This window comes from Pseudorca crassidens, chromosome 4 (assembly GCF_039906515.1).
Source record: "Pseudorca crassidens isolate mPseCra1 chromosome 4, mPseCra1.hap1, whole genome shotgun sequence".
NCBI lineage: Eukaryota > Metazoa > Chordata > Mammalia > Artiodactyla > Delphinidae > Pseudorca > Pseudorca crassidens.
This window is the reverse complement of record NC_090299.1, coordinates 111,715,481-112,003,838: the sequence shown is the minus strand read 5'-3', so window position 1 is coordinate 112,003,838 and position 288,358 is coordinate 111,715,481. Positions and strand designations below refer to the sequence as shown.

The following is a 288,358-nucleotide window of genomic DNA, read 5'->3' as shown; positions in this document are numbered from 1 at the left end:
AAATGATAATACGAATTTAAGAAGAAAAAATGTAAGGGGGCAAGAAATTAGAGAAAATAAAATAAGTAGGAGATGGAACATAAACCAAGGGGCAAACCAAAATAGGACCAACAATGGTAGTTTTGGGGGGAAAAGCATTAAAAAAGCAAAGTTAATAAAAGTAGGTCTAGTTCAAGGTAAGTATCAGAGTGTGCTGGCAAAGCACTGAATAGGGAGTTTGCAGCTCTGGGTTCTGTCCCTATGACCAGTGTGACCATTTTGCCTTCTTTACTTTGTTTTAGTTTCTACACTTGAGACCTTCCCATGTGTATCTGTGTTTCCTGCAGGCATCCAAAAACAAAGACCAGGGAAGCATTTCAAATAATAGACCACAGTTCTATTGGTTCTGCATTTCTAATCAGAGAAAGCTTCCTTGAGAAAAATGACGCCCATGTGCCCTGACTACAAAATGAGTTAAGATAAATGAAGATTAAATAACAGACTTGTTAATCAGAATTTGGGGTAGACTTAAATTTTCACAGTCCATTTTCTCGCTTTCACTTTCTCGCGCTCTCAAGCCTGTACTCCTGCTTATACATTCTCACAACACACATCCACACCCACGCACGCCTGTCATACTTTCTCTACCCAGATGGATAAAATGGACTGAAGTTGGGTGCACCAATGTGTCTTTTATAATCAGTATTCACTGTGTCAGAGTCAGACAAATGAGGAGAAAATAAAAAGCATACTTCTTTTTGAAAGCATAGGGAAATGACATTCCTGTTTTTCTTCATGTTATGGCTTAATCCAACCTATCTAGGTACTGCGTTCATATTAAGTGGATATTCAGTTCCACCATCTGGCAAACAGAAGGTTAAAAGTAAGACTGTTTAAAGAAAAACACACAATTCAAGAGGGTTTTATTTTCATCTCAGTAAAGAAGTATTTGAAATATGTCTCCTCATTCCCAAACATAGTTATTTCAGTCATTGGATTATATGTAGTCTTGGCTATACCAGCAAAAAGATGTAAAAACTCTGAAGCATTGTATCTTTTGTTATCTTGGAGTTGTGAAGATTTGGAATTTTGGGCTTAATGGCAAAGGGGGAACAATTAAATCTTGGGAACAAGGAGAATGGGAGTGGTTTGATATGCAGGAGAAAGGAATTCATTGCTTTGAGGAGAGACACTGAAAATTCTGTGAAACATTATCGAGGGTTCCCAAAGATGAAAATCCTCTTAGAAAAAAAAATGTAAGGTCAAAATATTAATGACATTTCCATATTTTTTTCTGAGTTTAAGAGCGAAGGAGAATGTATTTTGGATACTTTCTAAATATCCAGTGGGAAAATACAAGTTCTGGCAGTAGGACCACCTCTCTCTGTTTCCTTTTCCGCGATGTAGGTAGCATTCTATAATGAAAAGCAGAATTTAATAGGGCTTTCCTCCAGGCCCCAAACCCCCCATATTAATAAGATAAATCATTCTATCTTCTTCTTTTACAGAACTTCTTTTTTTCCTGATTGCAAACTTACTTAGTCCCCTTTCAGCCAAAGGAAAAAGATTCCTAGGACTATGCTTTCAGTATATGTTCTTCCAAAAGGATTGAAATAGTCCATCTAAATTCTTTTATTTTTAACCCAGTTGACAGAGAAAGCCAGGAGACATAAGCATTACAGGTTTCCCCCAGAACTCTCCTCACTCCAGGTCAGTTATGGCTGCTACCACCAAGTAGAAGTAGATAGCACATGTATATGCTCTGAGTTTTAAATTCTATTTTTTAAATATGTTCTCATCTTATCTCTATCACCCCAACTCACTCCTAGGACAGTAGTTTCCAAACATAACAAAACCATTATTTTAGTCAGTAACTAAAGCCATGAAGACTTGAAGGAAGGACCTGAATTGGGTTGAAACTTATTTCTAGATTGCTTTTAGGTAGTTATAGATACCTGAAGTAATCAAAAGCATGCACTTAAGTAAGCTTTGCAGAGCAGCTTGTCAAAGTCTGTTTGCTTAAGAATACCCTGTTTTTGCTCTTTTTTTTTTAATGCATTACAGAAGAAACACTCCACTATGGTAACATGATGAAAGTGACACTGATTTGGAATGTAAATATACGCAGGGTGTTTTAAACCGACAGCATTTCGTATGTAAAAATACTTTAAAAATATATATACTATATTTGAAACAATTGTCAGAGAATAAAACAATCATTGTATTCTAATTTTTAAAGTGTGCATTGGAAGAGGATATTCACTCAGGGTATAATTTTTACTTTGGAAGAAAACAGACAATATCTTAGTTATTTTTTAATACTTGGCTATGAAATGGAACGGGTTGAAAAATTAGCTTTTCATTAGGTTGAATCATATGAAATTGCTGATATTCAAAAATTTTTAACCAACGCAGAGGGTAATTTCACATGGTTCAACCTAAAATATAGGGCTAAAATAAAATATAGAGCCTCCTCAAAGAAAATATCTTTTCCAAAAAAGGGATACTTTTTAAAACAGCAACTCTTTGTTATACTTTGAATAACATCCTAAGTTTTATAATTATACTACTTGTAATTTATCAGGTAAATATTTGTTCATACAGTTTCCCAGTACTATTTTCTGGAAATCAGGTGGAAACATTTAGAGGCCACATTAATTTGGGGCTCTAGTGTAGAGCCCCAAAAAATGTTCCTCACATTTTTAAAGTCTTGAATAATAGCCATTGGTTTGTCAGCATCAATTTGATGAATTATGGTACATTTTCACACCCATGTATCCACCACAACAATCAAAATGTAAAACATTTTCTTCACCCCACATTATGCTCCTATACAGGCAATGCCCCCATATCCCTAAGCGACCAATGATCTGATTTCTATCACTATAGATTAATTTTCCTTTCATAAAACTTATAAAAGAAGAACTGTATAGTATGTACATTTTGTTCCTAGCTTCAGCCTGCATAATGTTTTAGAGATTCATGCATGTTGCTGTGAGTATTGGTATTCATTTCCATTTATTGCTGGGTTGTGGAATTCCATTATATGACTATATCGTAATTTTGCCTATCCATTCACCTGTTGATGGACATATGGCCATTATCAGTTTTTGGCTACTATGAATAAAGATGCATACTAGTGTATAAGACTCTACATTTTCATTTCTTTTGGACAAGTACCTAAGAATGGAATTGCTGGGCCATAGAGTAAATATACGTTTAACTTTATAAGAAATTGCCAAGTTGTTTTTCAAAGTGGTAATACCTTGATTTTTGTTTCATAGCCTTTGTGTTAATTTTCTTGTCCCTGCTGTAATAAATTACCATAAATTTAGTGACTTAAAACAACACATATTTATGATCTTACAGTCTTGGAGGTCAGAAGTACAAAATGAGTCTTCAGGGTAAAGTGAAGGTGTTGGTGGGGCTGATTTCTTATGGAGGCTCTGAGAGGAGAATCCATTTCCTTGCCTTTTTCAGCTTCACATGGTTGCCTACATGCCTTGACTCGCGATCATTGTCTTGCTTCTGCCTTTACATCTCCTACTGTCTCTTTGATCTCCTGCCTCCTTCTTATAAGGACTCCTATGATTACACCAGATTTACCTGGATAATCCATGATACTGTCTCATCTCCAGATTCTTAATTTAATCAACCTGTGTAAAGTCGCTTTCGACATGTAAGGTACAGACTCTGGGAATTAGGACCTAGACATCTTGGTGGGCCGTTATTCAGTCTACCACATCCTCTAGCCTTATAATCAAGTAATTTCAAATAAAATTACTCATTTACCCAAAACTTTAAGGTGCACGCACATTTTTTTGCATACCTTCCCCAGACTCAGTAACCACTAGTAATTGGTGGTTACCATTTGCCAAATACTGCAGCATTGAGTTGGCAAAAATGTAGCATGATGTAGGATTATGGTCTTTTTTTGTCACTTAAAGGACAAAAAAAGGCAAAAGAAAGTTCAGACAAGTGTGTGGGGATCTCAGAGCAGATGGGACCATTGTGTTGCTCCACAGGGTATAGCCACCAAACTGCAAAGTATGGAGAAGCCCACAGTTCAACATCATGCCTGAGTGGTAGATTCACCATGGCTGAAGACGTCTGATTGGTGAGTCCAAGGACAGCCTCTCAGAGACCCATGCACCCTAGTGCGAGAGGCAAGAGCTATGTGTAGACCAGGAATCCCTAAGGGAAATAGGGGTTTATTCACTGATGACTAGAGGCTATGACAGGACAGACTTGGCTTCCAAGTTAGGACAGGCATCAAGTGACAAAGCAGTACTCAAAGACAGAATGAACAAAACACTCAGCATTGGCTAGTGAGGATGGGGGATAGCATACTTTGTAGGCATTCCTGGCCTGATACTGGAAACATAATATGAGCTTCATAGAACTTAGATTATCTGGGGGGAGAGGTAAAAAGAAAAAGCATGAAATAATAGATTTTAAACCCAAAGAGATTGAGGCATGTCTGGAAGTGACTGAGCCAACTTGAATTAGGAAAATTAGTTTCACATTAGAGTGAACTTGAGAGCTAAGTGAAAATCATCTATAGAAAAATTAAAAAGTATACTTCAGCAAACCTGACTGTTGTCACCTGAGAGTTTCACGCTCCCTATATAGAAGAAGGTATATAAAAATACTATAACAAAGGTCATGCAAGTAGGCTTGCTGAAGACTACTTGGCCATAAATATTTGTTCCTCAAGATTTCAGATTTTTTGTTCTTAGGCTTATCAGGAGTATCAGCCCTAGAAATTTTCTTACAGATTAATCTTAGAGGTTAACTTTGCTTACAATCATTGAGAAGATTATAAGAGGTGTGTGAAAAGTTAAGGGAAAGTCCTACTAACATGTGAAAGAACATAGTTTTCATTTTTTAAACGACAGAACCATGGTCTGTGGCAAAACCGAGGTCTCTTAACTGCAGTTCATTTCCTTTTCTATAATATCATATACATTGTCTTCCATTTCATGAATTCTTTCCTGCCCCAACTACTCTAAGATGATGGTATCAGATGATGGTGAAAAGGAAGGCACTCAGGTTAGTCAATCTTCAAGTCACACAAAGCAAGGCAATATTAGCTGTCTGTTGCTAATTAAAGCTTGAAAATGTGTCACTGGGCTGTGAATATTTTCTAAAGTTCATCATTTTGGCAACTTAATGTGAGATATTTTATAGGAGAGGGTTGAGTAGGAGAAAAAGCTGATCTAACTGTGTTTCCTGCTGGTTGTAATCATGTTTGTCACTCACCTGCTTGAACTGCTAAAACCCTTCAGGAGTCTGATTGTAGAAGCCTCCTGTTAGTGGAGAAAAGTCTTCCCTGCCTCTTAGCAAATCATGGTAAACATGTCAACACATTATGAGATGTGGTAAACTTTTGAATATGTGAACATCTGATGAGGAGAACTTTTTGATCGGAACTTTTATGTTGGTTCAATAGGCAGGACTAGTTATCTGATTTGTTTACTTTCAGGTATCTGAGACAGTTATACACACATGCTGGGATTTGGGGTCAGCTCTCTGTGAAATGAATGGAAACACATTTAACGCATGGGCTTTTGAGTCTCCCCCACCCCTCCTAGTATTTTTAAATGGGAGGTCCTGCCTTTAGGATAGCGCCTAGATTTTCTAAAATAGATATACTAAATCCAGTACAAAATGTGGTTAGTTTTTTTTTTTTCCGCGTGTTTGCAGCACATTTGTACAAGTTGTGAAAAGACTTGTTTTGCTGAATTTTCATTAGCACATTCTTAGTGAGATAGTAACATTCAATATCACTGACAAATGTATTGGGCATCTCTAGTAAGAGTTTTTCTAATTATCGGATTTGTAGATATTCAGATGTTGGCAGACATTCTAAATACTGAAAATTTAAAGACCCTATTACTGTGATGACCCTAATAGTCCAACTAATAATAACTAACGCTACACTTTTTTAGCACTTCTTATGTTCCAGGAATTGTCCACAGTGCTTTCCATATGTTACCTTATTAATCACAACAACCCTATGAGATAGGTACTACTATTATCCCCATTTAAAAGATGAGGAAACTGAGAGGTTCACTACTTTTCTCTATGTTACATAGCTTGTGAGTGGTAAAGCTGGAATGTGAATGGAGTCAGTCAAGCTCTATAGCCAATATTCTTAATCTCCATGTTAACTGTATCCCACTTTCTTTAGTCTTTATTTCTAAATTTTATTTTTTATTAAGACTTTATTTTTTAGAGCAGTTTTAGGTTCACAGCAAAATTGACAGGCAAGTGCAGAGATTTTCCATATACCTCTGCCCCCACATGTGCACAGCCTTCCCCTTTATCAATATCCTTCACCAGATGGCACATTTGTTATAATTGATGAGCCTATATTGATACATCATAATCACCCAAAGTCCATAGTTTACATTAGGGTTCACTCTTGCTGTTTTACATTTTATGGGTTTGGATAAATGTATAATAACATGCATCCATCATAATCGTATCATTCAGAGTTATCTTCACTGTGCTAAAAATCCTCTGTACTCCACCTATTCATCCCTTTACCCCCAACTCCTAGCCACTGATTACTTTTATTGTCTTCATAGTGTTGCCTTTTCCAGAATGTCATATAGTTGTCATATAGTTGGAATTATACAGTATGTAGCCTTTCCAGATTGTCTTCTTTCACTTGGTAATATGCATTTAAAGTTTCCCCATGTCTTTTCATGGCTTGATAGCTCATTTCCTTTTTAGCACTGAATAACAGTCCATTGTCTGGATGTACGACAGTTTATTTACCCATTTATCTACTGAAAGACAACTTAGTTGCTTCCAAGTTTTAGCAGTTATGAATAGAGTTTCTGTAAACATACATGTTCAGGTTTTGTGTGAACACAGTTTCAGCTCTTGGGTAAATACCAAGAGGCACTATTAGCTTTGTGAGAAATCACAAAACTGTCTTCTAAAGTGTCTCTACCATTTTGCATTTCCATCAGTGATGAGTTCCTTTTGCTCCACATCGTTGTCAGCATTTGGTGTTGTCTGTTTTCCAGATTTTGGCCATTCTAATAAGTGCGTACTGTTATCTCATTTTCATTTGTATTTCCTTGATAACATGTATGTGGAGCATGTTTTTATATGCTTATTTGCCATTTGTATATCTTCTTTGGTGAGGTGTCTGTTAAGATCTTTGGCCCATTTTTAAAAATTGGGTTGTTTGTTTTCTTATTGTTGAATTTTAAGAGTTCTTTGTATATTTTTGGATGACAGTCTCACTGTGTGGCTTGTCTTCTCTTTCCCTTGACACTGTCTTTTGCAGAGCAGAAGTTTTTAATTATAATGTAGTCCAGCTTATCAATTATTTCTTTTATGTATCATGCCTTTGGTGTTGAATTTAAAAAGTCATAACCCTACCTAGGGTCATCTAGGTTTTCTCCTATGTTATCTTCTAGGATTTTTATAGTTTTGCTTTTTACATTTAGGTCTGTGATCCCCTTTGACTTTGTGAAGGGTGTAAGCTGTGTCTAGATTCCTTTTTTTTTGCATGTGGATGGCCAATTATTTCAGCACCATTTGTTGAAGAGACTATCTTTGCTCCATTATACTGCCTTTTCTCTTGTGTCAAAGATCAGTTGACTCTATTAATATGGGTCTATTTCTGGGCTCTCTAATCTGTTCCATTGATCTGTTTGTCTGTTGTTTCACAAATACCACAGTCTTGATTAGTGTAGCCTTGTGCTAAGTCTTTTTTTCTCAGTGCTATGTGAAAGGGGGAAATTTGAACCTGATAAAGGTTAGAATGTGAAGCTAATATGACCCTCCCTTTTTTTCCTGCAATATTTCTAAGTCTTCTGCTTGAATGGACTTCAGAACACTGTGGATGTCTAATGAGAAAACTGTCCTGAGGTTTTCCTACTAAAACTTACAGTTTTTACAAACTACCCTGCCAAATTGTTCCCAACCCTTTGAAAGTAGTTTTTTCACCAATATCTTCCCATCAGTGGGGTACTTAGGTTCTGAATCCCAGTCAGTGGCTGGGCCATTGATGCTCCCAGAGTTACAAAAGCCCTTTCTGCAAAGTTTTAACAGGGTTAAACATGGGGTTAAACTCCATCTGGTTTTCACCACCTCATATCAAATGAACATCTTGGTGATAATCTAGTCTTCACCTGATGCTGAGAACTGATGCTATCTAGAACTTATATGTACTCAAATAGAAAAAAATCCTGAATTTTTCCTGTCTCAGCAGTTAACATACTGTTTTCTTGCTTATCTCTTCATCTAGATTATAAACTCTTTGTGGTTAGAAATAGTGTCTTCTTTACTATTGTATATCTAGTACCTAGTGGTATTCATTGCCTAAAATGAAGGCTTATATCAAGTAAGATTCCTTCAGTTGAAAACCCAACTCAAACAAGTTTAAGAAAAAACAAACCCAAAAAACTCATCACATTATTAGTTCATGTACCTGCAAAGTCCAAGCCTCAAGTAATGTTATCAGGAACTTGTTTTTTTCCACTTTTTACTTTCCTCTCTGCTGTATTTGGCTTCATGCTTAGACAGGACTTCTTTAGATGGAGGCCCTTGATACAGCAAATGCAGGTTTTTAGTTCTGATTGGGCCCAATTGAAGTCAGGTAGTGTTAGTCCTCCAGCTTTATTCTCCTCTTTCAGTATTGCATTGGCTGTTCTGGATCTTTATCTTCTCCAAATAATTTTAGAAATTGTTTCTTGATATCCCCAAAATAACTTGTGGAGATTTTAAGATTGTATTGAATCTAGACTGGGAAGAGCTGAATATTGACTGTGTTGAGTCTTCCTATTGATGAACATGGACTATCTCTCCATTTCTTTAGTTCTTTGATTTCATTCATCAGAGTTTTTTTTTTTTTTTTTTAACATCTTTATTGGGGTATAATTGCTTTACAATGGTGTGTTAGTTTCTGCTTTATAACAAAGTGAATCAGTCATACATAAACATATGTTCCCATATGTCTTCCCTCTTGCATCTCCCTCCCTCCCACCCTCCCTATCCCACCCCTCCAGGCTGTCACAAAGCACCGAGCCAATATCCCTATGCCATGCGGCTGCTTCCCACTAGCTATCTACCTTACTACATTTGTTAGTGTGTATATGGCCATGACTCTCTCTCGCCCTGTCACAGCTCACCCTTCCCCCTCCCCATAACCTCAAGTCCGTTCTCTAGGAGGTCTGCGTCTTTATTCCTGCTTTACCCCTAGGTTCTTCATGACATTTTTTTTCTTAAATTCCATATATATGTGTTAGCATACGGTGTTTGTCTTTTTCTTTCTGACTTACTTCACTCTGTATGACAGACTCTAGGTCTATCCACCTCATTACAAATAGCTCAATTTCGTTTCTTTTTATGGCTGAGTAATATTCCATTGTATATATGTGCCACATCTTCTTTATCCATTCATCCGATGATGGGCACTTAGGTTGTTTCCATCTCCGGGCTATTGTAAATAGAGCTGCAATGAACATTTTGGTACATGACTCTTTTTGAATTTTGGTTTTCTCAGGGTATATGCCCAGTAGTGGGATTGCTGGGTCATATGGTAGTTCTATTTGTAGTTTTTTAAGGAACCTCCATACTGTTCTCCATAGTGGCTGAACCAATTCACATTCCCACCAGCAGTGCAAGAGTGTTCCCTTTTCTCCACACCCTCTCCAGCATTTATTGTTTCTAGATTTTTTGATGATGGCCATTCTGACTGGTGTGAGATGATATCTCATTGTAGTTTTGATTTGCATTTCTCTAATGATTAATGATGTTGAGCATTCTTTCATGTGTTTGTTGGCAGTCTGTATATCTTCTTTGGAGAAATGTCTATTTAGGTCTTCTGCCCGTTTTTGGATTGGGTTGTTTGTTTTCTTGTTATTGAGCTGCATGAGCTGCTTGTAAATTTTGGAGATTAATCCTTTGTCGGTTGCTTCATTTGCAAATATTTTCTCCCATTCTGAGGGTTGTCTTTTGGTCTTGTTTATGGTTTCCTTTGCTGTGCAAAAGCTTTGAAGTTTCATTAGGTCCCATTTCCATCAGAGTTTTGTAGGTTTCTTCATATAGATCTTGTACATATTTTATAAGATTATACCTAAGTATTTCATGTTTTGGGGTGCTAATGTGAATGGTATTGTGTTTTTAACTTCAAATTCCACTTGTACCTTGCTGGTATATAGGAAAGCAATTGACTTTCACCTTGTATCCTGAAACCTTGCTATAATCACGTATTAGTTCCAATAGAGGTATCTTTTGTTGATCCTTTCAGATTTTCTACATAGACAATTATGTCATTTGTGGATGAAGACAGTTTTATGTCTTCCTTTCCAATCTGTATTCCTTTAATTTTCATTTCTTGTCTTGTCACATTAACTAAAACTTCCAGTATGATGTTGAGAAAGAATGGTGAGAAGGAACATCCCTGTCTTGTATATGTTCTTAGTGAGAAATCTTCAAGTTCCTCACCAGTAAGTATGATGTTAGTTATGGGTTTTTATAGATGTTTTAAATTAATTTGAGGAAGTTTCCCTCTATTCCTATTTTACTGAGAAGTTCTATCATGAATTGATGCTGAGTTTTGTCAAATACATTTTCTGCATCTATTGATATGATCATGTGATTTTTATTTTTTATACTGTTGATATTATGTACATTAATTGATTTTAGAATATTGAACCAGACTTGCCTACCTGGGGTAAATCATACTTGGTTGTGGTGTATAATTCTTTTCATACATTGTTGTATTCAATTGGCTAATATTTTATTGAGAACTTTTGTATATGTGTTCATGAGAGATATGGTCTGTAGTTTTCTTTCCTTGTTGTGTTTTTGTCTAGTTTTGGTATTAGAGTAATGCCACCTCATAGAATGAATTAAGAAGTATTCCCTCTGTTTCTATTGTTTGGAAGTGATTATAGAGAAGTAGTATAATTTAAATGTTTGATAGAATTTACACATGAGCCCCCCTGGGCCTGGTGATTTATGTTTTGGAAGATTATTAATTATTGATTCAATTTCTTTAATTGATATAGGATTATTCATATTGTCTATTTCTTCTTCTGTGAGTTTTAGCAAATTGTGTCTTTCAAAGAATTAGTCTGTTTCACCTAGGTTATGAAATTTGTGTGCACAGAGTTGTTTATATTATTCATTTATTATCTTTCTAATGTCTATAGGGTCTGTAGTGATTTCCCTTATTTTATTCCTGATATTAGTAATTTATGTCCACTCTCTTTTTTCCTTAGCCCAGCTAGAGGCTTATCGATTTTATTTATATTTAAACAGAACCAGCTTTTGGTTTTGTTGATTTTCTCTATTGATTTCCTATTAACAATTTCATTGATTTATCTTCTACTTCTTATTTCTTTTCTTCTACTTACTTTAGATTTAATTTGTTCTTCTTTTTCTAGTTTCCTTGGTGGAAACTTAGAATATTGATTTTATATTTCACTTCTGTTCTAATATATCAATTCAATGCTATAAATTTCCATCTAAGCAATGCGTTATTTGCATCCCACAAATTTTTATAAGTTCTATTTTTATTGTCCTTTAATTCAAAATATTTAGGTACTTAATCCATCTTTACTTTATTTTGTATATGGTGTGAGAAAATGTTATAATTTCATTCTCTTACATGTAGCTGTCCAGTTTTCCAAGCACCACTTATTGAAGAGACTGTCTTTTCCCCATTGTATATTTTTGCCTATTTTGTAGTAGATTAATTGACCATAAGTGCATGGTTTTATTTCTGGGTTAGTAATTCTTTTCCATTGATCTACGTGTCTGTTTTTGTGCCAGTACCATACTGTGTTGATACTGTAGTTTCACAGTATAGTCTTAAGTCAGAATGAATGATACCTCTAGATTTGTACTTTTTTATCAAAATTGCTTTGGCTATTCAGGGTATTTTGTGGTTCCATACAAATTTTAGGATTACTCTACTTTTGTGAAAAACTTCATGGGTATTTTGATAGGGATTGCATTGAATTTATAGATTGCTTTGGGTAGCATGGACATTTTTTAAAAATTGAAGTATACTTGATTTACAATATTGTGTTAGTTTCAGGTGTACAGCAAAATGACTCACATATATATATATATAATTTCAGATTATTTTCCATTATAGGTTATTACAAGACATTGAATATCATTCACTGTGCTATACAGTAAATCCTTTTTGCCTATCTATTTTATGTATAGTAGTTTGTATCTGTTAATCTCATACTCCTAATTTGTCCCCCTCCCCTGCCTTTCCCCTTTGGTAACCATAAATTTGTTTTCTATGTCTATGAGTCTATTTCTGTTTTGTATATAGATTCATTTGTATTATCTTTTTAGATATCACATATAAGTGATACCATATAATATTTGTCTTTGACTTAACTTCACTTAGTATGGTATTCTCCAGGTCCATCAATATTGCTGCAAATGGCAATATTTCATTCTTTTTATGTCTGAGTAATATTCCATTGTGTGTATATCGTAGTATAGTTTGAAATCAGGGATTGTGATACCTCCAGCTTTGTCCTTCTTTCTCAAGATTCTTTTGGCCATTTGGGGTCTTTTGTGGTTCCATACAAATTTTGGGATTATTTGTTCTAGTTCTGTGAAAAATGCCATGGGTATTTTGATAGGGATTGCATTGAAACTGTAGATTCCCTTGGGTGGTATGGATATTTTAATGTTTCAAATCCATGAGCATGGTATATCTTTCCATTGTTTGTGTCATTTTCAATTTCTTTCATCAGTGTCTTAGAGTTTTCTGAGTGCAGTTCTTTAACTTCCTTAGTTAGATTTATTCCTAGGTATTTTATTCTCTTTGATGCAACTGTAAATTGGATTGGTTTCTAAATTTCTCCTTCTGATAATACATTATTAGTGTATAGAAATTCAACAGATTTGTATACATTAATTTTATGTCTTGTAACTTTACTGAATTCGGTTATTACTTCTAATAGTTTTTTGGTGGTGTCTTTAGGATTTTCTGTATATAGTGTCATGTCATCTGCAAACAGTGACAGTTTTATTTCTTCCTTTTCAACTTGGGTTTCTTTTTTTTCTTTTTCTTGTCTGATTGATGTGGCTAAGTCTTCCAATACTATGTTGAATAAAAGTAGTGAGAGTGGGCTTGCTTGTCTTATTCCTGATTTTAGAAGAAATGCTTTCAGCTTTTCACCACTGAGTGTGATATTAGCAAGTTTGTCATATGTGACCTTTGTTACGTTGATGTAAGTTTACCTCTATACCCACTTTGTTGAGAGTTTTTTCTACTATCATAAATGCATTTTGAATTTTGGGAAAAGGTTTTCTACATCTATTGAGATAATGATATAATTTTTATTCATAAATTTGTTAATGTGGTTTATCACATTGACCGATTTGTGAATATTGAATCACCCTTTCATCCCTGGATAATCCTACTTGATCATGGTGTATTATCCTTTTAATGTATCATTGAATTTGGGTTGCTAATTTTTCACTGAGGATTTTTGCATCTATGGTCATCAGTGACATTAGCTTGTAATTTTCTTTTTTTCTGATGTGCTTGTATGGATTTGGTTTCAACATGATGCCTTCTAGAATGAATTCAGAAGTGCTCCTTCCTCTTCAAATTTTGGAGTAGTTTGAGAAGGACAGGTATTAACTCTTACTTAAATGTTTGGTAGAATTTACCTGTGAAGCTGTCTGGTCCTGGGTTTTTGCTTATTGGAAGTTTATTATTATTATTACTTATTCAAGTTTATTCCTGGTAATCAGTCTGTTCATATTTCCTAGTTCCTCTTGTTTCAGTCTTGGGAGATTTCATGTTTCTGGGAATGTATCCATTTTTTTTCTAGATTGCCCATTTTACTGGTATATAATTGTTTGTAGTAATCTCTTATGATCTTTTGTATTTTTGTGGAGTCCATTGTAACTTCCCCTTTTTCATTTCTCATTTTATTTATTTGGGATCTCTCTCACTGTTTCTTGCTGAGTCTGGCAAAATGCTTATCAATTTAGTTCATCTTTTCAAAGAACCAGCTCTTTGTTTCATTGAACTTTTCTATTTATTTTTAGTCTCTATTCATTTATTTCTGCTCTGATCTTTGTTTTTACTTTCCTTCTACTAACTCTGGGTTTTGTTTGTTCTTCTTTTCCTACTTACTTTAGGTGTAAGGTTAGGTTGTTTATCTGGGATTTTTCTTGTTTCCTGAGGTAATCTTGTATAGCTATATACTTCCCTGTTAGAACTGCTTTGTTGCCTCCCACAGGTTTTGGATTGCTGTGTTTCCATCTTCATTTATCTCTAGGTATTTTTTGATTTTCTCTTTAATTTCTTCACGGGCTCATTGGTTGTTTAGTAGCATACTGTTTAGTTTCTACGTGTTTACATTTTTTGTAGTTGTTGTTGTTGTTGTTTTTTGTGGTATGTGGGCCTCTCACCACTGTGGCCTCTCCCACTGTGGAGCACAGGCTCCAGATGTGCAGGCTCAGTGGCCATGGCTTACGGGCCCAGCCGCTCCACGGCATGTGGGATCCTCCCAGACTGGGACACGAACTTGTGCCCCCTGCATCGGCAGGCGGACTCTCAACCACTGCACCACTAGGGAAGCCTGTTTCTTTTTTTTTCTTGTAGTTGATTTCTAGGCTCATGGCATTGTGATTTGAAAAGACGTTTGATATGATTTCAGTCTTCCTAAATTTATTGAAACCTGTTTTGTGGCATGTGATCAATCCTGTAGAATGTTCCATGTGCAATTGAAAAGAAAGTGTATTCTGCTGCTTTTGGATGGAATGCTATATAAATATATAGTCCCTCTGATCTCATGCGTCACTTAAGGCCAGTCTTTCCTTATTGATTTTCTGTCTGGATGATCTGTCCATTGATGTAAGTGAGGTGTTAAAGCTCCCTTGTATTACTGTGATACTGTGAATTTCTCCTTTTATGTCTTTTAATATTTGCTTTGTGTATCTAGGTGTTCCTATGTTGGGTGCATATATATTTACAATTGTTGTATGTTCTTATTGGCCTGATCCCTTTATCATTATGTATTGTCTTTCTTTGTCTCTTGTCCCACTCTTTGTTTTAAATCTAGTTTGTCTGATATAAGTACTGCTACCCCAGATTTCTTTTCATTTCTATTTACATGGAACACCTTTTTCCATCTCCTCTCTTTCAGTCTATGTATGTCTTATCGCTGAAGTGAGTTTCTTGTAGGCCGCATATATATGAATCTGTGTTTTGTATCCAATCAGCTACTCTGTGTCTTTTGACTGGAGCATTTAGTCCATTTACATTTAAAGTAATTATTTATAGGTGTGTACTTATTGCCATTTTGTTAATTGGTTCTTGTTTTTATACTTCTTTTTTCCCCTTTTTTCTTCTTTTGCTCCTGGTGATTTGATGACTATCTTTAGTGTTATATTTGGATTTCTTTTTCTTTGTGTACCTATTATAGATTTTTGGTTTGTGGTTACCATGACATTTATATACAGCAATCTATATATATACAAGGTCTTTTTAAGTTGATGATTTCTTGAATTCAAACGCAATTTAACAACCGTTTGTTTTAACTCCCCCACCCAAAGTTTATTGTTTTTAACATCATATTTTACATCTTTCTGTTTTGTATATTCCTTAACTGCTTATTGTGGATATTGATGATTTTACTACTTTTTTTTTTTTTCCGGTACACGGGCCTCTCACTGTTGTGGCCTCTCCCGTTGTGGAGCACAGGCTCCAGACGCACATGCTCAGCGGCCATGGCTCACAGGCCCAGCCGCTCCACAGCATGTGGGATCTTCCCGGACCGGGGCATGAACCCATGTGCCCTGCATCGGCAGGCGGACTCTCAACCACTGCGCCACCAGGGAAGCCCTGATTTTACTACTTTTATATTTTAACCTTCCTACTTTATAAGTAAGTGGTTCATCTACTACCTTTACTGTTTATTTTTACCAATGAGATTTTTCCTTTTGTAAATTTCAAATTTTTGTTGTGTTCTTTTCTTTTCCACTTAGAAAAGTCTCTTTAATATTTCTTATGAAGCTGGCTTAGTAGTGCTGAAATCTTTTTAGCTTTTGCTTGTCTGTAAAACTCTGTCTCCTTCAAATCTGAATGATAACCTTACCAGGTAGAATATTCTTGGTTGTAGGCTTTTTCCTTTCATCACTTCAAATATAACATGCCACTCCCTCCTGGCCTGCAGTGTTTCTGATGAAAAGTCACCTGGTCATCTTAAGATAGCTCTCTTGTACATAACTCGTTGCTTTTCCCTTGCTGTTTTTAAGATTCTCTTTTTATCTTTAATTTTTGCCATTTTAATTACCATGTATCCTAGTGTGGATCTTTTTGGGTTCATCTTGTTTGGGACTCTGTGTGCTCCTGGACCTGGATACCTGTTCCTTTCCCACATTAGGAAGTTTTCAGTTATTATTTATTCAAATAAGTTCTTTGTTCCTTTCTCTCTTTCTTTTCCTTCTGGGTCTCCTATAATGGGAATGCTAGTATGCTTGATGTTATTCCAGAGGCCTGTTAAATTTTCCTCAGTTTTTAAAAGTCTTTTTTCTTTTTTCTGTTAGCTTAGGTGATTTCTACTACTCTGTTTTCCAGTTTACTGATCTGTTCCTCTGTATCATCTAATCCACTTTTGATTCATTCTGGTGTATAGTTTTTAAATTTCAATTATTGTATTCTTTAACTCTCATTGTTTTTTCTTTATATTTTCTAACTCTTTGTTAAAATTCTTCTCCCAAGGTTATTGAGCATCTTTATTATCTTTACCTTTAACTCTTTTTTTTTTTTTTTTGTGGTACGCGGGCCTCTCACTGCTGCGGTCCCTCCCACTGTGGAGCACAGGCTCTGGACGTGCAGGCCCAGCGGCCACAGCCCACGGGCCCAGCCACTCCACGGCATGTGGGATCCTCCCAGACCGGGGCACAAACCCACGTCCCCTGCGTCGGCAGGCAGATTCCCAACCACTGCGCCACCAGGGAAGCCCACCTTGAACTCTTTATCAGGTAGGTTGCCTATCACCTTTTCACTTAGTTCTTCTTCTGGGGTTTTAGCATATTTCTCCTTCACCTAATTTTGCTTAATTCTCTGCTTTTATTTCTATCTATTAGTTAGGTCTGTTACATTTCCTAATCTTGGAGAAGGGGCCTTATGTATGTGATTTTCAGTGGGGCCCAGCAGCACATCCCACTCTGGCCACCAGAACAGTATGCTCTTGGGGGTGCCCCTTACGTGGGCTGTTTGAGCCCTTCTGTTGTGACAAGGCTGAGTATTGTGGGTACCCTGGTAGGTGTGGCTTGCCTATGGCCTGTTTGTCACCAGGTCTTGCCTCATGCAGAGGTTGCCAGCCCACTGATGGGTGGGGCTGAATCCCCACATGCCTGGCTGCTTGGCTTTGGGGGTTCTGGAAGTGGTACCAACCAGTTGGTGGGTGTGCAAGACCATGGTGCTAATAGGCTGAAGGGAGGACTCCAAAATTGTGTTTTGCTGGCACCAGTGTCCTCATGGTAGCACAGGCTCCCCAGAATAGCTGCTGCCAGCTTCTGTGCCCCTAGGAGGAGTTCCCATTGCTTCCTACCTCTCTGGAAGGCTCTCTAAGATCAACAAGTGGGTTTGATCCAGGGTCCTTTCAAATTACCACCTCTGTGTTGGGTCTCAGAGCATGTAAGATTTTGTGTGTGCCCTTTTCCTGTGTCTCTCCAGCTCTCCCATAAGCAAGCCCTGTTGGCTTTCAATGACATTCATTCTGGGGCCTCACCTTCCTGGTGTAGGACCCCTGGGCTGGGGAGCCTGACATGGGGCTTGGACCCCTAACTCCTTGGGGAGAACCTCTGCACTTGATTGTCCTCTCATTTGTGGTTCACCTTCTGGGGCTGTAGGTCTTGAATATATCCCACATCCTCCCCTCCTACCTATCTTGTTGTGGTTCCTTCTTTATATCTTTAGTTGTGGAAAATCTTCTCTGCTAGTCTTCAGTTGTTCTCATTGATAAATAGTAAATAGTTTTAATTATGGTGTCCCTGTGGGATGAGGTTAGCTCAAAGTCTTCCTATTCAGCTATCTTGGTGCCTCCCCCTTTGCTTTTTATTTCCGGTGATTCTATTGATATATCCTCTAGACCAGAGATTCTTTACTCAGCCATGTCAAATCTACTAATAAGCTAATCAAAGGCATTCTTCATCAAAGCCTTCTTCAAAGGCTACAGTGTTTTTTATCTCTAGAATTTTTTTTTTAGGATTTCATCTCTCTGTTTACATTGCTCATCTGTTCTTGCATGCTGTCTACTTTATATATTAGAGTCTTTAGCATGATAATCATAGTTGTTTTAAATTCTTGATCTGATAATTCCAGTATCCCTGTCATGTCTGGTTCTGATGGTTGGTCTGTCTTCTCAGATTGTGTTTCTTGCCTTTTTATATGCCTTGTCATTTTTTCTTGATAACTAGATGTTTTGTACTGGGTAAAATAACTGCTGTAAGTAAGACTTGAGTAATGAGTGAGGAGTTGGTTGAGGGGAAGTGTTCTATAGTTTTATGATTAGGTCTCAGTCTTTTAGTGAGCCTACGCCTCTGGACCGTGAACTTCACAAGTGTTTCTCAGTTTTTCTTCCCTCCTTAGTTGGGACAAAGTGGCCAGAGTGGGCTGGATTTGGGTATTTCCCTTCCACCAGGCCAATTAGGCTCTGATTATACCCCAGCAGGTTACGCTCTAGTTAACTAGTTTCTCCTGAAGGAACAGAGTGCTCCGGCATATTTCAAAATGGTTCCTTTTTCCCTCCCTTTGTCAGAAGCACAAGAAGATTTTTCTCTGATATTTACTATGGGAACCTGGTCACCTTCTGTAGATAACTGTCACAATATTTTGGGGCCTCTCCCTGTGACTGGGTCCCTCTGGAGTTTTAGCTGCCCTCACTGAGACTCCAGCAACTCATCAATTACAGCTCAATCTTTCCTACTCCAGCACGGGTTCTCATGGTGGTTTCTACTTGTGAGTCTCTGCTCTGGTTAAGCCATGAGTCCTTGTGTTCACCTGTCTCTCCAGTCTTGGGGGAAGTAGGTTTCCCTGTATCCTCCTCTCTCTTAGGGATCCAAGAAGAGTTGTTGATTTTTCAGTCTTTAACATTTTACTTGTTGTTAGAACAGAGTGGTGACTTCCAAACTCCTTATACATGGAAACAGACACCAGAAGTCTAGTCTTCATTTTTTGTTTTCCATTTTCCACTAATCTTCCCTAATTTTCTTTCTTATTCTACTTCTCTCTTTTACTATACCCTCATCATCCCCTTTTTTCCTTTTTACTGGCTTCCCTTTCTTCTCATCCTCCCCTTGTTTCCCTTCCTTTATTTTCTTCACCCCACTTCTTCTGTTTAAGGTTACTCTTCCAAACTATTCTCAATGTAGGCAGTGTATCACTAAACAAACATAAGTGTTTGAACAGATTTTAATTAGAGACTTTAAAGAAGAGTATAGGTTAGAACTGTGAGATGTAACATTGGGAGAAGTAGGGAAGGAGCTATTTTACCATTTGGGTTGAGACTCCATTCATTTAAGGCATTGAATTTCCATGGGTGTCCAATTTTATGGTCCTAAATGGCTTTTTTCTTCCCTGTTTTTTTTTCCTCTGGGGAATTATGAGGGGAAAAAAGCAAACGATAAGGCAGGATATAGAGGTGATTCATTAACCGTAGGGTGGTTTAACATATGAACAAGACTGGGAGTGGTAAATGACTCAGTGAGAAGCAACCCAGGGAAAATCTCCCATGAGAGAAAGCAAAAAATTACTTGAAAGCTAGGTGTCCTTTGGGAAAGTTGTTAAATAAGATCTTTAACAGACAGAATACCTGGGAGGTTTGAAGAATTGCTCTCTTGTTCATGTCTGAAGTTTTTTTTATAAGTAATTCTCTTCCCTATTTTAAGATACAAAAAGAAACTATAAGAAATAAACAGGTAATAGGTAATATTCATCCAGAATATCTTACTTTGACTTATCTTCAAGTTCATTAATCCTCTCTTTACCTTATCTAAGATGCTCATAAACCCCTATATTAAGTTCCTAATTTTGGTTATTGCATTTTTCTTTTCTAAAATGTGTTTTGTTTAAAACTAAATTTTAGTTCTCTGTCAAAATTCTTTTATTTCCTTTCACATATCAAGCATAGTTATTTTAAAGTTATTGCTGATATCTCTGTGGCTCTCTTTTTATTTTCTCATGTTTTTCTTTTTTTTTTTTTTAAATCAGGTTCTTATTTATTCTTCTCTTATTCTCCTCTAATTTGGATTGCATGTCTGACCTTGTATATGAAACATTGTTGAGATAATTTGAGGCCTAAGAGATGGTATATTTCTCCAAGAGATTTTATATTGGCTTCTTTGATTTAAGGCCACTCTTCTATGGCTTTAGTTCATACAGGGGTTAGGATAATTTGAAGCTGAGCTACAAAAAGACCTGTTTTTTCTTCAGCCATCACTGACATTGTTCTAGTATTCTGAAAATAATACTTCAATCCTTGTCCCATCCCCTGCCCCAAATTTTCTGGCTATCTATTGTCTAGAGCTTAAAATTTCAAACTGCAGTGTTGGTATTCACAGTTCTCTTAACTACGACCCCTATTTTCCTTTCCTATCTTACCTTCCATTATTCTTCAAAATGTAGTTCCATTTTGTGGAATAATTTATCTAGCACTCCAGCGATATACTCTTCCACTTTCTCATTTTTGTGCCAGCATTCTGTCTGGAAAGCTTTTCTCTGTTTTCCAAATCCTCATCCTTTTCACCTTCTAGGCCTTCTCCAAATTTCATCTTGTTTATGAAGCCCCTTTTCACACCCAAGCTCATGTCACTGTCTGCCTTTTATAGGTTTTGTCCTCACCTTTTATTTAGCAAGTATAATGTACTTACTGCCATGCTAATTAAGACAACAGTGATTTATTTTTCCAGCTAGGCACTAGTTTCTTTATAGCAGTGCTTTGACTCCCTCTCTTCATTATTTCTGCAGCACGCAAAATTTTATATATAATAGTTTAGTATACAGTAGTTGCTTGAACAATACAAATCTATTTTAACCCACTGAGGTTTTTATAAAGTCTTATCGAGCCATTGCTCCTGGGTACACATTACAGCCCGAGTCAACCTTTCTCAGATTTAAGTAATGTGGGGCTTCCTTCTAAAAGGGCCCTGATGGGCTCTGAGAGATGAATTAAACAGGAAAGGGTGGAGAAAAGATATATTAAACATCATGTTTTCAGTAAAAAAAAAAAGAAATTTCTTATAGTGGTTCTTAAGTAATTAAAACAAAAGTTTGGGGAATAAATTCTCTATACTTATTGTCCTTATATTAATAAAAGCACATTTACCAATCAAATAACAAAATCAGAAAGCCAATAACATTAATTTAATGTTACAAGTGACATTGTTTTGCTAAGACTGAATCACTCTTTGGTACAGATTTCTGTGGAGCAGGTTTTTTGTAGTTGAGAATGCTTACACTACACTATATTTGTGATGACTCAATTTTCTATCACTTTTTTCTGCTCAAATGCCACAAACACTTTTTAGAGTATGCCATAACATAACATGACTTTCATTTGTCAGAAATATTAAGGTTCTCAATTCTTTTTACTTGTTAACTTAATACTTGTCATTCAAATAGAATTTGAATTTTTAAATTTTAAATATGAAAGACAATTCTATGTTTTGGGCATCTCTATCATAAGGTGGTCATCAAGATGATCCAGAATGCATTTACTATATATATATAACATATATGTATATTATATATGTATGTATATAATATATATATATTCTTCAATCTGTGAATCCCCCAAATCATATATGTGTGTATTATATATATAGTACATGTACATATATATATGTGTGTGTATATATATATATATACACACATATATATACATGTGTGTATATATATTCTTCAACCCGTGAATCACCCCAAATCATGTCATCAGACTTTGTCTGATTCAGCTAAAACTTACTTAATCTAAGTCTACAGATTCAGCTCAAGAAACACTTGCTTGTTCCTTTTGTATCAAAATGTCACAGATTCTCAATCCTTTATAAAAAGCTATACCTGATTGCATTCCCACAAATTACTATTTTAGATTCAAAAACTTAATTATTCCTAAATTCCTATTTCAAGCCTTCAGGTGGAAGTTAATTTAACAATATACTGTGGGTTTCTCTTTTCTATTTGAGCATATGGTTCAAGAATCTTATCATTCAGCTTGTGGCATCTCTGTATTTGAACTCATGTTCAGGTGTCTTTTGACTTTGTTGCATAACTGAAAGAAGTTGCAGTGCTTGAGACATTTGATTCTTTCAGTCAACAGAAGATGATCTCCTTCCTAAATTTCCAAAATTCCAAAATTTCTTCTAGTTTTAGAAATTAGAAGAACAAACATCACGAGCGTCTCTTTCCTTTCTTTTGTGTTGGTGGGGCAGATGCTTTGGCTGTTTCACATCCTCTCTGCCCACATCTAATTTTAGCTGCTGCTGTCATGTTCTGTTTCCTGTAAACTGAGACTCACCTCATGCTGATAGCATCCACTATCTTGTATCTTTCTACTTTCTTGCTCAATGCCTACTCCAAAGCTGTGTGAACCTACTTGTGTTTTTTGGAAGTGTAGGGATATTAACACTCCCAGGGTGGCCCTCTATCAACAGAGCCCACAGATAAATGCTCCAGTACGTATCCTGTTTCTCAGGTGGACAGTTCTGTGAGCATTCTAGGGAAGTTGAGCTCCTATCACCTAGAAAGCAAACTTGATTATTAAACCTTATATTGGTTCTTCTCCTCCCCTAATTTATTCCTCCTACTCCTTCATGCCTGTTCCAGAGATCATCTTCCATATAAATGACCTCAGATTAAGTTCTTGTCTGATGTTCTGCTTTTGGGGAACCCAAATTAAGACAGATTGTTCCTTTATGAGTTTAAGGATGGACTACAACTATAATCATTTAACAGATATTTACTGAGGCCTACAGTGTTTCAGGCACCACTCAATATTCTGCTGGAAATGCAGAATGAAGAAAACGGACTAAGAATCCTCCTTTTTTTGGAAGATTACACTGTAGGGCAAATCAGTTAAGGCTCAAAGTTTTTCCATAGTGAGTGAATTTAGATTAGGATTGTAAAGAGGCAGATTGGGTGGGATTTGAGAAAAGATTGGACAGAAAGATCCAGAATCTATGGTAGTGGAGCCTAAGTCTGTTCTTCATACAGAGAGAGACAGGAAGCCACTAGTTTCCTGGAGGGAGAGAGAGACAATTACAATTTGTTAAAAGTTTGAGATGGGCAGGGGCCAAACTCAAGCTTTGCCTCTGTCACTATTTTTCATAAGGATTAAGTCTAGTTAATAAATAGGTACTTAATAAATAATTTTTGATTTACATACAAGTTGTCATTTAAGTCCTTGTTCTACAACTTACTTTGAACATATAATTTAACATCTCTGTACTTATTTCTACATCTACAAATAAGGATAATGACATTGACCTCATAGGATTGTTGTGCAGTGTAGATAAAGGATTATAAGTGAAAAGCACATTTTAAACTGTAAAGCAAATATGAAAATCAGTTGTGGGGTCAAAGTGTAAAAGACTGTACCTACTAAAGTCCAGGCTAGCAAATACTCCTTTAGGTGTGCCGGAGAAGTTCAAGGCCTCGTATGGAAGGCTCTGTGACTATTGAATTGGTCATATCTTGCTTTTTCCCCTACAACTATCAATGCAACTAAGCACCTCAATGGGTCAAGCTCTTTGTTAATTTTGACATTTGGTACTATCAGGTGTTATCAGCTTGCTATGACTTATAATCCATGCCTAATCATAAGTGGTGCTGAGGTTTTTGTTGACTGGAAATGTAAACACAAAGCAAGAAAATTGCCCTTACAAGAAAAACGATATAAGAGTATTCTTTTCATTTGTAGACCGTGGCAGAAAAGTCTCATTGATGTCAAACAGCATGGCTCTACCATGATGCATATTTTCTTTCTTTTTTCCCCTGCGTGCTTGAGAATGCCAAATTAAAAAAGAAAACAGCATCCTTGTGAGCCACTGTCCTCAGAACTATTAGGCAAACGAATAAGTATTTCATAGACTTAACGTGACAATGAATTACACGTCCAAAGCAGGTTGTGTGTGTGGTTTAGCAAAACAAAATTAACAGTCTTTCTAGGGAAGGACATTGCCACAGCTTTGGCATAATTAGGAATCATCATAATCAAATATAGGAAATTGGCACATCTGCTTTTCAGGCTGTTGATCCAACTGTGAGGCTGCCTGTGCGCACTGGCACAAGTGGTTCTGATGCAGCTCGATGTGTTCTGCAAAGCTGTATTTGCATAAATATTTACATAATTTTCTCCAAACACCACTATAAGCAGTTGTTTTTTTATCACTTTTTCTCCCTTGGGTTATTATTTCTTCCCATCCCTACTCCTGATGAAAGAGTGATCACTTGTTATTCTGAAGATTTCTCTTTCTTCAGGGGAATTTTAGAGAAAAACCTTGGAACCTGAGAATTTTATAAAATAACCGTGAGATGGAGCAGTACCTTTTACTTGGTATATTTTTCTAAGAACACAAAAAGAAAAACTACACTTCACCCAGCTGTGGGAGCACAAAGCAGATAGTAGTTGGGGAGAGAATCCGCTCGGGGTTTGAGATTGATCAAAAACAGAAAGTCAGATGAGGTGAAGTGGAATAGCATGGCCTTAAAGAAGTCATGTCTCCACCCTACCCTCTATTTCCTTCAGTTATTAAAGGTTAAAAACGTCTCCTACAGAAGCATTGGTTGAGCTCTTTAACTTTTAGTTACTTAATAATTTTGATAGTTTCCTTTTCCTTCAAAAGAGCTAAAAGATCTCTCGTCTCCTCCAGTTTTGATTTTCTATTCTGCATTTTTGAAACTACAATGTATTTTAAAACAAAACATCTTTAATCCTTTAAAAACATCCAGTTTAAAAAAATCTACCATCTTCTTTATTTTCCAAGCATTGTTTTGCTTACCGATAGGCACAAGTGTCCTATTTTTATTAATAACATCTAAATTGCAACAGTGAAAATACTTTATAACATTCTAAATATTTATAAAAATATTCCTCCAATGTGTAAGGCCTGTTTTTTCTATTTTAATATGAACTCTTTTCTTTTGATGCAGACTTTTGCTGACATATCCCAGTGAGTGTGGGATTTGTACATTGGAGGGTGGTGTAGGATATATTTTTATATCAAAATAATTGAGAGGTTTACACAGGGAAATATATGTTCATTTTTCTTTACAAAATCATTAGACAGAGGCTACTTTTCAACAATTTGCAAATAGGAAAAGACAAAAAATCCTAAGTAGGAACAGGCAAGAAAATTCCCTCAATCATATCCCCAAATACAACTTACATTGATATATAAATTATGAGATATTGGTAATTATCAGTTGTGTGGTTAGTTATGTGTATATATGAATGCTAGATTGTGAATGGGGTGCTTGTGTTAGGTGCTTATTTTAAACCTTTTACTGAGCTTTACATAGTTTAATTACAGAGTATAAATCACTTCTTTTCAATGAATCATTCTGTTATATTAAACCATATTGAATCATAAAAACCTTTTCAAGTAATATTAAAAGGCATTTTAGGGCTTCCCTGGTGGCGCAGTGGTTGAGAGTCCGCCTGCCGATGCAGGGGACACGGGTTCGTGCCCTGGTCCGGGAAAATCCCGCATGCCGCGGAGCGGCTGGCCCGTGAGCCATGGTCGCTGGGCCTGCGCGTCCGGAGCCTGTGCTCCGCAGCGGGAGAGGCCACAACAGTGAGAGGCCTGCGTACCGCAAAAAAAAAAAAAAAAAAAAAAAGGGCATTTTCCCCTTCTCCTCTGTCATTCTTAGAGCATTGTTTTTTATTCCCATGCTTGTTTCCCCATGGACCCCAGGTAACTGCTGCAGCATCAAAAAACACAAGGAAGACAAAGGGTGAGACCTGGGCTGTTGGATATCCTCCCTCCCCTGCCACTGAGAACCCATTTCTTCTCTTTTACTCTCTTTTCTCCTAGTATCGTCTTACCCTTATCTTGTCACTCCTCACCCCATACTTTTTCTCCCTTAAGTTTTCCAGATGAGCTGACAAATCCATGTCAATAAATGGGACCACTGGTTGCTTTCATTTTGCCTGTGGAGGATTCTAGAAGTTTAAGTACTCAAAATGATCCAATGAGTCAAAGTCAGATTTAGGAATAAAATCAAGTGTCTACCATTTGATTCATAGTTGTCTTGTACTAATAACTCATTAACTTTTTTATTACTTTATAATTTAAGTAGAATGTTTTTCTGTGATGCACATATACACCTCTGGATATTTTAAAACCTTAAAAAACCTGACATATGAATGGTGGTGGCGGTGGTGTGTGTGGACAAATCATTCTTGTCCATCTATTAACAAGATGTTAAGAGTTTTAAACTTTCTCTTTCCTTCTAAATCTGATAACTCTGGATTTTTCCTTGTTTAGTCCTGGGATTAAATACCTATGTTATGTCTTTAGTTAGTCATGGTTGTGGTCTGCTTTAACAGCTGAGGAATTGTCAACAACTTCTTTGATCATATCTAATCTCACTATCAGCTAGCAATTTAAAATTTATTTCTGCTTGCATTTACCTATGACAAGACTTTTTTAAACTCCACGTATGTCTTATAATATTTGTGTTTTATAATATAGTTATTATCATTCCTATCTCTACTTAAAGTTACTCTGAAAATATATAATACATACTTCAAAGTTTGAGTGTTCATGTCCAGGAGTTCCAGTTTCTTATCTGTAAAGTGAGGAAATTGCACTAGAGAAAATTTTAGTCGGCATTTATTGAGCACCTATCATGTGCCAGCAACTGTTGTAGGTGCTGGTGAGAAAAAAGAGATTCTCAGTTCAAGCTTACTATACTGTTTGGAGAAGAATCAATTCAAAATATCATAAAAAGTCTCTATCAGGAAATGCATAGAGTACTAAGGAACACACAGGGTGCATTTATCTTCCTCCAGAGGGAGTCAGGGAGAACTTCTTGTGTAAATTCTGTTTAAGATGAGAACAGAGGGGAGGGATAAATTGGGAGATTGGGACTGACATATACGCACTACTATGTATGAAATAGATAACTAATAAGGAACTACTGTGTAAACAAGGAACTCTACTTAATACTCTGTAAAGGCCTATATGGGAAAAGAATCTAAAAAAGAGTGGAGATATACTTATGTATAACTGATTCACTTTGCTGTACACCTGAAACTAACACAACATTGTAAATCAACTATACTCCAATAAAAATTTTAAAAAAATAAAAAAGATGAGAACAGAGAATAATAAGTAGCAGTAAGACAAAGAGAACTATTTAAGATAGAAGTCCCCAGTGGTAAAAATGCTATTTTGGGGTAATTTCAACTGCATTTATATAATAGTTGAGAGGACAGAATTATTTACCTTGTAGAAATATGGAACTTCGGGCTTGATCTGTAATGAGAGATCCTTAATTATTTTTAATTTCCTGTTATATTTTTCTTCTTTAAGACCTCCCTCTGGGCCTGCTAGTTCAGAAGAGAAATATTTGTAACATGAGCTACATAACTGATATAATAGGATGTTCAATCTGGAAATAATCTGCAAGTTTAATCAGCCCAGACCCCTTACTCTGCAGAATGTGTCTTTAAGGCAAAAAGATTAAGCAACACATCTACTAAATTTTCATAGCTGATGAGTGGTTGAGTTTGCATTAAATGTAGTCTCTTTCCTGGTTTAGTGGTGGTTTTCCTATCTCAGGCTGTCTTTTCATAACATGATGATAAATAAATGGACATTTCCATAGTATTTTATATTCAGGTACCAGTAGAAGAAAATTATAAAAAGGAAAAGAGGTGGAAATGGAATGATACATTTTCTGTTTGTTTGGTTTTGTTTTGGTTCTCTGGTTAGTGGTTTCACTATTGTGATAGTTACAAATGTGTCTCTAAAGTTTAAAAAATGGTCCTATCCACTCTTGTTTTCTTCAGGACACATTTTATTGTTAATTATATATCTATATATCTGTGCTAGTATTTTAATTGAGAAATAAATATTTTAACCTAGAACAGTTAATATAAGTCTAAATTTCTCTTTTCATAATGCTGCCTGATTTTCTGGTACTATCTGTATCTGTAGTTACAGATTACTTATAAATTCTTACGTCAATTTGGTTGGTCAAATATGACAGTGGTTAAGAGTTTGGGTTCTGATAAAATTATTCATTAATTCTGGACTGAGTATTTATATTAGATGACTTTAGGCAAGTAGTGTAACTATTCTCTATGATTCTATTTCTTTATCTGTAAAATGGAGATGAGATTGTGATGAGGATTTAGTGAGATAGTTTGTGTAAAACATTTAGCCTAAACTTAGAACTGTTATGTCGGTTACTATTATTGTTGTTTTCATAAAAGTCAAGGTCTCAGTATAAATCACGGTTGGAGGTGGTCTCCAGAAACACTGCTTACAGAAGTACTTGACAAAGCATATAAAAAACAAAGTTTTACATTTGTGGAATGGATCAAACTAATTTGATATTGATGTTACCACTGCTGGTGCTGGAAACCAGATTTAGTTTATGGGTCTTGGCTGCCAGATGAATGAAGCAGAGAGCCAATTTTGTATAAGTGGGCCCCACATGACTCCTGGGAGTGTCCCTAATGTGAAGAAGGCATAGTGTGTTACAGCTGCCAGGAGTGACATTATCCAGATAGCTTGGCTCGACCTGGTCATCCCACCCTATTGGCAGCAGGACAACTGTGAGACACAAACAGCCTGGGCCAGGAGAAATAAGCCACTGGGGAATGTGGGAAGGGGATGCAGAGAGCTTGTGGAAGGACAAGAACAAGGAAGAGGTTTGGGCAATGATGTGATAAAGTAAAAACTAAAGTAGATCAACCCCATGGGATTCCAACTGGGAAAGGTAGAATAATATTTTTGAGATATTAATCAAGTTTTTGTTGGCATTTCCCATTCCCACTGTCCTTCCTCTTAAGCTCATCTTCCACCCTCTTCCTCTTTGCAGACTGAAGCTGGTTGGCACATGCCCTGTGGACATGACACTGAGGACCAGATTCTATCTGCCCATCCTCCACTCTTTCTGCTTATATAAATACCTTGGTACTGAAGAAATCCCTCTGATTGTAGATGCATCTTGAAAAAGGGAGTGGGTAGTCACAAGGATTGACTGAAATTGTTTACTTTTTACCCCAGTAGAAATTTAGTAGTTAGAACAACAGAAATAATATTAAATTCTTGAACATCTTGATTTTGAGCATGAGATTCAAATGTGAAACATATACATTATATATAGTTTTCCTCTTAAATTTCCAGTTTCTATCCAAAGTAGGCATTAGGTAAAATATCTTAAGAAAGATTCATATTTTTGCAATACTTGTGAATAAGGAAGTACAAGGAAGTTTCTCACGAGGATTTCACTGCTGTTCTTTTTTTTTTTTTTTTTAAAGAAGATGTTGGGGGTAGGAGTTTTTAGTAATTAATTAATTTATTTTTACTGTGTTGGGTCTTCGTTTCTGTGCGAGGGCTTTCTGTAGTTGTGGCAAGTGGGGGCCACTCTTCATCGCAGTGCGCGGGCCTCTCACTATCGCGGCCTCTCTTGTTGCGGAGCACAGGCTCCAGACGCGCAGGCTCAGTAGTTGTGGCTCATGGGCCTAGTTGCTCCGCGGCATGTGGGATCCTCCCAGACCCGGGCTCGAACCCGTGTCCCCTGCATTAGCAGGCAGATTCTCAACCACTGCGCCACCAGGGAAGCCCTCGCTGCTGTTTTGTGTAATCATGAAGCCAATATTGATGCGATATAATTCCATTTGAAAATAACAACGACAATAAGACCTGAAACTTTCTTGCTGAACTGAACTAAACCTCCGTCTGAGGGATAGGTCTTTGTGTTCATTCTTTCAACAAACATTTACTGAGCACCAGTTTTCGATCAGGCACATGCTTGGCACTGGGGATTTACTGACAAGAAGCATAGATTTACAGAGAAGCTAAGAGTCTACGTGAAATCGTGATGGGAGTATGTTCTTACAAGCAATTTTCACATAAGGTTATTTAATCATAGACTTAAGTGGAAATTGGATAATCTATAATTTCCTCTCTTAATCAACATTCTCATTCGCTAAATAGATTTGGAGAAGGCCAGGATACTGAGAACACTGTGGGCAAGTGTGTTCTCATTGGTTCATCTGGATTGCTAATTCAAAGTATAAAACCTCACCTCTCAATTACTCACTTAACATTCCAGTACATTTTTGGAACAACGGATAATTTTGGAGGCTGCCAAGCAGATGGATAAGTGGTAACTGACTTAGCAGATCTAGGAAAGCTGAAACCTAAGCTTACCAATAGGCTAATTAAAACTGCTGAACCCTGGAATTGCTCCTGAATTGAAACCACAGGTGCTTCTGAAGGTGAGAATGCAGGGTGGGGTTGAAAGCAAGAGAATAGGTTGACAGTGTTGTGTTATAAGGAGGAGCTCCCATTCCCCCTATTCTATCTCCTCCCCAAGCAGAAGCCTGCAGGTTAACTGGTTGAACCAAAGATGTTTTGCTCATAGAGATTCCAGATACAGTTAAGAGTGGAGAGGAGATACCATAATAAAGTGGTATGTGAAAGTCTGCATTATGAAAAATGAGACTCTCAGAACCCTTTTCCATGGGGTTCTTAACATACAGAATACTGGAGGCCAAATTTATATTCTTCAGGCAGGAGATTGTAGGATTCTTCTCTGGGAAAACACAGCCCATGGGGAAAAAAGAAAAAAAAAACCCTATAGATATTACAGCTCTTTTGGAAAAATAAGGGGAGAGAAATATCTACATGCAAGGCAGTGATATAAGGGAGTTAAATCTCTCTCTTATAGCATGTTTTCATTAGTGAAAAATCAGGGTATATCACAATAAGCATGTTGTTTGTTATTACATAGTATTGGAAATATAAAGATAACACCAGAAAATGCTGTTAAAGTATTTGAAAGTGGATTTAACTATTTTCCTCTTCTTATCAAGGATTAGGAGTGGGGTAAGAAAATGAGAAAGAAACAGTGCTAATTCTAGTTAGGAAGAAGAGAGATATCTTTCCTAACTAATCTTTTGTTGACTTAACTCCTTTGTGGAACAAGGTGGCATATAAATAATTCCAAAGTATTTGCTAAGTACCTACAAGGTGCAAGGTACTAATTTCAATTATAAAATTACATAGTTGTTATATTTAATAAAAGTACTTTAACTTATATTCTTTCACTTTATTTTCACAATTACCCTGTAGAATAGGTAGGACAACACTTTACAGCTGGTTTTGTTAGGAGGTAAGAAATAGGGAGGGTGGTAAAAAAAAAAAAGGAAACTAAAGGAGTTGCTTAAACACTAGCATAGCTATGGAAGCAAGATAGAGATGATAGGGCTTCCCTGGTGGCACAGTGGTTGAGAGTCTGCCTGCCGATGCAGGGGACACGGGTTCGTGCCCCGGTCCAGGAAGATCCCACATGCCGCGGAGCGGCTGGGCCCGTGAGCCATGGCCGCTGAGCCTGCGCGTCTGGAGCCTGTGCTCCGCAAAGGGAGAGGCCACAACAGTGAGAGGCCCGCGTACCACAAAAAAAAAAAAAAAAAGGGACAATAATTTTGCTATAGGTACCTCAGTGTGACCATTTATTAATTTTCAGTGAAAAGTACAACTGCCAAATGAGTTTTAAAATACCGATATCACCTGGTATGCACATCCTCTCCCCTGTAAAAAAATGTTTCCATGGAAATTCAAATTGGTTGGTAGAAATGCAATCAGAGCATAGCTATGGGATGATTTTCATGGCTGATATCATCAAATTTTGACATGTGATGTCCCTCAACACATGGTCAGGCGATATTTGCCAAGCAACTGGAAAGTCCATGTCAGATGGCCAAGTCATCTTCATCTCTGGATGGTGCTGAAACTACACTGACAGAACTGTGTTCTTTGACTTCATGCAGACCATCTGGTGACACTTATTCTTCAGTGATCTTTCAGTACAGTTGTTTAGGTTAAAGCCTTCCCTTATATCAAGCCACATTCCAGTCATGCCTTCTTAATGAGTATCACATATTTTAAATAATTGGAAAACTCAGCTTGTGCAGAGATTTAGAATGAGTAATGTGTCCAGAAGGTTTTCTGATATACTTATAAGTGCATTACAAGAAAACCCAACAATTAATGAGAATGAACTTGAGTTCATTTTGATAAGATGAAGCTAAAGATGATTACTGGATTAAACAAATATAGTGTTAGAATCATAGGTGCTAGTGTCAGAATATAGAATGCACAATCTGTGCTGTTCTTTATATTATGTGTACACTTAAGATGCTATCAAACTCTTTTAATCACTACCCTATGTTAGAAGCTTTGTTTGTCTTAGCTAGTGAAATGTCACTTCAACAAAACCAAAAGAATTTAAAAAAATACCCACATGCTTGGAAAGCAGAAAATAGCAAAATGTGGGAAAAAAGTCATCTTTGTAAGGAAAGGTCGGCAGAAACATATGGATCCCAAGTGAAATTAAAATAAGGTTTCTGTACAGGCTAGATACTCTGGCAGATAACGGTGCCACAGGCCAGACAGAAGGTTCCCAAGGCCCCAGGCTGCTTTCTTACTTCTGCTCCACTGAAGACTTTATCCAACATTATTTTGGTGATAACACTTGTTATACATCCTCTGGATCCTCAGATGCTAAATCATCCTATAATAGACTTTATCCAGGAAACCTAAAGGCCAGCCATATTTCATCATTTTTAAAGTTTCAGTGATTATAAAACAGCCATCTGTACATGTCTGGAAGCATATTTTTATTTGGGTTATTATTTGATAAGGTACAGACAACCCAATCTTCAATCCTCTCTGATGTGTCTATTTTTTTTCAAGTCCATAGGAAATTTTGTTATATATTTTTAATTTATATTTTATTTAGTTGAAATGCACAAGACTTCTTAAAGTCTTTTAACACTTTAAATATTTCCTATTTAAATATTAAATAGGAAAAGAATAAGTAATTACACAAAATAACAAAGAATACGTTCACTGAAAACTATTTGACAGTATTATTTCATTGAAAAAAAATTTTTTGATTAAGCAAACTGCCCATATGATTAGAATTGGAGACCATACATAATCGTCCTATACAGAAAGCCCTCCTGGAACTTTCCATCTAAAGCACAGTCTTTTACTCTTGTTTAATATTAATGTATTACTAATTAATTTTTATCTATTAGATGCTTTTATCACCAACCAGATTCAACATAGGGAGAGAGTGAGTTAGATGCTACAAAAGTAGCTTTGAAACTCAGCCCTAGCCAATAATCCCTCCCCTGAACCATAGACCTTTGAGCCTACGTAGTTAAAAAGATCTGACCCTAAGCCACCTGCAACAGATGGCTGGCATTCTGCCATTAGATATTTATTCTTTGAGATTAATGCAAATATGCAAATATCATTGGTCAGCTTGGAGATGCGTAGAAGGAAAGTTAACGCATTAAATATTTATTAGTGTTGCATATATTAGTGTGAATTTTTTCATCAGATTGTTTTGTCTTTATGAGGAACACTTGAAGAACTTGTTTGTTTTGAACAAGAATTGCAGGAATGGGTACTTTAATGGGAGCAAGTGAGAGAGTAGTTGAGATGGACCTGGTAGAAATGGGAGGGGGGATGGAAGTTAGGAGAGCGTTGGAGAGTGCTGCTTAGGGGTGAGCCATACTAATCACGTTCCCAGCAGGAAACAGATGAAAAACATTCAAACTGGATCATCTAATGGAGAGGTGATTTATAAAGGATGAGGTAGGAATAAGTCAGGAGCTGTGCAGAGAAATTTGCCTGACAGAAGCTGTGCCCTTTGATGGGGAGACCCTGCAGAACAAGGGCAAGGCATCATGGAAAGAAAACTACACAGGGCATCCATCAAAAGACTTGCCCTTAAGTCTCTGTTCTTCAGTGTACCAGCTAAGTCTTGACTCTCTATGCATCAGTATTCTCAACCAGAAGATATAGTACCTTTTCCAGAAATTCATTGTCAGATGGTATCATTTATATAAAAGCTCCAAATACAGAGCCCTACAGAGAAGGAAGGTTGGAAGAAATGAATGTTTAATCTCAAGGATGTAGACATTAAAGGCACAGGTAAAAGGAAAGGAAGACCTTCTTTAACTGAGGCAGGTTTTAAGGTTAATATATGGAAGGTGATTAATCTATATATATGTGCTCACAGACAAATGTTTCAGAGATTTCTTTGTATAAATACGGATCAATAAGTCAGCCAGTTAGAAATAGTTAGAAATAAATTAGAAAGAGGTGGGTGGACAAATAGGGAAAGGGAAAATACCAAAAGAAGTCCAGAACTTTTTCCTGAATCATTAGGATCAAGAATATTAAATACATATTTTGCTAGTAGAGGTCTTACTAAAGAGAGAGCCAATAATGCAGACACAATCACAAGGTTCATCCCCACGTGCACTGGAAACGGAATAACCCATAGCTTTTAGCAAAAGGGTGATTGCAAACGTTTTGTCATATTTCTTCAGAAATTTATTTTACACTCAGATACACACTTTTAGCCTGCACTGTTAACTCTCTTAGTAAGCCACAGCAAGGAGACTTAGAAATGTTTTTTTTTTCTTGTTTCCCTGTGGAACTAGCTTTCAGTTTTAAATCCCGGCATAAAGTAATATATGAAGAATGTCAATGCACTTTACCTCTTACAAGATACTCTTGTAAGAAAAATGACTAGTTAAAAGGGATGATACAGTTCTTAAGTCAACATTAGGGAAAAGAGAAATTTTTTGTTTGATCTCATGAGTTTGGTATTGTGTTGTGTTACCATATAACACGAATGCAGTTTAAAATTCTATGTGAAGTCTCTCCGTTTTGACTGTCAATTCAGGGTGGAAAACCGTTTTGTTAGAAGTGTCAAGGATATGATGAATGGTGAAGATATCAACTTTGTTAGCATATTTTTTTGACTGCCACATGATTCTTCTTGTACTATATCATGTATGAACAAAAGAGCATTAATGCAAAGACTAGAAATTCAATGAGTTTTAAACTAATCACCTCAAGGTGCAATGAATTTATCTGCGATATCCTTTACATATTGATGTTTGTGCCTACTCGGGCTCCCTTGGTTTATATTCAGTATTTGTGCCACAGAAGGGAAATCATTAATGAGTGTCTTTAAAATGCAGATTTGTCAAGGTCAGAGTTTCAAAAACAGAAGCTTGTTGGTTGAACCATGCACTGAATTTTATTTCTTTTTAGTAGTTGGTTAGATTATCAATCAAAATGTTGACTGTAATTGTTTAAAAATTAATTTATAAAAGTCATTTTCAGCCTTTTCTTTGTCTAGTTGAGCTTCATGTGAGAGAAAAATCTTTTAGACAGAAAAGAGATGATCGGTATAAACAATACACATATTGTACTCTGTGGAACTGACGTCTCCCAAAGAATTTTGCTGTGAGCAGAATTTTTGTAAAGTGAATCTTGCTCCCTCCATGACTCTCCTTATAAAAGAGAGGCTACTCTTCTTGTGGGGGACACCTTCTAAGGTATCTTCCTGGTATGCCATCTCTAGGAAATGTCCTCTCACCACCAGGGTGAGGCCCTGTCTGTCGTGTGTCGGTTACATGTTCCTGCCTCTGAACTTGAGTTTCAGTCAAGGATGGACATCTGATCCAAACTAGACCAATACGACAAAACCTTCTTTTTTGGAAATTAGAAATTGGAGCCTACATCTTCCAGATTAGACTCTAATCCCATCTATAAGTGCCATTACACTCTGCTCTGGAGTTTCTATGGGACACTTTGTAGCTTAATGCTATTTCCTTTTGTCTTTCCTTAGTTCACCTTGGGATCTGTTACTATAACCAAACTTACTTCTTCCTTGGGGTGAACCCTATGAATGGAATTGAAGACTTTGGTTTAGAAATGTCAGGCTTGGGATTTCCCTGGTGGTCCAGTGGTAAAGAATCCACCTTACAATGCGGGGAACGCGGGTTCAATCCCTGATCAGCGAAGTAAGATCCCACATGCAGCGGGGCCACTAAGCCCGCACACCACAACTGCTGAGCTTGCACACCACAACTGGAGCCCACGTGCCGAACTACAGAGCCCACGTGCTCTGGAGCCCATGCTAAAACTAGAGAGAGAAAACCCGCACGCCAAAACTAGGGAGAAGACTGCGTGCTGCAATGAAAGATCCCGCATGCTGCAACGAAGACCCAATGCAGCCAAAAATAAATTAAATAAATAAATTTAAAAAAATAAATCTTAAAAAAAAAGAGAAAGAAATGGCAGGCTTACTACCTACTTTCAAGACCTTCTGGTACCCTATTCCAACAATGAGATTTCCCATGTGCTGTTTCCTCCAAGACTTCTCACCCAGTCTTCTGCACAGCTGCCAGTCTCCAGCTTTTTTCCCAGGCAGAACTTTGTTCTCGACTACATGTGTTGACTATTTCTCTGAGGCAAAGAAATTCCTTTCCCTTCCCATTCCTAAAAGTGTCATTCTTCTAATATTACTGTTAACTTTGCAGTTTTGAATCAACCTAGGCTTTAGTATTTCATTAAACACAAGATAAAAAGCAAGAAAAGAATACCAAATTTTATCTATTTTGAAAATAGTTTTAAGTGTTCTCAGCTCCCCAGTGTCTTTCTTCTCTAATTTGTCTCACTAAAGCAACCTGGTTATCCTTCTTAAAGCAAAGCTCTGTTTGAACTCCTCTGGTGTTTAAAATTTATTATTGTCTCCACAAAAATGTCCATAACATGAAAAGGTTTTTATTGAAGGCCTAGGTTGGCTAACTTTTTCATTAAAGTTCAGATAGTAAATATTTTAGGCTTGTGGGACATATGGTTTCTGTCTCAGCTACTCAGCTCTGCTGCTGTTGTAGCACAAAAGTAGCCGCAGATAATGTGTAAGCCAATGGGCATGACTGTGTCCAGTAAAACTTTATTTACCAAAACAGGTGGTGGGCAGTATTGACCTAAAGCCTTCTATGTATAGGACCTTATCCAGCTGGATTAGTTTTACTTTCTACTCTCTCCCTTCACACACTCAGGGCTCCAGTGACATTAAGTTTTTTCCGTGCCTATTAGGTACTCTGTACATTCACTGCTCTGTGCTTCGGTTCCCTTGGATGGAGGCTGGAGTGGAGCTCAGGGAGACTGTTGTTTCTCCAAGCACATTTTCCGTAAGAGGTGACTTAACATTAACTTTACGGTATCATGTAGTCTACTACTTGTTAAGAGTATGATGACAATACTCTAGAGAGAGCATAATAAAATACATGATTAAAACACAATACTAATCCTATGAAACAGGTAAAGAATGTAATCACAGGTTTGTGCCTTAAAAAACATATGCTTGCTCTTCTACACATCTTAATTGATGATGCCATCTTTTCACCATCCCCCATCTTCAGACAGAAGCTGTTTATGCCTTTTCTTTCTGCAGACTTTTCTTCCCTTCATCTGGGCTAATCTTAAAAGCACTACCCATCTTTCAAAATGCAGACTAAACGCTCTGCCCTCCATTGATCTGGATCTTTCCAGCTGTGAGTAATTTCTCACTCTTCGGAATTCCTGTTATACTCCATCACATCATTTTAATCTTGGTATTATAGTTATTTAATTATCTTAGTTCAATAACTAGAATATCTCACTAGAGTATCTCTTAATAGACTGTCTTCCAAAGAGCACAGATCAGTGTTTTGCAAAGAGTGGGCATTACCTATTTGTTTGATTAATAAATTTAAAAAATTTGTAAAAATGAATTTCTTCAAATTGAGACTCCCTTTATCTGATGAACAAGTGTTAACTCTGTAAAAAGATCAGGGTCAAAAGCAAACCTCTGGTTTACTAAACTTTTAAAAATATCCTCAGGCACTTGTGGTCCAGTGTTGGTGAACTTAAGCTGGTATTTTTGCTAGCCAGATTTGCTACATATGAAACCCATTGGCCATTTGGGGATTGACAACTTTCCTACTGCTCCTTTCAAAGAACCTCCCAAGAAAACTGGGATAGATAATCTAGGTGCCATATGTGCTGTTAAAATAAAGTTGGATATGCACTAATCAAGCGGTTTCCATGAGAAACGCAAGGACTCCAAAATATGAAAAATCTTTTAAATTGTAGTACTTATGGTAGGCACTCCAAATAGAAAAATTACATTTCAAACTTTTTTTTAATCTTAAAAAATAGTTTATACCACAGCTTAAATATCTTGGAGCAGAAACAATGTGGCTGTTTAAAATGTTATATAAACAAGTTTGGAAGAAGCAAAAAAAAAAAAGTTTCTTTTTCATGTTGCCTACAAAGTCTTTAAATATAGTGCTTAGCTTAAAAGAGAGATTTTTTTTTTCACTTTTTGAAAATGGTGGAGACATAGGTATGGGGAGCCCTTCTCACACAACGGATTGCAGGCAAGGGAACAAGGATAGCCAAAATTGAATTGCCTCAGCTGAATGGATGGGCTAAGAACATCTTCATTTAGGTATCATCCCCAGGATAATTGTCTTTTTTATTTGTTTGTTTCTTTTGAGGAAGGTGTCATTCTTAGCTAAAACTTGTTTTGTCTCCCTTCCGAGTTGTCTGTTTCTATCTATAGCCACTTCCATTCTTTGAACTTTGTTATTTAAAATTCTTACTTCTGTGTTCTTAGGAAAACTAAAAAGATTTGTATTTGTCTTACAATATCCTCCAAGAAGTCGATTGGATCTTCTTATTTTTTAAAAAAAAATTCCGTTATGTAAAAATCTATTGATTTGCTTACTGTGAAGGTCACTTTTTTAGTTGAATGATTCTTTAAATTCTGTTGTGCTTTACAATTTTCAATTTTATGCTAAGTGAAATAAGTCAGACAGAGAAAGACAAACACTGTATGATATCGTTTATATGTGGAATCTAAAAAATACAACAAGCTAGTGAATAAAACAGAAAAGAAGCAGACTCACAGATATAGAGAACAAACTAGTGGCTACCATTGGGGAGAAGGAAGGTGGGAGGGGCAATATAGGGGTAGGGGATTTTAAAAAAAGAATTATTGTGGGATTATATGAAATCATGTGTGTGAAACTTTTGAAAACTGTAAAGCACTTTTGAAAACTTTTTTTTTCAAGTCTAATTTCCCTTTTTCCTTCAGAATATCTGAGTTTACCAAGGAGAAGAATAATATCAAATGAGTGCAATGGATAATTTAAAGATTCACAATTTCTTCTCTTTTTTTTCCATTTATAACCTTTTATCATAATTATAAATGTCAGCAAAATGACTAATGTAAAGTTCACAGGGATTATAGAATATTAGGACTTAAAGTACTTGAAAACAGAATTTGGTCTAGCTAATCTAAATGAAAGGGATTTATTAAGAAGTATAAATAGCTCACAGAGTCATCCGGGTTGTTGAAGAAGGAGAGGGAAGCCTGGGCATTCATGAACAATTCCCCAAATACACTCCAGCACTGGGCTGGAAAGGAGCTGCTCACCCTGCTGAGATTAGGGAGGTGAACCCTGAAGCCACTGAATGAGCCTCACATGCTCCCTTCTGCACACAGCCTCTGTCATGACCTGCATGCGCTGCCTGTCTCCTCAGGGAACTTGGTTCTGACCCAAAGTCTGGCATGAGCATATATGGGTGGATTCTAAACCATGAGGAAAACCTGTAAGGGAGTTTAGGAAATGTCCATTTTTTAAACTCTTTCTAACAGGCAGAAAGACATGCTAGAGGGGAGCTGGATCAGTGTTGAGTGAGCTTATTCAGTGTCCGCTATTTCAGGCAACTTTTCTCTTTTCTTTGATTCCCACCACTTCCCCAGCTGGGATGCTGATAAACGGCAAAATGACTAGAATTTGAAAACTGGCTTATGACTCAAGTTGTGTCAAGATGCATCATAGACCTACGAGAAGAATAACTATTTTCTCATTTCCTTATGTGTAACTTCCTTTTCTAGTGGTGAAAAGTGTGTTATTTATGTTTACTTAATTTATCTATCCCTCTGTATGTAACCACCTTCTCATCACCACTGTTACCCTCCCCCAATACTGATACCCTCATGCTTTAGGAGTTCTGACACTGTCACCACCTGTCACCCCCACTCAGACACTGACACTCTGTACTGGTTGCCACCCTGCCCTGGGGTGGCACTTTCTATAACCCATCTGGTCTCTGATACCCTATGCAGGTGACCCCTGATAAAAAGCCCTCCATGTGTTACATGGGTTTCAATATCCCCTGCCACGTGTTCCCCATTCTGAAACTTTCCTTGCCCTGCTTGGGTCCAGTCCCATCCCAGGCTGGTTCCCTTGTGCAAAATGTCTTTTCACACTGCTCAGGCTCTTATACCCGGCACTGTGCTGCCCCACCCTCGACTCATCCCCTTCATGCTCCAATATTCTGGACAGCTTGTCTTCCAGTGTAGACTCTCTTCTTGCTCTGTTCATGCTCTGACACCCTGCACTGGGGTGACCTCCCTACGTGGAAGTCTGTGCTCAGGCTCCAGCTACTCCACAGTGGACTTCCTCCCCTGTACAGAAGTCTTCCTCCCCTCATTTAGGCTCAGAAACCTCACACTGGGCAACACCTGCTCTACACACACACATGCACAGGTAACCTCCTCACCTGGCTGGTTCTTTGACTCTTCATGCTGGGCCACTGCCCTCCCACGTGGATATCCCCCTCACCCTTTTTTGGCGCAATATTCCATGGCAGGCTGCCCTTCCCCGCAACAGGGGAACACTCCTCACTCCGGTTGGCCTCTGACACCCTGCCCTCAACTGCTATAGCTTCTCTCCACTAGAAGGCCATTTGCTTGGCACCACATAATGGCTTTTGACCTGAACTGTTCAGTAACAGAATGCAAGGGAAGAGAAAGAAGAGATAGAATCTGGCACCTGGAACATGGTGTCAGGGAAATGTGGTACAAAATGAGGCAAGTCCGAAAGGTATAATTGTGTATATGGGGGGCCCGGCGACTATCATGGTTTCTCTGGAGCATAGAGTACATTAGGGGGCTTAACTTGTTATAGGTGAAGATACAGAGCTAATTTGTAATGCTATCGTGGAGGGCCTTAAATGGTTACGAAATGGTATCTCATTGGTGACGATTAGTTAGGCGATGAGTATGATTGGTTTTGCACTTCAGAAAAATAAATCACAGCAAGGTGTGTAGGAGGCGTGGGACGACAGAATATTATTAGAATAATTTCACTAAGAATTGAGAAACTGACCTGGACCAGGTCTACTCTAGAGGGCATGAGAGGAAGAGATGCCCTCACAGGACTTTATCATTCCAGGATGCCAGTCTGAGCCTGCGCTGGTTTGTGAAGGTCTGAGGTTGCACATGAGATAGGACGTTCAGCAAACAAACTGCCAGGTGTTTGGCTTTTTGTGGATGTTCTGGTTGCTGGAATTTGACTGCTGGCAGCTCACTGCTGAGTCCCTCCTTATAATTGTCCTAAGCCAGAGGAAGCTGCCTTGCCCCACGTTATACTTTCTCTAAAGGGCAGCCCCATTTAATGACTGGTCCACGAGGAGATACAAAACTCTGGCCCCATTGCCTCATTCGATTCAGGACAACTGTGAAAGGCCATTACGGGGGTTGGCTGAGGCTTCCTTTGCAACTGTTTCATGTTTCAACTTTCTCTCTGACCATTTCTGCTTCCCTCACCCCTCACGGGTTTTCTCCTGAGAGCATGACCCAATATACCTCCTGCAGGCAAATCCCGGAGTCTCAGGACTGTTTCTGGGAAACTGGATTTAAAATACACCCAATCTGGGCTTCCCTGTTGGAGCAGTGGTTGAGAGTCCGCCTGCCGATGCAGGGGACACGGGTTCGTGCCCCGGTCCGGGAGGATCCCGCATGCCGCGGAGTGGCTGGGCCCATGAGCCATGGCCGCTGAGCCTGCGCGTCCGGAGCCTGTGCTCCGCAAAGGGAGAGGCCACAACAGTGAGAGGCCCACATACTGCAAAAAAAAAAAAAAATACACCCAATCCCAAATGCAGATGTTAGTAACCATTCTCTGTCCTTGGCTACATTCCCTGTTGGTCATACATAGAGATATGAACTTAGAAGTAATTGCCCCTTCCTAGAGCATTTTGTTGACTCTCAGGAACTAGTTCAGACATTGGGGAAATCTAATTCTTTAATGACTATACTGACAGAGTTTAAATAAGCTTTGTCATCTATAGGTAGATTTATTATCTTCCTGTGAATCACGGTAGTTATCATATAATGAGTCACTCTACACATAACATGAATATGAATCACTTCCAGTGTGGTACTGTACTTCCAGGAGAGCCATGGATGGAGAGCCATGGAGTCACTGTGGGTGTCATACAAAGTTATCTACTTGTAAATAATATAGATTATATGATTTTTACACATAAAGAATACGTTTATTTTTATTTTCCTGTGTCTATTATTGTTGCTTATTTGTCTCTTTTGTTTGTTCATTGTTGGGGTCAGGGGAGATAGAAATAAATTAATGACAGGTTATTGGAAAGATGAACTCCTGAGAACAGGGGTATAAATTTTATTCTTAGAATATTACCAGATACATAGTAGATATCAATAAATACTTGTTAAATAAAAATCAGTAAATAAATAATTAAATAAAATTTAACATGAAATCCATAGGAGCTTTGTGGGTGCAAGAGATGGGCAATGATAGAGGGCCTAGTGGACACTTTTAATCATCAGGTTAACGATGATTAATGATTAATCAATGTCAAGCTATTCTAACTGCATTAAACTGAGTTTAAAGTGTTTTTGGATTTATTAGCATATTTTATGTAGTAAGGTGATAAATTCTAATGTTGAACTAGAAGTTTGGTTTGATACAAAGAATAACTTTCAAAGAGTAGGGGCTTGCACGGATTATGAAGCAAAATACTTCAGCAGAAATGCAGATAATTTGATAAAATACAAATATTTTAGGTTTATTTATCTAAATAATTCAGTGTAACCATCCCCCTCTGCTTAAAAATCGGCATTCCCTATCCCATCCTATCTTGATTTAAAATAGAAAGTTAAATAGTGTTCCAGCATGTCTGTAATGGTGCAAAAGTCAGTTGGAAGGCTTACCTGGCCAGTGTCCAGCTGACATAATGCCCGAGTCCTCTCACCTGAGAGGGGGAAGAGAAAGTGTTGTTGTTTTGACTGCTCCTTCTTCATGGCTTGTGGAGATTCCTAAGTCTGCCCTTGCTTTCACCTTCCCTCATTATTGCTTAGAAATAGTGTGGCCAAAAGCGTCCTTCAGACAGGGGTCCCCAACTCCGGGGCCATGGACTGGTACCGGTCTGTGGCCTGTTAGGAACCGGGCCGGACAGCAGGAGGTGAGCGGCGGGCATATGAGGGAAGCTTCATCTGCCGCTCCCTGTCGCTCTCCATCACTTGCATTACCGCCTGAACCTCTCCCCCTGTCCCCCCAACCCCATCCCGCCACCTGTGGAAAAATCGTCTTCCAGGAAACTGGTCCCTGGTGCCAAAAAAGGTTGAGGACCGCTGCTTTAAGGACCATCCCAGGGACTGCCCCAGTTTTAGCGCTGAAAGTCCCATGCCACTGGACACCCCTCAGTCTGGAACAAATTGGGACAGTTTGTTGCCCAAGTAATTAATGACCTTCCCACTAATTTATATTAGATGAAAGTGATTTGATTAATTATTGGTCCGTGCTAGGTGAGGCCACATCCCTGCTTTGCTGTAGATCTTATATGAGCAAATGAGTGAAATGATAGAAGTTCCAGAACTGGGCAGAATTAATTACCCAAACAAACAAACAAACAAAAGAAAGGTAATACACTTTGGTATGCCAATCACCTCTGCTGGCCTGGGTCAGGAAAGAAGAACTGAATGAGAGGAGTCTAGGAGGGCCTAGGGATTATGAGGAAGAACAAGTTTTAAGTCCAAAGTATTTTGTTTTAGTTCGGGCCTAGCACAAGATAGATCCTTAGACTAGTGTGTGGAGTCCCAGAAGCTGAGCAGAAAATGAGTCAGGAAGCTGGGGGAAGAGGAAGCCAACGTGAGTTTAAAATACTTCCTCCTGAGGATAGAGTACATGGTTAGCATTGTGTCTCATATTTCTTTACCTTCTATCCCCTCTTAACTTGAAACCATTTGTCATTACTTTTTGGCAGATTTTTCCCCCTAGATTTTATTCAGTCAGGTACTGATATGATATTAATTGGTAAAAGTACATGCTATCTTGGATTCTGTCTTCATTAAAACTAAAGCTGAAAATGAAGACCAGTTTTAACCAACAGTAAATAATAAAAACCTTGAAAAAAAAAACTTTAACAGCTGTTAACACAAGTTTCCTGAAAATGTCAGCCTGTTCCAGTTTTGCTGTGGGAAGTCAAAGAAATTAATGTATCTACAGTTGGCCCTAAATTTGAAATGAGAGGTGGCACCATATCCCTGGAGGCCTGATGGCTGCAGAAGAATCAGAGTTTCAGAACCTTAAGAAGATATGAGACCAAGGAGCACAGAATTAGGATGCTTATAATACAGCCATCCCTCTCATTGGACTTTATTTCTGGAGCTCAGTTACTTGAAAACAATGGAGGATTTGCATTTCTTTTTAACAAAAGTGTAAGTTATCTTCCACTCAATCAGCCACTTGCCCCATCAGAACCCTCCCTACCCCCCTATCAGGTAAAAAGTGGTGGATCCAGTAGATGATAGTGGAGTTTCCATCCCTAAGTGGCAGACATTTCCAAACTGGGGATCTACCTGTATTTATTGAAGCTCTCATCCATTCATATCTCTCAGTTCAGCCACTATAGGGGTGATGGTCCAAGGTACCATTTTATTGTGTCCTGATCCTGCAGTAGCCTCCTGACCGGTTTTCCTGCTTTCATTCTTGCTGTCTCCAAATTCAGTGTATCATATCAGCTAGAATGATCTTTGAAAAACATAGATCATATCACTTTATCCTATTCTCCACCCCTGGAACGCCTTTAATGGGCTCCAGTCTCACAATATAAAATATCTGAATTCTTTACAACAGTTTACAAAGCACATATACTAGTCCCTGCCTAGTTCTCTTACTTCCTCTTTCACACAGAACTCTAGCCATACTGTTTTTCTTTCTGTTTCTTGAATGTTCTAAGCTAATACTTATGGAAAGTTGGAGCAGCTGGGAATGTTTCCCCCTCTAGTTCTTGGAATGGCTACCTTCTTTGTGTTAGTCATCTAGCTGGTCATTCTCTATCATATTACCATATATTAAATCTCTGCAAACTACCTTCTAATACAGACATTTACTTACGTATTTTTGTCTGTTTTTCCTCCTCAACCAGACTGCAAGCTTCATGGAAACTGGGGCTTGTCATCTTTTTTGGAGCCTTAACTCTAGGTCCTAGAACAGTGCCTAGCACATAGTAGGTACTTAATAAATCTTTGTTAAAGTGGCAGGTTTCTATCCTCAGAGAGCTTGCAAATCTGGTTGTATGTCAAAGATTATGTAAATGAAAAGTTAAATACTCAAGACAACCAATAGAATTGCTAAGACAGTATGTGATTAGGTAGTATATGAACTTTTGATCGTAAAGCCTTGATTTAATTCAAATGAAAAGGAGGAGGTGACACTTCACATTACTGTCAATTATTGGTGTTTATACCAGTGAGATTGGTAGCTTCTAAAAGCCAGTTTCTGTCAGGGGAAGGCAGGTGTCACAGGTGTGGTGGGGGAGGAGGTTGGGAATGCAAAATGAGTAAGCAGAGAATCCGAACGCCTGCAAACTTTTGCTCTTGCACAGTTTGGCAAGGGTGGCCTAGCTTGCTGCAAGATGCAACGCTTAATATCTGGAGCTTGAGATAAATGACAGTGGGATGAAATATTTTGAGGTACAACTGTCCACTGCTGAAGAGTTCAGTTCCCACCCCCGACCCCACCCCCATTCCCACCACCATGCTGGTTTCTAGGCTTGGTGAGATGAAACAACCAAGTAGGTTTATAGAAAAAGAGGAAATTGCCTTTCTTAGGTAGCGGTGCAGCAAGTGTGCTTGTGGTCATAGGGGTGGGGCAGAGTGCGGGGGGGGCGGGGCATCGCCTCTCTTGGGATGGCTGGACTTCAGTTTCCCAAACCATGGCGAGGGCTGCTCTGCACAGCTGCTGAAATAGGCCGAGGCTGCAGGATACATGGAGATGTTTAGTTTCTAGAGGACATCTGTTTTTCTAAACTACTTATCCCCTTTCCAAAAACTGACAAGCGTTAGTCATCTTCAGCTCGGCACGAACCCACAAGCGTGCGTGTGTGTGGCTCGGCGGCCTTCGGATCAGGCCCCGCCCTCGGGCGCACACTGACACTGCGGGCACCCGGCCAGATCGCGCTTTTGGCCTGCTGTGAGTGGCTTCTCCGGAGCCACCAGTCCCGGGGCCAGTTCAGCCTCCTCCCCTAAAGGGGACCGCCCGGCTGCGCTGTGCCGGAGTGGAGTACGAGGAAGAAAGTTTGGAGTGCAGAGCGGAGTTGGGCCGCCGGAGGAAGGGAACCAGAAGAGAGGGGTTTCCAGTCCAAGTCTGCGCGGCGGCGGCCGCGTCCCGGGGGTGCCTGTCCCGCTTCGCGCTGCAGCAGCCGGAATCGAGCCCTCCCGGCGGACTGGAACTCTCGGTCCGGGTTCCAGACGGGCGCTAGAGGCTCGACCAGAGGCCGGGGAGGAACTTCTCTTGCAAGCTGTCGCCGAGGGCCCTTATTGTCTGCAGGAACTCTCCGGAATCGGGAGGGGGAGGACTGGATCGCTCTTCCACTGGGATTCGTCAAGAGTTCCGGCGGCAGCTGCGGCGGTTGCGGAGTCTCCCTTTGTCCTCCTAGGACCTCCCTCCTTCCCGGTCTCCCTCCTTCTGTCAGTTAGTAGGTCCTGCTGAGCCAGGCGCCGGCGCCCTAGCTGCTCGCAACCCCCCACCCCAGGGTGCGTCCCTGGTAACTCCTACCACCCTAGCGTCGCCACCGAGTCGAGCAGAGGGAGCTGTGAGCAGGAGGGAGTCGCAGACCCCTGGCCGCAGGATGGTGGCGGGGCTCTCCCCGGCGCGCAGTCCCGGGAGCTGGCTGGTCCCCGGGCTGTGGCTGTTAGCTCTCAGCGGTCCTGGGGGGCTGGTGAGCGCCCAGGAGCAGCCCTCCTGCCGTGGAGCCTTTGATCTCTACTTCGTCCTGGACAAGTGAGTGCGGGAGGGAGATGCAGGGTCTTCTGGTGAGAGTGGCACTGGGTAGTGAGCTGTGGCTGGGGAGGCTGAGATGTATGTGCGACCTGGGGAGGGGTGTGGGTAACCCGGTGATGGGTGCCCTGTTGCTATCTCTGTCCGAAAAGCTAGCGCTTTCGGATCTTTGCGGGCTGCGGGGTGATAGGAGGATCCCTGAGCTGCTAGGCTCGCTGGGAGATGGGTAGTCACTGCTCGCCAGTTGTGGAGTTTCTTGGGAAATGGGAGTGCGGCCACTTGGGATAGCCTTCTGCGACCCTGTAACCCAGACGAGACTCTTTCTCGGCCCCTCTGTCCTCAGCGCCTCACGCTGGCTAGAGTTTGCCTGGTTTTATCCTGATCACAGCGCTTTCATTGTAGCTAGGCAAAGTCTAAGGTTAACATACCCAGTGTGGTTTACGTTTCCTTCTAAGGAAAGCTGTGTTTATTTTGAAGAGCTGGGATCCTACTCCAAACAATTAGCAGGCAGGTGGTCCCTGAAGATGGGTTGATTTCCTAGATTCTCGTAGTACCTAAGTTTCAGATGCTGACGCTGTTACTTTGCTTGAAGAAGAGATCAGATTAGGCCCCAGTAAATGTGTTGCTTTTATGATCAGTTCAATTTCCTTTTTCAGGTCTGGGAGTGTGGCAAATAACTGGATTGAAATTTACAATTTTGTCCAGCAACTCACAGAGAGATTTGTGAGGTATTTCTCCCACTTTCCATTTCTAAGCAGGGGAGTTTAATGTGGAGGGAAGTTGGAAACCATTTGCAGGGAAAGCCTTTACTGAAATGTTGATTTTTAAGTGCCTCAAGGTCTTATCACACACATGCTGTTATTAGGACAGCCCTTCAGTTGTTGAAGGCTTTTTTCATCTGGATCCCAGAAACTTGGCTCAGGCTCTGGGGAAGTATCTTCAGATACAATTACAAATGTCTTTTCCTTTCTGAATTTTCATCTGTTCTGAATTTCAGTTATGCTTTCTCATAATTTACCACATTAAAAATTTTATGCTAATAGTATCCATAACATAGTTTCCTTTCCATACAATTCTTAGCATTGTTGAGGTCCTCATTAAAAAAATAATAAGTGTTGGTAAACTTCAAATGAACACATGTTAATAACCCACTACCAGGAAAGACACTTGTGTGTGTTTAAAGAAACGACTTGTGTTTACGCAATATGTGGGCGTGTGGCTGGTTTAAAATTTAACTGTTCTATATATGCAATAAGCCTTACTAGGAAAGATTGGTTTCTCTCCTATAAAAAGCATAACTGCTATGAAATCCAGCTTACTCTCTTATTTAGAGGTAACCAGGAATTAGTGGCATCCCTATTTAAAAATAACCTTAGGACACTAGTCTTTTGAGGCTTTTTTTTTTCTCCCTTTTTTTTTTTTCAGAAGAAAAAATGCAATGAGCAAATGCAAGTTTATCAAGATAATGGAAAGGACATGAAAAGGAGCTGTATCATTAAATATTGCTTCTTTCAGTCTTGTTAGCCCAAATGTTTTCTGTAAAACAGGCTTGGATGATCAAAACATTTTGAAAGTCATGTTGCAAGTAACTTCAAACAATCTGTAGAGGCCTAGGCAATCCTTGCTTTTAGTTATTGGCAGCAGTAAGTTTATCCCTATAAAAATGTATGCTTGTCCATGTTTAATCATCAGTCTCCTGCTTAAGAAGCCAAGTATAACACTCATTTCTGGACAAGGTCTGAGGTAAACTTGTCTAGGAGAGAAAAATAAACAAGGCCCTATATCCTTAAATGTCAAAGGCAGAAGAAAGAGTTGTTTATAAATTTTCTGATTTAATCCAAGAGTGTGCAGAGTCCCATAAATTTTGATCAAAAGCAGTGGGTCATTTCAGTATATTTCCAAGAAGTGGGGCTCTTGTTTGGTCTGGTTTACAAATTGGAATTCTATAATACACAGTTCTCTGGTTCAAGTTTAGTTGCTCAGTTACTAACCAACAGTGCATTGTAGAAAGTAAATAAAGGGTGACTGCTGAAGAGAATGACTTTTCAAATATGTATAACCCTTTGATACCATTCTGCTCTTCAGTTTGTAGGTCTTACTTTCACATCTTCAGTTTCAGATCTTATTAAGAGTTGCATAGAGTGTCTTCGAAACTAGAACCATTCTGTGAGATCAAGGCTTAAAGCTTAAAAGGTGTAGCTAACCAGGGCAGTTGTTGCCAACTGGAGTGTGATATTTGAGACTTGGAAAATTGAAAATGTGATTTGTTCTTCTGTTTCACATTGCCCATGACACTCTTTAAGTAATCTTACTTCAGGATAACTTCTGTATGAACTCCTTTTCATAGCTGTGGTAGTTAAATCAGACGGACTGCTCTCCAGCCCTAAAATTGCTAATGATAATCACTCTGAAGGGATTGGCCTCCTAGGAGATGAGATAGAACATCAAAGGAAGAAGCACTTTCTACCAAAAAGTTTTCCATTGGCCTACAATTCATCTTTCTAGTTAGCCTCTACCTAAACAGTCCTATGGGTCAGGGAGGAGTGCTTGAGTGCTGAGAAGCACTGACTAAATCCAAAATGACATATGCAGTAATGTTGAGCAGAGTTAAGTGTATCTGCTTAGGGAGTTCCATTTAAAAGAAGCCTGAACCATTCAGTGAGACTGATTTTAAATGAGACTCCCTAGCTATACATCTGTATTATATCAATATTTCTTTTAAAAATGTTTTAACTGCCTCTTTTCTTATTTTGCAGCCCTCAAATGAGATTATCTTTCATTGTGTTTTCTTCTCAAGCAACCATTATTTTGCCATTAACTGGAGACAGGTTAGTGCATTATCGTTTCACTGCAGGCTTTTAGTAGAGACTAATCTTAAAGGAATGATTGATATTTCCAAGTGGTGATTCAGGCCTCTCAGTGGAATCAAGCAAGTGCACAGACAATTTCGTTCTCTTCACTAATAGAGGGAAAAGGAAGTATGAATAATATAAAAGAGCAGGTAATCTGAAAATCGATATCATTCATATTGGCTGTGGAATGTACAATGAAACCCATATCTCTGCCTTAGTTGTGTATTTACTACCTCCCACTTTCCCCCTCTCTGTTCCCCTCTCTGTTCTACATCTTTCATGTTTAGATGTAATATATTAATCAACCAGGAATTGGAAGAATTTTAGAGGGGAGAAAGATATGGATCCATTTGGATAATCTACTAGATTGAGCAGACGTCCTGAATCTCCAGTCTTACTCTGAGGTCCACTGATGCTGAATATGTTTACCTTTATAAAGGAACTTGCTTTCATTTGTGTGTGTGTGTGTGTGTGTGTGTGTGTGTGTGTATGTATTTTTTTTTCCCAAACCAATATCATAGTATTTTATATGACCATTTCTGTGTCATTTGGACCCATCACTGTGGCAAGTTAGAAATAGTCTTTGACATATTTTAAAGAGTGGGAAGGGAGATTTTCTACTTCATTTTTATGTCTACTTCATTTAACACAAAGTATGCAAGATAGTTCTTGCTCAATTCTTGTTGAATAAATGAATGGGTTAGTGTTATTTTGAAATCAAATTTCTCCAAACTGTAGTTTTAGCAAGGGAGGCTGTTGTATCTTTTTTCACATATGTGGATTTCTGAAAAGTTTTGTCTTTAAAGTTTTTTTTTTTTTTTTCCTTTAAAAATGTCAAGAGGGCTTCCCTGGTGGTGCAGTGGTTGAGAGTCTGCCTACCGATGCAGGGGACACGGGTTCGTGACCCGGTCCGGGAAGATCCCACATGCCGCGGAGCGGCTGGGCCCGTGAGCCATGGCCGCTGAGCCTGCGCGTCCGGAGCCTGTGCTCTGCAACGGGAGAGGCCACAACAGTGAGAGGCCTGCATACCGCAAAAAAAAAAAAGTGTCGAGAAAGCATAATATTTAAAGGAACTCAGGGAGATAACATTTAAAATTCACATAATTGATTTGGAAAATCAATCAAACTTCTAATTTCTTTGTGCTTTAAGTTTTACTTTTCCTGGAGAGGAAATCTCTCTGTAGGTGGGGAGTCCATCTTATGACCTCAGTCTCCTCATTTATATTTCCTCTCATACTTTTTTATGTGCATCTGGGTCTCATCAAGGGCCAGAGCAACAGTAGTCCCTAACAACCCATATACAATAGCTTTTTATACCATTGATATAACAGTCCTTGCCTTCATGAAAAGAAGTTTCCTCTATTGCCCAGCTTAATTTCCAAAGAAACAACTTTTGATTCAGCCTATCCATTAGGACAAAAAAAGAAACAAGTTAACATTTATGGAGTATGTATAGAGAAAAGGATTTAGAATAATGCCAGACACACAGTAGACTCTCAGTAATTGTCAGCTGCATACATTGTGCCAGGTTCTCTGTTAGGTACTTTACATGTGAATCCTTCAGCACTTTGATAAAGTACAGTCACAGGTCGGCAAGATTGGTATTGCATAAACATGCATGGAAAGGGCTTAAATCATGTTCATCTCAACTAGAGATTCTTCCCTTATCATTGGTTGAATCTGATAGGGGAGAGGTTAGAATGGGATAAAGAAGCTTCTATTTCAAAAGGCAGCGTAATGTTGCACCTAAAATTTGCTGAACCCATTTACTTGCCAAATGGTCATGGACAAGTTACTTAACCTCTTTATGCCTCAGTTTTTTCCATTTATATAATGATGGTGATGGTGGTGGTGATAATAATAATACCTACTTCATAAGATTGCTGTAAGAATTAAAGTCAATGAATGTGGAGAATGTAGGAGAGAGTCTGGCATATGTGTATTCAAGAGATGAGGGCTCTTATGTTGCTATTATTATTATCTGCAACTAGGGAGTATGTAGTATTTTAATGATCAGGAGGAATTATGCTTATATAAAGGGATTATTATCCTGCTTGAAAGGATTTATAATAAAATTCCAGGAGGAATTTTAATAATGCTACTTGCACTTTTTTTTTTCCCCAATATAGTTGGCTCCTCTGGTTCTTTTTAAATAGAAATAAGTTCAGTTTTAACAAATTGCACGATTTGGCACGTTGCATTACTTTGGGGTGGCAGAATGTACACTGAGAAGGCCTGGGTTAGAGCTCCAGTTTTGCTACTTACTGATTAGAGACTTGGGGTAAATCATCTACTCAATGTGTTAGTTTTTATGTTTATAAACTGCAGACATAATCTACCATGTTTTCTTAAGAGATTTGTGAGGATCAAAAATAAGACAATGCATAGAAAAGTTTTTTGTATACCACAGAACAGTCTGCCCTAAAGGATTATTTTCTAAACCTAGTTTTTCTTTTACTAATTTTATTTAATTAAATCAATGACTTTTCAAATTTCTATGGTCCTCTATATTTGGATATAATGTCACTTTTCATCCATTATACAATTTTAAGTGTGTAGAAACCATTCACATATTTAGATGCAAGATCACTGAACAGATGTTTCCACAACTATTGGGGATCCTTGTTTCAAGAGCCTAGAAAGGGGAATTCTATGTATAAACTTTCTCGATGTCACACTAAGAGATCTGAGTGCATGGAAAATGCAAAGGTCAAATATAGCAGGTTTCACAATTTTGGTTCTATTACTTATAATTTGTCAGTACCTTGGTAAATATGAGAAGTACCTCTTTCATGTTTCTCAGAGTGTTGCTAAATATTTTCAGTAGAGATGAAGCAAGATTGGAAGACAGTAAGTCCTTACAGTAGGGCTGTGTCTTCTGTTAGGGTTTCAGCATGAATTCGGTACTATGTAAATGCATGAATAGAATAATACACATGGCAAGAAATGATCAGTTATGCATTTTATATACTCATGATTTAAAAATATTATTATTTTGAATAATTCAATTTGAAACACTCTCTTTTTTTCTTTTGCCCCCATGATTTTTATCTTCCATATATCTGTTAGTCCATCCATCTACCTACCTACCTACCTGCTTTGCCTGCCCTATCTGTATATGATGTATTGAGCATTGTAGACTCTGGAGGTAACACAAGGATGAATAATCTATGTGACAGTAGGGGGCTGTTTGTGTACACAAACACATACACAAACACATATAGCTCAGGGCTGTATTATAGGATCAGGTAAGAGGAAAGTGCTGACTGTTGATTCAATATGGAAATATCCAACCTCTCAATATTAGAGAATTTGAATCAGGACTAATTTTAAAGGATATTCTTAGCTATTGTGTTGGGGGTAGTGAATTATGCTTAGTTCTGCTTAATGTAATCTTAATGATGTAAAAGTGAGTTAATCGAAAACATTTAGTGAACAATTATTATGTGCTAGATATTGTGCAAAATGCTTTCCATTCATTACTTCACTTAACCCTTATATCAACTCCATGTAACAGATACTGTTATCTCAACTTTATAAATGAGGAAACTGAAGCTGAGAAAGGTAATGTAACTTGTCCAAAACACACAATTAATCAGTGGTGGGCAGTATATTAGCCAGAATGCTCTCTTAAAGTGTAAAGTAGATCATGCCCCTCTTGTGCTTAAGACAATCTAACGGCTTAGGATAGAAAGCACACATTTCCCAATGGCCTAAAAGCCCTACCTGCTTGCTCACCCAAACCTTTCCTACAACATTGTATGCCATAGCTTTGTATACTGGCCCTCTTTCCATTCCCTGAACAGATCAACCTTCTCTCTGCACTAGCAGTTTTGCTCTTTGTCTGCCCCAGATCATCCCCTGACCAGCTCATGCTTGTTATTGAGGCCTCATCCCACGCATCACCTCCTTTGAGAAGCCTTTCCTCACCATCAGGTGTAAAGAAATCCTGCCTCACCTCCCTGGTAATGTCTCACAATACTCTATTTAGTTATCACTTTTTGAAATTGTTCTGTTAATCAATTTATTTTATCTCCATAACCCTAATGTAAACTGCATGAGAGCAGAGGGCTCCTCTTTGTCTTGTTTACCTTCACTCATATATCTAACACCTAGAACAGGGCTTGGCCCATAGTAGATGCTTGTAAATATTTGTTGAATGAATGATTGAGTTGGTCTGACTCTAGAACCTGAGTTATTAACTGCTATCATATATTTTCTCTCCTTGAGAGGTGATAAATGATGACTTATATTTGCTAATTTTCTCATTTTTATTGTTATAGATCAGTTACAAACATTTCCAACTCTCTTTTTGATATAATTGTCCCCAAATTGAAAAAGTCGTATAATTGTTTGACCTGAGAATAATAATCAATTACTTAGGAAAAAATTTTCCTTAGGCAAACTTGTGGGAAATTAAAGAGAAGTCGTTTGATTAAATTTATATGAAAATTTAAATAATATACACATTTCTATTATTTGAAAGGATTTCTTCTAATTCCTTTAAATCTGAATTAAAAATTTACTTGTGATAAAATAGTCTTTTATAAGAGTTGATAATTTATAAATTGGTTCATTCATTTTGCAGTGAAATTTGTCAGTATCTGTAAAAGTTTAGAAGTCTGTTATCAGCAATTCTACTTTTTAGAACTATACCCTACTGAAATACTAGCACCAGTGTGCAAAGATAGGTATGTGCAAAATTAAATACTGCAGCATTGTTCATTATAGTGAAAATTGTAGTAAATCTAAATGCTCGTCAATTGATGATACTATAATAAATTTAGATATAGAATGGGATACTATATAGTCATTCAAAGAATTGGAAAAATCCATATACATCACCATGAAAATATATCTAAGATATACTAATTGAGAAAAGCAAGTTGCAGAATACTCTGTTAAAGATGATAAATCAAAACAAACCAAAAATTTACCTGTTTTTATGGTGTGTGTGTGTGTATAATAATGAATGCATGGAAAAAAGTCTGGAAGTTGAGCAACAAGTTGCTAACAACAATGTTGTCTTAGCAGTGAGATTCAGGGTGGGGAGAGCCTTCATGTTTTTAATTTCCATACATCTAGGTTATTCAATTTTATTTCAATGACAATGTAATACTATTATTAAACAAATATTTAAATTAAAAATAAATGTTATTGACTTCTGTAGCCAGAGACAGCTATTTTGGAATCAAAATGGAACTCAAGGGTTGGAAAGAGTAAGCATTAGGAATAGAGCATATTCAGCTGTTAACTTGGAGGATCCTGAAGGCTCCTTGTTAAAATGAAAACACCAGGATTGGACTTTGGGTCAGAAAGACATAGGAGTTGTATACTAGCTGTGTGACTTTGGACAAGTTATTTCACCTCTTGCTGCCCAATTCGCTTGTCTGCTAAAAGGAGCTAATCATTCCTACCATATAGAAATGTTGGGGTGATAAAATGCATGCAATGCATGAGAAGGCCTAATTGATGACTGGTTGGAAAGGAGACTGAGGTTGAAATGGGATTTGGAGGTTATCATTGTACCGCACCATCACCATCATGTGTCATGATTCTGGCAGAAGTTTGGAGAAGTCAAGTGACTTTGCTCAAAGTGACACAGCTAAGGAGTCAGAGCCAGAATTCACACCTGGGTGTGGCTCGTGAGCGTGACTACCTAACCACTGCACTGCCTCAGACTCTCTCTGTTCCCCCCTTCTCCATTTTTCACAATTAGTCAGAATTGTCATAATTCAAAGACATATTCATCCTCTAAGTGTATTCTGTTCTCTTACAAACCAGTGACTCAGTGAGAGGAAGTGACTCTATTGTTTTTGTTTTGATTCTATTAGGGAACTAATTATTCCTGTTTAGAAAAGTCAGTTTTGGCCACACGTTTGGTAATCCTGAGAGGTCTGGGCATGGCAGCATCTTGGATTCTGGTTGTGCATATGTGAACAGTTACTTTCAGTGAAGTCCCATATCTGCTTAATGAGTGTGTTCTAGAAAATTAAATACATTGTTGCTTGTGCCTGGAAGACAGACCTGGCACACTGAGGTGGTAAAATGCAGAGGTTGGTTTCTCGTGGCCCAGCAAGGCATTGAATGGGGACATGGAGTGTAAGCATTCAAGATACAGCAGATGTGAACTTTAGATGTGATCTGTGTACCACACTTTGGTAAGCGTAGACTAAATTGGAGAAAAAATTTTCACGAACCCAGATTGTGTGGGGCATTTTTTAAGCAGATATTTTTGAATCTAGGACTTTACCTTGGATTCATTGGTCTGGAATCTGGACCACAGAGACCTTGACATATATTGGCTTTAGAGTGACATGTTAAATAAAGAATAAGCAAGTTTTTATATAAAGTACAAGTTACTAAGATGTAACTTGGGATGTATTAGAAATGTTTGTGTCTGGAAAAATCATCTTTTACTCTTTTGAAAACTTTAAAAAAATTTTAAGTTGAGGAGCTAGTAGGGAATAATTTTTTTTTTTTTTTTGGCAATTTGTCCTTCCTACATACGTTGTATAGCAGTATATAATGACGCAATTAAATAGATAGCTAGGATGGGTATAGTATTTGAATGAATGAACAAATTTTCCCACATGTAATTTTTCTAATTTTGTCAGACTGATTAATATTGTGGTTTATTAATGGAAGGAGACAAAAGTAGTAGATAAAGTTCATTGAGCACTTACTATGTATCAGACATTTTGCTAAATGCTTTATACGTAATAGCTCAGGTAAAGTACAATGCTAAGCGGATTCTAAATCATTTCTATAGACATGAGTAACATCTTGAGAACATTGTTATGTTTCATATTTTACTCAATCAACTAAGTTTTACCTTCCAAGAGAAATTTAATTATGTTATGTAACTGACTAATTATAAAATTCTGGTGTATTCCTACATTTTGTTTGCAGTTTTGTTCATTTCAAGGACTAATATCTCTGGCTAATATTCTCTTGAGGATAAAGAACAGAATTGACCTATGATATAAATACCTATAGCATTTATGATTATGCAGTTATCTAAATTGGCATTTGATAGCGTAGCTGCATGAAGCTTTTAGCTTTTGTGATAGATTGCTCTTCTGTGACCTCCAATGAAACACAGAATACATACAACATATATGCATACACGTGTATACATGATTATACATGTAATATGTATAATATATAGAATATATTTGTATATAAGTATTTTTTATTTAAATATATAATTTAAAAAATCTGGGTTGGGCCTATGGCTTACTAAATTTAACCAATGGAATGCAGCAGACATGAACATGAAACTGAGCCTCCAATAACAATTTGCTCACTGCTCCTCCAGTCTTTACTGTCAGTCTTCTCAAGGTCATTTATCTTTTACCTTAGTCACAATTTATATTTTGGTTATCTATTACTGCATAATAAACCACCCTAAAATTAGTGGTATAAATACAATTTATTGTTTCTCATGATATTGTGCATTGAATGTGCAGTTCTCATGCTTCACATGTTGTCAGCTGGGAAGCTGGAATGGCTAGAAGAGTTGAAATGACCTCACCCAGGTGGCTCGCAAGTTGGTGCTGGTGCTGGCTGTTGTCTAGGAGCTCAGCCAGGACTGTGGACTGGAGTCTCCATTCTCCTCCATGTGGCTTCTGCACATGGCTAGGTTGGGTTTCCTCCTCTGCATGGTGGTCTCAGGATAGTTAAAGTTTTTATATGGCAGCTAACTACCAAGGGTACAAAAAGGAAACTCCCATGCCTTATTAAGGCTTAGGCCTGGAGTTGGCACAGTAATCATAGAAAAGCACCCCAAAACTTAGTGGCTTAAACAACAATTTTGTTATCTCTCACAATTCTGTGAGTTGATGGCTCAAATGGAAGGTTTCTCTGTCCCATATGATGTTATCTGGTGTGCTATAGTCATAGAGGGTGGTTGTTGATTCTGAAGCACACCTAGAGCTGGAATAACTTGGTTCTCCTCCATGTGACCTCTGCATGTGGCATGGACTTCTCACAGCATGATAACTGGGTTCTGAAAGAGCATTCCAAGAGCAAGTATTATAAGATGAAGGAAGCAAAGTCTCTAGTTCTCTTAAGGGTTGGACTCAGCTGTCTAAGAATATCATTGTTCTATTGCCAAGCAGTAACAGGGATGGGCCAGATTCAAAGGGATGGGGGATAAATTCCATCTCTTGATGGGAGAGTGGGCACATATAGAATGGGAAGGAATTGATGGAGGTCATATTTGGAAATTATCTACCATAGTTTATCAGGAAAGTAATAATGAAATTCCAAAGATGAATCTCTTTCAGAAATAAACAAGCCAGCTTGGAGAAAAATATAATAAACCTTGTGTGTAACCAAAATAACAAAGTAGATTGGTAATTTTGGCACTGGTCTTTAGATTTTGGTGTAACCCATAACCTATGTCAGCAAATTTTGACTGACAGATTTTATTTACTTTTATTATTAACCTCTCACTCTCATTTCTCTTATTCTTTTATATAAATTAAAACTGTTTATTAGTAACATTAATACTTTCTCTTTTGTTTTTATTATTTTAATATTAACATTATTTCCTTCTTGAGTTAGTTTAGAATAGATGGGCACATTTCCTTTTACCTTTGTGATTTTGAAGAGTATTATTAAATTCAAACTCTCAAAGTCTTAAGAATTAATATGTAAAAATGTGAGAATTGAAGTTTTATTCATTAGAAATGACAATTTTCATAAAATATTTTAAAATTGTGCTATAAAAGGAATACATTTTAGGATTGTTGGTTCTCAACTGTTCAAGAGCAATACTGAATACTTGTGCATATGATTTGGAGTTTGTCTAACTTAATATAAAGTTTAAAAATTCTATGTGTTTTATGAGGGGCTAGTGAGGGAAGTTCTCAAATGAGGCTCCCAACTATGACAAACAAAGCCGATAATTCCTACTTACATTCCCTTCTATGGGTAAGAGACAGGGGTACCGTGAATTGATATAGACAGTTGGTATTGATTATTGAACACCTAGGTGCCATTCAGTGTACCAACTATTTACATGTAATAGTCTCTTTAATTTTTATAACAACTCCACTACATAAGTACTATCAATATCCCCATTTTCAGATGGGAGAAATGCACGCCCAGAGAAGGTACTTAACTTACCAAAGTCACAAAGTTACTAAGGCTAGTAAGTGTTAGAGCTGGGAATTAAGGTGGCCAAGGCCCCATGCTTGACCTGTGGGTTGTGTTCATGGTTTGATATGTAATGAAAGAACTGAGGGTGAGCTGGCAGATGACCTTGCTCAGTCCCTGACACGTTATGTGTTAAAAGAACAATAACTAATATCTATGTGACACTCACTTTGTACCAGACACTTTATATGCATTAACTCCTTTGATTTTCACAGTAGCCCTGTGGAGTTAGTGTTGGTGTTAACTTTGCTTAACATGAAACAACTGAAGGATGCAAAGGTTAGATAATTGGCTGGAGCTCTCTGGCTCCAGAGCCTGGAGTCTTATCTATTGTGCCATCTGTTGCCTCAAATCCAGCCTGCCACCATTTATAGAAGAGCAACATAGCAGTGCAGAGGACAAACTGTAATGAAGAGGGTTTGTTTTGGGTACTATTCACTTCCTTTCTCCTGTCTATCTCCTCTAACAGTCCTTCTGTACAGGTGCCCACTACTTTCTGAATGCTCAAAGCTGCCAAATAACATTATATTATAAACATGATAGTAGGCATCTAATAAATCTCTATGGAATGAGTGAATGAAAAATCCATTGGGACAGCCATTCTTATTTACATTTTATGGATATGGAAAGTGAACTCCAGGAAGTTAAATAAGTGCAGATGGTTACACGGTTTATTTGTTGCAGAACCAAAGTTTCAGTTCATCTCGGATTTACTCCAATCCCTGAGTCTTCCCATCTCATTCTGTAGCTTTCCATGTAATTCCTTTCTAAGACCTTCTCCTTATTAAAACTTCAGTATAACACTTTCTTCCCTCTTTTCTCTTTTCCTTTCCCCTCCTCCTCTCTGGATCTATATCAAATATTTTCAACCCTCAGTTTACTGAGCTTGCTCACCTTGGAATCAAGAAGAAAGTAAACTGAGTGAACAAAATCCTACTAACAGGGGAGTGATGAATATCAACAATAATGACCATAGTAGCTGCAGCTAACTCAGTACTTATTATGTGCTGTTTAATCATCACAATGACCCCATGGCGTGGGTATTTTCATCCTTATCTTATAGATGAGGAAATGAGATTGGGCTTGGAAATAATCCATGTTCTCTCTGGCTATAAACCATATGATTCCAGAAATTGTATTTTACAGTTTAAAAGATTATCCTAGTTACCCCAAAACTCCTTTGATTGAAGAACTGACTGGAAAAATAGATAAGGAAAAGAGCATTCCAACAAAATGGAAAGGTTTTAAAATTAGATTAGATCAGAGGTTCCTAATTCTGGCTGCACATTAGAATACTATGGGGAATTTCCAAAAAATACCCTGACCCCAGCACACACCAAGTGGATTAGAATTTCTTCCATTAGAGTCCAGAAGAGATTTTTTTTAAAAGCCCTTCAGATGATCCCAGCATCCAGCTCGAGGGAGAACGACACTACATCTGTAGAGATGGGTGTAAAGGTAGCTGTGGACTAAGCATGAGTCATTCTCATATCACCGTGTAGGATCACAGCATTCACATGTGGTAGGTGCTCAGCAAATGTGTGTAGACTGATTGACTGAAACCTGGAAAGAGCTTTAAAATCTGGAAAGTTAAGATGATGCTCATTTAAAAGTTCAGGTTAAATATACAGATATATTTATAAATGTATATCTTTAGTCACAAGTAGAAGGTACTTAAAATTATGCCTTAATTGTGCTAGTTGGGCAAGTCAGAATTTTCTGCCAACCATTTTATTATGCCACTATTTATAAAATACATCTTTATTTTAGTTATGACATCATGCACACCTTCCGCAGTCCCAAGTGTTCTATGGATGGAGAAAAGCCCTTGATGTGGCACAGTGCATGGCAGTTGTGGTTTCCTTCCCTTCCCTTCTCTTGTCTTCTTGTCCTGCCTCTTCCCTTTTATCTCTTCTTTTCCCTACTCAGCAGAGAGACTTGAGAGATACTAACAGAGCTGAAAGTGTTAATTTTATAGATTAAAAAAATGAGTCACTGTGTTTTTGTCTCCACCTCCCACTCCCTGCCTCATTCTCTCTTTTCAATCAACATAGTTATAAAGTCAAGAAGAGAGTTGATTAGTCCCCTGATGTTCAGCAACAACAAACAACAACTGCAAAACAGTAGTTTCATATCCTATTTTATTTGTTTAAATTCTGCCTCTTTCCAAAAAGTATTTGAAGCTACACAGAATATAATAACATTGCAGAAAATTAATAACATATAAAAAGAAAATTTAAGATCTTGGAAAAGAGGGTGTAGCAATATGATAACCATATGAGCTTAGCAGAATTTTCTGAATGAGTAAGAAATTTATCATGGGGTTCCTGATAGGGCAAGAAACAGTTTACATAGCTGTAGTTAGCAGAAAGGAGGAAATATATAGTGATCACTCAGGGGTGGCAAAGAAACTTCTGCTGTGTGACCTCATAGGGGACTTTGTGTGTCTTGAGCAGCACCCTTAACGACAGCTTCACAACAAACACCAAAGTAGTTTCGATATTGCTGTTCCTCGTAGCTGAAGACATAACCCTGAAGCCATAAGACTCAGTGAAGCTGATCTTCTAAGATGATGTTGGATTGGAGCTGATCTCCTTAACATACCCATTTTTTTTCTTCTTTTATTTTTTATCATTTTCTCCCTTGCTTTCCCTTAGAGTTTTCTTTAAGTCACAGTATAGATGGATGAGTTGTGTTTTTCACCTGCTACATAATTTTGTTTCCCCCTTAGTTTACCATTTACTAATAGAGAAATTTAGAACTTATTTTTAGTTTCTTGGGATCCTTCAAAGACCCTATCTTGTTTTGGTTTCCATTTCCCATTTGGTGACACTTGTTGATGGAGGAGAGGCTGACAGATTATGTAGTTACTCTGGAAAGTGACAGACCAGGACTCAATGTATGTTGATGTTATTGGCTATGGGCAAGGAACACTTTTCCTCTTATGACTCTGCAGCTGTAAAAGTAATGATGCAATTCAGAGCAGCTTAGAATATTATGGTGGCAGGTATGGGTACACATAGAAAAGCAAGAGGTGCTCTGCTTCCTCCGGTGAAATGAGCCAGCAGAGACCTACCTTCCCAAACACTCTGAATCCCACATTTGTCAAGTTCTTTCAGCTTAGAGTCTTCTGCTGGTGTTGTCTGGTCCTCAGAAGTAATGATGAGCTGAATCTGAACTGAATGGAGAAGGTGATTTTCACCATGCAAAATTTGTTTGCGTAAACTTGGATTTCAGTTGTCTTTTTCATTTCTCTTTTGGCAGCAAACGTTAATGCTTGAGGACATGCTGCCACTCAGTTTTGTGAAGTACCAAATATTTGGTTTTTATCTGCATTCAGACAGAATCAGTTTCAAGTTGTTTCTGTAGATATTAAAACATAAATATTTAGATAAAACAAGTTTATAAATTATGTAATTTACTCCATCATCTGTGGAATTATGAATTTTTTTCCTATGGTAGATTGAAAAATTTATTGAACACTTACTTTGTAAAAGGCATCATAATAAGTAGTTAGCGCAGAGTTAGGGGATACATTAAAAATAATAGACATGGTGATAGTCCACTGTAAACTTCCAGTCTAGTTAAGAAGTAAAAAAATTAAATTAAATTCATTAAATTATTTTTAAGTAGAATGTTTTTAAGAAACAGAATTATTCAATGTAGTAAAAGTTGAACACGAATATGTTTGCGGCACCTTAGAAAAAAGAGTATATTGAAGTTAGAGATAGGTTCAGAGTAGGTAGATTTTAAACCAAGGATTAAGAGACAATCAACATGGGTTGGTAGAGATGACTGAATTAGGAAGGAGGAAGATTAGGATTATACTTTGAAAGTTGTCTTGTGTTATCTGGAAATTTCTTGAGATGGAGAACTTGTTTGATAATAATTTTCATTACAATATTAAAATAGAATCAATAAGTTACTTTAAAAATGTGAATGTGGCTCTGGTGAATGACTCATTTATTTCAAGTATTGGAAACACAACATTGCAGATGACAGAATAATTTTTTTTTACTATTTTTGACATTTGTTTTAATAGTGTATGATGTATACATATCATACAAATATGTGTATGATATACTTATGTATGTATATACACACACAAATATATATATGTATATAAAATTTTGTATGTGACCCCAGTAAGTTCCTTGATGTTCAGATAATATACTTTTTACAGTTAATTTTTTAATCTATCATCCTCAGGAGTGTGGATGCTCTTCATGTTTTATTTAAAGCATTATACTTCAGTTTACCATATCATGACTTTTTTATTTAGAAAGATATTTTTTTTGCTTCTATTTAAAGGCTAAAATTCTGAAAATAATATTTTTCAGATCTCTCCAGATCTTTTAATTTTAAAAAGAAAATTTGACTTTGTTTTGGATTGTTTTTGCAACACTTGTATTTGTGTCTTAAGATTCTTGTGATTTATTTTCAAAGGGGTGTCTGGAATCTATATTTAAAAAACCTGAAAAATGAGTCTTTTACTTATACACACAAAATAGCTGTTAATATTGTAGTCATACTTTGTTTATACATACTCCATTGAGACAGCTAATTAGTCATGATGAGAAAGATTATTCTATGATTTTTCCTCTTTTTCATTTATATTGTCTCTGTCAAGAACCATTATCATCCATCCATTCATTCATCCAATCATTTATTCTTTCATTTGTTCATCGAATATGTATTAAGTACCTACAATATTCAAGAGAATGAGCTGGTGTCTGGATGGGTGAGAAGAAGCCACAGAAGTGACTAGATCATGAGACTTTGGGAGACAAATATAGGAAATGTTAATTTCCATAAGTAAGGGTTAAGTAACGTGCCTTAGGAATTTGCAGATAACACAAGAAGATTTCTGACTTGTAGGGGGGTGGGGTGAGTGCTGCAGAAATACTTTTTCACTTAAGTTGACCTACTCCATCCTTGTTTTTTTTGAATGCAGGAAAATGTTTACTCCTCAGCATTTAGTAAAACAAATGTGATAGAAGATATCTGTTCTCAGCTCAAAATGCCTAGAATATGCCTGGCTTTTTCAAGACATTTCCCATTGTTAGTACTTTTATTTTTTATGGTTACAATACAGATATTGTTAAATACTCATTAAAATGACAAAAAGTATGAGGAGCTATCTGCCCTCAAAGCCCATGTTCTTTCCTTTCCTTCTTACTAAAGAAACTTTAGTTGCAAAACTGCCATGCTTTTTGAGAGGTGCTTATGATGGTCTTTCTTCATTTTTCTTTTGTTTAATTTGATATTATATTATTTTCAGAGGCAAAATCAGTGAAGGCTTGGACAATTTAAAACGTGTTAGTCCCGTAGGAGAGACATACATCCATGAAGGACTAAAGCTAGTAAGTTCTTTTACATTTATGAGTATGGGAGAGAATGTTTTCTTACTCTGTAATGAAATAAATTATAACTCTCTAGTAAAACTCAAAGACCCCATTACATGTTTATCTTAAAATTTAAAAAAAAATGCTTTTAGTTGCTCTAGGGATAAGACAGATAGAAAACATTTACCATGGTGATAAGAAAAGTTTGGTTGGCATTTTGCCTTTTATGGAATTTTCCATTTTCTCTATGGCTATATTCAGAGAACCACATTTTCTTTGTGGTTATAGTCAGCCAAGGCTAAAATTATTATCATTTAAACCCTATACTAACTACTCTCTAATGTGAATATATGTATATTTCAAATTAAAATAGTTAACACAAAATACCCTGTTTTAAAAGCCAGTTCATAATATTTTGATTTTGTCAGACTTAAAATTCAGCTTGATGGAACATGCTGGTTAAAAGTTAAGATTAACTTATGAGTTGGACAATTATTCTTCATTTTCAGGCAAATGAACAAATTGAGAAAGCAGGAGGCTTAAAAACCTCCAGTATCATAATTGCTCTGACAGATGGGAAGTTGGATGGTCTGGTGCCATCATATGCAGAGAAAGAGGTGAGTATTGAACTGAAACTGTTCTTTACACCCCAGTGTACTTTGCTGTATGTCTCTGCATGTATTAGCCTGACATTTGAATAATTCACCTCTCTGTCTTCCTCTCTCTGTCCCTCTCTCATTCTCTCAACAGGCAAAAATATCCAGGTCCCTTGGGGCTAGAGTTTATTGTGTTGGTGTCCTTGACTTTGAACAAGCTCAAGTAAGTCCAGCAGATCTGCAGCCTTTAATCTAAATCACATAACTGTCTTAAGGAGAGTTTATCAGATTTTTCTCACTGATGACTTATTATGACTCAAATCAGTCATTAAAGATTTTCTATAAAAATGGCCCCATGTCTTGAGCTCTGGGTTAATAATGTCTGAATTTGACAGGCTTCATTACCTAAGCAAGCTGAAGACAAAGCTCTAATTTTCTTGAACATTTATTCCATTTGAAGGAACTAAGATTGGAAAAGCTGTCGGGTTAAAACAATATGCATACTCCTCTTCTTTAACTCAACTGACAAGATTATCATGACAAGTCTTGTTCAAATGTTTTAGTTTGAAAACTCAACTCAGGAGTTCAGGGATTTGGGAAGTCTGTGTAGGAGAAATCTTTAATAATTTTCCCTAAAGAACCAATTTTTTTTCATGAATCTTTGAGGGTTTATGTATTAAATTTATTTCCCACTCACAAAATGATTTTACATTTAAATATTTGGTTGAGTGTGACTGAGGCTCCTGTGTCTCATGACATTTACAGCTAGTAGAACTCTGAGCTGTTTGGAAATTGAAACTTGATGCCAGTGTAAAGGGGCTGTGCCTGATCTCAGTTTATTTTTTTGTGATGCATTTAGAGTAACACTAGTCCCATCACCTTCAGTTCCTGACAGTGAATTAATCCTCTGGTGTAATTTTTCAGGTGAATGTAATTGACATGTAATGAAGTGTATAAAATGTTGTATGTCTCAACCACCTCTCAATTAAAATGTCCTCCTTTTTCTAAAGCTCGAAAGAATTGCTGATTCTAAGGAACAAGTTTTCCCTGTCAAAGGTGGATTTCAAGCTCTTAAAGGAATAATTAATTCTGTGAGTATTTCTCTGGGGTCAGGAAAGTCTCGTAATTTTAGATATATTTTAAACTATAGGAAGTAATCTTGATATACAGTTCAGTGGGTCATTATCTTGAAGAAAGAAGTTAAGAAGGAAGTTTGTTGGGTATTGCAAATGCAGGGAAATTGTAAAAGATCTGGATTTTGTTTGTTAAGTGAGATTTGGTATTAATTCTTGCAAATTGAGCTCTGTGAGCCTGGGTTTGTGATTTCAAGTTTAAGATTTTCATAAGCAGTCTCAGAGCACGCTTTGAGCATGGAGTTCCTCACTGTCTTGATATCTTGAAAGTTTTATGGGCTTTATAGAAGAGTAAAATAAAAATTTGGATTGGAATGTGTGATTGCTTCCTCCTCCAAATATGGTATTTCTTAGCTATCAGTCAGGCAACTCGAACGGGTGGCAGAGTATTTGACTGCGATTGTTGTTCTTTCCATTTTAATGATTAATAGTTTCACTGGAGCTCATAATATTTCTGTTTGGAATTCAGTTGAGCTGCCTCTGGTGATCATTAGAATCCGCGCCATCCTAAACAGGGTATGGGGAAGTGGAGTGATGAAACGCAAAGCAAAACTCTTGGGCTTTCACAGCTGAGGTTTATGTTTCGTTTTACTGCCTTTTGCTAGAAGCACCAGGAGCAGTTGCTATTAAATATTTATGATATTTTGGTAAACAACATCCTAAAATAGAAGTATGAGAATTATTAGAATTAAAAACCTAGAATTAGAATATATTCTCTAAGCCAAAGCTTTTTCTTTAATCTTTGGGTATTTCTTGAAGGAAAAAAAATCTCAGGTTTTTTCTGACATTTGGTTCTGGAATTTAAAATTTGTTTTTAAAAATCATGTTTTTCAGAAACTGAGATTTATTGAATTTGCTTTTGGTAGTATGTAGGCTTTTTTCCTCTTAATAAATGGATCTTTTCAGGAAAAATATACAATTTGATTCTAAAACATATCAGTACGACTAGTGGACAGGCCAAATATAAGTGCAGAATGGAACAGAGATTCAATTATTTTAGGAGTTTACGTATGTGTTTAGTTTCAGGAAAAAAATTCAATGTAAAAAAGTAATAAATACTTTTGTAGGTGGATTCAAGGTACATACTCTACAACTGTGATTTGTTTTACAATATAGGAAAATGTATTGACAATGCAAAAGGGAGGATAATTTGACCCTGTAAAAAACAAATCAGTGTATTGTATTTTAAATAGAATTTTATTGTACTTGGGAATTTGTAATTATTTTTATATTTATACTGGGAAGGAGAAAAGACCTCTGTGGGTTTTCCCCTTTGCAATTTTTTTTTCTCTATATAAAAGGATTAATTCAAAATTCTCCAGGTGACTAACTGGCTTTTGAAAACTCTCTTTTTGTGGGTTATGAGTACAAATATCTCCTTCAAAGAATTAGTAGTTGACTACTGGAGGAGATAAAGTTGTTATTGTTTTATTATATTTATTTGTTCAATTTCACTTTTTAAATTTGTATAAGAAAAATTTAGAATGGAATTTCGAACTACAGTGTTTCTCGCCTGAAGTTCTTGATGGACTTTAGCTCAAGTATGTTATGTCGAAAGATTTAGCATGAACTTAGACAAATTTGCGTTATTTTAGCTACACATTATGAACAAAGCCTCTTGAATTTCATCTGGAGGGGGCTGATGGGTATAGCTATCATCTCATTATAGTTAAACTGCAGCTATTTTGTCACAAAAGGAGTTGTAAGTGATCCTGAGCGAAGCCAGACTCTGGGGAAACCCTAGCAGTAACTTGGGAGAGTAGGCAGGTAGACAAATGGAGCATTACAATCAAAGTTGATCTCACTAATGGTTGAGATTTCTATCAACATGATAATAGCTTGGGATTTCTGCCCACTTTGTAGAAATTTAAGGCACTAAATCAAGCACTTTATCTCTCTTCAAGGCAGAGATTGTACCACCTCTGGTAATAGACAAAAGCTGTACTTCTGCCTCAAATTTGAATTACCCTTTATATTTACAAAGTACCATCATATCTTTAAAAATTACATATGGTATTTAAACACATATAGTGTATTTCAGGGTAAGAGCTGAGAGAAGAGAATCTCTCTCTGTTCTTTATGGTTTACCAAACTAATGGGTAACATGGTACTGTGGAATGTATTTACACAAAGCTAAGCAAATGGAAGAAATCAGAAAATTTAAATCTTTCAGATGTTTGGTACTCTGAAGGCAAAATATTTGCTAAATTGATTGATAATTTATTTTTCCTGCTAGAAGTTACTTAAATACATCTGGCCTTATTGTCAGTGCATTAATTTCCCTGAAGTTAATCTTTAATTGAGAAAAAGTGATAAATGGTTTTCTTGTTTTCTTTGTCCTCCCTTCCCCTGCCCACTAAAATCCAGTGACCTAGATGGTCTGGTCCCCTTATTGTAAAAGACATCACATTTTGTTAAGGCATAGTTTGTTTAGAATCAATTTTTTAATCAGCAAGGATAAGAGTTTAATTTTGGAGCCTTTCTTCATTATAGTTTTTTGGAAAAAGAAGAAACACTGTAGTAGTTCTAACTTTTATAACTTCAAAACAAGGGACTGTAAAAGGCCTTTGTTATGAACATATTAACAACTTAATACCTTTTCTAAAATTTATTTGATTCGGAAAATCATTTTAATGCTCTATTTTAATTTGGAGGGAAATGTATCATTTCAAAATTTTTAGATTTCTATCCCAGCAAACATGATACGTACATAACATTTTTTGTACTGTTGGTTTAACCTCTACTCTTAATTAGCATATATGAGGGTTTAGAATTCATTATCTCAAGGAGGTACTTGTGAAAACCTTTTCCTCTTTTTTACCCTCCTTTTCCTGTTGTATAATGTATTCTTTCATTTCCTCATTTATTGAGCTCTTACTATGTTAGGGCATGGTATTAAGCTTGGAAGAGGGGACACAAACTTATATAAGACAAATTCTTTATTCTAAAGAGGCTGGAAAATGACGATTCGAGGTTTGGAATATGGTGGCGCCCTGCGAGAATTACAAAGTGTGGGAATTTGGAAAAGGGAAATTTCAGTGAGTCACCCTATGTGATAAAAAGGAATCCTGTCATGCAGTTTGTGTTAAAATACCAATATGGCTACAGTAACGTTGGCAGAGAGGTGGAATGAGTTTGCTTATATGAAGTCATGGGAGGCCTTTTGTGGTGGGATCTGAACTGTGCTCTGACAATTGGAGTAGATTTAAATAGAAACAAGGAACACAGAACTTCAGAAACAGCCTGGGCTGAATGGCTAAGGCACAGGAGGGTTTGGCTTGGATGGTGGAATGATGTGGGGGATAAACATTGGTAGGTAGGTTGGATCCAGATTATGGAGACCCTCAAATGTTTGAGTGGTGAAATGGCTCTTTTTGCATAAGTAGTCGAGGAACCATGGAAGATTAATTTAGAGCATGAAATTTATAACAGTGAAAGTTTAGGTGGAATATGCTTATGGTAATGTATGGGATGATTTGAAAGATGAAAAGCTGTGTTATGTCTCTTTCAATAGTGCTTGTGAAACATGGTGAAAGGAAACCTAACATAGTGAAGACGACATGAGATTGGAAAATACGAAGACCTGAGTGTGGGTTCCAACTCTGCCACTGCCTAGCCATGTGACCTTGTGTACCTCCTATAGTGTAATCTCTCTGAGTTTTACAATTCTCATCAGTCAAATGAGGATAATGATATCTATATCAGTGAATCGTTTTGTGAATTAAATTAGATAATGATTAAGAATGATCTAACTCAGAGGGGCTGACTTTAAAACATGTGGTAGGAAACTAGGAATGGCTGGAAGCTAGGACCATGTAGGATGGGATTATTGATCCTTCTGTAGGGTAGTCCACTGAGAGAGATGGCCAACATTCTAAATGATCAATGACTTAGATCTAAAGAGGGGTGGTATTGATATGTGCAAGGATCAGATCTAGCAAATGGGTCGTAACAACAAGGATTTCTAGATGGTGTAGCTGCGCAAAGTCAAGTATCTGGCTGTGCCCTAGTTCTGAATTCTCAGGGCATAGGTCTAGGACCCAGCCAACAACTGGAAAAGAAGATTCAGAATTCCCATGGCAAACGCTATGTAGAATTTCAGAATCCTCCATTCAGAAAAAAGAGCCACAGTTCTTGTGGGGGAACTTGTGGTGCTAATTAGTGATTCAAAGTAGAAATGTTACTTTGTTAAGGGGAAACCACAGGCCCAATGGCCTATAGTTCCTTAGGGCTAATTTCAGGCACTGGGATTCTGGGTCTTTCACAATAAAACTAGGTCAAGGACTGCAAGGGAAGCAATTAATAAATTCTCTGCTCTGGTCAGAATTATGTCAGGAACAGGGTGGGGCTGAACCTCTAGGTATGAAACTGTTTGATCTTTCTGAGCCAGGCTCTGAAGCGTCTGGCAAATATTAGCTGGCAAATGCTAGTTGTTGTTGTTAAAATTGTGATGGCTGTGAAAACTGGAAATAAAAAGGTAAATGTGGGAAGCTTTAAAAAATTAATAGAACCTGGGAGCTCACTGGATATAGGATGAAAAGGACGGAGAGGGCAGTCAAGTGTAACCTGGGCCTTCCAACCCTGATAATATGAGTATCTAGAAGCATTGAAAGTGAACGCTGTTTTCACAGAGGGGTCAGAGTGTTAGAGGACAAAGTGGAATTGGGCAGGAGGGCAGGGAGAGAAGGTGAATTGGGCCTGGGAAGAAATCCCGGTGGGGGATGTCACTGAGGGAAGTGGAGATCCAGGGAAATGTTCAAATCAGAAAACTGCAGAATTGAGTCATTCTTCCTCCTCTTGTTCTTTCTCCTCTCCCTTGCCCACCAACACAAGGATATAATTCTGTTTTCCACAGATCTTAGAATTGTTAAACAATTATATTTGGTTTCTTGGAAAGGTGATTGTAGAACTTTTATTAGAAAATAAAATTGTATTCAAACTAGGATAGGTCAGACTAACCTGTGAGTACCATGTGGTTTGTAGTGCAGTGTTTCATAAGGCAGTGCTGTGTAAGAGAACATTAAAAATAAAACAAAACCACGATTAGTGAGTAACAGGGAAAGAATAAAAATCAAAGTGATGTGGAAAAGCCCCTCCTTTTTTTCTAAAAACAAGACCATGAGATGTTTTACTCTTTCCAATTATTTCCATAATTTGTTTTTGATAGCACACCTCAAAAATATTAAGCATAAGAGATAAATCAGTTGTGAAGCTGTTTTTATAAATAACCCTGATCCAAAAGAATTAAGAACACTGCATCCTAGGGGATGGCAGCAAAGTTCCTAAGTGCCTAATGGGGAAGTAAAGGAGCCTAAATAGGAAAGGAATGACTCACACGTGTAGGAAATTTAAATAAAACTGTAATAGATTGTTTACTTTTTTACTGAAAAAAGTAAAATATACATTTAAAAAAGTAACTTCATTCATAGTGCTGGAAATATAAGCTTCATTTGATCTTTGGAGCCAAGTTGTTTTTCTCAGTAATACCTATTGTCGTTATTATTATTTTTAAAAAGTATCTAAGAAAGGTGTCTATGTTTTAATGGAATGAGAAGACATTGCAAAATCATTTTCTCTACAGGAAAATCATTTTCATAGAAGAGGGTACCTAATAAACATTCTGACAAGACTTTAGCTTAAATGCTTTTAGCAGGTTCTGCTATGAATGTCGACTGCTTAGTTGTGGAAATGTCTATTTATAAAATTATGGTTTAATGGAAAACCTAAAGTCTGAGCTAACTATAAAGATATATTCACAGGAAAAAAAAAGTCAAACTGGTACAACTTACTCAAAATTGGAAATCAGTTTCTAGGACTCCTTTTAAAAAGGACTGGCTGTAGCATGAGGCTCACTGTGCATCAGATTCTTCCGGGCTTCCATTTATCCAAGGATCTTTAGTACTGAATATAGATAAGGTGTCTCCTTATAACATCTTTCACATTAATGGTTAGGAAGGTTGGGACCATATTTCCCACCTCCTCCTTTTTTTGCCTAATACAGTGTTGGGTTAGTAGTTATTGCCTAATTCATGTTTATCAATGAATGAATAAATAAAATCCATGCTTCTTGAAAATATTTTTATATTTTTAAAATATAATTATGGTGTGTTTAAGCATTAAAAAAATCATCTCCTTTTTTCTGCCAGAAAATACTTTATTTTGAATTGACTTCTGATTCCATATTATTTTGACTTTATCCTCTTATTTATATTCCACTGTATTAAGACTTCTGGTTACAAGTGACAAAAAGCAAGTTCATACTAGCTTAAGGGAAAAAAAAAAAAAAAAAGAGAGAGGTATGGGCTTATCTAACTAACTGGGTGGTCCAGAGGAGGAAATTGCCTCAGGTACAGTTAGATCCAGGGAACCAATCCATGTTCTTAAGGTCTCTCTTTGTAAGTTTTGCCTGTGATTCTATTTGCCTCATTCTCTCCTTGTTCCCATGAGTGGCTGTTGAAAGTAATTGCCAAGTGTTTCAGCTTACATGGGCCTCAATTAGCAAGCCCATTGGAAAGAGAGAGCTGTTGTCTCTGGGCATCAGTATATTCTGTCCCAGTTAAGGACTCTGATTGACTCAGTTGAGTCAAGTGCTTATTCCTGTAACAATTACATAGTCAACAAACATATTTGGACCAGCCTGAGTAACATGCCCACCCCTGTGATGAAAGATTGGGAGCAAGGTGGAGAGGGCTAATGATTGACAGCCTCACCAGGACCACATGGAGTAGAGACCAGTTTTCCCAATAGAAAGGGAACACTTCATAGATGTGTAAGGATGAAAAAATGTTCTGGGTAGGGAAGAAAAATCAATAGTATTACAGTCCACTGTATTAAAATACATTTAAAATATTTTTGACATATTCTAATAAGGCACTCCATTCCTTCTAAATTCCAATTAACTAAAAAATACAAATAGAAAATTTGCTTTAAAATAGTCATTTAATTTACTGAAATTTTATAATCTTGACATCCTTTGTCCAATGGTCTATTTGCATTTGCATGATAATTTTACTTAATAATAACATTATTCTTTCCTTCTTTCTTTAGTTGGGATTGTAGTATAAGGAAATCAAATCCATTTTGGAAAAATAATTACAGTTTTTTGTGATATTTTGTGAGAAAACCTAAGTGGTGGCATTAGGTTACATAGCGAAAATTAAGTGCCAAATGTTTGCTTCTTAACATTAATCTGTTGGGCTACAAAAGAAGATGACCTTTAGAGCCTCACTTGTTTTTGAAAGCAAATTCAGTTGAGTCGAAGGACATTAAAAAGGGGGATAAAATGGTTAAGATTTATGATTAAATGTACCATCAGTGTAAATTATGATGCGTAAATGCGTAATTTCTCAGTTATATCTCATTTTCCCTCCTGAAATAATAATTCCTAATTTATTTGGAAGCATATTTTTGAACTTACTGTGTTCAAGACACTTTTCTGATGTTGGGTTACAGAGATGGATGTGGTACCCTTGACTTTTCTGAGCTTACAAGTTTTAGGGATATGTGTTTGTAAAGTCAATAAAACTGATAAAGCTTTTTTTTTTTTTTTTTTCTATGCTTGTTGCATAGGGAAATAGTTTATTTGCCACTCTGGATTTCTGAAAAATCAAATAGAACAAGTATAGATTTATCATCCTTGTCAGGTCTATTTCATGTTTTATTTAATGAAACAAGGGAGTGGGTAAAGAGGACTAATATGAAATAATATATGCATCAAAATGAAAAACATGTTGGGACTCAATTTCTTTAGATTCTGAACAAATAGTACATTTATTATTACTTTACCCCATAATTTCAGTGCACTTTTTATGGAAAGTCTATTTATCCTTTAGGAAAGCATTAAATGATTATTCTGAGTTTGTGCTGAACAAAAGAAAGGAAAAAAATCAGAGACATATAAACTTTTGTTTCATATCACAATCCACTTTGGGGCGTATTTCTATGGTATAGTGAGAAAGGAAGACCTGCTATTATGATTTGTTATGAAAACGCAACTTAAGAACTTAAGAACTTAAATGTCGTTTCGCTATTTTCTTTCACAATTTGTGATATGGGCATAATTTCACCAACAGTATAATCAGAACTACTCATCTGTTATGTTTGGAACAGAGAGGAGTAAAAGGCAATGATTATAACTTACATTCTTCCCTAGATTTATTAGAGTAAAAGTTTGTTTAGAATTTGTCACTTGTGCTTATACTACTCACTTACTTGCAAAGGGAGAGAAAATCCATATTTAGAAATGGGTCAGTGCAGAACATGCTGTATTGAGCAACTGGCATTTTGGAGCTCCAAGCATTTAAAAAAAACAAACACAACAAAAACACATAACTACAAATTGCAATTGTTTTTCATTGACGTATTACCTCTTAGAGAAAAATATATTTGGTAGGAATGTTTCACACCTAGAGAGAAAATAAAATCATATCTGAATGTTGAAAGGTAAAAAAGCAAACAAGAAAAGATTGTGAGAAACATCTTTCCAGTTGTTTTAGCTGCTTATTTTATGCACATGTGTGGCTAATTACTAAAGCTTCATTTTAGGGAGATCTTTTTTGGGGAACTAATGCTGTGCAGTGATTTTTCCTTATGAGATTTAAACTTGGAATGCTTCATATTTGGGATGAACTCCTGTAGTGCTTAAGCTTCTCAGTGAGTCAGAAAAAAAGTAGCTTGTGTTTTTAGACCTTATTATTATTATTACTGATATTTTCTGACATGCTGTATGTCATGGAAATTAGCAGTTTCTATTTGTTAGGATACACTGAAGGTATTTATAAATTATCTGTAACGTTCTGTTGTACATTATGTTGTATACTCAAAGTCAGTGTTAGAAAATTATTGCCAGAATGAATATTTTGAATTTTGAATAAGGTTAAAAATGTTGGAGATGTTTGGGTAGCATATTGAATTTAAGTGTGAAGAAATAATCTGTTTTTTGGGGAAAATTTTTTTTATTTAGAATTGACCTTAAAAAAGAAGGTCACATTCATTCAATGGGACTTAATATCCTTTTGCTCTTTCACATATACTATCCAGAATCAGCCCTCTTTTTAAAAGAAGATGCATATCTTAAATTTGTTTCTTTTCATGTTGTTTTTATTGTTTCTTTTTCTGTTTGTTAAAAAAAATTTATTTTTGCATTTGGCTCAATGCCTTATGAGCGCCATTGATTACCAAAATTTGAACTATACAAATAAGTTTTCCTTTCATTGTGTGTGACCAAAGATGTGATTTGATTGACTCAAGTAGCCCCTCATTAAGCTCTGTAATTTTAAATATACTTAACTGTTCATTGTTACATACCCCATTTATTTGTCTTATAGCCAAAATGCTTGTGCTTTTTATTAGAAAGTTTTGCATTTACTCTTCTATTAATTCAATAAATATTAATTGAGAAGCTGCTGTTTATAACATTGTGTTATATACCTTTTATATTAGATTGGTTTTAAATATGAAGTATTATTATTCATTATAAAAGTTTTTACATAGTTTCTTCTGGAATGGGCTCTATTTTCCAAATACAGTATCTTTACCATCACCATTTAGAAATTGCAAAAAATATAGATTTTTAAAATCTGTCTTGGTTTATACTAGTTGTAGGAAGTGGGTTTTTGTTTGTTTGTTTCATTTAAACTGCATGCTTGATCTTCAAATCATAAGACCTAGATATTGCTCCCAAATTCAACATGAACTTCCAAGACACTGTAGGTCCTAAGTAATATTTTACTTCATCCCCCCCATCTTAACTAATTCCATGCTAAATTTTATCTTGGATATAGCCCAACTATAATTCTCCACTAATTAATCCCATTTTATCTTCAATGCCAGAAGAAAAAGGCCACAGCTATATTCATTGTATGCATTTTTTAGGGCCATGATATGGCTTTTACTACTCCCTACATGTTCCATATTTGTCATTATAGCATGTCCCTTATGTAAACATGTTCAGGAACTTACAAGATCTCAATATGGTTTCATATGTATCTTACAAGATACTCAAAATATCGTTGTTTCATATGTATCTTAAAATATCTAAGAAAGAAGAAATCAAGTCTGATGCTATATGGTTGTTTCTGCTATAGATGTTTCTGTGATTAACACTGTCACTTCACCTGGTTATTTTTCAGTCCTTATAAAGATCTGATCCTAACCCTATAGTCAAGCAGGATAAGAAATTGCTTCGTGGCCACTGGGATTCTTGGAAGAGGTGTGTCTCTGACTTAGCAGCGGTTCTCACACGGCCACAAATCTTGCCAGATCTGGCTCCAAAGTGCCTATCTGCCCCTTGTTGCTCTGTATGCAAATTGGGCCTTTAGTGAAATCCTGCAGCCTGACCACATGCACTAGACGCAGACTCAATCCAAATTAATTTGGAATATGCCTCGAATATCCAGGGTGAAACACCATTCTGATACTCCAAGTCGAACTTCTGGAAAGGGACAGCACAATGGAATCTACTTTCATCTCCTGCCAAACATCTGTATCTCAGAGAGCAGCAGGCAGAGCTGACTCCTAAGGCTGCATCTCGTCTTTCCACTAACCAAAACTAACCCAGAGGGGGCCATTACCAACCTTATCTTATCTTACCCACTCCCTTGACAAGTAGAGAAATTCATGTTTACGGAGTTCACCAAACTATTGAGAGGATTCTGATGATCTAAATTATACAGAGAACGTATCGAAATTGTATACAAGTTAGAAACAACAGAAAATAAATAGCTATAATTTGTAAGGATGAATGCTATTGTTCCGCCTACAGTTTTATCCCAAACAACTCAGAAGAGGGGAAATACTTGGATTTTCACTTTCTTATGACATGTATTCAAGACAAATACATCTTAAATAGGATAGAAAGTTTTGATAATGAGAAACGACAGTGACTGTTATAGGGATTAAATACATAAAACCATCTTTAGGCATTTAATTCACAGTTTGGGACAACAAGCTGGAATGTAGACATTTTACACAAAGTAACAGAATTTAGAATTCTATATATTTCAGCCTCTTTTCTATTATAGATTTTTATTGGTTTATGAACACAGGTCTTGCAGATGGTCTTGTGTATACCATCAGCTGCTCTGCCTAGACCTCTCCCTCCTGGAAGTTCACACTTTTATCTCCTACCCAACCTGTGCCCTGTGGGTGTAACTGTAGGCTGAAAACGTTTAAAGACCCTGTGGTTCACAAATACTGGAGGGAAAGAGACTAAGAAAAAGAGTAACAGAGGGACAGACATGTAGGCAGACCTTGTTTTCCAATGTTGGCATCCCATTTTAGAAAATGTTTTCCCTCATGCTGCTTGCGTTTCTTGCTTTTCTAATGTTTATGTTGCCTGCATTTCCATGTATAGGGATTTTCATGGCTTAACAAAATATCCTCCTGAGGCTATAATCCTGTGCAGGTTGTTCGAAGGGTCATGCATTCACATGTTGACATTCATATATTAGTATGAATGCGTTCATGACATGAGAACAGCTATGTTGAAGTAGAATATTTGGGGAGATAGGGCAAACGTGGATCATGATTGTGATTAGAAAAAGAGTGTCTCTGTGTGTCTAGCAACCCAGGTGAGACAATGAGAGGGGAGGGACAAAGACTCATTTAGTCTGTATCAAAAATTTGCTGCTCCACATCAACAAAAAAATAGAGAAAAACCAAACCAAACCAAACAAAATCACCAAACTTCTGCCTTCTGGCTCTGAATGTGCCTTTCTGTTTCCAGGACTCAGGCAAATTCTAGAGTTTTAGAACTATAAAACCTAAATACCACTGACATCATTACTTTTATGGAAAAAAAAAATCTGTCCTGGGCTTTCCTGGTGGCGCAGTGGTTGAGAGTCCGCCTGTCGATGCAGGGGACACGGGTTCGCGCCCTGGTCAGGGAGGATCCCACATGCCGCGGAGCGGCTGGGCCTGTGAGCCATGGCCGCTGAGCCTGCGCGTCCGGAGCCTGTGCTCCGCAACGGGAGAGGCCACGACAGTGAGATGACACATATAAAAAGTAATTTCAAACGGATTATACAGATTTGTATATAAGAGCTAAAATCAGAAATGTCTAAAAGAAAACTTAGGGAAAAATCTGTCCTAAGATCAAATAACAAATTAATTTTTCTAAGCACCGTTTGATTTTAGTTTCCAAGTGCTTGTTGTGTTCTTATACCAGTATTAGGACCTCTGGTATAGCTTGTTGTTCTGGTAGCCTGGCTTGTCTTTTAGCTTCTGGATGATGCTGAGAAGTAAAAAGTACAAGTGTTTTATCTGTACAAAACCAAATTTGAGAAAGAAAGCAGTAATAAAGTAAGACAGTAGAGAAAAATAAATACATAAAAAGAGAGAGGCCCCTAACCATTTGGGTATCCCATATATTACTAACTCATAGGATGGTCTACAATTCGAATTTATTCACAGTCAGTGGTGTTGGGAACTTTAAAACAAACCTGTAAAACCCCCATAAATAAAGGTGAAAGCTTAGTGACATAATTTTGAAGATAAGAAATAAGTCCGATTTTAGATTGTTTTTGATAGTATAAAAGGTGTCCAGGCAAAACAAGCAGGTGAATTTCACTAGTTTGTTGGATATTAGGTTTTGTAATGGGTAGACCATTTATCACAAATCTGGAGGGTGGCAGAGGTCACTGGTTAGAGGAATGGGCTTTGGACTCAATCAAACCTGGGGAGATCTGGCTCTGCTATTTAAAAGCTAATTGTTCTAGGACAATTTTTTAAAATCTCTCTTAAGTTCCAATTTTCTCATCTGTAAAATGGGGATAAAAATAGTATGCATTCTTAAGACTTGGAAGGATTAATTGAAGAAATTTATATAAAGTGCTTAGCACAGTTCCTAGAACATAATAAGCACCCAACAAATGGTAATTATTATTATTGTTAGAAATTCTTTTGAATTTTTGACTTCTGCTGGTTGTACTGAATTTACAAAGTTTGACTTTTTTCATCCATATTAACATTTGAGGATTTAAAAGTAGGAATTAGGTAATAATGTACATATTTTTTTCATTTATAAATATTCCTTAATACTAATATTATTTTTTAAATGAACAGATGCTTCAGTAGTATACCTTTTTCATGGTGATCATCAAGTTCTTTGCCAATTTATATATATATATATAATATATAAATGGACTCCAAAGTCTCAAATGATGCAATTTTGCATCTAGTGTGTTGATGACTTAGAGAACCCTGGTTTTATTAATAGCATTTGGTTTGCCTTTAAATTCGTTCTATGGTGCTATTAGCTCTCTTGATGTCAACTAAGGCCGAACTTTATTGGAAACTATTTTCTGTTTCTGTTGAGACTTAATGAAGGCAGATGGCAACACATATTTGAAGAAACATCCTTACAAGGTCCTCTGTTGTACAGGTGATGAAAGTGCAGAGTATGAAAAATAATGCATCAATTATCATAGATGGGACACCTGATCCAATGTTCAGTCAATCAATAACAGTATTTAAGTTGGTAAAAATTAACTAGTGTTTAAAAGTAGTTGTCCCATCTGTCAGTTGTCATTTAGTGATGACAATTTTAATGTAATAGGTCCAGGTTGAGGTCTTGAGCATTTGAACTTGTGCAATTACTTGGCGAGACTAGATTATGAAGTGCTTTGTATTTATGGAAGTGCTTGTTTAAAAATTTAATGTAAACTATTTGCATATGAATATTAAATCACAGCAACTTCTAGTTGTTCTTTTCTTAAAATAGCAACATGGTAAACTCTAGATAGAAAAACCAAATTTAGAGCAAATTTTATTTTCTAAAATGCATACACTTTCTTCTCTCATTTCTTTCCCCACCACATTTTCTTGCTCTCTATTTATCATGTGAAGATGGTTTTGGTGAACTTAGTTTCAAATTACGGGTCTTTGGATTTCCAACCTTTACAATTTTTTGAAAGGCTAGATGCTTTTTCACATAAATTAACTTTATTTTGCTTTATCTTGGTCTTTTTATGATTGTTGATTTGCTTTCTAGATAGACATTTAATATTCTCATTAATTCGTGCATTCAATCTGTATTCTCTAAGCATTTTTGTTGTTGTTGTACTGTGTGTACAAAGCAATGTGCTAGTCTTGGAAGGCTAGCACAGTATAATATGATCCCATTTCTATGCTCAGAGTTTGTCTTCTAATAGAGGAGGTGATTCAACACTCAATAAGATCCTAAGAAATAAAAAAAATCGAAATAAACTTTAGAGAAAGGTAATAGTGTTCTGAGGGGGATTCATATAGATTTTGTCAGATGGTGATGCCAGTGTAATGACTCATGGTCTAAACTGCTTGTCTTTCAATGAATGTGTTACCTGAATCACTTTTTCATTCAATAATATCATTTCTATAGAACTCATTTTGTTAAAATAATTATGAATATTAAACTAATGTAAGGGTATTCTTATATATAAATGTATATTATACAAGTTACTGCAAGATGTAACCAACCTTTAGTTATTCTTAATCTCTGTTTAACGTAATTTAATTTAATTAATCTCAGACTTGAATAGAACATAAATTTCTAAATTATCCTGAACTTATTCTTGAAAACCAAAATACTTTACAGGGGATAAACAGGGTCTGACTTCAGAACAGTAGACCATCAATGGACCTGGAAGGTGTTTATTCTCCAGTCTTAAGGAGAGATCCATTAGAATTGATCATTTGATCTTGCTATTAGAACTACCATTTTAGAAATGTTATGATGAAACACATCAAATCAAAAGAGGAAGTCAACACAAACTTTGTCTTAACAGTTTGAGATCTGATTTAATTATGGCCAATATTTTTAGGAGAAAGAAAACCAACATAATTTCAGAAATTCACACAGGTCATTCTGGGTTGCATAGTCTTTGACACAGCTTTTGGAAAATCTCTTTATAATTTCTTGATTTACCTTATTCTAAGGAATTTTTTTAAAAAATGATTTCTATTTCCAATAGATGCAATCTTTAAGCCTCTCTCATAATTTTCTTGATGTTCAAAACATTTTTCTGTAATGCTGATAGAGGTGTGCCTAAAATAACTAGTAAAAAGATTGTAAGCTGTAAGATCAGTCCGTTTCCTTAACAGGATTTATTTTAAAATAAATTCTTTCAAGAATTGTCACCAGATAAAATAGATTTGGGGGGCTTTATGTTTTCTTTTGACCGTCCATTTTCGAGGCTCAGTTCTCATTTTTATTTCAAATTGGTCAAAACTAAAGCAATAATACCCCAATTTTGCCAGTTAGGGTATTATTAGCTTCATATTCCTTTGGCAAAACCTTTTTAGCTTCATATTCCTTTGGCAAATCTTTTGTATTCTGTTCCTTTCAGAGTCTTGTTATCTGAATTATGTCAAAATATTTAAAGATGATAGTGATTTGAGATACTTCCCTTCCAAGAGGACACATTAACCTTTGACAATGGTCCTCAATTCTTAAATGAAAAAAGGTACTCACTCGTCAAAGGAGTGTTGATTATCGAAGATAAAATAGCAGACCACAAGGTGTTTGGGCCCTGACAGTCTTTGGGTGACTCTGGAATCTCTTTGGTTATTTATGAGTTTAAATAGACCTCACTTGGAATTTCTGAGATATAATATTTTATTCTATTTGTTTCCTAATTACTAAAGCCTCAATCACTCAGTGAAAAGTGGATTCCCTGGGAAATGACCTTAAAAAGTGCAAATGTTTCCTCTTTCAGAGAGGCATATTCAGCAACAAAAATTCCGTGATTTGACCCAGCTGTATTTTAGAGTCTGACAATTTATATTTCCATTGTTATTAAAGAAAGCACAGAAAGCATTTCTATATCCTGCTACAGTCCTTCCTTCCTGTTTTAGTTATGAGCAGGAGATGCTAGAAACTACTGTACATCATCTGTCTTTAATGTCTGTCAAGAAAAAAATGTCGTTCAAAGATCATCTGGAACTTGTCTGCCTTTGCTAATGTAGTGCAGAGCAGTTCTAAAAATAAAGGCAGGATTGTTGAGTCCATTAGGAGCAGCTTATTTCATCATTGTTGTTTTTCACTTGTAGCCTTGTGCCTTGTATGGTGGTTTCTGTTTCTCAGAACAAGCTAAGAAGAGCCATTCTTTTCCTGTGCTCTGGGAATGCTGGAGTAGAGAGTCTGTCTTTTTGAGAATAATATTTGGCTCATACAAGGGGCCTGTGTTCTGCAAGTGTAATGTTTGATGCATGTAAAGAGGATTAGCGTCCATGGGAATTGAGGCAGAGAAATTGAATAGAAATGCCAGAGTCAAATAAAGAAGTGTTTATTTATTGATATTCTGTTGAACCTTTTAATAGAAAACATTAAATTAGCATAATTAAATAGGAGGTCTGATTTTGCTATCTTGTTTTTGCCTGATGGGAAATTTTAGTTATCTTTTCATGTCTAAGGTTCCCAGACTTTGAGGCAACAACCCACTTTATCTGTGTTTATCTGTATTTATTCTAATCAAATAAGGGTTCCTACAGAATACAATCTTAGAATATATGCTGAAAGATGACACAGAAATTTCCTAAGAGCTTGGTAGCTATATACAAGATGGTTAATAAAATTTTCTCTGCCATCTATTGAAGTTAAAGGGAGGACCACAGATTATTAGTAACCTTATAATTCACTTTACATGTTATGATTTAGTGCTATACTTTGGTCTTCTTTTTTTCCTTTTTAGATACTAGCTCAGTCGTGCACTGAAATCCTGGAATTACGGCCCTCAAGCGTCTGTGTGGGGGGTAAGTGGTTAGAATTTAAAAATACCTTGTAAGAAGTTGTACTTTTTTCCTAGTTAAAATATACAATTTGAAACTCATGTTGGAAAGAGAATAGCAAAATTAATTTTTTGGCATCTTTTTCTGTAAGAATTTTTAAATAATTCCTTGAAATATTTCTATTTTAAATTCAAATTTTTAAGATTGGAGTGTTATTTTAAATAATGAACATATTGTGCGACAGGCTTTTAAAATCTTCTGTATATTTAGTTCATGTTTGAGACCTTTCCTATGACAAGTAAAATAGAAAATTTTCTCTTTTATCTGATTATACAGTCAGGTATCTGTAGACTTTGAGCTCCGTGCCTTGATGACCTGGCCAAAGTACAGTACATGCCAGCTCAGGGCCCCTAAAGAAGTGATTTATGGGTGGAGGGCAAGAAATAAGCAGGTGGCTTCATCAGCTGTTCTAAGAACAGACTAGGATTTTAGCACTTTCAAGCCATCCACCCCAAAAAGAGTGCGGTTCTCTCTGGCCTATACTATTTCTACTTCAGGTCTTACCTGGAGTTCATTTTAACCTGACTTTTCTTTCAAAAGGAAAAACATTGGGTCTGGTGGGGAAGGAAATGTGCTGTGCAATTTACTGCAGAACCTCCCAACTGCTGGACATGGGATGAAGTTCTGCATCTTTTAGACTCCTCCATCAATGATTACTGAGACATTCAAGAGGAACAGTGCATTTGAACATTACAGAGCGGGATGGCGTTCTATGCATTTAGAATTTTACCTAATCCTCATAACAACACTATTCGACAGTTTTAGAATCCCGGGTTCACGGATGTGGAAACTGAGACAGAGACATGTTCAGTACTTGCTATTAGTAAATATCCTGTTAGACTCTTGTCTGTCTCACTCCTAAAGCTCATGTTCTTTTTCTGAGCCACATTTTAAGTTTCACTTGCACTTTATTTTAACTTATAAGAAAATTCCTTTCATAATACACTGAATGGAGAGTGGCATGGCAGTATTTTCTTCCACAGTTAATTACTCTATATGTGTTAGATTATTTCAGATAGGAGGTTTCCAAGAGGATTGAAAGTTGATCACTATTAAAATAGTTGACATACCACCTTGCAACTAAGCAGCAAACATTTAGTTGCCAATCAAAACATTGATTGGCAGCTAAAATTTTCTTCTAGCATATTATTTCACTTTCTAACATTTAGTGACTGCTCCTCTTACACAGAATACGAGTTCAATCAACCTCTTTTACCTATTGGCCATAGATTTTTATTAGTCCAAAATGCATGACCCTTGATGAGTTATAAGTTTGTATGCAACAGAAAATAAAACTGGAATTAAGGATGTGAAGAAGCTGTTAAAGAAGAACTATGTACAGTGTCATAGATTAAAGAAAATATAATGCATGACTGTTCTAAGAACCAGATAATATGAGGCATTAACTTCTTTACATTCTCATACCTCAGTTCCTAGACAAGAGGAAAACAAAGTTTTCTTTCCTGTGGATATTTTCTTCAGCATAGAATTTGGGCAAGTTTGTATGGTATTTGTCTGGGATGACTGTCATGCTTCAATTCTAAAATCTTGGTCACTATTGGAAAACACTTTGTTCAAATAATAAAATAACGCATCTCTACGTGGCAGCGAAGAGTATCTTCACTGTACATACCTGTAGGGTCTAAGAAAGCAAGTAGGACCATGTCTTTGTTGTTAGTACTTGGCTGAATAGTACTAAAAAATTCATTCTTTGTACCTTGATACTTTTGTTTCAAGTTACGCTTTTTGTTGTTGTTTTTTGTAAAGTAATGATTAAATTTTTTATTTTTCCTTTTACTTCTAGAGGAATTTCAAATAGTTTTGAATGGAAGAGGATTCAACTTGGGCAGTCGGGATGGCCGTGTTCTCTGTACTTACACTGTTAATGAAACATACACAAAAAGTAGGTCTCCATAATTTCAATATTGCTTTAATATCTCCATAGTATATCAGCATCAAGTGTTTTCCTCTTTTCCCCAACTGAAACCAACTATGCTATATTTTTTTATCAGAGGGGAAAGAAAGGAAGTCCAATGATAATACAAGTAGTAATAATAATTACTTAATAGTTATTTAATAATGGCAACATTTGTTCATAAGTTAATAAATGCTGGACCCCATCCTAAGTAGCCTCATTATACAAATGATGCCCTTGTGGCTGAAAGAGTCAAATAACTTGCCTGTGGTGACACAAGTAATAATGGGCAGAGCTGAGAGTCGAACCCAGTTTTCCTGACTGTACTCTATACGGACTTTATCCACCACCTGATTTAATTGCCTCTTTCTCCAGATTTGTTTCTTGTCACTCTTGCCTGAAAATCTAACTGTCTTGGACTACTCTACTACTTATTGCCTTATTTTATTGCCACTTGTTATCTTTATCTAATTTCCCAATAATTTGTCAGCCAGTTTCCTGAAGACGGGCTTTTTGCCTTATAGATATATCTCCAATGCCCACCTGGCACAGTGTTTGTTGATAATTATCATATTTAGGGAATTAGGTTTTATTTTCCCTCACTTGGCTTTCAAAAAAGGAGAAGGTGAGTGTAACATTTTTATCTTCATTTTGAGAAAAACTTCTGCTCTTTAAATAGATCTTAGTATGCTGAGCGTTTTGGGTCTCTATTAAGACATTTTCTCCTCATTGATGATTATATTGTCTTCTAAAATTTTATACAGTAAGACAGATGCTGCAACTCTGTGAACTCTGGTGGAACTATTTTTTGAGAGGTTCATCTACAATTTTGTTGTTTATCTGATGGTTCTAAACCCTCCAATTAGCACAGCTTTGGCTACATACACAGTCACTGCTCCATACTTTGTTGAATTAAAGTGGTGAGGATCTCAGCATGGTAAATGCCATCAGTAATTCCTCTCTTTCTTATTAAGATCATCATTTTGGTAAGGAAAGACAATAATATTAGTAAAAAAATTTCTTCCTAGTGGGTTCTACAACTGAAGAGGACAAAATAATTTTACCGTTTTTATTCACTAGTCATCTGTATCTAAGCATTAGCTTTACCTTACTCCTTTTGATTACATATTTTAGTTGATTATAATATAAACATATTTTACACATAACTACATAGGATTGAATTTATTAAAGTAACTTTCAAATAAATTGAGTCAGATTGTATTTTCATCATTTGTATTCTAATATTATCCATCTAATTATGTAACTTTTCTGAGTATTTATAGTCTAGATCATTTTTCTCATAAGCTATTAAAATTGCAAGGCAATTTAAGCATTCTATAAAATGTGTTTATATATTATAAACCCAATTATTTTGGGCTTCCCTGGTGGCGCAGTGGTTGAGAGTCCGCCTGCCGATGCAGGGGACACGGGTTCGTGCCCCGGTCTGGGAAGATCCCACATGCCGCGGAGCGGCTGCGCCCGTGAGCCATGGCCGCTGAGCCTGTGCGTCCGGAGCCTGGGCTCCGCAACGGGAGAGGCCACAGCTGTGAGAGGCCCGCATACCGCAAAAAACCACCCCAAAAACCAATTACTTCATTGTGTACGGCCCCGGGCGTCCCCGGGAGTCCCGACCAGCAGGACAAATCCTTGTGAGTCTGAGGAGGAACCTGTGGGGGTTGAAAAAAGGGGGAAGGGCAGGAGACGCGAAAGAATGGAGGCAAGACAGAATCCTGATCAAGCCTCAAACTTTTATTGCTGCGGTAGCTGTATTTATACACTGCAGAGAAAGGGGGGCGGGATTCAGAATGAGGGAAGTACTTGGCTAATCATCATTGGTGCTGCGTGCGCGGGCTTTCATTTTAGGCGCGAACTTCTATCTCATAAATCAGGAAGAGAAGCAGGGTGTCGGCCATCTTCTAATGGCGAAAACTTCTTGGCTCCCAACACTTCATTAAACTCTCGAAAGAAATGTATTAGCCTTTGGAGATTTGTCTTCTCTATCATTTTTAAATTCTGCTTTTAAAATATATATAATTTTTCCTTGAAAATCTAATATATTGGCAAAATTGAGGGAGAAAAGGTGATAATTTTATAGTATCTACAAGCTGTATGTGAACTTTATCTATATCAAAAAAACATAATTTATGATTTACCAGTACTATATGTCAATGAGGCATATAATCTCTTCCTGTTTTTCATTCTGTGTTCCTTCTCCTCTTTCTTTAGATGAGTATCTTTTTGTTTTTTTCATGCTAATGTATCTAATGTCCCACACTTGAACTCTGATTGCTGCGTCTCCTCATATTTTTAATGAAACTATGTGAGATACATAAAACCCTTTATTGATTAAATGACATTTTATTTTATAGGTGTAATGCCAGTGAGTGTGGAAAGTAATTCTATGCTTTGTCCTGCACCTACCCTGAATGAAGTTGGACAGTAAGTACTTTATGAAAAACATTTAAAAACTTTTTAGCTACAAATTATAAGGAAATGGTCACAAAATATACATTGGTTGTTTTATTTTATCTTTTCTTGATATACAGATTAAACATGAAATAGTAAATCCTAGACAAATCATTCTGGTTAGTACTTTAACTATACATATTCTCAGTAGGTTGAAAAGGGTAAAGTCTGTTTTATCTTGTTTCTTAAATATTGATTAAAAGGCTCTATAAATATTTATCTAGATAGATTTGAGAAATATTGTTAGAGCCTTTAAATAATAAAGCCATAGCCATTATTTTGAACTTTAGAGTATTGAATTTACACACACACACATACACATACACACAGAGTTTCAAAGTGGGATTTTGACTAATGACTGTAGTGTTTAAATATTAAGATTGAAGAGCAAAAGGAACATGGCTCAATAAGGCACAACTTAGACTAGGAAATATTTGTGCATTAATTTGTGTCCCAGTCCTGTTAAGGAGTATATTTTCATGTTCTTTGGTGTGGCAATAAACCATGATAGCTGGATAAAATAAGGGATATTTAGTTTGGAAGAAGGACTTTTATTTTAATCACCTATATACAGATAACTTCACCATCAACTTAATATTTCCATGTGTGATTTTTTCCCCCTGCCCTCTCTATTATGCAGGAAATGATTGCAAATAGTTCAACTGTTCTCTTGTCCAACAGTAGTAGATGCAATATGCTTAGGATAATGGATAGGATACAGTTTTCAAGAATCACTATATACTGATCTCAAACCTTCCTCTGGATCAGAGGAAACTAAAATACATAAGGCCCCAATCCAAAGTCTGGATTAGTGTTCAGAGACTGAAGATTATATTTTCCTTTGTGGAACCTAAGAAAATCATTTTAGTAGTTTGAAGTTCACTTGAGCACTTAACTTTTGTGGATGCTTAAGTATTCAAGGTATCTGTTGGACATCACTTCTGGTCATCCAAGTAAATTGGAGCAGTATCAGTTTTCTATTTGAAATTGATTGAAAAGAGCTGCATAATATAACTTATAAAAGCAAGACTATCAGAATCTATTTTCTTTCTATAAAAAAGTATTCATTTTCTGAGTCATATAATAATCTGGTATTGGTAACATGCTTATGGCCAAATTAGACTGGCCTTGGAATTTAAGGCCCATCCATTTTGTGTGGAGCCATCTGTACCACAAGGGCACAGTGGGACTCAATGGCTTTCTGAGTAATAGTCTTGTATTAGCAAAGACAGATCTGTTGACTTAGAAGTTTGGTCTTATTTTATTGAATCTATAAGTCCATATTGATTCTCCTGATTGTTCTCCCCAGTCTGCTTTCAGAGCTCTCTCCTCTCTCTTAGTCACTGGCAGCTCCATCCTTTTTGTTGTTCAGGTAAAAAACCTTTGACTCATTATTGATCTCTTTTATGCAGCCCATAAGCAAATCTCAGCTCTGATTTCAAAACATGTTCAGAATCCAGTCCTTCCCCACCACCTCCACTGATACCACCCTAGACCAAGCTACTGTCATTTCTTGCTTAGGTTATTAGCCTCTCAACCCATCTTTCTTCTTCTGTTCTTGGCAAAAGTGATCCTGTTAAAACAGATCAGTTTATGTCAGCCCTCCACTTAAAATCCTTGATATGTGTTCCTCATTACATTCAGAGGGCAAGTCTAATCACTGCAATGTTCTATAAGGTTCTACAAGATCTGGCCCTCACTGCATCTCCAACTTCATCCTCTTTTTGCCCCTTCTGTTATGGTCACACTGGCCTCTTTGTTGTTCTTTAACCACCTGAGCTTATTCCAGTGGCTTGAAAGGCTCCTTCCTTCTTGTCTCACTCTCTCAACTTCAAGTTTTGTTCAATATATCACCTTCTCAGTAAGTCACCCTATTTAATCATACAATCTTCCCCCTCCCATGAGTTTAACAGTCTCTATTCTCTTTTCACGGTTCACTTTTTCTCCAAAGCATTTAGTTGTTTGTTATTGTGTCTCCCTCCTGCTGGGATGAATTTGGTTTATTTTGTTTCTTTCTATATCTCTAGCACTGACACAATGCCTGACAGATAGTAGATTCACTAAATGTTTGTGGCATGAAAGAATGAATACATTTTTCTCAAACGTTTTGATTTACTATTTATATAAAGAGCTAAAAGAGTGCATTTGATTACTGGGTATATAAGGTAGGAGAAAGATGATCAGAATTCTGTTTGGGGGATCATACCATTTAAGAGAGCAGGAAATTATCTTGACCTTTTCATAGTAATGACTAGTTAAGGAGGACAGCTTGCTTTCTTCTCCAAAGTAGTTATAAAATGCAATATACCTGTTCTATCCAACACTGAATTTGTTTTCTCTAGAATTTGCCTTGGGGCACAGTCTCCTTTTTAAGAGACTGCCATAGATACTGCTGGTAATCTTTAGTGATTTGTAGATTGGCTAAGTACTCAGAAGATGTGATTTCTAAAAATCGTATAAGACATAATAAATATCAAGCACGAGAAAAAATCATTTGTTTGCTTTTTGACATTAATATTTCACCTCCAAGCAAGCTGAGAATGTTTTGGAAAGCGATCTGTCTAAAATAATTACTTTTGCTTCCTTTTTGTCTATCAAGTACATGACACCACTGAGGCAAAATATGTGAAGATTTTATTTATTAATGTATTGGACATTTGGCGACATCATTATTTGTTCTACTAAGTATGTTGCAAGTAATTTGGACCTTTCCTTTGCCTTGAATTTCCTTCAGATACTTTTGTAGGCGATGAGCTCTCTTATGAGATTGGATTAAAATCAACACAACTGAAACAGTTTAGCCTTGTAAGGTGACTGTGCTTAATATGTTTGTCTAATTAGCTTTTGGCTAAGGATTCAAAACCATTAAGTAGCTAGTTAGCCTATGTTTCAAATAAACACATCTTGCCCAACAATGAATGAAAGTTTTTCCTGTGTGAGGGTGACAGATGTGGTGATGGTTCCCCCTGTCCTCTCACTTAAATAATTAACAGCATTCTGGTGAAGTAACCCTAGACAGACAGCCTCAAAGCCAGATGCACAGTCTCAGAGCTGGAGCCATGGACATGTGTCTCGTCTCATTAGTGTGCTCTATCAGTTCCTTTCTCATCTTTATGTTACTTCCTGAATTACATTTTCTTTGAGGATTATTCCTTTAAAAATCCAGGGCTCGTGAATTTTGGTTTGAAAGAGGCTTAACATGAAGATGTTTTACTTGGAGATGGGAACTAAGAATGTAGCAGAGTAGCTAGGACATAGGTTTGCATTTGGAAATTGATGTCGTGGAGTAAACAAAAGTTAAAGCTATCTGGGCAAATCTTATCCAGGTTTATCATTGCTTAGCATTGTTGGAATGGGTCTTTGGGGTCCTTTCTTTGAGAGACATCTCTATGTATTAAATTTCTTTATCTGGTATAGAATTTTAGACTAAAATGAACATATTTTTAGTTTTTAAACAGAAAGAATGTAAAGGTGAGATTGTTCTTTCTGAGATTGTTCTTTCCTATTTTTTTTCATTGGACACAATTTAATTTAAAAATGTCATATGGTTAAACAAATTGTCTTACCTAGAAAAATCTGTAGATTGTTTGGGAGTTAATTTCTGCCAGTGGTTCATTTGATCCAAAATGTCTTAAGTTTGAGTAGGAAGGACTCTGTGAAGCTCTGCAGATCCTACCCTTTTGAGGGCAGTGGCCTCCTGGTGTAATGTGCAGGTGTCACCCGTTCTTGCAAAATGGGCTTATTCTCTGACCCTTGTTTAGGAAGACATCAACAATAGCACAGCTGCTCTGCAATAGTTGAGATCTCAGACCTGTAATTTGGCAAGAAGAACAGAGCAAATTGGGTAAATATACATAAACACATTGTGAAGAAAGAAAAACAGAACAGAATGAACCAGAGCCTGATCCTACAGCTTGTTTGATAGATTTAAGGAGGCATATGGTATAGTTAAATGTGCTTTCAAAAACATTGGCCAGAATCTTCTGGCAAATATGAAATAAATATCTAAATCAGATGAAACTGATAGTATTAGTTCCCTTAAAAGGCAGTGTGGAAAGACAGTTGACAGAGGGTTTAAGTAAGAAGTGGTGGGACATCAGTGTATGTGGAAATTTTTAAGCATCTGATACTGAAGGATCACTGAGATGCATGTGTGGCAGACTTGGGGTTAGAGCCTGACTTGGTAATGGAATCTTATTTTCCTCAGTGTTGTGATTTTTTAAAATATAATTCATCTTGCCTGGAATAAATTAATTCCATTTCCCTTTCTTGGTTTGACAAATTCTGCCTTTAGCACAGCTTCTCACATGAACAGTTAAAAGAAATATATATATACCTATATATGTATGGTTATGTGAATTTATTTTATCAATTTGTTTTTTTTGAGAGGGAGACATGATTTTTTTTTATTAGAAAAATTTTTTTTTATTAAAAAAATTCTTTAAAAAACTAAAACACTGAGGTGATGAATTGGTCGTCAACAGATGACTTGGTGGATGAGGCTGCTTTGGCTGCACTGATCTCCCACTTCCTCCCTTGTTCAGGGTCCATGTCAAAGCAGCGCCATAGCTGCAGGGCCCCCATCTGGGCTCATGGTTGGACTGAGGACCTGAACTGTGTGACCTTTGAGCTCAGTCACCTTGGTTCGGTACTTACAAATAGCAAGCTGGTTCTGGGCAAAGCCATGACCTGAGATGAACTCCTTGTAGTGAGGGGACCAGAGGATGGAGCACACTTGGAAGCATCCACAGCACTCAGGCCCCATAGTAGACATTCTAGATGTGAATGTGTCAATCACTGGGTCTCCTTCTAGTTGCCAGGACCTTGGTCTGTCAGGGACACCAAGCTACAGCCTTGATAGCCCCTTGACACTGGGTGAATGTCTTCAGGGGAACCCAGCCACCCATTCCAGGAGCACTAGGCCACATGATGACCAAATATTGTCCATCTGTACACCTACACAATCCCCAATTCCATTATCTTAGTAGCAGGTAATGCAACCATAACTTTATTCTTTCTTCTCTTCCTTATGAGGAATGAGACTGGATTTATTTATTTTTTAAATCATGGACACCAGGACATTTGTTATATCTTTATTTTGAATATAAACATTAGAATCTTGGTGAGATTGGTTAAGGCTGAGGAGCCTCTCAGTTTTTATATTTCTCTGTACCCCTCCCCCAATGGTGGAACATTTATGTATTCATTCACACAGTGTATTGCTTTCTGATTATACCTATAAATGTGATAAGTTCACCTAATCTGCATTGCATCTCCATCCTAAATTATTATATTCAGTTCTAGAAATTGTCTCTTAAGAGGAACAATAGTTAATTCGAGTACGTCTAGGGTGGCCAACAAAATCTTGCCAAGTGTGAAAATACTGAATTAAAATACTGAAAAAGACACGATTCAGGTGTGACACATCGGCTATCCAAATGTCAGGTCTGTCATGTGAAAAGATAGATTTGAGTTATTCTTTATTGCTCCAAGAACAAGAGAAAGAAAGAGTGGAAGGTAAAAGAAGGCACATTTCAGCTCAATATAAGAAAGATTTTTGTAAAAATTGGAATCATTTAGTGAGTGTTTTGGTAACTAAAGGTGTTCAAAGAGGGACAGCTATGTGATGATATGGAAGATATTCCTTAAATATGTATTTAAATCCTATTATATATCTGCTTTTAAATTTTATATTATTAAAGTTTTTACTATTACTAAAATATTTGACTTTTTTGGATGAAAGGCACTAAAAATTGAGTGATCATTTTGAAGCATCTTTTTAGTATTTAAAAAGATACACAATGCAGTTAAAATGGGGTTATTTTCAGTATAATGCTGAAAATATTTACAATAAAGGTGTAGGTGTGATGTCCAGTACAATTCTGATACAGCTTTTTTTTTCTTCTGAAATCTAGCAATCTTCCTGACTGCAGTGCTTGTTTTAGTTATATACATATATTGAGTATCTCAAAAAGAAATTATTTTATTCAATTATTTTATCCTTTTACCCCTTTGAAGAAAATATCCTTAAACAAAACATTAATTTATTTATATATATATATATATATTCATAACTAGAAGTAGAGTCTTTATTCACAAATATGAAACCTTATTTTCACCTCATAATTTATTATGCATAAAGCTAACTTTAAAAAAGCTCTGCAGAGTATTAAATAGTAGCACTTGATTTCAAAATATCTTAAGTCACCATAATTTTAATAGCTTTTTGAGTAGTTGCCAGTTTAATTTTCAGTATGTGCAAATTGGAGGTAAATTATTTATTACTTCCAGCAAATGTCTTTCACAATTTTATTTAATTTTTTCATCTTTTTAAATGGATCATAAAATGGCAGTCTTTTATTGGACATCCATAAAGTCAGCAGCAAATAAATACTTTGCAAATAGGTTGCTATGATTGAAATGTCAACCATATTTTCTGCAATATGAAATTTCCTCAGATCAGAGTAGCCCTAACATATGGCAATGAGCTGTTCTCCTGTTCTGGAATTGTCTTACATCTTTAAACATTAAATTAAAGCACTGTGACCATTAGGACTTTGAATTTTATTTACTTAGTTATATATCAGAATACTATTTAATAATTTCTCATGTGGAATGAATTTAGTACCCTTGAATTTAGTTTTATCACTATTTTTTTTTTTTTTTTTTTTTTTGCCGTACGCGGGCCTCTCACTGTTGTGGCCTCTCACTCTTGTGGCCTCTCCTGTTGCCGAGCAACAGGCTCTGGACGCGCAGGCTCAGCGGCCATGGCTCACGGGCCCAGCCGCTCCGCAGCATGTGGGATCTTCCTGGACCGGGGCATGAACCCGTGTCCCCTGCATCGACAGGTGGACTCTCAACCACTGCGCCACCAGGGAAGCCCTAGTTTTATCACTATTAATTGAGGACCAATTGACATTAAAATGCACTTCAAGCAGTCTTTTTGTTAAGTTGTTCAGGTTTCTTCTATCCTCCTACTTAAATGGTCTGAGGATGGAGCAAAGAGCCGTTGAACATATTTGTAAGCAATTCTAAACAATGTAGAACCAACTTATAGAAAAGGGAGTTGAAGGAGTCCTCAGTTCTGAGCCTCGCCTTCCCTGAGCACCCAGAATTATCTGCACTGTGGGCCAGTCTTGTCTCAGAAGAAGGTCTTTCCTTGTCTTTCACGACTTCATAGTCTCACCTCCGGTACTGTTTCGTCTCCAGTGTTACCTCCGGCTCCTCTTCTTACAGTTCCTAGTCAGTTTTCACCATGGCTGGATTCCTGACCCATAAACTCACCTTCTCTAAGCCTTCCTTTTCTTGCTATGAGTTCCAAATCTCCAGACAAGATCTTTCCCTTAGCTTGAAACCAACCAAGTGTCCACTATCCAAATGTCAGCTCATTAACTTGGATTTCCCTTAGGCAAATTAAACCTGAAGTTCCCAAATTAAACTCATGTACTTCTGTTCAAACCTGTTCCTTTCATGTTTCCTGTGCAAGATTACCCACCTTCCTGTGCAAAACACAAACTTTGAAGCCATCTTTAACTACTCTTTCTTCCTCACCTCCTACATCCTATAAATGTCCAAGTCCTTTTTAATCTAACTGCTTAATACCTCTCAATTTTCATTTCAGATTACCCTCATTGACACTATTTGGTTCAGTTCTACTTTGGTCCTTATTTGAAATTCACTGAGAAATTCTTAAAAAAAATTTTTTTTAATTGAGGTAACATTGGTTTATAACATTATATAAGCTTCATGTATACAAATATTAAGTTTTGACTTCTGTATACACTACAGTATGCTCACCACCAAAAGTCTAGTTTCCATCTGTCAGCATACAGTTGACCCCCTTTACCCATTTTGCCCTCCGGCTCTTCCCCTCTGGTAGCCATCAATTTGTTCTCTGTATCTAGGCGCTTGTTTTTGTTTTGTTTTGTTTCTTTGTTTTTATATTTCACATATGAATGAAATCGTACATATTTGTCTTTCTCCATCTGACTTATTTCACTTAGTACCCTCAAGGTCCATCCATGTTGTCACAAATGTCAAGATTCCATTTTTTTATGGTTGAGTAGTATTCCATTGTACATAGATACTACGTCTTCTTTAGCCGTTCATCCATCAGTGGGCACTTACGTTGCTGCTTCTATATCTTGGCAATTGTAAATAATGCTGCAGTGAACATCAGGGTGCATATATCTTTTTGAATTGGTGTTTTTGTATTCTTCAGATAACTACCCAGAAGTGGAATAACTGGATCATATGGTAGTTCCATTCTTAATTTTTGGGGGAACCTCCATCCTGTTTTTCATAGGTGCACCAATTTCCATTCCTACCAACAGTGAAATACACTATGACATTGTTAACTGGTCCTCTACTGTAGAAATTTACTCTTCCAATCCATGCTCTACGATGCAACAAGTGATATTTGTAAAACACAATTCTGACCATATTTCTGCCTGGCTTAAAAACTCATAAGACTAATTCTAAATATCTAAATATGGCATCCTGGGTTCTTCATTATCCTTCTCCTACTCTCCTTTTCAGCCTCAAGCCATATATTCTCACTCTCACATTCTGTGTTGATGCTATATTGAATGGCTTTTATTCCTTGACTGTTCTGTGCCTTTCTTATCTTCCAGCTTGTCAAATAGTGCTCCATCTTCTTGGGTCCCTTTTTAATCTCTTTTCCTAACTAATTCTTGATCATCCTTTAGGATTCATCATAGAGGTGACTTCCTGCAGGAAATCTTTGTTGATGCCCCCGTGCAAGGCTCAGTCGGTTGTAACTCCCACATGATCCTCTAGTACCTTTGTGCTTATACCTATTTTAGTTAATATCACATTTTATTGTAATTGTTCATGTGGCTTCCTTTCAATTACATTGTAATGCTGTGTTTCATTTGTTATTGCAGCCCTATTACCAAGCACAGCCTAGGTTGGCCTATTGTAGGCAATTTATAAATATTGGAGTAATAGACTGAGTGATTGATTGAACTTACTGGCCAACATTCAGAAACCAATTTGGAGCACAGTTTTAAGTGTTAGGTTCAAGCACACAGCTCAACATAGTTGCAGTGCTGGGTTTTATCAAGATAACATTTTGTAACAGGAAGGAAATAGCTTTGAAAATTTTCTTTACATGAACTTGCATGCCATTATATGTTATACTAGGCATTTTTGGAACAATTTAGCTCTCTCTCTTTTTATATGGAATTAAGTAGAAGAGAAATTCTTCAAAGTAAACAAAAAAGTATTAGGCAATTATTTCTTTGCTGCAATACATTCTTCTATATTATCTGTGCTGTTTTTTAATTTGGATCTAAAATGTTTATATAAAAGTACCTTGATAGCTGAATAATTTTTTTAGACAAATAGTCAGATGTTACAGTAATTTACAGAGTACCCGCTGTGTTCCAGGCACTGTGTTGGACATTTTATGTACATTATTTTATCAAGCTCTCCTCCCCAAAGCAACTCTGAAATAGGTACAGTTATCCCCCTTTTACACATTGAAGAATGCAAGATTGAGAGGGTAGTGACTAGGGTTCAAACCTATAACTCCTGATTCCCCAACACGTGGGCTGAATCTATTATCCCCTTTTTCAATTTTATTTTATTCTTGGGACAGATAAAGATAAACTCTTTACTCACCTCTCCTTTATGGAATTATGTGAAAACAATATGGCTTTAATACATTTTTGCCCATAATAAAGTTTCTGTAACTGAGAGTATGAGTTCTACTGTCCTAAATATACTAACCAGCAATAAAAGTTATATAGCAATCAGAATGAGAAATCCATAGATACTAGCGCAAGTTACATAAAATATGACAAAACATGATATACGTATATTGGAGTCTTGGGGCAAAGAAAGGTCAAGGTATTGAGTCTGGGTTAGAGGGTGAGATGGGTTTTATCAATCTGTTTGCCAGCAATGGAGTAGCAGACTTTGGACAAAAGTATCAGCTCATAGCAGTGCCAGTATCATACCAATAGTTTCAAAATTTTTTCTAAAGAAACAACAAAATTTAAAAGCAGAAATAACTTTTAGAGTGTGTTTTCATGTTTGCAACACTTCTGAAAAAATTTCCTAGCAAATATATATACATATAAAAATATACACATATGTTCACAAATAAATATCATATAGTAAATGCCATTATAACTATGAGAAATATGTGAATATAGTAAGAAATTGGAAGAGTGATACTGGAGAAGTGAGACAAAGCTCTCACCAGTGAGTGAAATTTAGATGTAAGACCCTAAAGCACTTATTGAGAATGAAGGTGGTATGCAGTAGAAGTGAAAGCACTTTGACTACAGAGCCAGAGAAGTCCAATATTTGGGTAAGTTACCTTTTTAAGCTTCAGGTCCTTTATTTGGAAAATGGAGATAATGCTATAGCCGCCCTCAGTGGGTTGTTGTGAGAATTAAGTGAGAAGATGTGTTAATGTGTTTAGCTAATAGTAAGGAATCGGGGCTTCCCTAGTGGCGCAGTGGTTGGGAATCCGCCTGCCGATGCAGGGGACACGGGTTCGTGCCCCGGTCCGAGAGGATCCCACATGCCGCGGAGCGGCTGGGCCCGTGAGCCATGGCCGCTGGGCCTGCGCGTCCGGAGCCTGTAACTCCACTGTGGGAGAGGCCACAGCAGTGAGAGGCCCGCGTACTGCAAAAAAAAAACAAAAACAAAAACAAAACATAGTAAGGAATCGATAAACACTGTTATTATGAGTACTGTTGTTTCTGGTAGTGGTTTGATCGTGCTACTACTGCTCTCAGGAAGGTGAATATTATATTGTTTCAACTGAATCCATGTGTCAGAAGAATCATCCGGTGGCTTTCCATGTCTGTGGAGACTAACTCAGTTTGATCAGACACCAGCTACATTATACTAGACTGAGATTTTAAGAATAATGTGCAAATTGGTTTGGTTGCCTACAAGACCTCATCAGCATGCTATGGGAAACTATAGAAAAGAGTGAATTTTGTTATAAAATACATCTTCTGTTCTTATTCCATTTGGATAAGCATTAAATGTTTCCTTCATTAATTAGAGAACTGGTTCATTTCTGGTGAGTTCTACGTGCCAGATTATAAACAACTTTGGTCAATGTCTACTGATCCCTTTAAAGTTGAATCAATAAGATTACCTGCAACAATCATACATTATTATGAATCCAGTAAACTTCCCCCACAAACCAAAACCATGCTTTCTGTGTCATATGCTTTCTGGTACATGCTTTAAAGTGGAGGAATTAGGATCTAGGAAACATTATTTTTGGATTGAACTATGCTTAATCTTCCAAAAAAACAAAGCAAAACAAGGCACTGAGTTCTGCAGAAAAAGCAAGTAGGTTTAAGTTTTCTTTCTTAAATAAGCCACTTGGCATTCTGTGTTGGAATAGTTCAGAAGTTTAGTTAATTTGATATAAGTACCCCAAGTTCTTGTTCTTTTCTGGATTTAGCTAAACTTTTTTTTTTTTAACAAAATGTTTTAAAGGGAATATTTTACAAGGAATATTTTTAATAGGAGTAATCCTGAATTTTGAAGAAGAGTTCAGCTAGAAGTTTGCTAGTCCTGTCTTTCCTAGGGGTTCTAGCCCTGTAAGAATCCAAACTAAATATCACATTGAGGGAAAAATACACATTAAGAACTTTCATTTCTTCAAGCCTGTGTGGTATGATGGAAAGAATTCAGAATTTGTGAGAATCCTAGCTTTACCACTTTGGGCAAGGTAATTAACATTTTGGGACCTATGTACCCCAGCTGTAAAACTGTGAAACTACTTACTTTAAGAGTTCTTTTAAGAATTAGATGAGATAATATCCATAAAGTGTCCAGGATAGCATCTGGCCCATGGTAGGGACTGAATAATATTTCTCATCTCCTCTCCCTAGCATCATTACTGAAAATCTTACCAGTGGCTTGAGATTGCTTCCATTTTATCCTAACTCTCAATAGCTAATAGTATTTGGCACACAACTCAAGGCATAGAGAAGAAATCGTCTAAATTTAGAGTAATTAAGGCAAAGTTTCTGGCTTTTAATTCTTGGAATTTAGAATATTTTGTGAGCATTGGAGCATGGTGTTCTATAGACGCTAGATTAACAAAATGCTGCCTACTGCTTCCACATTAATAAATGGATAGCTTTGTTTTGTTGGTATACTGATTATTCTGTGGTAATATACTTCATAAACTCTTTTGGAAAAGAGTTGTTTCCTCAATACTTTAAAAACTTCTTGTCATCTTTTTCTCTTTGATATCTTCTTAGAGCTATGAAAAAAAAATCACCTACTGATCCCAAATGATAAATTATTAGAATCTGAATCAATGAAATTGTAAATATTTTAATTGTATTATTAGTTGAAATCATATTTTCAGAATGAGAGCTATATTTCTTAGCAATGGACAAAAATTATTCTCCTTTTGTTCTACCTTTGTCAGGATATTTTAAAATCCTGAACATTTACAACAAATGCCTACAAATATGTAAATTGCATTCCTTTTTTTTTTCATTTAGTTTACTCTGTCTTTCATGATCACTTTCTCTATATTTTATCTTTCAATGGTTTGTTATTTCCATTTTTTAAAAAATTTTATTTCATTGAAGTATAGTTGATTTACAATATTGTGTTAGTTTCTGGTGTATAGAAAAGTGATTCAGTTATACATATATACATTATTTTCCATATTCTTTTCCATTAAGGTTTATCACAGGATATTGAATATAGTTCCCTGTGCTATACATTAAGACCTTATTGTTTATCCATTTTATATATTATAGTTTGCATCTTGTAATAACTATTTTTTTAATATCTTTATTGGAGTATAATTGCTTTACAATGTTGTGTTAGTTTCTGCTGTACAACAGAGTGAATCAGCTATATGTATACACATATCCCCATACCCCCTCCCTCTTGAGGCTCCCTCCCACCCTCCCTATCCCACCCCTTTAGGTCATCACAAAGCATTGAGATGATCTCCCTGTGCTGTGTAGCAGCTTCCCACTAACCATGCATTTTACATTTGGTAGTGTATATATGTCAATGCTACTCTCTCGCTTTGTCCCAGCTTCCCCTTCCCCTCTCTGTGTCCTCAACTCCATTCTCTACATCTATGTTTTTATTCCTGCCCTGCCACCAGGTTCATCAGTACCGTTTGTTTTAGATCCCATATATATGTGTTAGCATATGGTATTTGTTTTTCTCTTTCTGACTTACTTCACTCTGTATGACAGACTCTAGGTCCATCCACCTCACTACAAATAACTCAATTTTGTTTCTTTTTATGGCTGAGTAATATTCCATTGTACATATGTGCCACATCTTCTTTCTCCATTCATCTGTTAATGGACACTTAGGTTGCTTCCATGTCCTGGCTATTGTAAATAGAGCTGCAATGAACATTGTGGTACCTGACTCTTTTTGAGTTATGGTTTTCTCAGGGTATATGCCTAGTAGTGGGATGCTGGCTCGTATGGTAGTTCTATTTTTAGTTTTTTAAGGAACCTCCATACTGTTCTCCATAGTGGCTGTATCAATTTACATTCCCACCAACAGTGCAAGAGCTTCCCTTTTCTCCACGCCCTCTCCAGCATTTATTGTTTGTAGATTTTTTGATGATGGCCATTCTGACTGGTGTGAGGTGATACCTCATTATGGTTTTGATTTTCATTTCTCTAATGATTAGTGATGTTGAGCATCCTTTCATATGTTTGTGGGCAATCTATATCTTCTTTGGAGAAATCTCTGTTTAGGTCTTCTGCCCATTTTTGGATTGGGTTGTTTGTTTTTTTGGTATTGATCTGCATGAGCTGCTTGTATATTTTGGAGATTAATTCTTTGTCAGTTGCTTCATTTGCAAATATTTTCCCCCATTCTGAAGGTTGTCCTTTCATCTTGTTTATGGTTTCCTTTGCTGTGCTAAAGATTTTAAGTTTCATTAGTTCCCATTTGTTTATTTTTGATTTTATTTCCATTTCTCTAGGAGGTGGATCAAAAAGGATCCTGCTTTGATTTGTCTCATAGAGTGTTCTGCCTATGTTTTCCTCTAAGAGTTTTATAGTTTCTGGCCTTATATTTAGGTCTTTAATTCCATTTTGAGCTTATTTTTGTGTATGGTGTTAGGGAGTGTTCTAATTTCATTCTTTTACATGTAGCTGTCCAGTTTTCCCAGCACCACTTATTGAAGAGGCTGTCTTTTCTCCAATGTATATTCTTGCCTCCTTTGTCAAAGATAAGGTGACCATATGTGCATGGGTTTATCTCTGGGTTTTCTATCTTGTTCCATTGATCTGTATTTCTCTTTTTGTGCCAGTACCATACTGTCTTGATTACCGTAGCTTTGTAGTATAGTCTGAAGTCTGGAGCTTTGTAGTATAGTCTGAAGTCTGGGAACCTGATTCCTCCAGCTCCGTTTTTCTTTCTCAAGGTTGCTTTGGCTATTCAGGGTATCTTGTGTTTCCATACACATTGGAAATTTTTTTGCTCTAGTTCTGTGAAAAATGCCATTGGTAATTTGATAGGGATTGCACTGAATCTGTAGATTGCTTTGGGTAGTATAGTCATTTTCACAATGTTGATTCTTCTCATCCAAGAACATGGTATATCTGTCCATCTGTTTGTATCATCTTTGATTTCTTTCATCAGTGTCTTATAATTTTCTGTATACAGGTCTTTTGCCTTCTTAGGTAGATTTATTCCTAGGTATTTTATCCTTTTTGTTGCAGTGGCAAATCTGTTCCCTTAATTTGTCTTTCTGATTTTTCATCATTAGTGTATAGGAATCCAAGAGATTTCTCTGCATTAACTTTGTATTCTCCTACTTTACCAAATTCATTTATTAGTTCTAGTAGCTTTCTGGTGGCCTCTTTAGGATTCTCTATGTATAGTATCATGTCATCTGCAAACAGTGACTGTTTTAATCCTTTTCCAATTTGTATTCCTTTTATTTCTTTTTCTTCTCTGATTGCCATGGCTAAAACTTCCAAAACTATGTTGAATAATACTGGTAAGAGTGGGCACCCTTGTCTTGTTCCTGATCTTAGAGGAAATGCTTTCAGTTTTTCACCATTGAGAATGATGTTGGCTGTGGGTTTGTCATATATGCCTTTTATTATGTTGAGGTAACTTCCCTCTATGCCCAGTTTCTATTTCCATTTTTATATTCTTAAACAATGATCTTGTGATAATGGTAATGTCTAGAGACAGGGAAAAGCTGAGTCGGATGGAAGTATTTTCCCCATTTTAGGTTTTTGTGAACATGAAACAATCTCAGCATTTTTCTGGATTAAGGAATTTTTTAATTTAATTCTTTTCCTAAAAATGTATTACTTTAAACTGGAAAAATGACAACAACAGGAATTTCTTCATGTTTCTATTGACATTAATGCTTCTTTTAGGAACAATTAGATCACTTAAGGAATTTGCCTCTGGCTACTAGAACTAAGAAAGAAAAACGCTAAGATAACCGATCAAATGCTTTGACTTTTAAAGTAGACTCTCTGGCTAATTCTGAATAATTTAAGGAAAGAAAAATTTTCCACAAAACTCCAGTTTTTAATTACTCTTAATTATTGTTTCTGCATTTTCTTTCAGAACTCTTGATGTTTCAGTGAGCTTTAATGGAGGAAATTCTGTCATCTCAGGCTCACTAATAGTCACAGCCACAGAATGTGTAAGTCACTGTTCACATAAAGTTACTTTTTAAAAAATAACTCTCTCCAGAAATAATTTATGGACCTTCAATATTGTTGCATCCTACAGTAAAGAAAGTACAAATAGTAACACTGGAGACCACTACAAGAAAATGTTTGTATAGAAGTTATTGTAGGTTGTTTTGTTTTTTCCTTTAGTCTCCTTTAAAGGGATTTTAAAGAGTATACATTATATTTTGATATTTATAAAATTGAAGTCATATTTAAATATTAGAATAAGGTAGGAAAATGATTTCCAAATGAAACATTTTTTTCTTAAAACATTAACTATGTAAAGGAAATAATGTCTTTCTGTTAATGAAGGTTGCATTATAGTATCTAAGACATTTATCATGTTTTTTAAATTATTAGTGCATCTTAATGAGTGAGCTTATTATTTTGTCCCTTTTAATGTTGGTGCTTTCTCAAGAGTAAGGAACTTGATTCTGAGAACTTTATAATATCTTGGTTTGAAACTACACTGAAACTATAATTTAGTTAAGATGGTTGATTTGCATTACCTAAGATGCAATATTTGGATATATAAGTTCCATTGATAAGAGAGTGTTTTCCTTATAATTTTTTTGGTTTATCTTGACATTAGATTGTTGAACATGAAAACACAAAGCACTAAAAGGAACTGATCACATGGCTGATATTCTTATGAGTGCATTTTCTTTGTTAAAAATATATAAATCAATGCAAAAAAAAAAAAAGTCCTCCCCTTCAAAAGACCAAAATCCCAAACCTAAACATTTTCTCACATCTCATGATTTTTTTTTTAACATCTTTATTGAAGTATAAAGGCTTTACAATGGTATGTTAGTTTCTGCTATATAACAAAGTGAACCAGCTATACATATACATATATCCCCATATCTCCTCCCTCTTGCATCTCCCTCCCACCCTCCCTATCCCACCTCTCTAGGTGGACACAAAGTACAGAGCTGATCTCCCTGTGCTATGCAGCTGCTACCCTCTAGCTATCTATTTTACATTTGGTAGTGTATATATGACCATGCCACTCTCTCACTTCATCCCAGCTTACCCTTTCCCACCCCGTGTCCTCAAGTCCATTCTCTACCTCTGAGTCTTTATTCCTGTCCTGCCCCTAGGTTTGTCAGAACCATTTTTTTTTTTTTAGATCCCATATATATGTGTTAGCACATGGTACTTATTTTTCTCTTTCTGACTTACTTCACGCTGTATGACAGTCTCTAAATCCATCCACCTCACTACAAATAACTCAAATTCGTTTCTTTTTATGGATGAGTAACATTCCATTGTATATATGTGCCGTATCTTCTTTATCCATTCATCTGTCAATGGACACTTAGGTTGCTTCCATGTCCTGGCTATTGTAAATAGTGCTGCAATGAACATTCTGGTACATGACTCTTTTTGAATTATGGTTTCCTCAGGGTATATACCCAGTAGTGGGATTGCTGGATCATATGGTAGTTCTATTTTTAGTTTTTTAAGGAACCTCCATATTGTTCTCCATAATGACTGTATCAATTTACATTCCCACCAACAATGCAAGCGGGTTCCCATTTCTCCACACCCTCTCCAGCATTTATTGTTTGTATACTTTTTGATGTTGGCCATTCTGACCAGTGTGAGGTAATACATCATTGTAGATTTGATTTGCATTTCTCTAATGATTAGTGATGTTGAGCATCATTTCATGGGTTTGTTGGCAATCTTTGGAGAAATGTCGATTTAGATCTTCCACCCATTGTTGGATTGGGTTGTTTGCTTTTTTTGATATTGAGCTGCATGAGCTGCTTGTATATTTTGGAGATTAATCCTTTGTCAGTTGCTTCATTTGCAAATATTTTCTCCCATTCTGAAGCTTGTCTTTTCCTCTTGTTTATGGTTTCCTTTGCTGTGCAAAAGATTTTAAGTTTGATTAGTTCCCATTTGTTTATTTTTGTTTTTATTTCCATTTCTCTAGGAGGTGGGTCATAAAGGACCTTGCTGTGATTTATCTTATAGAATGTTCTGCCTAGGTTTCCCTCTAAGAGTTTTATAGTGCCTGGCCTTACATTTCGGTCTTTAATCCGTTTGGAGTTTATTTTTGTGTATGGTGTTAGAGAGTGTTCTAATTTCATTCTTTTACATGTAGCTGTCCAGTTTTCCCAGCACCACTTATTGAAGAGGCTGTCTTTTCTCCAATGTATATTCTTGCCTCCTTTGTCAAAGATAAGGTGACCATATGTGCATGGGTTTATCTCTGGGCTTTCTATCTTGTTCCATTGATCTATATTTTTGTTTTTGTGCCAGTACTGTACTGTCTTGATGATTGTAGCTTTATAGTATAGTCTGAAGTCAGGGAGCCTGAATCCTCCAGTTCCATTTTTCGTTCTCAAGACTGCTTTGGCTATTTGGGGTCTTTTATGTTTCCACACAAATTGTGAAAATTTTTGTTGTAGTCCTATGAAAAACGCCAGTGGTAGTTTGATAGGGATTGCATTGAATCTGTAGATTGCTTTGGGTAGTAGAGTCATTTTCACAATGTTGATTCTTCCAATCCAAGAACATGGTATATCGCTCCATCTGTTTGTATCATCTTTAATTTCTTTCATCAGTGTCTTATAGTTTTCTGCATACAGGTCGTTTGTCTTCTTAGGTAGATTTATTCCTAGGTATTTTATTCTTTTTGTTGCAGTGGTAAATGGGAGTGTTTCTTTAACTTCTCTTTCAGATTTTTCATCATTAGTGTATAGGAATGCAGATTTCTGTGCATGAATTTTGTATCCTGCTCCTTTACCAAATTCATTGATTAGCTCTAGTAGTTTTCTGGTAGCATCTTTAGGATTCTCTATATATAGTGTCATGTCATCTGCAAACAATGACAGTTTTACTTCTTTTATGATTTGGATTCCTTTTATTTCTTTTCTTCTCTGATTGCTGTGGCTAAAGCTTCCAAAACTATGTTGAATAATAGTTGTGAGAGTGGGCAACCTTCTCTACTTCCTGGTCTTAGTGGAAAAGGTTTCAGTTTTTAACCATTGAGAATGATGTTGTCTGTGGGCTTGTCATATATGACCTTTATTATGTTGAGGTAAGTTCCCTCTATGTCTACTTTCTGGAGGGTTTTAAATCATAAATGGATGTTGAATTTTGTTGAAAGCTTTTTGTGAATCTCTTGAGATGATCATATGGTTTTTATCCTTCAATTTGTTAATATGGTGTATCACATTGATTGATTTGCATATATTGAAGAATTCTTGCATTCCTGGGATAAACCCCACTTGATCATGGTGTATGATCCTTTTAATGTGCTGTTGGATTCTGTTTGCTAGTATTTTGTTGAGGAGTTTTGCATCTGTGTTCATCAGTGATATTGGTCTGTAGTTTTCTTTCTTTGTGTCATCTTTGGTTTTGGTATCAGGGTGATGGTGGCCTCGTAGAATGAGTTTGGGAGTGTTCTGCTGTCTGCTATATTTTGGAAGAGTTTGAGAAGGATAGGTGTTAGCTCTTCTCTAAATGTTTAATAGAATTCGCTGTGAACTCATCTGGTCCTGGGCTTTTGTTGGAAGATTTTCAATAACAGTTTCAATTTCAGTGCTTGTGATTGGTCTGTTTATATTTTCTATTTCTTCCTGGTTCAGTCTTGGAAGGTTGTGCTTTTCTAAGAATTTGTCCATTTCTTCCAGTTTGTCCATTTTATTGGCATGTAGTTGGTTGTAGTAATCTCTCATGATCCTTTGTATTTCTGCAGTATCAGTTGTTACTTCTCCTTTTTCATTTCTAATTCTATTGATTTGAGTCTTCTCCGTTTTTTTCTTGATGAGTCTGGCTAATGGTTTATCAATTTTGTTTATCTTCTTAAAAAACCAGCTTTTAGTTTTATTGATCTTTACTATCTTTTCTGTCATTTCATTTTCATTTATTTCTGCTCTGATCTTTGCTGCTATCTTTGGGGCTTTTTTGTTCTTCTTTCTCTAATTGCTTTAGGTGTAAGGTTAGTTTGTTTATTTGAGTTGTTTCTTGAGGTAAGATTGTATTGGTATAAACTTACCATTTAGAACTGCTTTTGCTGCATCCCATAGGTTTTGGGTCATCTTGTTTTCTCTGTCATTTGTTTCTAGGTATTTTTTGATCCCCTCTTTGACTTCTTCAGTGATCTCTTGGATATTTGGTAGTGTATTGTTTAGGCTCCATGTGTTTGTATTTTTTATAGTTTTTTACCTGTAATTGATATCTTGTCTCATAGTGTTGTGGTCGGAAAACATACTTGATATGATTTCAACTTTCTTAAATTTACAAAGGCTTGATTTGTGACCCAAGATATGATCTATACTGGAGAATATTCCATGAGCACTTGAGAAGAAAGTGTAATTTGCTGTCTTCAAATGAAATGTCGTATAAATATCAATTAAATCTATCTGTTCTACTGTGTCATTTAAAGCTTGTGTTTTCGTATTAATTTTCAGTATGGATGATCTGTCCATCAGTGTAAGTGAGGTGATAAAGTCCCCCACTATTACTGTGTTACTGTCGATTTCCTCTTTTATATGTGTTAGCATTTGCCTTATGTATTGAGGTGCTCCTATGTTGGGTGCATATAGATTTATAATTGTTATATCTTCTTCTTGGATTGATCCCTTGATCATTATGTAGTGTCCTTCTTTGTCTCTTATAATACTCTTTATTTTAAAGTCTATTCTTTCTGATATGAGAATTGCTACTCCAGCTTTCTTTTGATTTCGATTTGCATGGAATATCTTTTTCCATCCCCTCACTTTCAGTCTGTATGTGTCCCTAGGTCTGAAATGGGTCTCTTTTAAACAGCATATATATGGGTCTTGTTTTTGTATCCATTCAGCCAGTCTTTGTCTTTTGGTTGGAGCAGTTAATCCATTTACATTTAAGGTAGTTATTGATATGTATGTTCCTATTACCATTTTCTTAATTGTTCTGGGTTTGTTATTGTAAGTCTTTTCCTCCTCTTGTGTTTCCTGCCTAGAGAAGTTCCTTTAGCATTTGTTGTAAAGCTGGTTTGGTGGTGCTGAATTCTCTTAGCTTTTGCTTGTCTGTAAAGCTTTTAATTTCTCCATCAAATCTGAATGAGATCCTTGCTGGGTAGAGTAATCTTGATTGTAGGTTTTCCCTTTCATCACTTTAAATATGTCCTGCCACTCCCTTCTGGCTTGCAGAGTTTCTGCTGAAAGATCAGCTGTTAACATTATGGGGATTCCCTTATATGTTATTTGTTGCTTTTCCCTTGCTGCTTTTAATATTTTTTCTTTGTATTTAATGTCTAATAGTTTTATTAATACATGTCTTGGTGTGTTTCTCCTTGGATTTATCCTGTATGGGACTCTCTGCACTTCCTGGACTTGATTGAATATTTCCTTTCCCATCTTAGGGAAGTTTTCAACTATAATCTTCAACTATTTTCTCAGTCTCTCTTTTTTCTCTTCTTCTTCTGGGACCCCTGTAATTCGAATGCTGGTGAGTTAAATGTTGTCCCAGAGGTCTCTGAGACTGTCCTCAATTCTTTTCATTCTTTTTCTTTATTTTGCTCTACTGTAATTATTTTCACTGTTTTATCTTCCAGGTCACTTATCTGTTCTTCTGCCTCAGTTATTCTGCTAATGGTTCCTTCTAGAGAATTTTAAATTTCATTTTTTGTGTTGTTCATCCTTGTTTGTTTGCTCTTTAGTTCTTCTAGTTCCTTGGGAAATGTTTCTTGTATTTTCTCCATTCTATTTCCAAGATTTTGGATCATCTTTACTATCATTGCTCTGAATTCTTTTTCAGGTAGACAGCCTATTTCCTCTTCATTTGTTTGGTCTGGTGGGTTTTTACCTGCTTCTTCATTTGCTGTGTATTTATATGTCTTCTCGTTTTGCTTAACTTACTGTGTTTAGGGTCTCCTTTTTGCAGGCTGCAGGTTCATAGTTCCTGTTGTTTATGTTGTCTGCTTCCCGTGGCTATGGCTGGTTCAGTGGGTTGTGTAGGCTTCCTAGTGGAGGGGACTGGTGCCTGTGTTGTGGTGGATGAGGCTGGATCTTGTCTTTCTGGTGGGCAGGACCGCATCCGGTGGTGTGTTTTGGGGTGTCTGTGACCTTAGTATGATTTTAGGCAGCCTCTCTGCTAATGGGTGTGGTTGTGTTCCTGTCTTTCTAATTGTGTGTCATGCGGTGTCCAGCATTGTAGCTTGCCGGTCGTTGAGTGGAGCTGGGTCTTAGCGTGGACATGGAGATCTCTGGGAGAGCTTTCACTGTTTGGTATTATGTGGGGCCAGGAGGTCTCTAGTGGACCAATGTTCTGAACTTGGCTCTGTCACCTCAGAGGCTCAGGCCTGACACCTGGCCAGAGCACCAAGATCCTGTTAGCCACACGGTTCAGAAGAAAAGGTAGAAAAACAAAGAAAGAGGGCTTCCCTGGTGGCACAGTGGTTGGGAGTCCGCCTGCCAACGCAGGGGACATGGGTTCGTGCCCCGGTCCAGGAAGATCCCACATGCCGTGGAGCAGCTGGCCCCGTGAGCCATGGCCACTGAGCCTGTGTGTCCGGAGCCTGTGCTCCGCAGCGGGAGAGGTCACAGCAGTGAGAGGCCCATGTACTGCAAAAAAAAAAAGAAAGAAAAACTATAAAATAAAGTTATTGAAATAAAAAATTATTAAAAGTAAAAATAAAAAATAATTAAAAAAAGAAAGAAGAGAGCAACTAAACGAAAAAACAATTCCACCAATGATAACAAGCACTAAAAACTATTCTAAAAAATAAACAAAAAAACCCTCAAAAAATGGACAGACAGAACCCTAAGATAAATGACAAAAGCAAATCTACACAGACAAAATCACAAAGAAGCATACATATACATACTCACAAAAAAATAAAAAGGAAAAAATATATATATATATTTAAAAAAAGAGAGAGAGCAACCAAATTAATAAACAAATCTTCCAGTGATAATAATGTCTAAATAAAAAACTAAGATAAAGGTAACACCAGAAACAAATTAGATGCAGAAAGCAAACCCCAAGTCTACAGTTGCTCCCAAAGTCCACCTCCTCAATTTGGGATGATTCATTGTCTATTAAGGTATTCCACAGATGCAGGCTACATCTCGTTGATTGTGGAGATTTAATCCGCTGCTCCTGAGGCTGCTGGGAGAGATTTCCCTTTCTCTTCTTTGTTCTCACAGCTCCTGGGGTTCAGCTCCGGATTTGGACCCGCCTCTGCGTGTAGGTCACCTGAGGTCATCTGTTCTTCGCCCAGACAGGACGGGGTTAAAGTAGCAGCTGATTCTGGGGCTCTGGCTCACTGAGGCTGGGGAGAGGGAGGGGTACGGTTGCGGGGCGAGCTTGCGGTGGCAGAAGCCGGCGTGACGTTGCACCAGCCTGAGGCGCGTCGTGCGTTCTCCCGGGGAAGTTGTCCCTGGATCCCGGGACCCTGGCAGTGGCGGGCTGCACAGGCTCCTGGGAGGGGAGGTGTGGATAGTGACCTGTGCTTGCACGCAGGCTTCTTGGTGGCTGCAGCAGCAGTCTTAGCATTTCATGCCCGTCTCTGGCATCCACGCTGATAGCTGTGGCTCGTGCTCTTCTCTGGAGCTCGTTTAGCTGGTGCTCTGAAGCCCCTCTCCTCGCGCACCCGAAAACAATGGTCTCCTGCCTCTTAGGCAGGTCCAGATTTTTTTCTGGACTCCGTCCTGGCTAGCTGTGGTGCACTAGCCCCCTTCAGGCAGTGTTCACGCAGCCAACCTCAGTCCTCTCCCTGGGATCTGACCTCTGAAGCCGAAGCCTCAGCTCCCATCCCCCACCCATCCCGGCGGCTGAGCATACAAGCCTCTCGGGCTGGTGAGTGCTGGTCAGCACCGATCCTCTGTGCAGGAATCTCTCTGCTTTGCCCTCTGCACCCCTTTTGCTGCGCTCTCCTCCGTGGCTCCGAAGCTTCCCCCTTGCCACCACCCCCCCCCCCCGTCTCTGCCAGTGAAGGGGTTTCCTAGTGTGTGGAAACGTTTCCTCCTTCACAGCTCCCTCCCAGAGGGGCAGTTTCCATCCCTATTCTTTTTCTCTGTTTTTCCTTTTTTCTTTTGCCCTACCCAGGTACATGGGGAGTTTCTTGCCTTTTGGGAGGTCTGAGGTCTTCTGCCAGCCTTCAGTAGGTGTTCTGTAGGAGTTGTTCCACGTGTAGATGTATTTCTGATGTATTTGTGGGGAGGAAGGTGATCTCCGCGTCTTACTCTTCCGCCATCTTGAAGGCGCCACCTCCATCTCATGATTTTATGGTTTTATATTTTAATTTGAGAGACATCCTTCCTCCAGCAAACAAAACAAAGCAACTCAATATTATCTGTAGAGAGATAGTTTGTTTCTTGTTGTAAGAAAACATTGCAGGGAAAACAAGCATCGATATGGACTCTTGGGTCACTATTGAATTCCCTGGATAACTCTTTAACAATGCCTGTTTTTATTTTGAAAATAGCTAGTTGGTTTTTTTCCCCTTTTTATCTTCAATTCATGTTGCAATTTATAGGTTTTGTGGATGTTGTAATGTGTAAGTTTCCTGGTTCCTCAGGATGTGGTTGAGATTACAGACATTTGTGGTATATGGTATCTCAGTGTTTTGCTCACTGAAATAATGTTCTTTCTCCATCCTCCTTCCTATTCTGTACCTCCAGCTGTCTTTTTTCACCTCTCTTTCACAGAAGCAGAAAACAAATCTTTGTCTGCATCCTATAACCATGCACAGTTTCTGTGTGCAGGGATGCTGAAGCTTAATGACTCATTTGGAATGTACAGGTTGTTTGCTTCCTGGAAAGAGGAAGTCTTTCTAGGTCTTGCTAGTTCTAAGGGGACCATAACGTGACTCGAGGTGGTTTTAAGAGTAAGGTGATTTCAGAAAAAGGAACATCAGTTGTGTCAGAGATGGAGAGAAAGTTTGGCGGCACGTTGTTATATTAAATAAGGCATCTGAATATTTTCCCTTGAGAAGAGATTTAAGCAAAGCCTTGAGGAAGGTGAGGGAGTGAGCCCTGAAGACCATGCAAGGGAAGAGTGTTCTTGCGGAGGGAGCAGCTCGAACAGAGCCTAAGATGGGAGTGTATGTGGCTGGTTTAAAGAGGAGCAAGGCAGCCAGTGTGCAGAGTGGAGGTAGATGGGGGAGGAGGCCTGAGATGAGTAGGAGAGCATGGAGGGAGGGGAGAGATCATGGAGAGTTTTGTAAGTCATTGTAAGATTCTGAGTGTTTTTCTAAGTGAAACAGGAGCCACTGAAGGTGACACGGTGTGACTGTGTTTTAAAAGGATCATTCTGACTGCTGTGCAAAAATAGACTTTGCAGGTAGGGGCCAAAGTGGAGACCTGGAGACCAATTCTGTGGCTAGTTCAGTAATCTAGGAGAGGGGATGGTGGCTCCACTGGGCAGATAGCAAGGGAGATGGTGGGAAGTGGTTAGATTTGAATATATTTTAAAGGTGGAGTCTACCGGATACCTAGACAGAGTAGATACGGGTGTGAGAGAAAGACAATAAGGACAGTTCCAGGCTTTTTCACCTGAGCAACTAGAAAGATGAGTTGTCATCAGGTAGAGACCTTTTTTGAAAAAGATGAGGAGGTCTGTTTTGGAAATGTTGAGTGAAAGATGTCCATTTTTCATCTCAGTGGGAGTGTCAGAAAGGCTGTTGAATACACAAGTCTGAAGTTCTAGAAAGAGGTCTGGATTGGAGGTGCACATTTGGGAGCTGTTGTATGGAATGAAAAAGTCAACCAAATTCCACAGGATTTTTAATGAAAAAAAAAGGAGCTTTTAGTAGGTAGAGCAAGAAGGGAAGGAAAGCTAGAGAAATGTTTTGTATTTATGGAGGAACCGAGATAAACTGGGTCTTGAAATGAGAGCAGGTCTTAGGCAAAGAGAGAGGAGGGGGGACCATTTTACAGATAAATAGCAAACAGAAATTGAAGGGAGGAGGGACAAATTAGGGATACAGGATTAACAGATATAAACCAGATATAAGCAACAAGTATTTACTGTATAGCACAGGGAGCTATACCCATTATCTTATAAAACCTTTAAAGGAATATAATCTGCAAAAATACTGAATCACTATAGTGTATACTTGAACAGAATATTGTAAAGCAATTATACTTTAATAAAAACTGAATTAAAAAAATTGAAAGTAGATATATTTGGTTGGGGTAAAAATAGTGGAAGGAAAGCTTGGAAAGAGAAAATTTAGATCAAATTATCCATGGCCAAAAAAAAAAAAAAAGAGCTTAGAGTTCATCCTACAGGTCTGTGGTTCCTAAACTTCAGTACACAGTGTTAAAATGAATGAAGGGAAGAAAATCTTCCACTTTCATGAGAGACTGAACTCAACTCTGCTGAGACAAAGGGCTAGAGTTTTTATTTTCCTTCCAGTTTTATTGAGATATAATTGACATACAGCACTGTATAAGTTTAAGGTGTACAGTATAATTATTTGACTTACATAACCACGGGATAATTCTTTTTTTCTAATTAGATTTAACCATTATATTGATTTAAATGCAAATATGTCTGGTGTGTGGTAGTAATATCACCATTTTATAGAAGTAGAAAGTGAGAATGGAGCTGATGAGAAAGTACCTGCAGATGTGTGCATTACACCTCTATTCAGAATAGAAGAAGACAGTGGATAATATTATGATAAATACCGCCCTTGTATTTATGTGATACCTAGCCTTTCAGGCATATTTGGATGTGATAATTAGGAGAGACGAAGTTAGTAATCTTATTCATTCTTGGATGATACTTTTGGCTCTTCACAGGCATTTGAAAAGCAAAACAAAATGAAACACCATTATTTAGCAATTGATTAATCCTTGTGGAAATCTCACAAATAAGGAACCTCCTCTGTTCTCCAAGAGCATCCGGGCTCGTTCTTACTAAGGCACTTATGTCACTGGGTTGTCATTTCCTGTTTACTTCTCGGCCTCTCTCTGCAGTCTGTGCCTTGCTCATCGCCTCCCTCTCAGTGCCTGGTCCTTACACGAGGCAGGTGCTCCAAAATTATTTGTTAAAGGAATGAATGACAGTACCGGCATATTCAGTTTAAAAGTAGGGAAACTAAGGTTTGGACTTAAAAGATTTAAGACTAACTAGAATCTGAGGAGGGTTTAGACTTAGGCCGTCCATTCTTTTCGTCTGTCTCAGAAGATCTAAATGTGTGTCCGCTTTAAAACATTCAGTGAAAGATGTATTTTTTCCCCCCTTGGAGCCACTGCTCTTCTGATTCTTTTAGAATAATAATACTAAGAACAAATTTTATAAGCACTAATTAAGTGCCAGACACATGTGCTCAGCACTTCATGATTTCATTTAATTCTTACCACTCAAGAGGAGGCTATTACTATTACCTGAATTTTACAGATGAGAAAACTGAGGAACAGAGAGCCACCTCCAATCTTTAGTGCACATTGATGCAAACACATTAGAAGATGCTTCTGCTAGTAGGTGGATCCAACCCTCAGCATGCTACACAGCTTGATGAGCAGAATATTGGCTGATTTCAGCTTTTGCTGCCCCCGAGAAAGGGGAGACTTGGAGCCTGGAGGCCCTGGGGTTAAATTGCTTGCTCAGTTTCATAGTCGAGTAAATGCTAGAATTGGGAATTGAACCCAAGTTTGTCTTCCCCTGGCCTGAATACTTGCACAATCTTCCATTCGTTACCAGGTCCTAATTTGATTTATATAAGACAGAGGTTGGCAATTTTTTTCTGTAAAGGGTCAGATAGTAATTATTTTAGGCTTTAGGGGCTATACAGTTACACTACTCAACTCTGCCATTGTAACCCAAAGGCGGCCATAGACATATAAACAAACGGGCATGGCTGTGTTCAACATACCATATACACTAGAATTTGAATTTCATGTGTTGATAATATATTTTTCTTTAAATTTTTTTCAGCTATGTAACAATGTAAAAAATTTGTTTTAGCTTGCCAGGCATCTTATGAAACAGATGAGCTGATCTGGCCTTTCGGCCATAGTTTGCTAGTTCCTGTTATGGAATATTTCAAAAGAATCTAGTAAATGAAATCATCATCTATTTTATGACTATTTTTTCTTCCCCTAGCTCTAAATTCATGGAAGCAAAATTGTGGAGGTTTAGTTCCCCATTTCTGTGTCTGTTTTATTCTAATGTGGTTGCTGTGATTAATTATTTTCTAGATAGATTGCAACAGGCTATTCACACACGTTTGAAATTTTTGAGTGATTCCTCTTTTCCCATAGTTGTTTTGCAAGTACAGTAGTGACTCTGATTTGTTTTCATACATCTGTTATTCTGTTAGCTAGAATTTCAGTTCTATTTGGCGGAGTGAAGTTTTTCGTTGTACATTATAACTTCCTTTTAATGAAGAAAAGGAAATTAGATGCAGATGAAGTTCAAAGACTGAATGTGTCCAGGATGACTAGAAAATATATTCCTTTTACCCTAAAATCAAGCTCAAGGTTCTGGTATGTCCCCAACTTAACCCTTAAAAGAGTTTTGGCTTCAAAGCCTTGGCCAACATCTGGGTACTAAATCTCCAACTGGACTCCTCAGCTAACTGTCTTTGTAGACATCTGAAAATGCTACTTGTTCAGAACTATAGCTAGGAAGAATTGATCCAACAAATGGCTGATTGGAAGGTCATCTAACAAATGGATATTAACCCAACAATTGGCCAATTCTCTCTGTTATAAAGAGGATTACTGCTTTCCAGAAATTTGTGTTTCATTATTTTCTTCAGCTGCTTCAGGTGCTACCAAGCCCTCTCAAATTCTATTTTTCAGACAAAGTTGTCTTTTCTTGTTCTTGCAATGAGCCACTCATTCGACCTCCTCTCCCTTCCTGGGCTTTCTTATACTTTCTCAGGAGGTCCTTTCAGAACCCCAGACCAGGCTAGTTCCTGCTTTGCCCTGTTTCTGTTGTACTCTCCTTCCATACTTCTCACATTTATGATTGTGTGTTCAAGGGTTGTCCCACCAACTAACCTGTGGGCTTCATGAAGACTTGTGCAACATTATAGCTTTGGCAGCTTTTTAACTGCCTAGTGTTTAAAGAGCAGCACACCTAAACAGAGGTGAGAGGCTTTTAGTTTCCACCTATGATACATAACTCTGCGTAACCAGATCTAGTTTCATCTGACTCTGCAGCATAGTATCTGCTCATAGGACTGAAATCTGTGTGTTTGACCTTTTCTTAATTTGTTGATAAAGTTATGTGAGCAATGAAATTATTTCCCTTTCATGGCTGAAGTCTTTCATGCTCTGATAACGGCTCTGGCAAATCAAAACAAAGGAACTGGGAAAGCCTAGATTTGTATGCAGTGAACTGAGCTAATGTCTGGGACCGGGGCATCCAGGGCTGTGTTTATGGCAAGTTCGGGTTGCATTAAATTCTTTGCTTACTGTGACCTGTTTTCCATCATGCTTCTCTTAAATGTGATAAAGATTAAGTCTGTAGGTCTTCAGAAAGTGTGTATTTTCATAGTCAGTTTTCTTGTAGACTAATTTTCAGAATCAGTTGAGATAATAATATTATTATACTAAATGTATGTTTGCATCTGGATGTGCATAATGTTTTGTCAGTGTTCCTAACTGGGGCATTTTTGAAAGAAAATCCAAGAATTTTGACTGCCTATCATGGCCAGCCCATCTACTTTATATTCTGTCAGTATGATTTTCCGAATTTCCTGCTCATGACACATTTGTAAAAAGAAAAAACTAACCACTAAACTTTTAGCATATTCACACCCTCCAGTTTCACGTCCTTATTTCTGAACATAGGATTTGAATTCTAAGAAAAGGGAAAAACAAATGTTCATACAACCCTTTTGGAAGTGGTGTGCACAGCCACATGGTGAGCATTTCCATGGATGTCATGGCTCGGTCCTCATGTGGGAAAGGTCTGGTGGGGAAGGCTGCATTCATTCCATACATGAACGGTCACAGGTCGGGGTTATCGTATGTAAGACCTCATATTTGAAGGTGGAATCATGAATTTATACATTTGACAACACTTCTCCCATAGGATATCATAGTTTTCTATGTATTTCTTTGACATTCTTTTCCCATTATATTCTTGTTTGTCTAGATTTCAGAGCTTAGTATAATCAAGCCTATGGAGAATTGTATGATTTGTTTGTGAACGTTTAGAATTCTGTGTAGAAAGTTGCACTTTGAGTGTTTTCATAAGTATCCTGATGTGTGCTCTGAATTACTTTCTTTGGTTTTGAGGACAGAGAACTTAGATATTTGCCAGGAAATTTCCTATAAAGTATTTATCTCCTCTCTCTCTCTCTCTCTCTCTCTCTCTCTCTCTCTCTCTGACACACACACACACACACACACACACACACACACATGCGCGCACGCACACACACACAGAACTTTCTGTGTGCAAGACACTGATTTAGACGTTTAGGTTACATCAGTGATCACATGTTGAGCTTACACTTTCATTCTACCAAACTGTACATCAAGAAGTTGCAAGATGACTGCATGTCTTCTCATTTCTTAAATTTTAAATTAATTTTTTATGGTAAATATGTGGTAACATCTTGAAGTGCCTTAAGAATGGTCTAATAGTAAATATTAGAGCTTCATGAAGATTGTATGTGTATGTGTCTGTGTGTGAAGTTTCTGTAGTTATTTTTGTTGTCTTCTGAAAAATAAATTAAATGACATACTCAAGGATTCTAGGTGATATTTTGGTGGTGTCTGTTTTGGTTCATTTGCAACCTAACATTAGTTACATAAATAGCTTGTATGGTTATTCCCTCTTGCATCCAGATGCAAAATTAGAAATCAAAGGATAGCTTTAATTGTTCATGTATACTTGATTCTTAATCTTTTCCTAAAAAAATTTCTGAAATTAATACATGTTTTATGGTCTATGCTGCTTTGAGAATTATTTTTTTAATGGATTTACTAATACTGAAGTGCTGTTAGTAATCAACATCTTTGAAAATTTATCTGTTTGGAGATAGTTTCCAAGTCAATATATGGTAATCGCTTTTTCTTTTTTTTCCATTGTGATACTAACAAATGATATAGGGAAACTGTGACACACATTTCAAGATTTTTGTGATTAGCTATACCAAGTATATTTTGCTAGCACTCCCTAAAGTAATACTTTTGAAAAGTACCTTCTCTTCTCTTTTCAGTTATTTACAAATAACTGTTTACATAAAAATCATTATCTCTTTATGCATAGGTTATTATGTATTACAATTCAAATTCCATTATAAAATGTTCTAATTAAATGCTACCACCATTGTTGCTTCAACATCTGAAAGTCTCTTAGCTTTGATCAATCCTAACATTTCCCAAAATGGATTCTAGGAAATCCGAGTTCTATAGGATATTGATAATGTTATGAGAAAAAAAAATTGACCTGTGTTGATATAAGTTGGACTGTTCTTTTTTACTACAGAGCCATTCAGGGCTTTAAAAATATGCTAATGTGTGCAGTGCTTTTTTAAGAGAGATAGCCTGGTTATAGCTTTGCCACAAAGAGTTTATGCTTTGGGAACAACTGACTTTCTTATTTTGTAGATTAGAAAATGGAGTCCCTGAGAAATTAAACAACTTGCTTAAAATTAGACCTCCAGACTAATATTTTTAAGACAATGCTATTCTAAGATGGAAACTGATAGGTTCTTCCCACTCAGCCTTTCTCTCTGTCAGCTCTTGGGCTAAATGTGGCTGCTGCCTTGACTTCTGGGCTTGTACTACTTATTTGTTTTGAATGATAGGAAATGTATCCCTGAAAAGCTGCCTTATAAAGGCCCAAATTTCCACCCAGACAGTGTATTGATTTATTTACAGTTTTTTTTTCTTCCTTGAAATCTTCCCCTCCCCCCCCCAAAAAAAACCCCACAAACCAAACATGATTACTGGGGATCCTGGAGAGCAGTGGTTTGGAAGAGACAGCTCGTTCTCTTGGAAACTTTATCTCTGCACTAAAAATTCAGCAAACACTCTTCTTTGTTTTTGTGGCTTTTTCAGTCTTATTTATTTGGAGTTCATTCTCTTAGTAAATAGTTTTAAGTGCCAGACATGGAGTACACATTATTAAGTAGGTTGGGCATAGGTGCTGCCTTCCTAGAGCTCACAGTGAATATAGAAAAGACAAATTAAATAAAAAATTGTAGTTCATCATAAATAAATAAGCAAATAAATCAGTAAATATATTGTGATAAATTCTAAGATTAAAGTACAGAGAACTATGCCTTGTACAGTAAGGAGGGGCATTTTCTAGCCAGAAGGTACAAGGAAGTCTTCCTGAGGAAGTGGCTTAAGCTAAGCCTTATAGGATGTGGAGGTATTTGGTAGAAGAAGGGGGTCAGAGGCAGAGCCCAGAGCAGGGGTGTTAGACCTGGAGGAGATCGTCATTAGAAAGTGAAAAAGCACCAGTGTGGTTCTTGTGTGGGTAGTGAGTGAGCTGCCCTGAGGCGTCTTCTGATATATGAACGCATGAGGTTGCATTCTTTTCTGATGCATACAAGAACAATTGTTGTTGGTTTGCCACCTGATTGGTGATTTTTGATAATCATCTTGTCCTACCATTTAATAATTTTCCATTATCAAAAAGTCTGGGAAAATTCTGCATAAATTCTGCCTAGAGGTAATCATGCTTGTAACCAGAATAATCCTTTCCCAGAGACAAAAGGTAGGGACCGTACAGACCATTCGCACAAACCCAAATTGTGATTTTTCCTATTTTTTTTTAAGGCATAATTTCAAACAGTTTGGAAGATGTTTATACTAATTACTGCCTATCTTAATATACATGAAATATAAGATAAGGAAATTTAATACAAATAGATTATAATATACTTAATATATTATATAAATGTAATAAAGTAAAATATAATATAAATAGGGTATAAGGTAATTTATAGAATTTAAAGGAATATGAGAGAAATCTGGTTTAAGATTATGATGTTTTCTGTAACTTTTTCTGATGTTTCCTTAAAAAATATGTGTTTGGGATTTGACCCTAAACTTTGCTGACATCCTTGTTTTTGTTTTGTGCTTCCTCTAGTCTAGTGGGATTGCAGCCATCATTGCTATTTTGGTGTTACTGCTACTCTTGGGCATCGGTTTGATGTGGTGGTTTTGGCCCCTTTGCTGCAAAGTGGTGAGTGAGGATTTGAAATCCTACTCTTTTTTTTTTTTAAACATCAAGATGTAAAGTAAGGCTGAAATATGAATCAATATTCAACAACAGCAAAGTTTCAATTAGCAAATTGAATTTTAATAGTTTTTGTCATTATAATAAATTGTATTCATGCATGCCAATAAATGTTTATTATAAAACTTCATCACAAAAAGCCTTCAAAGTCAGATTTGGGGGAAGAAGGGGAAAAGAAGGTAGGACAGGTTGTAGGAATAAAGGGTTTTCCATGCAAGTACAAAAGAATTTCAAGAAAATTGAATGATATGTTCTGCTGGATTCATTGAGAGAGGTTGATAATCTGTCAGTTTGTTTGGTTTTTTTTCAGTGCTTATTGAATGTTTCATTACTTCTTTGAAAGATCTACTATTTCAGGACCTTCTCTGTTTGCCTCTTAGAAAAACATTTTAGAAATAAGTCATGTGCAAATGTTAGGGTATCTGTTAAACAGTCACTTTTGAAGTTACGACAGCTGATTTCAGGTTGTGTCATCTTTCATGTTTGAGTCAAACCGCTGAAAGAATATGGGTAATAAGCTTTCTAGCGCTACTGTAACAAATTGCCACACATTTGGTATCAAATTTATTATCTAAGTTATGTAATCACAGATCCAACATGGGTCTCACTGAGCTAAACTGGGTTAAAAGGTATCCGCAGTGATACATTCCTCTCTTAATGCTCTAGAACAGAATCTGTTCCCTTGCGTTTTCCAGCCTCTAGAAGTCACCTCCATTCCTTGCCTTGTGAGCCCCTTCCTCCACCTTTAGAGCCAGCCACGTTGCATCTTTGTCACCATTATTCTGTAGTCACACGTTCCTCTGACTCTGAGCCCAGCTGGGAAAGGACCTCCAGTGTTAAGGAACCATGTGATTAGGTTTGACCCACCTGGATAATCCAGGATGATCTCCTATCTCAAGGTCCTTAACCTTAATCACATCTGCAAAGTCTCTTTGGCCCTGGAAGGCAATTTATTCACAATTCCAGGGAATTAGGATGGGGACATCTTTATAGAGCCATTATTTTTCCTGCCACAGGGCGGAACGTTGAGTAAAAAACATCAGCACGTTTCAAGCAATACAACTTGGATTGTTCAGGCTTCGTAGAAAAGGTTATTCTGAAGAAGCGCTCCTTCAAAGCATGCTACTACCTATTTTGATAATATTCCTTTCCTTATCAGCACTTTATACAGAACTTTATATTCTGTAGGTCAGAGTAGTGTTTTACATAATATTACTAGACTGCCTTTTTCTCCCTCCCCGCTGCTGACTGATTTCCGCTTCCTTGCAACTTCAGGCAGTGCTTTGTATTACTCCTGCGTTTATTATTCATTGTACTTCAGTCTGCTTTCATGAGACAACTTTACAATCCTTTATCTCAGAGCAGTTGGCCCATGGAGGAGGCACAGAATTAACTTAGACAACAGTAGAGACAAGAAACATCCTGTCTCTTTGCTGAACTAATCAGTTTCCTGCTATAGCAATTTATGCTCAAACGGTTTCCTGTAGTAATCTTGATTGTCTTAGATATGGTGATTTTAGGCTAGCTAGCACTCTTGAGTCTCAAATTAAAAAGCAAAAAGGTGCCTTAATGTGATGTGTGCTCCTTGTTTTTCTAATTTAAACTTCACAATGGTGGATTTCCTTATTTCATTACTTTGCAATTTCATATAATACTGACCAGAGGGCTCAAAAGTGTCAAAGTGGTATTTTATTTTATATTATTATTATTATTTTTTTTGCGGTATGCGGGCCTCTCACTGCTGTGGCCTCTCCCGTGGCGGAGCACAGGCTCCGGACGCGCAGGCTCAGCGGCCATGGCTCACGGGCCCAGCCGCTCCGCGGCATGTGGGATCTTCCCGGACCAGGGCACGAACCCGTGTCCCCTGCATCGGCAGGTGGACTCTCAACCACTGTGCCATCAGGGAAGCCCCAAAGTGGTATTTTAAAAGGACGCTTGTGAAGACTGAAATGGGCTTCTTTGGGAGGTTGCTAGATGTACTCAAATGAAGTCTCCACCATCAAATGGGGTATGATAGAGAAGATTCAATCATCAGGTGGTGAGAATAGATCCATTCCATCCCTGGGTCTCTGCAGACTGGGAATCATGCAGTATATTTCTTTATGCAAGGCACAGAGGGACACCATTAAGGCATGTTTTTACAATGTCAGGAGGGCTTCCTATTATCAGAAGCATCATGAATGCTTACTAATTTCTGCAACTTACTTAATAGAGAGAAACATCTTTATTTTACATTTAGAAATACAGACTGTAGAGCAGCTAGCCCTGAATATGAGCTTGCATTTAGACCTAGGAATAAATGAATCAGAGCATAAAACTTAAACTAGGTTTAAACTAGGTTTAAAAGCAGGGAGAGAGAGAGATTGGTTCAAGATAGTGGAGTAGAAGGACATGCGCTCACTCCCTCTTGCAAGACCACTGGGATCACAGCTAACTGCTGAACAGTCATTAACAGGAAGATACTGGAACTCACCAAAAAAGATACCCCACATCCAAAGACAAAGGAGAAGCCACAATGAGACAGTAGGAGAGGCACAATCACAATAAAATCAAATCCTATAACCGCTGGGTGGGTGACTGACAAACTGGAGAACACTTATACCACAGAAGTCCACCCACTGGAGTGAAGGTTCTGAGCCCCATGTCAGGCTTCCCACCTGGGGGTCAGGCAATGGGAGGAGGAGTTCCTAGGGAATCAGACTTTGAAGACTAGCAAGATTTGATTGCAGGACTTCGACAGGACTGGGGGAAACAGAGACTGTACTCTTAGAGGGCACACACAAAGTAGTGTGTGCGTCAGGACCCAGGGGGAGGAGCAGTGACCCCATAGGAGACTGAACCAGACCTATCTACTAGTATTGGAGGGCTCCTGCAGAGACGGGGATGGCTGTGTCTCACAACGGGTACAAGGACACTGGCAACAGAAGTTCTGAGAAATAATTCTTGGTGTGAGCCCTCCCAGAGTCCACCATTAGCCCCACCAAAGGGCCTGTAGGCTCCACTGCTGGCTCAACTAAGGCCAAACAACCAACAGGGAGGGAACTCAGCCCCACCCATCAGCAGACAAGTGGATTGAAGTTTTACTGAGCTCTGCCCACCAGAAAAACACCCAGCTCTACCCACCACCAGTACTTCCCATCAGGAAGCTTGCACAAGCCTCTTGGATAGCCTCATCCACCAGAGGGCAGACAGCAGAAGCAAGAACTACAATCCTGCAACCTGTGGAATGAAAACCACATTCACAGAAAGATAGACAAGATGAAAAGGCAGAGGACTATGTACCAGATGAAGGAACAAGATAAAACCCCAGAAAAACAACTAAATGAAGTGGAGATAGGCAACCTTCCAGAAAAAGAATTCAGAATAATGATAGTGAAGATGATCCAGGACCTCGGAAAAATAATGGAGGCAAAGATCGAGAAGATGCAAGAAATGTTTAACAAAGACCTAGAAGAATTAAAGAACAAACAAACAGAGATGAATAATACAATAACTGAAATGAAAAATACACTAGAAGGAACCAATAGCAGAATAACTGAGGCAGAAAAACGGGTAAGTGACCTGGAAGACAGAAGGGTGGAATTCACTGCTGTGGAACAGAATGAAGAAAAAATAATGAAAAGAAATGAAGACAGCCTAAAATACTTCTGGGACAACATTAAACACACCAACATTCACATTACAGGGATCCCAGAAGGAAAAGAGAGAAAGAAAGCACCCGAGAACATATTTGAATAGATTATAGTCGAAAACTTCCCTAACATGGGAAAGGAAATAGCCACCCAAGTCCAGGAAGCGCAAAGAGTCCCAGGCAGGATAAACCCAAGGAGAAACATGCTGAGACACATAGTAATCAAGTTGACAAAAATTAAAGACAAAGAAAAATTATTAAAAGCAACAAGGAAAAAACAACAAATAACATACAAGGGAACTCCCATAAGGTTAACAGCTGATTTCTCAGCAGAAACTCTACAAGCCAGAAGGGAGTGGCATGATATATTTAAAGTGATGAAAGGGAAGAACTTACAACCAAGATTGCTCTACCCAGCAAGGATCTCATTCAGATTCAAAGGGGAAATCAAAAGCTTTAAAGACAAGCAAAAGCTAAGAGAATTCAGCACCACCAAACCAGCTCTACAACAAATGCTAAAGGAACATCTCTAAGTGGGAAACACAAGAGAAGAAAAGGACCTACAAAAACAAACCCAAAACAATTAAGAAAATGTTGAAAGGAACATACATATCAATAATTTCCTTAAATGTGAATGGATTAAATGTTCCAACCAAAGGACACAGGCTCACTGAATGGAAACAAGAACAAGACCCATATATATGCTGTCTACTAGAGAGCAACTTCAGACCTAGGGGCACATACAGCCTGAAAGTGAGGGGATGGAAAAAGATATTCCATGTGAATAGAAATCCAAAGAAAGCTGGAGTAGCAATACTCATATCAGAAAAAATAGACTAAAAAAAAGTAAGAGACAAGGAAGGTTAATACATAATGATCAATGGATCAATCCAGAAGAAGATATAACAATTATAAATCTATATGCACCCAACATAAGAGCACCTCAATACATAAGGCAAATGCTAACACATATAAAAGAGGAAATCGACAGTAACACAGTAATAGTGGGGGACTTTATCACCTCACTTACACTGATGGACAGATCATACAGATTGAAAATTAATACGGAAACACAAGCTTTAAATGACACAATAGAACAGATAGATTTAATTGATATTTATAGGACATTCCATCTGAAAACAGCAAATTACACTTTCTTCTCAAGTGCTCATGGAACATTCTCCAGGATAGATCAAATCTTGAGTCACAAATCAAGCCTCGGTATATTTAAGAAAATTAAAATCATATCAAGCATCTTTTCTGACCACAATGCTATGAGATGAGAAATCAGTTACAGGAAACACAAACACATGGAGGCTAAACAATACATTACTAAATAACCAAGAGATCACCGAAGAAATCAAAGAGGAAATCAAAAAATACCTAGAAACAAATGACAACAAAAACACAATGATCCAAAACCTATGGGATGCAGCAAAAGCAATTCTATGAGGGAAGTTTATAGCAATACAATCCTACCTCAAGAAACAAGAAACATCTCAAAAAAAATATAACCTTCCACCAAAAGGAACTAGAGAAAGAAGAACAAACGAAACCCAAAGTTAGTAGAAGGAAAGAAATCATAAAGATCAGAGCAGAAATAAATGAAATAGAAACAAAGAAAACAATAGAAAAGATCAATAAAACTAAAAGCTGGTTCTTTGAGAAGTTAAATAAAATTGATAAACCTTTAGCCAGACTCATCAAGAAAAAGAGGGAGAGGACGCGAATCAATAAAATTAGAAAGGAAAAAGGAGAAGTTACAACAGACACCGCAGACATACAAAGCATCCTAAGAGACTACTACAAGCAACTCTATGCCAATAAAATGGACAACCTGGAAGAAATGGACAAATTCTTAGAAAGGTGTAACCTTCCAAAACTGAACCAGGAAGAAATAGAAAATATGAACAGACCAATCAAAAGTTATGAAATTGAAACTGTGATTAAAAATCTTCCAACAAACAGAAGTCCAGGACCAGATGGCTTCACAGGTGAATTCTATCAAACATTTACAGAAGAGATAATACCCATCCTTCTCAAACTCTTCCAAAAAATTGCAGAGGAAGGAACACTCCCAAACTCATTCTACAAGGCCACCATCACCCTGGTACCAAAACCAGACAAAGACACTACAAAAAAAGAAAATTACAGAACAATATCACTGATGAATATAGATGCAAAAATCCTCAACAAACTACTAGCAAACAGAATCCAACAGCACATTAAAAGGGTCATACACCATGATCAAGTGGGATTTATCCTAGGGATGCAAGGATTCTTCAATATACACAAATCAATGTGATATACCATATTAACAAATTGAAGAATGAAAAACATATGATCATCTCAGTAGATGCAGAAAAAGCTTTTGACAAAATTCAGAACCGATTTATGATAAAAACTCTTCAGAAAGTGGGCATAGAGGGAACCTAGCTCAACATAATAAAGGCCATATATGACAAACCCAGAGCAAACTTCATTCTCAATGGTTTGAGAGCATTTCCTCTAAGATTACTGAAAGTGTTTCCTCTAAGATCAGGATGAAGATAAGGGTGTCCACTCTCACCACTATTATTCAACATAGTTTTGGAAGTCCTGGTGATGGCAATCAGAGAAGAAAAAGAAATAAAAGGAATACAAATTGGAAAAGAAGTAAAACTGTCACTGTTTGCAGATGACATAATACTATACATAGATAATCCTAAAAATGCCACCAGAAAGCTACTAGAGCTAATCAGTGAATTTGGTAAAGTTGCAGGAGACAAAATTAATGCACAGAAATCTCTTGCATTCCTATACATTAACAATGAAAGATCAGAAAGAGAAATTAAGGAAACAATCCCAGTCACCGTTGCAACAAAAAGAATAAAATACCTAGGAATAAACCTACCTAGGGAGACAAAAGACCTGTATGCAGAAAACTATAAGACACTGATGAAAGAAATTGAAGATGATACCAACAGATGGAGAGATATACCATGTTCTTGGATTGGAAGAATCAATATTGTGAAAATGGCTATACTACCCAAAGCAATCTACAGATTCAATGCAATCCCTATCAAATTACCAATAGCATTTTTTTGCAGAACTAGAACAAAAAATCTTAAAATTTTTATGGAGACACAAAAGACCCCGAATAGCCAAGCAGTCTTGCGGGAAAAAAATGGAGCTGGTGGAATCTGACGCCCTGACTTCAGAATATATTACAAAGATACAGTAATCAAGACAGTATCTTACTGGCACAAAAACAGAAATATAGATCAATGGAACAGGATAGAAAGCCCAGAGATAAACCCATGCATCTATGGTCAGCTAATCTATGACAAGGGAGGTAAGGATATACATTGGAGAAAAGACAGTCTCTTCAATAAGTTGTGCTGGGAAAACTGGAAAGCTTCATGTAAAAGAATGAAATTAAAACAGTCCTTATCACTGTACACAAAAATAAACTCAAAATGGATTAAAGACCTAAATGTAAGACCAGATACTATAAAACTCTTAGAGGAAAACACAGGAAGAACACTCTTTGACATAAATCACAGCAAGATCTTTTTTGACCCACCTCCTAGAGAAATGGAAATAAAATCAAAAATAAACAAATGGGGCCTAATGAAACTTAAAATCTTCAGCACAGCAAAGTAAACTATAACCAGGACGAACCCTCAGAAGGGGAGGAAATATTTGCAAATGACTCAATTTACAAAGGATTAATCTCTAAAATATACAAACAGCTCATACAGCTCAATATTAAAAACACCAAACAAACCAATAAAAAAATGGGTAGAAGACCTAAATAGACATTTCTCCAAAGAATACATACAGATGACCAAGAGGCACATGAAAAGCTGCTGAACATCACTAATTATTAGAGAAGTGAAAATCAAAACTACAATGAGGTATCACCTCACACCAGTTAGAATTGTCATCATCAGAAAGTCTACAAACAACAAATGCTGGAGAGGGTGTGGAGAAAAGGGAACCCTCTTGCACTGTTGGTGGGAATGTAAATTGATACAGCCACTATGGAGAACAGTATGGATGTTCCTTAAAAAACAAAAAATAGAATTACCATATGATCCAGCAGTCTCATTACTGGGCATATACCCAGAGAAAACCATAATTCAAAAAGACACATGCACCCCAATGTTCATTGCAGCACTATTTACAATAGCCAGGTCATGGAAGCAGCCTAAATGCCCATCAACAGATAAATGGATAGGAAGAAGATGTGGTACATATATACAATGGAATATTACTCCGCCATAAAAAGGAACAAAATTGGGTCATTTGTAGAGACTGTCATACAGAGTGAAGTAAGTCAGAAAGAGGAAAACAGATATTGTATATTAATGCATATGTGTGGAATCTAGAACAATAGTACAGATGAACCAGTTTGCAAGCAGAAATAGAGACACAGATGTAGAGAACAAACGTATGGACACCAAGGGTGGAAAGGTGGGGAGAGGTGCGGTGGTGGTGGTGTGATGAATTGGGAGATTGAGACTGACATATATACACTAATATTTATAAGATACATAACTAATAAGAACCTGTGGTATAAAAAATAATTAAAATAAAATTCAAAAAAAAAAAAAAGCAAGGAGAAGGTAGAGGTAAATTCTGCATTCAGCCCTTTGCAATCTAGTATGTGCCAGTACTGGCTTGGAACTGGGGTCCAGAAATGACTATCATATGATATGGAAACTCACATTTTAATATGAAACACAGAAGAGTGGGCAAAGTGTGAATGGAGGGTTACGGGCACCCCAATAGCAACATGTGTAAAGAACACAAAGGAGGAGGGATTTGCCAGAGTTGAGGGATTGTTTCAGGGAAACCGGATGGAGCTACTGACTCCAAACTGAGTTTTAAATAATGAATAAGATGTTGGCAGTTGATGAGGGACTTTTCCCATGAAGTGTGTGTGGAATTACAAGTTATTTCGGCATGCTTTGGGAAGTCCTAGGCTGAGGCCAAGTGAGCCAGGGAAAGGGAGTGTTGAAAGATGGTTTAGGATCCAGGCGTGAATGCCATTAAGGAGGGCCTCCTATGTCTTTGAGGGAATTTGAACTCACCCTAGGGATGAGGAGAAGCCACTGGAAAGATTTGATCACTGTAATCCCCTGAAAGAAGCTTTGCTTCCTGTATGTGTTGCTGAGGTCTGGTCCTGGTGGGGATAAAGTCTTATCCATCTGAGTTCCATCAGCAATTGAAATGCAAAGCCCGTTACAGGTAGTGCACCTTAGATATGGCAGTGGGGAGGGGAGAGGAGCAATATAGGGGCTGGGGAGAGGCAGGTACAAACTACTGGGTGTAAGATAGGATACAAGGATGTATTATGCAACACAAGGATTATAACCATTATTTTGTAATAACTTTAAATGGAGTGTAGCCTTTAAAATTTGTATGAAAAAAGAAATATGGCCTGAGCAAGTATCTCTAACAAAATGTAGAATGTTGGAGTATAAAAAGGAAGCTAAGTGAACTAGAGAAAAATGAGGAGGTGATGTGAAAAGAAGGGGAAAAGGAGACTATAACCTTGTGAAAACAAATCTCTTGAGTGTACCAGAAGGTGTTATGGTACAGTTGCAGGTTATTTATCTGATTATGTTAGAGAATATATTTCTGCAGTGTCGGTATTAGCATGTGGTTAGTTAAAAAATTTTGTTTTTAGTTGGGGTATAGTTGTTTTACAATGTTGTGTTAGTTTCTACTGTACAGCAAAGTGGAGGTCCCTGTGCTATACAGCAGGTTCTCATTAGTTATCTATTTTATACATATTAGTTAGTGTATATCTGTTAATCCCAATCTCCCAATTCATCCCACCCCACCTTTCCCACTTTGGTGTCCATATGTTTGTTCTCTATGTCTGTGTCTCTATTTATGCCTTGCAAACAGGTTCATCTGTACCATTTTTCTAGATTTCACATAAACACATTAATATATGATATTTGTTTTTCTCTTTCTGACTTAACTTCACTCTGTATGACAGTCTCTAAGTCCATCCACGTCTTTACAAACAACCCAGTTTTGTTCCTTTTTATGCTTGAGTAATATTCCATTGTATATATGTACCACATCTTCTTCATCCATTCGTCTGTCTATGGACATCCAGATTGCTTCCGTGACCTGACTATTGTAAATAGTGCTGCAATGAACATTGGGGTGCATGTGTCTTTTTGAATTATGGTTTTCTCTGGATATATGCCCAATAGTGGGATTGCTGGGTCATATGGTAATTCTATTTTTTGTTTTCTAAGGAACCTCCATACTGTTCTCCATAGCGGCTGTATCAATTTACATTCCCACCAGCAGTGCAAGAGGGTTCCCTTTTCTCCACACCCGCTCCAGCATTTGTTGTTGTAGATTTTTTTTTTTCATATCAGCCTATTCAGATCACCTACTTCTTCCTGTGTGAGTTTTGGCACATTGCATCTGTCAAAGAATTGATCCATTTAATCTGTTATCAAATTTGTAGGCATAAAATTGTTTATAATATTCTTTTATTATAATGTTAATATCTGTGGAATCTGTTGATGTCTCCTCTTTCATTTCTTTTTTTTTTTTTTCTTTTTTTTGGTAGATTTTTTTATGATGGCCATACTGACCAATGTGAGGTGATACCTCATTGTAGTTTTGATTTGCATTTCTCTAACAATAGTGATGTCAAGCAGCTTTTCATGTGCCACTTGGCCATCTGTATGTCTTCTTTGGAGAAATGTCTATTTAGGTCTTCCACCCATTTTTGGATTGGGTTGTTTGCTTTTTTTAATATTGAGCTGTATGAGCTGTTTCTATATTTCGGAGATTAATCCTTTGTAAATTGAGTCATTTGCCATTATTTTCTCCCATTTTGAGGAGAAAGTGTTGAGGGTTGTCTTTCATCTTGTGTACAGTTTCCTTTGCTGTGCAGAAGCTTTTTTCATTAGGTCCCATTTGTTTATTTTTGTTTTTATTTCCATTACTCTAGGAGGTGGGTCAAAAAAGATCTTGCTGTGATTTTTGCCCAAGAGTGTTCTTCCTATGTTTTCCTCTAAGAGTTTTATAGTGTCTGGCCTTACATTTAGGTCTTTAATCCATTTTGAGTTTATTTTTGTGTATGGTGTTAGGGAGTGTTCTAATTATATTCTTTTACATGTAGCTGTCCAGTTTTCCCAGCACCACTTATTGAAGAGACTGTCTTTTCTTCATTGTATATTCTTTTCTCCTTTGTCATAGATTAGTTGACCATAGGTGCTTGGGTTTATCTCTGGGCTTTCTATCCTGTTCCATTGATCTATATTTCTGTAGCTTTTAACAATTTTTAAGCAGCATTAAATTATTAGGGATCATTTTGCACTTTATCATTATCAGTCATATTACTTTTTCATGGGAAATGAAATGTATTTATTTCAGCTTGGTGTTTTACAAATTTCTTTGGTTTGATTGTCTTTTAAGTACTAGGGCCAAATATTTAACCTTTCAACTAAAACATGATTAAACAGCTTATAATGTCTGTTTTCAGGCACATTTAGATTATGTCAGCAATCACCTCTTTGGGAATCATATGCTCAGGAGCTCTTATCAAGATAGAAATACTGGAAAAAAAAACCCTGAACGGAGGCACCAATATCTGTCACACATTCTTCATTCAATCGTTTCATATTTTTAAAAAATATCTTATGAAATAATTTAACCATTCATTGTTCAGCGATTAAAAGTTCACAGATATTTAATTAACGACTCAGAGATGACAGTGTTACTTATATCTTAAGCAGTGGTTCTCAGGTGTTTTTCTGTTCCTAATAACTGGAAGGCTCTCAGAGTAGTAGCTGTCAGATTTCCATTGGTAGTGCCTCTCTCTGAGGGGAAAGGGTGGTTGGGTGAGACATCTCCAGGAATCAGTATGGTTTAGGAAAGCCCCTCCATTAGGCTCAATAATGATCCCTAAATATATCCAGGTCTTAATTCCTGGAAACCGTGAATGTTATCTTACATGGCAAAAGGGACTTTGCAGTTATGATTAAATTAAGGATCTTGAAATAGGGAGATTATCTAGGATGACCTAGATGGCTCTAAATGCCATCACAAGTGCCGTTATAAGAGGGAGGCAGAGGAGATAAGACCACAGAAGGGGAATAGGCAGTGTGACCATGGAGGCAGAGATTCAAGTGATGCAGCTTCTAGGCAGGGAATGCTGAAAGTCACCAGAAGCTGGGAGGGGCAAGGAGCAGATACTCCCCTGGCTCTTGAAGAAACAATCAGCTCTTCTAACACCTGATTTTAGCTTTGTAAGACTCTGTTTGGACTCCTGGCATCCAGAACTGTAAGAAAATAAATTTCTGTTGTTTTAAACCACAAAGTTGGTGGTAATTTGTTGTAGCTGCTTTAAGAAACTAATAGATTTCCTAAATGATTCTGATAATTGCCAGAGTTGAGAATCACTGCTCAGGGCTCTTGATTTGGGGAATTCACATGTAATATGTTTCTAGTTCAACTCATTACAAAAACTGTTTATGAAGTACAAGAGGTTTTAAGATGGTAGATGTTTCCACGACAATTAAAACCAATATGCATTCTTTAAAATTAGAATTACCATTCTGTTTTGTTTTCAGTAACTGTAAAGTAAATATGCAATGCTTTACATACTGAGTAGAATTTACTCACTGTTTCAGAGTGACCAGGGATTTGTCGAAGAAACAGGTTTCTAATTTTCAGAAGTATCCAACTTATATATGTTATTAGAACCTATTGACAGCAAAGCTCCATGGTCAGCTTTCTCAGGGTGCTTGTTATTTGATGTAAGAGGCCAGAACAATCCCATTCATATTCAGATACATATCACTACTTCAAGATTATGACAGACGAAGACAAATACCGTATGTTTTCACTTATATGTGCAACCTAAAAACAAAGGAACAAATATAGCAAAACAGAAACGGACACAGATACAGAGAACAAACTAGTGGTTGCCAGAGGAGAGAGCAGGGGTGATGGGTGAAATAGGAGAAGGGGATTAAGAGGTTCAAACTACAAGTTATAAAATAAATTAGTCATGGGGATGTAATATACAGCACAGATAAAATAGTCTATAATATTGTTATAAGTGTGTATGGTATAAAAATATTGAATCACTGTGCTGTACACCTGAAACTAATATACTATTTTAAGTCAATTATACTTCAAAAAATTATGATAGTTCCTAGACCTACTATTATATTTCATAATTTAATGAATTAATAAAGAAGCACATAGTATTTCTGTATCACAGATTTGGTTTCTTGCTTTTAAAAATAGATTTTTACAGTTATATTTCAATACAGTTGGATTCCTTTTAATCCTGTGTATTTTAATTTAGCTTATTTATTCTGGGAAGGGGTTCATAGGTTCACCAGATTGCCAAAGAGGGACATAGAATAAAAAAGGTTAGAGAAACCCCCCTGCAATAGAATATCTGGCCACCAACGATGCTTTTAATATGAGACTATTTTAAATTTTTCAATCTTTCAGTTCATTTTAATGAGTAATTTCAAGGATAAAGGAGAGAGATGATATCATTTTAAATGTTGCAGAATTGTGTCCTCTGTGTACCTAGGTTTTCCATGACAAATAGGATCTAAACCAGTGATATTTGGAGAACTTTATCTGATGATAATAATAATAGAACCCTTATGCAAAGCTGGAATTTTAGGTGCTACCATTAGTGAATTACAGAGTACGTTGAGTTTGCAAACTATTCCATAAGGGGGAAAGTTTTCATTTTTGTGTGAAGTTATTTCTCACCGTCTGTTTACGAGTCTGTATCCTGCTCATTGAGTATCCTCACATCCATCCTTTAACCGCTTCTCTATAACAAACATCAGCAGCATCCTTCCTTTTCTCTTAAATTAAAAAAGGGGGTAAGAACGGTTAAAAAAATCATGTACTGAATCATGAGTGAGATATCAGAAAATACAGCTCTTTTCATCATTGTTAGCTTAGAATGTATGTTGAGTTTATGGCAGATCTGTTTTACTATCAGGATGGCAGAACTGACAGTCCTATAGTTGCATCATTTGGAGTAACCAGACATTCTCCAGAATTACAGATGTAAGGCTAATGACGTGGGAAACAAAGGCTTTCTGGAGTGTTGTCAATTAGAGTATGTTATCCAGCTGCAAATAAATGTCTAAATATGCTGGAAATGATAAATGTTCACTTTGGTCTAGTGTCCTTGGCCAAAGTTCTCCATCTGCAAGGGAAAATTGCAAGCTCATTTTTCCTTAGTGCATTTAAGACATTACAGAAAGATCTCATAAATCTTAATTTTAAAAAAACATTTAAAAAGTTATCTTTTTAAAGCCCAATTTTCTTATAAGTAAGTTGAGCTTTCGTGATGAGGATATATCTGACTGGAGCTCTATGGTATCATTTTCTTAGCCAGCAACAGCTGTGCTGTTCCTTCCAAATAGTAATAATGCTTCTACATTGCACTTGTTTTTTATTGTTGAGGAGGGCTGTTGGTGCCTTTATTGAGTTACTTTGAGAGCAGCCTGATTTTTTTTTAGAATGCACAATAAAACAGAAGTAATTTAAATTTTTAATATGCCTTCGTTACACCATTAATTAAAATGATTTATGTTTGGTTGCCTCCTTGAAATAGAGTGTGTTGTTAGTACTTATTGCTTCCATGGTGATGTTTTCCAACAGAGCATCATTTACAAAACAAGGTATCAAACCCTTGCTGGTCTTAGTTTATTTGCTTTGACAGCAGCACTTTACTTAACTCACACTGTTCTCCCTAGTCCTCATTTGACCTTTAAAATTATATTTATTGTCCAGACTTCCAAGTAGCTATTTATTTGTTCAAAGCAGACTCTTTGAACATTGATGAGTCTGTCAAGGAGGAAAGGAAAGGGAGGTGAGATAACCTCGACTATATCTTGGTCTGGATGTTGAAAGCACCTAACTTTGTGGGATTCAGAAAAGGGCTTCCCAAATATTTATGTCAGAGAATTTTGTATTCATGAGAGGAAAAGCACTACACTTGCTCTCTGATTTTATCAAAAAGAAAGGGAAGGATGAAAGGAAATCCTACATATATTTTAAACAAGTTTTTGTAAACACTAAGAATGATTTGTCTAAGTCTGTGGGCTCTTAGGCGCTTAGATGACATTGCTGATAAATTGGGCATTTGTTTCTGTCACTGGCAAGAACTGCTTCTGAAATACTACTTGATCTACAGTCGTTATACAGTATCTTTTTTTTTTTTTAATCCAAGGCAGTTCACTGTTGACAGTTCTTTTCACTCTTTTCTGAATATTGGAACATATGATTGCATCAAGCTGGCTGCAGGCTCCTGTACTGACATTTTCTAGCTCAAAGAATGCCCACATCACTCGAACATTTGAAAAGTGTTAATGAGCAGATCAAAAGGACTGTTGCCTGAAGCAGCTAACTTTTTTTTTTATTTAAGAAATCGGCTCTCCTCCAAACTGAAATCTTCATTCTAACAGCTAAGCAGATGAGATGTAATCCTCCCTGATGATGATAATAACAAACGAAAAAAAAACTTGGAGAAGAATCAAAGTCTGCATATGGTTCACAAAGTGGTGAAAGTGTTTTCCAGAATCTTCAATACCGAGCTGAAGGATGCTAAGTGGAAAAAATCCTGGCAACTAGGCAATATTATGCCTTTTAAAATCTGCAAATTCTCATAAAATATGGTGCTTATGAATACATCCTTTTCAAAGATGAATGTGTTCTTGCACTATTTAATACAAGAATGGGATTCTCATGACTGTTATTTTTAATGTATTTGGACCAACAGTCAGGTTTCCTTTTCTCCTGCACTAATTTTACTGAAATGTAGAAATATCAGTGGACACAGACTTTTGCCATTTTTGGCTTTGGGGCTGAATTGTTTCAAATTATTTTCACTCTCCTTTGTTACTTATGAAGCTGTGTGGTAGAATGGAGAGAGGGAGCATTTTGAAACATCACACACACACACAAAACTTATTTCCTTTTCCAACATTTCTAGGGCAATGATGGTGGGCATATGAATGAATATGTTATGTTCCTATAAAATGGAGATGATAACATCTATCTCACACAGTTACCATAAATATTGATCTATATCTGTCTATCTGTATCCATCTATCCATCTATCTATCTGTCTATCCATCCATCTATTTAACCATCCATCCATGCATGCATCCCAGCAAGTAATAAACTCTCAACACATCTTAAGCCTTTTCTCCTGCACCCTTTCCCTTTGCAATCCAAACCTTATTTTAAAAGGATGTCATGTGGCAGAGGAAGTTGAACCCAGAGTTTCGAGGAAGATGGACCAGTTTAAACACTAATTCTAATGTTTTCCCTCTGTGTATCCTTGGACAAGTTACTGAATTCAGGCCTCCCTCTCCTTGTATTTAAAATAAGCATAGTAACTGCGTAGGATTATTATGAAAATGAGAGAAATATAGAGTGCGTGGCATATGGCAGCACTAATAAATGTCGTTATTGTTGATAGTATTAACGGCACACAGATGAGCCTTTGCTCTGCTTCAGTTTCTGAAAGTGCTATTATTTGTTGTTGTGGTGGTGGTATCTCTTAATTTACTAGGTCAAAATTTGATTTATGTAGAGTATTAAGGGTTTTGTTTTCATTGTTATCAATGTAGAAAATATACTTGCCAGGATTTCAAAATCAATTTAAATTTATAATAAGCAATGCATTTAGTCATACATAAGATTAATTACACATTATTGGAAAAACAAACCCTAAAGTTCTTTTCTGGAATAAGGTGAATACAAATGTATGTAGACATATGGCCTACTTAATTATGTAAAGGCATAGAAAAAAAGACTTGGTGGAAATATTGTGATATGTATTTTGTTTTATCATTCTATTAGAGTTTTCATTTTGGAAAGGACCTACAGTGAATCAAATTTATTTCCCAGATGAAGAAACTTAGCATGGTCTTACATTTTCCCATCTGTCTTTGTTCATTAGCTCTCTGACTTTACTGGTTGAAAGAGAAATTTGATACTTCATTTTCTTTGGAACTAGCAATATTTTAGTTTCATGGAAATCTTTCTCTATTGGTTATCATTTATATCTTTTTTTTCCCTCTGTATTTTTCTTATAAATTTAGAGGTTGGCTATGAGCCTTTGCGAACATTCTCAGCTAGTTTCTTCAGCTCACTTTCAATCATATTTTTAGTATCTGTTGTTTGCAGAGCACTTTATTAGGTGCTGTGATATTTTCAAAGAGGGAGAAATGATATTGCCCATAAGAAATCTACAGTTTTGAGGGGTAATTGAAAAATTCCAAAATAAACATACAAACCCAAACAGATGAAGCATGAATTGTTCAACTGTGCAGCACGTGTCTTGTTTGAAGTTTTAAAGCTTCTAGATAAAGCGATAGAAAGTTGATAGACTACTCTGTAACGGCTGGATGGGACTTAATATGGAAATGGTCATTTTTTGGGGGGTAGCAAAGGGATCTTCAGTCAGCCTGGAGTTAGAGGTACACATGCAGGGATGTTTGTACATAGGGTGTTAGGGTCGAACTATACCGTGCTGAGGCATTTGACCAATGACAATTCAAGAGGTGGCTCATGTAGATGTACTGAAAAAGGAGTTTGCATTTTCCAGGTTGTGGCTTATGATAACAGATAAAGAGTCTCTGATAAAGAAGGCAAAGATGCCTCTCATTATCCTGCTGTGAGTTTGTCACCAGTGGTCATATGAGGATTTTAAATTGAGACTCAGTTTACCCATATTAATGCTAAAAATTGATGCTGTGCAGGATAATCAGCATGATAAATATGACATGAAAAAGGAAGTGTTATGGAGGGGGATTTCTGTAATTCTTAGGAGATATAACATAGAACAGGGTTAGGAATACTATTTAAGTCCTCAGAAATTTATATATCAGTACAAGATGTACACGTAATAAGTAGAGTAAATTTGAAATCCTCACAAGGAAATCAAAATGAGTTCGAGTACATTATACTCAGACTTAGTGGAATGAAGGATGTACCTTGGGCTTTTTCTAGTGAGAGAACTCTGGAGAGCACTTTATGTTAGTTTGTAAAACTGAGTGGTAAGCTTCTTCCCAAAATTCAGTAATTCCTCAAGTTCAGTTGTGGCCACTGGAACCTTTGATCCATTTTGACTAGAGAAACCATCAATTGAGCTTCTATTAGAAAAATAGTGACCTGGCTACATAGGTTAGAATGAAGGATGAGTTAGAGATAGAGGAACAAGCTAGAGGTCTAATTTAGCTACAAATAAAGCATGTAGACATTGATGTCAAAATAAAGCTATGGCAATTATAGACTATCAATCAATGTTATCAATATGTTATTAGTTAAAATGCATAGAATCAAAGTGAGAATTGCTCGGGTGCATCTGTTTTGCCTGAGCACCATGCATTTAATTATAATGGATCGGCCACACTTAAAATGTTATTTATCGGTTCTGGAAACCACATTTTGAGATATTGTTCAAGTGAATATATACTAAAGAAACTGACCAAAATGACCCAATAACTCAGACCGTTACACAAAAAACGGTTGTGATGTTTCGCTTCCAGATGTGTAAGTTCAATAGATATATGGTTATTATCCAAGTATTCAAAAATAGGAACTGCTCTTTTCAGGAATTAAAAATAGTTGTGTGTATGCATGTGTTTCCACACTCTAGGATCAGGACTAAAGTGTGGAAACTACGGAGAAGGAGACTTTGGCTTCTTTGGGGGGAAAATTTTTCAAAAGATGTGAGTTCCTTGCCAATGGAATAAATTGCTTTGTGAAGTTGTGAATTTCTCTTTATTGCAGGAATTCAAACATAGTTGGACTACAGCTAGGTGGGAATTTTTCAGAAAAATGAAGTTTTGGTTGGATGTGTATTGGAGAAGTTGAAAAATATTGTACTAGATATTTTTAAGGTCCAGAGATCTTGAGTTCGTGATTTTAGGTAGTGATAGTAGGAATGGAATGCAAAGAATCCTTCCTTCTTCCCGTGATCTTCCTTCCTTCCTCCTCCTCTCCCTTTAACCGTTCCTCTACCTTTTTTTTCTCTTTCCCACTTTCTTCCCTTTTCTCTCTTCCTAACTTCCTTTCTTTGCTTCCTTTGTGCTAGACACTCTACTAAGTACTGGGAATACAGTGAGGAACAAAGCAGACATAAAATCCACTCTCTTAGAAGTTACAGTGTTTTGGAGTTAGAGAAAATTATCAATTGTGACCAGTGCTAGGGGAGAACAAATAGGCATCTGTACATATTAAGGTAACCTGGTCTGCTTTGGGAGGATTGGGGGAATTCGTGGTGGGGAGGAAGAAAAGAGGAAAAGATAGAACAGGAAGAGGGAGAGAGAGAGAAGAATATTTCAAAGAATCTTTTGAACATGGTAAATGATTTGGTGAAGTCATTTAGAAGTGAGAATAAATTATAGATTATGAGAAAATTTTAAGGCTGCAACTTTAAGGAAAGAGTGATTTACTTGAAAGAAACAAGGAAGATAGGAAGAAGAGTTGGCTCTTAAATGAAGCTTATTAGGTTGGTTTTGACCCTGTTGACTGTGAAATATTGATAGATCTGGTTTTCATTGATTGATATTGGACGTGCAGGTTGATAATATGAGTGCTTCCTTTTTATAAAGGAAATGCACCTGTAGCTTGATAACCTTTATTTTATTTTCCCACAGTATTATTTTAAATCTTTATCCTCTCCTGACATTTGTTTCTGGGCTAAATGTAAAACTTCACAGATTTCTATCCTTCAGTATTAGTAAAAAGAACTGGGATTTTATGTTTATTGATAAGACAAAATTGAATTAAACAGAAGGGTTAAATAGAAATAACAGCATTTCTTGTAGCATTCAAAAGTTTGAATGCTACAATGAGCTAGTTCAAGATTCATTCAGATTAAATTACTGTCCAGTTATATCTATGTAATTGTAGTTACTGTTTGCATTTTTTCCTGAGATTTAGATCTAAACTAAAATTTGAGGATGAAAGTAATATATATGAAGAAAATTATGAGTCAATTCACTAAACATTATCAGTAACAACAACAAAAAACTTTCATTATGAAAAATTTCAAACATATAAAAAAAGAAAGAGTGAAATAATGAATCTCCCATGTCTACTTAGTTTCAATGATTCTCAATTTATGGCTAAATTTATTTCATATATAACCTCTTTACTTCCCCACCCCAAATTATTTTGATGAAAATATCAGAATTATATCATTTAATCTGGAAATGTTTCAGTATATATCTTTAAAATATATGCAGTCTTTAAAAAACATATTCATGATAATAGGAATATACCTGAACAGTAGTAATAATTCTTTGATGATATTCATTTTCAGAGCTACTATTGTTTTAAAATTTTAAAACTTTAATGAGATAATTGAAACATTTGACTTTAGATGAAGTGAGGCAGTTATATTTTCAAACAGTTTTTCTTCTTAGTATAGAGACTTGGATGTGTACTCGAATTATCAGACACTACTGGCCCTTGGTCAGTAATTTTCTATCATGATGGTATGAAAGTCCAGATACCCCAGTACCAGTAAAGGTCATTTAAATTTGATCTCAGTCTGTATTCCTCTCACATAAAGAATTAACCACATCAAATTTCATGAAATAATATATTGAGTAACGATTCACAGGAAAGGACTCTTGGCTAAGAGGTTGATTTGTTTCTAGGTTAAAAGGTGGGGAAAGAGAGTATGTTAATTTCTCTATTATCTCATCCAAAGCAAGCTAACTTTGTATTGTCAATTTGTGAAAAAGTCAGTGAATCATAGCAGGAAGACTGTAAATTCCTACTCCATTTGAGTGGACATACTGTAATCTAGTGAAAAATGTTTGCATTAGAAGAACCACTTAGTGCAAGGTATTTGACAATTTTTGCTCTTGTTATTTACCTGAAAACTGAAGCTATATCTGTATCATAAAGATAAAATGAATGAATGTGCTAGTTAGCTAGCTAGTTAGTCAAAGAAAACCTAGTAGTTGCTAGTTAGTCCAAAGCTAGTTACAAACAAGCCCAGATTCAAAAGGGAGGCATATGTTTTGGGAGGCTAGCTTCATCTGGGACATCTTTGGTGCCACCACAGTATTTTACTAATCTAATTATTTTTATACATCCTTTCTGTCTCCTCCTTGTGCCACTGAAGTTTCTCCATTTGATTGTTTTTTTTTGGTTTTATTTTTTTTGGTACAGGTTATCAAGGATCCTCCTCCACCACCACCCTCTGCACCAAAAGAGGTAAATGAGTGCCTAATAAGTGATGTGGGTGTATTTAGATATTATCCCTAATTTGATCAATTACATTGTTATTAGATAACTGTGATACCTATGTATTGACTTTTGAAATTATGAAAATCAATTATATTTTGTCTTCTCATGATTTCTTTCATGTGCTAGAGGAACGGGGCTTTCACACATTGATAAACGTAGACTAGCCATCAGGATAAATAGTACATAGAGATTTAATTTACTTTTTATAGCAATATATCAATAGTTCTGCTGTCACTTGTCTTATTTACAAAAAGTTGGAAGATCCAAGCTGGCAGCTTAAAGATAGTATTACTTTCTTCAAAATGATTATTACTTTTACATTACTCTGTTAGCCAAAATTGTGTTAGCAACAGAAAATATAGTGTGCATTTTCAAAGCTTCTTAACTACCTATCTTTTCAGTACAAATTTCGCAGAGTTTAAATTTACACATACATTGAGGCTTTAAATTATCATTGAAATGCGGTCCTAATTTTAATGTTTTATCTTCTTAACTATGAAGTGATGAATAAATCTGGAAAAACCAAATGATGCTCATAGTTAAGGAGCAACTTCTGGTAGCCTAGTGAAATAAGGTAGATTCCTCAAATTGTGGAATGGAAGGAGTCCTCATATTCTGTAGAGCCTCACTTGAAATTTATGCACATAAGCATAAGTACATCCACATGTACTATATGTAATTTTTACTATATTTTGTCCATATCAGTGTCATTATTCAGAAAAATATTTAAATGTGAGTTGGTTCTGACTAAGCAATATTTTAAGAAATTAATTAAACTCAGTTTTAAAAACTTGTATCCACATAGGAGGAAGAAGAATCTCTGCCTACCAAGAAATGGCCAACCGTGGATGCTTCTTATTATGGTGGTCGAGGGGTTGGAGGAATTAAAAGAATGGAGGTTGGTATCTTGAAAAAAAATTAGAAGCTGCTAATGTGGAATATGTAGTTTTAGAACTATCAAGCTGTGGAAACTGTACTTTTCACAACTCAGTATCCTAATATCATCCATTTTTACTTAACACTAGGTCTTTTTTGGACAAATTTTTTTTCTATGGAATAATCCTAGCCATTTCAAAACTATTCAAGAAGAACTGACTTCATTAGTCAAAGAACTACATTGATAAGATTTCTGAATTCTAAAGGGCAAAACAAAATTAGGGTTTTTTTTTTACTATTTTGGAAAAAATTCCTACGGAGAACATGAACTTTGAAGAAGCCAGATACTTAAAGTTGCAACAATGCTTGTCTTTGAAAAGATCCAATAGTTAAGTACTATTTGAGGAGAAAAATATTAAAATATTCAATATCATGGATAAGACCCTATCACAAATGCAGAGGAAGTACATTTAAGGCTTTTTTTTTTTACAGGTTTTAGTTACCACTTATGAATAATCATAATTAATATTAAATATCATTTATAGACTATTAAATTTTTAGACTGGCAAAACATGTGGACTAAAATTGAACTTAAATATTATATCTTGAAGATGAAATGAGGTCTTCTTATCACCACAGAAGTATTTTTCAAAGTGATGGATTAATTAATAATAAGCAGGCACTGTCAGCACTGAGCCCTTAACAACAGTATAGATAGGCCAACATCCCACCCGAAGGAGAAATTGGAAGAATTTTCTCATTGATATGGTGACATTATTATTAAACACAGATCCTGGCATTTCTTTCTTATTAGTTATTCTTTAATTTTATTTCTCAATAAGAAAGAATTTTTAAGTGTTTTGCAATCATTGCACGTCTCCTACTGTCATATCTGCTTTGTCCCATTACTGCCAGCAAAAATCAATAAGCTAATTAACAACCTCACAACTGTTGCAATTTTCTTTTCTTTCTTTTTTTTTTTTTAATTTTTTTGTTGTGCCACGTGGCATGCAGGATCTTAGTTCCCCGGCCAGGGATCAAACCCGTGCCCCCTGCAGTGGAAGCGTGGAGTCTTAACCTCTGGACCACCAGGGAAGTCCCACAATTTTCTCTTTTTATACATTTAAATAAAATTCAGATTCCCAAGGAGAATTTCCCATTTTCAACATAAATTTCAGTACTCTTCAAAAGAAGCCCAGACTTACTTAAATGACTGTCATTACTAAAGTGGTTATCTGATAGTGATTCTCATTTTCTTGACCACATTAGATCTTAAAATAATGCACATTTTCCTAAGAGCTTGCCACTTTATTGCTGATATCTTCTGAGACAGGTACCTCATTGCCAATAAGCCATGAAAAAGGCAGGTGCTAGAACTTACTACATTTGTCTTTTGGAGAAAATATTGCTTCTGTGTTTGCAGGTGGGTAATTGGGAATATCAAGCAGTACAAGAGAACATGGTGAGGCTAGCTCTTGACATGGAAGGAAGGTCATTTTCCTTTCATTTGCCTTTGTTGTGTCATTCTAGGATTGGAGAGGTTGGGGAGAGTGTGGACTGGATGTCCCTACGTATTAAAAAATACAATTGTAAATAAAATCATTACATATGAATATCCAAATATGATCTGTCATAGCTTATTTTTAGTTTATTTAGTCTCGTTCCAAAATGTGTGTATAAAAAGATGTATGCAGGGGGAAAAGGGTTTGACAGGAAATAGCACAACATGTTAGTAGCTTTCTCTGAATGGAGTGATTTTCAATTTGTGTTATATATTTCCCTGTTTGTTCCCAACTTATTTGACAGTGAGCATGTACTAATTTATATTCAGAATAATAAACTTAATTCCATTTTGAAATCCACACATATAAAATACCACATGACAATGAGATTCAGATATATTAGTTCTTGCTAAAAACACGAGGAATTGTGGCAGGTTTTTGTTACTCCAATATTCCATGTTCCAAAGATTAAGATCTCTTTCTACAGAAAAGAAAAGTTTATGCATGAGCTACTGAATGGGTTCTGAGTTAAAAGGCATATTATTGGAATATGGTCAAGAAAGCCAAGGGCCCATGGACATTCTTGAGTAACTCACATTTCATGTTTTAAGAGTTATTGACTCTTTTACTTAAAATGTAAAATTTAATTTAATTTAATTCAAATTTAATTGAAATTTATTTATTTGTGTTTTACTTATTGACTGTTAATTAATGTGAAGTTATATTGCCCTAGCTTTTTAGCTGAAGAAAATTTATGAGAAGGACTCACTCACTTTTAATAAATCAGAGTTCATTTTAGCCATGGATAATTTTGGCTATGTTTTATGTAGTACTCCATCAACGAAATGGAAATGAGAATGAAGAAAAAAATGAGGAAGTAAATGTGGGCTTCACAAAGGGGAAACACAGTATGTAAAAATACACAATAAAAAATAAACTGAGGGACTTCCCTGGCAGTACAGTGATTAAGACTTCATGTTTCCACCACAAGGGGCACAGGTTCAATCCCTGGTTGGGGAACTAGGATCCCATATGCCACACAGTGAGGCCAAAAACAACAAAGAAAAAATAAACTAAGAATTTAGTGCCTTTAGACTTTTTCAAACATCAACTAATTTAAACTTGGAGAGGAAAAATAGAAAACATAACTTGTTTTAAAACAATGCCTATTCAAACCTGAAAAGTATTTTCCTTAAAAAAATTCCCCAGTTTAAACTGGGGAAAATGAAAGGAATTATAGAAATTATGAGCACATCTGAATTAAAGAATAAATCTTCATAACTCAATGTTATTTTAAGCCAGTATAGGGATTTTACCTAGAAATTTTTTCTTCCTCCTAAATATTTAAACACTATTATAATCGCAGTTTGCAGAAAGCTGGAACTGAGCTGATGTTAATAACAGCTGTTAGCACAACTGATCCACAATACCTAATGGCTTCAAATGTGTGTTTCTGCCAGTTCCGCGTGAAACTGTTTTTGTTTCTTTTCTCAATTCTGAAATTGCTCCTTTATGATACAACCTCCAAATATGCTGTGGAAATTATGGAATTTCATTGTTTATCATGAAAGCCAAGTAGAATAGGAAGAATTTAGCTATCAAGCTTGCACTTTTTTTTAAATAGTAAAAAGTCAGATATATTAATTCTGTTAAGGTTGCCTTTAGCAATCCATTCTTGTTATTCTTTTATCCTTTTTGACTATCTCAATGTGGTCAAACTAAAATATTAAAATTTATACATATAAGTGTATATATATATTTATTTGCTTTTAAGAGTTTTAGGAAAACTCTATATAAAGTGTTTCCTAGTTTGAGTGAGATTGAGTGAGAATTGATTGTTGTATTATCTGTGGTGATGGTGATAATAATGATAAAACAGCTACTTCATGAACTAACACAATGGATTTATTTAATGCATTTCCTTTATACCTCAGCAACTATGTATCATATGTTTAGAAATGCAATGTTGGGTCAGAACTCTAGTTCAACTGTCTTCGTGTTCTTTATCTGAGAATGGTACAATGATACTTGGAGGAAGAATATGAGTACCATTACCTCTAGAATATCAACTGTGAAGGCTGGGTTAGTTAAAATCTAAGTTAAAAATCCATCATTTCTGAATGGATCTAAATTTTACCTACTTATGTTTCTACTCTGAATTACTTCTCTCTGTTACGATACTCATATGTTTATTTGACTATGTATCTTCATTTGTTTTTTATTTTTTCCCTTAAAATTGAGACTTTACAACTGCAGGAGATGTGTCCTGGTTTTAGAGTTTCTTAGTTCAATTTAGATATATCTAAAGATTTTTAAAGTTTTACCTTATCTAGGTGAAGACACTGTGATTTGAAAGAGAAGGTCATTTCTCTGGGAAAAAAGCCAACTATCTAGTTCTAAAGGTTTAATGATATTTAAAACAATTTTAACGACCTCATAAAGAACATTCTAGTACCACTGATAACACTGAAATATACAGATACATTTTAATGACTCAACAGAGTCCACTTGAAATTGAAAACCTACTCTAAAATTGTAGTAAAAAAAAAGGTAAAAACATCTAAGTAAGCCTTATCAAAAAGCTATGAATAGATCTTTCTATGAACAGTAATCATCTGTATTCCTACCCACTAATTCAGGTCATTAAAATGCTTTTAAAAAGCATTTAATCATTTTTTCTTTGTAGAAATTATTCAACTCTGGTGAGCCACTGTGTGCCCTGGACAGGCCTTCCTGATTCTTTTTAGAGCTTCACTTATCTTTGTCTTCTTTGGTAACATTCTTGGTTTTTAGACTTCTCTACTGTTCCTCGTTGGACAAAGCCTTTCTCCAGGGGCCACAACTTCTTCACATGCCCACACATGAAAAAATTTGGCTAAAATGTAGCCAATTTTCATTGAAAAGTAAAGAAAACATCATTTGACCTTTTTGTTTTCAATGTCTAGGTTTTTCAGAGAAAGGAATCCTCCCAAATTTGTGGAACTCCCTGGTGTCCCTGAATTTTTCTCTTCAAAGCAGAGTCTTTTCAGATTTGTCTTCCTCAATGAAAAACTGATATGTCAAATAACCATACCCATATGAATAGAAGAAATAAAGACTGAGAGCTACTTTACAAGAAGTTGAGAAAAATATATATAATTATTTTATTTCCAAAGGCTAAAATTTAAATCATACTTTTTGCCTTAGTCAAACTTGATGGAAAGTTTGGAAGGAAAAATTAACTCCTTTGTATAAAATATATTTGTAAAATTCAAACCTATTTGAAACTTACTGCACCCTTCAGACTACATATGTTCAAATCCCTGTCCTGCTGCTTACTAGCTGTGTGGCTTTGGGCTCATCACTTAACCTCTCTGTGTCTCGGTTTCCTCATCTGGAAGCAAAAACATAGTATCTATCTCATTGCATTTTTGTATGGATTAAATGCAGCTTGGCACATAATAATCATTCAATAAATGCTAATTATCATCATCATTATCATCTATTTCACCCAGTGCCATCAGTATATACAGGTATGTCTTTAGCTAGAAGGAGAACATACCTAATTAGAGAATAGAATTACACACTGTCATGCATTTCGTATGTAAAACACAAATTAACTCCTTATTTGAAACAATGGAGAAATGGCTGCATCAAATTTAATAGATGCCAGATTTTTATAAAGGATCTTTATTTCTAGAATCTTAATATTAAATACATGAGAAACCTATTAAATCTCAGAAGAGTAGGAATTTGGAGCTAGGATACCTACTCATCTTTGGACTCTGAGGTGGTGAATCAAAGAACCAACTAAACAAGAGCCTGTGCCTCTAGGCCACTATATGTCTGATATCAGTATTTCTCTTTGTTTTAAAGGTTCGTTGGGGCGATAAAGGATCTACGGAGGAAGGTGCAAGGCTAGAGAAAGCCAAAAATGCTGTGGTGACCATTCCTGAAGAACCAGAGGAGCCCCTTAGGCCCAGACCACCTCGACCCAAACCCACACTCCAGCCTCCTCAGACAAAGTGGTACACACCAATTAAGGTGACTGTTCAAACTTTGTGGGATTTAACGGCAACTTCCTAGAGAAAGTGTAATCCTTTTAGTCTCCCTGCCTGCCCCCGCAACCATCTGCAGGAGGACCAAGGTATATCAAATAACAGACATTCAATTTACCTTATAACAACTGAATATTTCTCAGTAACAAGAAACTCCATTTTTGTTATTTATTTATTCGTTAAATTTATGAAAGAAATGAGAGGAGAAAATAAGGCTTTACCTTCTTCATTTTAGCTCATTTATTTAACAAGCAGAGGCCGAGTACATTCCCCAGGTATTTACAGATCACGTTTCCCTTTAGGGTCGGCTGGATGCGCTCTGGGCTTTGTTGCGGAGGCAGTATGACCGGGTGTCCTTGATGCGACCTCAGGAAGGAGATGAGGTTTGTATGTGGGGATGTGTTAGGAAAATAGTGACCGCTCAGGTGTGTATAAGGAAGGGAGGGAAATAATAATCAAAAAGAACCTAAAGTCCTCATTACAGCTGAAGAAGGAATTATTATTGTCTCATGCAAATTCCTATTACGTAGGGTGCTTAATAAATGATTATCTATTGTTAGAATATGTCTTCAAGCCACAGTTTAACACGAGGCCCTTTTCAAGTAACATAAAAATTAAGGTCCACTGTACACATACTTTAATAAGCACACTCAATGCTTCAGCCTTTGACTTGGACGGCGTCACATTCTGTTCTGAGGTTTTTTACCCAGCGGGGAGGACAGAGTGGGGATTAGTAAGTCTTGCTAACATTTACTAGCATTGAGGCCTGGGGTACATGCCTCAGATCCTCTGTTGCTTTAGGTATAAATAAGTATTTTCCTGCCTTCAAAGTTGATTTAATCTAATTTCTTGAAAATGTGAAAGTGCTTTGAAAGTTATAAAGCGTTATGGACATCTGCAATGGTGAGATACACACACACACTTATGTATAAAAATACATACATAAATACATACACACATATATGTGTATGCATTTTCCCTATCAAGGAAGCCTTTTTTAAAAAAATATTTATTTAGTTAGTTGTGCCAGGTCTTGGGGGCGGCTCGCAGGCTCCTTAGTTGAGGCACATGGGCTCCTTAGTTGTGGTATGTGAACTCATAGTTGCAGCATGCATGTGGGATCTAGTTCCCTGACCAGGATTGAACCTGGGACACCTGTACTGAGAGCACAAAGTCTTAACCACTGTGCTACCAGGGAAGTCCCAAGGAAGCCTTTTTGAGGCTTTTTTATTATTGGAAATTTGGCTAGAATTACTCCAGCTTTATGATTTCTTTAATATATAAGCACTATTTCCTGTTGTATCGATATAAGAAAAATAGTTTAAAACCTTTTCATATGCAACAATGAGCAGGTTTGGTTCAGAGACACAATACTGTTAGTAATAATAACAGAATCTTTTCATTGTGTGTCAACGTGATTATCATTCTGTTTTAACAAGTGCATGAACTTCATTGATTTCAGCTTCAGAGGACATTAGGTTATTCAGGTCTGATGGGCTTTTTTTTTTTTAAGGATGAAATAACTGATGAGATTAATATTTATTTTTCAGTGCCAAGCTATATTTAGTGTTATATGATTCTAGCTAGGTGTTTAAAATACCAAAACATCTAAATTTTTAGATCTTACTTCTATGAGATGGAGGTAGTTTTATAAACATCTGAGTTCAGACATTTGGAGAAGCAATTTAAGAAAATATTCCTGGAATATTCCCAACAGATCATTTACCCTTTGCTTGGACCATAAGTAGAGAGAACCAGGTGGTTTATGAAGCAGCCTCTTTCATTACCAAACCACTGTGGTTAATAGAAAGTTCTTATATGTAATGAAATTTGTGCCTCTGTTTAAATTAATGCATGATCTGGAGTTCTGCTTCTGGAACAACATATAACAATACTATTCTTCAATATTCTAGACTTCTACTTTGCAGGTTTTTAAATTGTTTTCATGTATTATCTTAGTTTTCTGTCCCCCAAGTTAGACATTAGTTCATTTGTTCAATAATTTTCATCTTTTTGAGTGTTGGGTATAGTGCTAGCACTAAAGATGTATTAGCAAAAACAGAGAGTGGTTCCAGCACTCTTGTCAGTACTTTCTGTATTCTTTTAACTCTCATGATTAAAATTTAGTTTTTTGGCCTTTTTTCACTTGTACTAATTTTGACTTAATTCAATAATTTCTGAATTATAAATATGCACAAGTAATGGCATTAGGTGATACTGGGGAGTGGGTACAAACTATAACCTTTGCCCTTAAGAAACTAAAATTTGTTTGGGAAACAAGATACATACAAAAATAAAATTTATTCCAGAATGTGCTCTGGGCCATTTATATGTAGGTGTCAAGTACTCTTGAGTGTATAGAGGAAGAGAGATTAACTCTTCCTGGAGGAATTTGGGAATGCTTCTTCAAAAATACAGGCCTTCTATCTTTGAAAATGAGTAGGGATTCATCAGGTGAAGTTAGGTGGAATGGGTATTTCCACAGATGAAGCATCATGAATAAAATCTCTGAGGCAGCCAAGAATAGTGGTTTGTGGATAGTCTGGGGCAAATATGACCTTCAAAGTCCAGGGGAAGAGAAATTTTTGACAATACTCTGTGATAAGTGTCTTTTGGTGTCCATTTGATCAATCTTGATGTTGTGGTTTATACTTTGTGTCCTATTTAATTAATCTTTCCCTACTCTGATGTCATAAAGATGTTCTTTTGTATTGTCTTCAGAAAGTTTTAAAAAATTTTACCTTTAGTCCATCTGGAATTTATGTCTGTAAATAAGGTAAAGCAAGGAACTAATTTTATTATTTTCTTGTGTGTGTTAAAAGTAAGCTGTCCCAGGACCATTTATTATTTTTATTTATTTATTTTTCCATGTGTTTGTGTTTTTTACGTTTTTGTTTTCCCTGTAATTGATTTCTAATCTCATAGTGTTGTGGTCAGAAAAGATTCTTGATATGATTTCAATTTTCTTAAATTTACTGAGGCTTGATTTGTGACCCAAGATGTGATCTATCCTGAAGAATGTTCCATGCACACTTGAGAAGAAAGTGTAATCTGCTGTTTTTGGATGGAATGTCCTATAAATATCAATTAAATCGATCTGGTCTATTGTGTATTGTCTCTATTTAAAGCTGTGTTTCCTTATTAATTTTCTGTTTGGATGATCTGTCCATTGGTGTAAGTGAGGTGTTAAAGTCCCCCACTATTATTGTGTTACTGTCGATTTCCTCTTTTAGAGCTGTTACCAGTTGCCTTCTGTATTGAGGTGCTCCTACGTTGGGTGCATATATATTTATAATTGTTATATCTTCTTCTTGGATTGATCCCTTTATCATTACGTAGTGTCCTTCCTTGTCTCTTGTAACACTCTTTATTTTAAAGTCTATTTTATCTGTTATGAATATTGCTACTCCAGCTTTCTTTTGATTTCCATTTGCATGGAATATCTTTTTCCATCCCCTCACTTTCAGTCTGTATGTGTCCCTAGGTCTGAAGTGGGTCTCTTGTAGACAGCATATATGTAGGTCTTGTTTTTGATCCATTCAGCAAGCCTGTGCCTTTTGGTTGGAGCATTTAATCCATTCACATTGGAGTTTGCTTTTGTAGGTCCTTTTGTCTCTTGTGTTTCCCACTTAGAGATGTTCCTTTAGCATTTGTTGTAGAGCTGGTTTGGTGGTGCTGAATTCTCTTAGCTTTTGCTTGTCTGTAAAGCTTTTGATTTCTCCTTCGAATCTGAATGAGATCCTTGCTGGGTAGAGTAATCTTGGTTGTAGGTTCTTCCCTTTCATCACTTTAAATATATCATGCCACTCCCTTCTGGCTTGTAGAGTTTCTGCTGAGAAATCAGCTGTTAACCTTATGGGAGTTCCTTTGTATGTTATTTGTCATTTTTCCCTTGCTGCTTTCAATAATTTTTCTTTGTCTTTAATTTTTGCCAATTTGATTACTATGTGTCTCGGTGTATTTCTCCTTGGGTTTATCCTGTATGGGACTCTCTGCACTTCCTGGACTTGGGTGGCTATTTCCTTTCCCATGTTAGGGAAGTTTTTGACTATAATCTGTTCAAATATTTTCTCAGGTCCTTTCTCTCTCTTCTCCTTCTGGGACCCCTATAATGTGAATATTGTTGCATTTAATGTTGTCCCAGAGGGCTCTTAGGCTGTCTTCATTTCTTTTCATTCTTTTTTCTTTATTCTGTTTCGCAGCAGTGAATTCCACCATTCTGTCTTCCAGGTCACTTATACGTTCTTCTGCCTCAGTTATTCTGCTATCGATTCCTTCTAGTGTATTTTTCATTTCAGTTATTGTATTGTTCATCTCTGTTTGTTTGTTCTTTAAGTCTTCCAGATCTTTGTTAAACATTTCTTGCATCTTCTCGATCTTTGCCTCCATTATTTTTCCGAGGTCCTGGATCATCTTCACTATCATTATTCTGAATTCTCTTTCATGGAAGGTTGCCTATCTCCATTTCATTTAGTTGTTTTTCTGGGGTTTTATCTTGTTCCTTCATCTGGCACATAGCCCTCTGCCTTTCCATCTTGTCTATCTTTCTGTGAATGTGGTTTTTGTTCCACAGGGTGCAGGATTGTAGTTTTTCTTGCTTCTGCTGTCTGCCCTCTGGTGGATGAGGCTATATCCCAGGACCATTTATTAAAGGTTTTTTTTAAAGAAAAAAAAAAAAAAGATAGTCTGGAAGTTGGGGATTAAAACCAGAATGGAAAGTTGGGAATAGACGATAAGAAGTCTTTGAGTTTGGGTAAATTGATATATTTGTGCTTTTGAATGATGCATTGTACTCATTCTTTCATTCATTCAACAAATATTTATCTAGTGTCGAACGTGTACCAAGCACTTTGTTAGATACCAAGTAAATCTAACATTCTTCTTAGATTATAGTGCTAGAATATTTTACATGTTGCCCCAGCAGGTTAAGTCATCATTCATTTTTCCATAATTGAAGAATGTTGCTTCCTTTATTTTGACCAAAGTTTCCTTTGTTTTTTAGTAATTTGGTCACACTTCTGTCTTATATAATCCTAAAGCCTTTTATTCTAACTCTTGGGGTTAAATTGTTTCAAAATTCAGAATTTTTCAGATTTTAGGAATCTGATACAGTCCATATATCATATTTCATGTAAAGCATCATCTCCTCAGCTCATTACTGAGACATTCTGCTACAGAAATATTAATTGTTACAAGTGGATAAATAAAGACCATAAATACTCTCAAGTTAGTTCAGGTCAGGTTTTGGTGACAAACTTAACATAAAACTTTCAGTTGTCAAAGATTTTGTATTTCAAAAATATAGACAAAAGATAGTAAACTTTTATTGTGTTATTAACTAAAATTCCAATATTTTCACTCTTCACCTATAGACATGATTTATGGTTTTTTAGTTTGTTTTTATTTAAATGCAGGACTTTAAGCTTAGTAAATATCAATTGTTAGTGCAATCAATTGATTTGCTTTTCCATCAAATATATGATTCTATATGTGCCTGACACAGTCTTACTTAATCATTTTTCATAGTACCTATTCTTGATGGCTTTGCTGCTTCCAGAATTTTTGTCACTTAGTTCAAGCCACTGTTCAGACCTCAGTGGAGTACTCCATGAGAGCCTTGGTTGTCTAGGTTGACACTCTACACAGTTAATTGACATGAATACGGTAAAGCTAGGAGCCCACCAATACTATAAACTCAGTTTACCATCTTACTCCAAGGATATTTAATAAATTTTGTTAAATAGTTTGCTGAATTTAATTTGTTTAATAGTTTGCTGAACGTATATTTATGTATTCCCCCATCCAACCAAACCAGTGATCCAAAATTATTTGATCATGGAAATTAGGTAAGTGTGACATGATTAGCTCTTTTGCTTCTGATTCTTGCTATGATCCTTTATAATATTTATTATTTTTTTAAACTGGGGTTTGATGTCAACTCTATAGTTACCAGCATATAACTTTTTTCCTTTAGACAACCTGAGAGATCTTTGCCATCCCCTTTCTTTTTCTCATCTCCCCATTTTTCATGTTTCACAAAGATTATTAAGAATATCTGAGTTTCTTTCAACTCCACATCATCTGTCAGATCCTCTTTATTTGATGGAATTAATGCCAATGTAAAATTCCCATCCCCCATACATACATGACTATAACCTGTATTTTTTCAGAGACTAAATTATAGAATTACACAGCAAGAATCATTCTAATACTGTGGCAGAATTAGTGTTCTGTATTTTATTTGTACAACTGAAGAGTCCCTACATTTGTTATATATTTACATTATGTTTTAGGAAGTCAGCACACTGTTTCGGTTGTATGATCTCTAGAATGCTTTCCTTCCCCCACTCCTTCCTTCCTTCCTCCCTCCCTCCTTACCTCCCACCCTCCCTCCCTCCCTGCTTTCCCTCCCTCCCTCCCTTCCTTCCTTTCATTCATCCATCTAATCTGTTTCTTCTCAAACACATTTATCTTCACTATGCTTTCACTTAACACAGTTGCTAATTTCTTATACCAGTTTATGCATTTCTTATACACTGTGCTGATTTTCTTTTTGGCTTCTTCTTCTGAATGAAGTATTTCAATTGCTCTATTCTTTTCCTTATGAACACAGTAAGTATTGTTATTGGTAAGGCCAACCCATGTGACTCTGTGTACTTGTGCCCCAAAGAATCTGAACCAATCATAGGACACTTACTCATAGTAAATATTTGGTGGATTTTATTTAAAAGACTTTATAATAACTGGAATAATCAAATATTATTATCCAAAAAGTAATATTTAATTATTTGTCTAAATAAAATCATGTTTGCATGGTGCATGGCATAATCTGTATTATAGTAGACACTCCAGCATCCCACAAATTTTATTTTAAAAAAAGGACATATAATATTTTTAAAATTCCAGTACTTTTTTTGCTTTAAAGTAGCTTTCATTTGAGAAACTTTATTTACCTAGTAAGAAATTGAGGACCCAGAGGCAGAAAGAGAATAAGGGATTTAGAGGATATTTGGCCCAGCTAATTTTGATGTATGATATAAAGCTGGGGTGATTTGCTTTATCTATGTATGAGAAAAAGACCATGGCTCACTGTTACCTTCTGTTGGTGGTAGAAGTCACCGTGGCTAGTTAGTTAAGCTCTCAAAAATTAAACTGCCTGAACTCTATGGTTTTTATCAATTTAGTTTATATAGACATGGTTTGTCTCATAGGATTACATGGGGTAGAGAAAAATTTAAATTTAGGTGACTAAGATATCCAAGTAGCAGTGTCCTCTAGTTTTCTGGCCATTCTTTGCTTTGGATTTTCTAGGCAAACCAGAGCATAATCGTTGAATGAGAAAGTGTCTTGGAGTTTTTTTCTGATAGCTTTAGATAACTAGACTTCCCTATGATTAGGTTCCATCAACATAAGGAAGGGTAAAATTCTGTCTTCAAAGTTACTCCCCTGAAACCAATCAGTACTTGATTAAACTAAGTTAAAATATTGATCTCAAATTACTCAGACTACTCATGAAAGATTTCATAAATACTATATATACGGTATGTGTACTATATATACGGTATATGTAGGTATATATATGTATTGATATTGATTCCACTAAAAAGGTTTGTCTCTGCATATCAAATAGTTCATTGGAACAAATGTTATTAGCTATTCAAGTCCAGTTCTTTTTAAGAGAAACTTTCTTATCAACATATCAATTGGTGAATAAATTTTGCAAATGATTTTGTTATTTTCCTGTGCTTGTAAAGGCTTGTGTATGTTTACTTTTGATTATGCTTCTTATGAAATGTGTGTATGGTATAGGAGGGGTGTGGTGTGTGTGTGTGTGTGTGTGTGTGTGTTTAAAGCAATTTGTACATTGTAGAGATTAGGAGGACTTTTGGAAACATTTTCATATCATTAGACATGGATGCAGTTTGCTTCATACTGTCAAGAAACAAATGAGAATGCTTTCTCATTTCTGAATTTTAAAGATATAGTCACGCTTTTCTTGAAAAAAAAAAAAAAGACACAACAAACTACACTGCTGGAAAGACAGTAAAACACAATTGTTTTCAGGTTGTGGCTGATGGTTCCAAAATAACACAACCTCTGCCTAATCAACGGCGTGTTTTCTACCTTGGAAACCAATCTTGTCATTTATTTATAAATTGTTTACTGCAGATTCTGCCTCTTGAGAGTTTAGTTTAATAAACAAATCAGCGTCCGTAGGACTAAACCGGGAGTTACGCACACTTACTGTGCAAGTCCCGTCACGCTGAATTTCAAGCCAAATACTCTCCTTTTATGGCTCAGAGACCGCACCGGGCTCATTTGCAAGATTCACCGCTGAATTGAAGTCCTTGATCAAGTAATTGAAGTTCAGGCATCAAGAATCCAAGTGGCGCGAGAGATCTCTCGCTCTGCCCCTCACTCCCGCTACCTATGGACGCCGCCAGCCCCTGCCGAGGTGGCGGGGTCTGGCAGCCGGGCCTGGGCTTTGATTGTGGCTGCAATTCCTCGAAGTCATGAATGTTGCAGCGCGCCGCGCGCTTCCAGGTGTGAGCGAGCAGGTTGTCACCGACATCTGTTTGCAGCGGCGGCAGCGGCCGCCCCGGCCCGCACCGAGCGTCCGGATTGTCAGCGGAGGTAGTTGAGAGCGGCAGGAACGTTTTGGTCTCACGCTCGCTGCCTGGAGGCTTGAAACACCAAAGGTAGGAGCGGGGGTGGACACAGCTGCGCTCCCTAACTTGCCTTAGGCACAAATAAAGAGATCTAATGCAGTTTGACTCCGTGGCGGTGGGGAGACGAGGACAGAAAGCCACTTCAGAGACAACTTAACGCTGCAACATCTGCCACCAAGTTTCCAGGGAGTGACGGGGGACAGCAGGTACAGATCGAAGTCTCCACATAACCTCCATTAAGCCGTGGACTCTTTTGAAGGGCCTCCATCAAACATGCTGGAGTCCGCAGCAGGAGTTTTGTTTGGTTTTCAAAGCGGTGTTTTGTTTTTGCAATAACAAGGTAATTTATAAATGATGCATTACCATGCGTTCTCCTTTTTTATCTGAAAAGAGAGAGCCAGAGAAGCAGCAAAGCGAAGAAAGAAGAAAGCGCAGCACTAGTTTGGGAGTTGTTCCACAAACCAATTAAATCTCCAAGGAGCTTCCTGTCTGTAATCGAGGTTATGTTAACCTTCAGACCGCAGTCCCTCGTTCACCAGTAAGCAGACAAATTTAAATACGGCAATAAAAGAATCCTAGTGATAGTAACATCTGTGAAGTACGCCCACTATGTCTGTTTTTAAACTTAGGGCTTTTTATTACATGGAGATGAAATAGAATTAGATTTTTTCCAATGTATTTCATTTTTTAGTAAGACAAAATTTAGAAAATTGCATTGACTTTTTTCCCCATTTATAAAGGTTTCATACTGATAGTTGGATATTAAAACTCAAAAGTAAGAATCACACATTAATGGAAGCATTTTTCTTTTTTGAGGAAGTTCCCCCTCTACCACCTAGATCCAGCTGGAAAAAAATTTAAGGATTTGTATAATTTTCGCTGGGAATATTGCAAAAACTCATAATTGTGCACACACACATCTATGGCATAACAGATTTGGTTAAAATATTAGTCTGGCAAGTAAAGCTCCAGGGTATGGTAAGGTAATAAAGATTCCATGGTCATGTAAACTTTTATCATTAATAATATTTAGGCTGCCTCACCTGAGGAAATAGCTGTGCCACCACTGAGATAAAGGAAAGATGCTGACTTGAAGGTAGCCTTTGGAGTGGGTGCAGCTGGGGAGCCATGGCCTGGGGAGAAACGCGGGCATGTGGCAAAGTTTTCATCAGTCAGTGGTGAAGTAAGCAACATAAATGCATAGTGAGTTTCCAATTAACCTAAATTTATTACGTGGAGAGGACTTATGTTAATTGTGCAGATATTTTCATTTTTTTAAATGATTGATGGTACTTTTATAAAGAAAAATGTTCATTGTAACAGAACTCAATGCCAGTCCTCTGATTTTTAAACAATCTACAGGAAAAAAAAAAAAAAAACACAAAAACCCAACCTGAGACCATAGGTAGCACAGGTTCGTTTAAAAGGCACCACAGAAGCCTGATAACCGCAGTGGCAGATGATTCAGGCTGGACCTCTGGCTTACATTTCCAGTTCTAGATTTATGTTCACTCCTCTGTCAGTCCTGCTTCTGAATTCTCATGCTCAAAACAAATGGCCTCACCCTCTTCAATGGCGGCTTCCTCAAGGATTCTTACCCTCCCAAGGATCACTCTGAACTCTGTCATGCTTACAAATCACCCAGTGCTCTGTGCTATCAAACCACTTCATCTTCAGATTGAAGAAGCATCTGGAAGGCAGAGATTTTGTGCCACACTGCCTTTAAGTTCCCCATCACATTTGCAAAACATAAACCAGTTGTGTGTGTTTCTGAGCAGTTTGAAACCTTCACTCAGATGATTTGATATGTCAGATGTTTTCAGTGCTTGGAATTATGATGCTAATGACTGCATTCTTTTTTTTTAAATTTTTATTCGAGTATAGTTGCTTTACAATGTTGTGTTAGTTTCTACTGTACAGCAAAGTGAATCAGCTATGCGTATACATATATCCCTTCTTTTTTGGATTTCCTTCCCATTTAGGCAACACAGAGCATTGAGTAGAGTTCCCAGTAGGTTCTCATAGTTGTCTTTTTTTTTTTTTTTTTTTTTTTTTTTTGCGGTACATGGGCCTCTCACTGTTGTGGCCTCTCCTGTTGCAGGGCGCGCAGGTTCAGCGGCCATAGCTCACGGGCCCAGCCGCTCTGCGGCATGTGAGATCTTCCCGGACCAGGGCACGAACCCGTGTCCCCTGCATCGGCAGGCGGACTCTCAACCACTGCGCCACCAGGGAAGCCCCGTAGTTGTCTATTTTATACATCGTATCAATAATGACTGAATTCTTAAACTTAGTTTTTCGATTCTATGAAAATATTTTGTGTCCTATAGCCAAACTTTGTAATAGATTTTAGGCGCTGTAAGATAGCCCTTTATTTTAGCCTTATTGACTCCGTTCTATTGAACACAAAATGCCACAGTGCTTTCATACTTTTCCTTTTTTATACTTAAATGAAAGAAAAATATCAAAAATTTTAAAAATTGTAAAGTGATTGCTTACATTTTATTTCTATAAGTTCTGAAATTTTGTATGGTCCTTTAGGCCAATTATGTTGCAACATCACTGGGAAAAAGTACCACTAGACTTTTCTATCCCTTATGTTACTACCAGTATCTTTCATTCTTATTATCTCTTGTCAATATATTTCAGGGCATCCTTAAAATACCTTAACTATCCCGTTTAAATTAGTAGAAGGGATTAACTTTAGTTTATACATATTTGAAAGGCAAATTTTTACTAGAATAACTCACGTCATGAACACGCCATTGTTACAATTCCACTGTCTGATTTATGAGTGTGTGTGTATGTGTGTATATTTGTATGTGTGTGTAAAATGTTTAATATAAATATATGTGTATATATATTCCTATAGAACATATTTTCTCAGTGTGTATGTCATCAACTAATGTCTGTTTTGGTGGAAAATAACAAATTCGTGAAATAGAGTGCTTTTTGATGCCATTTCATAATTTAACCAAAATCATCTCTTAATTATGCATATAAGCTGGCAAAAGTGTTGACTCAGTTTGGTTCCCTAAAGTGAAATACAGAATATGCAAATTTTAATCATTTAAATTACCAAAAAAGCTTTATTTTTTTCAGAGAAAGTATAAATAGAACTTAGATATTTAATTGGCTTTTTACCCCTCTGATCCAAAATAACTTGTATTTAGTGGCATCATATACATGTTATGTATTAACTTATAAGTTTAGGTAGAGATATTTCTTGGTTAATATTGATCAACAACGCTTTGATAATCGAGACAAAAATTATTAAATTAGTTTAAATATCCTCAAATTAATGCACTGAGTTTAGAAATAAACCTTTTTTGTCAACAGTGAGCACACTAAAAGAATACTTTGAAAATATCAAGAGTTAGCATTGGTTGTCCAGGGCTAAGTATATTATTTTCTTAGGGTCAATATACAGCTTTGATGTTGAGCCCCTTGAGGACATCAGTTAAATCATCCAGTTGGGAGCAGAAATGTCAGCAAAGATAGAATTTTTTTTTTTTTTTTTTGAGGTAAGCAGGCCTCTCACTGTGTGGCCTCTCCCGTCGCGGAGCACAGGCTCCGGACACGCAGGCTCAGCGGCCAATGGCTCAAGGGCCCAGCCACTCCACGGCATGTGGGATCTTCCCGGACCGGGGCACGAACCCGCGTCCCCTGCATTGGCAGGCGGACTCTCAACCACTGCGCCACCAGGGAAGCCCAAGATAGAATTTTTAACCTTTCTTTTCCTGTGACTGAGTACTTTTTGTGTAGCCTTTATTTAATTTTAATTACAGAAGATTAGATTTGTAATTATTTAAATAAATCATTTTAAAATTTCTAATAATTTACAAAAATCTATATTATTTTGTATATTTTAAATATTCAGTTTTAAATTTAGAGCTCAAAGGATATAGTCCAAGGAGGGGAAAAAGTACATTATTTTGTAGACAGTTTATTACTTTAACAGAGTGAATAATGATGGTGTCTTTATGTCTACCAGACCCCCATTTATAAGTTTAGTTTAAGGCAACCTGCATAACGCAGTTAAGAAAATCGGCCTGAGTAGAAAGCTTTTATTGCCCCCTTTTAAAAATGAATTTATATTAATACATTACATAAATATATACTTTTAAGGAGAAATAAATGACATTTTGGCTAAATAGCTTTCATTTCCTTTTCTTTTTCCAAATAAAATACTATAATTTTTATAATATACACTTAAAATCTAAGTAAATCATCTTTAAAATTGCTTCACATAGGGCTTCCCTGGTGGTGCAGTGGTTGGGAGTCCGCCTGCCGATGCAGGGGACACGGGTTCACGCCCCGGTCCGGGAGGATCCCGCATGCCGCGGAGCGGCTGGGCCCGTGAGCCATGGCCGCTGAGCCTGTGCGTCCGGAGCCTGTGCTCTGCAACGGGAGAGGCCACAACAGTGAGAGGGCCGCGTACCGCAAAAAAAAAAAAAAAAAAAAAATTGCTTCACATAAACATGTATTCTCCACTAATTCTGCTCTAAATCAAATCACAGCCTCTAACATTTGAGAAATTTGAAACTGTTGTAAACTTTGAGGTATAAAAAAATGATTTACTGTTCAAACTTTGCAACAAATTATGTTTGAGTGCAGTGGACATTCACTTGTTTACCATTTTATTTATCTGACTTTGGATTAAAAATTAACTGTTTTTTTATTTCAAAGGGTTATAAGAAATTTCTTTTTTTTTCTCCTAATGCTTTTTTTTTTTCAGTTAATGAAATTGGGATAGTTTGACAAACTCCCATTTCAAAATAATTTTATTCACTGATTATACCTCATATCACTCACTCTAGAGAGCTCTTTTCACTTAGAAAATATGTGAAAAAAAGATGGTTCTAATTTCCTAAACTTTATAGAGTCCCATGATTCTTCTTCAAAAGCAGGTTAGTGTACTGAAAATAATACATATTATATATTGAATATTTTTTCATAATCCTGTCCAGTATCAAGCACATTTTGGTTTGCAATCACACACATATCATATTATATCATATCCTATCTTAACTGACAGAGTCAGTAAATCTGTAAAACATACTTCAATAAAAAATTAAAATAGCACATTTATATACATAGCATACAGATAAGAGGTCGAGAATAAAGAGCAATTACTCTCCAATTATCTTTAACAATTTCATTTCTCTCCTTTCTTCTATCTCCTAACATCAGTTGATTCCTACAGTTTAACCCTTGACCTTATGTTTTCTCTCACCCTACTTTCTCTAGAGACCATATAGAGTTTCACTGCTTTGCTATCATCACTATACACACCATTTTTAGACAATTCTATCCTCCCTCCTCCATTCTACTTGCATGTCTTTGAAAGCTTATATGAATTTTCATCTTGGATGTCTTATTGTCACCATATTCTCTGTGTTTAACTGGATTACTGTATTCCTTATGTATGGCTTTCACATTTTAACTTTACTGCCAGTTATTCTAATTACCCTTCACCTCATGCATCTAAGCTGAGGCCTGCAGACCCCATGGTTTCCACAATGCAGTGAGCAGCGTTAAGACCTTAACCTTCTAAATCTGGGTATGATGTCCTATGCCAAAAATTCTCAGTATTTCCCTATAATGTGCACAAGATGTTGATTCAGTGAACAGGATTGTGTGTGCTAATGTCCCTTTTAGTTTTATTATAATTGATTAAAAGTAAAAATGAGCTGTGAATGAATTTATGCGTAAACTCTACTGATTCTTAAGCGATACATCATTTTGACTTTGTAGAACATAAATGTTTTTTGTTATCAGGACTTATTATTGTATCTTCATGACTCCACCCTGAAACTAAGCTAAGACATCAGAGCAATTCTTAAATTAGACAAACTTAAATTATCTCTTATAAAGATATGGCTGAGGATGCTGATACATAAAAATGCAATTTCTGTGGAGCTAAGATTTATCACTTTGGGATGATGATTAATTTTTAATTTATAATTAAATCTATTGAACATTTTCTGAGTTATAAGAGCATGACACAATTATTTTCTCTTAGGTTGAATTCTGAATAGATGAAGGCTTATAATTTTTATTAATTCTCTTTATCAGGATATGTTATTATTTTCTTGCTTGCAGTTGCCTTTTTCTCATTTTTTTAAAAACAGATTTAATCTTTGTTTCATATTTGGTCCAAGAGAAGTTTTCAGTGATTGAAATTCTTGTAAGATATATATATTTATCCAGGTGAAACCGTACATTGCAATGTCAGTCTCTCGCATTATCATCTTCTGTCCAGGCCTACATGTGGCTTATGCCAGCTCTGAGCGTCTCATTAGTCCAGTTTATAGAAACACTGGCTTCTCAACAGTGACAAGAAGGCTGGTGACTGAACTCAGTCCCTACTCTCCAGAAGAAGTGTGATGGCTTTATTTGTCCTCTGAATCCAGATTTATGAACTAGTCCTATGCTCTTAACTAGATTAGTTTCTTTTCCATTAACTGCTTAAAGTAGGGCAGCTGAGTTGTTGTGTGTAAATTTGCTAATGTCTACTTCGTTAATCTCAGATACAATAGGCAGCAGATAACAGGATCAAAGTTTCAGGACCTCAGGTTTTCATGCTGAAATAAGCATGGAAGGGTCAGTGGAGTGGGGAATTGAAGAGATGGGAGGAAGTGTTACATTGGGGAAAAGGGGCTGACTTCTGTCATTAATCTTAATTAATTGCCATGAGTTTTAAATCTGAGTTATTAATACTGAAGTTAAGCCCTTAATACACTGTTCATGCTTTGGCATCAGATGCTCTTTTATAAGATGAGAGGTTTAGGAGAGAGAGAGGAGTGTGTGTGTGTGTGTGTGTGTGTGTGTGTGTGTGTGTGTGTGTATCTTACATAAATATTTTCATTTACATCTTTCAAAGATTTCCCTGGGTTAATATTCAGGCCTTCACCTTTTGACAGTTACTATAGGGCAGTTAGGAATTATAGACAAGTAACAATAAATCCAAATAAAATTCCTAGGCATAGCAACAGCCGTAAATGTGAATAATGTTACTTTCATGTTTACCAGCATACAAAATACTTCACTGAAGAGGAAATGTCAGATTATGAAATAGAAGAAGGGAAGATTAGGAGCAGAAAGGGGAAAAGAAGCAAATAAAAAAGGAAAAAGGAATGAAGAATGGGGAAGAGGGCTTCCCTGGTGGCTCAGTGGTTGAGAATCCGCCTGGCGATGCAGGGGACATGGGTTTGTGCCCCGGTCCAGGAAGATCCCACATGCTGGGGAGCGGCTGGGCCCGTGAGCCATGGTCGCTGAGCCTGCATGTCCAGAGCCTGTGCTCCGCAATGGGAGAGGCCACAACAGTGAGAGGCCCGTGTACCACAAAAAAAAAAAAAAAAAAAAAAAGAATGGGGGAGACATTATTCTTCTGAAAAACTTGCAGGCAATAGGAGAATTAAATGTTTATTTAAGTAATAAACTACAAATTGTATGTTTGTATGGTTCCATATTCCACTGTTGCAAACCTAATCATTGGGAATTAAACAGATTGAACCTTGAAATGACTAAGCAGCCTTTCCTTAAAATTCTTATTTTCTCCCCACTGTGGCTATTCCACTCATGTTTGTCAGGTTTATCTCCCTTTACTATTAAATCTATGTTATTATTCCGTGATACTTTTCAGTGTGAAACTACAACTAACTATTAATTGTGAGTATTTTGGCTAGGGAGGCTATGAAAAAATGGCTTGCAGTTCTTCCAGGGGAAATCTTCCAAAAGCAGATAAGGCTTAAAGCTTCAGAATTATGATTTCGGAATTATATTTCAAATTCTCCATGTATTTGGGCAAAATGAAAATATCTGTAATGAAAATATACAACACACTAAATTAATTTTTACAAGTATATCTTACTTCTGATGACTGTGAACTAAATTTCAGTAGCAAGTTATAGCCAGTGACTTAAATATTATTGTCTACAAATTTAAAATCACAAATTTGGTTTTGAGATATATTATGTTTACTCTTTTTTTTTTTTTTTACAAAAGTTTATTCTTAAATGTACAATAGGTTCCAAGACAACACTTCATTCTAGCTATAGGTGGCAACAGATGTTATGGCAGGGAATCCAGATGTTTAATCCAGATGTTTAAACAGGAATGGAACTAAGGATTATCATTGCCTCAGGCACAAGGAACAGCTCGAGTTTCTTTTGCTCCTCCTTCTGTTTCTGCTTGAATGCCTTATCTCGTCCATCTCCTTGGCTTGCTTCTTGGGCTGCTTCAGGGGCTTCTTCTTGCCACCTCCGCGACTATGTTTACTCTTTACAGCAGTGCTTTCTTCCTTTTATGATTAGCTTTAAATATAAATAAGATAAAACATGAAAATGAAATAGCATTTCTTTATCTACCTATTTATTTTTGCACACTGGAATTATTGGAGAGACAATGCAAAAATCTGCATGTATCAAGAGTTTAAATTTTCATTTATAGGCAGTGGAGAACCAGTAAAGTTTTGGAGCTGGGTAGTAACATGACCAAATGAAATTTGGGATAGGAATGGAGATAATATGTGTTTTTCTGTACAATTTTACCTGGTATCAATGCTTTTATATTTATATCTAGTCTTTCATCATGAGTTGCAAAAAGAATCATATGAAAATGATGATATAGTAAGCCTGATGGATTGTCAAGTGGTTAAGTGGTTTCTTGGATAAAATAACACATTTTGCTATTAGAAATCCCATTTTTTTTGAACACCAACTTAGGTTTATTAGCTAAAAAAAATAGAGATTCATGGCTTCATGTTTTTTTCCTGATTTGTCAGGGGCCTAAGGATCTTCCTTGCTTCTTAGGAACAGTTAGATAGGTAACTGAAGCTCAGACTGGCAATACAGAGGTACGTGAATGCATGTATTTATTCACATGTGCATGCATGTGTCAGGGTTGTTTATGTGTCTGATGGGGTGAAAGCACGGCATTGTGCTTGTTGAGAGCACTCATAATTTCAGGAAAGAGGGGACACTTTCTCCTCATGGGAAAGACGTAGGACTCAAATCCAGCTAACAGTCACTGAGCACCTACTATGTCTTAGGTATGTTCAGTTAGGTGTGGTCAACTCTTAGTGCTAAGAGTTAGGTGTCATTTTATTCCCATTTTATAGGTGAAGAATACGAGACTCAGAGAAATTTAGTGCACTTGCCAAGGTTACACTGCTGAAAAATAACAGAGCCTAGATTCAAACCCAGGTTTTATTTATTTCCAGTCCAGTGAGTGCCCCATCGTGCCATGTCATCATTGTCCAGTGCGGCACTTTATTCTTCTCCCTGTTCAGTCAGTAACTGAGTGCATTAGGGCTTTTATACAAGTAGAGAAGTGCTTTCTAAATTTCCAGCTTTGAATCTGATTCTCTTGGGGCCCAAATGATCAATTTTTATCTATGTCTGTATCCATAAATTGTTTTAGCATGTACAGTTGAAATTCATTCCACAGCTGGTTGAATCTGCAGATATAGAAATCGTGGGTAGGGAGGACCAACTGCTTTGCCATTTCATATAAAGGACTTGAACATCAGTGGATTGTGGTGTCCTCATGGATCTTGGAACCAATCCCCTGTGGATACTGAGGGCAGAGGGACAACTGTATTCAGAATGCATGCATATTACCCTATTATTTATATATATATACATACTTTTAAAAATAATTTAACTTTGTATGCATCTATAAATAAAAGATAATATTTAGAAGTGGCAGTAAATTCCACAGAAAATTCATGAGCTGTGTGGAATAAGGAACTTCTGCATCATAAAGGACCTCAGAAGTTATGTAATTTAATGGCTTCTTATGCTGCAACTTACACCGCCACCTCAATTCTGGGCTCCGAAAGGAAGAGCATGTTCAAAGGCACAAGATGGATGAAATAGTTTGTATGTTCCATGAATTGCAAGTAGTTTTCTAGGAGGTAAGTTATGGGATGAAGGCAGAATTACAGCAATTCCTAAAGCCCTTGGGGGCATATTAGAAAGATCACTACATTTAGAGTCAGATGTGTGATCTCTATACTGTCATTGATTAGCTTGAAACCTGGCACAAATTTCCTCATCTCTCTGGTCCTCAGTTTTCTCATTTGTATTTAGAGAAATAAGTGATCACAAAGATACCTTTGAATTCTTGTCTTTTTATGTAATTCCAATCAAGGCAGCTCCATGAAATGGGACTTTTCCTGTCATGCTCACTAGGATAACCCCAGGACCTTGTGCACTGGCTCTCAGACAGTAGGCTATAATAATCTTTGAGGAATGAAACAATTTTATGTAGGTTGAATGTTTTGGTCCATTGTTTACAAATCTGTTTAAATTAATTCATACTTTTTTAGTAATTAGACATTTCATGAGGTCATCAATAATTAATAAATACATATAAACATTTTACAAGTTACTGTAAGAATTAAAAATGGCATATATCCCTCAATATCCTGAAATACACTTGAATAACTATAACAACACTATGATCCTAGATCCATAATGGATATTTTACTACTATTATGCTTTAAATAAATTGAAAATAACTGCATATGGAAGAAAGTAAAGGGGATACGTATTTAAGAGAGTAGCATAATTAAATTTTATGCCAGTTTTCTGTCTATATATAAGACTTGTCTATTTCTTGCTGCTTCTTTCAAAAAAAGAGAAGATATTAATATGTGATTTTGGATTAGCTCCATTGTCATTTTGATATGTGGCAATTTGCTGCCTTGTGTTACAACTGCAAAATAATTTAAACACAAAGTTTCTTTTATTTAATACTATTATAAGCATTGAAGTACTAATGTGTTCTTGTCATTAAATATATATAGCTACATGGAACTGCTCTCCCAGTGGGTCATTCGGAAATTGATTTTCTAACTTGGGCTAACGATAGTGGACAAATGTTAAATGAAAATCAATCACTTTGATTTAAATCAGCTAAACATACTCCTTTTATTAAGTGATCTTTTTCCCTACAGCTAACTAGATGACAAATTACATTTGTGGTAACCTCTAGCCTTTGAATGCTTTTAACTTAAACCTCTAAGGACAATGGTTTGATTTTATAAAATTTTATTCTTTTTTAAAAATAAATTTATTTTTATTTATTTATTTTTGGCTGCATTGGATTTTCGCTGCTGCATGCAGGCTTTCTCTAGTTGCGGTGAGCAGGGGCTACTCTTGTGGTACGCAGGCTTCTCATTGCTGTGGTTTCTCTTGTTGCGGAGCACGGGCTCTAGGCGTGCGGGCTTCAGTAGTTGTGGCATGTGGGCTCAGTAGTTGTGGCTCTCGGGCTCTAGAGCACAGGCTCAATAGTTGTGGCGCACGGGTTTAGTTGCTCCACGGCATGTGGGATCCTCCCGGACCAGGGCTTGAACCTATGTCCCCTGCATTGGCCAGCGGACTCTCAACCACTGCACCAGGGAAGCCCCATAGTTTTATTCTTATATTAGAATTATCTTACTCTTGATTAGTTAGATAAAAGTATTTTTAGATATTATTTATAAATAGAAAAATTCTGTATTAATATTATTTAAACAATAAATTGTTAGACCTTTAATATTTCAAATCTATATCAGAAATATTTCATTACGAATACAATGTAGATAGAAATAGCAATATGTTATTGGGAAATACAAGGATCTAGCAAGACATGGAAACACAGTTATCTTTAACTTTATTTTTACAACTAGAAAAGATAAAAATCAGGAAAGACCCCAGTGTAACATATACCTTAGATAACTGCATTCATGTTGTGACAAGTGTCAGGATCCAGAACTGTGATGACCAGTGTAGAAAGTCAAAACCTGAAGAATATACTTAACTTAAAAATTAAAAATATAGTTCCATGGAAGTCAGTGTACACTGTCGTCATTGATAATATCATCATCAGTAATGAAAAACCAGCATAATCACTAGAGCAGCAGCTATGTGCCAGGCACTGTACTAATGACCTTACATGTGTTACTGTAATTCTCAAAACAGCTCACTTTCCTTATCTCCATTTTATAGATAAGGAAACTGAGGATCAGAAAGGACAAGTAAGTTGCCAGCATCACACAGAGAGGTGGTGAGTGAGTGTTATTAACTTTGAACTTTAAATAGGTTATAGGAAAATTAGTGTACTATTTAATTATGCTTTATGTCTTAAAACTAATTTGCCAATTATACAGATAATGCACTGCAGTTCAGAATTGTGCTTTAGTTGTAGTTTATAGACCCTTGCACTGAACTGAGAAAGTTATAAGAATGAAATCAAATTGCAAAGTCAAACATAGAAATAGGAATTAATAGTCAACTATTTAAATAACATAGGAATCATTAGTGACTATTTAAATACAAAATATCCAGAACATAAATGTTAAGTATTTTACTCACGTTTTTGTAAATATTGGGGTCAGAAAATTATCTGTAGATTTATTTGGGGGCACTTACAGACATTATGCAGGGGCCAAGGTTTAGGAACAATTGTAAAACATATAGTTTCTTTTAAAAAAAGGAAAAAAATATAATTAGTGGTAGAAAATATATTGACAGGTTATTCTTAATATAAAACTTTAAAAATTTGATTTTTGTTTCTAATCTATAAAATCAAACTAAAAAGAAAAGTTCCATCCAGAGGCTAAGATTATGACACAATGCCAAGTTATGTTTTCCAAATGTGCTTCATATCAAAACTCATATTCACTATAGAAAGGTCATAATTTTTAGATTAGGATACTGTTGGCACAGTCAAATAATTTATTGTTTAGAATCCCTCTTAATATCTAGTTTTCAGACTATTTCATCATCATTTGCGACTTCAATTAAATTTATATTGAATTTACTGTTTATTTCCTCGATCATTCTCTCTTGCTCAAGCTCTCGTTTTGATCTACGAAGCAACTGATTCCACTTGTCAAATTTATCCCTTGATCTAGCTGCAAATAGCATGCCCCAAATCATCCCAAAAAAGCCCACTGAAATGGTTTTTAAAGTGTCTTCTCAGGTACATTAGTGAAAATTGAAGCAAACAGGCTTCCAGCCGTTACTTTTAAGACAAATCACTAGCGTGTAAGTAGAGGGAACTGAAGGTTGAACTGCTGTAGGTTGATGGCCCACAGTGTAAGTGGTCCTTATGTTCCTTTCACTTCACATGGGGAGGCCAGGGTTTCCTCATCATAAAGCTGCTTTGATCAGGCATCTTGAAAGAATTTCATTGTCATGACATGCTGACATTGTCATTATTACTGTTGCTGTTGTTATTTTGCTGAGAAAATACCTTTTTACCAAATTGCAAGAAATAATATTTCCCTTATTTCCAAGGTATCATTCTCTGTACTCCCTCTCATATAAAAATACTAATATCAAAATTAATAGTAATGATAAGACAAATTTATGTAACTGAAGGCATAAGAATAATATCCATATAAACTATGTTTCAAAGCTTAAGTTACTATATTTTTAGTAAACAGTTCTTCTAATTCTTTACAAACATTTACTGATTTGTTTTTGAAATCTTTTTAGGAATAAGAAATGGGGAAAACACTGGAATAATGAATGGCATTAATGAAAATGTAATATATGGCCTATAAGATTGCAGGTGAATATCTCTTTGAATTTAAAAATTATTAATGCTAGAATTTTTATTTTTGGTGTGTTGGAAAACATGCATTTAAACACATTTCTGACTTTTGTCTTTTCTGAATTTTTGGTTGAAATGTTTTTTAGTAAAATTAGACTGAAAGGAAAATGAAATATAATCTTGTCAATAGTCTCTTTTTATCTGAATTAAGAGAAACATTTTTAAAAATTTAATGATGACTAGATAGTCCCTAACCTTCTAGAAATTTATGATCTATTTGGGGCAGAGGATAAAGTAGAGCTTCAAACATTATAATTCAAAGCAGAGCAAGCAAATTTCAGTTAAAAAGAAAAAGTAAAGCCAATTGTACAATCTGGATGGATTCTAATTTCTAATCCAATTCTCTACCATTGTAAGGCCTTGAAATCTAAGGTAGTGCTGCTTTTGATAAATACCGTATTTGAAGAATGAATATTTTTGCTTTATGTTAATTCTTAGTAATGCATACACAAAGGTATTACAGATAATGTATACTATATATGAATACAGCAAAGAATGGTATAAATATATATAATTGCACATGTACATATATATATATATCCACAATTATAATTCCACTTCAAACAAATGGTAGTTTGAAAAAATTAGGTGAGGCATAAAAATAAAATTAATATTTTTTTCTTAAGAACCCTGTATTTTTAAGCAGTCTTTGAGACCCCAAAATAGTTAGTACATAGTCTTCCATAAATTTTTAATCTATTCAAAGGGCCCAGAATACATATATAGAAAATAAAATAATGAAATATTTAAGTATCAACTCAAGGCAGTAACAAGAGATGTAGCAAATTAATTAATTTCCAAATGAACAGTCTAGACATTAATTGCTATTTGAGTTATCAGGGAAGAGCACTTCAGACAAGGGGGTAAGATGACAGTTTACAGAGGAAGAAAGATTTGAATTAACCTTGAAGGATTTGTATAGGTAGAGAAGGCAGAAAAGTTCACATTTGTTCCAGGACAATGGCTCAACTATTTGTTTTAATCACTTCCAAGCTACAAGTGGGAAAATAATGGGGAATAAATCTACATCATATCCATTTCTGAGGGATCTAGTATATTAGACTCACATTTAGCAATCAATGTCCAGCAAATATTTCACTGTACTGTTTCTCAAGCTTTTAGGCTTTTGCCCCACCAGACAAATCATTTTATTGAATTTTGTTTTCTAGTCCTGTATTAGGACCTCATGAAAACATTTTTTTAAAGAGTGTTAGCTTCATGACAGGCAGTATACACGGATAGATTGAAGGAAAGAACAGAAGGCTGAGCTAATGCAGGAACCACTGAGTGAGGGCACCAACCAGGGCAAGGAACAATGAGTTTCCATCGGAATGGGAAATAGTTGAAAAAGGGCCTCTAACCGGACTTGATTACTAAGGGGAGCTAGATGTGTGGCAGGGAGAATAAGTAGAAGAGAGAGCACCTGGGGATGGTGCCCTGGAATTGAGCTTGAAGAAAAAGTTGGAAATGCTCAGGAGAAAGTAAGAAATATTGGGTTTTGGGGAAAAAAAAAAATCACACCTGGACATGAAGACTGGAGAGGCTCCTTAGATAATTGAAACTGTGTTTAAGAGACTGAGGATCAGTTTTCTCCTACTTTAGTACTGGGTATTTTTTCTTGTGGATCAAAATTAACATCTAATTTTAAAATTAGAATTAGCATCCCAACCTCTCATTGGCATATATTCTTATTTTCCAATTCTTTGCCATTTTTGATAATATGAAATATACAGAAACTGAAGGACTGTTGGAATAATCTACGATGGAGGGTGGGTCAGCAGAGGGAATGAGGGAAAAGGGAGAAGAAGAAATATTAGCTTTGGTTTGTAAAATTCTGAAGCTATTAACTTGCTCCAGCTATTTTCATCAGCTTCATTCTCTCAAGAGATGTAGACCTGTAGCTACTGGAGATGTAGTTTTTTTTTTTCTCCTAAGGTAGTAGGATTTTCACAAGTCGACAGGGAATAACTGAGAGATGAGGGTCTGTGGGCTCTTGTGAACCATTGTATCTGGAAATAAAGTGTTAAAGAATAATGTGAATGATGATATTGGATGTTTTGAAAGGAATGGTTCAAATAGTAACTACTTAAGTCTTAGACTAGGGAAAGAGTATAAGTAAAGATATGATACAGGAATTTTTGGCTATTTTCTACAGCTGTTACTAAGATTGATGATCCAACAGAGTCTTAGGATGACTGTTTAGTTTAGAAGAATGTGAACAGGTACTGAATAAAATAATGAATATTGAGTAATTTTTTTAAGAGTAGAAGTTTTCTAGTAGTTTTATAGACTTAGTTGGAATCATGCATATTCAAAGAGGACAGCGGTGATATGATAGCTGTTCTAGTCCTTTCCTAATCCTAAAATTTTGAATATAGTCATCAGTTATGTGCCTTATTTTTTAAATATAAGACCATAATTCATAAATTTTACTATTTGTAAATTGATATATTTTCAGCAAATCTTTGTAGGAATGATACACATTCACTAACAGAAAGCATTTAGATTCGACCAACTCGTTCAGTGGCTTAGGAAATAACCAAAACTTATCCCGTACCTTCAATGTATCAGCTATGTTGCATTCATTTTTCACTATAGTCCTCATAAAAAGTAAATTCTCCATTATGCACATAGGATGTTAAAAAATGTTAAACAGCTGGCAAGCAGTAAAGTTTAAACTCAGTTTGATGATACCAAAGTTTTCATTTACATTACACTGGAGTTAGTGACTTGTAAAGATATAATCTACCAAGAAGTAAATTCTTGGGGCATTGAGGGCACTGAGAGTTTATGTGCATGTTTTTGTGTGTATATTATTTATATATTTTAACCTGCAGTATTGGCTTGTGCTTTCCCAGGAAGGACCTCCTTAGAGATAGGGATTATGGCAGTATGGTCACCCACCTGGGATGGTGACAGCTGCTGCAGCTGAATCCAGCCCTTGTCATCATTAATGACCTGCATTTGACACTTTATCCCAGCCATCCTTGTTTAGTGTACAATGTATTGCATTAGAATAATTACTACCTGTCATCCTCTATTTCACAGGCAGCTCTTAGTCATCTCAGACATGTAAGTGTCATGTGATAATATACCAAACCCTTCTTAGCTCCTGTGTTCTCATCCTGTTTCTGGATACCTGTGTCCTCTGTCTTTCCTTTTTTCTCATGATATTCAAAAATATTTTATATCTAAATTGAAACATTTTCATTCTGTCACTCATATGGAAAGGATTCATCTCCTTAGTTTTTAAATACTAGCCAGACATTTATTAAGGGATAATATCTTCTGAACATAAAGCATGGCCAACAGATTTAGAGTCTCTATTCGTCCTGCTAAAAATACCAGAGAGCTAGAATAGAAATCAGAGAAAAGGATAGTAGTGCTGACTCAAAGAAAGGGATGACCAAATCCAAAGGGTATAAATTATATACAGAAGGTATTATAATGCCTTTATTAAAAACATTTTTAAATTTAAAGATCTGAGTTACTTCCAAGGACAATTTCCTCTCTTCCTTCCTTCCTCCCTCCCTCCCTCTCTCCCTCTCTCCTTCCTTTCGTTTTTACATTTAAGTTTAAGAGAGACACAGGGGATTCACTAAATTACTGAAATGGAAAGGACCTCCATCATGATTTTAAGTCATCATAATATTATTACATATTTATTTGAATGGGTTTAGAAATTCCTTTGTTACAGAGATTGAAGACTGTGACTTTCTTTTTAAAACTTGTATTATCTTTGTTTTGCTTAAAACTCATAAGCATCTGTTTTGGTTTATCTTACTTAGGAGAGTTAATCTAAAATGTGCTTCTGAATTTTTTTGTGTATCTTAATTTGACACTTCAAGAAAACAAAATGTCATGCCTGAAATTTGGAATAACACGTGCCTTGTATTCATTATGTAATTTACCCCAGCTTTATTGTCAAAAGACCAGGTTCACTTATCAGCTTTTGAATTTACTGATTGTCCCCAAGCAAATTGTATAGCCTCTCTGAATCTTTTTTTTAAACAGGATTTTTCAGCTGAGGCTTTTTATCTGAACCAGGGAACAGGAAAGGTAATTTAAGGAATTATTTTCTCATTCTCCCAAGGATGCTACACAACTAGCATGAAGCTTGGGTGAGAAGTTAGCTTATCATATACAATGGATGCCTCCAAAGGTCTTAAGGCACTCATAGAACCCCTGTTGAGAAAGGCTAATGAGGATTAATAAAATTCCTCTATACATATTTTTGCCACTATTTTTCTCATTAACTGAGAAAAAGCTTTGGTTTTGTAAGCTAGAGGTGAATGCCATCAACTAGCAATTTATTTTCTTTAGTTCCCAGATTATCTCTCAATGAAGAGGAGATTTCTCTGAAGCTAAAATTAATTTATCAATTATGTACCTTCTGGATAAATTATAACTTTATAGCAATAATGAACAGAGAGGACAGGACAGAAATCTGTTTTTAGATGGGCTTATTCACATATATACTTGTGATATTAAGTTTATGTATACATTATATTAAGTTTGGAAAGCAAACTTTTTTAGAGTTTTGTAATGTTGACTGACAAGATACTTAACAGTAGATAGTAATTATTGTGCATGCCTATACATATTTGCAATAAGTTGTATCATCACTCAAAAGTGACCTTGTTAGGTGAGGGGGAGAGCAAGAGACATACAGTGCCTCTTGAGAGCAAGTGGAGTGATGCGTATCAGGAGAAGACACTAAAGATTTATTGTCGGTGGCAAAGGAAACACAGACCTCTGCTTGTGCAATAAGTATTTTTGACATCGCCCACAGTAAAAGGTGATTGGAAGCTGTAGGTTAGAAAACGTTCTGCTGGAGCAAAATAATAAACATTTTTATGTTGTTGTTTGTATTTTGAGCTTGTCTTGCTATTTAGTCCCTGTAGCACTTAAAACATGAATGATGGTCATGCCAAACAAATCCCTGTTATAAATAGGACCTTGCTACCCACATAATCAGATTTACCTAATTGAAGCAATATGCAAGAGCAGATTTGGTTATGAGAAGAGGTAGCAATGCAGAGCAACATAATTATTATTTCTTCTTCCAATTTCATATTTTGCTTATGAGCACTCTCTTCCCTATTTACATATGCTAGTTTAAAACAAGACAAATGTGGACAGCCACATGTAAAAGAAGGAAATTAGAAGATTCTCTAACGCCATGTGCAAGAAAATAAACTCAAAATGGATTAAAGACCTAAATGTAAGACCAGAAACTATAGAACTCCTAGAGGAAAACATAGAACACTCTTTGACATAAACCATAGCAGTATATTTTTGGATCTGTCTCCTAAAGCAAAGTAAATAAAAGCAAAATAAACAAATGGGCCTAATTATATTTAAAAGTTTTTGCACAGCAAAGGGAACCATCGACAAAATGAAAAAGCCTACTGAATGGGAGAAAATATTTGCAAATGATATGACAAATAAGGGGTTCATATCCAACATATATAAGCAACTCATACAACTCAACATCAAAAAAAAAAACCAGACATTCCAATTTAAAAATGGGCAGAAGAACTGAATAGACATTTTTCCAAAGAGGAAATGCAGATGGCCAACAGGCACATGAATAGATACTCAACATTGCTAATCATCAGGGAAATGCAAATCAAAACCACAATGAGATATCACTTCACACCTGTCAGAATGGCTATCATCAAAAAGTACACAAATAACAAATGTTGGTGAGAATGTAGAGAAAAGGGAACCCTTGTACACTGTTGGTGGGATGTAAATTAGTGCAGCCACTGTGAAGAACAGTATGGATGTTTCTCAAAAAACTGAAAATGGAACTACCATGTGACCCAGCAATTCCACTCCTGGGTATATATCTGAAAAAAACCAAAAACTAATTCAAAAAAGATACATGCACCCCTGTGTTCATAAAAGCATTGTTTACAATTGCCAAGGTGTGGAAGCGACCTAAGTGTCCATCAACAGATGAATGAATAAAGAAGATGTGGTATATATATACAATGGAATACTACACAGCCATAAAAAAGAATGAAATTTTGCCCTTTGCAGCAACATGGATGGACTTGGAGGGGTATTATGCTAAGTGAAATAAGTCGGACAGAGAAAGACAAATCCTGTATGATATCACCTATATGTGGAATCTAAAAAATACAGCAAATTAGCTAATATAACAAAAAAGAAGCAGACTCACAGATATAAAGAACAAACTAGTGGTTACAGTGGGGAGATGGAAGGGGCAATATAGGGGTAGGGGATTAAGAGGTACAAACTACTATGTATAAAATAAATAAGGTACAAGGATATATTGTACAACATGGGGAATAGAGCCAACATTTTATAATAACTGTAAAGGGAGTATAACCTTTAAAAACTGTGAATCACTGTATTGTGCACACCTGTAACTTATATAATATTATACGTGGACTATACTTCAATAAAATTTTTAAAATAAAATTAAGAAAAATAAGACAAATGCGAATAATCCACTTAGCCTGAAATTTGGAGAGAGGAGAACAATTCTAATTGGAAGAACTGCTTAACCCTAGGATAGCTGTTCTTAGTGGTCTTAAGACAGCCCCATCGGGCTGAGAAGTAGGGATTACAATTCAGTTGTTATAGTTGGTTCCCATTTGTTTCTGGCAGAAGAAGTAGGCATCTTACATATAGAAGAGGCTCATAGCAATTTGGAATATTATCTATGTGAGTATATAAATTTTCACTTTACTGAGAAAAGAGGTAAAGCATTGTGCCCTTTTTCTTGTATATGATATCTAAATCCTAAGGTGTTAGGATAGGACTTTAGTTGATAGGACATAAACTATCTGGTATAGATCTTCAGGTAGCATTAATCATCCTAAAAAAGTACATGCCTTCAATTAATTAAAAAACAAAAACAGGGAGGGTTTTGTGCTTACTACCTATGTCATTCTTCTTTTTCAAATTTTGGACAGTTCGTGAGAACTGTAGGAAAGCTGTATTTCCTCTGAAGTTTCCATGGGAACAGAATAGGGCAACCCACATTCGATGACTGACTGAATGTGGGCTTGACAACTTGAAGCTCCAGAAATCCCCATGGAGTTGGTTGAGGCCTCTGTTGAAATTGCAACACAAAACAAATTCACACTTTGCCCAGTCCTACTCTCTTCACAGAAATAGGGGTTGTTTCTGAAAGCACTCCTCAATAAACATTTTGCATACAAATATTCATCTTAGTCTGTTCACAGGGGCACATGACCTAACTGACTTATGATACCTGGGTTCCATTCCTGATTGTACTGTTTACTCTGTGCCCTTAAGCACATTCTTAGGCTCTCTAAAACTCATTTTCCTTTTTTTTTTTCTTTTGCGGTACGCGGGCCTCTCACTGTTGTGGCTTCTCCCGTTGCGGAGCACAGACTCCGGATGCGCAGGCTCAGCGGCCATGGCTCACGGGCCCAGCCGCTCCGCGGCATGCGGAATCTTTCCAGACCGGGGCACGAACCCGTGTCCCCTGCATCGGCAGGCGGACTCTCAACCACTTCGCCACCAGGGAAACCCCCTTTTTTTAATATTAAAAAAGAAAATTATTTTATAATACCACTTACCACACAGTGTAACTGAAGATTAAATGAGATAGTAAAGCACATAGCCCAGTAATTGAAACCCAGAAAGTTTTTAATAAATATTTGCTATCATATACTTATTATATTTCCAAAGTTAGTAATCTCTGCTTCTCAGTTTCCTCCTCACTCTACATTTTACCACTTTATATATTCTGCTCTAGGAGAGAATAAATTTAAATTAGGCTCTAGTTTGTGTAATTCAGATCTTTTATGACTGCATGGGGCTCCTTCACCCATTCTCCTTCTATCAGAAGTATGATGGCTAAACCTTTTGGAGAAGTGCCAAGTGAGCACCACAAAGCCCATATGAATGGCCATAATGCAAATGGATCTAATGAAAACTGAATATGTTGGTTTCAACTTGTATTGAGGATCTCAAATCTGTGGAGGGTAGGTTTATTAAGACAAAACATAAAATTGCCTCTGTGGCATTATTTTATGTCATATAAATACCCTGCTTCATTTTTGTGAAGATTGTATGAGTTAATACATGAGCAAATGCTTGATAAATGTTAACAAATATTTGAGCCATTAATAACAGTACATGGGAAATCAGTGCATTAATTCCAAAGAAATGATGTAAGATGGATGATGATTGATTTAAAAATCTGGAAGCTGGAATTGCAACGGGAATTTTGAGGAATATGGTTATTCCATCTTGAGGTTAACTACTACTATATAAAGAAACTTTGGGGTATATTCCTAAAAAAGGAATTTCCAGATTGGACTTTTGTACATATTACTTAACGTACTAAGTTGTCTTCTCAATCTCCACCTATTTGCCTTCTCACCTTTACCTTCCGTGGGTGATTCTCTGTAGGAGAAATGTGGCGGAGGGCTGAGGGAACCTCACACTCATCATTGAAGTAGCCCTAGTGTGGACAAGTCTGTCTCCACCAAAGCCACTTGAAACTAAGCCCAGATTCATGAGTTTAATTCATGAGATTAATTCGGGTAATGTTTGAAAAAACAACAATGATCTGTTTGAAAAACACTTATGCTTGATTTTACCAAGTTTAAGAATAGAAAATAGTGGTGTTACTAGGCAATTACAAAACAACTCTGTAATTTTAACTAAACTTCTTTACCTTCCTATTGGCAGGAATCACTCTACTGCAACCTCAAGCCCTAGGGAGAAAACACTCGGCTAAGAAGGAAGGAGAATCAAAGGGGCAGGAGACTCTGGCAGCAGGGGTGGACATGCTTAATGTATTTAAAAGATTAATAGACTATTGAAATTAAAATTGCCAACACAAAGCATGTTGTACTAAACTCAGGAATATATGTATAACAACCGTGCAGGCTACAGCTTAGGCCAATGGCTAGCTTCTATATTGTGACAGACATATCGTAGGGCTTTTTTAAAATTCTGAAGTCTGAAAGAAATACCTTTTATTTGTCACACAAATTAGAAATATACACTTAAGTACAAGAACTCATATTCACGTTTTTTTTTCTCCTAAGTAGTACAGTACATCATTTTTTTGGTGTGGTGCCAGAATACAATACCGTAAAAATCTGAACCTTTTTTTCCTACTGCAGCAGTTTAAAATGGTCGTGTGATTTAGTGGTTTTAATGAGTATAACAGTAGTAATGATTCCTATATATAATACAATACATTAACCGCCATGGATAACAAAGTAGCAATACTTAAGGTAATGTACTTCTTTTTCAGCATTATTCAAATTTTTCTATAGGGACTGAACTGCGTATAGAGAGCTTGGCATGAAACTGCAGAAGCATTTTGGATACACTTAATGGGCTTGAATCGTAGAGCTCTCTTCTCTTTCCTGCTTTTACGTTGCTGTTCTGCAGCTCACAAAGATATCCTCCGGAGTAAAATATTCTGTAATTTGTATGAGTAGCACTACTGGTGAGGTTAGGCTTTCCCAGCCTCTAGCAGGTTTTAATTAACTTGATTAAAACTCAGAAGTGAATGACACTCTGCCTTCAGACTTAGCAAGAGAACTTGCCATTTCGTTCAGTGTTCTTTCCTTCTGACCATCTCTGTCTAAATGGGCGGTAGTAATGTTTATAATCAACCTCATGAAAGCTTTGCAAAGAGTTGAAATAGCAAATTCCTAAAAAAAAAAGGAATGGATAAGGTAGTCATTTATTAGTAAAAACTAGAATAAAATAGTAACCAGGTGTCAAAATATCATTTCTTGTTTTCACTGAAAAGCAATGAAGTATTCAAAAATATTAGGGTGCTTCAGGGCTTCCCTGGTGGCGCAGTGGTTGAGAGTCCGCCTACCGATGCAGGGGACACGGGTACGCGCCCCTGTCTGGGAAGATCCCATATGCTGTGGAGCAGCTGGGCCCGTGAGCCATGGCCGCTGAGCCTGCGCGTCCAGAGCCTGTGCTCCGCCACGGGAGAGGCCACAACAGTGAGGGGCCCGCGTACCGCAAAAACAAAAACAAAAATATTAGGGTGCTTTAAAGACACCAGCACAGTGCTAGGTAGCATGGTTGATGTTCAGTACAAATAATTGGCTCCATGTTAATTGCTTAATTGCTGCACTTAATTGCTCAAGGTGTACTTTGTCAGTGACACAGCATTTGATGATTTCTTTATTTGTGGTTTAGATAATGAAACAGAAATCTGTTGTTTGAGAATGGCACAATCCAGGCAGTATCTCTATCAGGGTAGATATGAGTTGCAAATTAGAGTTGCAAAAAAGTGGCCCAAGTGAGTGGCAGAAAAGTCACTTGCAGATAGACAATTTTCTGCAAATATACTATAGTAAGAATTTCAATAAACATACATCCAAAGGCATATAATCAGAAACTGGCTGCCCTAGCCTAAACTTTTATGGATATTGCAAACAATCTTCCAGAGAATTTCTTCTTCTGCCTTGTTTTCTTTTTTTTTTTTTTTGCGGTACGCGGGCCTCTCACTGTTGTGGCCCCTCCCATTGTGGAGCACAGGCTCCGGACGCGCAGGCTCAGCGACCATGGCTCACAGGCCCCGCCGCTCCGCAGTATGTGGGATCCTCCCAGACCGGGGCACGAACCCGTGTCCCCTGCATCGGCAGGCGGACTCTCAACCACTGCGCCACCGGGGAGGCCCTTCTGCCTTGTTTTGTGCTATTTTAGATGGTTATATGAGATTGGTTTTCAAGGAATTTTTGAGCCAAATCTGAATCTTTTGAGGTTTTCCTATTACTGGTGATTGCCTCATTAAGAAACTGAAATGGGCACTTAGTTTTCTTAATGCTACTGTTGAGACTATAGTGAGTGATTCCCATTCTTTATAACTGAATTAAAAGATTAATTAAATGTATGGGTGTTTTTAAGCTGTATAAAATTAGGGCTCATTCATTCATTAATCTCAAGAATAAAGCAAAAATAATTATCACTAATACATTTTTCCTTCTTTCTAACAAAGATTAAAATGAGAAATGCTTCCAAGTGATTGAATGAGTGCAAAGTGAAATTATTCCTTACTTGCTGACTTTGTGTCTAGAGTTGTGCAAGAAATAGAAAAATAGAAAATATAAAAATAGTTCTTATTCTTGTGTAGTACTAGGTAGGAATGATTATAAGTGCAAAAGTCATTATAATCCAGAGTGTAATAAATGGCCGGAGCTTAAAGTGAATTATTTTAAATATTGTGCAATAATTTTTAAATTAATTGCTTTCTGATTGTTTCATGTGTTAGTTTTTTTCTCCTTCAATATCTTTTAGGTTTAATAAGAGATTTTTATTTCTTTTGCATCGTTCTCCAATCCCTGAGACCAACTTGAATACTGTTGAAATATTTCACTATTTCCTTCCATCAGCAATTATGCCTGAACTTTTATGAGGAAATAAATTATCTTAAAAGGAAAAGAAACTTTGATAGAATTAGAAAAATGTGAGAACATTTTGGCTGTTCGTTTAGATTTTAGATGTGTGATTAAGGGGGAAACTTCTTGTGTGGGAATCCTCTAAGCAGGATTTTAAAGTACATTTATCCCTTGGTATCTGTTATCCACAGAGGACTGGTTCCAGAACACACCCGCACCCTGCCTGCAGATACCAAAATCTGCAGATGCTCAAGTCCCTTATGTAAAATGGTAGTAGTATTTGCATATAGCCTACACACATCTTCCTGCATATTTTAAATCATCTTTAGATTCCTTATTATACCTAATACAATGTAAATGTGCTTTCTGGAACTTCCTGGAATTTTTTTCGAGTATTTTCAATCTGAGGTTGGTTGAATTTGCCAATGCAGAACCCACAGATACGGAATTGTGGATAGGGAGGGTTGAATGCAATGCTTCCAATTATAGTGCTGATTTAGGAAAGAGAATGGTAAGAGTTTTGAAAGAGAATAGCCAAGGTTTGATGACAGAAGATCTGAAAATAACAGTTAAATAGCATTGTGTCATTTAAAAATGTATCTGAATAGAGATTGATTAAAAATCCAGTGAAAAAGAATGCACCTACAACTAAATAACTAGGTCATTTGTAGTACTTTTTTAAGAGCTATGATTGAAACAACTGAACTCCTGGGACTTCCCTGGCAGTCCAGTGGTTAAGACTCAATGCTCCCAATGCAGGGGGCACGGGTTCGATCCTTGGTTGGGGAACTAAGATCCTGCATGTAGCAGGACTCAGCCAAAAAAAGAAAGAAAGAAAGAAAGAAAGAAAGAAAAAAAGGAAGGAAGGAAGGAAGGAAGGAAGGAAGGAAGGAAGGAAGGGAAAGAAAGAAAGAAAAGAAAGAAAGAAAGAAAGAAAGAAAGAAAGAAAGAAAGAAAGAAAGAAAGAGAGAAAGAAAGAAAGAAAGAAAGACAAACAACTGAACTCCTTTAAAGAGAAGCATCATAGTGATACTGGCAATGATGTGGTCACTCCCTACATTTAGGACTATGAATAGCATCTTAATATTAGAATGTGTGACCTGTAATCAGGTTGTACATATGTCAAATCCTGATAAATCCTATTTTCTTACAACTTTAGAATGGGATCAGAGTTTTTGGTGCTTATTTCTCCGAACAGGAATTTATCATTTAAGAAGATATATCCTACTGGAAGCTAAGTCATCTCCTGAGAGTACATTAACTCAAATGTCACTCTTCAACATGGCTCTACAATAGCTAGACAGCAATAGAAATGCACTACATATTAATGCAGTGAACGTGAAATAGTAAATGCTCCTTCCAAAAACAAGTAGCCAGTGTACACACAGTTGGGCACAGCATTCTCATTCTAAGTCACCTTAGATTCCTGTCCTTTGATTGAATTGTAAACATCTTAAACTTTCTTCACATCACATTACATTTTGCAGCCAGGAGAAATAAGACTTTCTTCCCACTTGATGTCACATACCTTAGGCACCTAAGCATACATGTCAATGTGCTGTCTTGCTCTTTGGTTTCTACTTTGCTTCCTCATATTCGTGTTTGACCCAGCTTTCACCCAAGTTGCTGCTCCTTCTGGCATTTCCCCCAGTTTTAGGTTCCCTTTTTTCCAGTCCAGCTGGCCTTTGAGCTTCTCCTTTCGTGTTCAGTATTTCTCCCTAGACAATGTGCCCCCCAACTCCTTGTCACTACTTCATTTTTACATTTGTGATCCGTGATGTGCCACCACAGGTTATGTATAATTTCAGGACTGCTGTTCCTAGTTGAGTAAATTATGTTCTGCATAAAGGTGGAAACCGAGGGACTAATGGGGGCAGTCCCTGAAATCCAGCCCACTTTGTGCTGCCAAGCTGAGTCTTAAGGAAAGGGTGCTTGTTTTGATTGACAAATGCAGTGCCTTTTTTTTTTTTAAAAAAAAAAAAAAGGACATACAGTTTTTAATCTCTCCACGTTGGTGGAGGGCATGCATTTTAATTTTAGGAGCATGTTACAAACCTGTCATTCTTAGCAATGGCCAGCACTATTTTGTTGTTTTCTAAATAGAATGTCCGGGGTCAATCCTCTGAAAGCACACAAGATCTCACTCTGATGACTATGTCTCTTTCATGAAAGAACCACTGAATAGATAGATATTTCTTTGGTTTGGAACTTGACTAATGGAGGCTTTTTTTTTTTTTTTGGCTCCAGTATCTGCTCTGAAGTTTTATTTAAAACAATCCTATACACCAGAGTATTTGCCAGTTCATGTGTGTTAGACAGAAACAGTGGTAGGAACACATGGCACTTATTAGTGTCCATCATGTGTGAGGCATTGGACTTCCTGGGCATGTTCATGGTCCTCCCACTGACTCCGTGAAGCTGTGACGTTGTCCACAGTTTATAAATGGGAAAATAAAGTGGAAAAGATACATTGCTCCAAGTCAAATGACTCAAATGGTAGATTTGGTTTTCAAAGTTGGAAAGAGACTACATGCTCCTTTCATCTTATTCAAAAGCATTGACAGTCATTTACTGATACTATTTGTCACAGAAATTCTGTTTTACTGTTTTTTCATAACACACTTTTCATGTGCCACAGTTCATATCTGAGAGAAAACTCAATATTAACAGCTATTTAGTTTCTTTAGGTAATTTGATTCAATAGTAAGATTACAATTTAGAAAAAGTTAACTTTAATTTGTGGGTGTGTGTGTGTGTGTGTGTGTGTGTGGAATACGGTGGGATAAAATATGTAAATAACTAAGGCGGTAAAGTTTTCTTTTAACTCTTTGTTATAAAACAAACATACTTATTAAACAAAAATTGTAAAAGTTTCAGGACAGAGAAGAAAAAAGTATCTTCTTATATGTATCACACAAACCAAAGCTATTGAAGAAAGTATTGGGTTGGCCAAGAAGTTCATCTGGGTTTTCACAAGATAGTGTGGAAAAAACCCAAACGAACTTTTTGGCCAACCCAATATTACCTCAAATTTTTCTGAACTTGTTTTTTTAAATATAGATGAACTCACACTATATAAATACTAATTTCTGCCCTGCTTTAAAATTGTATCATTATTGTTTTTTATATTGTTACATAGTTTATATGCTAACATTCACATAACATTTTACTAAGCATTTTACTGTGGTCAGTGTAGGAATCCCTGTGTTTGGATATTTAATAATTTTTCATGGTGGGAAGGGTAGCATTATAACTAATGCAGCAATGATTACTTTTATTCCAAGCTGGGTATTTTTGAGGAGAAAATAAATAGGTTTATAATGAAGAACTAGGAAGGAATATCTTTTGCCAAGGAAAATGCACCACTCTTTTATTAAGAATTGTTGTGAGCCATTAAATAATTATACGAAGAAATTCTTTCTGTACTGCTGTTGCGACCCTCCTGGAATGCCTCCTTCACTAATCTTCCTGCTTCCTCTAGGCTGAAGACCTTCTTCTCTTCTTGGTGGCACTTTTCATGAAACAAACTTAACTCTAGGGGCTTCCCTGGTGGCGCAGTGGTTGAGAGTCCGCCTGCCGATGCAGGGGACACGGGCTCGTGCCCCGGTCCGGGAAGATCCCACATGCTGCGGAACGGCTGGGCCCGTGAGCCATGGCCGCCGAGCCTGCGCGTCTGGAGCCTGTGCTCCGCCACGGGAGAGGCCACAACAGTGAGAGGCCCGCGTACCGCAAAAACAAAAACAAAAAAATCACTTAACTCTAGGGTAAGGCATAGGTGTGATTACTAAACACAGTTAATTTTATTAATGTTTTGCTCATATTTAAAATTTACCCAAGTATGAATATTGAAGGCCTTAGTTAATTTACCAAATAATGGATATTTTGTGAGCATTTTAAATTTACAGTATGGTGATATGATTTGGTCTTAAAAAAAAAAAAGAGAGATAAACTATGGTCAAAGTAACATTATACCAGCAGTTTACAAAAAGTTTGAATGGATATCGGAATACTGTTATTTAATGTGTAACCACACGTTACACATGAGTGCCTTTATTCACTCCTTTCTTCTTTGATATTCATTCGGTCAACAGTTTACTACTTTGCACTGAGACAAGTGAACGAGATAGGTCAAGTCTCTCTTCTGGTGGAGTTTAGCTCAGGAGACAGAAAACAAATATTTAAAATAACTATGAAATGTGAAGTTCTTTGAAGAGTGGTATGAATGAGAGTAAATAGGGGAGGCATATTTTTGTATGTTAATAGGCACACGATAATTTCAGGTAGCAAGAGCTATAAAGAAGACAAAATGATGTAAGGAAATAGAGAATGGCTGGAAAGAGGCTACAGATACTCAGATGCACGTGAATTGTGAATGCATTCAGACAGTTGCAGGAATTAGATTATCCTCATTTAGTGTTATTTCTAAAGATATATCACTTATCTAAATACCATCTAAATTAATACATTTGTGGCAAATAAAACAAATTAAATATGCTCGTTTGTTCAAGAATATCTAATGTTGATCTGGGAACAAATAGTAAGCTCTTACAGTTGCAGCTTTAACCTTGCCAATCACAGACTTCCTGTAAGTGCACTGCAGTTATTTGGAACCTTTTCTGGGTTGGCGTTGGCATTCTTTTGCTAGATTACATTTATGCATTAGTACCATCTGCGCCTGCTGTACCTTCTGTGAGTGAGCCCTGGCCAAATGACTGGCATTTATCTGAAAGTGGAGAGAGAGAGAGAGAGAGAGAGAGAGCGAGTAAAAGTGAAAGAAAGAGAGGGAGAATGAGAGAGATCCTAGAGGATTTATTCTACTCACTGTTGGCACAAGTGCAATTTAGGAAAGGATAAAATATTCGCAGCTGGTGTCCCTGACTTCAACCCTTATAAAGTTAAGTCTACTCATTTGCTTTCTCTTAAATATATATATATATATATATATATATATATATAAAAGCTATTTACTTTCAGCCTGTGATATGCAAACAAGGTTAAAACCAAGTATTTAAATAAGAAAATACAAAAAAGCACATTTGCAAAATTTTCAAGTTGAGAAAAATTATGTACAATTTGAATATATGAGCACTTCTTCTATGACAGAGAATATAAGTTTGGTTTTGTTGATTAGATTTGGTAGACTGCTTGAATTGAACTCTATTTTGGTAAATGTGTTGAAATCGAGACTTAAGAATATTACAGTGATATGTAGGAAAAGTATGGAACATATAATCAGTGTACTGAATTTATTCTGTAGAATCTTTCTGAGAGTATATCATTTTAAACTATATGGTATTGCAAAATAGATCAGCAACTTTCATGCCTAAAACACACTTTAGAGCTGTAAATGGAAATAAATAGATAAAAATAATTCTCTGATTAGTAAAAATAGATGTGGAAGAGTCCCAGCTCATTTACACTATTATCTGTTTTTACCTTATACCTACTTTCAGTGGACTTGGTTATCTGGTTTCCATACTTGTGGCAAATTAGAAGCAGTACAGTAGAATTGGGGGCAGGGGCTGCAAAAGGTGGATATATCACAGTAATGAGAGGAAGGAGTTGCAAGGAAGAGAATGAGAAAACTGATGGACACAAGACTCAAACACTGCAATCGGAGTTGTTTAATGTAAGAAAAAGCAGCTTCACATTCCCCAAAATGCCCTAAGGACATTGCTGGACTACCTTCTGGTATAATCATCGATATTCATCATTACGAAGCTTTGTCTTGGATATGAGAACATGGGCAGATAACTCAGTGTAGGAAGATAGAAATGTGAGTATGTTATTGAAAAGAGTTCCATCCTAAACGGAAAGTAGGTAAAGCTTTAGGATTTAATGTAGTTGATCCACACCTATCCTTACATACTAGTTTGTATTGTGCAGGTGCTAAAGATCTGAGTTCATTTTCTATGGTCATAAATATGTAAGGTCTCTCTCATATAAGTTCCTTTTGAAAATTTTATAATTCTTTTCATAACGTTCTTCAGATTTAATTTATAAGGTATTTAATTTCTGAATTCTCACTGGATTTAAGTTTCATAAATGTAGGCATTTTCCCTATATTCCCATCCAGTAATATTTCATCATCTCTAATGTAATTTTAAAAGATCTATACATATATACAAAATACAGAATTTTATTAGTGCTTTAGTGGTGATGATTATGGGTGTTAGAGGTTGACTCTCCTGGGTCTGGAGCTGCTGTTTACTTGCAATGAACTTTAAAGTAAAGGATTTGCCTTCTCCAAGCATCAGTTTCCTCATCTATAAATTCAGGATATTAATACCTGCCGCATCGGAGAGATGATTAAATAACCCCAGTGCTTACAAAGTCCGTAGAAAAGCACTTGGTAAATAAGGACTAAATTGTATAATGGTTAGTCATAATTCTCATAGCTGTTGTTGTCAGAAAACTATTGGTTGTATTCATGTGGAATATAGTTGGTTATGGTTCAAATTATACTTTTAAAAGTGACTGTAACTGGTTTCTCTGCTTTACTATTTTATGTATATTGAACCATGTATCAGTTTGGAAAGGTCTTCAGAATCACAGTGGTATTGCCAAGTTAGCACTAGGAGAAAGAAATGCCATAGTAGTTGCTCCGGTCCTAGGCACTGGGTCCTGTCTCATTTGGAGAAACTAGTGGTGGCAGCAACGTGAAGGACAACTAACGAAAACTTTTATTCTTTCATTAACAGTTAGAATCTTTACATTTTTGTCTTTGATGGCTGAGTCTGTGAGCCCAATGGTTGTCACCTATGTCCACCAGATGGTAGGCAAATAGGGGAGAAGGGCCAACTTGAATGGCTGAGGAAACAGAACAGAGGCTGGGGGAAAACCAGCAGCACCTTTGTCTCCCAGTCTCAATTACCAGGATAATTGTTCCACTCTGAATTACTTATTCCCAACTATTGCATATAGTCAAGACTTTGTTAGCACTCTACAGGGATTCAGATAGTAATATATATATAATTCAATTTGAGTTAACTTTTTTTTTTTTTTTTTTTTTTTGTGGTACGCGGGCCTCTCACTGTTGTGGCCTCTCCCGTTGCAGAGCGCAGGCTCTGGACGCGCAGGCTCAGCGGCCATGGCTCATGGGCCCAGCCGCTCCGCGGCATGTGGGATCTTCCCGGACCGGGACACAAACCCATGCCCCCTGCATTGGCAGGCGGACTCTCAACCACTGCGCCACCAGGGAAGCCCTGAGTTAACTTTTGAAATGTCAGATATTTTCTTGGCTATATGTCTTGCAAAAATACTAAGCAATAATTATTTTTTTCATGCTATCATTAAAATGAATTGACTATCATGACAGATAAAATAATTATGATAAATATATACATAGATAACCACATATTAGTAATGTATAATAAAAGTCTGTTATATATTTTAAAGTAAATTAATAAATATTTTTATTTAAACATATCTTCCATAATATTCCTAACAATTATTACTGGTCTATGAGAACTTTTTGATTTTTTTTATATCTTGAATTCATCTATCACTATAATCTATAAATTATGGTAATAATTCAGTTGATTTTTAAATCTTGTAAATAATAATTATTTATTATGGTAAATATGTATAACATAAGATTTACAGTTTTAACCATTTTTAGGTGTAAAATTCAGTACCATGAAGTACATTGACACTGTTGTGTAGCCATCACCACTGTTCATCTCCAGAACTTATTCAACACTCCAGACTGAAACTGTGTACCTATTAAACAATAATTCCCCATTCTCCCTTCCCTCTAGCCTCTGGTAACCATTACTTCTTCTTCTGTCTCCATGAATTTGACTATTTTAGGTACCACATAAAAGTGGAATCATACAATACTTGTCCTTTTTTGTCAGTCTTATTTCACTTAGCAAAGTGTTTTTAAGGTTCATGCATATTGTAGCTTGTATCAAAATATCATTCTTTTTCAGCCTGAGTAATATTCCACTGTATGTATATACCATATTTGTTTATTCATTCGTCTGTGGATGGACATTTGGGTTGTTTCTACCTTTTGGCTATTGTGAATAGTGCTGCTGTCAACATGGGTGTACAAATATCTCTTTGACGCTCTACCATCAATTCTTTTGGGTATATATGCAGTGGATCCATATGATCATTCTATCTTTAATTTTTAAAGGAACTGCCATACTATCTTCCACAGTGCACCATTTTACATATCCCTCAGCAATGCATGAGGATTCCAATTTCTCTACCTCCTTGCCAACTCTTGCTATTTTCTGTTTGTTTGATAATAGCTATCCTAAGAGGTGTGAAGTGGGATAATGACAGTTTTGTTTTTAAGCTTCTACTTTTCCACTTATTTTTTTCCTGTTTGTAAACAGGTGGTATGTACTTCCAACTCAGGCATTTTGCTTAGCCTAAGAATACAAAGACAAAAGACTTATAAGTTATGGTAACCTCATAGCAGCTTTTCCATATAAGAAACACAGTTGGACTTCTTAGTTCATTTAAAAATATCTACAGACATGTTATGTTTAGCTGTCTCCACATTTGCTGAAATTGAAATATTTTAAAAATAAAATTGTTACTTTCACATGCAAGTCTTTACAGATCTTTAAAAATTCTCATTTTCCTTTCTAAGCTTAAAATCAAATCTCTTTTTGCTTTAGTATGGCAACAGTCTCACTCATCTTTGCAGCCACATAAGCTAAAACTTCTAGATGGAAGTTGACATGTGGTTTGTAAAATGGTAAGGTTGTAACTACAACCTTCGGACATCAAGTTAGACACACTCCTAGCTCATTGATGACATGGTTTAATAAACTTTTTTTTAATAGACATGATTGGGATTGCTATGTTTTGGTAACAAATATTCTGGTTAACCAAATCCCCTCAAAAACATGCACAAGAAAATATGAATGATAAATAGTTATTAATTCTTAAATAAATTGTATTCAAATTCTCATTTCAAAATATTGGTTGATTTATTCAACACATATCAATCATTGTTAATTCAGCAGACCTTTGTCCATCTTGAAAGTTTTCCAAAACCATAATTTTGAATCAATTTTAAGTCTGCAGTTCTCCCAAGGTAAAGAACATAGGACATTGAAGTGATTGTTTAAGAACACACTGATTGGTGGTAAATTGTAAGATCATTTTGTTAGGTAAAATTTGTCTTTTTCTCATAAAAGTGAAAAGCAACCAAAGAAAAATGCTTTAAAATTTCTTGTCTAGATAACAGCTAAAGGATGTTAAATTTTTCTTTGCTCAGTACTGACTTGTTCATGGACATCACCTCTGTAATAATGCAGTTAAGTGGATAGATGGAAGTTGTTAACACTGGTAGTACTCACTGGTTGCTGCTAATTAATTTATTCAGTGGCTGATTTGTAAAGATGTTATTTTTAATATTGCTCAATAAGAAAATGACCCCAAGTCACACAAAGGGAAGGATTCTCTTGATCTAATCCTTTTAAAATCTGGGATGAATTTTGTAGAACCTGAACAATGAGCTATCAACTGTGGAAATTCTAAGTCTTGAAGGTTAGTATGATTATAGCAGAGAGATTATATTTTTGTTGATTCTGAGTCTCAATAACTGGTATGATTTGAAATTACTATAAAGTAAAATTTGTGCCTGGATTTCGGATTTGCTTTTTTCTTATTTCCATATGCTCTGTCTTAAACATATGTTAAGTTGTATATTTAAAGCTAGAAGTACCAAAAACCCACATAAAAATATGTTTTCTTCATTATCAAAGGCTTCAATGCCATCATCATTTAGAAAAAAAGAGAAACAGTGAATATAATTTAAGTCTGTAAAACAGACTTTTAATAGCACCATATAGGAGGAACATCTGGCTTTCTTTTTGCAAGGTACATTGATGTTGTCAGTAGAGACTGAATAAAAATGCTGATATGATTGTCCAGGTTTGGGGTTTGCCAATACAGCATATTTCATTCAGTCCGTCTTCTCTAAGTTCTAAAGATAGGTGTTGACTTTGAAGAAAAAATACAATGATATATATTTAGAATGACCCATCTTCCTCATTTAAATCTAAAAATGTGCTGCTGCAGTTGGATTTTTCTCAGGGATGCCATTCAAACCACACATTACATTGTCATCTCACATAGGCTTTCTATCTGTGACGGTGGGATGGTAGGTTAGAGTATGACAGCTCAGCACAGCTTTCATTGTGCTGTTGTACAGATGCATGACTACCAGCGCCTCTCTTTTGTTTCAGTTAAAGAGACATTTTCCAGTGGCAAGGTTTTGGCATTGAATTTTCATTGTCATATTTTAAAAGTGTGACAGAGACTGAACTTAAAGAAAACAAGCTTTATGAACACTAGATTTTTTGCAGTTGCAAAAGGCAGTTTCTTGCCTTTTCCTTTCACGTTCCTGACTCTGAAGAATGTTCTGTTTACCAGTCCTGCCATAGAATGAATACTTTTCTAATAATCTCTTACCAACAGAAGAACAACTCCAATAATGCATTGTAGATTAAAGACTTTCTCATTAATTTTAAATAAGTAGTAACTGAAATTGATTTATCAAGTCATATTTTATTCTTTTAAAGAATGTTTTCATTCTTTTCAAGCCCAAATCTCTACTTGTTGATAAAGAGTTCAGTATCCACTAAATATTAATCTTTCACATTTGTCAGCAAGTGTCATCAATTTTAAGAGGGTTTTAAAAATATGTGTTTTGGGAAATCTGCATGAATTGTGCTGTATTGTTTTCAAATCTAATAATGTTAGTAATCAGAAAATATAGAATAATTCCTCCTGATACATAACTTGGTCTCTGGAATTTTTATTGACACACGTAGAGATAGTAAGTGGTATGCCACTTGTGTGAAGAAACACCATGTTTCTTCAAATACTGATTTCTTTGACAGGGAATAACAGAGTCATAAAGGAAAATAAACACCCACAAAATCAATTAATTAATTGGGCACTGATTTAATATTTCAGTACTTCATGACATGTTTACATGTGGTTAGGTTACTCGTAATGACCACTTCTTGCTTGTCAAACATGTGTTGTATTTAGATCTAAGAATAATAATGGACTCAGAATACATACTTTTATCTTCTCTGCCTGTTGGAGGTTTCAAGCCTGAAGCAGACCTCACTTCCTACCATCTGCTCTCTATTTAAAATTGATATCACGTTCAGTTCCTCCCTGATGCCTACTTGTTTTCCAGCTTAGAACACTTCTATCCTCCAGTTCAGCCATTTCCCTATTATGCCTAGCATTGGGCTGACATATAGGAAAGGAGACCTCTAGGACTGCTAGAATATCCATGTCACAAAATAAGCCAGGAAGACTTTTGCCCTGGAACAATTGCCACTATTGCTTAATTACAAGTCAGTTAGCAAAAACTGAAGTGTAGTTTTATAGTTTTGTGTTTATATGTGTAGGCAAGTGAACCACTGTCTTTTATTTTATAGCTTACTAATCATCGTGTAGTTAGATTGAACTATCTCAATATTCATATGAATATCTATTATCAATATCAATTACATGTTTTAGAGAGATGTTAGCTGCATAGATCAAATTTAGTATTTCAAACCCAGTAGTTATCATTAATTCAGAAAATATGTTTAAACACAAACTGTAGGGTGAACACTGTCCTAAGCATTTACAAAATGGTAATGAAAAAGACGATCATGGAACTAATAGTCTGGGGAAAAAATAGAGTTTAAACAAATACTTAAGATTTTTTTTTGTTAAAAAAAATTAAAAGATTTGTTATACTGCTGAACAAATTTTGCTATCATCTGAATCTAATTATATTTTGTAGTAGGATATTAGGCTAATTATATTATTTTTAATTTAGAAAATCATTTTGTCTTTGAATATCAGAATTTGTTTTTCTGAGCTAACTGAAAATTTATTTCTATATTCACATCTGTCTATCTATATATCTTCCTATCTATTTATCTATTTGTCTATCAATATCTATCTACCTATCTACATATCCATCCATCCGTAAATCATCTATTTGCCCTAACACAAGACCCAATACCTGACTTGTAGATAGACCTAAACTCCAGTTTCTGGATCTGGGATTTATGTTGAATAATTACATGTAGACAATCAAATGGAAATTAAATAATCAAATCCAATCATTTTTAATTGTTTGACTCTTAAATGTACATTTCTTCAGCATTTTTGAGTTCTATGGCCAAAGAAGCAAACTGTCATTTGTATATAGAGGTAACTTATTACACATGAATAAGTAATTAGTATTCTGAAACACTATCACAATCATGTTTGTCTACTTATTTGAATGTATCTATATACTTATCTGTGTATAAATGTTTAAACTTTGAAAGTTTATACTTTCCATTTGAGGGAGATTATTTCTCTAGAGATGGTTTAATATTACCTCAATTATTTTAAGAGTCAGTCTTGTTAGTTGAGATGTTATTTAGGCTAGGAATGTCTGTATTGGTCAAGGGACAAAATTCATGTTTAGTTTCTTTTCAGAGTGTGAAAAGCAAGGGATTCCCATTAAGTGCCATCGTATACTCATTGATAAGTGAAGTGACATCTGGGTCACAGTGGCATCTATCTTTGCAATATAAATCCCTGTGGCTATATGTGAAAGGCACGTTCAGACTTGCATGTGCACATAAAAGCAGGGATAATCTTCATGCTGTTATTGGCCTAATTTTAGTATAAACGATTTAAGGTGCTACTTGAAGTTTTGTTCTCTTTGGTATAAATTTAGCAGTAAATGTAATCATTTGCCTGCTGCTCTAGCAGTTTAGAATGTAGAAGTGTAATGTGAAGAATTTTAATCCACATTACTTATGTGTTATAGAAAAGCATATATCATCTGATATCATACATCTAAATATTAGTCTGTAATAAATACTCAAAATGAAATCCTGACTTTGGGGATTTGTATGTCATTATTAAATATAAAAATGAGTTCAGCAATTGTTTAAAATTGGTTTTACCAAATGTAATAAAAATACCTAAAGCATAAATTTGTTGTGCAAAAGTTGAATACATATGTACGTCTTCCATTAGGACTGAATGCCTGGAATGAGTTCACTAAATACTTGCTGTGCTGAAAGAAAACAGCATCACAGTAACTAATTTTCCAGATAAAGCATTAGGTAGATTTTTAATAAAATTTTTTCATTTATAATCTAGAAAGTTATCTATAATTACCCTTCAAAATGAAGCTTTAAAAACTGTACATTTCTTTAAGGTATTTTTAATTGGTATTATCCATCAAGTATTAATTTTAAAACTTAAAGTGAAGTTTTTAATATTTGTTTTTCTTTGAAAGAGGCTGTTAAATGATTGGACTTAGTCTCAAATTAGCTGGGAATTTAGCTCTCTGACAAATGACCCAAAGAGCTGTGAATACTTTTGAGTAGAGATAGCTAATGAAATCATGTGAAGGCTGAATTCATCAACATGTTTTTAGGTATTAATTATTTTTTTAACTGGGACAACAAACACTGTTTTAGAGTCCCAAAAGTGAGGCTTTAATTCTTAGAAACTAAACTTAGCTATAGAGAAATCATTGCATTCCTAGGCTCGTATACATTAGCAAAATGTCTCAATAAATGTTTTTCAGTGATAGTGATGTATAAGCGTTCAGGGTTTCTCTTTAAATGTGCCTAAAGCAGTTTGATAAGACAAATAAATATCTCAATGCCTAATTTCCTAGGAAAAAGACAAATGAATTGCATGTAAAAGTTTTGCTCTCTGATGTTAACAACTGAGGTTAAAATTTTAAGTCTAGAAATACTCAAGTGAAAATTAATATTTTCGTGCATCATTCTTCCACACTGAGTCAATTAATTTATTCTATGTATGTCCCACCTGATTGAACAGTAGTGATATAATAAACCTTTCATTTGGATTTGTCTCACATTCATCTAAATACATAATTAAAATGTGGATTAATTAATAACTAAATAATTAATATGGATTAATTATTATCTAAGTCAGCCATTATTTGACATAATATTTGGAGTTTGGGTTTTTATTCTGATTGTCTGTTGAGTGTGTGGGGGAGAGAGAGCTTGAGAGAAAGTTTGTGTGTGTGTGTGTGTGTGTATGTGTGTGTGTGTGTGTGTGTGTGTGTGTGTGTGTGTGTGTGTTGGCCTTAAGAACTTCGAAGAGTAAATCACTTAACATCTTATCTCAGTCTTCTGTGAAAGAGATGAGAAGGGATCCAGATGTTTACTTTTAGTAACTTGGCTTTTAAAAAAGAATTTATAACAGCTACTGCTACAAGGCTTTGCATCATAGGCTCTCTGCTTCCTGTCTGACTTTATCTTCCACTTTCTTCATTGCTCAGTCTGCTCCTGCCACACTATCTGGATTACTTGTCTACAGATATGCCAAAGACGCTTTCACCCCAGGGCCTTTGCACTTGTTGATTTCTCTACCAGAATTATTCTTCCCCAGATAGTCATAGTTTCATTGACCTCCTTATAATCTCTGCTCTATGTCACCTGAACATCTTTATAAAATTACAGCACCTCCAGCACTGGTCTGCCACACACATGATCATATATACTGACATCATATATACTGACTCTACCCCCTTGCTATGATTCAGAATCACCTTTTTCTTTTGGAATGGATTATTCATAAGTGGTGCTGTGCACTGGGTAACACATCACACCAATTGTTCTACTATTTGTGATGCCAAGTTTGATCAGAGAAACCATATTGTAAAAGCCTGATTCATCATATTGATTATTATATATTTTTGACATGGTGCACATTAGTCTTTGATAAATTTCTTTAGTTTTGGCATAATATGTCTGAGACTCATCTTTTACATTTTCTGTTTCAAAAATAGAATAAACCATTCAACTCCAAGGAGCATTAGATATTTTTAGTAGATAATGGCATTTAGAGAACACATTTGGATACTAGGGGTGCTAATTGTTATTGGGTTTTCATTGCTTCTAAGCATTTTCAGCAGGTAGAACTAGGAAATTCAATACTTTTGAAAAAATCATGAGTTTATCGTATACTTTTTTTTTTTTTTTTTTTTTTTTTTGCGGTACGCGGGCCTCGCACTGTTGTGGCCTCTCCCCTTGCGGAGCACAGGCTCTGGACGTGCAGGCTCAGCAGCCATGGCTTATGGGCCTTGCCGCTCCGCAACATGTGGGATCTTCCCGGACAGGGGCAAGAACCCATGTCCTCTGCATCGGCAGGCAGACTCTCAACCACTGCGCCACCAGGGAAGCCCTATGGTATACTTTTAATTCTGATTTAGCATTAAAGGATCTTAATGCTGAATGTTTTTGAATTTATACTTGTACCCCTTTTCTCTTACATGAAAAATCTTGTCCTTACCAATATTAAAATACTTATTTGCTCTATCCTATAATATATATAGGTACAAGTTAATAATAAAACAGTCTTAGTAAAATTAAGACTAATGAATGAAATAAAACATTTTTTGCTGGTCTATTTATCCTTAAATTATATTCTGTAGTTGGTATACAAACACAATACTGTGTTACGTCACTTGAAGTAGTTCTTTTGTCAATGTGGTTATGTATCCAGTTCATTTGTTTCAATTTATTTCCAGTTCTTTTGTCTACTGTATTTTATTTCTATCTGTCCTACCCATTCTTTGTTCTTCTGTTTCTCCTTTTCTGCTCTCTTTTGGATTAATATAGTATTTTTTTTTGTAATCTATTCCATCCCCTCTATTATCTTTTTAAGCTATACCTCTGTGCTGTTTTTCAGTGGTTGCTCTAGAGATAACAATATGCTTCTTTAACTTTTCACAGTCTACAATAGTATACTAGTTTAAAATAATATATAAATATTACCATGGCCTAACTTCCATTTACCCCTCTATTTCTATGTGCTCTTATTATCATATGTTGTAGTCTACATAAGATATAAATTCAATAATATATTTTTCCAAATTTTGATATTATTGTTTTTGTAATCAGTAGTGTCATAAGGAAATTTTCTTTTATATATTTGTATTTCATGTTTATGCACATATTTACTTCTGTTTCTCTGTATTTCTTCCTGCACATCTAGGCTTCCATCTATTGTCTTTTCCTTCAGTTTCAAGAACTTCATTTAGCACTTGTGGTTGTTGAAGCCTGTTGTAGATAAATTATGTCAGGTTTTGCTTGTCTTAAAATGTCTTTATTTTGCTTACCTTCTTGAGTGGTATTTTCTCTGGATATGGAAGTTTAGGTTGACTTTTTCCCTCCCCATTTAGCATTTGAGAGAGTTCCACTGTCTTGTGTTTTTCACTGTTTCTGATAAAAAGTTGGCTGTCATGCTTACTGTTGTCTTCTCTGTACAGAATATCTTCAGCTGGGGGATGATGAGGGACAGAGAGGTATACTCTTAGGATTTTCTTTGGCTTTCATAAGTTTTATTATATGTTCCCTGATAAGGTTTTCTGTGTATTTATTCTGCTTAAGGTCATTACGTTTCTTTGATCTGTATGTTTATGCCTTTCATCAATTCTAGGAAATTCTTAGCCATTATTTTTTTCAAAATTTTCTTCCCTATTCTTTCTTCTCTCTTCTGGGACACCAATTACTCATGTGACAGACCATTAGATATTATCCCACTGGTCTCAGATTCTCTTTAGTTATTTGTTGTTTTTCAATTTGAACAATTTCTATTCTCCCACCTTCAAGTTCAGTGAGTTTTTCTTCTGCTATGTTCAGTATATTTTTACATGAATCAGAAACATTCTTTATATCTGGTATTGCATTTTTGTCTCTAGTTTTTCCATTTTGTTCTTATTCAAAGTTTCCATATTTCTGTGGAAATTCACTATATTTTTATGCATGCTGTCCACCTTTCTCATTAGAACTTTTAACATTTTTATCATAGTTATTTTAAAGTCCTTGTTTATTAATTGTAGATTTGCCTATATTAACTGTATTTTCCATTGATTATGGATCATATTCTCCTGCTTCTTTGTGTATACCATAATTTGTGATTTTATGCTGGACGCTGTCATAAAAAATAGAGACTAATCTAGATAATATTTACTTCTAGAAAGACGTATACCCTTCCTCTGTCATGTTGCTAATCTGTGGTTGACCTGGGTCTTGGTTTGTTGCCATCTTAGTTATTTTTAGTTCACTACTGGTTTCCAAAATTTTGAGAGTAAGATCAGGGATTTTCCTTTAGCAGAGCTCTCTTTCTTTTCCTTTTCCTGTCTCTGTCTCTGTCTCTCTCTCCTTTACAACCCACCTATGAGCTTCTTGGTTACAGGGGAGTTCTCTTTGCTATTCAGCTATGAGGACCATACCTTCCCTATGCCCACCAACCACCACTTTCTGTACTTTGAGAGACCTGTTTCCATATTGATTTCCTGCCTATAGTCTTTGACTGGCCCTGTTCCTTGCACTCTCAGAAGGCCCCATGAGACTTGGAGAGCTCTTTCTCAGTTCTCTTCCTCCCAGGTTTCAACAGGCTACTGACATGTGGTTCAAGAAGGCCCTGTGTCTCTCAGGGCTATTTTTCTCATTCTTCTTGCCATTCCCCAAATCTTCAATAAGCTGCTTCCTTTCCCTTAGGGAAGGCCCATGTGTCTTTGAAAAGGTAATTATTTCACTGCCCTCCTGCTTTTCTCCCTAGCCTTCAGTTGACTACTTCTTCTATGTAGGGGTCTCTCTTAGCTTTCCTGCTATGTCTCCAACTTTTGGGAGGGTTCTACCTTGCACTTAGTGAAGGCAATTTTAGCCTTCATATCTTACTATTATGAAATATGAGTTAGATGTTTCATTAAATGCCAACTATATGCCTGAATCTCAAAAAAATAAAGGTACATGGCTATTTGCAAAATAAATATTAACAGTATGTATATAGTCACTAACATTTTGCAGATGCCATAAGAGAATGAAGAGGAAAAAAAATTTGAAGGTGAATTTATCAGGCAAACTCAGTACTTCCCTTCATGACATTAACTGAATATCCATATGGTGTGTTGTCTCCACTGTAAGGTGGAACATTTATAGGTTGAGCTTCCGTTAGAAAAAAGTATATGGAACTTATATTTCAGCTCAAAATATTTCAGTTTTTTCTAAAAGCAGAGGATAACACAGATTCTTTTATATATTATATATGTGTATATATATATATGTATATATATCTTTCTCTTTGTGTGTGTATATGTATGTATATATGTATATGTTTGTATATATATTGCTGATAGTTGCACATAGTCCTATTATACTGTTAGTATTAAATACGTAAGGACAACTAACTTGTCCTTTTACTTAAAAAAATGAGGTAAACCTTTCAAGAATTTCTGACATTCAGAGAGAGAGAGAGAATAGTAGGTGCCTTCTCTTCACTCTGTGCCTCCAGTTGCTGCAGGAAATCTTCACTCAAAGAGCCTATTGTGTTAAGTCAACATTCTTTCCTGATATTTGTGATTTCCTGGACCTCTTGAATTGTCTTGTGTTTGTTTCCTTGTGTATCTGTGCTTTGTATACAATTTTAAATTTGAATCACTGTTCACTGTTGCACAAAGCATGAAGATTTAGTAAACTCTTTTTTAAAGTGGAGATATAAATAAATCAGCTATCTGTGTTTGAAAAGTCTAAACCAAAGTGTAGTTGTATGCTTCAGCTTGTCAATGGATATTTATGAGGTGAGCATAATACTATTACAGTTATAACAGTGAAATATATCCTGTGCAGATAGCTAGTAAAGGAGCCTGCAAATGTTAATGCCTGCAGAATTTTAATGCTCAAGAGATGGGAAATGTGGCACTTGCTCTGGCTAATACTACTCTGGTCACAGTGAAAATGAATTGGCAAAATCAGTTTTCAAATATTGCAACAGAGTTGGGGTCTATATACTTAACCAACAGCAAATATATTGGTTCCTACTGTTGTCTAGTTTTTATCTCTTGATTTAGTTAACTGAAGAACAGTAACAGCATTGGACATTTTTATTTTGGGCACCAACTTTCCGCTCCTACTTATTATGAGACCTAAGAGAAGGTATTTCCAACAATGAAACGTCAATTAACTTCTTACTCTAATAGATACTTGGTGTTGCCTGAAAATCACTTAAGTGGAGTTAAAACTGACAGGTTCTAATTGTGAGTTTAGCCTTTGTTATGACCAGAGTTCTGTTTGTGATGTATCCTTGGTATATTCTGTTCCTTCTTATACTGATGGAATGTGAGTAATGGAGTAAAGCCTCTGCACAGACCACTGCTCTAAGAGATGGATTGGGATAAAAATAAATTTATAGTTTATAAAGAATCATATTGTGCTTATTTTTCCTAGCAGTCAAAGAAAATGAGGTTAAGCTCTCAGTCTTTAGACCTAGGGGTTTTATTCTTGCAGAATAATTTTTGGGATTTTATGGAATAGTATAGTTTCAGCATGCTTTCATGTATAAGCTTCAAATTCATATTAATTATCTGTGTTAACTTAGTTAAGATTAAATTCAAATTAATTATCATTTGACATCAGCTATCTGAACAGTACCTCAGTAAGTCCTACCAGAATAAGAAAAGACAACAAAGAAGGGAATTAGACATATGATCTTTTGTATAAGGTAGAAGTTGAGGTAAAACATTTGTTGGAGGGTTTTAAAGGTTTAGATGAGTGTGGAGTCTTTGTGATTAAGAAAGTTGAGAATTAAGAAATATATATTAGTTTCCATTTACTTATACCTAATCTACCTGTAGAGAAATATTGAGAAAAAAATACAATAAAACTTAAGGATAAAAATAGAGAAATAATCATGGGCCAAAGTTAAGATAGCTATACCAGAAAATGTACACTAAGAGTAGCAATGCTTTTAGAACATGATGTAAGTCTGAGTTTTTTGAAAGTTAAGGCACAAAGAGAAAGGCTGAGTTACATAATTGGCATTATATAATAAAAGGGAAGCACATGAGCTTACCAGAAGTGACATGCTTTTTCCTAGCTAGCTCTGAACTCTCAGAATTGATCCCTTAATATCAACATCCTCAATAGCAATTTTCCAAAATACAAAATTCTCTGTATGTAACCAAAATTCATGTGAGTTCTAGATATGACCAAAAGTTGAAGGGATAATGCTGTAATGTTGTCATAGATTTATTTAGGAAGGTATTTCTAAAGGAAAGTAAAGAAACCAAGTCCAGGTATATTGACAGTTTACTGGTGATCTGGCTTCACATAAGTATGAATAGCTTGAATAATAGGTATCAAACCACATTTTTAGGGTCAACAAAAACAAAATATTATACTGAACTGCAATTTTAAAGGGTAGAAGAGAGTGCATCTTCTTGGTTTGGATTAGGGGAGGTTTGCATGTGCCTGCTTGCTCCATTCTTGTGCACCATTCCAGCCATAGTGGTCCCCGATGCACCTTGTAGAACCCCCAGGACTTCATGGACTATAATATGAAAAACAAAAAAACCACTGATCTAGAGAAATCGATGGCTAGCATTTCACTTAGAACCTCACTTTCAAAGATAGTTTTGCCAACTGATCTGGAGAGAAAGGGTTCAAAAATTATTATTGATAAGTGCCTGAGGTATAAATATTCTATGTTGTTGACTGAGTGCAGATATATGTGTGTGTGTGTGTGTGTGTGTGTGTGTGTGTATATATATATATATATATATATATATACCCTAGATACTGTGCATGTCATTAGAAAGTTTGATGTTGTATGAAAATTAAAGATTTACCTTATATTTTTATTTAAATATAGTCAACTCCAGTATGCACAGGGCTTGAGGTAGGCCATGTGTGCACATGTACACACACATGCGTGCATGCATGCACACACACATACACTTTTTAAAATAAGATTGCTGATTGCAGCCTGGACAAATGCTTGAACAGGCATTTTATGAAAACTCTTAGAATTGTGTACCATAAAAATGAAAATGCTGACTGTGGATTATAAAATTTATTAATCAGTGGCTTCTGCCATACTCACACACTCTTGAGTAGAACTGCATACACGTGGGTTCATCAGGATATTAACTGTAAAAGACAACCTAGAGACAAGTAAACGAGTTTACCTATGGGAACAATGAATGCTGAAGAACTTTGGTATAGTAGGTAGATGGTGGTGATTCCTGAGAGTAGTCAATTGGTTCCTGTAATGACTTTTAAAAACATAAATATAGATGTTTAGAAAAGGCTGCATTTTTGCTGATTGAATTTGGTCTTTGGAAACTTATTTTTAAGCTATCAAATATATAAATATACAGAAAAGATATAAGTAGAATGTAAGAAATAATATGCAATTCCACTACTCATAGCATGTTTGGTGTAGTCTCTTAGTCTTGTCTTTTACTCTTTCGATATACATTGCATAATTATAATTACGTATACATACAAGTTGGCATTTTTTCACTTATTTCCCTACATCTTTAAAATTTTTTTAATTTCTATTTTAATGGCTACATAACCATTAGATTAATCATAATTTAATTATTCTCTGATTGTGAGACAGAAATAAATATAAATGTACTGATTATATTTTTCACATTATAAAAATCGCATGGTAAACATTTTGAAATCTTTATCTAGATACTTTACAGATACTTTGCTGAATTCCCAACATGAAATTACTGAGTCAAAGAATATAAGCTTTTAAAGACTATTATTACATATGTTGCTTAAATATAGTTTTTGCCAATTTATATTTTCCCTAGCAATGCATGAGAATTCTTTTCTTGCCACAGAAGCTCACTAATTAGGTAATGTTGCTCAATATAAGGTGCATAAGATGGTTTACATTCAATGGGAGGCAGTTTTATTCCTTTTAAACCATAATTTTTATTAGGCAAATAAAATGTCATACCCAGATTACAATACAATGATGTCAATTATTAATATACAAATAATTCTAATATTCTACAACTTATTTAAGTAAGTAAATATGCCAATAATAATCTTGTAATAGTAATAGTAATTTGCCTGGTTGTTTAATATGTTGAGAAGGTAAATTATAACCTGGTCAGTCATTATCTGAATTATCACAATTTTTAAATTAATGTACTTTAAATGTACTTGGCTATAATCTAAAGTCAGTACTTAAATTCTATTTGTTCTACCTAGCTTTATTTTTTTTAATATTTAAGAAATTTTACTCCTAATCTCTATGTAATACAAAATGAATAAATTTTACAATTATTTCATTGCATCCAAGGAATTCTATATTCCCAAGGCAAAAGAATGGAATACATACATAGTTCATTTTTAAACTAATGCAGTTCTAAGGACACTCATTTAATTCAATTTTACATTGACTATATGTTCTTATTGTTGAAATTTATGACCTAGTGACTTATGCGGCATGATACCAAATTCAAGTTGGTTGAAGTGATTGCCTAATTTAATAAATAATGTGGGCATTACCTAAAGCATCACGACAACAGTATACTTTGATTTTACCCATAATTTAGATGCATGATTAGAGCATGATTTTAAGTCAAGAAAATTATTTTTAAAAATATTTAATTAAAAATTTGAAAATATAGAGAAAATTAATGTTATTTCTCCACATTAATAATTATGCTTTATATTACATGCTTTATTATTCCTTAAACACTTATGCCACCTGAATTCAAGTTTTTTGAATTATTTTGTAAAATATAAAGCAAACATAATGTTACACATTTGTTTTAACTCTTGCTAGCAGAAATCTTGTGTTCATTTGTTTTAGCCTATTACAAGTTTAGTGGTTTATTTTAGAGACTATATAGTCCTGTTACCTGATACTAGTATTAACCTCTATATAGGGAATAAAGTATTAAAATTATGTCTCTATGTATATTTCTGTATATTTAGGTTGCATTGAATGGTTTATTATTAACCTACTCAATTAACTTTTTTAAAATGTTCAGAGCTTGTATTATTTGTAATTAAAGTGAAATAGTCTCAGAAAAATAAACACTATTACTACTAATATTTTCCATTCTGTACCAGCCAATGATGAGTTGTATGCTCAAGTTATTTTACATTGCTTTACTTGTTACCTTGATAACATACCTTTATTGTATAGGCATTGTAAGCACGAGGATATGGCAGACCTGTAAACCCTGTCATATCCCATTTCCTGTGAATAAAAATTGCTCTGCTGTGTTCTAGCCTCGACTGCTTGCCATGATATCAATGGCAGCCTAACATTCTTGACCTTAAACATAATTGGCATTATATTGATGGGTTTTGTAAGATAGTATTGAGCAGTATTCAAAGGGCCACAGACTCCTAATCACAGCCACTTGCAACCAGGGTATGGTGCTTTGATTTTAGAATATTCTGGTAAGTGGATGGTAGCAGCTAGCATGAAATAATCCCCTGGGAGTAAGGTACCTGATGGAATACTAAATAAAAATTTCCTTTGGCCAATAGTTTCTTTTTTTCTTGATTATTCTTTATCTATCTTTTCTCTTTAGAACTACTCTTTTCTATTTTCTCCATATTATCTTCTCTCCTTTTCCACTGTTGTATTTTTCTCCTTTGTAATCTCTTTTTTCCTCTCTCAAATTCATACTTTTTCTATCTTCCCATTTTTAAGGTCTGGCTGCTCCCCCAGTAGAGGTCCAGTCATCACGTATTCATTCTTTTATACATCATCCATCCATCCACTTGTTTCTAAGTGAGGATTTATAACAAGTCTGCTCTATGTTAGACACTGTGCAATGACATCATAGAGGGAAGATGGATAATAACTATTTGCTTTTTAAATGCAAGTTTACTATGTGCAGGTACTGTTCTAAGTGCTTTATAAATCTATATTAACAGACTTAATCTTTATAACAGTCCTAAGAATAGGTCCAATTTTTTTAAATTGTGATTAGTCACTTATTTCTTATTTATTTGTTTGTTTGTTTGTTTGTTTTGGGTTGCATTGGGTTTTCATTGCTGCATGTGGGCTTTCTCTAGTTGTGGCGAGCAGGGGCTACTCTTTGTTGTGGTGCACAGGTTTCTCATTGCGGTGGCTTCTCTTGCTGCAGAGCATGGACTCTAGGCATGCGGGCTTCAGTAGTTGTGGCACGTGGGCTCAGTAGTTGTGGCACACAGGCTCAGTAGTTGTGGTGCAACTACAACTTGGGCTTAGTTGCTCTGTGGCATGTGGGATCTTCCTGGATCAGGGCTCCAACCTATGTCCCCTGAAGTGGCAGGCAGATTCCTAACCACTGCGCCACCTGGGAAGTCATGAATAGGTCCAGTTCTTAATCCCCATTTTATTGATGAAGAAACCATAAGTTGTTCATGGTCACACAGTTAATAAATAACAGAGCTGGGATACATATTCAGGCTTTGGAGCTCTCAGATTTAACTACTGTTACTCTTCCTTTTGATCTTGAAGCCAGCAATTATGGTGTAATGTAGTTTGGCTGTGGTAGAGATGCAATTTGGGGGAAGGAGCCCCATGACTGGGAGGGCTGGGAAAGGCTTAACAGAGGAAGTAACTTTTGAATAGAACTCCTCTAAGTTACCAACTTCTAAATTCCTGTAAAATAAAACATTATCAGGTCTTGATAAAAATGAAAAACACTGAGTCCATGATTGAGGGTGAGGAGATAGTTGGTTGTTTTTGTCAATGTGTGTGCTAAAACACGGGGGTGTATATTGCATGTACCAGGGTTTTTGGGTACTTGAATCAACAGACATGCGGCAGCTGATGATTAATACTTAATCCCAAGCTTTGGAAGAGCTGAAGTAAGGACCTCAGGGTCAAAATCAATAGGGCTTTCTTCATTTGAGTTGCTAGATCTTTAATTAAACTACACCAAATGAAATAGAAAATAATTTAGGTCTGGAATAATTTAGGTGTTGAAGTGATTTTGAGAATTCAGGCGAACTATGAATTTCACTTTTTAAACCCTCCAATTGCATAAAATAAATGAATCAGAGTCACCAGATTAATCTGGTGTGTGGAACAGAAATGGTCCGAAAAAGAGCCTTATATCTAAATCTAGTTAATTAGTGATAAAATGCAAATAAAAGTAGAAATTCATGGTAACTTCTTTTCAAAATTACGCAGAAGAGAAAAAACTTTTACTTTTTTGGTCCATAATAAATACACAAGAAAAGATGTCATTAATGCATATCTTTGTTGTCAAAATGTCACTCCTCATATATTTGTTTGATTCTGGAAAATTGCCAGGAGATAATATTTTTAATATTCATCACTGTTTTAATATTCATAGTTAAAATCTATTTCTCATTGTATGTATAGTTATACTATCACACTGTCATGGCTTAGAAGGACTGATTTGCCCAAATATTTATTAATTATGTCATTTTCCTGCCCTCTGAAAAAAATTTTTAGAAAAGGGATATATCATGAGAATAACATTTTTTAATGTTTCCTTGGCACATGATGCCAAATGTAGCTAATCTGGAGAAGAGCATCTTTTCACTTAATATTCATTCTAAAAATCTTCTTTGAAGGTTCTAGGTAATACAAAAATACAGTCTGAGTACATGACCTATGACCATTGCATTACCAAGGAATTTTTAGTTCATTCTAAGGTAGTCTTCTCCATGCTTTTCTCCCACTTCCTTTTGCACAGATATTATTTGTAGACATTAGGCACAAAGTAAGTAATAAATTTGACAATTATAGTAATAATGTTACCTCCAAAATTATTAGAAGACAGATAATTTGATGAATATTTGCCTTTTAGGCAAGAGTAAATGTAAACTAGTTTGCTTTTATGCTTTTCTGTTTTTTCATTAATTTCTGAAATTTCCAAATTTGTTGAACAGTCGCTTTTGAGAGGAAAATAGACCAAAATCTTGTTTTTACATTCCAGGCTTTCTTCTCCAACAATATTTGTTGTTCCTTTTGAATGTACCATGTACACTGGATGTACCAGATATTTGAAACAAATGTATTGTTCACATTTAGAGGGAAATAAAGAGAAGTTCTAAAATATGAAGTTAGAGAGCAGATATTATGAGAAATAGGAAAATCTCAATAGGGTGATGATCTGGACCCTAAATTAGAAAGCAATATGCTACCTTTTGGCTTATTAAGGGATCTAGACATGATTTATATAGTACAAGACATCAGCAATGTCACACCAAGGAGAGGGAAGAAGGGGATCTTTTATTACTAACTGGAAACTTTATTTTCAACTAATTCTTAGATTATTTATAATTACATATGAAACAATGTGTTTCCACACGCTTCATTGAACTGCTAAGGAATTGGAATGGCAAACTCTCTTTGGAAATGTGGAATGCAAATAAAGTCACCATATATAGAGACCACATAATGGTGGTGTGCAGTTGTGAGAAATGATCAACAGTGGACAAGATTGCTAGTAAATCTCTTGCAAAATCCTATTATAAAATGGAATCACAAAGAGATGGCATCTCTTCCCTTTCTCCCTGACTTCTTATCCTCAATCTCTTCCGACTTCTTAAATACACTTCTCATGCATACATTTTAGAAGCACCAGTTTTATATCAGTTTTAAAAGCACCAGATTGTATAAATGGGACACTTCCATTTTAATACATTGTAGAAACATACAGGGTTGTGGCTTTGATATTTTTATTGCTCGGATAGTAATGCTATTCTTTAAATAGCAATAACAAAGTTCTGTTTTCCGTAGTGTTTTTTTCACTCTAATTTTACCATACCATCGTGTAGGTGAACTTGCTGTGGAAAAGATCTGAATGAACCATCATGCTTTGACCCAAAGAATAAAATTATGACTTCATGTTTCTTCCTAACATTGACCTTACCTTGGGTAATCATTTGTTATATCATAGTAGGAAAACTAGGTGTTCTCATGCTTTTTTAAAATAATTACCTCTGTATTTCAATAAGGATTTGTTTCTTTCCTAGGGCCGGTGCATAAACTTCTCTCGAGTTCCCTCTCAGTAAAAGGAAAGCAGGAAGACCAAGAGGTATGAAGATGGTACATCTTCACGATGCAGATTTCCAACCAAAAGAAAACAAAGTGCATTTCAGAAGTTTTTGGAAGAGCAGCTTTATTCCTCTCAGTCAGGAAATGTTTTCTCTGCCTTCTGCTTTGCTTGCATCAAACATTTTCAAACCCTGGTTCTGCCATCTACATGGGAATTGATGAAACTCAATGGTAACACATGATTCAGGACATTAAAAATAAAAAGGAACTTTAATGTACATGCTGTGGTTTATACAAGAAAGTTGTTTTGAATGTGTAAAAGAGGAAGAAACAAAAGCATGAAGATGATATCAAAATAGGGAGCACAAAACAATTGGCCCTGGTGAATCTTTAATGGAGAAAGGAGCATTTTACATGGAAACATGGCACTTGTGTGTTTACATGGCAAGATTCTTAGCCAAAGGCAGAGTATGAAATCTCCCACTAGGCTAAGCAAATAAAGGAGTCTATTGCCTTATAGCTGTGTCAGATCACAAAATCCTTCCAAGTCCACTACCACGATGTGCCTTCCGGGAAGCTTCTGACTGGAAAATCTTGTCATTCTAACACTGAAAAGTGCACACGTATGACAAAATGTAGACAGGATGCCTCAAGGTATCAGTAGCAAGCAAGATTTTGCCCTTTAGTTTTTGAAGGCACCTTTCTTTTATTATGCATTTGGGAAAAGAAGAAAATTAATAGAGCATTATTCCACAGGAAGACGGCCTCTAACTAGAGATCTTCAGTGGAGCTTAATGGACTCATGATTTGAGAACTTGTCCCTGGGATTGGTAGATTTACCCCTCTTTCTATGTTTAGGGCTTAGTAGTACATAAAGCAGTAATATCTGTTAACATACCTAGGAGTTTGTTTTGCTTTTAATTTAAAGGAAGCAATAACCACAAAGCTTCCGCTCAGGGTATTTTCTTCCTCCAAGTCTCCAAGGGCTCTTCAGCGTCACAAGCCAGCAACTCTCTTTGCATGAAAATTTCAAAATTTAATTAATATAATTAAAGGCAACAGCAAGCAGCAGCCTGTGAAGATTTTGCTCATCCTTTTTATGCCTTTTGACATTGAATGACCTATTACTGTATGCGCATTACTTGGATTTTGAGGGGCACTCTACCTTGGTTGTGATTCAGTAGAGAGAGAAAAAAGGCCTCCTCTCATCAAGTTATAAATTAAATTTCAGGAGGGTCTACCACCACAAAACATCGAAAATGTATGTATTATAATTTTTTTAGAAAAACCACCGTGTCACGTCAACGATGCCAAATTATGTTAGCGTGAGCGGAAACACTGTGGGGGAGGAAGAAGGCAGCAGCTGATGAAAAAAGCTCAAATGATCTAGTCACTTTCGATACTGTACTTCAGATGCGAAATGGATATTCGACTGGAAACCTGACAAAGTGCGCCTGCTTTGATGTGAACTGGTATAGACAATGACCAGTGGCTGGGTCAGTGGGATGTCTCTCTGCGAGCACAAAGGCTTATCAAATGACACTAAAAATAAGTTCAACAACCATCACATTGGAAGGGAGAAGGCGAACATTTCATGTTTGGCGGGCATGTGAGTGCACAAGATGGAAACAGTGATTCGGAGCATCCCAGTATAATTACCCCCATTGAGCGCTTAATGGAAATCTCAAAGGATGGGAGTGATTCTGATGGTTGGTGTCCAGATTTGTTGCACTGCTCCAATAAGCCTTGCTCACACACACAAATTTTTATACATAGATATGTGTATACATATATATCCTCTAGCTTGAATCTTTTGCTCAAGTTTATTTATGTCACTGGCTGGCTGGATCCAAAGTCATGTGTCTACATATTCATAAATAAAATTTTACCCGTGCCTCAGCTACCATTTTTCTTTAAGCCCACATGAACTCAAGCCTTGTTTGGTTGAATATTTAATTGTCTTGATTAGTTTCAGGGACAGAATTGTATCCAGTTCCAAAATGTCCATTATGTTCACAAATGGTAGTGTTGGTACTAATTATCCACGTTTGCAAGTGTGACTTGGAAACCAGATATATACCCATTGAGTTCTTGTAGGCCATCGTTCTACATTTGCATCTGGGGCAGGGCCTACTGCGATTTTCTTAAATTGGCACTTCATTTCTAACCAGTGCACACCCCGAATTTAAGAGCCTCAAGGGTACTACAGAAGCTAAGGCTGCTTCTTTGGTAGTTCCTTTGAATTTGTCTAGTATCATGGCAATTGTATGATACTTTTATTTTGTACATGAGCAGTGTAAGTAGACCTTTGCCCTTAAATGGCAAAATAGCTTTCAGTAGATTGTAATGAAAATGGATTTCCAGTTCTAATACCACTATGAAGAACTCTCAGTGAAGAGGGACAGGCAATGGTCTATGTAGAGACTAAAAAATATCATTCATAAAGTTCAAAGACAGATGGAATTTTATTGCACTTAAATATATGAACAAGATCTAGGTTATGATTTTCTCTGATTATGCTAACTAGCAAATTGAGAAGAATTTGCTTTAAAGAGTACTGTATTCTCACCAAAGGACTAAATTGAACACCCCTACACTTTTCAACCAGGAAAATGAAAGGTTAAAATAAAGCCATTTCTATAAGTTTAGTAACATTTTATATTTTATATAGAGAAACAGTTCCTGTTTAATTTTTTGGACATAATGTCAGTCAAGATCTACTTTCTGTGAGTAAATTAGTTAAGTCTTTATCCATAATCCATTTGTGTTGCATAAGGTTGCAAAAACAATTAAGTGGGAAATGACTCCTAACTTATGTGTCTACTCTGCCTGGAAAGAAAGTTTTGAAGGCATCTATATATATTTCATAACAATGTCTGTTCTTTATGGATTTGATCCATAAATATTTATCTATCTGAAAACTTTGATACTTGGAATGTTTTCCTTAAAGCATTTGGTGCTCCAAGAAAAAACATTTGGTGCTAAGAGTTGCAGCACTGATGCCTTTCCCCAAGTTAATTCTATTTTAAATTTTTATATTTCCTTCCCAATGAGATGCAGAGTAAAATTTGAGACCCTCCATTAAGTAGGGAGCAGCATCTGTCATCCATGGATAATTACTCTTTTGGCAAAAATATATAAGGTTTAAACCTCCTACATTTTAAATTGTTAGAAAAAAATGATTTGCTTATATTTTTCCTGAATTTTATTCTAACCACTTTAAATCATAAGTTATTCAGTATTTGTTTTTCTAATAAATCCTTACTGGATACAAGATCTGGGTGTCTCTGTGAACTTAACTTTATTATATAAATATCACTGACCATTGTTTACTGCTCAGAGGCAATTTATTAGGTTATTTTAAAAATTAAAACAGCCTATATTATGACCAAGAAGGTGTCTAAAATATTTTTTTGATTGATCTGCTTACATATATTGTTTTTCAATCTTAAGAGGGCAAAATATAAACGGGTAACATTTATGAATATTGTAAACATTGTAACTTCCTCTTCTATCACAAAGCCTTGTGGTTACTAGATTTTGTACAGTATCACACTTTAGGAAGTTCATTAGTATTTTATTGCTACTGGAAAATTTCGGTGGGTATATGTGCACAGGAGAGAAATATATACATTATTTTAATATGAAAGGAAATATATATTCTAGAAGCAGAAAATAACTCTGGTACATCTGTTGTATGTTTAAGGGAAGAAACAAGCAGGTGAGGCTGAAGAATGTTGTCTATCTGCAGGTGATGAAGTGGGTGCAGCCATGTACTCTAGTCTCAGAGTTAAATTAATATTTCACTTAGTGAATTTCTATGGCTTATTTCTGAGAACACTTCAATTTGGGTATATTTCTACACTTATTTGTATCTAATTCAGTCAATTTGATAAAAGAAAGAAAAACTTGTTTTCTTTCTCATAATGTAGCAATCCCTGTGCTGGATCTTTTATGCACTTTAATTTTGGGCTCTTCTGCCAAAAGAAAATGCTGATAAGTACACCATGCAAATTTATATTAAAATGTGCTTGTTCAGATTGCTTTGCAGGAACTATATTAAGGTAAAGTGTGTGTGTGTGTGTGTGTGTGTGTGTGTGTGTGTGTGTGTGAGAGAGAGAGTGTGAGAAAGAGAAAGAGAGAGACATGGAGAGATTGAGAGAGACATGGAGATTGACTCAGAGTAATGTGCTACCAATTCTCTTGGCTGAAGAATCAGATGATGGAGGGACTAGACCTAGACCTAGCCACAGCTAGCTTGATTATTAAAAGAAACACCAGGAAATTAAAAGTAGCTTGTACTCTATTTGCTTAGGTACTTGAGTAACTGGAAAAATAAACTGCCTTTCTACTCCTACTCTTTGTAGTGAACTACAGAGCATGACAGCCTTTGTCTAAGAATGTAACTCGACCAGGAAGGGTCTTGCAAGTCATACATTCAAAGCTTCAGCTGAGTTCCTCCAGGGAAGTGAATCTCAGATCTGAGTTTTGCCATAGAGGCTGGACAAAACTGAATTTCTCTGCATAAAACAAATCTTGGAGGGATTCTCCACTCACCCCACCCACCCGAAATTGAAGGCAAATAAAATGGAGAAAAAAGACCAGAGAGAGGAGGGCTGAGCAACATTATAGGAGGTAAGAGCATCAATTTAGAAAATGACAGAGGAAGTTCTGTGTCTTTAAGAATGGAGATGCCTGCTATTCCATTTTAAATGGCATTGCATTCCTGCAATGTACACCCTTCCATCTCACAACTTCAGTTGCCTGCTAACTCACATTTTCTGTCACTTAAGGAAGTTGGCTGACTTCAAAAAGAGCAAGATGATCCCTCAAATTAATATAAAAAATAACCCTCTGAAAATTTGCAGATATTGAAGATTGGTTGTTCCAAAACTGATGAATGGATTCGAGGTAATAGTATATAGATCTTAAAGAGCAAGCTTTCCTCATCTGTTCACTGTTTTTTTCACAGAATAAAAAATATTTTGAAAGAAAAGAGAGTGATTTTAACGTCAATAAAACTAACATCTAGGGCTTCCCTGGTGGCGCAGTGGTTGAGAGTCTGCCTGCCGATGCAGGGCACATGGGTTCGTGCCCCGGTCCGGGAAGATCCCACATGCCGCGGAGCGGCTGGGCCCGCGAGCCATGGCCACTGAGCCTGCACATCCAGAGCCTGTGCTCCGCAACGGGAGAGGCCACAACAGTGAGAGGCCTGCGTACCGAAAAAAAACAAAAACAAACAAACAAAAAAAACAAAAAAAAAAACTAACATCTACTTCAAATATTGTTCAAGTAGTAACCTTGAACGAGACATCAATAAAACTGATAAACTCTAAAATGTTAGAAATAAAAGGGATCAGATTCTCTAGCTAGATTTCCCCTCAAATACAACATCATGTACCAATAGGTCTTGAGTTTTTAGGAAAAATTATGAAATTCTATACATTATCTAGGAATTGTGTTCATGTTGCTCATATTTTTGTTACTTTATGTATCTATGTCCATACACGCACACACACACAATCCTTTCTAGGGAAAAATGCTAAAAGTGACTCACAATATGGACTTTTATGTGCTTCACAATCCTAAAGATATCCTTGATTATTCATGTGACACAATATGACATCTGAAAATGATTTCTCAGCATGTTTATAGATAACCAGGCAAATTACCTGAAAATATTAATAACTTGCACTTATATATCATTTTATAATTTTCCAAAGTACTTCAACACGTGTTATTCATTGTTTTTATTTAATAAACAGATACTGGCTGCATGCTATATATTCAGCTCTAATTTGGCCAAAACCTAGGCAAATTTAAGTGTGAAATTGAGGTGTAAGGGAATGGATGGAAGACAGAAGAGATGGCCTTCTCAGGATGCTCAGTAAAAAAAAAGTCTTACAGCATGAATCCTGAGTGGCCCATTGGAAAATAAACCCTGATCACATAAAATGAGATTTAATGCTAAATGAGGCCTGTTTCATATGGGCAACCCTAGATAAACTCTGTACCACCGAGAGTATCTCATTTTGCTACCACACTATTTCCCGTGTATGTTTAACGGCCTTCTTGAGGGAACAGAATACTTTTAAATCATTCTATTTGTTGCAAAACACTACTTTAGTCTAATCACAGATAAGTTAAGCCACATAAAAATGTAATATCCTCTAAGTGTAAACAAAACAAAACAAAATAACAAAAATGATGAGGTTAAGATTGAGATGTTTCCTAGGAAAAAAAAAGGAGGTTTCTGTAGGAAATTGTTTTCAGGGCCAGCTGAAGGACATTATGATAGAGATCATTGCTTTAACATAATTTCAGAGGCAGTTAATGTTAAACAAGAAAGGAAAGAAAACCCAAGATAGTGAAAGGATAATTAATTCAGTCTTAGTTTTAATTTCCAAGGATAAAGTGACCCTTAACTGTGGACAACTGAACGACTAGGTTTATATTTTGCTTTTCTACTTTGTGATAATGAAACTGTTCCAGGTGTTTATTCTATTTTGACATCTGTGTTTCCTCCCCATTTTACCCACTGACCTACACAAAGCAGGTGAAGAACGGTACTGTTTAGGGTAAAGGCAGGCCCCACAAACCTTCAACCACACCCAGTACCCAGATTTTCTGAAAGCCCCTGGAGGACAGCAGAAATGACATGTCTGGGGTGGAGTCCTGGGGGTGGAGGAAGTTAGTTGTGCTCAGTAGTCAGAAATGTAAAGACTCCCCCCTCCCAAACCCTTGCCAGATGAGTGCAAACCATGCCTAAGCTTAGAGAGTTCGTTCTGTTGCCAAGAGAAAGGAGCCAAGAACCGACCAAGAAAGTCAGAACTCCTGCAGCAGTTGTACCAGGGAGGAAAAACAATGGTAAGAACAAAACCAGAGAAAGGAAATTGCACATTCATTAGCTTAATTAATGAAGATTGGCAGGTGCCTACCTTGTGCCGTTCTCTGTACTGGGCAATAGGATACTGCAGCAGGAAGGACAAGTTGGTCTCAGCAATCTTACTGGCAAGTGGAGCCAGACCCTGAACAAGAAGATGCGAGACGAGGAGTCGCGTAAAGGAGAAACACAAAGTGCTATAAGAGCTTGTAATGGGAAGGGACTAACCTAGGCTGAATCATTAGGGAAAGCAGTGAAGTTTTTGCTGAGACTGGGAGGATGAGTAGTGTTTCCTCCCTCCCTCCCTCCCTCCCTTCCTTCCTTCCTTCCTTCCTTCCTTGCTTCCTTCCTCCTTCAGTCCTAATCACTTAGCAACATAAGTAGAACATAAAATGGCAGAGTTTCTGGCACATAATAGGCCCTCAGTGATTATTTGTTAATGAGTTAAAAAAATGATTATTCGGACTTCTAGCTCCTCCAAGACTGAGTAATCCCATTTCTCCCATGTCCTCCTTATTACAACTAAAAATCCCTGTACCTAACAAATGGCAAAAAAACATAGGAAGTCTCTGCAAAGTGGAAAGGAGAAGGCAGACTGCTTAGAACTTGAGGAAAAACCTGCAGGTGAGTCTCCTGGCTGCCTGTATTGCCTTACCCCAAAGAGGGTACTTCAGGGAGAGACCCACCGGTCATGGGGGACTGACACCCCAATTGAGGTTGATCTTTCTCTCTCTCTTCTCTAAGAGTTGTTCCATCCAGTGCTTGACTGCATTGTATTTTCCTTGGCATCTCCAATACCAAAATGCAATGGGCAGAAAGAAGTGTTTAGAGTCCTCCTGTGGGACTGGTAACAGGTACTCTGCTCCACAGCTATTTTCAACTTTTTTATTGTGGTAAAATACACGTAAGATAAAATTTACCACCTTAAGCATTTTTAAGTGTATTATTCACTGGTGTTAAATACATTCATAGTGTTGTGCTGCCATCACCACCATCCATCTCCTAAATCACACAATTAAGCATTTTTGGACTTGCTGCAATATTCAAGCGGTTTGGCTACTTTCATCATTTTTACAAATTGACTGATGTGCCATTTCCTTCTTTTTTTCTGATTGTAGCATAAGCTTTAAGCTTTCCTCTGCAAAAAAGTATAATTAACATATTTGGGTGTGTGTGCGTGAGCATTCTTTTGAACTACTTCAACTTGTTCATTCAGGTTCAACATTAAAAGTCCTCAAGGCCACAGTTACAATGAGATTCCCATTTTGGAGGCTACATTACTATAGTAATGCATTTCATGCTGTTGTTCCATAATTTGCCTAATCAAATAAAATGAGATCAAGCATTACATTGGAAGGGTCCGAACTCCCCATTCATACAGTTATATTTAGCTAGTTACATAAGAAATTACTTTTTTCCTAAGGTTTTGTTTGCATTTTTTTAAGCTAGTTAGAAGTCAGAATTTAATCAGTATACTTTATTCCTCTCCTAAAATCTAGTGAGACGATTTCCCCTACTGAGTAATGCCAAAATATATGAGAACAAGGTATGCGGCTTAATTAATTAATTAATGTATAGATATTTACTGATTACTGGCTACACACCAGGCACTTTGTTGGCCACTTATTCACAGCAGTGAAAAAGGCAGAGACATGATCCTCACCTTTCATGAAGCTTCTTATCTCCAATTTTAATAGTTTTCTATTGCTGCTGTAACAAATTATCATAACTCTCTTGTCTTAAAGCAACACAAATTTATTCTCTTAATGTTTTGGGGAGTCAGAGGTCTGACTGCATTCTTTATGGAGGCTAGAGAATCTGTTTCTTTGAGGTTATAGGACTGAAGTGTCTGTTTATTGCTGGCTGTCAGCTGACTGGCATTCCCAGTTACTACCGGCGCCCATCCTTGGCTCGTGGCTCCTTTCCTCCATCTTCAAAGCTAGCAACGGCAAGTCAGATTTTTCTCACTTTGCATCTCTTAACCTACTTTTTGCCTTTCTCTTCCACTTTTTTAAAAAAATTATTTATTATTTATTTTTGTCTGCGTTGGGGCTTCGTTACTGCGCACGTGTTTTCTCTAGTTGCGGAGGGCGGGGGGCTACTCCCCGTTTCCGTGAGCGGGCTTCTCATTGCTGTGGCTTCTCTTGCTGCGAAACACGGGCTCTAGGTGCATGGGCTTCACTAGTTGTGGCACGTGGGATCAGTAGTTGTGGCACAGGGGCTTAGTTGCTCCGTGGCATGTAGGATGTTCCCAGACCAGGGATCAAACCCGTGTCCCCTGCATTGGCAGGCGGATTCATAACCACTGCGCCACGAGGGAAGCCCCTCTCTTCCACTTTCAATGAATGATTAGGCTGGGCCACCTAGATAATCCAAAATAATCTCATTTCAAGGGCCTAAACCTTAAATAATATCTGCAAAAAATTTTTGACAAGGCACCATATTCACAGGTCCCAGATATCTGTGGGTGAGGAGAGCATTATTCTGCCTCCCTCAGTAATGTGGAGAATGAATTTAAGAATTAGGCCTGTTAAAATATCTTCTTGAAATAATTTTATTTCGACTAACAGTTTAAATTCATATCATATGCTTTGAGAATGGAACTAAATTAAAAATTACACTAATTCTCATAATGCCATTTAAAAGTTTCTGTTAGTTTTAATTTCAGACAAATCCAATTTATTGAAATCCATGTGGAAAAATTCTGTTTTTCCTCATCCCAACTGAGATCTCTTTTCTAACAATTTTGAATATTTATTTATTTTGGCTGCGCGGGGTCTTAATTGTGGCATGTGGGACCTTAGTTGCAGCATGTTTAGTTGGGGCATGCAGGATCTTTAGCTGCAGCATGTGGACTCTTAGTTATGGCATGCGGGCTTCTTAGTTGTGGCATGCATGTGGGATCTAGTTCCCCCACCAAGGATCAAACCTGGGCCCCCTGCATTGGGAGTGTGGAGTCTTACCCACTGAACCACCAGGGAAGTCCCATCTTTTCTAAAAATTTTGAAAAGCTCAACATTCTCAGATTCTTTGTCTATAGTCAACTGGCCACACCTACCATACTAATTCCTAGTTCTAAATTATAGCTTTCAATTTTCCCATTGCAAGTCTAAAGGACACTGATGGAGGATATATATATATATATATATATATATATATATATGCACATATCTATGCACAAGTTTCCAGTATCATATATAGCTCTACTGCAATTGAGAATAAATGACTCTTCAAGAAGGCAATTTTGATATCTGACATAAAATCCTTAACATGAGCACTCTCTAGACTCAAATAGGTTTGCTTTATGTTTCCTAAAAAAAAAAAAACAGTCAGAGGTATGAACAAATATATAGCCATATGGTTGAATACCATAGAACCACCAATAATAATAAAATATTGGAACCTGACTAAATAACAATAATAGGGTATTGGTAAAATAAATTCTGGTACATATGATATATTGAAGAATACTTGATCAAATGGGAAATGTACATGCCAACAAATATATATATATATATCTATATATACTTGTTGAAAAACACTAGGTTATAAAATGTAGGTACACTATGATTTTCATCATAAAAACAATTAAAATCACAAAATAGAAATAAATGCAGATAAAAACTTAGAAATATAAAATTTAGATATTGAAATAGATGTACACAAAAAGGTTGAGTTCAACATGCAAATTCTTGGGTCCCGCTCCTGACCTGAAACAGAAATAGAAATTCTGAAGGTGGGACCCAGCAATCTGTATTTTAACAAGCCCTCCCAGAGATTTTGGATATATGCAGAACTTGAGAATCAGTACCTTGTTTTGGGTGGTAGTTACACAGGTGCAATAAATTATCAATAAAACTAATGTTTAGAAACTTTTATTTTATTAACTTATACTCATTTTTTTAAAAAAAAGCCAAAAGATTCACTGTCACTCCCCCCAAATACAATTACTTAAATTTGGGCATGAAAATAAAAATAACAAAAATAAAACCCACAAATCAATATAAATGCCACAAGAACATAAAAATTACCAAAGAATATATAAAGTTTTGCAAGGAAATCACAAGTGATAACAGAAGAGTAGATTTCCAGGAAGCACCTGAAGTTAAAATAATGTGATGCACTATGACTGGTTTAAATACTCAAACTTGAAGAAAAGTTAAATGGTTAAATATTTTGGAAATATTTATTGGTTAGTCTGTGATATGAGGTTAATATATAAAAGAAAAAATGCAAGTCAGTTTTAATTAATTGGACAGAATTCTGTATAATATTTAATGCTCTTGAGAGAATGAGATATCAAAGACCTCTTAAAACAGAGGTTTCTTCAATATCCTGCTCAAGGTTTTAGCTTTAAAGCCAGGATTAGTTGTATGGAACAGGGAACATCTTTATATTCAGATAATCTAACTAGTCAATTACTGGACAAGTGCTAACAGCTGTACTGCATTATAGACAAAATATGAACTCTAATGTAATCCATCATACTTAATATATATTTGTACAAGTCCCTGAATGCCTATTTGCAGGATAAAGTGCAGTAGTCCTGAATGTATTGAAACATTTAAGGAACAGTGTTGTTAAAGTGGAGGTCAGTGTCATACCATTCTAGGAGGAAATTTTAAAATCCTTTGAAGTCTTTATGGGCAATGTTTTGTTTTTTTTTTGGCGGTGCGCGGGCCTCTCACTGCTGTGGCCTCTCCCGCCATGGAGCAGAGGCTCCGGACGCGCAGGCTCAGTAGCCATGGCTCACGGGCCTAGCCGCTGTGCGGCATGTGGGCTCTCCCCAGACCGGGGCACGAACCCGTGCTGAATCGGCAGGCGGACTCTCAACCACTGCGCCACCAGGGAAGCCCTATGGGCAATGTTTTAAAAATTCAAATCCTTGGTAAATTTTTATACATCTCCCTGTATCACTATCATTCTGATTTTTTTCTTAATGGTAAATTTAATCCACAGGTGGGAAAAACTCACTTTTGAACGGGGTAAAAAAAAAATCAATGGAAACCAATGGATTTTCACAAAACTCATTTATTCTAAATATAGGGTAGCATAAAGAAAATAAGAATCCAACATTATTTGGAGTGGTTCTCTAAACTAAATAGTTGTAGAAACAGGGAAATTTATGGAGACATATCTCCTGGTATAAAAGCAAGGTATGGAACAGAGTTTTTGATATTAACTGTGGGCAGTGACTTAGGAAATATCCACTAGGATGTACCACTGTCATCTCACAGTCAGCAACAACAAAAACAATTAATAATCTCCCATCTTGACGCCTACATAGCTTGGCATTTCCTACATCCATCAATTCATCAATCAATCATGACATCTAGAAATCATAATCAATTTCCTCCTCTCCTTATTCTCCTATTTCTTACTAGTACTAGTTTTTCCTTTCTCGTCTTTGCTACTCCTAGTCCTGCCAATTAAATCTTAGGCAGTACTGTTCAACAGAACTCTCTGTGATAATGAAAAACGTCTATGAATCTGCACTGTCCAATGTGGTAGCCACTAGCCACGTGTGGCTATTGAGCACTTGAAAGATAGCTAGAAAGAGTGAGAAAATAAATTTTCAATTTTATTTATTTTAATTTAATGTAAATCTAATTCATCTACATGCTATGACTAGTGTCTACTGTATTGGATAAAACAGATTGAAGGCTTCATAAACTCACCTCATCCATACACACATTTAGTCATTTAGAAATACCTTTTAGGGAAAACCTCCTGTGTACCCAGGCATAGTGAAAATTCAAATTCCCAAAGGGTCTAATGGCAAAGAAAAGAAAATGATAGAGGTATGTGCACCGGGTGCTGTGAGAGAATGGACAAATGCCATCTAGGTGCTGAGAAAAGGCTTCTTGAGGAAGGTGGTGCTTGAAATGAGATTTAATGGGTAATGAGTACAGAGGAAAGAAGAGCAGATAGAGAGGCATGTAAAATGTTAATGAGGTAAAAGAGAGTATGGTCCATTTGGGGGGAAATTATAGAAGTTCAGAGTCGATGAAACCTGAAGTAAGGAAAATGTCATGAGATGAGATTAGAAAGTTAATCAAAGGCCCAAATGTCATGTCTAACCTTTTTTTTTTTTCTATTTTAAGGTTCTTAGAACATATTTATTATGTAATGGACTAATTGAGGTTATTTTGCTTTTTATTTGTTTATTTTTAAGCAAAAGAGAGATATAATTAGATATGCATGTTAAAAAGGTTATAAAATGCAAGACGGAGAATAGATTGGAGGGTGCAAAATTTGTAGGGATGTCAGCTGGCAGATTGTTGCCATGATCTTAGCCTGTAATGGCAGTAGACAGAGAAAGTAAAATGTACTGGAAAAAATATATTGCAGATTTAGAATCAACAAAATTTGGTGATTGATTACCTGTATGATGCGAAGATAGGGAATCAAGACATCCTATACTCTGACTCTGGCAAAGTTGTCTCACAAGAGACTGGTGATGTCATTCATTAATGTAGGAAGCTTTGACCTGGGCTAAAAGTCATTTCTAAGATACCTCACATTGTTGGCAGAAGACCTCAGTTCTTTGACAGAGGAACCTCTTGTTAGAGCTCCTTGAGTGTCTCCATGGCATAGAAGGTTTTTCTTTTTTTTTTAACATCTTTATTGGAATATAATTGCTTTACAATAGTGTGTTAGTTTCTGCTTTATAACAAAGTGAGTTATACATATACATATGTTCCCATATCTCTTCCCTCTTGCGTCTCCCTCCCTCCCACCCTCCCTAGCAATAAGAGAGAGAGAGAGAGAGAGAGAGAGAATGCTTTCTATGACCCAGTCTTGGAAGTTGTACACTATCACTTCCACCATATCCTACTTGTTAGAAGGGAGCCACTAAGTCCAGCTCATGCTCAATATGAGGGTATTTGGCTGCACCTTTAGAAGGAAGGATGTCAAAGAATTTGTGGACATATTTTAAAACTACCTACACTACTATAAGGGGAAATATGAGCTTATCTATTATAATAGTTAACTTTGCTCTAAATAGGGAAACAATGAGTTTAGTTCTGGTCTCACAAGTTTACCTTTGTGAAATATATACATGACAATTTTCAGTAGAGTTTCAGATGTATGGTTTTATATCTGAGGAGAGAGATTGATTGAAGCCATGGGAATGGATGAAAATAACTCAAAGAAAGTTTGGAGAGTATAAACAGAAGAGGGCCAAAGACAGAATCTCTTCTAGAGAATCTTTTGTAGGGAATACCTACAGTAGGAAGATACTGATGGAAGTGGAGCCCAAAAAATGATTCTAAAAACTAACAGTCAAACTGTGTGAGGAGAATGAAGAAAGAGTGATAGTATTTTGAAAAGGAAGGATTGGCTATGATGCACATCACTTTAGGTTATATGCTACTCTGGGAGACGAAGATTCAGGGAAAGGATGGTGATTTTTAGTTATCTCTTATATTTTATTTATGTTTTCAATAAGACAGAGTTCAAGAAAACATGGCAAAATGTCTACATCTGTTTAATTTGAATGGTAAGCAATGAATGTCTCATATTGTTATATGTACTTTTACATTTGAAACACTTGTATATTTGAAATACTTATATTAATAAAATTCAAAAGAACTGATTAACTTTGCCAAATCCTGCAGAAGGTCAAGAAGGGCAAGCACTGGAAAATGCCCATTGGATTTAGTAATAAAGTGGTTAATAGGATTTAGTAATAACGTAGTTAATAGGATCCTTGATAAAAATAATTTCAGTGAACTAGTGGTGGTAGAAGCCAGATTCCAGTGGGATAAGAAGTTAATATAGAGAGGTTGGCTCAAAAGGTCAGAAATACATCTTTGTAGGATCAAAATTATAGAAGTTATTATACTTTTGTCACTGCTCCCTTTTAAAGCAAGGTAACAAATTTATTTAGAGACTAAGGGGAAAAAGCAAAGAGGGAAGACTTGTAACACCAGACCAAAACCCCTAAAGAGCAGAACAAGATCCAGAATGCAGACAGGAGCCTTGCCATAAAAGGACGTGGGTCTTTCTCTTTTTTGTGTGTGGTGGGGAAAAGAAAAGTGAGTGGGTAAAAATAGTGGTTCCTGTCACAGTAGGAAAGTGAGGGAGCCACTGAGACAGAGACAGATGAGAATGGATAGCTTGATGAGAGTGATGAAAGTCTGGTAACTGTTTCAGGAATCAGAAACTGACTTGTCACCAAACTGTTCCTAGTGCCTGGGAGTAACTGCGTGAGTTACACAGGCTGGTTTCTCAGAAGCAGATGGTGAGATGGAGCTTGGGATGTGAATGTTTATTGAGGATCACTACCTATGAAGGACTGGAAATCATCGAATGATTTTTTGCAGGCCACTGGGTGAATAAGCTGTGGATCATTCCTATAGTGAAAATAAGTCTATCGATATAAATCAATTGCAAGAATTTAACATTGAGTGAAAGAAAAAAGCAGCCAAATTTATCTACGATATGATAAAATTTTTCAATTTAAAAAACAAAACAATAATGTATTTTATGTTGTGGATAAATATAGAGAGTAAACGTATGAGAACATTCCTGGGAATTATGCAAATTAACTTGGTTACCTCTGGTAGCTGATGAAATGTGAAGGAATGGGAGGCTCTGTGAGGCAAATAAGTTAAGCCTTGTGCTTGACACATAGTAAACACTATAGGTGCTAGCTAATATAATAATAAAACATGTTAACATATGTTTATTCTTACTGGTGTACATGCAGGCGTCTGTTATATTGCCTCTTTGTTTGTTGTATGTTTGAAAACTGCCATACTAAATGATGAAAAAACCCCAGCACCATCAGGGACCCTTTCCTAATTATACAAGGCCAATAATACTAATTTCCAACATAACACGTGACTTCAATCTCAACTATCTGAGGGTCAAACCTCTTTGAATTGGTGAACGAGTGAAAATGTCAAGTCAGACATATTCTTTGGCTGGACACACACGTGCACACGCATATTCACACACACGAGCATCCTCTTGGTGTAACATAAACACCAATAACCTCATTTAAAGGCTAAGGCCAAGCGCATTTGTCTTTTCTCTTTACCTGATGAATTTTTCAAGGGCAGGACAGTGTCCCTTGATGCTCAGCCAGCCCTCCCTGGCGTATTGTGAGTACTCAATAAATAATAATTAATTCAGTAATACTTAATCCATTAATAAATAAGCAGGCATTTACTCAATAAATAATAATTAATGACAGAATGACTGAAAAGAATGGCAAAACTTGAATAAAATGTTATAAATGAACTAAAACTGTTTAAATCTAACTAAATGTAATTTTTGCGGAAGATGTACTTAGAACTTGAGTCCTATGAATTTGATATAGATATTTATGTCTTAGATTTTAGGACACTCTTGTTCTTTTAGTTCATAGTGCCATCAATGTCTCAGCTGTATTCACATCATTTATATAAACCCATATTATGCATGTGTGCATATATATATATGTATATATACATATCCCTACATATATACACATATATTTATATATTTGTACATGCATAAACACATTTTTTTCCATCTCAGTCTATATACAACTGACCCTTGGCAAATCTGTGAAGCATTGCATTTAATCTTTGTGGGTGTGTATACAGGAATAAGCCACTCCATCTTGTAACCCTGCTGACCCTGTGATGGCCTCCTTGTGCCCCAGATCTTCTATGCCCTATGTCCTCAACTATCATAGGTGTTAGCTAATATTATTACTGTCAGATTACTATTTAGTTAATCTCATAAACTAATTTGTCATGAGGCATTAGTAGCTCAATGTATTACTTTCTTTCCTTAATAAGGACTGTTGATACTTTCCTCTGAAAAAGTGGTTGCATGAATTCCAGAAATACCTCTGTTGGAATTACAATTAAACAGGGATTCTTTTGATGCTACTCAAATTACGGCATATTTACATACGCTTGCTACTGAGTTCAGACGGCAAGTGAAATATAAATTCACCATGTCATCTGTTTTCAGACATCTAGCTTTTTCATCGAATAGATAAAACTATTGGAAATATTGATTTTGCATTATTTTACGTTACTTTTAGGTTGTACAGACACAGTCTTATTAAAAGTTAAAACAAATTTCAAGAGACCATTTGGTAAACAGAGCAGCACTTGAAAAATCATGTGATATGTTGTAAATCAAACTAAGTTGATATGACCACAATCATCTACCAGATTTCCAGTTTGTTTTTCACTTGGATATTTTATCTAAGACTCATTCATTTACTCCTTTCCCCTCAATAACTGCAACTGAAATGAATACTGTTCATCTCATTCAGGATCCACTATGTGCCTCTTAGAAAAACAAATAAATGTCTGTCCTTTCTGAGTTCATTCCATAAAGTAACTACCAAGAGTGAGTACCACATTCGAAGAAACATGTAATTCAGACAAGGCTTTTACTGATGAGAACAATTATGCTAAAGCCTGAAACCTTTTTTAAAAGAGGATAAAGTAAGAAATAGATGTAATAAAAGGAATGAGTCCTTTAGATGACAATGGGGTGATAATATGAACTTGATGCTGTGCTTATGAGTTATTATGTTATTTTAGTCTAATGGCCCAAAAGGTCCTTTAAAAATCTTCTAGGTGAATCGATATATATCATGCGGAGACAATAGCGTACATGGTTGTTTCCATTTGGCTTTAAAATAAACTTCAAAGTCAGAGAACTTTCTGTATTATGTTGGGCTGTCAAATTATGTACTTTTGAAAGGCATGGTTTTCATATGCATATTTCATATGCAAAATATCTTCCCAACATGTGCCTATTTTAAAAGAATTCTTTTACTTGAAATGTAAAAACACAAAAATAAATACCTTAATTTAACCAGGGAAATTGGTTGAGTCCTCTAAGGGAGTAACGAGTCAATTCTGCCCCGTTAAAACTCACCTTTGTCTCTAATGCCTGAGCCAACACTGAAGATTAAAGACAGGATTCAAAGAGGGCTATTCTTCATATTTTACCTGCTCATTAAACGCCAAGATAGTTTTTTACTCAATTATACATCTGCCAATGAAAATAGTGAGCAAAGACAACCTCAAGGCCATGTTTTCATTTCGATCATTGTTCCCTAGTGAATTACAAGGTTGCGAGCTCTCCTAAGACAATTTATATTGATCCAGGCTTCATAAATCTGGTACAGTAGACTGAGTTGCTGAGCTGTATGTTGTGATCACGTCTTTATACCAACAACATTAATCACTTGCTCAAGAGGAAGTAGCAGTTCAAGAGTGTTCTGTCTCACGGTTTCATCAGAAAGGACATCTTAACAGAAGCCTTTAATGTTGCCCTTTCTCCCCAGCGGTTTCAGTACTCACTCCTCTCTATAGGTTTCCAAGCTCTAATCTATCTTGTCCTGCTTCTTAGGCAATGTAAAATGAGCAAAATATTTACAAAGACTTATATACCCATGAGAAAAATATTTATTTTGTAAGCTACAATTTCTAAAGATGGAGATGCAATTAAAAGGACACTAGATGCACTTGCCTATGGAAAAATTTAATCCTCCATGTCTACAGTCAGTCAAAGTTGAAAATGCATCTGAGAGAAAATGATTTTTATTTAATTTTCTCCTTCAGGAAATATTAAACTTAACCGGAAACCAGCCAACGCATCTGTCTCTGAAATGTTCCAGGGCAGAGATACAAACAATGGTTCCAATAGATTATGCATCTGGCCACCAATATTTTAAGTGGAGAAGAGGAGGGCTGTGACTAATACACAGGAAATTATGTTATCTGACACAATATTATATTAGAGAACAAAAAAACCCCAAAATTGGGCTAGTATGAATGAGATGAAATAAATGAGATTGTTTTAGGTATCACATACTGTAATCATACCATTTCTTCCCATTGTTCTAGTGGATAAACAGAAGGAAGTGTCACTTTATGTTTTTTACTAAAGAATCAATAAAACTAAATGCATTACATGCCCTTTTACAAACTGATTTTTCATTTGCCCTCTTGTAACTGTTATTAGGTAACTCTTATGGGAGACTGAATTTTTTTTATTTGTAAAGTAATTTATAATCACGTAGTCAATTATTTTAAAAAGTAAGATACATTTTGTTGAACACTATTCTCCCTGACACTACTGGCTAGTCCATAGAACATTTCTTTCTTTCCTTTATAGTAGTCTCTTAAAAAAGGAAAAAAAATCTTCCATGAAGTACAAAGTATGTAGGGGACACTTAGTTTTAATTCTTAAGGCAAATATGATGGCATTTTATTGGGGAGAAACAGAAGAGTTCTCAACCTTTTTTTTTCTTACCAGTGTGGAACACGTGTCACACTTTAAGAAAATGTTGCTCCTGTCCTTTGTTCCATCGTTTGTGATAATTTTAGAAAACCACTTAAATAAGAGTTTAATTGTATACAATTTATCAGACTGATTTCTTTCATATTGATGGCAGTTTTAATTACTGTTGATAATATTGATTTGCCAATTATACTGAGTCTGGAAATAGGAAGGTCAATTGAATTGACTTTTTAAAAAATATAAAATGGTAATAATTTTCCCCAGCTTTTTGTACAAAAGACTAAAGTTTTAATCTCATTTCTGCCACTAACTGGCAGATTTTAAAGCCATGGATTCTCTCAGCTTTATCTGTATGATAAAGACCATTTTTAATGCTACAATCTAATATAGAACCAGATTGCTGAAAGATTTGTTCACTGCTTATTAAGTTCTTTTTAAACCATCTGTACCTGAGCTGCATTTTGCTTACAATAAAATTAAAATGAGTCTGTAGGTAATAAAGACATTTAGAAGAATGTTGGATAATACAATTCAAAGCACTAAAAACAATACCAGCACTAATATTATTTTGTACAAATACAATGCAATATGATAGCAAAACCATTGTAGCAATAAAATTTTTATGCTGTAGAATAAGTTTACAAACAGTCTAATAACTACCAGGAGATTCTGACCTAAAGAAGAAGGTAGATTGAGATTTATGATGAGATATGAATCCTCCCATTAGTAGAATCCATCAGCTTTGTCAGGTCCTGAGTTTGAACTCTGCTGGAAGGCTGGAGAATCTTCCACTTTGGAGCTTGTTTCTGTTGTTTTTCTGTTGCAGCCTGAAGGATGCTAACTTCCAGGGCACAGGGCAAGCCTCATCTGTTTAGCCTCATTATTAAGGGAAGGGCGTTTCAGCTTTAGTCTCTCTGGGAAGGGTGCGGATGTAAATGGTTTATGCTCTTACTTGTTAATTTTAAGTACATGCAGAAAGCCAGTGGTTGAATACTAGCTTTAAGACCAAAATCAAAATGAGACAAATGAAAATTAACAAGTTCAAGACATCAGACTAAAAGATTTATGTTTTTTCTAGAGAGATGCAGGAAAATAAAGATTAACTGCACAGACCTGGATAAATATTTGAATCAGCACTTTCTTCTTGATACCCATTTACATTCCTTTTAAAGGCCCTTTTACGTCTTCCAGTTTCCCTGACATCTTTCCGCTTCACCTACCACCTCTGGAAATACACTTGCTGTATTTCTCCTGCTAAAAGCTCAATTTATTGAGCCCCAATACTAGCATATTACCTCTATGATAACATTAAATCTATATAATAACTTATGATGTATGTACTATTAATAGTCCTTATTTACAGATGAAAAGACAAAGACACAGAGAAGGTAAGTGCCTTGCCCCAAATTACACAGCCTCTAAGAGTCAAGATTTTAACTCAGACAACCTGATAGAGAAGGGATGCTTAACCATCCAGCTAAGCTATTGTCATCTCTTCCTTGCTCTTTGCTCCCTCTTACTCAAGTATAACTTTGTGCCTTTAAATATCTAATATCTAATTTAATCTTTGCAAATGACTTTGAAAGGTAGGACTTAAAATCTTCACAGATTAAAAAAACAAAAAACCCCCAAAACATTAAAGTTCAAAAGGTTGATTAACTTGCCCAAGTTTGCAGGGCTAGAAGGTGTTGCCGACACCTGAATTTGAACCCGTATCTAGCTACCTCCAGACTTGTGAGTCTTTCTACCTTAGAGACAAAATTTTAACAACAGAATTTCTTCCCAGGCCTATTTGTGTTTAGATAAATTGCTAGTCCACAAACTGTGACAATTCAGGCATCTGAGGAAGTTATTTGGGAAGACGGCGTAGGATAAAGGCTCCTTAAGTGACACTTCTTAGAGGTCACTTGTTCCCGGTCTTGTAAGGCTGGTGCTGAGCTGCAGTGTGGAGCATATGCAGTGGAGACTTGTGGGCCACTTCTGTCTTCACCCACGTGCACTGCCAGGTAGTCAAGGTCTGCTTGGCATACAGGGATTGCTATCTAAACTTGTCATTTGACATTTGTTTGGCCACTGGATGACATTACCACTCCATCCGTTTGGAATCTTCTAAATTCGGCTCTTCTTTCCATCTAACCTGGACAGTTCAAACAAGGTGGCTCGTTGTGATCAGGCTTCAGCAAGTGCTGTAGAGAAGGGATTTTTAATGGATCTTTGGAATCCATTTCCGTATATGATTTACCTAATTAGGTTTTACTTAAGCTAATTTTAAAATAGTTTGCATTCTTTGGGAAAATATATATGAAAGGAACCCAGAAGTGAGTTGGAGGTCAAGAGAGAACCAGGCAGTGTGAATGTAATCGAAATAGTGTGGCATCCACACAAATTGTATACGTACTTTTCAGAATCTTGAAACCTCGGTACTGTTCTAGTCAACTGATATGTTAAATTTCCCTAGGTCTTATTTTCCTTATCTTTAAAGGCAAGACATTGAACCTGTAGAGTTTTAAGATCTTTTCCTAAAAAACATTTATCTTCTCTATACTATAATTAGCTGTACTCATATATTTTTACTTTTTAAAATATGTATGTTATCATTTCATGTATTCATCACTATTTCATATATTCATCTTTTTGTCATCTCCCCAAATTTATTGAGAGCCTACTAAGTGCCAGGCACTGTGTTGACTGGGGTGCAATACAGATAAATAAGACATAGCCCCTGCCTTCAAAGAGATCTCTGCAAAGAATAGGATAAAACTATACAGACGGCTAATGAAATTCTCACGAGTGACAAACTTGCCAGAGATGACAGAAGACAACTGCTTTTCTTTTCATCACAAAAACATACAAAAGGTCCATTTACTTCATAAGCCAGCAGGCACAAGCCATTCTAGCCACAGTCCTACCTTCTGTGCAACTTCCTCAGAACCAGAAGTTTTTTCTTTTTCGCTTTTTTTTGGTACATAAATGAATAATACAAGAGACAACTAATAGCCAGTTTATACTCCCTGCTGTCCTTCCAAAGCTTCATAGCCCAAAATAAAGGTGCTGCGGAGGTGGAGAACCCAATTTCCATTCTAAGTTTCACACAGTGGGTTTCAGTCAATTAAAATTTCTGTTCCTAAGATACAGTTGCTTATGGAGGCAAGCAGCATCCACATTTTTTTGGAAACAGTGGTCTTGGTCTGGAGGAACTATCTTCCCCCAGTCCTTGCTGAGACCCCAGTCAAGGGAGTCTAGTCAGTTGCTGTGAGGATGTCGTAAAGCCAATTTCATTTCCTTTCCCAGGCGTCAACTTCTTATTACCTCGGGTTTTGACTCCTCTCAGTGACACGATGAACATCTTGGGAGTGGGGGAACAACGTGTTTGTCGTTCTTTTTATCCTCACTAATGCATTGGAACTAGGCCATCTGGCTGCCTTTTGGGTAAATCCATTTTATAACAAGATTTGTGTGTGTGTGATTCAGTAATTAAGCCCCTTTGGATAGAGTTCAAGATGGACCTGCCTTATGCTGAATTTTGCTTTATAGCAAACTGTTAGCCACAGGTGCCAGTGATTTATAAATCAGGATGAGAAATCTCTTACAGATTTCGGAAAATTAGTCATCTCTCCAAGTTTCCTTTGACCTTAGTTTCACTCTTCTTCAGAGGTGAGCGAAGTAAGAACATGCTTAGAGTTACCCCTGGTCTAGCATTGCTAAGATTGTTATCTGCCAACTTTATCCTAAATCTAACCAACTAGTGCTAAAATGTTGAGATTAAGACAGGAGACTCTTGATGTTGTTACTCATTGCTAATGTATTAACATCACAATAGACTTAACTATTCACTCATTCATTTAAAAATCATTGCTAGACACTAGGCTGAAGATTCAGAAATAACTAGAGAAACTCATGAGTTCAGCTTCATTATAACATGATTCATTAGACACCCAATGGCCCTTTCTTGTCATCGTTACATGGGGGCTTCAAACATCAAAATGTGACATGACATGATATCATCTTTGTAATATTTTCTGAGAATAATTTATTTTGAGCAAATTACCTTGCCATGTCTTAAACTCAAAAAGTGTAAATATTACAAAAATGTGGTTAAAAGTCAAGTGATCAGTCGTGGTTATTTCTGATATCTTGTGGGGGAAATTTCAACTTGGCTAGTTGTGTTCCCAGTTTCTTTGGCCATGGGTAGTGGAAAGTTATAGTCAGTTTGAGAATTTTCTTCTGGTCACTGATTCATATGAAAATCCCTTTGCAAAACATGATTAATTTGATTGGACTCCACTTCTTTGGTTTTCTTTTTGCTGTCTCCTTTTACCCACTTTCTGGTTGATGAGATGAGCCGTCTCTCAACAGGTCTGCATGTTTTCTTAGCTACGATGTGGTTATAATGTCATTCATATCAGCAACACTGAGAGCTTCTTTGACAAGGAAAGCAACACTTTGTGACAGTTAATTGGGTAACAATTCACTTTTTTTTTTCAATTCACTTTTATATCGAGCTAAATTGTTGGAATCTTTTAAAAAGATAATGAACTTGGAACCTCTTCTCAGGCATAAGAAAAGCTTGCCTTGGGAGAAGTAGGCTATTTGAGTTCTGGCATTTTCCCCGCTTGGACATAGATTTGCTTTCCTTTTTAAGACCCTATGAATGGTTACTGTGGTCTAGCCTCCTTGAGTAGAGACAGAATGATCCTGGAAATTCACCAGATGGTAACAGGCTTCAGAAAACAAGGTGACTTTGACCTCCTTGTACTTCTGTGTTGGCCGACATAAACCATACCCTCACGAATGGTTAGCTGATGTTTGTAATTAGAGAAGAATGTGCTATATGGCTTATGTGTTGACTCTGCAAGGACTAATAGGGTTACTTAATGAGTTTGGGGCCCTAGACCCATTACTGGAATTACATTTGGGGTCACATTTGGGAAAGGTTTTCATCTTGCTCTCACTGAGGTTCTTAAAAGCTGCTTATACAATTGTAATTCACTTTGAAACTTCCTGAAAACAAACTTCGTCGAGAGATTTTTTAGGGCATATTTAGTTCTAGTTGGGTCTCAACTAAAATTATATAAATTATCTAAGTAGATGCCAAGACACACTGCCATCTAGACATGTTCACAAAAAGGCAAACTACTGCAGGTGCAAAACACTCTCGAGAGCTCACTGAGTTAGATAAAATTAAACACAGTTCATTGCAATATTGTGAAATGTATTTTTGTCACACTTTCTTGTGAGTACTATGGCATGATCATTTCAAAGGATTATCAAACTGATCTTGTAATCACAGTATTTTTGTGTGGTAGTGGTTTTTCACTTGTGGGCTTTATTCTTCTTGACCACAGTTGAATTCTGTGGGGATAATGATAACTGGATGACTATTGGAAGGGATTAAAAAGTATACTGATGAATTTTACAGCTTGTTAGCTGGAAGCCCTCCTTATTAGTGAGGGGATAAACTCCAAAGATTCTCCTGATGAGAGTACATTCCTACAGACCTGTGCTTCCTCTGGCCAGTGTAAGGCAGTGTTTGCAGACTACAGCACCTAGTGTTAAAAACCTGGGCTTAATTCAGTGACTCTGAGCTAACGAAGCCTCAAGTGAACAGGGGTAGGAGGCAGAGTGAATATTTGGAACTGCAAACAGAAAATGTTCATCAAGAGGACTGCCTGTGCTGGTCAAATTAGTGACCAAGACAATGGAGTGTGTCACTGTATAAACAAATGACTTGTTTTTATTTTTTTTAGGAGTCAAACCTGAGATTAAGAACCAGCAGGAGGTGGGTCAAAAAGGATCGTGCTGTGATTTATGTCATAGAGGGTTCTGCCTATGTTTTCCTCTAAGAGTTTTATAGTGTCTGGCCTTACATTTAGGTCTTTAATCCATTTTGAGTTTATTTTTGTGTATGGTGTTAGGGAGTGTTCTAATTTCATTCTTTTACATGTAGCTGTCCAGTTTTCCCAGCACCACTTATTGAAGAGGCTGTCTTTTCTCCTTTGTATATTCCTGCCTCCTTTATCAAAAATAAGGTGACCATATGTGCATGGGTTTATCTCTGGGCTTTCCATCCTGCTCCATTGATCTATATTTCTGTTTTTGCTCCAGTACCATACTGTCTTCATTACTGTAGCTTTGTAGTATAGTCTGAAGTTTGACCACCCCCCCCTTCTAGAGAAATGGAAATAAAAGCAAAAATAAACAAATGGGACCTAATGAAACTTAAAAGCTTTTCCACAGCAAAGGAAAAAATAAATAATACAAAGACAACCCTCAGAACGGGAGAAAATATTTGCAAATGAAGCAATTGACAAAGGGTTAACCTCCAAAATTTACAAGCAGCTCATGAAGCTCAATATCAAAAAAAAAACAAACAACCCAATCCAAAAATGGGCAGAAGACCTAAATAGACATCTCTCCAAAGAAGATATACAGATTTCCAACAAACACATAAAAGGATACTCAATATCACTAATCATTAGAGAAATGCAAATCAAAACTACAATGAGGTATCACTTCACACCAGTCAGAATGGCCATCATCAAAAAATCTACCAACAGTAAATGCTGGAGAGGGTGTGGAGTAAAGGGAACCCTCTTGCCCTGTTGGTGGGAATGTAAATTGATACAGCCAGTGTGGAAGTTCCTTAAAAAACTACAAATAGAACTACCATATGACCCAGCAATCCTACTACTGGGCATATACCCTGAGAAAACCATAATGAAAAAAGAGTCATGTACCACAATATTCATTGGAGCTCTATTTACAATAGGCAGGACATTGAAGCAACCTAAGTGTCCATTGACAGATAAATGGATAAAGAAGATGTGGCATGCATATACAATGGAATATTAGCCATAAAATGAAGCAAAATTGAGTTATTGGTAGTGAAGTGGATGGACCTAGAGTCTGTCAGACAGAGTGAAGTAAGTCAGAAAGAGAAAAACAAATACCATATGCTAACACATATATATGGAATCTAAAAAAAAAAAAAAAAGGTTTTGAAGAACCTAGGGGCAGGATAGGAATAAAGACACAGACGTAGAGAATGGACTTGAGGGCATGGGGAGGGGGAAGGGTAAGCTGTGACAAAGTGAGAGAGTGGCATGGACATATATACGCCACCAAATGTAAAATAGATATCTAGTTATCAAATGTTCTATCCAATGTTCTATCAAATCTCTTTCTTTGATGCTTGTTCAGACCATTCTTAGTAACTGACCATTTCATACTTTCCAATTGGGGTGACACAGCTAAATCAGGAAGCTTTTCTTTTTCCCATTTGAATCATAGATCCCTACTAAATTTCTCTTTTACTGTGTTGCTTTTAAACAAAATTTAATATAGTTTATTTCACAAACAGGCTAAGAGAAAGAGAAATTATTCCTCATTCTTTGAGTGTAAAAGAAGAGTAATAATCTGATACTGAATGTCTTTACAATAGTGTCTAGCTTTAAAGTATTTCAGAAACACAAGTGTTAGAAGAGAGAGAAACATATGTCTCAGCAAGCAGGTGGCTGTACAAAAAAAGGATCTCTATAATGACTTGTCTGCATTTCTGGAACCTTGAAATACTGTACAAGCACAGCCTTAATATAACCATAACAGACAGCATAGTGTGACTTAATGATCAAATAATAAATAGCAAAGAAAAAAAAATTAATCTACAGGTGTTACATGGTGAAGCATGAAATGGAAACCCTGAACCATGGGGCAGAACTCAGCCAAGTAATTTTAGCACTTCTGCAGGATTTAAAGCTCTCTGGATTGAACTAAAATCCTTTTAAGAAAATAAATATTATGTCTTTATAAAAAATGTTTTATTCATATGTACTCTGTCTATTATGGTAGAAATTATTTCTAATTGGCTGATACTCATTCATTCAGTCATTTACTTAACAAACCTTAACTGAGTGCCTATTCTGTGCCAGACCTCATGTGAGGCACAATAGAGGCAAAGACATCTCACAGTTCATAGTCTAGCAGTAGAGATGAATAGCAACTGTACAATTACACTACAGGATGATGAGTTCTGTGATGAAGGAAGCAAAGGATGCTGTGTAAGGAGGGCCACCTAACCCTGCCTAGAAGACTCTCAGAGGGAGCTGATATTGAGCCAAGTGAGACTAACGTAGAAGAATGGTTAGGAGGGTCCTTCTGGGGAGAGGAAGAAGCAGGTACAAAAGCATGAGAGACTTGGGTCAAATCAGTCATTTGGAATTGAGTACACTGGTATACAGGGTGCAAGGACTGGGCAGGTAAACTTAGATAAGTGCCATTGTAGGATTTAGAAAGATCAAACTGGTGGCAGTGTGGCTTGTAGGTTAAAGGGATTACAAGCGAAGGTAGAAAGACAAAAGTCTATTATAGTAAACAGAGTGAGAACTAATACGGTTCTAAACCAAGGTAACGGCAGTTGATATATGCAGATGTCAAGATCTAAGGAATAATTTAAAAAGTAGAATCACCTGAAAATCATGAGAAATTTGATATGAGATAAAGGAATAAAAGAAGGTGTTGGGTCAAAGATGATGTTCAGGTCTCTGATCTGAACCATGGGTATGGGTCTGACCATTCACCTAGATAGGGTAGTCTGGGAAAAGAAGCTGCTATGGAGGGAAACTGATGGGTTCAGTTTGAGTTGGGTTCTGTTTACAGTGTCTTTTTAGGCATTCAAGTGGAAATTCCCATAGGCGGTTGTTTATGAAAGCCTAGAGTTCAGGAGGGAGATCTGGGCTTAAAGATGTATATTGGGAGTTATTGTATAATAAGAATGGTTATGCCATTATTATGAATATATTATCCAGGAGGATTGGCCAAGCGGTAAACCTAGAGAAATACTGATTCTTAAGGAGCAGATAGAGAAAGAGGAGATTATAAAAGAGACTGAAAAGCGATAACTGATGAAGTCCAAGTGTAACCATGTGAGAGTTGTCTCCTGGAGTCAAAGGGCTTCAAAGAAAAACCCTGGGTTCCAGAGGCAGCTACTTCAGCACAATCACGTGAGTTAGGGTTACAAAGTAGAAAGAGTGATGGTATAAATTATCATTCAATATAGAATATAATTGAGAATTAAAGGGATTGTGATGGTTGATTATATGACTGGTGCCCAGTGTTTTGGTTAAACATCCTGGATATGTCCATGAGGGTATTTCTAGATGAAATTAGCATTTGACTCAGTAAACTGAGTAAGGGAGATTGCTCTCACCAGTGGGAGTGGACATCATCCAGTCAGCTGAAGGTCTGAATACAACAAAAATGCAGAGGAAGGGAGAATTTGCTCTTTCTCTGCCTGACTACTTGAGCTGCAACATTGGTTTCTCTGGCTCTCAGACTGGGATTTATACACCATTGGCATTCCTGGGTCTCAGGCCTTCAGACTTGGATTGAAATTTACACTGTCAGTTCTCCTGGTTCTCAGGCCTTTGGACGTGGACTGAAACTACACCACCAGTTTCCCTGGGTTTTCAACTTACAGACAGAGTTCTTCTCAGCCTCTATAATCATAAGAGCAAAATCCTTATAATAAATCTCTTTCTATATCTCTAATTATATCATCTATCTCTCTACCTCTCTCTCTATCTATCTATCATCTATCTAAATAATCTGTTGGTTCTGTTCTTTTGGGAAAATCTGACTAATACAAAGATTGTTATTAACAATTATGACAGGACAACAAGTGTAAAATAGATGTTTTGCAGGACAGCCAGGATGCATGGTCATCCTACATTTGGAAGAATTATTTCAATGATGTGGTAAAAGTGAAGCCTGTGGATGACGAGAGTTAAGGAGTGAGGTGAATGATAAGAATTAAAGTACTTGTGTACAGACTTTTTTTTTTTTTTTGCAATAGCTTGTATTTAAAAGGGAGAGACTAGATGGGAGTTAGTAGGGGATACAGGGTTAAAGGAGAGTGTTTTGCATGGTAGAGGCTTGAGCAATCTTGTATGCAAGAGAGAAAATGTCAATGGAGAGAGAGAAGTCAGAGAACTTACGATAAAAGAGAATAAATGACTGAACAACTTCTGTATGGAAGCTGGAGGGGATGGCAGGATTAGCTTCAGAAAAGAGGATAGAATATTTTGTCTAGAGAAACAGGAGAAAAAAATACAGAACAAATGTAACATATGTGAAGGTGGGTGAATGTGAAGTTGGATAAGTTTTCACCTGATTGTGTTTTCTCTGTAAAATTGGAGAGGAGGTCTTGTGCTGAGAGTTAAGGATGAAATTATGGGATAGGGAGCTTGTGAAAAGCAGGTAAGCTTGGAATGGTTATCCTGGATAGCGAGAGGCCAGCTGATTAGAAACATACTACAGAATTTTCAGGCAATATTAAGGGCCAACTGGACACCATTAACTTACAGTGACACAGATCTACACAGTTTTATGGTTTATTCCCACATCCCAATCCATTTTAAGTAGTGGGGATTGTGGCCTTGACCAGATTGAGGTTATGGCAGGCAGATGCAGCAGAAGGGAGCAAAGAATCGAGACACAAAGAAGTGCCTCAAATGCTGGATTATGGCCCACATGGGAAATGGGGACAGGAGGAGGCTGATAGATGGGCAAGAATGGAACAGTCAATAAATTTCAAGTCTAGTTAAGGATTAGAAACGAAGATGTTAATAGTACAAATAAGAAAGCTAGAAGAATAGGAAACTGTGCTTCGAGAGTGGACATAGAACTTCAAGATTTCAGAGGTGCATCAGCTCTGGTGGGGTCTGGTGCTTATGGTGAGTGTCTGCAGCAAAGAGGAGGTGCTGTTTGATTGGTGTTTCCACATGCATGTGGGAATCCCTAATTATTATGATAAAACTTAGAGCAAAGAGGAGAACTTTAAACCAAATACAAAATTAGATAACCGAAGTGGACAAAAATATGGAGAAGATGGGAGTGATATAGCCAGACATATTTTTACAAGTATTTAGAGAAACAAAGATTTGGTGTCGCCAAGTGGAGTTGAAGCTACAAATGCTGCCTTTCAGCCTAACTCCCAAGAAGCCTCCAAGAGGTATGATATCATCAGAGTCACATTTTCACAATGACATTGAAATCAAGGGACCGTTCTGTGATGAGGAGAGTGGAAGGGTTGACAAGGGTAAGAGGACTGGTTAAGAGAAAAGAAAAGAAGACCAGCTTGGACATAAGCATATGGAAGAAAAAAGTGTAACTGAGAGTTCTGTCTGCATTTTGGGAGGCGGGCAGAGATGATGAGGAGTTTGTCTAACTTTCTACCATGTTCTCTTCTTCATTCCTGGTGAACTTAATAGCACCTGATATATATGTGCAGAATGTGAGACCTAAGCTCCAAGAAAGCAGGAACTTGTAGTATTCTGTTTGCTGCTGTATCCAAAACACTCCATAGCACACGGTCAGTGTGCCACAAGTATTTGTGGGAGAGAGGAATAAATGGTTCCTGGGAGGTAGACAATATAAAAGAATAATTAAGACCCTGAGCTCTCAAATCAGAGAGCCCTGAGTTAGGATCCCAGCTGGGCCATCTTGGGTAAGTTGTTTACTTTCTTTAGGTTTCAACTTCCTCATCTATAAATTATAAGTTATATTAGTAACTATGCTTCAAAGTTTCCAGAAGCACCTGGCACCTAGTTAGCACTCAATAAATGGCAACTATTGCCACCACTATTGCTTTTAACTGTTTTATTTGGTGGGAAGAAATATAGTGTGACAATAGTTTGAAGCTAGAGCTCTGATTAAAAATTAGATTTCTAAGCAGAATATTGGTAAGAAATCCTAGAAGGGGTGTGCCAGGTTCAAGATTAGTTAAACTCTTAGAAAGAGAGAATGCCTTCCTTGTACTTTAATAACCACTACAAAATTTCTACTCAGTTACTCTGAACAAGTGCTTTTGGGGATACCAACTTCCTGGGTAAAACTTGGATCCTCTGGGCAGAATGACAAGGATGCTTTTTTAATTCAGTGAATAGTGCAGTTATTTCTCCTGTTTCAAATCTACACTTACCTTTGAAGGAGGGTGTGACTGTGGTTTCTAGTTAGTCTGTGCCTTTCCTGGATTTTCTTTGATTTTGTAAACTCTTGTGTTCCAGTGATAATCACTGTCTAAAGTATTCACTTTTCCCAGAAATCCTGAGTCATGAATAAGAAATCTTCACACAAAATAATTTAAGTCATTTAATTCATAGGAATATTATACTGTATCAAATGGGCATGTGGAGAATTTGGCTGTGATCTCTATCAGCAAACCCATTTATCTTAAGCAAGTCTGACATTTTATTCTTTTCCTGGGTTCGCCTTGAGACCTTGTACCTTAGTTGCATCTTGGCTTTCTTGACTCTATACTTGGCTCTAATTCATTCTCTATCAGCCCTGGAAACATCTTTGCTGGGGATAAGTAACTCCTTCCTTCTCCAAAACTCACTCTAATAACCTTAGAATGCACATGACTCATGGGGAAGCTATGAAAATCACTTCCAACCCTTTTACACTGATTCTGGTGCAGCCTACCGTTTCCTCATGCTGGGATCCTTTTGCTTTCTTGCTTTAAAAATCCACAGACTGCAAAATAGCCCTTACCCATCTAAGCAACTTTCCATGCAAGTCATCAAAATTCACCCTGATTTTCCCAAATAGTGGAGGTAATTTGATTCCTTTCAATGTTGAAACCACTTTGGTGTCACTAGATCTCTCATTCCCCCTCCAACCCATCAGTGAACTTAGGAGCCTTCCCAAGATTTTGATCCAATGCTAAGGATGCAGTCCAACCTTCCTGTGACACTTCCTTGATTTACGGTTGTGGTGTTTTTCAAATAATGTAAGTATTGGGCATGAATATTTTTAAATGAAACTTGAGATTTTTTTTTCAACAGAGCCAAAGCCATGAATCGCTCATGTCTGCTCTTCTGTCTAGTTTGTGCTGCTGGATACAAAGCCCTCCTAAAAGCCCTGACAGTTCAGGGGTCTTGAAATGATGAGGTGACTCTGTTGCTATGGTGATTCTGTAGCTGGCTAAGGGGTCACAGGTTGGTTTACCCAGCAGGAGTTTTTGCAAAAATAACTTTGATGAGAGTAAAATAAAACTCCTATTTTTGTCTCCCTTGGAGGCTGTAGTAAAGATGAATCAATAAATATATTTTCCTTAATTAACCCTGAAGAGAAAATGGGAGAGAAGTACAGAAGGTCTTTGGTAAAAGAAGTTGCTGGAACTCTACTGAAGCAAGTGCTGATATTGTTTTTAAGGTCAAAGACTAGAAGACTGGAGTTTAACTTGACTTGTTTCTCCTGTGATATGGTGCTGAGAACAGAGGTTCAGGGAAGTTGAACCCCCTTCATACAGAGATTGAATTATGTGGTCATGAATTTCTGTAGGACTAATTAGCTTTAATCCAATGAGAAATAACTTGATAGAGTAAGCATATAATGCCCAGAACAACCAGAGGACCTGACAATTTTTTCATGCTATGTTGTGGCTCTAAAGAGCATTACAATATTAAGCAGAATGAGACAAACATTTTACTTATTTTCTTTCTGCTGCTCAATTTGTTACTTAGCATCCTGACAGTTGTAAGTGCAAAATAATCTGTGAGGGAATTAGAATCTAAATCAGGCTTATATAACTGTGTTTGTAACTGCTAAACTTATTTGGAGATAGATGCAATCTAACCTGAAGGATTCTTAAAAAATGTGTTTTACTGATTAAAAGATAAACTCATACACACACATACATATGTTCATAAATTGATCATTAGATAAGTATTAGTATGTAGTTATTAGGTTGTTGTGTATGAGCAAATAAATGGAGAAATTTATGGCACTGAAGTAGTCTCAATGGAAGCATAATATCTTATGTATATTACCTCTTCGAAACTGTCTAATGAATGAAGGAAAATATGAATGAAAAATGCATACTCCTCTTAGGGTATTGGGGCACAGTTTTACCTGAAAACCTCATGTGAATTTGTATTTTACTATGTATTCATATCTGTCTTAGAATTATAAGTGTAACATCTCGTAATAACTTTTAAAGAGGAACAAAAATAGTGAAATCTTTGAGTAAGATGGATTTTCCAGAAAGATGTGTTCAGTCTTTATCCTACACTTTTGTGTGCCACTGGGCACCTTGTAGTGTTGCCCAATTCAATGCTTGTTGCTCTAATTCAATTGTTGTAGAAACACTAGGGTACCTTTTTGAAAATGTCATTGCCTGGGCCTCACTGAAGTCTAGTTAAATCTGAATCTCTGGGAAAGAATTTTCTACTCTCCCCAGATGAATCTAGTGTGTACCCAGGGACAAGAGCCACCTCTCTACCTAAAGACTTAGCCAGTTTGCGAAACATGAATGAGGTTATATTAGACACCATCTACCTGTCTCCACGTCACACCTCTCTTTGAAATTGTTTGCTTCATCCTTGGAACCTTAGGACAGCTGTAACTACAATGGGGAACTGATTGTAGGGAAGTGGAAACCTGGTCCTCATGGAAACCCAGGCCTTGTGTGTAGCCCCCTTTAGATCCTGGCGAACAGTATCCAAGCTACTGATTCAATAGCAAACAAACAGGGCTACTACTTCTTAACGCTTGGGTCACTGATTTTTCTTTTTTGAAGTAACTTCCTATATCTTAAGAAAATTTTAATTTGACAAAATCCAAATTGTTGATTCCTGGAAATCTTTAATAATTATAATTTTATCCGTTTTAAAACCCCACAAAACTCTCCTACAATATTTTCAGTATTTGCTGAAGGATAACATCCCCCTTGCCTTAATCATGTGCCAGATTACTCGTAAACCTGGACCATATGCCACTGCAATTTGCTGATGGGCCCAAGCTGCTTTGGTAGATAAAAAAATCCAAGGGGATTAGAATGGCTCAGTCCTCACTGTGAATAGAGCAACGACAGTAGGCCAGCTCCATGCTCTCCTGTCTTTCCTTCTCTGTCCATTACCTATAGTCTCTGCCCTTAGGTCGATAGTAACTCAAAACCCAAGGGTCACATCAGTGCCTGCAAAAATGTATTTCAGCCTAATAAGGTCTTTCTTTAGACACTTAGACAGAAACCAAGTTTCAGATAAACACAGAGCATGCAAGGGATGAAATAGAGATCGTTATGTGCAAAAGTAGGAAATATTTCCCCAATTCTGGCTTTAGGATGATCCTGAGGGGAAAACACTCTAAAATTGATGAGGGACATAAATTGCATCTTTCTCCTTTACTTGGCTCCTGTGTCCTGTCTAGCACAGTTAATGATGTTATTCTCTGCCATCAACGTTTGAATGACTACAAGTTTTTCTATTTGTAATAAAATGGACCTCTATGACTCTTGACTTGAAATCAGAATCAGGTAGTTGATTAAATTATTAAAATTTAAAATGACCTTTGGGAAAATTTAATTTTCTGAAAGACACTTTCCCACACTTCCATTTTTCCTTTCTATTGCAACTGAAATTTGCCCCAAATAAGGAGGTCATTGTGATTTATCTCTTGTATTTTGAGATCTGTTTTCTTGATAGCAGCCACTTGTTTTAAACATCTGACATGGTGTCTCTAAAGATAAAGCAATAAAGTACATTGATTTGAAGTATACTAGTTATTCATACAACTAAGAGTGCTTTATACAAATATAAAACAGTAGGAAAATGCTAGTTATTCAGATATCTGTGTTACTATTAAATAATTTGCATACTGAACAGTCATGTGTGGATTTTAGAGGGTAGGATACTTAAAGTTTAGAGTTGGAAGCACTGTAGAACTCATCCAAACCAACGCAGGAATGATCTGCATTTTGTTCTACTCAATTCAAGAGTCTGCTCTAAATATCCCTGAAAAATATTATTTGAACACTCCTAATGATGAAGAATGCAAGAGAATCATTCTTTTTATTGAATTTGAATCTTACACCCTATAGCTATTATTTATAGTTCTGCCTTTTAGAGCTCAGCAGAATAACTTTAATTTTGTTTTTCTCCATGACCACCCTTCACATACTTGTCTGAGAGACACAACTCTATCCTCAGGAATGTGACAGTCACAATGGCAAACTTTGTAAAAGCATTTGCCTTTCACTAGCAATCCCACTTCCTATATACAGGGAACAATGTTCCAACAGCATTATCCAATATTACAACCAGCCAATACCAATATATGTGTTCAAAATGAATCACACACATATTGACTGAGTGTCTTTTCTTGGCAGTCAGAAAGGGATCATGCTCTCCTGGGAATCCTCCTTACTTTCTTTTTTTGTGTAACATTAAAGTACAGCTTAATTAGAAGATCATGAATCATACTAAAAAGCAACTCAGATCCCTTTCATATTCCCTGTGGTGGGGAGTTCTTTCTTAATCACATGTAAATTTATTAATAAATTAATTCATGAACTTCTTACATTGTCTCTTAATCAGTTTCTTTTAGTTGACAGTGACACAAACATAACTCCAACTCCCATTAGAAGCAAAGGGATTATTACGAAACATTATTGTTATTATTGCACAAGCAAGATTCAGGTAAAAGATTGCAGGTTTCTAGCAATGTAACCAAGACTTCCTTTCTCTTGATCTCTTGACATGTGGGGGAAAATGCACTGTTTTTCTTTACTCTCACGTGACCATCACACTAAAAACATTTCTGACACCACATGTGTAGGTTTATTTCCTCAATGATCAATTCTCCAACACCAGCTGGGTGTCTTACAATTCAACTCAGTTCTGACACTACTTACCTGGAATTAGCGTCAGATCACACAAGTTAAGGGTTCAGTGCCATAAGACTGTCCCCACTTCAGGTGCCAATCACAAGCCCCAGGTTGTCTGACTAACCAGCTATCAAACAGCCTTTCCACAACCATCTCCTTGGGTTAGATAATTTGCTACAAAACTCACAGAACTCAAGAATTCATTTACTTACAGTTACAGGCTTACTATATAATAAAGGATATGATCAAAAGGATAAAGATGAACAGCAGATGAAGAGATACAGAGGGTGAGGGCCAGAAGGGCCCCAAGCACAGAACTTCTATCCCCACGGAGCTGGGATGCACTGCCCTCCTGGAACGTGGATGTGTTCACCAATCATACTTCAGAAAATTCTACAGCAGCTTTACCATGTACACATGATTAATTATTAACTGATTTTCCAGCCCCCTCCTTCTCTGGAGAATGGGGGGATGGGGCTGAAATTTCCAAACTTCTAATTATGGCTTGGTCTTTCTGGTGACCATCCTGCAACCAGAAGCCCACCAAGAGTCACCTCATTGAAACAAGAGATGCTCTTATGACTCAGGAAATTACAGGGGTTTTAGGAGTTCTGTGCGAGGAACAAAGGTCAAAGACCATATATTAGCAGGAACAAGAGGCAGAGACCAAAATACGTATCTTCACACAGAGGGAGAGCGTGAAGACGGCACCTGCCTTCCAAAGTCTCTGTACAGTGAGCATTTAGATGTGTGTTTAATCAGAAGCCTGCCCTTGGGCTGCAGCTGTGAGGATAAGCAAATAGACCTCTTTCACAGGAAGACTGGGTGTTTCAGTCAGCTTCTTCTGCACTTGGCTCGGGGGGTGTAGCTGTGGTGAGTCCTCACTAGCCATTTAAGAACTGGTTCTCAGTTCACTATAGCCTTGTGGGTCTTGTGGACACAAGCCCCGTGGACTTTCAAAGCTAGATGTTTTGGGTGTCATCTCTCAGGTGCCTGGTCTTAAAAGTTTAGCTGCCATATTTGAGGTTGAAACCATTCGCTCCTCAGGAGAAGTTTGGGGTTGTAAGCTACTACCTGATTGTGTGGGTTGCTGTGCTGGGGGTGAGGTTTATGATGAGATAGTGTCTCAGCCTCTCCTACCCATTTTGATGTGGGTTTTTCTTGTTCATCCAATGTGTGGGAGTTGCTTAGCTAGTTTTGGGGTTTCTCTCTTAGGTGGCTGTAGAGTTGGTATGTCCATGGGAGGAGGTGAGTTCAGGATCCTTACATTGCCCTCTTGAACCTGATCCTCTCTGGTTGTCACATATCTATGTGCAGGTTGGTCCCTGGATCCCCAGCATGTCCAACTTGGGCTGTAATCCAGTTTGTATGGGTTGGAGGGAATTCAGGTTTCTCACTCTTCCAGATTATCACTTGATCTGTTATTGTCCCATTTTCTCCAGCTATAGCACAGGCTATAGTATAGAGAGGGAAGCAAAGTGTCTAGAAGAGAACTATAGATTCCCCATTGTTTTCCACTTGTTTTTGTAGGTCTCATTCTGTCCTACTCTAGATAGGTGTTCTCCATGTGGCAGGTGACATGTTTACATAGCCTTGAATTCATAACATCCCAATTCAGTGGGCCTTATAGGAATGAAAAAGTTCTTGTAAGCCTCTGCATCAAAAATTCTAGGGTTGCTGGGGCTACATATATACAGCTGAACTGGTGACCATGACCACTGGATTGACATCATGATTGGTCAGGCCAGAGTCACATGCCCCACTTTATACCCAGGTTCCAGTACCTGCATTCTTACCTGGTCTCTCCATCTCCTTTCTATATTGATATGGAAGGCAAGGTGGTGTGGTTTAATGTGAACACCATGACCTTAGGACTTGAAATTCCTAGTGATTTTTGGTATTTTGAAAGCTGAAAAATATTTTTTTAAATTACTATGATTTTACTCTACTGAACTCCATCCATGAAATAGCCTAAAAAAGTGAATACAGGGCTTCCCTGGTGGTGCAGTGGTTGAGAGTCCACCTGCCGATGTAGGGGACACGGGTTCGTGCCCCGGTCCGGGAAGATCCCACATGCCGCGGAGTGGCTGGGCCCGTGAGCCATGGCCGCTGAGCCTGCGCATCCGGAGCCTGTACTCCACAACGGGAGAGGCCACAACAGTGAGAGGCCCGCGAAACGCGGGAAAAAAAAAAAAAGTGAATACATTTCTGAAAATAGTTTTGTTTTTGTTCTAAGATTAATTATATCATCAAACCCATACAAAACATCTGCCATGAAGAAAAGATATAAGGTGGATTTCTTTACAGTGATTAGAAAACAAAACAACAGAATTTATAATTAGGGCTCTGAGTTATGAGAAATGTCTTTAAGCTATTAACTTAAAAGGATTTCAAAGTCCCATTTTGTCCAATGAAAGCTTAGCAATACCAAACTGTATAAAGATGTATTTATTTAGTTTTGATAGTTAAATAACCATTAAAAACTCTTAAAATCTTCAAACATCTTAAGCAATTCTTATAAACAGAGTACAAGATGTGGGAAGTGTGAAATCAAAAATGTTTTCACTCATTAGAGATGACCTTATATAGTTTCACCACTTATGAGTTATCAGGACATCTGTAACTTGTGAAAATGATTTTCCTGTCTTATTCCCAAATATTATATATTTTCCTTTATTTTTGAAAACATGTATATATGCAAACACACATATTGAGGGATATATTTTTCACATTTACTTAGTTATACCAAGTTGTCAAAATAGGAGTTAAAAAATCCATTTGTTAAGACATCCCAACAAAGACATAACTAAACATACCACCAAAATTATGCATGGCCTGGCTCCTTCACAGAAAAGGTCACCTTTACCAAGGCATAACAAACTGGTGCATTGGAAGTTAGAGAAACATCAGTAAAGGCAAGTACATTTTTCACATGTGTACTGAAGGTACAGGAAAGTGAGCATAAATTTTAAAAAGTTTTAAAAAGAGAAAAATGGGGAATGGAAGATCAATGAGCTGGATGAAAGCGTTAAGCAGATAAAGAAATGGAAATCTGTTTCAAATCTGTTTCCACACAATCACTTCAAGAAGAAGAGAGAGGCAGTGTTTTAAACAGACAGATTGGAAAATTCAGGCTGACTTTTGGGTATAATTATGCCAGTTGGCATCTGTATTGGGTGCATCACATGCACTGCCTCACACCTTCTTGGGCCACTTTTTACTCCAGCCATTGCTGCAGCAACCAGTGGTGTGCAGCCCTAACAGGACTTGGCCTCAGCTTCACAGCCATATCTGCGTCTCCATGGAGTAGGGTGAGGCAGAAATGATGCCCACTGGTGCCATCTGCTATGGGGAAAAGTAGAACACGAGAGCAGAAAAGGGTGTCAGCGTATGGAGCGGGGCGGCTTGCAATTTTTAGTAAGGTGGTCAGTGAAGGCCTCACTGGGAAGGTAATATCACAACAAAGACCTGAAGGGAGTGAGAGAGTGAGACACTCTGGGACAAGGGCCCTGTGGACACAGGAAACAGAGTGCAGCAGCTCTGAGGCCGCAGCATGGCTGGAAGGTTCATAAGGAACCTTCATAAGGTTCATAAGAAACCAGTATTCCTGGAACAGAGTGAGCCATAGAGGCAGAGAAGCAGGATCTGAGGGAGGAGATGATGGTGCCAGGATATCAAGAGCCTCATAGGCCTCTCTAAAGATGACGGCTTGGACTCTGATGGGATGGGAACTCAATGGACGGTTTTGAGAGAGGAACCAACATGTCATGACTGGTGTTGAGATTAGACTGGAGAGCATGGGTCCAAGTGTGGAAGCAGAGACATCTGTTAGGAAACTATTGCAATCATTTGGTAGAGAGATCATAGTAGCTTTGCAAAAGTTGGGAGCAATAAATGCAGGAAGATGAGGTGAGATTCTGGATTATTTAGAAGGTAGAACTTGTAGAATTTGATAACAGGAAGATGTGAAACCTGAGGAGAGGAGTGAAAAATAATTTCAAGGTTTTAATTGAGATACAGGAGGAAGAAATTGCTATTAACTGAAACTGGGAAGACTTTGACTTGATTGTTGTGTTTGGGATTAAGTTTTGGATACAATAAGATTGAGATACCAATTAGACATCAGAATGGAAATATAAATTAAGCAGTATGCTTAATTTGTTATGTGTATGTGTCTGGAATTCAGAAGAGTGCCTGGGATGAGTTGTAAACTGGGGAGTCATCATCATCTAGATGGTATTTAAAGTCACAAAATTGGATGAATCACTGAGGTAGTGTGTGCAGGGAGAAAAGAGGTATGTGGACTGAGCTGTGGGTCACTCCAATGTGTAGAGGTTGGTGAGCTAAGGAGCAGCCTGCAAAGGACCAGAGAAGGAGTGGACATTGAGGTAGAGGGTAGAAACAACTTCTAAAGGGAAGACCAGAATGAAATTATGGCTGAAGGGGATCTGTGAGGGCAAGAGAAGGATTCTTTGGTTAATTTTGGAGAGATAATAGCACGCGTAGAAGTTATTGGTAGACAGGGAAAATTGGTGATGCAAAAGAAAAGAAACAATTGTGGGGCTATGGCCTCGAGTAAGCAAGAGGCCATGTGACTTCATATACAAAGGACCTTTAATAGGAACACAGGTTGTACAAAATGACAGGATAACAGGAAGCAAGCTAGGAAGGATACGTGGGCACAGATGCTGAGAGGAGGTTAGATGTGGTGATTCAAGCTTTTGAGAGTTGTTTTTTCATGGTTGCTATTTCCCTGTTAAACAGGAAGTAAGGTCAACGGATGAAGTGATGATTGGGAGGAGGTGTTGGGTGCATGAGGACAGAGGAGGTTTGAAATGGTCCTCTGGAAGTGTGGGAGAGCTAATGGATTAGGGAAACATACATTGTCGCTGAGCTACATTAGGGACCTGTTTGATAGCGGGGCACATGCATTTAAAGTTGTGTTCTTTTCTCAGCCATGTTCAGCTGCGGGGAGGAGCAGAGCCATCAGAGTCGAATTTAACCAAGATTGGGGTTTTGCCAGTTTAATACGGTAAAATGAGAGAGAGCAGGGAACTGAGCGTGTACACAAGGAAGGAATTTCACAATAGCAATGGTTATATACTGCATCTTCATGTTTTCTTTCGAGTCAATTCCCTCATCTGACTTTAGCCTTTCTACTAAGGGTATCACCTCTTATTTATCCAACTTTGGAATCCCAGAATCATTGTTGTGTCTTCTTTCCTCTCACTCTCCAAATATACCTAATCACCAAGCAGCAGCTGTCACATCATTCCCACCCTCACCAGGGTCACTGTCACAGAAGGCAAGTGTAGGAGCTGCTGATGCATGGAACAGAGAGAACAGGGTGAGGGGGGACACAGCAGTCTAGTGTCAGAAGATGGAGGGTCTAGAAATCTGAGTTAAAGGACACTACGCTTAATTAAATTCTCCATCCCAGGAGAACCAGGAAGAAGTTGCACGGTTCTTTCTGACCTAACCTTAGAAATCTGAATTAAAGAGTAATCTGTTTTCGTAAATGACTTTCATTGGAACGCAGCCACATCCATTTCTTTACATGTTGTCTATGGCTGTTTTGGCACTTCAACAGCAGTGTTGAATGATTGCAGCAGAAACTGCATGGCCTGCAAAGCCTAAAATAGTTACTATCTGGCCCTTTATGAGGAAAAGTTTGCTAACCTCTAATCTGAAACACAAAGGAGTGTCCTAAGTGGAAGCTTTCAAACTGATCAGCCTTGACCTTTGTTGTATACTGACCCTCATAACATGTAATGGAAACCTACAGTATTTATAGAGCAATATCTACCCAAAGATCAAATTCCTCAGTGATATTAAAGGGCCATCACTACCCCTCATTTCCTATCTCCAGAGATGTTCCCTAAGACAAGACAAAACACACGTACTGCACCCAGATTTAAACATTAATTTTGGGATGTTTGCCAGACCAGATGTTTAGAAAAGCTAAATACCATTGATTTATTTCTTACCCTTTATGAGGCAACATTAGAGACAATGGACCTTATCAGAACAAATGAGAATAAACAACAGAATGCAGATCAGAGGAGAATTAGGAAGAAATTCTATTGGATTTTATGATGCTATAATTAATTTTGTATGTAGAAAATCGCTAATTATTAGCAAATTGTAACCTGCACCAACCGAATTTTATCTCATGGCAGCTGTGCAAGGATGGACTTTTCTGTTTCATGACTGTCACTCTTCCTTGTACAGTACCGTGAGCGTAATTTCCAGTACCCTGAGAATGCTCTTCTGCAAAGGCAATTAATCACCCATCAAATGCCTTTTGAGCACTTAGTACACAGTAGAGGCTGGGAAAGCAGAGATTAATAAGCCCTGATTGCCACCAACAATATTGCAGTACAGTGGCGATTTGCACCCAGAACTGCAACTATTGTTCTTAAGTTGTTTTGGATCATAGACCCTTATGAGATTGTGATCAAACATACAAATCCTATTTTTAGAAAAAAAAAATGTGCCAAGGCACATATAAACATAATTTTACATACAATTTCAACAGATGTTTTATTTACTGAAGGTAATTTATGAAAGTCCATATGGGAGTTTACCCCGTTTTTAGAGTCCTTGAGGTATGTAGCATGGGCACAACTGAAGAAGTGAGCTGGGGTGTGTGTGTGTGTTTGTGTGCATGTGCAAGTGCCTTATTTTCTTCAGGAGATTAAGATGGGAAAATATAATATTTTCTAGGTGGGAGGAATGGTTTATGCAAAAGTAATGAGACATGATACAGCAGGGGAATCCAGAAAGTCAAGGCAGTTTGGTCTGACACATTCCTAGGTTTTGTATATTGTATGGGTAGACTTGTCACTTTTCCTGAAGAACTGTATGTCCCTCAGGGGGACACACACTATGAGACATACTGTTTATCACATAACACTTAAGGACACATATTTATTTGCCTTTGGCTGGTTGTTTATTGCTGATTTTCTTGATTTTTTTTTTTTTTGCTTTCTTTCTTTTTTAAAAAAATTAAAGTATCAATTTATGCTACAAAACAAGGATCTTTATACATACTATATCATAGAATTTAATCAAACTTCATAGCAATCTCGCTAGGTAAATTTTATATCACCTCTAAGAAAACTGAGATCCAGAGAGGTAACGAATGTGATCAAGCCCACACAGCTAAACATGGCAGAGCTGGTAACAGGACACCCTTTTTTCTGACCCTAGGTTCTATACTCTTTCCTCCGGGCTTAAGACACTGCTCCAAGTAAATTTTGTATTGTAGGATAACTGATCATTTCTGGCTAATATAGAATACTCCCTTAGAGTAAGTCAGGATATTAATTAAAACCATACTTTTAATTTAGTATTTTACATAGCAATTTAGTTTGCGCCAAGAATTTTGGAGGGAATAGGACTTATTTCTAGTTTTCTGTGATCTTTCACTCTTACCTACCCTGACTCTGGTTTTTATTTTGGTAAAGAGGAAGCTGGAGGAAGGCTTATAGCTGGGATTGAACTGAACAAGTAGGACAGACTGGTGAAGGCTTGGAAGGGCTAACACCTGGATTACAAAGCCCTGGGAATTCCTCCAAAACACAAATGCCAAGCAGTAGACAAAATGACTCAACATCATAAAGAGAATTACACGTTAAGAAGTTTCTAATACATGTTTTTAGCCTTCTTCAGGGGTAGCGAAAATTTATAATGACAAAACCACAAAGCAGAGAGGGCAATGATGGCCGAAGGACAGGAGAAAGTCTATATATTCATTCACACATAGAGTCCTCTCCCATGTCCAAATGTGGCTTGAATCCTGTTAGCTTTGTTTTTCGACATAATAGATTATTTCTACAAGGTCTTTACAAAATTTAAACACAGTTAACAAATGAACTCATATTGACATTTACATGCCAATTAAAGACTACAGGTTCTGAGGTGATAGAATGAGAAGGAAGTGACAGCACCCAAGTCCATCTTGGCTGTGATAAGATTCAGGGAGACCAGACTTAAGAGTGGTACTCTGACATCATATGAGGGCAGTTTTGGGATGTCTAAAATCCAACAGAAAAAGAAAAGTGATTGAAGATGTCAAAGGGAGGAGGCGTCAGTAGATTCATCTGTCTTGCTTCATAAGTTATGCTGAGGGCCTGCTCTGAATGCAGTACGAGAAGATCCATCGCTTGGTGAAATAATTTATAATGAGACATTGGATCATAGTCATAAGAAAGGGAAAGAAAATGTCAAAGGCACCTCCCAGTGTTGCATAAGTGACAGGGAAGCAGATCTGGAACAGAAAGTGTTGAGCACTGTTTGTCTGTCCCCAGTTGAAGAACAACCTCTAACCCCATTAACCCAGAGCCAGTCAGGTCACAGCTCTGTTTATGTGAAAGTTTCTGTGACCTTTCCGGCAGCCTTTCCCCTCAGCTGGTTCCCAAGCACAGTCCCGTTTCACAGCCTTGCATCATCTCCTTGGAACCAGGCCAGGTGGAGAGGGAACAGCTGGGAAGGGATGATTGTAAAAAGCCCCTACGATTCTACAGAGGGTCCAGAAATCCCCTTCACTAAGTGAACTTAAGGAGCCCGAGGGCACTTTCATCAAACACAATGGCAGTGTGAGGAGAGACACAAAATGCAAGTTGATTGGTGTGACCACAGTGCAGGGCAAAAGATATTTGTAATGAAGCTAAAAGTTTTATATATTTCTTAGCATTTGGTAATATGACCACAGACATGTTCACTAAAGCCTAGGAACAGATGCTCTTGATTCAACAGTAGGGCATAAAGTCCCACAGCAAATACATAAAGTCCCACTGTATTTTCATAATTGAAATATACAGTTTAAAGACACTTTCAATTGTTCAATGTCACTGCACACATTATGACTCATTTAAAAAAGAATCTCAGTTTCTAAAGTGACTCTTCAGTGGGTTTTCAGTAGATCCATAACATGAACTGAAATTATTTTGAGTATCAGTTGGTATCATTTAATCTTATCTCATTGCTCTAAATTGAAAGCCACTGTTACTCAAGCATATCTTGGAGAGATATGATGCCATTTTCCCCCTCTAATTTGGTTATTTGAATACATTTCATTGCTGTTTCATGATTTACAAGCTGGGTATTACTGTGGAACTTTTAATTCTCTCTGAGCCTGTGTAATTGCAGCTACAAGATGGAGATGCCATCAGAATCTACCTGATACAGTTGTTTGAGAATTAAGTGGGATAATATATGTAGTGCTTAGCAAAATGTTGGGACATAGAAAGTGCTCCGTAAGTGCTGGCAATAATAATCTTTATCATCGCCATCATTATTCATCTAAATTCAGGTTAGTCAGAGGATACATTAATTTTAAAATGATAAATTTTACATTTGAAGATAGCTTATAACTTCTGATTATTAACTTAATGCAATTAACAATACTGTCTAATTTGAAAATGTACACAAATTTCAGCATCCTCCAAATCTGCTTGGTAAGGGAGTCATATGTACAGAGGGAGAGGTGCTTTTTTTAATTATTTAAAATTTTTTAAATACCCAGGTTTAATTTTCAGGCATGATAATGTTTCATATTTGGGACCAATCTAAAAATCTCAATGATTAAAATTTGTTGATAATCATATTTGCATTAAACATTTAATCTAATCTTTAAATCTAATATGCCAACATAGAGTCTTTGATGTTTTAAAATTTGTTTATTCAAAGAAAACATGGAAACATTTGTATACCAAAGTGGAATGCTTTAAAAAATGTGCCACTCAGAGGAAGTTGGGAACAATGTTTGACCTCAAACCCATCTTGTTGGCTCTATTTTAGGGCAGCAGATTCTCAAGCCTTATTGAGAAATGTTCAGAGATGAGTAGAAAGTGTTTTGAAATCAGAAAAAGAAGATGTGTGTCCGTGCTTATCTGCCACAGCAAGGAGACCTCCTTTGTTTAAAGGCCAGCCAAGTATCGTCTTTGGATCTTCATGTACGCATCCCAGTGACATAAATGGGAGTGTCAGGTTGAAATCCTTCCAGACTTGGAGACCTCATATTCTGGATTTTTTAGACCTTGATATGAGAATAGTTTCCAGGCTTAGAATCAGATGTAATGAGAATGAAATAGTTTTCTAAAAGCTTCAAATCTAATTTAATCAGGGTAAGTCCTGACGTAAACTTTCCTAGGCCCCTGTGTAGAAATATAATGCCTCAAAGTGGTTCACACTTTCATGTTTCAGAAACTTTTCATTCTGGCTTACCATGGCCTTGGCTTCCCTAATAGTAATTTTTCTTAGACATTCTCTGAAGGCAGATTTTAAGACAAAGGTTTCTGTATAGGTAGTTAATTCATGTATGGATGTAAAACGAGAAGCAAGTGATTGCAGAAAGCAAGAAGAAATGGTGGAGGGTTGAACAGGAAGAAGGAAAAGCCAATGCAGGGACTGAGTTGGCCACACTCAGTTCTGTGGTTCCTTCTGAAGAGCTTTCTCGTATGTGTTTCAGAATTGATCAACTGGGTATCAAAAGGAATATCTATCCTTAGCTTCTGCCCCTCATTTGTCAAGGGAAACTTCACTGATCCTCCCTTGCAGTTTTGAATGATGTATAAGTATTTAAAGACTTCCCATGCAGGTGCATCAAACCCAAAACCAAACATAAAGCAAAAAACCCAGACAGGAATTGAGAGATATTAACACAGGCCTGAGTCAAGTGCTGTCAGGTTGCACCTGTGGGAAGCTGGTTGAAGCCTTCGAAGAACTGGTCACCACCGTAGTTTTGGAGTAAGATGTAGAGAGGATTTGAGGTAGAGCCCAAGAGGTATCTGCTACTCTTCATCCCTTCCACCCCTCGGTTTCTTTCATTCCCTTTACAGTGTCCCTTTCAAGGTAGTGGCCAAACTTGCAAGGACTTAAGAAAAGAGGGTTAGTTGAATGAGCTGTAGCCCTCACTGCTGTAACTAATCCTAAAGCCATAATCAGTATCTCCTCTCCTCCACGGTCCATTCTGAATTTCCCTTAAATGTGGCAAGACAGTCTAGTTGTGTGCCCGGTGGAGTGACCCTAGACCCTTATCCTCAGGGTTCAGAATAAAAAACATATTTTGGAGGTCTACATGCCATCCTCACAAGATGCCGTATCTGACTGGTGCCTTTGCCAGGCAGTCCTATTCTATTCTATCGTTATCTATTCTACTCAGGCAAAGTGCTTCTGAGTGATGAGGTGCATAATAAGTCTAACGAATTCTGTGAATAGGTACCCATTCTTATGTCTCTTTTGCTGTAAAACTGGTCTGTAAAGAATTCTTCTTTTCAAGATGAAGCAGACAGAAGAGGGCAAGTATATGATAAATGCACGTGCAGCTCTCTTTGAAATCTAAATAATGATTTTGGGAGGGATGAAACCCACAAGGGTAACAAGATTCCTTTTGCGAATCATTCTGTAAATTCAAACTGCTATGCAAATGTTATGATGGTTAATAGTTATCACAGGATAGGGATTTTTGGTAAGAGAGCCATCCACACTGGTGAGGAGCTATTTTTTTGGTTACAGAAAGAGCTAGACTGATGCCCCGAAGTATGTGGAAATCCCTTGATGTTTGCTACCGATTCCTCCCCTTTCTTCTTCCTGTAGAACAGCTGTTCTTAGCTTCCTTAGTTGTTCTTAGCTGTTCCTTAGCTTCAGGAACCTCAAGTAGTCTAGGTAATTTAGAAAAAGAAAATGCAGTTTGAAATTCTGCATTTGCAAAGTCCAAGAATAATTTATAGTCATGGGTTCAAAAACCAAATTTTTATTGCCTTCTCACCAGCTTCAAAGTGTTTTGTACCAGAAAAAAATTGCAATAGTGCAGTATGGTACATTTTTCAACTTTGAATAAAGACTGCTTGAATTTAGACAGAGCACAAGACACAGAGAGAGAGAGAGAGGCCTCGGGGCAGGCACCTCACAGCAAGTCTAGGAGGCAAATGAAGTGGGTCTGTGCTGCCGCTGGAGCTCAGACAGTGAGCACTGTAGTTACTCACCAAGAATCCAAAGCACCAACTGGGCTACAAGGGCCATGAAGTAGCTGGAATAAAGTGAGAGCCTGTGTTTAAAGACAGTAGCTTCAGGAGGCTGAAAGCAGGTGTATTAGCTCGCCCTTTCTGTCCGATCCTCGTGGAGTTTATTGTAAGGGTGTCTTGGATTTTGAGCAGTTCTCCATGGTGAAAAGAGTCTCCCTGGACCCTACAGATGACACTTTCTACACTCAATTTATTACAGGGTGTGGACACATTCCCCTGCAGAATGAGATGATGAAATCTGAATGTTTCAATGACATCACTGAAAGTGAAAATGAGGAAAATATGGCATTAGAGCTAGAAGAGAAAACATGCCACCCAGCTCCCAGACCAAAGAGAATTTTCTTCTGGAGACTCCTCAGAAGACGGGGCTACCTCATCCGTGGCCCTAGGGAGGAGGAAGGACCGCTCCCAGCGCTGCACCCGCTCTCTTCTCAGAACCAGATCTCGATGCCAAGGGGCACGTGCTCAGTGTTTTGTCCTATCTGAGTTGTAATAGGGCACATCTTAAAATGTAAAAAACAAGAACCAGTCTGTTAGCGTGAGGCAATGCTGTATGTGATACCATGTCGATAGGCAGGCATTAGGTAAATCCTCTAACAGTCGTGCTGGAGGAGACTCTGTAGCTATAAAAGGAAAACCCAGGTGTCAAGTCTGGTAAAGACTGTACAAGGTGGAAAAGGCCCAAAGTAAGGACGTTGGCATCAGATGGTTGGCTAGTCTCCTCAGGGGTGGTTGCTTCTGGTGGAGGGCACTCCGTAGTGGCAGTAGCTAGACCATTCTTGATGAAAGAAAACTCATGCTAGGTAGTCCGTGTATAGCCTCCGTCCCTAACACGATGGCCACATCATTCACAACTCACTGCATCAACCACCCTGGGCTGAGTAAATAAGGTGATTGACACTAGTAGGATGGATCATCTTGTCCAGTTGGTTGTTGAGTGCATCTTTTGTGATGAATGCATGTCAGGGGGCATTCATACGAGACATAAGTATTTGCATACTCTATGGCCACTTCCAGAGTTCCATCTACCTGCTTCTTCGCCAGACTTCCTTACTTCTGATCATTGATCGTTTTTCCTTCAGGCACAGGCGTCAGTGTGTATTCATAACTCAAACCACTATCCCCACCACACATGGTAAACAATAAACTGTACTGCTCACAATTTTGAACACAGACAATCTCATTCACCTCAGTCTTTTGAGGACACCTCTGTGGAAGGCTGCAGTGTGGCAGCAGTACATTTCCTGCTAGTCCTGATGTATTACATCTTCCCATCCATGGACCAGACCTGAGTTTTTCCTCCTCTGTCAGTTGATCATAATTGTTTCAGGTTGGGTCTCCCAGGATGCACACTCTGTTAAAGGCATTTAATATGCAGGAGGTTTATTAGGGTGTGCTCTTGAGGACAGTATCTGTGGAAGGAGAAGGGGTGAGGCACGACTGGGCAGAGAAGGGAGCTGTGATGCAGTATCTCTGGAGTGCCTCCACCAGCCCTGCAGAGAAGACTGAAGACCAGGAGACTCCTGAGAGCTGTCCTGAGCTGGGACAAGAGAACCAGATATTTATATGCCTCTGCCAGTGGTCACTGAATGTCGGCTGCTGAAGGAGGGGAGTGATCTTAGGAAAGGAAGCTTTATCCAGCTAAGGCAATCCCCAAAAGGGCTGACAGCTGAGAGCTGGACATTACAGTGTGTGGGATAATGAGTCCTCTGTTCCTGAAGGGAGATCTGGGTGGTGAATCTCAGCATACGCCAGAGCAGTCAACATCTAGAAGGTATGATCTGAGTGAAAGGCATTGGTACAGCAGAGATGGTTTTCAGGGGAGTCTCTTCATGTAATTTGCTTGTTCTTTCTGAACCTGCTCAAGTCTGAAACCAAATAAAACTTTGTTCCCTTTCATACACAGGATTGTTGCTGTGCCCACTGGACTTTATGGCCTGGCTGATTTTATGATACCCAGCTCATGATGGGCAGCTCTGGCCCCATAGTCATCTGGTATCGCAGGTAAGGCTCCAAATCTGAATACTCATATTTTGAATTTATGGGAGACAAGCAAGCTAGATTACCATCTAGAAATGTATCACATTCGTGAAGGAAACATGTAGCTCTGCTTTCAATCTCTGTGGTTTATTGATGACTCTAGCAATTCCATGGAGAATTAGGGTGTTAGAACACTAGGGTACAAATCAAAGTTGAAAGTTAACATACGGTGGAACAAAAAAGAACATACATGATATAAGGTAGGAATCCTTACAAGGTATCTTCAGCTTGCTCTTTTGGAAAGCAATATCTGAAAGTCACAGTTGAAGTTTCTTTGTTTATAATGTTTTCTTCTCAGAATGTAGTTTCATAGAACGCTTAGATTACTACAGATCTTAGCATCTTAACATCCAGAGATCTTAACATCTTCTAGTTAGTGCCTTTGTCTATAATTAAACGCCTATGTTTAAAAAATCAATCCTCTGGAAGATATACCAATCTTTTAATAATCTATTTTAATACTTGATACCTGTAAGTGAATACTTCCAATATCTATACCTGACCAATAGATGTAGATATTAGGAGAATTTATGTATAAATTATTTATAAAGGTATATAATAAGTAAAGTATATAAATACATACATATATACCTCCAATATATTATATACTCCTGGTATATAAATAGGAAAACTTGAGAGAAAATTAACCTAAATTTCATGGCCTATGCATATCTCAGATCTGCAGTATTATATGGTGATTTTAAGAGCAATTATTTGAACTTTGCCCCATCAAGATTTGTAGTCTAAAGTTCCCTCCCTTTGAACCTGAGCCAGCTTTAGTGACTCTCTTATAATTAATAGAGTTTAGTAGATGTGAGCTCTCTAACTTCAAGGCCAGTCAGAAAAGACCATGAAGCTGGCTACCTGGCTCTCTTGGAAAGCTCACTCTGAGAGAAGTCAGAAACCATGTAGTAAGTCTGATTATACTGATACCACAATGCTACAAAAGTAGACACTCTGGTCAACAGCTAAGCCTCCAGCCTGTAATCAACTCCAAGTGTAGCATTTGAGAGCCGTCTTTGACAGTCTACCCATTCAGACTTTCGTCTGACTGTGTCCCAACCAACATCTGAGTGCAGCCATATCAGAGACCCTTAGGGCGAATGGCCCAGCCAAGCATTCCTCAAATTTAAATCTGTAACATGAGAAGCAAAGTGAAATGTTTGTTTCTATAGTTTGGGGTTATTTGTTAGACAGCAATAATACCCGATCAGTATGTGTCAAGTGCTCTGCTCTGCGCTCAATCAACTCCTTTAAATCTTGACACTGATGCAGTGTAAGTGTTATTTCATTTTAGAGATGAGGTGTTGAAAGTGGTCATCGAGAAGATGTGACTGCCGGTTGACCCCCGAGCTGCACCTGGGCAATCAGATGTTCCCCATCCCCTCCCCTGTCTTCAGAATGTATGTTCTGCCCATCATTCCCACAGCAGGAGCCAGTTTCAAGGATGGACCCTTGAGAGAGCAATGTGTTGTTAAGACCATCTGGACAGTATGTGACTGAACCCTATTAAGACCTCCATATGTTTTTAAGATTCTGGCAGGTGGGTGTGGAAATTTACTCTTCTTGTGGCCGTGCAAGACAAGTCTTCATGTAAGTTCCCTTGCTTCTTAAACCTACCACCTACCAATATAGAGTGGTCTGCCTCTTTCTTCAGTCTCTCCTTGCCCTCCATGGATGGGGGCCAGTTTCAAATTTCATCTGGGAAACTCCGGGGGTCACAAACCAAGATGATGAAAGTGAGTTTCAAAGAGGTTAACACTCTCCTAATGGCATGCAGCTAAGAAAAGGCAGAGTTGAAACTCAAACCCAAGTCTTGTTAACTATAACCTGAAAAATAGGATCTAAAGGATCTTATATTTGTAGAGTAAGGTCCACTCCTTAAGCAGGCAACATATCTGATATTGATTGAATTAGAAGTAACCATATTTAAATAAAATAATTAAAACACTTTCTAGAGTTCAGCATGTGTAGGCTGGAAACGAAAACTTTGGATGAGAGGGCCCTAGTGAAAAACAAATTTAACTATTACCATATGAACACTGTTGCCTGAATAGTGATGATGCCAAATGGCTGAGCAAAAGGTATTGGAAATAATCTGTAACAATTTTTGTAAAGATGTTTTGGCATAAAAATGAAGAGCAATTTTATTTTGAAATACTGAGAAGCATAAGTGAAAATATAATTAGTACCTGTAAAAAGTGAATAATTCCAGCGCTTTCCTTTAAATGACTTTTGATTAAATTCTAGTTCTTCCATATGCCATTACCCACTTAACCTAACATAAAAAAGGAGAAATCAGTTGTGTTTTTTTGCCTTTCATCTCCTTTATACATCTACTGTCAAAACAGAAATATCAAACTTAAACTACCGTATCATATGCCAAGACTGATTGAGGGACTATAATTATCCTTGTTCACACATTAAATGTATTTTTTATTTGTTCTGATTATGTATGTGGTTTGTAGTGTATTTATACCAAATAAAAACTCTTTTCCATTTCTATATTATACTTCACTTATGTAGTCTTTTACATATTAACTCTGAATACTGGCAAAGAAACTTTTTATCAGTAATTACCCCTTTACCTCTCTGATTGCTCTTTTATCTCCTTCTGAGGCTTTTTACATTATCCCTGTATGATATTTAACATTTGGGGAATAGGTTGGATGTTTAGGGTACATTTATTAGGATTTGGTTTGTTTGCTCCATGGTTCTTGAGTATTCATACGTGTAAGAATCACCTGGGGAGTGCATGATTAAAACTGTAGATTCCTGGGCCATATTGCCAGAGATTCTGATCTGAAGGGTGCAGGGTGGGGCTTAGAGATTTATATTTGTAAGGAGGATTTTAGGACTTTCTCTTGCAGATTGTCTGAGTATCATGTTTGGATAACCTGTCTTAACTATAATGCCAGTAATTTCAGTAACTGCTATCAGATTGCATGATGCCATTTACTATAAGTTGCTAAGCGTGTAGACCTCATCCATATAAAGGTATAAACTTTCTTAAAAATAAAAATCTCTAAAAAAACCTTTCATACTTTAAAAACATTCCTCAGAATAAATAAATGCTGAAAGTAAAACCAAATATATTTATTATAGCTATTTGAATTATTAATTAAAATACAATTTTAGCAAAATTTACAGTATGCAATAACCTTAGCACAGAATGTATGCTTTATAATACTGATCATAATTACATATTATTATATGTTTTATTACATAAAATAGATTATAGATTATATATATTGTATGTCATAATTATCTAGAAAACATAACAGTTATAATTATACATTAATTAAAATAATAATTGTTTAATGATTATTGTTTTATTGTTTAATTCATGACAGTTTGCAAATAATAAAAGGTAGTCAAGGTTTAAGCAGTTACGTAGTGCTGTGGGACTCGAGGGACATTGTTCCAGCTAATGATTAAGAACTCTCCAGACAATAGGGGCTTCTTAGACAATGGGTGAATTTCCAGGATGTCCGGCCCCCTTCCGAGAAGGAGGGAGATAACAAAATGTAAAGAAGGTGTCTGTCAAAGACCAATCAGGCAGCTGGGGAGAAGGAGGGAGATAACAAAATGTAAAAAAGGGTGTCTGTCAAAGACCAATCAGGCAGCTGGGGACAAGTTCCCTCTCTGGTCCGAGCCTAAGCCGGGACCAATCAGCAGGAGAACACAACCAAATCTATAATTTACATACGGGGAAGTGGGAACCTATAAAACTGACATATTCGCGCCCAAAAGGGTTTTCTTCTTCGACCTCCTGCATGAGGACCAAGGAACCCCGGTGCACCGGCCTTCAATAAACCTCTTGCGTTTTGCATCGACTTCCGACTCTTGTTGTTTCCTGGGCGAGTCGAAACTCCTAGGAGACCGCGCAGGTCTAACATTTGGGGGCTCGTCCGGGATTCCACTCGCCCCGGACCACAAGAACATCGGGAGTTGGAGGTACCAGGTAAGCTCGAGCTTGATTGTCTGTTTGTCCCTTGTTCTTTGTGGGCCATTATCGGAGGAAAGCCGTAAGAATCGGCTTATTATGGAATCTGTATCGGACCTCTGGCTAGGCAGACGTGCTAATAGCCGGCGTCCATGAGCCCTAGGGGACGCCCTGGTGGCTCATCTGGAAGGAGAGGCAAACTCTGTCTCCCCTTCACTCGGTTTCGGCAGTTCCCTTGGTGATAACTGCCATCTGAAGAAGTTTCGGTTTTGAAGCGAGCTCGCGGTGGCCCATGCGTATATGTGTTTCATGGAGTTTTAACTGTTTCTGTATTGTGGTCTATTCTTCTTCTCTGACGGATGACAATGGGACAAACTGTGACGACTCCTCTTTCCCTTACCCTAAGCCATTGGACCGAAGTTCGGGCCAGAGCCCATAATTTTTCGGTAGAGGTGAAGAAAGGAAAGTGGCAGACTTTGTGTGCCTCTGAATGGCCAACATTTCAGATAGGATGGCCCCCCGAAGGATCCTTTTTATTAGACAAGATTAAGCTGCTGAAGTCTAAAATATTTAATATAGATCCCCACGGACACCCAGACCAAGTACCATATGTCTTGGTCTGGGAAGATTTAATTCTCTCCCCACCTCCGTGGGTCCGGCCCTTTGTTTCCTCAACAGGTACGTCCGCGCACACATCAGCAGCGTCGGAGATATTAGCCTTAAAGAAAAACCCCAACACGGAAAAGCTACCCGACGCCCCGGATCCACCAAAGGCGATTTATCCTGACCCGCAGTCCGATTTGCTTCTTTTGGATTCCCCACCCCCTTATCCTCCGGCCCCAAATCCCCTACCACCTAGAGGACCCCCAGCTCCACTGCCCTCGGCACAAAGGGAACCATCCATGATGGAAGAAGAAAGGGGTCCCTCAGCGGGCACTAGGAGCCGGAGGGCTATCTCCCCGGACTCCACTGCCCTACCTCTTAGAGAGTATGGCCCCCCAGACGGCCAAGGGAATAGACCTCTCCAATATTGGCCCTTTTCCTCTGCAGATCTTTATAATTGGAAAATGCATAACCCAACTTTTTCCGAAAATCCACAGGCCCTTACCGCTTTAATAGAATCTCTTGTTTTCTCCCACCAGCCCACATGGGATGATTGTCAGCAGCTGCTTCAGACTCTCCTAACGACTGAGGAGAGGCAACGGGTTCTTTTAGAAGCCAGAAAAAATGTATTAGGCGCCAATGGGCAACCTACCCAGCTGCCTAATGAGATTGATGTTGGTTTCCCACTCGTCAGGCCAAACTGGGATTTCAATGCCCCGGAAGGTAGGGAGCGCCTGAAAATGTATCGCCAGGCTCTGGTGGCGGGTCTCCATGGAGCGGCCAGACGGCCCACTAATTTGGCTAAGGTAAGGGAAGTAACTCAGGGGCCCCAGGAATCGCCAACTGTGTTCCTGGAACGTTTAATGGAAGCCTTTAGACGCTTTACCCCTTATGATCCAACTTCGGAGGAACATAGGGCTACTGTAGCAATGGCTTTCATTGATCAAGCGGCCCCTGATATTAGGAAGAAATTACAGAGGCTAGATGGCTTGCAGGGATTTTCGCTTCAGGAGTTAGTAAAAGAGGCAGATAAAGTATATAACAAAAGAGAAACAGAGGAAGAGAAGGAAGAAAGAAAGCAGAAAGAGCAGGCAGCCCGTGAAAGAAGACGAGATAAGAGACAAGAGAGGAATTTAAGTAAGATACTGGCCACTGTGGTTGGAGGAAGAAATACAGGGGATAGAAATGGGCAGGAAGGGCGAACGGCAGACAGAAGGCGACCATTAGACAAGGACCAATGTGCCTACTGTAAAGAAAAAGGACATTGGGCGAGAGAATGCCCTAAGAAAAAGAATGGAGGAAGGCCAACCAGAAACAAAATCTTAACCTTGGAAGAAGAAGACTAGGAAAGTCAGGGCTCGAACCCTCTCCCCGAGCCCCGGGTAACTCTTAAAGTGGAGGGGGAACCTGTTCAATTTTTGGTAGATACCGGAGCCCAGCACTCCGTCCTTCTCCACTCAAAAGGTCCTATCTCAGCTAAAAGGTCATGGGTACAAGGAGCCACTGGGAATAAACAATATTCATGGACCACACGAAGGACAGTAGATCTTGGGATTGGACGAGTAACCCATTCATTTTTGATTATTCCGGAATGCCCCTATCCTTTGCTGGGAAGAGATTTACTCTCCAAAGTAGGGGCTCAAATCCACTTTCAGCCAGAAGGTCCCACCATAACTGATAATAAAGGAAGGTTACTTCAAATATTGACTATGAAATTAGAAGATGAATATAAATTATACGAGCAGCCTTCATCCTCACGAGTTAATGTTACAGATTGGGTAACTCGGTTCCCTCAAGCCTGGGCAGAAACTGCCGGAATGGGGATGGCCAAAAATCGGCCCCCGGTGCTAGTGGAACTCAAGGCAACTGCCACCCCAATAACAGTCCGTCAATACCCCATGAGTAGAGAAGCCAAAGACGGTATCCGTCCCCATATACAGAGGCTACTAGACTTGGGCATCTTAATAAGATGTCAATCAGCATGGAACACCCCTCTCCTGCCGGTAAAGAAACCAGGAACAAATGATTATCGGCCGGTGCAGGATCTACGAGAGGTAAACAAACGGGTGGCAGACCTCCACCCCACAGTTCCAAACCCTTACAACCTCCTGAGCACTCTTCCACCTCAACATACGTGGTATACTGTTTTGGACCTTAAAGATGCTTTTTTTTTGTTTAAGACTCTCTCCCCTGAGCCAACCCTACTTTGCCTTCGAATGGAAAGATCCAACATCGGGAATGTCTGGTCAGCTGACATGGACACGGCTACCTCAGGGATTTAAGAACTCCCCGACCATCTTTGATGAAGCCCTCCATCAGGATTTGGCATTATATAGAGAATCAAATCCCCAGGTAACATTACTCCAATACGTTGATGATATTTTATTAGCTGCTGAGACCCAAGAAGATTGTATCAAGGGTACTGAAAAACTGTTAACGGAACTTGGAACCCTGGGATATAGAGCCTCAGCCAAGAAAGCACAAATATGCCAACAACAGGTCAGTTACCTGGGGTATCTATTAAAAGGGGGGCAAAGATGGCTCACGGAGAGCAGAAAGGATACGGTGGCCCAAATTCCGGCTCCCAAAAACGCCAGGCAGGTTAGAGAATTTTTGGGGACGGCCGGATTCTGTAGGCTATGGATTCCAGGGTTTGCTGAGCTGGCAGCCCCATTGTACCCCCTAACCAAAAACAGCACTCCTTTCGTTTGGGGCGATAAGGAACAACGGGCTTTTGACCAAATCAAACGAGCTTTACTTTCAGCTCCAGCCCTAGGACTGCCAGATGTAACCAAACCTTTTCATTTATATGTGGCCGAAAATAAGGGCATTGCAAAAGGAGTATTGACTCAGAAATTGGGTCCCTGGAATCGCCCAGTTGCTTATTTGTCAAAAAAATTGGACCCTGTGGCATCAGGATGGCCCACCTGTTTAAAGATAATCGCTGCAGTGGCTGTTCTAGTCAAAGATGCTGACAAACTAACTTTAGGACAAAATCTAACGATAACAGCTCCTCATGCCCTGGAAAATGTAGTCCGTCAACCACCGGATAGGTGGCTAACTAATGCCAGGATGACCCATTACCAAACCCTGTTGCTAAACTCAGATCGCATCAAGTTTGCTCCAGCCACAGGACTCAATCCAGCCACCTTGCTACCTGATCCTGACTTGGAAGGCTCCACCATCATACATGATTGTCAGGAAGTACTGGCCGCAGCACACGGCAGTAGGCCAGATCTGATGGACCTGCCCCTCCCTGATGCTGATTTCACCTGGTTCACGGATGGGAGCAGTTTCCTGGAGGAAGGTAAGCGTCGAACTGGGGCAGCCGTGGTAGACGGAAAACAAGTCATATGGGCAGCGGCGCTACCACAAGGGACCTCAGCCCAACGAGCTGAATTAATTGCCCTGACGAGGGCATTAGAGATGGCAGAGAATAAAAAAGTAAACATCTACACAGACAGTAGATATGCGTTTGCTACCGCTCATATCCACGGTGCCATTTACCAACAGAGAGGGCTACTAACTTCAGGTGGCAAAGAAATTAAAAACAAAGACGAAATCATGGCTTTGTTGACTGCACTTATGCTTCCTACTAAAGTCAGTATCATCCACTGCCCTGGACATCAAAAAGGAAATACCCCAATAATTAGGGGAAATAATATGGCTGACCAAGTGGCCCGAGAAATAGCATCGGGAGAAGTCATTCTAGGACTGTCAGATAAAGTTCCTGAAAAATCAGGCCGCGACGAAGAAATCATCCCGGCCACAACAAAAGGAACTTTGTCCCCTCAGCAAGCAGAATCCATGTTACAACAGATGCACAGATGGACACATTTGGGGACTAAAAAGATGGTAGCCTTGTTACAAAAAGCTGGGTACGAAACCCCTGGAATGACAAAATTAGCTGAACAAATTGTGCAGGAATGCGTCCCATGTCAACAGGTAAATGCTCACAAAGGGAAACTTGAAACTGGAAAGAGACTCAGGGGGGACCGCCCAGGAACTTACTGGGAGGTGGACTTTACCGAAGTGCGTCCTGGAAGGTACGGTAATAAATACCTTTTAGTTTTTGTAGACACTTTTTCAGGATGGATAGAGGCTTTCCCAACAAAGAAAGAAACAGCTGCTGTAGTAGCCAAGAAGATTTTAGAAGAAATTTTTCCTCGATTTGGAGCACCAAAGGTAATAGGGTCTGATAATGGTCCAGCCTTCGTCGCCCAGGTAAGTCAGGATGTGGCCAGATATTTGGGGACTGATTGGAAATTACATTGTGCATATAGACCCCAGAGTTCAGGTCAGGTAGAAAGAATGAATAGAACTCTAAAAGAGACCCTAACCAAATTGTCCTTGGAGACTGGCGGTACAGATTGGACGGTGCTCCTTCCTTTAGCCCTGTTCCGGGTTAGGAATACACCTTCCCGGTACCATCTTACTCCTTTTGAGGTGCTATACGGGGCCCCACCTCCCCTTCTCACCTTAGGAGAAGAAATAAAACCAGACTGTCAAAATAACACTGACTTGTATGCTAGGCTATTGGGACTCCAACTGGTCCAAAAGGAGATATGGTCCCAACTCGCCGAGGCCTACCAACCGGGAACACTGGGAGAAACTCATCCTTTCCAAGTCGGAGACTCCGTATACGTCCGTCGGCATCGAACCCAGACGTTGGAACCTCGATGGAAAGGACCATACACCGTCCTCCTAACCACCCCAACGGCCATAAAAGTGGACGGCATCGCTGCCTGGATCCATGCTTCACACGTGAAAGCTGCACCAGCGGCGGCATCATCAGGATGGCAGGCCCAAAGAACCGACAACCCGCTCAAACTCAAGCTTCTACGAACCTAAGACTTATAATTTTGGTTTTACTGCCTTTACTGACTGTAAGTGATTTTAGCCCTCACCTGCCCCAACGTCTAACTTGGCAGGTAATTTCTCAAACTGGAGATATAACCTGGTCCATTAGCCATACTGCCCCTCCCTGGACCTGGTGGCCAGACCTTTTTCCTGATGTCTGTAAACTGGCCATAGGAGCTCCCTATTGGGATCTAGAGAGTTATTATGATCAGCATAATGCTCCGTCCCAACTTCTAACTAAAGCTGATTACTCCGGAGAGGGTTGTAAAAACCAGGTCCGAAGAAGTTGGCTCAGAACCCTCTCCTTCTATGTATGCCCTGGGTTCCATCGCCCCCGATCCCTGAATTATAAATGTGGGGGAACTGAAAATTTATATTGCCAAAACTGGGGATGTGAAACCACAGGAGATACTTATTGGAGACCCACCTCAACTTGGGATTTTATTACAGTAACAGCCAACTACACTCATACTTCTTATAGGGGTCCCCGACCCGTCGCCCCCGAATGTTCAGGATGGTGCCACCCCCTCAAAATTTCCTTTAGTAATCCTGGAAAAAGAGATAAAAAATGGGTAAATGGCCACTCATGGGGCATTAGATTTTACAAGAATGGATATGATTTGGGAATATTAATGACCCTTAAGCTAAAGATTGAGACTCCTGCTCCTATATCAATAGGCCCAAATCCCGTACTTGGCCCCCCTTTGCTTCCCCCGGCCCCTTCAACTACGTCAACAAAGAATGAGACTAATGAAACCTCTGCATCCAAAGAACCCACAGTTAAGCCTGGGACTCCTCAGGATAGGATGCTTTCTTTGGTGCAGGCAGCCTTTACGGTCCTTAATGCTACAAACCCGGAGGCTACAAAATCATGTTGGCTCTGTTATGCTGCCCCTCCCCCTTATTATGATGCTATAGGATATAGTTCTAATTATACTAATGTCAGCTCCCCGGACCATTGTCGATGGAAACAGAAAGGGAACAGTAAATTAACTCTGTCTTCGGTTTCTGGAAATGGTACTTGTATAGGAACACCTCCCCAGTCCCATCGACACCTTTGTCATGATTTCAGCCTCCCTTCAGGCTCGGGATATCTTGTACCTCCCCAAGATGGATGGTGGGCATGTAACACGGGGCTAACCCCTTGTGTCTCTCTAGAGGTTCTCAACAATTCAGCTGATTTTTGTGTGCTAGTGCAATTAGTTCCTAGACTTATCTATCATTCAGATTCGTCCTTCTTAGATGAATACGAGGGAAAAACGAGAAGGAAGAGAGAGCCTGTAACCCTCACATTGGCTGTCCTTCTAGGACTAGGAATATCTGCCGGGATAGGAACAGGAACCACAGCCCTCATACAACAACCCCAGTATTATGCAAGTTTAAGACAGGCTGTAGACATCGACCTTCGAGCATTAGAAAGTTCCATAACTCAACTAAAGGAATCACTCACCTCACTTTCAGAAATGGTGTTGCAGAATAGAAGAGGCCTAGATTTGCTGTTTCTTAAAGAAGGGGGATTATGCGCCGCTCTAAAAGAAGAATGTTGCTTTTATATTGATCATTCAGGAACCATTACCAAAACCATGGATAAACTAAGGGAACGCTTAGATAAAAGGCAAAAGGAGAGAGAAAACGAAAAAGGATGGTTTCAATCATGGTTTGATAAGTCCCCCTGGTTTACCACCTTAATCTCTACTCTGTTGGGACCTCTTATTGTTTTATTGTTGATTTTAACTTTTGGACCATGTGTTCTAAATCGCTTGATAGCATTTATTAGAGAACGTATCAGTACTGTACAAGTTCTAATGTTAAGACAACAGTACCAAAGTTTACGAACAGAAGGTTGAGATTCCATGATTGGAATCAATAGTCACAAGAAAAAGGGGGAAATGTGGGACTCGAGGGACATTGTTCCAGCTAATGATTAAGAACTCTCCAGACAATAGGGGCTTCTTAGACAATGGGTGAATTTCCAGGATGTCCGGCCCCCTTCCGAGAAGGAGGGAGATAACAAAATGTAAAGAAGGTGTCTGTCAAAGACCAATCAGGCAGCTGGGGAGAAGGAGGGAGATAACAAAATGTAAAAAAGGGTGTCTGTCAAAGACCAATCAGGCAGCTGGGGACAAGTTCCCTCTCTGGTCCGAGCCTAAGCCGGGACCAATCAGCAGGAGAACACAACCAAATCTATAATTTACATACGGGGAAGTGGGAACCTATAAAACTGACATATTCGCGCCCAAAAGGGTTTTCTTCTTCGACCTCCTGCATGAGGACCAAGGAACCCCGGTGCACCGGCCTTCAATAAACCTCTTGCGTTTTGCATCGACTTCCGACTCTTGTTGTTTCCTGGGCGAGTCGAAACTCCTAGGAGACCGCGCAGGTCTAACAGTGCTCGCAAGCTTGTTGCTTATTTATTCACGTGCTTGCTATTGTTTTGAAATATCAGAGGTTGCTATAAAACCTATGAATGCTCTTAATGACTTAATTGCTCTTAGAATTGGGCTCCGGACGCGCAGGCTCAGCGGCCATGGCTCACGGGCCATTTTTTTGCGGTACGCGGGCCTCTCACTGTTGTGGCCTCTCCCGTTGCGGAGCATAGGCTCCGGACGCGCAGGCTCAGCGGCCATGGCTCACGGGCCCAGCCGCTCCGTGGCATGTGGGATCTTCCCGGACCGGGGCACGAACCCGTTTCCCCTGCATCGGCAGGCTGACTCTCAACCACTGCGCCACCAGGGAAGCCCTAGAATTGATTTTTTACCTGTATACTCTTGTCTTCCAGATTATTTACCTCTGTGTTTCTACCTAAAATTTCTCCTCATAATCTACAAACTTGTCATATCTTATCTTAAAATGATCATCAAGTGAAATTAAAAATGGAAAGGGCAAAGCCAGTAAAATTTCCCTCACCGCAATTCATTTTTGTATTAATTCAGCAACAAACCTATTAAGTAATCTCTATTACCAGATAGTCCCTCAGTACTCAGAATATAAAATAACACAAAGCAACTGCTCACTAAGATGTTTAATATAATAGGTCTCTGTACTTCAAAATCTGTTTTCCTGAAGTAATCGTTTCTCTTCTATATCCCTTCTTTGCTATTAAATTAGTTAATGTAATATATTAAGAGAAGGAGCTTTGAAGTCTGCATGTGTAAGGACTCGATTCAAATCCTCTCTCATTAATGAACTGTGATGTGGAATAAGAATAATTTCTTTATCTATAAAATAAGGACAATAATATTTAATTCACAGAGGTTTTATTTTCAAAGTATTTCAAAGTTTTCAAAAATAAAACAAGGCAATGTGGAGGGCTCTACCTCCAGTATGACAGTGTGGAGAGCTCCGCGAACCTGCTTCCCAGCGAAACCAATTAAAAAATGTTAAACAGGGCTTCCCTGGTGGCGCAGTGGTTGAGAGTCCGCCTGCCGATGCAGGGGACGCGGGTTCATGCCCCGGTCCGGGAAGATCCCACATGCCACGGAGCGGCTGGGCCCGTGAGCCATGGCCGCTGAGCCTGCGCGTCCGGAGCCTATGCTCCGCAACGGGAGAGGCCACAACAGTGAGAGGCCCGCGTACCGCAAAAAAAAAAAAAAAAAAAAAAGTTAAACAAACAAACAAACAGCCATTTAAAGCCTCTGGAAATGGATCTAAGAGCATACAGTAAATGCAAAAGTATTCATTCAAGAAAATCTACTAAAACTTGGCAAGAGCAGCAAAAGTCAATGGTATTTGAACCAAGATCCACTCCCTTCTTTTCTCTCGAATCTTAGCAAGATAGAAATTCCACTCCAGACTTATATAACCAAGAACGCAAGACTCCCTCTCATTCTAGCTCTAAGTCAGAGGGTTATTTTCCTAGGAGGGGCAGGACAACAGCATTTCCCACCCTGCTCCTGGTTGTCTCTTGCTGAACCTAAGTTCTGAGCAAGTGTGACTGACAGGTGGGAGCTCCTTTCTTCTACTCAGCCCCCCCTCATGGGACAGAGACTACCTCGGGTACAGCACCACTGAGAATACAGAAGCCTGTCCTTTTCCTTGCATGTAAGGTGGAGGTTCCACGATGAGAGAGGCAAGCTGAGAAAACCTGAGGCTACAGTTTGCACTCAGCACTCTGCTCCAAAGCTGTATGTCTTACCATTGTCCTCACACCTAGCACCAGAACCCTGGCTAATATATTTTGCCTGAAAGGAGAATCAGGCTCTATGTTAGAAAGCTCTGAATCTTTTCCCAAAAGAATGACTTCATTTGCAACAGAGTGTGGAAAAATTTGAACCTTGGGGAGTTCTCAAAACCAGCAGGGGTTGTGGGAACAAACATCTGATAAGAGATTGGTAGATTCATTGGGAATATACGCAGAAGTGTTGGCTAGCTCTTTGCCAGGGAGAGCCAGGGAAAGAGACAGTTGGGAAGAGTACTCCTTGGGTCAGAGCAAATCTCAAACACTGATCTTAGGAGCTGCCCCTTCAAAGCAGCCTAAATTTCACTGGATTGGTCTGTTAAACAATTCATGCCCAGGACATTGTTGAAAACAATAAAGCAATTAGCTGGAAATTATTGCAGTTTAACAGGTAGGTGTAGGCAGGGAAAGAGACAAAGAATGTCCTGCCAGATCACTGTCATCTGAGGGTGATGTGGGCTATCCAAGGCTGTGTGTTTTGATGAACAGCATCAGAGACTTCATGGAGTTGTGGGTGGCAGTGAGATGGGTGATATACTTCACAAAAATAGTACAGTCAATAACAATAACAAGCCCTGGAAGGGAGGGAACAGTACTAGAATTGCTTCAATGTATTATCTATAATGTCATTTCCAGCAAAAAAATTATGCAAAGCAGCAAGAACATAGGATCCATACATTGGGAAAAAAACAGACTGTAAGTGACCAGATGTCAGATTTAATAGATAAATACTTCAAAGTAGCATTATAAATATGTTTAAGAAACTAAAAGGAAACTATGATTAAAGACATAGTGGAAGGTATAATGACAATGTTGCAACAAGTGGAGAGAATCAATAAGGAGCTATAAATGATAAAAGGAACTAAGTGGAAATTCTGGAGTTGAAAGTTTCAATAACTGAAATGAAAAATTCATTGGAGGGGACCAGCAGTAGACTTGAACAAGCAGAAAAAATAATTAGCAAAATTTAAAATAGATTGATAGAGATTGTACAATCTGAAGAGCAGAGAGAAAAAAAAGAATGAAGGAAAATAAACAGACACTCAGAGAAATATGAGACAGTATAAGTACACCAACACACACGCAATGTGAATACCAAGAAAGGAGACAGAGACAAGAGCAAAAAAATGTGTTTGAAGAAATAACTTGCCAAATATACTGGAAGACATTACACATCAAGGAAGCTCAACAAACTCATAGGATAAATGCAAAGAGATCCACAAATAGACAAGTCATAGTAAAAATGGTGAAAGCCAAAGGCATGGAGTAAATCTTGAAAGCAGAAAGAGGAAAATGACTCATTGCTTATAGGGAATCCCAAGAAAATAAACAGTAAATTCTCATCAGGAATAATGGAGGTCAGACAGCAGTGGGATAACATTTCCAATGTGCTCAAAGTCAAAACTGTCAACCAAGAATCCTACATGCAGCAAAGCTATTGTCCAAAAATGAAAGTAGAAAAAAGACATTAAAAGGTAAACCAAAAGTGAAAGAAGGTATTATTCACAGACCCATCTTTGAAAAATACTGCAGGTAGTTTTTCAGGCTAAAAGCAAATGATCTCATTTTTTCAAATCCACACAAGAAAACAAAGAACACTATAAAGGAAATTATGTAATTGTGAAAGAGAAGGTAAATGTATATTTCTTATCTTTTCTTCTCTTAACTAATTTAAAAATCAATTATATAAAACAAAACAATATGTATTTAATGGATTGCTGAGCCTATGACTCATAGAAAAGTAATATATTTTCCATTAACAGCACAAAGGAGGTAGGTGGGAACACAGCTTAGCTGGGCTAAGGAAACGAATCCAGATGCTAACTTGAATCCACAGAAACAAATCAATACATCCAGAAATGGTAAATGATGAATATTCTTGGCGTTTCCCATAATTCCTCTTTGCTGAATGTGATACTGACTTTACATGCTCTGTTTCTTACCCTTTCCTGAAATCTCAAGTAGTTGCTGCACTGGTGTGCTTTTGCGATGCAAGAGGGAAAGAATAGAGAGAAAAGGTCAAGAGGCAGGAGCCAAGGATCAACAAGGGGCCCCTCTGCCACATTTCTCAGGGTAGCTGAAGATGGGGAGTTAGGAGAAGTATGTGAGGAAAGAGGACTTAAAGAAGGATAGTTGTGGAATCCCATCAGGATGTTCATCAATTTGTGTAAAAAAAAGGGAACCTATTTTGAAATTAACTTTTATTTGCTCATCTGCTATTTTGATAGAAAGCTCTCCAAACTACACTAGGTCTTAGGAAAATAGTACCCACTACATTCTCTACTAGCTTCTGCTTCAAGTGTTTCATTAGTGATTTTTTTTATCTTATATCTCAGACATTTTGCCACTTGGCTTGAGTGATAGTTTGTATTTTTTACATCAATAATGTTAATTAATAATCATTTCATTATTTTATAAATAATATTAATCATTAACATTAATTATAAACATTTCCTAGACAAATAAGAGGCAGTTTGGGTAGTATAGTCATTTTCACAATGTTGATTCTTCCAATCCAAGAACATGGTATATCTCTCCATCTGTTTGTATCATCTTTAATTTCTTTCATCAGTGTCTTAAGTTCTCTGGACACAGGTCTTTTGTCTTCTTAGGTAGGTTTATACCTAGGTATTTTATTCTTTTTGTTGCAATGGTAAATGGGAGTGTTTCCTTAATTTCTCTTTCAGGTTTTTCATCATAAGTGTATAGGAATGCAAGAGATTTCTGTGCATTAATTTTGTATCCTGCTACTTTACCAAATTCATTGATTAGCTCTAGTAGTTTTCTGGTAGCATCTTTAGGATTCTCTGCGTATAGTATCATGTCATCTGCAAACAGTGACAGTTTTACTTCTTTTCCAATTTGGATTCCTTTTATTTCTTTTTTGTCTCTGATAGCTGTGGCTAAAACTTCCAAAACTATGTTGAATAATAGTGGTGAGAGTTCTATACTACCCAAAGTAATCTAAAGATTCAATGCAATCCCTATCAAACTGCCAATGGAATTTTTCACAGAACTAGAACAAAAAATTTCACAATCTGTATGGAAACACAAAAGACCCCAAATAGCCAAAGCAAACTTGAGAAAGAAAAATGGAGCTGGAGGAATCAGGCTCCCTGACTTCAGACTATACTACAAAACTAAAATAATCAAGACAGTATGGTACTGGCACAAAAACAGAAATATACATCAATGGAACAGGATAGAAAGCCCAGAGATAAACCCATGCACATATGGTCACCTTATCTTTGACAAAGGAGGCAAGAATATACAGTGGAGAAAAGACAGCCTCTTCAATAAGTGGTGCTGGGAAAACTGGACAGCTACATGTAAAAGAATGAAATTAGAACACTTCCTAATACCATACACAAAAATAAACTCAAAATGGATTAAAGACCTAAATGTAAGACCAGACACTATAACTCTTAGAGGAAAACATAGGAAGAACACTCTTTGACATAAATCACAGCAAGACCCTTTTTGACTCACCTCCTAGAGAAATGGAAATAAAAACAAAAATAAACAAATGGGACCTAATGAAACTTAAAACCTTTTGCACAGCAACAGAAAACATTAATAAGACTAAAAGACAACTCTCAGAATGGGAGAAAATATTTGCAAACAAAGCAACGGACAAAGGATTAATCTCCAAAATATACAAGCAGCTCAATATCAAAAAAACAAAAAACCCAATCCAAAAATGAGCAGAAGATCTAAATAGACATTTCTCCAAAGCAGACATACAGATTGCCAACAAACACATGAGAGGATGCTCAACATCACTAATCATTAGAGAAATGCAAATCAAAACTACAATGAGGTATCACCTCACACCAGTCAGAATGGCCATCATCAAAAAATCTACCAACAATAAATGCTGGAGAGGGTGTGGAGAAAAGGGAACCTTCTTGCACTGTTGGTGGGAATGTAAGTTGATACAGCCACTATGGAGAACAATATGGAGGTTCCTTAAAAAACTAAAAATAGAGCTACCATACGACCCAGAAATCCCACTACTGGGCATATATCCTGAGAAAACCATAATTCAAAAAGAGACATGTACCACAATGTTCATTGCAACACTATTTCCAATAGCCAGGACCATTGCAACACTATTTCCAACAGCCAGGACATGGAAGCAACCTAAGTGTCTATCGACAGATGAACGGATAAAGAAGATGTGGCACATATATGCAATGGAATATTTCTCAGCCATAAAACGAAACGAAATTGAGTTATTTGTAGTGAGGTGGATGGACCTAGAGTCTGTCATACAGAGTGAAGTAAGTCAGAAAGAGAAAAACAAATACCGTATGGTAACACATATGTATGGAATCTAAAAAAAAAAAAAAAAATGGTTCTTATGAACCTAAGGGCAGGACAGGAATTAAGACACAGACTTAGAGAATGGACTCGAGGACACAGGGTGGGGGAAGTGTAAGCTGGGACGAAGTAAGAAAGTAGCATTGACATATATACACTACCAAATGTAAAATAGATAGCTAGTGGGAAGCAGCTGAATGGCACAGGGAGATCAGCTCGGTGTTTTGTGACCACCTAGAGGGGTGGGATAGGGTGGGTGGGAGGGAGACTCAGGAGGGAGGGGATATGGGGATACATGTATACATATAGCTGATTCACTTTGTTATACAGTAGAAACTAACACACCATTGTAAAGCAATTATACACCAATAAAGATGTTAAAAAAAAAAGACAATGACAAACTTGATTCAGGATTTAAGAAGAAGTCAAAGTTGATAAATTTAACTTGGAGGCCAGAATAATAGTGATGGCGTTAATAAAGAAAGAGATGTTGGGAAAAGAACCAAATTTACAGAGGGAGACAATCAGTTTTGATCACATAATCTTTAAGATGATGTCCATTAAAAAAGCGATGCACCTAATTCTCCTGATGTGAGAGAATCATTTATAAATAATTAATAAAGAGAATTGCAGTGTGGGGATGGTCAGGGTATGTTCATAGAAAGTTGGAGTTTTGTAGTATCATGCTTTTAAGGCCATGACAGGCAGAGTATAAAATGGGATTGTTCTGATCCAACATGATAATTCATAGACATTTTTAAAATTTTATAGCCACTGAAGTCTGAGAACTGTGTTATATATCTTAGATTCTCAGAGATTGTTCCTGGAACACAGTAGGTACTCATACTGTCTGATGATCATTAGATTATTAGAATTATGCAGATCTCTGAAGAGGCAAAGATACGTTTCAGGGTCATTTGAACGCTGATTCTGCTTTCTTCCTCTGGGTGGTATGTAGCCTTGCAGATGCTGGATTTGATACAAAAACAAGGAAAAGTCTAATTTCTGTCAGCATTCACTTAAGTGGAAATGTATTGATTTTTTAAAAAAACCCTCTATAGCTGCCACTGCTAGCACTCTACCCACATCTCCTCGGCTCTCTACCATTTCATATACACAAGGTTGCAGTCAGCTTTTATTTCTAACAGCCAGCACCTGTGTCTCTTGGTAGACGGATGCTCTCAGACCTTCAGATTCCCCTTTCTTACCTGCACAGAGATCTCCAATGCCTGGGCGCTACTCCTCTTGCCTCACCACCATGGGCAATGTGTAAGCAATGTCTGGTCAGAGAGGAACTAATAACTCAGTCCTGTTGCCATCTGATCTAGGATGATGTTGAGAAATGACCCACACTGTCTCCAGAGCTCCCTTGTGGAATTGAGCCAAAGTCTTTCCTGGGACTTAGCTTGCTATGGTTTCCTTGCGTGGCCTCCTTTCCTTCCTGATTCCTCTTTCCTACTCCTGGAAACAATTTTTCCTGGGAACACTTCCTAATAAAACACTTTACATAAGTCCTCATTTCGGAGTCTAAAACCAACTTAACTGAGGTGTATTCGTTTTCCATTTGCTACTGTAATAAATGACCACAAATTTGGCGGCTTACGATAACACGAATTTATTATCCTATGGTTCTGTAGGTTAGAGGTCCAACAGGAGTTAAAGCCAAGTCACTGTTAAAACTAATGCCTGGACTAAAACCAAAGTGTTGCAGGGCTGCATTCCTGTTTCAAGGTTTAAGGGGGGAATGTGTTCCCTTGCCTTTTCCAGGTTCAAAAGGCCACCTATATTCTTTGGCTGATGACCCCCTCTCTCCATCTTTAAAGCCAGCAAAGGCTAATCGATTTCTTCTCACATCACTCCAACTTCCTCTTCTGCTCCCTCTTCTGCTTTAAAGGACACTTGGGATTATGCTGGGCTCACTTGGATGACCCACCATAATCTCATGTTAACTTCAGCTGATTAGCTAACTTAATTACATTTGTGATCTTCATTCCCATTTTTCCAGGAAACTTAGCACAGTCTCAGGTTCTGGATGTGGGGGGCTCCATTATTCCACCTATAGCAGTTGTTAAACCCCGAGTATAAAAAAGGCTTGTGGTGAGAAAAATCAGACTGTTTTCTCAGATCAGGCATTATTCTACTCTGTTCAAAGTGTTATCAGTTTCTGCCTTTTTTGGGGGAACTGGAGGCCCAGAAAAAGTCACATCAAGATAAATTACGTCTGTTTCTAACTTGTTTGGTCCATCTTGCTTCTGTTAATTATTTGTGTCCTTGGCTAATTAAGTTTGGAGTTTAATCTGTGTGTATCTGGGGAGGGTAGGGGAGTCTATTCTTGCTAATCCTCAACTAACACAAAAGACTGTAAGTTCAGCAATGATGATTGTAATGCAGTATTTTTTTCAGCTTGGACATAAAGAATAAAAAGTGTGAGCAATACTCCTTTGCAAGCAAATTCTCTTTCTATCTCAGTGTTCTAAAAGAGATTGAGTAGCAACTGCTGGAGGATATTGTAATAAGAATTCAAAGTTTGACACTTCAAACTAATATAATATTGTATGTTAATTATAACAATGAAAAAGAATTCAAAGTACGATGGGGGTTACATAAGATTGTGTCTGAGATATCTTCTATCATATGTTTTATTATTGTAATGATAGCAACACAATGAAGTTAATAATGATTTGGGAGCTGTCTTTACTTTACAGTATAACTCAAGTTGCCATCAGCAAAGCAGAAAGGAGACCGTATCTGCAGCCAAAATTGCCCACATTCTAACCAATGAAGTAATGGAAAACAAACTGAGAAAGGACAGAATTCTGAATCATGTTACCAAGGAAGCTTTTAGGTTTCCAGGGAAGTTTGGAAAACTCTCCTTGGGATACTCTTTTAAGGGACACCGAGCCATGAATTAGGTGCTCATGTGAAAGAGGACTTTTTGAAGCCAGAAGAAGACAGATGTTTACATATGCTTATGATATTTTATTTGAAGCCAAGGAAGGAGACACTAGGAGCGTTTGTCATATATTAACTGTTGCTGAGAAACTAAGAAAGGTATTTCCAAAGTAAGATGACAGCTAACTCTGGAAACCCCTGGGGCTGCTTGCCAAGACTGCAAACCCATTTGTCACAGAGCCTGTGTAGAACAGAGCTTCTTCTAAATTTATCGTTTCCATTCGTTTTTGTCATAGAATTATAAACAATGTGAGGTTAGACACATGAAATTGCTATATGTGTTGCTTCTTTTAGCTCTGTCAGAAGCAGCTTTGTTTAATATCAACTGCACTGCTAAAGTCTATGAGGACTCAAATCCCACTAGATCCTAAAGTTTTAAAAGACTTAGGTATGGTTATCTTGTTCCTTTCTGTATGCTCTAAATTGCCCCAATGAATGAATGAAAGAAGAGAATGATGAATTGTTGACTAAAAATCAGTGTAGAGGTGCTTCTTCAATGTTTTGTGAAATGTGATGTTGAGCAGATATGGTAAATAGAACCATGTGAAATTGTCTATATATTATTATTACTGATCGACACAAGTGGTGATTTCTTATGGTATCTGAGTAGATGACTAGTTAGCAGTTCACTTGTCTTTCCTCTCCCCAAAATATCTTATTCAGAATAAATCAGTTTATTAGGCCCCTATTAAGGTCCAGATATTCAGATAAATGTTTTTCCATGTTACCTTATTTAACCCTTAAAACAACCCAAGTAGGCAGAATTCTAAAACGGCCTCTGAGATCCCTACCCCGGTGTACATTTTTGTACATTATCCCTGGGACTGTGAATCTTGTAGATTTTACTTACATAATTACATTATGTTAAGTAGCACCACTGACTTTAAGAAAGAGAGATTATCTGGGTGAGCCAGACCTAATCACATGAACCCCTTAATAGCATGAGTCTAGAGATCAGACACAGAGGATTTGAAGCAAGAGAGGGATTTGATGTGAGGGAGATTCTTCTGTTGCTGGCTTTGCAGATGAAGGGAACATGTGGCAGGGAATGTGGCAGCTTCTAGGTATTAAGTGTGGTCCTACACCTACAGTAATAGGAAAACAAAAGACTCAGTTCAACAACAGCAAGGACATAGATTCTGCCAACAGCCCATGTGCTTTGAAGAGGAGCCTGAACCACAGATGAAAACCCATAGATATAGCTGACACCTGGGTTTTACTGGGTGAGACCCTGAACGGAGAACCCAGTCATGTGTGAGCTATAGAAAGGAAGAGATATTAACTTTATGTTGTGTTTAAGTTCCTAAGTTTGTAGTAGGTAACTGGTTACACAGCAGTAGAAAACAAATACAGATCCTTTAAGCCCTTTCATTTCATTTTATAAAAGAGGAATGGAGACCTAGTAGTAATGCCTAATTTTCTCAGAGACAAACAGAAAATATTTTAACACAAAGATTTTTGACTATGTGGTTAATATTTGTTTTTCTAATATGCCCTTTGTAAAGAAAAGAGGTTTGGAAGAAGTGAGAAGTAAAGTTCTGTCAAGTCAATGGTAAATTCTCTGTAGATGAGAGGTCACAAAAAAGTCATAGGGGGACTTCCCTGGTGGCGCAGCGGTTAAGAATCCGCCTGCCAATGCAGGTGACACGGGTTCGAGCCCTGGTTCTGGAAGATCCCACATGCCGCAGAACAACTAAGCCCATGTGCCACAATTACTGAACCTGCTCTCTAGAGCCCACGAGCCACAACTACTGAGCCCATGTGCCACAACTTCTGAAGCCCTCACACCTAAAGCCCACGCTCCTCAACAAGAGAAGCCACCGCAATGGGAAGCACACGCACCACAGCGAAGAGTAGCCCCTGCTCGCTGCAACTAGAGAAAGTCCACACAAAGACCCAAAGCAGCCAAATAAATAAATAAATAAATTTATTTTAAAAAAAAAGTCATAGGGAAGGTCCCTTACTTGTGGCTCCACTAGACCTTTTACATTTCTGTGTGTTTTAATCAGGACCACAAAGAGCCTCTGTGAACTCAATGTGAGTATGATCAAAATGTTTGGCAAGAAAGAATCACATGGTGTCAGATGAGCTTAAATATCTTTCGAAAGTGAGAGATGAATTTGCGGTTTGTGGCAACTTCCCAGAGTTCATGTGATTTCTCCTTATTTCTTTCTTTCTTGCTGAGAAAACAGCACACCAAACCCAACATGTGATGAACTATTTTTCTTATAAATCACATACTATTTCATCACATGTTGTTGTGTTTCCTGTGGATCTCCAGGACTAAGAAAAGCAGCATATAGCAAGATTGCCAAGAAAAATCCATATCTTATTACATTAAATGTTTTGCGTGTGTGTGTGTTTGTGTGTCTGTGTGTGTGTGTGAGAGAGAGAGAGAGAGGGAGAGATAGAGGGTGTGTGTGTGTGAGTGTGTGATATCATTCTGACTTCTAAAACTATGGCATGTGATGGTCATATTTTATATAAATCATGTAACTAAGAAAAATCCTAAGAAGATTATTTTTCAAGTTACTCATAATCCCAATACATAGAAATTTACTGGTTTTTAAAAATTAGCTTTATTCTAGACATAGATTATTTATTTGCAGATAAAATGATAGACAGAACAAAAATTAATATACTATAATAACATTTTGAAATAAACAAAATAGAATTTTACTTGGAAGAAAAGAAATTAAAGCTATGCTGAACTTTAGATAATTAACTTCCTTACCCCATGACATGTTAGTTCTAGAAGAACCTCTGAAGCAGAAGTCGGAAAACTTTTTCTGTAGAGAGCCAGATAGTAAATATTTTAGGCTGTGGGCCACACACGTTCTCTCTCATGTATCCCTGTGTGTTTAGGGGAAGGGACATTATTTTACAACACTTTACAAATTTAAAAACCACTCTTAGATCCAGGGCTGAACAAAAACAGGCCATAAGCCAGAACTGGCCCAAGTAAGAATAAAATATTATGACAAATATTAAAAGATTAATTTTTAGGCAAATTCTTTTATTAAAGCAAAATATACTAAGAAAATACACAAATCATGAGCACATAGCTCAAAACATTTTCATGAGGTGAACTCACTTGAGGAATAAACTGAACTGGAGTAAAGAAAAGGTACATTTTTAGCAGCTCTGAAGCTACCCTTCTGCCTGTGGCAGCCATGGAGGTGTTGCCCCCATCTATCTTCAGGAAAAGACTTGCTTCAGCTGCCTGGAGTGCAAAGAGTTGACTGCCCTGAGCTGCAGCTTTTTCAGCATCTGTGGCCCCTGAGGCTCAGTTCTTCTGGGGCAACCCCAGCCAATAGCTGAACATAGTGGGGTTATTAGAGCCTGACCATTTCTGGCCAATGTAGAACTCTTCTATTTGGCAGTCTTTTTGTGGAGCTTCTCATTGCATTGGCTGAGACTTTCTCAAATCTGCGTTATGCTCTGAAGCTTATCTCAATTCTGTTTTCTCGCACAGGTGTCAGAGCCGCACAGGGTATAGAGACTTTCACTTCTCAACCACACTACCACCTACTTATATTTTTCAAGTGTTACCTCTCAGAAACCTATTGCCATCCTAATCTGTCTCAGCATCTGCTTCCTGGAGGGCTCAGACTGACACCTGTCCCCTTCTATCCTCTCCTCCATCATATCAAGCATAACCACTACCCTCACTTTTAACTCCCTAGGTAGTTTCCTGGATTAAACTGAGTATCAATTGAATCATATACTATGTAGTAGTTTGTAACTGGCTTATTTTATTCAATATTTTGTTTGTGAGATTCATCTTTCTTATTCTTATAGTTGTAGGTTGTTCATTCTTTTTCATTAGTTTTCTATTGTATGAATATACCAATATTTAGTTATCCATCCTATGATAGATGGACATCAGGTTGTTTCAAGGTTGAGGTTATTATATAGAGAGTTGCCGTAAACATTGTTGTTATGTGTCTTTTGGTGAACATTTGATTCATACCTTTTGCTTGGGTTTATACCTAGGGGTGCAATTGCTAGGTAGGTATACTATATGTATATGCTCAGTTTTAGTCAATTTTGTCAAACAAATTTCCAAAGTTCTATTATGAATTTACACTCCCATCAGCAATGTATGATAGCTCCAGTTGCTCCATTAATTTTTTTTTTTTTTAGCCGTTCTGGTGGGTGTAAATATATATCACATTATAGTTATAATTTGAGCTTTATTGAAAAATGAATGCAGTTTATATGTTTAGTGGCCATTTGGATGTTCTCTTTTGTAAAGTGTCTCCAGGCATTTTGCACACTTTTCCTTCTATTGTATTCATTTGTATGCGTTTTTCATATTGATTTTTTGATGTTCTGGAGAAGAACAAAGCTGTTATTTATATATATTCTGGATAGTAATCATTTGTTGAATATATATATAGTTCAAATATATTCTACTCTTTTTTACTCTTCTAATGATGTCTTTTCATGAAAAGAAGTTCTTAATTATAATGTAGTCTAATTTATTATTTTTTCTCTATGGTTAATGTTTTTTTGTATTTATTTGCCTACCGTAGGAGATAATGTCATGAAGCTATTTTCCGGAGTCATGAAGATATTCTCCTATGATTTCTTCTAAAAAGCTTTATTGTTTTTTGTTTGTTTGTTTCTTTGTTTTGCGGTATGCGGGCCTCTCACTGTTGTGGCCTCTCCCGTTGCGGAGCACAGGCTCCGGACGCGCAGGCTCAGCGGCGATGGCTCACGGGCCCAGCCGCTCCGCGGCATGCGGGATCTTCCCGGACCGGGGCACGAACCCGTGTCCCCTGCATCGGCAGGCGGACTCTCAACCACTGTGCCACCAGGGAAGCCCCGAAGCTTCATTGTTTTAACGTTTACCTTTTGACTGTATTTTTTGTGTATTAAGTGAGGTAGTGATCATGATTCACTTTTTAATATGAATATTCAATTTCCCCAGCACCGTTTATTGAAAAAGCATCTTTTTAGCGATGCATTAAATAGACATCTAGATCATAAAAGAAATGATGCTTTCTTTACCCTCAATTTTGTTTTATTGGTCTATTTCTACTTCTTTGCCTTATTACCCTATTTTCCTAATTATTACAGATTTATAATATATCTTGATGTCTAACATTGTAACTTCCAGCTTTGTTCTTCTCCAAGAATGCCTTGGCTATTCTTGGGCCTTTACATTTCCATATAAATTTTATCATCAACTTGTCAATTTTCACTCAGTTCTATAAATTAAATCTATGGATCAACTGAATGACAATTGATATTTTTACAACACTAAATCTTCCAAACTGTGAACATGGTATAGACTTGTGTATATTAAATCTTCTTTAATTACTCTTACTATTATTGTGATTTCTTTTTTTGGTGTGGTGGTCTTGTACATATTTTACTATATCTATTTCTAGATATTTATTAGTTAAAATAATTTTTCTGTAGATTTTTTCAGACTTTCTATATAGCCAATCAAATTGACTCTGAATAATTACAGTTTTATTTCTTCCATTCCAATATTTGCAACTTGTATTTCTCTTTTTTTTTTTTGTCCTTTTTATCAACACTTAAGGCTACCAGTGCAATGTCTAGCAGTACTAAAATGATGATAACAGGCATCCATATCTCATTCTCAACCTTAGGAGAAAAAGTTTCAATAATTTATTTTTAGGTAGAATATTTGGTAGATTTTTTTGTGATAATCTTTCAAAGATTAAAAGAATTTTTTATTATTATATAAATGTTGAATTTTGTAAATGCTTTTTTGCATCTATTGAGATTATACCATGAATTTTCTCCTTTTGTTCATTTATTTTCTATTAAGCCAAATTTATATTCTGGAGTAAGCTCCTTTTCCTATATTGTTGTATTCAGTTTTCTAATAACTTGTTTAGAATTTCTGCATCTATTATTATGAAAAAGAATGGTCTGTGATATTTTTCCTTCGGTATCCTTGACAGTTTTTGTATAAAGATGACCTTGGACTCATACATGAGTGTTCCTTTTCTATAATTTCTGTAATAATTTTGATAAATTATTTTTCTTAAAATTGTGGAAAAATTCACTGGAGAAACCATCTGGATCTGGTGCTTTCTTTGTGATTTCAATTTCTTTGATAGACTTAGGATCATTAAACATTGGTGTCAACATTGGTAATTTGTTTTTCTAAGGAATTTATCTTAACTACAGAGTCAAATTTTTTGGTGTAAAGTTGTTTCATTGTAGTTTATCCCTAATTTTTTTTTATATCTAGAATCTGACTCTTGTTTATTCTTTCATCACTATTATTGGCAATTTGTGTTCTTTCCCTTTTGGGGGAGGACATCTTTCTAGGAGTTTATCAATTTAATTAATTTTTTCTAAGAACTGACTCATGGCTTTGTTGATATTTCTCTACTGTAGTTATTTTCTCCATTTCATTGATTTCTGCCTTTCTAATTTTATTTTATTTTTCCTTCTACCTCATTTGGGTTTGATTTACTACTCTTCTAGCCTCTTAAGGTGAAATAGTAAGTCATTGAGTTACACTTTTCTTCTTTTCTAATATAAGCATTTAGAGTTATAAATTTTCATGACTTTAGCTATTTCCTAGAAATTCTGATATTTTCTAATTCGAATCTTTTCTAGTTATCTATTTTCTTATTTCTTTTTTAATGTATGAGTTCTTTAGGAGTATGTTGTTTACAGGTATTTGCAGCTTTTCTAGGAATATTAGTTTTAGCCATTTCTATTTAATTCTGTGGTATTAAGAAAACTTACTTTGTTTTCTTGATATTTATTGAGAATTTTTTTCTTGACCCAGCATATGTTTTAGTCTGATGAACATCCTTTGTGTACTGGAAAAGACAATATTTGTGCCACTTGTTAGGTTAAATGTTTATTAACATCAAGTAAAGTAAGATGGTTGATAGTATTATTCAAATATTCTCTAACCTGTTTGATTTTTTTGACTACTTGGTCTATCAATTACTGACAGAATGGTATTAGAACTTCCAGCTATGAAGCTGTGTTTTTCTGTTTCTTCCTTTAGTTCTATCTGTTTTTCCTCCATGTAGTTTGAAGTTCTGTTATTAGGTGCATGTACATTGTGATTTTTATGTCTTCTCAATGGTTTGTTTCTTCTACCATGACATGTTCCCTTTATCTCTGGTAATACTCTTCAAAATCTATTTTTTTAATGTTAATATAGTCATGACAATAGCATGTGATATAGCATAATTTTCTTGTGCTTATGGTTTTCATGGTATATGTTTTCATATTTATTCCAGTTTCTGTCTTAAAATGAATCATTTATAGAAAGCATATACTAGTTGAATCTTACTTTTTTATAGTCTGACAATCTCTGATTTTTTTTCTTTTTTTATTAAATGCAAAATTCTTTAAATTCTATAGTGTTTTACAAATTTCAAAATTTTTTACACATATGATTTCATATAATCTCATAATAACACTTTTCCCCCTACCCCTATATTGCCCCTCCCCCTGACAATCTCTGATTTTAAATGGAATCTTTGATCATTTTTTATAGAGTACAATTATTTCATTTCATTGGAATTATATCTACCATTTTGTTATATGATTACTCTGAATGTCATTTTATGTGATTTTCTCTATTCTAACTGAAAAGTTTTTAATCACATAGGTTGTAATTTTTTGTTGTTGTTGCTTTCAGTGTGGCTTTCTTCTCTAGATGCATCTGTTTTTCTCTTACAATTTGTTTTTTTAAAAGCTTGCTGGTCCAATCTCATCTCTTGATTTTGTGTAATTTCATCTTTGAAAGTTTTGTAGTATTTGTTGGGTATTTTTTCATATACAACAATGCCTATGAAGAACTATTTTTATGATTTTCTTTTCTGTTTCTGTAGGTATTTACTTTTGTGATATGTGTCTTTCATTTGCATTCACCCAATGTTCCAGTCCTTTATTTATTCCCTTCCCTACCTAAGAGTTTCATGCTGATTTCATTTGTTATCACTATTATTATTTTTTATTGATGTATAGTTGATTTGCAATATTATATTAGTTTCAGGTGTACAGTACAGTGATTCAATATTTTTATAGATTATATTCCATTTAAAGCTATTATAAAATACTGGCTATAGTCCCTGTGCTGTAAAATATATCTTTGTAGCCATTTATTTTATGCATAGTATTTCCCACTTTTTAATCCCCTACCTTTATGGTTCCCTTCCCTCCTTCCCTTTCCCCACTTGTAATCATTAGTTTGTTCTCTATATGTGTGAGTCTGTTTCTGTTTTCTTATATTCATTCATTTGTTTTATTTTTTAGATTGCACATGTAAGTAATAATATAGAGTATTTGTCTTTCTCTGACTTATTTCACTAAGCATAATACCTTCCAGGTCTATTCATGTTGCTGCAATTGGCAAAATTTCATTCTTTTTAATGGTTGAGTAGTATTACATTGTATATATATATATTGGGTTGGCCAAAAAATTTGAGTAAAAATAAAAGACACATTTTTCATTTTCACAAAGAACTTTATTGAACAACATATTCACCCTTTTGTTCCACTACCTTGTGCCATTTTTCAGGCAACTGCATAATTCCATCTTCCCAAAATTTTTTATCTTTTTGAGCAAAGAACTGTTCCAGGTGCCTTTTACAGTCTTCCAGGGAATTGAAATTTTTTCCATGAAAAGAATTTTGTAGACAGAAATAAATGAAATCTGAAGATGCAATGTCTGGTGAATATGGAAGATGAATCAGAACTTCCCAACCAAGCTCTAACAGTTTTTGCCTGGTCATCAAAGAAACATGAGGTCTTGCATTATCCTGATGGAAGATTATGCATTTTCTGTCAACTAATACTGGATGCTTTTTGTCAAGTGCTGCTTTCAGTCAGTCTAATTGGGAGCAATACTTGTTGGAATTAATCGTTTCGTTTTCCGGAAGGAGCTCACAATAGAGGACTCCCTTCCAATCCCACCATATATACATCGCCTTCTTTGGATGAAGACTGGCCTTTGGTGTGGTTGTTGGTGGTTCATTTTGCTTGCCCCATGATCTCTTTCTTCCATTCCATGTTATTGTACAGAATCCACTTTTCATCACCCATCACAACTTTTTTTAAAACGGAACATTTTCATTACGTTTAAGTAGAGAATCGAATGAGGAAATATGGTCAAGAAGGTTTTTTTCACTTAACTTATGTGGAACCCAAACATCAAAGCAATTAACATAACCAAGCTGGTGCAAATGATTTTCAACACTTGATTTGGATATTTTGAATATGTCGGCTATCTCCCACAAGGTATAATGTTGATTTTTCTCAATTAATATCTTGATTTGTTCGCTATCAACTTCAACTGGTCTACCTGACCATGGAGCATCGTCCAGCAAGAAATCTCCAGCATGAAACTTTGCGAATTACTTTTGATGAGTTTGATCAGTCACAGCACCTTCTCCATACACTGCACATATCTTTTTTGGCGTTTCAGTTGCATTTTTACCTTTCTTAAAATAATAAAGC

The 288,358-nt window shown here is 36.9% G+C and overlaps 1 protein-coding gene and 1 long non-coding RNA gene across 4 annotated transcripts; both read left to right on the top strand.

Moving 5' to 3' along the window:
• The first annotated feature begins 46,329 nt into the window (after positions 1 to 46,329).
• Positions 46,330 to 210,029, top strand: ANTXR2 (ANTXR cell adhesion molecule 2). 3 transcript variants are annotated; one of them, XM_067736357.1, is made up of 17 exons: positions 46,330 to 47,216; positions 47,870 to 47,941; positions 49,970 to 50,041; positions 64,512 to 64,593; positions 65,085 to 65,192; positions 65,326 to 65,394; positions 66,182 to 66,262; positions 82,972 to 83,032; positions 84,873 to 84,971; positions 87,353 to 87,422; positions 103,041 to 103,119; positions 120,170 to 120,265; positions 141,162 to 141,206; positions 142,045 to 142,137; positions 147,473 to 147,640; positions 147,957 to 148,037; positions 184,803 to 184,889. In XM_067736357.1, exons 1-17 carry the CDS (start codon positions 47,065 to 47,067, stop codon positions 184,851 to 184,853), a joined length of 1,479 nt encoding a protein of 492 aa, XP_067592458.1. In that variant the 5' UTR covers positions 46,330 to 47,064; the 3' UTR covers positions 184,854 to 184,889. The 3 variants fall into 3 exon arrangements, with proteins under 3 accessions (XP_067592458.1, XP_067592460.1, XP_067592459.1); XM_067736359.1 differs by lacking the exon at positions 184,803 to 184,889 and adding an exon at positions 178,635 to 178,760 and having other exon boundaries at positions 46,331 to 47,216; XM_067736358.1 differs by lacking the exon at positions 184,803 to 184,889 and adding an exon at positions 208,114 to 210,029 and having other exon boundaries at positions 46,334 to 47,216.
• A 29,785-nt stretch (positions 210,030 to 239,814) lies between these two features.
• LOC137223850 (uncharacterized) lies at positions 239,815 to 261,157 on the top strand. The gene is made up of 3 exons (XR_010943100.1): positions 239,815 to 240,075; positions 257,887 to 257,984; positions 259,318 to 261,157. It is a non-coding gene; the product is annotated as an uncharacterized lncRNA (long non-coding RNA).
• The last annotated feature ends 27,201 nt before the right edge of the window (positions 261,158 to 288,358 follow it).

Excerpts from the sequence above, each read along its gene's own strand:
- ANTXR2 (XM_067736357.1), top strand. The coding sequence starts at position 47,065 with ATGGTGGCGGGGCTCTCCCCGGCGCGCAGTCCCGGGAGCTGGCTGGTC. Across the intron at positions 47,942-49,969 it reads CTCACAGAGAGATTTGTGAG|CCCTCAAATGAGATTATCTT; the intron begins GTATTTCTCCCA and ends CTTATTTTGCAG. Across the intron at positions 50,042-64,511 it reads TTGCCATTAACTGGAGACAG|AGGCAAAATCAGTGAAGGCT; the intron begins GTTAGTGCATTA and ends TATTATTTTCAG.